Source organism: Lichenostomus cassidix, chromosome 2 (genome assembly GCF_008360975.1).
Source record: "Lichenostomus cassidix isolate B80296 chromosome 2, HeHo_3.0, whole genome shotgun sequence".
NCBI classification, from domain to species: Eukaryota; Metazoa; Chordata; class Aves; order Passeriformes; family Meliphagidae; genus Lichenostomus; species Lichenostomus cassidix.
Genome location: NC_139482.1, coordinates 31358458 through 31614215, shown reverse-complemented (window position 1 = coordinate 31614215; position 255758 = coordinate 31358458). Strand labels below are relative to the sequence as shown.

General features: G+C 41.3%; 2 protein-coding genes across 4 annotated transcripts; one reads left to right on the top strand and one right to left on the bottom strand.

The window, feature by feature from the left end:
• Window positions 1-5367: 5367 nt before the first annotated feature.
• IL6 (interleukin 6) lies at window positions 5368-9004 on the bottom strand. Its single transcript, XM_085050912.1, has 4 exons — window positions 8641-9004; window positions 8426-8539; window positions 8065-8211; window positions 5368-5859 (listed from the first exon to the last, which is right to left on the bottom strand). Exons 1-4 carry the CDS (start codon window positions 8890-8892, stop codon window positions 5668-5670), a joined length of 705 nt encoding a protein of 234 aa, XP_084907038.1. The 5' UTR covers window positions 8893-9004; the 3' UTR covers window positions 5368-5667.
• A 40269-nt stretch (window positions 9005-49273) lies between these two features.
• On the top strand, window positions 49274-255034 carry RAPGEF5 (Rap guanine nucleotide exchange factor 5). Of its 3 annotated transcripts, none has more exons than XM_085050902.1 (26): window positions 49274-49339; window positions 125762-125812; window positions 126950-127056; window positions 128065-128186; window positions 129223-129391; window positions 134633-134699; window positions 142269-142317; window positions 158447-158523; window positions 163947-164072; window positions 190771-190874; window positions 191213-191301; window positions 218423-218501; window positions 219459-219603; window positions 221378-221475; window positions 222222-222252; window positions 223195-223273; window positions 226263-226412; window positions 229015-229112; window positions 230870-230992; window positions 232179-232357; window positions 235605-235695; window positions 238298-238348; window positions 239445-239532; window positions 242772-242836; window positions 247868-247922; window positions 251296-255034. In XM_085050902.1, the coding sequence occupies exons 1-26, from the start codon at window positions 49289-49291 to the stop codon at window positions 251412-251414; spliced, it is 2463 nt and encodes an 820-aa protein (XP_084907028.1). In that variant the 5' UTR covers window positions 49274-49288; the 3' UTR covers window positions 251415-255034. The 3 variants fall into 3 exon arrangements, with proteins under 3 accessions (XP_084907028.1, XP_084907026.1, XP_084907027.1); XM_085050900.1 differs by lacking the exon at window positions 49274-49339 and adding an exon at window positions 97094-97495; XM_085050901.1 differs by lacking the exons at window positions 49274-49339; window positions 163947-164072 and adding an exon at window positions 97094-97495.
• The last annotated feature ends 724 nt before the right edge of the window (window positions 255035-255758 follow it).

Here is a 255758-nt window from a genome sequence, read left to right as displayed (position 1 = left end):
ATGAAGAATCTTTATTTCCTAAAATAAGTTCAGCAAATATGCTAGTTTTAGCAAGACTAGGTTTTTTTGGTAGTGCTAGAGGGAAGAGGGCAAATCTCTGGAGAGAGGTGGAAGGATTCTCATGTTTGTTAAGGCTGTGGGCTTGGGACTTAAGTTAGGTGTTACTTATTCCTACTGTTTTAATCTATGATTTTTGCTTTTCTGTCTTTCTCCAGTAAAAGTTGAGAAAGTTTTATTTTTACTATCACGTGGGAGATACTTTAGTAAAGAATAAATATGTGTTTCCCTGCTTGGCTGTATTGATCTCTGTCACTGAACCAGTGCCTTATGCAGCCACATGCAGATTCTTTTCTGTGGTGGGTTTTGTGATGCAGTCCTGTGAGACATTTGAATCCTTAGTGTTGGAATAAAGCCAGTAAGTGTAGTTTACTGAAAAATGAGCTGTGACTTCCACAGCTGAGCTCAAGGCTACAGTCTAGATGTGTGAAATAAAATCATTGATGCCTTCCTGTGTTTGGTGGAGATTGTACTGACTTTGAGGTATCCAGTTGATCTTACCTGGAGGTAGGGATTGTTTGGCTTTGTAGTTTGTGCCTTCAAAGTGAAGGTGGAGTGTGCTTGTGGTTGCCTTAGTGTCAGGAAATGCCACAAGTGGGACCCTTTCACTGGAGCCTGTTGTACCTGGTGACAAGTAATTGTGCAAGGGACTGAGAGGGAGTCTTGTGAGTTTGGTGGTTTTCTAGGTCTTGGTGTATGGACTGTGGATCTCCTGGTAGAAGGGTATGAAAAAAAATGGTCAATTTAGTGTCATCACTGAATAAAAGGGAAAAAAAATCTGGCTTTCAATATACTTTTGTTCTTAATAATTTAATCTGTAAAGAAACCTGCTTGTGTGCTCCATAAACTCTGCAAGGCCTGACCAGTAGTGAGGCAAAAGGAAGGTGATAGGGAATTTAGCAGGTTTTAAATTCTGCTACAAATTCCTGGTGTAGACACAGCTGGTACAAAATAACTTTACTGTATCTGATCACAGTTATTAAACGGAGGCTGTGTGATTGTTTTTTCCCTTGAATTAAGTAATCAGCACAGTTCCTGTTAGCTAAATTATAAACATGTAAACTGTGAAGACCAAATCAATGTTCAGAATTTTGTTGCAACACGCCTGTGCTGGTGAAGTATAAAACCTGTCCTTTGCTGCTTTCTATGGCTATCTTGCAGAATGGCTATAGGGGCAAAGAGCTGCTTAAGAGCTCAACTTCTTGCATTGTGCTGTAAGTGAAACAGAAATCTAACTTAATGGTTTTTGTCAGGAAAAAATGCTAAATCAAACTATATATATCCTGGATATTTTTGGAAATATTTTGTTACAAGCTTGGAATTTAAGCTATGATGATAGTGATGATATTTGGAAATTAAAGCTCATTACATCTGTTTTCACCACAGGAGAAGAGACCACATCCTGTTAAATGTCATATGACTAATTTAATTTTTACAAAGAACCACTTAATTGGAATTTCTAAATACTTTTCCATGATGGTGTGTGATGCAATAGCCATTTCTTGATTAAGCTTGTGGGTTACATACATTGTTTCTTGGTTAATTCAGGATTAGAGGATGGGTTAGATGGAGGGAATGTTTATCTGCTATGTGGAAAAGAATATGACAGGACAAATCAAATCTCAGTATTTTGATTTTGAAGGTGAATGTTTGTTTGGGATTTTTTAAAATAGATTTTCTCAGGAAAGATTGCATCTTAGATTCTGGTCACTGAATAGAAATATAGATTGCAAAATTTCTGTAGCATGTTTTCTGATGACTGCCAAAGTCAGTCTTGAAAATATACCAGGATGTGGGGTTAAATATGTTTAGATTACAGAAAATGGTTGATTTTCGTAGTAATTCATGGAGGAAATAGTACTTCATGGTTGAAGCCTTGCAGGGGTTGCATTTTTTGGGAGCAAGGGGGTGGGTGGGTTTGGGTTTTCCTCTTACTGAGAAAAGGAAAGAAATGCGCTAAGAAAGATCAGAAATTGTTATCTAATCATCTGACTTGAGAAGCAAGGACTTAATCAAAAGGTTTGTAGTTATATATCTATCTATCTATATATATATATGTATTTTGCCAGCACCTCTTGACCATGATGACTTTGATGTATACGACTGCATACTTACCTTTCCACCATTTTTTCTTTTAAATTGGAAGTGGAAAAGATTATTAGTCACTAATAACAGCAGTAAATGTAAGAGGAAATTTCCCATCAAGCTAAGCCAACCTAATGGCTCATTAATGCTGGAAAGTGATCCTCTTCCCATACTTTACTGGTGGTGTAACTTCCATCTCTTGTAGCATCAGCTTGGTTTTGCTAATCTCATCAGCTGTTAGAAAAATCTGTGGAGGCACTAGAGATGCAGGCAAGTCTCTTTCAAGTAGCTGTTATTTCTGCCAAAATGTAGTGTTTACAATGGTACTGGGTTAGGGGATGGTACCTCAGCCTGGGAACTTTGTCAGACTGAAATGTTTTCCACTTTTTTTTTTTCCTTAGAAGTTTCTTACACAAAAAAAGTGTAGTTAAAAAATAGAAAAATGGTACTTCAGAGACTATGACTTAAGTAAAAAGTAATCTACTTTTCTATTACAGATTACTTTAACATAGGGTTGCATTCTGTCTTTTTGGTTTTGGGGGGTTGATTTGGTTTTTCTTTTTTTTTTTTTTTTTTTGCTCTTGTCCAGTATTCTGGTGTTACAGCAGCTGTTCTTAGAGATATTTTGTTTCTCATCTGAAACACTGTTTCTGAATACTGTGGGCTTTTCTTGTGTACTGTATAATGTATGCATGCTTTTCAATGTAGCTTTACCTTCTTCCTTCTTTGGGAATTCAAAATCAGGATGAGGGGAGCTGGTAATCTGTTAAGCATTCCAAAATCTCAGTGTGAGGTTAAGGAGTAGGGACAAATGGACATGTGTGGAAAGGCTAGCTGGGATGTGCAGGGCGAGGCTGATCCTCTACAGCAGCAGCCAAAATGCTGCTTTGGTGGGTGATTTCCTATTTGTTTTGGTAGTTATTAGCAGATCTTTTTTTTATTTGGGTTGTGTTAGTGTTTTTTTGTTGTTTTGGTTTTTTGATTTTTCTTTGCTTAATGAGTTGGCTGTCAGTTAGGAGGAGCTCTCTTTAACAGAAGTGTTGCGGTATTGCTGCTGAGTGTAGTTAAGAATACTTACTGTTACTATTGTTCTGGTTTTCTGTGTGTTTGTGCTGGTCTGCCAACTCAAATAAATGTGTTTGTGTGTTTACTGATGTAAAATACTTTCTACATAGCCAACTGGAAAAAGCATGGTAAGTTGGTTCACTGGAGAGGTCCTGTAACATGCTCAGCAGTGTTTCAGTGTCTGCTGACTTCCATCTGAACTCCCCGCTGCAAATATTTGTGTGCCATGAGTACCAGTGAGTGTTGGTTTCAGCAAGTGGTGCTGATCCTGGGAGCAGTCCCTGAAGTTACCACTGTGACAGGAGATTGATGGCCAGCAAGGCAGCTGCTGCACTGAAGTACCCTGAGAACTGTGGGTGGCTGTGGAGGAGCCTCAGGTGAAATAATGGCAGCTCAGTGACACATCAATGATAACACTTCACTCCAGGAAGGATTTGAAAGTTGACCTCCCCACCCAACAAGTGGTAATCTTTGCTCATCTGCACCCTAAAATGTGGCAGCATTTACATATTTACTAGAATTGCAGACAGCCTGGGGTAGCCATCAGCTGAAGGGTAGTGGTGGAAACGTTGGCGCTTGTCTGTCAGTTCCAAGGGATTTCAGCACTCCAATTCTTAATGACCTCACAATTTTTGACCTTTCAGAAGATCAGTGTGAGTTGGTTTAGGTGCAGTGTGCATAGTAACTGGTGATCTCTGGCAGCCACTTTACTGGGAGAATTGAAACCAGGAGATGCCTTTCCTTTTGGTCAGGTTTCCTCCCAACCCCCCACCCCCGCCTCTGTTCTCACATAATAATTAGGTCCAGTGTGGGATCCACTTTGGGTCTCATAGCTATTTATTGGGATAATAAAGGCCAGAAAGGTCTCTAACCAAATGGTCACTAAAAGAAAATCCCTGTGAATGCAAGCAGTGAAAAAGCTAAACCAGGCTTTCTTATGTTTCCTAGAGCATGTGCCAGGACAGTTAAAGCAGGATCTTACGTGCTGTTAGAAAACCCATTCCTCACAGACCTCTTTAAAGATGTCCTTGAGATCTCCTCATTCCTTCTCCAGATGTTGCACAACTTGAGATGACAGTTTTACCATATTGGGCAAAGCAGTGGTTTGTTTTGTTTTGAGCATCTGAGATGTGAGCAGTGGGTGGACTGGTCACTCTTTTGGCATCCCCAGTGGTGGAATGCATATGTGGACAATCAGATCACTCAGAGGAAGAGGAGAGTTTACTGACATCCTTATCCACATTCCAAGGCATGCCTTTCATCTCCGCATCTTCACCACTGTGCCAGAAGAAAGAGTGAGGGTAATTAATATTCTACCATTTTTAAGGACAAACCTTGAGGGACTTCTGCTGCCTGCATCCCCTGTGTGGTTTGTCCTCTGAGTTTGGGTATAGGTGATACCTGCGCAGCTGCAGTGCTAAGGAAAGTTTCAGTGGTATGGTACTCAGGTGTAGGTCACGTGTTAGGGGTTTTTTTTCTATACAGTATTCAAGAATATGCATTCATGGTATGTGGCTTGTCCATACTAGTGAAATATAAAAGACAAATGCATGTTGCTGCATTGCTCAGCAACAATATGTTGATTTATATTGCTTAAGGAAATAACCTACATTTTTTTGGTTTAACCAAACTTGGAAAATTCCCCTGGATGAGAGCAATAAAACTAATCAGAGGATAGTATTCATGTCAAAGTGGTTAATGTGGTTGTCTCACCACTTTATTTGTTTAAAAGGGATTATTTGACTTGTAAGAAGATCCTTACAAACAATTTTATTGGGTGTTCCTTATTAAATATAAGGGACTTGTTCATTTCTCAGGAGCATTGATGGTTTATCTTGTTAATTCTTGAGTGCCATTTTCAGTGCATCTGGTTCCTTCATATCCCATTTTAAGAATTATATGTTGATCAAGTTGTCTGTGTGTATGTATGTGCTATGTAGATAAATGGCCTAATTACACAGATAAATTCTTGAAAGTGGTTATTCTGATAATTGCAGGTATTAAAGACTGGATATGTCAGAGTGCCTTAGTCTTACTTAAAATTCATGCAGGTTATACAAGCTTTTTTTAAAAATCAGCTTTTATTTGTTCTAAAAATATAAATAAGTCATAAATACCATCTGTCAAATATATAAAAACATAAGTTATACAATAATTTTTCTGGGTTGTGAAATTTTTTTTGTTGAATACATATTGAATAAGTTTATATTCTGAATAGTACCATTGGAAAGGAAATAAAATACGTCCTGTGTTTAAATTATTTCTAAATTTTGAAAACATAAATAAGAAATATTAAAAACTAATAAATATTTTAAATACAATAAATAAGCTTCTAGAAGGAAATGGGAATGTGTATAAATGCAAACCATTGTTACTATTTCTAGTTCTTAAAACAGAACAACACTGTCATCTGCCACATGACAGATTTGTAACAAAAGGATTGTGCCTGAACTAAAACATTCAGACACTGAAACTCCTGGTATTTTTCATATAGCGCACGGCCCTCACTGTCTTCTCCATAAATGAAGTAAAATCTCGGAGGATGAGGTGAATGGTGATTTTCTCTGTCCAGTCCGCAGTGGACTTTAGCTTTGTGTGGAGGGATTCCTTGGTAGCTGCATCTGGGATGATAACTTCTTCGGGATTGATCACCTGTGGAAAAGACAATATTGGGGGTGGCTCGGTTAACACGTTGTAACTGAGCTTGTTGGAGAGCATCAGTTTGTATGTTCCCAACCAGCTGCATATCCATCCTTTCTGTACTGCAGATAACAGCCCTCCCTAGGACTTGTGCTTCCTCCAGCCCTGCTGCTGTGGATGGAGAGGTGTGAGGAATGCTGATGCCTGCTGTGATTGCTGTGTAGGAATCTCTGGGCTGTACTCTTTGCTCTGGTTTGAGTGCAGTGTCTGGCATTGGAGTCCAGCAGGCTCTGAGCAGATCAATACACCACTCCTGCTGCCTGGCAGTCATGTGGTTGATTAGGTGGGGAGGTGCTTATCATAGTTTGTCCTAACCTGTACTGCTCCATTCTGAGTCATAAGTTAATTGGCTGACATTGGAGTACTCTCACATTTTGTAGTAAAATAACAGTCTCCAAAGATGTCAAGCTTGTTTAGCTGCTTCTTACTTTCTAGGCATTTAGTCACATGAGAGACTAAGTGCCACCAACTTTCACTGATACGTGGAAGCATAACAAGATAAGTAAAAGGAGTTATTTATCTAATGATGACTTGCAGCACTGTGTACCCTCTGTGTACCTAAAGGCCTTTGAAGAACTTGTCCCAAGAAGTGGGACTTCTGGAAATGGGAATTACACACCCAAATCATGGAGCTGTTGTAGGTGGAGGCCAAAATTCTAGCAAGTATCTGCTTAATCTATGTTTAGGATCTCTCCTGCCCTTTAACAAGTGACAAAAACATGAAAACCTCCTTCTGGAACATCTCTTTTGTGAAATATGAGAGATAAATATTGTTTCTGTACAGACTACTTGGGACTGAGTTCTGACCACACTCCCTTTTACTGGTATGCCCAGCTCCTTCTTGTGCTGTGTAAAAGTTTGTATCTGGATATCCAGACAGGTATTGCGCCGGTGGATCTAACCAGCATCTAATTCATCTAAGTGATGGATTCTGGCTTTGCTGTCCTTGCCTTAAATCGCAGATTTTTGTCTTACAAAGAAAGATTTTCAACCTGAAGATCAAGATTTTTTCTCAAAACCTCTGTAGTTTCTATTAGTACAGTTTTACTTTTGACCGCTGTGATTAATTCTGCCCATTATGATTACATTGATCCAAAAAAACCCCAAACCCCCACAAAAAAACCCCAAACCACCCCAAACTAGAAAACCTAGTTTCATTCAGTTATGAAACAAACTTTCTGCAAACTTATATATCAAGCTGGAAGCCAGCAATCAGTTGCTGTCTTATGACAAGGCTATTATCCTCAGCTAGCACAGTGTGAAAAAAAGCAGTTCAGCTTCCTTTCACATAAAGAATGATGGACTTAAGTAAATATGTTAGGAAAGGTACGACAAACACACAATAGGCTTCTCACATGCCAAAAATTACCTTGGAGGTAATAATTCCCCAAAGGACTACTTCTGCAGTCCTTGCCTGGGTGATTTTTAATCAGGCAAATGGTTTCCCCAAAGACAAAGGAAGTGTTCATATCAAGGATTATTAATATGAGCAAGAACTACAGGAATTAAGTGAATTTTTGAAGTGTGATCTTTCAAAGGTCTCCAAAACATGAAAAATGTCTGTCAGAAATGAATAGCATTTTAGTTTACCAAATCCAAAGAGAAATGGATATTTTTATGAAAGAAGATTTTTACAGGCAAAATATGTGCATTTTGGTAGGCAGCAGTCTGGTACATTGACAGCAATACTGATATCTCAATTACCATACAGCTTGGCTTACAAGTTTGTATTGGAGAGTTTTAAAGATCAATAATACTGTAAAAATATACTTGCTTCTTTTTTTTTTTTTAATGTGGGCTTTTAAAAAAGTTGGTTCCAACATTAAGAGGTATGGGCTGAATTGCAGTTCTGCAATTAGAAATAAGCTCCCAGAGAAATCTTTTTTCTATCAGCCAGTTAATGTATTTGTTCTTAAAACAATGGTGCATTTAGTTGGTTTGGAAATTAGAAATAACAATAGAAAGTAGGAAGAAGAGTTGTTTCCTTAAGAGAAGAAACCAAAACTTTGTAAAACTTCTAAGTCATGAGGGTAAGATCTCAGCATAAGGAACTGTCACCTGTTTTTTCAGGGAACTGAAACATAGCATCCTCTATTTCTGCCTGCACCTTAGTATTAAGCCACAAAAACGATCAGAGTGAATTTAAAACCAACTCACCATCCGTTTTATGGTACGTGCCAGGTGCTCTGTACTATAGGATAGAGATCCAATGTTTTGGTCTTCACTGATAAAAGTTTCTTGTACGTATTTGAGGTATGTCTGAAATGCGTAAAGTCCGCTGGAGATTTTTCTCAAGCATTTATCCTGAAATGAGAGAAAGGTGAGAAAGTCACTTAGGGTTCAAAATGCCTTCAATGCTGTGTACAGGTTAGCAGATGATGCTTATGTAGTGTGGAAGTCTGGCCAAAGCCAGCTGGAGCCGGCACAAATCTTTAGGTCAACTTCCACAGTTCTTTCGAGCAGGCAAAACCTGCCCCAGCTATAGAGGATTAGAGCAGAAAGGAGCGTGGTTCCTTGCCTCATTGAAACCGGCGTGCAGACACCCATCTTCCTCCGTCACCCTGGGGAGGTTGAGGTTGTTGTGGAGGAGCATTTCCATGCTGTTCTCGCAGATGGTAAACTTCTTGCACATCTGGGGAGAGACAGAGAGGTTTGGTCGCACCTCGGCGGGAGGCAGCCGCGGCCGGGCCGGGCGTGTGAGCGTGTGCGAGCCGGCGGTGCGGCTGTACCCACCTCGTCCTTCAGCCGTGCCGCCCGCTCTCTCAGCAGCTGCGCCAGCTGCAGGCTGTGGGGCAGCGCCGACCACCGCGCCGCCGCCTCGTCCAGCTCGGCCTCCCCCGAGGAGTCGGCGTTGGACAGCGGGGCGGCGGCGGCCCGCGGCACCAGCAGCAGCAGCAGCAGCGGCGGCGGCAGCAGCGCGGCGCGGAGGGCGGGCGGGCGGCGGCGGCGGGCACGGTCGCAGCCACAGTCCCGGGGAAACTTCATGGTGCAAGTTCTCGGCTCCGGCCCCGGCCCCTTCTCGTCGGCGAGGCTGGCGGGTTGAATGAGCTCCGGGCATCCCTGAACGTGTATTTATCGAGGGGGCTTCGAGATTATTCATGGCCTGGGAAAATCCGGCATGAGAACACGGGGGGTGTGTGCTCACGGAGCGCGCCCGGCTTGACTGCGCTGCTCGAGAGCGGGGATTGTGAAACGGGCCGGGGGGGGCGGCCGAAAGCGGCCGGTGGGAACATGAAGTAATCGTGCTCCGTAACTCCTTGAGGGCCGGGCTGCCCCCGCACCCACCGCCGGCTCACCTGCCCAGCAGGGTCCCGGCCGGGGCTGGAGCCCTACGGTCCAGCTGCCTCCAAGCCTGCCAGCTCCAGCCGCACAGAAACTCCTGGAACTCATGCATACATATCTAGCTATATACACACATACTTTATATATGCTGTACTTCTGTGTATTTCAATATTTTATTGTGTTCTAATGTTTTATGAATTTTGTGTCTTGTATGTATCTTGGTATTTTAGCTATTTTTACTATTTGTGTATGTGAAACTAAACACCCCTGTTTAAGTGCTGGGTAGTACAAGTTGTAAGTTGCCGCTTTCCCAGTGAACTACGTATGGGGAGGATTAAATACATCATGTTCCTGTGCTTTAAATGGACCAAAGCCAGCTCCTATGAGAGGGTGGCTGCAGGAAATGCCACGAAGTTCCCTGTTATCTGCTGCCTTATCTCTTTCTGCCCACCTGGTAGGTGTTGCAGGAATTTTAACCTTTCAGAGAGACTCTTCACCCAGGGCAAGTGTGCCTGTTGGGATCAGTCTTATAGAATGCAGACTGAGTCAAACAGTGCAAGGCATGCTGACATTGAACTTGTGGAATGTCTTGAACTGATTTTGGCCAAACTGACTTTTTTTTTTTAATATTAAATTGGTTATGTTTTCTCACATAAGGAAGACCAGAGTCTGCTTTGGGAAGTGCTAACGGGAGGGTGCAGAGTGGGGAGAACAGAACACGGGTCGTAAGAGGTGTTACAGAGAGAGACAATACAGAAACTGAAAAAAACCCCAAAAAGCCCCAGATACTCCTAATTCATTTTCTAAGAACAGCCTGGAAAGAGAGCCTCAGGAAAGAAGCAGGGTTCTATTGCTTTTTATTTAACATCTCTTTCTGCCAGTAGCAGAAAAGCAGCTGCAGTAATTTTGCCCAATGGAGAGATATTAGAACTGGGATGCAAGTGTGAAAGTGAGGTTTTCAACAGGAGCAGTCTGTCTCTGCCCAGGTCCCTGAGAGCAGCAGAGAGGATATTGCCAGAACAGTATCTGCTACAATGTCAGCTCTCCCTTCCCGGATCTGTGGCATTAGGCATAGAAGAAAGCATGCCACTAGCAGTACGTTTGAGTAGTATCAGTTAAAAGAGCCGATTGAAATGTGCTAAAGGATTAAAACAGCCAGACCAGATGAACTCAGTGCCTAGTATTTGCTTTTGGATGGTTATCAGAGGCAGATCCACCAGGGAGGGAACTCCTGCCTACCTCTTTTTCCGTTTGCGATAGCACATGGATGTACATGTCTCAGAGAGGGATTTCCTTCCTTCCTTCCACTGCCAGCCGACTCATAGGCTGTTTCCTGCAGACACTTAAACTTTTCCTTTACCTAACCCAAGTGAAAATACTGTTCTTAAAATGATGAAAACTTGGTAGAAGATGTTTCCTTAATAATATCTTTTCAGCAAGCATTCTGTAATTTATTCATGTCTGTAGCTGTAAGTTTTAATTTTGTAGACTTATTTTATGAGCTGTCATTTTCTCATTGTGTCATGAAAGTATCTGTTCCTTAGCAACTTTCTGAGAACCTTTTTCTGCTGATCACTGTTATAAAGCATTGCTGATATGTGTAGTTACTTCTGCAGAGTGAAATAAAAGCAAGTTTCAACGGTTCCTCATCCAAAAGTCTTTCAGCCTTCACTAACTATTTTCTCAGTTTGGGGTTTTGTTTGCTTTTTTTATATGAATATCGTCCATGTGACTTTTCAGAAGTACAAAGTATACTTACATGCTCCAGTGAAAGGTGCTCATTAATGCCTTAGAAACTCCATTTTAATCTAGGACAAAGCATAGCATTCAAGGGAAGAAGGAACTGGAATGTACACAATAGCATTAAAATACTTCTTCTATTGCTCTGGACAGTTTCTTATGGAAAATCACTTATTTAATTGGTACTGTACATAGAAGAAATACTTTTGCACTGATCTGTCTATGATAATGGTTAAATTTTGGGGAGGACTTACAGGAGGTCTGCACTGTATTACTAATTTATCTGCACTGTGCTACAATGAATTACACTGATTCATCAGTAGTCATGCTATTCAAAATTTAGTAAGCCCTGAACAAACAGCAATTGCTCATGAGTTACCTACAGGTCAGGAGATCTGCCTGGTACTTAAAATGTAGGAGTAGTATTACTGAGACTCTAAGGCAGTTTCTAAATACCATGGGATTTCTTTCCTGCATAGCATCTTTTTAGTACTGCAGAATACTGTTCCTGCATCCTTTTATTTCTATTGCACTTCATTTCACTGTCCAGGTTATTTCTTTTTCTTTTCAATTATACTATCAACAAGATGGCTGCATCCTGGCCTGTAAAAACTTCCTAAGGTGGGATTTCAGAAATTCTCAGTGTTTATCCAACTTTTTCTTCTGTCTGAAAAATGTATGTTTCAATAGGAGCAGAGGGACCAGTGCTGAAAGCTGTAAAAAATCTCTCCTCTCAGATTGTCACACATGCAAATTGTTCTTGTGTCCAGTCAAGGGTCAATATATAGCCAATCCAGGAACATCCTATATGTGTTTTCTAGTATCAGTGTGCAACTCATTGACCCATTCTGGAAAAAGTTATCTTTCTTCTAGAATTGTTCTGCCTGGGAGCAAGTCCATTCCACTTTTACTCCTGCTAACCTGGGAGCTTTGCAGAGAGCCTGTTTTCAGGAGAGGTGGGTGACACCAGCATGAAAATGCTATTGTCCCTGAAGAATTCAACAAACTGCAGAGCTGTCATGGTCAAAGCTTGTCTCCCCTCTTCCGTCAGCTGTCAGCCAGCCACATGTCTGCAAGGAGCCAGGGTAAAACCCAGTGCCATTGGCAGCAGCAGGATACTTTGCTTGCTGAATGCTGTGAGTCATTCCTAGATGGAAAAAAAAAGGTCTTTCAATAAAGTAGGATTAGTAGGGTTGCAGTAAGTTTTACTCCAGTTTGTGTGTTTGGTTTGATTGTCTTTTTTCTTTCTAATGATCTCCACTATTTTACAGTTGTAGAAAAACCTGTAATATTTATTTGGGGATTATGAATTAAAATAGTACTGTTGGTAGTAAGAGAAGAAGTACAACTGAAAATGTGATGTTCTACTATAGAAGTGCTCGACTGTGTGTGGAAGAGAATACAGATTGTCAGAAGACCATTCAAGTGGGATCAAGACAATCACTAAGCAAATAACTTCATATTTTGAGTGAGGAGGAAAGCTGATGTCCGGTTCCCCTGACATATTTTTGGTTGAATTCCTCAAAGCTTGTAATGAGGGAACTTGAATTCCTACAGATCTTGTAAAGAGTGTTGGAGTTCTTTGTAATGTTAAACCAAGCTGCCCTGTGCTGTATTTCAAGTGAACAGGTTGAACGGGTCAGTAATACCCGGTGTTCATGTTTCTCGTAAGCAAACATTGCTTTGACAAGCTGCATGTCACCAAAGAGTGCTGGTGCACTTGACTAACAGCCCATTGCTTTTGTGGCTTTGCAACTTCTTTTCTTCTCTGTTGGTTGTTTGCCAGGTGACTGCAAAGTTGTTTGGGGATTTTTTGGTGGAAAGCCTTGGGGATTGCTCATTTTTCTTTCCTAAAGGAAGACTTGCATCATTTTTAAACAAGACTAAGATGTGTAGTAAGACTTGAATTTTTTTCTTGAGTGCATCATATGCAAATACCATGAATTTCCTTGCCTTAAGCTAAATCAGAGTATTAGAGCAAAAATTTTTACTTACCTTTCAATTATGTCCTGATTTTCAGCTTTATTTACCTAATTTCAAGAAGATAAATAATACCAGGGTCTTCCCTAATCAACTTCCAGCTGACAACAACTTCCAGCTGTGCAGTCTTAGGTGAAAGAGGTCCTAAAGATAACTGTTCTTGGGTAATATCTGAATGCTACAAGACACATGTAATGCTAAATAGACACATGTTCTTCATGTCAAAATGACTGCAGGCATTTTAAGGCTGGAATGGGAACATTGTGACACTTGACAGTGAAACTAGATTTGCACTAGGAGCACTTTTCTGCTGTGGCTGCACTGATAAATGGCATCAGGAAGCAATTCGACAAACTTTTCCCATGGAAGGAAGGTAGCTGTTGCTTTGTCTCCATCATGGTGTAGTGTGCCTGGTGTGGGGGGTTGTCCCTCTTCACAGGTCTTCATAAGACACCAGAGCAGAGAACTGGCCAAGTTAGAAATACACTGGTGGCCTTGGGTCTTTCACAAGCAGCATGCTGTTGTCTGGCTTGTTTGTGAGCATTACCCACGAGGGCAACACACTCTTTTGACAGGGATCCCATTTTGTCAGCATTGTGTTTTGAATTGTTGTAGAGCTGTACTTCTAAAGAATATCTATGTCCCCTTTTAAAAATTAATTAACTGTAAGTTCCACTTTTGTTTAAGGAACTTCTCAGTTCCCTTTGAGCTAGCTTTCTAAGCATGAAAGATGAAAATTCAAAGAAGTTGTATGACGAAGGAGAAGATTGAGGTATTTCAGTCACCAGGGAAAATGACGCAGCTGAAAAGAGAACACAGTGAGGAGCCTTATTGTAAGGGAGGTACTGAGTGGTGTAAGTATTTATCTTTATATATCTATTTATTTATCTTTTGCCATTTTTAACACGGTACATTAGATGTAGATTGTGTTTTGCAAAGCATTCAAAAGGGGTGTTTTCCTTCCAAGGAACTTTGTTCAGTGCCAGAGTAAACTGAAGAGTGTCAATGTTTATAATCCCACTCATGAATGCATACCAAGACTAGCTCACCTCAGTAAAGAGGATCTCTTTCACTCTTAAATAAAAGTTCATGTGTCATTCAATGAGACATCTGTAAATCTAAATGTGTTTACCCTTGTTCATGCCCAATGGTTTTGTGCCCATAATCTCATTATCAGACTATCATCTTGCTTGGTTTGACATTTAACTGTGCATTGTCTTGCATTATCGTTCTGCTTTTCCTGGTGATTGCCTTTCTGTGACATTGTAAATTGCCTACACATAAGCCAAGTCACTTAACAAAATTTTTATGTTTTTTCCTGAATAGCAGCAGTTTCTCTCTGCAGTGAGAACAGAAGTTGGGTGGTATCAGTGGTAAAAGTATTGTAACTCCATTGTCAGATTGAGGTGCAAGGCTTCATTCCTTTTGGGAGATAACTTTTCAATAGCACTATATGTGTTGGAAGTTTCTCTTAGCAGATGGCAAAATGCACTGTGCACCTTCAATAGGTGTTCTGTGCTTTCATAAAGGTTTTCTAGCTCAAGGATCCTGGAGTGGCACAGTGAAGTCACTTTGGTCATTCAATTTTGTTGAGAAATCTGAGTATCACTAATCAGAAAATGCTTTACACATTGGGGGATTTGAGTCCTTCTTCCTTTCTGGATGAGTTCTAGCAAACTCCTTTATTGTTCTAAACTGAATTTGTTTAGAACCCACTGACCATTGCAGGAACCCTTTCTAATGGCATGCTAGCACACTATAATAGGATTAACAGGTTGTGCTGGATCTGTAATAGTCATTCTTCCCGCATTGCTGTTCTTGAAGCAAAAGTGTCCTGGGGGCCAGGTTAGCTATAAAAACTTTGATCCCATCACCAGAGGATTTGAGTGGTCTAGGTCCAACTAATTTTTTCCTTCAGGTGGCCAGTTAGATGGTCTGATGCTTTTTGTTTAGATTACTCAACCAGGATGTGGGAGATGTTGAATCATATCCCTTCCTTATTTAAAGGGATTAGAACCCAGCTTTGCTCCTTTACAGGAAAGTCTCCCAACCCCTAAGAAGAATATTGGCCAAGATGTTTTTCTATCCCTCCTCTTAAAGTGAACCATATTTTTCTGTCAGAAAGAGAAAATCAGGAGCCTGTATGCCATCTCAGTGGGTTGACCTGGATTCCAAAGGAAGGTTGCTCAAATATGTAGTACAAGAAATTTAGACTTAGAGCAGAAATAGAAAGTGATTTCCAGGGACACTGACCTCAGAGCTGTTGAGTAAGTCTGGGCAGGGCTGAAGGCCTCACTTCCTTCATGTGCTGCTTTTTGGAAGGAAGAGCTGGTTTGTATGGTGAAACCCAGTAGGACTTGGTGGCAGATCCTCCCTGTCAAAGGGTCCTGGCTACCCAGGAGTTACATCTGCTTCCTGAGGGGAAAAAGCTCCTCTCCCTGGGGTTTCTTTTGTACTGGTGCAAGACACCAGCCCTCACATGCCCCTTCCTGCACAGGCAGAGGCTCTGTGCATGCCTGGCAGGGAAACACCACAGTTCTGCCTGCTCTGGCCAGGTGATCCTTGCTGTGAAGTCCCCTGGTATTGCTTGTCCAAAGTGCAGAATGTACTGTTTCCCCTGCTGATGTTAAAATTACATGTGAAACCAAAAGTTAAAAATAAAAACCAGAAGCAGTCTAGCTGAACCACTCTGATGCAAAAGCATCGCCTTCCCCCCAGCCCTTCCCGACAACTGACGCTACACCCAGCCCTTCTCTACGGCTGCAGCTACGTGTGACAGTGACAGTTTTGGTGTGGACAGGGAACTTGTTGGGAATCTCCCTTTGTACTTTTGCTCAGCATCATCAACCCTCATTCCCTGCTGCTCTTACTTAGATCTTCATTGTGACTTACAAATGCTCAAATCTTGAGATTTCTATGGTCTTCTTTTTTCTGATACTCCTTGTCTGGACTTGTCAGTATTTTGAAAGTACCTAGACTTTCAAAACATGCCTATGTGAAGGCAACAAGGGGTATTCTCTGTATTCCCTATGAATAAAGGAACTGGCAAGGAATTTGCAAACATGAACAGAGGGCAGAGGCCTTGGTCAGAATTACAGGCATTTTTAAGGAAGGGTAAATTAAACTCTTGTGTTTCATTTCACACTATTTTCATAATGTGTTTGCAATAGTCTATGCAATTTTTCTCGTGAGAAGTTGCGTATTTTATACATTTTCCAAAATTACTGCTTTCTAAAATTTGACTTCCTACTATTTTTTTTAAAAGTCACATAGAAGACACTCCATGAAGACTGCTGTGCTGTTACCAACTGCATGTTAAGTCTCCCGTTTAGCCTGGGTACCACACGGCTATTTAGTAAAATCTGCTGCTTTCTGCCTACCATTTAGCATGTGACATTTAGCTTGTAACAGTCCCACAACTGTTACAAGCCACTGTAGAAACACAAAATCATACATTAGTGTGCTGTCCCCGGGCTTATTTATTATTCAAACTTAGTTTAAAGTTTTTTCAATGAGCCCTGCTAACTCCTGGGAAGTGGGACATGCTACCAAATGGGTACAAATGTGGGAAGGATGCTACCAAAAAGAGTGTTACTGCCAGTCAGTAGTCTGACTTGTGCCACGAGTCACTTTTTCTCACCACCTCCCATGTGTGTCAGCACCGGTGTTTGAGCCGTTATGTCAGACTGGGGAGAGGATCTAATTGGAAAATAAGCCACAAAAGGAATTCAATGGTTTTCATTAGGATCCGGTCTGTGATCTGAGTGACTCTCTGTCTGCTTGAACATTTGTGTCAGTATGATGGAGCAAGCTGCAATGCCTGACTCCTGGGACAGTATCAATAACAAATAATAAAAATCACTGTGGTTTTGTGTTGAGCCTGAAAAATGTTACACCTCGTCTTAAAACAATGTTCACCTCTCACACCTCCAAAGCACTACACACTCTTGAAAACAGATTAAAAAAAAAGAGAAAGTTTTAATACATTGATGTGATCATCACTTTTTATTAATGAACAAAGCTAGTAGCTAAAGTCAATTTGAATTAATGAGGACTTTTGTCTCCCCACCTGCTTTCAATTCCAGACAATATTTAGGAAAAATTATTATTAATATTAATATTAATATTAGTCCCCAAGGGGTCTTTTTGGTCAGCTGTACCCCCTTGCCCATGGAAAGCCATTGCACATGTTTAAACTGCAGTAACTCCACTGATTTTGATAGAACTTCTCTTGCCTGATGAAAGACCGGAGTCATGCAGCCACATGACTGCTGTCAGTGTATGCTTTGCTATCTGAATAGGTAAGTCCACAGCTGTCAATTTTTTCTGCTAAGCAATGTGATGGGGTCGCAAGACCCTTTAGATGGCAAATTTCATGAGCTGGTAACCCCTGGAAACAGAGCTTTTGAAAGGAGCATTGATGTGTGCACATGTAGTTTAACCAGAGCTCCCAGTGCTCTTGGGTCTACAGAGAACATCTGCAGAATAAAAAGCCTGCCAACAGTCAGGAAAACAAAGCTGACTTACCTGGCTTCTGATGATGATGAAAAAAATGGGTGGAAGGCTCCTTTAACATTTCTAGGCTTCCATTACTTTTTGTTCCATGTTTCATATCTTCCTTACTGTGTCCCTATAAGGAAAATTTTTGTAAATCATTTCAGGGAACCGGTCACAGGGGTAATGCAAATATCTGCTTCTCAGAAGAGTAAGATCAGTGTCACAGAGAGGAAAAGTTGTTTTAAAACTTTCTCAAATATGTGGTAAAATTACTGTAAGAGGGTGAATTCAGTGGCAACATTTCTATTGAATTCATTATGAAACTGGCACTCTTTTATATGTAAAAGGAAAGACAAACAAAGTGGAAAATGGCTTCTACCACACCTCCCAATATCTTTATAATTTGTTCACTCTCTTCTGAGCCTCAGCTCCTGCTCATCAGGCTTTGAGGAAACTCTTTTAAAAGCAGTACCATCAAAATCAAGGCTAGGATCGTCAGAAATATACTAATTTTTTGAGATCTCACAAAGAGGAAAATAAGCCAGATGCTATCAGAAAAGGAGGAATTACTAATTGCAAATATTAGATGACATCTGTTTGAAATCCTTTGTTTGCCATTGACGCAGGACACTTCTTTGCCAGAAGTGTCAAAGTCACTCTGCCTGTTCTGCCACTTCTTCCTTCGAGTTGGTCCCTTAAGCACTAGTAATCTTGATGTAGCCTGGAGTAACTCTTCTTAGAGTGTGAAGATTAAATGTAACAAAGTACATGATGGGACCATGGCATTTCATAATTCCAAAATGAAGTCACAGGTTTTCTGTAGTAACAAGTTTAATATTCTGAAATGGATTTTTTGTGGTCACTCACCAGAAGTGATACTAATTGTTAAAGATTTTGAAATAGATTTTTTTTAATTTGAAAAAAAGGTTGTAACACTTCTAATTTGTTTAGCCTTTTCCTGAATAGCTCCTCCTGAGATCTGTAAGAATCTGTAATCCCACAGTCCCTCGATACTTCTGAAGTTTGCTATTAGTTCCCTACTGATATGTATATCATACTGATATGTATATCACTGCACCTAGATTCTGCTTCACCAAATGTGTTTTCCCCAAAATCTGCTTTTGCCTAGGATGTTCCTTTTTGTGGTATTGTGTCGCTGTTGAGCCGCTAGCAGAGTAAAGAAGCCAGTTCTCAGTGGCAAGAAGGAAAAGGACCTTTATTGTTTTGATTTCATCATATATGTAGAGTTTTCAAAGGTCACCCAGATTGGTCAGTCAGAAACCTCCCCCTAGGCCTGATTGGCCAGGCCTGCACCGTCCAGATCTTGGGACACTGTTTTTAATAACATCCAAACTTTATCTTTATTTATAAAACACAAAAGGAATTCTCATGGGAAAGACCTGTGCTAGCCACAGTATTGCATGTGGTAGGCTTCCTTTCAGTCTTAAAACAGCATCACACTACAAAGTATAGACAATTTTAGGTTTTGACCTGGACTGAAAAAAACATGGAATATCATTTCCTCAGATAGCATCAGACAGTAATTATTTTCCTGATAAAGTACTGGCAAAGTCCTTTGGAGCAGCTCATGCACATATTTAGTGTACTTTCTTCTCTTTCCTATTGTATTTTTCACTTTTGCTTCTTGCTTTAGCATTTGTAGCCTGTCATTCTCACCACGAGTTTACCAGGAAGAAGAAGGTCACATGAAAAGCATCCTTACACTACCACTAGCCAAGGCTACTCTGCGGCCTTGCAAAGGAAATATAGTTTTCGTCATCTCCATTTTCTTCCCTTCAGTCATCTTGGAATGGTTTTAGTAAATCATAAGTTATTTATATGAAATAGAAAAGCTTTCTTTTAGCTGTGAATGCTCTAAAGGAGGGTTTCCTGGCATTTCCAAATTGTGGGACAGCTGTGATAGCTGCTCGGATTTTTGTCTTGACCACAAAGTGAATTACGAATGAGAGTCTAGAACGGGGTTCTTTTGGTGCTAAAATGGGGCATATTTAATGAGGTGGCTATTTACAAATTGAATTCATATTAGGTGACATGTAAGTGATCACTACAGGGGACCACTGGCTCATGATGTCCCTTGCTCTGGAGCTCAGTGATGACATTACACCTCAAAGACAAATGGGGCAAGGGACTGCCGGCATCACCTCAGGGCCTGGCTGGCACTGAGTGCTGCCACAACGCAGATGATTCAGAAGCCACAGCAACAGACTTTCTGAACCACAGCTCCTCACATCCATAGTGTCATCCTCAGTGACGCAGCTGTCCAGTTCCTGATGTAAAAAAGGAGTGTGATTTCTTCAGCTCTGTCTGATAGCTGCACTATAGACAGCATTGTGCTGTGCTGTGGTGTAGTGAGCTGTGCTGTATGTCAGCTATGCTGAGTAACGAGGGGATGCTGGCACTGGTTCCCTTTCTGGGAGGGAGAGCATTCCCACTCCTTGGATTCGTGCTTCCCCACGCTGATTAACAGCAAAGCTGCTGAAAACTCCGCATAGTGTTTTGCAGACTCAGAGCGAGGGGAAGCAGCTCCTCTCTGCTCCTGCTGTGGGCCTGACAGCACAGGGATCCCACTCCTCTCTGGCAGAGAAACTTTGGCAGAGGGATGGTCTGTCATGTAGGCCTTAGCGTTGGCTCTGAAAGGAGCCAGAGGATAGCCTTGGGCACTTCACATGGCCTGGAATTGTTCCTGATTGTTGAAGCATCTCTGTTTGAATATCAGTTTCCCCAGCTCCTTTTGCAGGGTTGTCTTAGAAGTGGAAGAACAGCAAACAAGTTCTTAGGCCCATGTTTCTGAGAGCGCCTGGCACTGCTGGTGGCTGCAGGGCCACACAGCAGTGGGACAGGTGAGGATGTCTGCTGGGCCTTTGTCCCACAACAAGGCTTTTAAAGGTATGCTGTGTGGAGCCTTAAGCTTCAGCACCCATTTCTCAGCACACATGGAGCTGGCAGATGTGATTACCTTCCTCTCAGGCAAAATTTTATGCAACATGGCAGGGATATGTTAAGTGTTTACTGAAAATAAATGAAAGCGTCACAGACTGAGCAAGAGAGCACCAGGAGAAAAAAAACTATGCAATATCCTGGCACAAAACAACGTGTTTAGGCATAGTAAATAGTCAGTTTTTCATAAATAATTTAGTTTATTCCCATTACAAATAACCATTCACATATGCATGGTTCTCTCTGCTGATGGCTAGCTTTCCAGTCTTTTGCATTTTATTAATTACAATTAGTTTACAATACTGATAAATCTAATTTTTGGCAATTCATGTGATATAGATACCACTTTTTCCCAAAACAAATAGCATTACCCACAACATTTAGCTTTTAAGCTAAGTGTTGTTACCACTGAGCTGCAACAGAATTTGAGATTATTGTTGTTGGCAGTTTTTCCTCATGTGATGGTTTAGGTGTCTTGTAAATAAAGGCTTTGTAAGGGACTAAGCAGATGAAAGATTTGGGTCTGGTTTAAATTACTAGGATGAAATTTCAAAATTAGGATGCATATAGAATATTTTGAGCAGAGGATTGGGGACTTTATTGACAACTATACTTGAATTTAGAAAGTGAAACTGTTTAAATGTGGAGTATATATTACAGCTTGTTTAAAAATCTATTTCTACATGGAGATTCTTTAAATATTACAGGACAGAGTTTTGCCTCTACAGAAAGCGATTAGTAAAATTGAGTGGATGCCAACAAAATGGATCTTGTTGATATTCCCCATATTGCAAAACTATTTTAGCTACGGGTATTGTAAAAGCAGTGCTGGTAATTATCTTGCTGGGAATTACTATTGAAAATGATAATACAGCAGGGATAATCAGACATGTCTCAGCAAAGAAAGGGATTAGAAGGAAATTGAAATCTCTGCTATTGTTGTTTAACTCCTCATTCATGATTTCACCTCTTCTCATCATTGTTGTTCCAGCTAGTAACTCCAGAAATGAAGTGCAGAGCTATCACAACATGTTGGATCTCCATAACCTAACAGATGAGCTCTGACAATAGAAATATTGTTGAAGAAATTCCTGCCTTCACAGCTAGGGACATGGTGCCAACTATTGCTCAATTTGTGTCTTGTTGCATGCTTTTGGGATAATCATAAATAAATTTGGATCTCAATAATTTCGTTATCAGTCATAGCCAGCACAGCTTCATGAGAGGAAAGTCCTGCTTATCAAACCTGATTTCCTTTATGACAAGGTAACCCATGTAGCTGATCAAGGGAAGCCAGTTTATGTAATCTTTTTGGATTTCAGTGAAGCTTTTGTTACTGTCTCTCACAGGATCCTTCTGGCAGAGTGTCCAGCACACCGCTTGATAAACACATCATGTGGTGGGTGAGCAACTGACTCATGGGTTTGACACAAAGGGTTGTAGGGAATGGGGTGACATCAGACAGTGACCTGTCACTCGTGGGGTTCCACTGGGCCCTATCCTTGGCCCTCTACTCTTCAACCTCGTCATAAATGACCTGGATGCAGGAAGGGATACTCAGCAAGTTCACAGGTGATGCAAAACTGGGAGGAGCCTCAAAGGCAGGGAGGCCCTGAAGAGAGATCTCAAGAAGTGAGAGGCCTGGGCAATCACCAGCCATATGAAGTTCAAGAAGGGGATGTTCTGGATTCTGCGCCTGGATTCTGATCCAGGGCAACCCTGGATGTATGGACAGACTGGGGAATGAGAAGCTGGAGAGCAGTGTGTAGAAAGGGACCTGGGAGTCCTGGTCAGTGGCAAGTTGAACTTAAGTCAGCAGTGCCCTGGCAGCCAGGAGGGCCAAGTGTGTCCTGGGTGGCATCAGGCACAGCATTGCCAGCCGGGCAAGGGAGGGGATTGTCCTGCTCTGCTCTGTGCTGGGGCAGCTTCACCTCGAGTGCTGGGGGCAGCTTTGGGTGCCAAAATGTAAGAAAGGTATTGAACTATTAGAGAGAATCCAAAGAAGGGCAATGAGGATGGTGAAGGGCCTTGAGGGGAAGCCACATGAGGAGCAGCTGAGGGCACTTGGACTTTTCAGCCTGCAGCAGACTGAGGGAGACCTCATTGCAGTTACAACTTCTTTGTGAGGGGAAGAGGAAGGGCAGATGCTGATCTCTTCTCTGTGGTGACCAGCGGCAAGGGATGGCCTGAAGTTGTGTCAGGGAAGGTATAAGTTTGATATAAGGAAAGAGTTCTTCACCCAGAGGGTGGTTGGGCACTGGAATAGGCTCCCCAGGGATGTGGTCACAGCACCAACCTGACAGAGTTCAAGATGTGTTAGAACAATACTCATGGGCACATGGTGTGATTCTTGAGGATGGTGCTGCACAGAGCCAGGAGTTGAACTCAGTAATCCTTGTGGGTCACTTCCAACTCAGCTGATTCTCAACTGTGCTTCTGTTGTTCAAGATGCAGTAAATGTATCTTTTTTCCCAGAAAATTCCTGGATTATTTTCAGGCTAAGTGTGCCTCTGAATTTGGCAGGGACTGGTACATGAAAGCATAGCTTTGGTAGCAAGTATTCCTAGTTTCAGACCTCTTAGGTAAGGACAGTAACACACATATGTAGAAAAGCAAACCCAGGCCCCTTAGTTAAAAATGTGGGGAGAGGAGGTGACCCCGGCAGTCTTAAGTGGTTAGCTCCAACAGTATGCAAATCTCTCGGGAAAATTTTGAATGAAAGGCAAATAGAGGTGGGGAGGTGAACTGGATAAAATGAAACATGACTTTGTAATGTTGGATTGTGTCAGCCCAATATACTCATTGAGAAACTATTTCCTACACAAAGGAAACGTGTTTCCTTCCTGTGATTTCAATTAAGCCTTTTCATCAAGTCTTGGGGAATGCAGCGATGAGAGAGCTGGGAGAAACAGGGATTAGGTGTGCATGGAGCTGGCTAAAAGTTAGAGAGCACTGCTGAGTATTAATAATCAGATGGTGAGGAAGGCATTAATGAGCTGGATGCTGTAATGGCAGCAAATATGCTGGATGGAAATGACTGTGGAAGGGAAGGATGCTGGTGTATATGGCAGCTGTGCTGCTAAGGTGATCTTAGAGCAGTCTGGTGAGGTCTATCCAGCAGAAAAGGGAGAATCATACTGCTCTAATTCAAAGATATGCATGAGATTTCATTTAAATTTTGCATGTGCTTCTGATTACTCTATGTCAAACAAAGAGCAATGAACTTTAAAACATGAACTTTAACTGAAGAGTGCCCATAGTGGTCAGAGGGATGGGGAGCTTTGTGCTAGAAAGGAAGTGGGAAATGGACACTGTGTTTAGTCTAGAGAAACAAAGCTTCAGAGGGGACCAAGACTGATTCTTATTAGCAGTCTAAGTACCAGAGAGGATGCCATCAAACAGATGGGACTAACCTAGCCTTGAATGGAAATGTGTCTTCCAAGTGTGAAGTGCTTCCTAACCATGGAACAAATTTTCTAACCAGAAAAATGTTATACTGTGGGACTGGTCAAGCACTAGCACAAGAGGCCAGAGGCTGCTGATTGTCTACCCTTGGAGGTGTGTGAACTTGACTGGATAAGACATTTAGCATCTTGATCCTACTTCAAGCTGGATATTTTAGTAAGTGGATGGCCTAGATGGCCTCCAAAAGTGCCTCCTTCCTGAATGATCCATTAGAACAAAAGAGTTCCCAGACAGCTTCTGCAGCACATGAGTACAAGTGAAAGGAAAGAAAGGAAAAGGGACCTGGTCCCTTAAAACCCAAATGCTGTTAAGGCAGACCTTTATAATAGAATTATTTTGTATGTGTAGATGCTGGCCAGGAAGAAGGGCCAGTATGTTCTTTCCAGGCTGTGAGCCTTACAGGGAAGAAATGCAGGGACAAGACAGAACATGTCATGCCACTTCTTTTAGGGCTCACATCTTAGCAGCAGCAATGAGCATTTTTTGATGAAGAAGAACTTGGCAAATTATTTATTGTTTGCTTTATCACTCATGTCCTCAATACAGTTTCCACAAGATTTGGAGTATTTTGCTGGAGAGATGAGCATGGTCAAATAACGAAAAAAAAAGAGGTGATGAGAGCTGCAAAAAAAAAAAATCCAATTTTTCAATTAAAAAAGACCACAGCTGAGGCATTATACAGATATAGAAAAGGAGTGGGTGGAAAAGCAGAATTAGGATGTAGAAAAAGAGTGGAGAGAAAGGAAAGAATCAAAAGATAACTAAAGTGAGGAAGGAGAGTGGCGAGGTCAGGAGATGTCCAGATTTGCTAAAGAGCTCTGCAAAATTGAATTTCTTTGCAAGGTCAAATAGTTCAGCCTCTTCTAAATCATTTAGAAAGTGAAATGAAGTGGAGAAGCAAATTGGCCTGGCTTTTATTTTTGCATCATGGAATCCTAGAGCTTGCAAATGATGGGGCTCTAGCCTAGACAGAGTCATCAACAACATCTTGACTCAGCCCTCTCTACTTAATTCCTCATTTTCCCCAGTAAGCCTATGTGAGCTGGGAGGACAGCCTCTAGGAGAAACAAGCAATTGTTTCTTCAGGCCCGTCCATCTCTTAGACCAGCAGGAAAGATCTATTCCTAGTTTGTAATTCAATTTTCTACCAGTGTCACTCCACTGAAATAAATGCTGGCAGTTTGGCTTTTAGTCCATTAGACATACTATTAACACAGAAACACATGTGCAAGGACTGGGCTGATGCTTTTCTGGACTAAATGGAAATATTATCATCGGATGCCCAGGAATAAATTTTTTAATGACTTTTTTTTTTTACATTGAAGTAGCAGGCACTAGGCAGGGGCACAGGTCTGAGAACTGAAACAAAAACCTCCCCAGGCACAAAAACCCATTTGTAATTGTTTGGAAGTGCCCTGTATTCATTGCCCAGAGGCAGACAACAGTGGATGGGCAGGCTTCTCCCCAGTGACTCGAGGACCCAGTGCAGTTACACATATGCTGAAGGAAGATGTGTCATTCTGGGGAAAGCATCACATCACTCTGGGGAATGCATCTCATCATTCTGAAAACATCACCCACTTTTTGTTGCATTGCCTGGCACCTGAAGGTGTGACAACAGAGAAATGTAATACCTTGGCAAGAAAGGTCAAGTGAAAACCGAAACATGTCTGTGCTTGTATGAAAGAGGAATTCTCAGATATTTGCTTTCATTTCTCTTACACTCAAACTTCCCTTTTCCACTATAGTAAAAAAGGAGTAACTGTCTCACAAGCAATAACCTCAATCAGCTGCAGATGTTTGCCTCTGCAAACGTCTTTATATTGCACGTTTCCTGTCAGGTCACACTGTCTTTCTCACCACAGCTATACTTAGTAGGATTGATACTAGGAGTGGCTAAAAATTTGCTCTGCATCCTCTTCTGAATTCTCTGATCTCCTCTTGAATACATCCTTGCTACTATGCCTTCTCATAACTTCTTTCAGCTTTAAGAGCACTCAGTTGCTCAGTTCTCTGGATCTATGCCCTGCAGTGTGGTTTCTGTGCCTATCCCCTGTTTTGGATCCCAAAGACTTACCTTTATCTGATCCAGCTTTTCTGGTGGACAATCTGGCTGTGGCTTGTCTATCTTAGTGGAAGGCAAAATGTAACTTGAAGGCCGTGCTACAGCAGCACACCAAAAAACAGTGAAAGAAAAGCTGTACTATCTCCAGGATGCCAAGGACTCCTCTCCAGGGGCTTGGTGAAGAGTCTGGAGCACAAGTCCTATGAGGAACAGCTGAGAGAGCTGCGGTTTTGTTTCTCCTGGAGAAAAGGAGGCTCAGGGGAGACCTTATCACTCTCTGGAACTACTTGAAAGGAGGTTATAGCCAGGACAGGGTTGGCCTCTTTGCTCAGGCAACCAGTGACAGGACAGGTGGACACAGTCTTAAGCTGCACCAGGGGATGTTTAGGTTGAAATTAGGAAGAATTTCTTCACAGAAATGGTGATTAAAAATTGGAATGGACTGCCCAGGGAGGTGGGGTAGTCACTGTCCCTGGAGATGTTTAAGGAAAGACTGGACATGGCACTCATTGTCATGGTCTAGTTGACATGGTGGTGTTTGGTCATAGGTTGGACTCAATGATCTCAGATGTCTTTTCCAGCCTAGTAGCTTTTATGATTCTGTAACTCAGTTGAGCCAATCTACTGCACAGAGAGACGACTTTACTTCTTTGATCCCTACCTTGTAATTACCCAGAGCCAGACCTCTATTTACCACCTTTGCCATGCACTGCCACAGCCTTTCTTTGTTTTTCTGACCAGCTGTGCCAAATACAGCTGGTACTCACAGCTTCTGAAGGGCACAGCATAGCAGGGACCCATGGCTTAGGCACACCACTGGAATGCACAGCCTATGTTTGGAACACAGGGCTGGGAGCTGCCCTTCTCATGCCCCAGCAGATACATGGTTACATCACCCCAAATACCAGATGAATCCTCCATTGTGCCATCTCATGTTTCCATTGTGTTGCCTCAGGCTTCCATTAGAGAAGTTATGGTCTTTATTATTGTGGGAAAAACATCAGTGGTCTCTGGCAGGTTGGTCCTTTTTTTTCCCTTGGAAAGGGAAGCACTTCTCAGGGGAAGCACTGTTAGTTGTGATGGATGCAGAACACTCTCCCTGCACAAGAAGGCAGGGGACAGTGCAGATCTTGGAACTGGGCTGAACAGGGCCTTTTCAGGACAGTCTGGTCTGAGATGACACAGAGGGAACAAGTTCTTTACCAAAATCCCCTTGTAAAAGGGGGCCAATTGAGGATCCCATTGTCAGGTGTGGAATTTTGAATGAGAGTTACAGCTCCGTGTTCAGATTTTGCTGCCCTGATTTCTTGTTGACAGGTGTTATAATAGGAGCAGCAGTCACTTCAATGTAATCTCCAGGGTTGGAAGCATAGGCTCAAGGCCAGGGGAAATTCCACTTCAGTTAGCCTTTGTTCAAGACAATAATTAAATGCACAATTAAATGCACATTGTTGGTGAAATATATGCCTAAGACTCACTGAAGTTGAATCCATATTGTAAATGTTTTCTTGATACTGCTTAATCCAGCCACCATTTTATTTTTTACCTCATGAAATCCTTCTCTCTGGATTAAGCTAGAATTACAGCCCTGTAATTTAAGGACCAAACTTTACACCTGAATGTTTAAAAATATCAAATTAGCTATTATAAACCCAAGTTATACAACTTGGCTTTGCACTGATACTGCGCACAGTGAAATAATAGCAGAAAAAAAAGAGAAAGGAAAATTATTAGGAGATATGTTTGCCCTCCAGCTGGACTATGTTCTTGTAAAAGTGATAATCTGAGTCAAAGTGATCTAAACAGAGCAATCAGCAAAGGAAATTAAAACTGTCATTCTTTGACACAGGATACCGCTTGATAAGAATGCAGAACAGCTGTAAGCTAAATGAGCCACGTAATACTGCATTTTTCACGGCATCCCTTTTGCAGACTTCATAATAGTGTTACTAGCCTATGGTTCTTGTCTGGCAATTAATGGTTTGTGCTGGTAAATAATTTTTGCCATTTAAAAATGTATTTTTCATATTTTCTTGAAAAAGAAACAGGATAAGCTGTAACTTGTAACTGCTTTTAGAATGTGAATTGCTTTCTAAGTCTTCTGATAAAAGAAAACACAGTTTCCAGGCCTAAATCCTAAAAAAGCAAAAAACCGAAACAGACTTAGTAGGTTTTTATCTGCATGGTTTTAGAGAACAGGTGTTGCTTATCATATGTATATATGTATACACCATACACACACACACACACGTACGTATCTATGCATAAAATGTAAGCTAATATATATTTTAAAAATTAAATTTAAAGAAAAGAAAAAAACTCCATCAAACAATTCAGTGAAACCCTATTCTCATTTTGGACTGGCTGCTCACGTAATTTTAGGATAGAAGATCTTGGCAAGTGGGGACGCTAAATTTTTCCCATTTTAAACTGCTTTATCTTTCATCCATTTTCAGTCATTTCAGGCAAGTTTACAGGAACTGTTTCCTGGGATTTCTTAGAGTTGCGAAAACACATGCATCTCACCCTCTGTCTGCAAAAAAGGCCCTCTTCAGGCCCTGTGCTGAATGGATCTCACCTTTAAAAATAATTTCATTGCCTTCTCCTTTGGACTTGAAGATGTCAGCTACGTACAGGAACTACCATGCAAGTTAGACAAAGAAAAGTTCTTTTTAGTACTGCTCCAAGATGAAAAGAAAATACCCTCCTCATCTGTTAGGATAGAATGGCAGTGGAAGTTCAAGGGTTTCCTGCATGCTGGGGTGTGCAGTGCTACTGAAGGGGGTGTCAGGGGTGATTCTGCCTAGAGATGGGAAGAGTGAGAGGATCCTCATCTCTGTTCTTCCCTCTCCACTGGAGCCTGCTCAGGTAAACTTGCCACCTTTCTACTCTATTTCCCAGCCTCTGAAAGAAGGGAGCTCCATCAGCTAATCCCATTTGTCCATTTCTGTTCTGTACTGTGGGTGGTTTCACAGCATTAGCCCTATCAGGAGGGTACAATAGCAGTATTACCACTCTTACACCATGCATTAAACAAACATCCCAGGGAGCAAGACATGAAATATATAATATGGTTTTTGTTTCCTACATTTGCTTTACTGGGTACATATTTTCTTTTACTGGGGCAAATTTAGCTGTTATTCAAACTCCTTTGAACACAAGGCATGGCAACTGCTTCTTTATTATAATTACCAGTAGTATTACTATTGGTGAAAGTCCAGTTTACCTTAAAGACTCCAGAGGTATTATAGCTTTAAAAACACATATTGGAACCCTAAATAAAGTCGTGGGAGCTCATGAGGCTCTAAAATGAGTGAAACTGTAAATAAATGGTTTCCCTCAGTGTGTTTGTAGTCATTTTCCCTGCAGATAAATTGCCAAAGGAGGATAACACAAGGCAGTTAGAACTGCTGGTTTATTTCAGTATAAAATTACAGAGAACATTACTGTCACAGCAAAGTTAAACATCCTGTCAAGCACGTGTAAGGACCTCAGGTTCCACTTCAACTGCAAAAACATCTTTGCTGGCATTAGTCTAGTATAGCTGGGTTTTGCTCTGTAAAATGTCAAATGTTTCTCTTTCTGCCATTCAGAGTACTAATACATGGTAAGGATAAATGAAAGTTACATAACGTTCAAGAATTGAAAACATCTCAAGAAAAGTATAATTCTTCTTGGCTACATTCAGAGTCTTTGGTTGTGTGAAGGAGTCTGGGATTCTCTGTTCAGTAATGTCCCTGGTATGTTTGAGTATTAATAAACTAGTTGGGAGAGATTTTCAAAAGCATAAATTACAGCCATGGGGCCATCTGCCATGTTTTTAAAACTGGTCTTAACTGGATTTCCAAAACCAAGGTGCTTCCTTTGCTCCTCTCCATGCTGATGGCTCTGGTAGTAAGAGCCCTGGTCTCTTTAGAGCACACTCCTTGGCACAGTTTCACAAACCTCACAGATGGAGAGGTGAGACTAGCCCAGGAGTGTGGGTGATCTGCCCTCAGGGCAAGATCAGGAGCTGACTGGGAGATTAAATTCTCCACTGTCCCTTTTACACCTGGGCATTATGATCTGCTGCTTTGCTGTTGTGCCCTTTTGCCAGTGCCCTTTCCCCAGCTGGACCACAAACTCATTCTACAGGCATTATCATGCTTAGGAAAGACCTCAAACACTTGACCCTCACATCAAATTGTGAAATAAAAGACTAGAGCTATTCAGGGCAACTGATAAAAACTCACTTCCATGTCATCCTCCAGAAGCCTCTGAGTTGGTTTGTCAGTCTTCTCTTCCCATCTGGCATGTTTTTCAGGGCTTATGGATAGCCACTTCATCACTGAGCCTGTGATGATACACGACATACACCAGCCTTGGATGACAGAGCAACTACACAGGGACATGAATTGCAAACTACCTATCAGCTCTACAAGTCTGTGTAGAGTTGTTCAAGGTGTTTTTGTTTCCTTTGTATTTTCTTGCAGTTTGTTTTGAAGTTTTGGGGAGTAGTGTTGTACCTTTGGACCAAAGCAAAGAAATGGCAGTGCAAGTGAATCAGTATACTTGTGAATAGTCTATTAATTTTTTTCTTAGACTGAATTTTGATTTGTGTTCAACCAACAGTAAGCCCCCAACAAATAGAAGCACATGGTGAGGTATGGATTTCAGATGAAACAGTTGCCAGGTCTGGTTCCTGCCTGTGCTGCTGCTGGAGAAGAGGCAAAAGAGCAGGGGAAGAAAATGAATAGAGAATAAGCAGTGTGGTACCGGAAGGATTATTGCCATACTTTTTTGTTTCGGCATAGATCTTTCCTTAAAACAGGGTAAGCTCTGACCCATGTTGTAACTAGCACTGAAGAGGGGGCTACTTTTCAGAGCAGACTCGCAAGAGAAGCTACGTGCAGCTTTGAGCTTGCGTGCACAGCTGTTCCCAGGAGAGACACTGATGAAGTCATGGTGGTCCTTGGATGACCTCTGGCAGTCTTGGTTGGAAACTGTGTTGCTCAGGCAGATTAGAAACTAGGGCTTGAGCCAGGAGCCTGCCTTAGCTACATCTGTGAGAATGCAGCCTGCCTAATGCTTGCAGAGTTGGATTTAACTCACTCCTGTAATTTTATCTGTAAGGACTGCTGACGCTTCCCACAGACAGTTGCTTGGCTCATCATTTGTCACTGGCCCAACACCAACAGGGTGTTCTAAGACATCACTAGGGTTTGTCAGCAGAAATTTTAGGAGAAAAACCCACCAGCATTGCCCATTTTAATTTCAGAAAATGCCAGAGTGCTGAGCAATGAGGCTTGAAAGAGAAATACACAATCAAGGAAAGTGACTGTTCATCATGACTGATAAAAATAACATTGCAGATCTCAGCTTGAGTTTCATGGACGTGCAGTAAATCTATGAATCCATCCAGTAAATAAGAGATATCACAGTTTTTGCATGTTACACTAGTTCAAATTCATGACCACATCATTTTGTCTTCACCAAATTCTACCTTTTCATGCTGTCTGTCACACAAAGGATACAGAAACAGCTTACAATTAGCCAGGTCTCTGCTGTGACATTACATGACACCTGCCTTCAATGTCACTTTGTGTCACCATTCCCTTTTCTGCTATTTAATTATATTTAGGTTTTATTTAGGCTATTTATTTTACTTAGGTTCCCTTGCCTGTTTACCTCCTGCCTATTGTCTGTGTCTTGGTTTATAAAATCAGGGTGGGGAGTATTGGGGGTGGAAGTTCTGGTGAGTTATGTAACTTCACAGTGAGTTAGAGATGTGACATTTGCTCCTGGCTGGGGTCTTCAGACTGGTGTGTAATATCAAACAGTGAAAACAAAAAAACTCTGTAGGTTCATCTGAAGGGTTTAGGGAAAATTAACATTAACTTGAGCAGGGCAGGCAAAAGTCTGAAAAACTCCTCTAACTCATGTTAGAGTTGGTACTCAAGTACCATTTATTGCTCTGCAGCACCCTTAAGGGAATCACATGGGAGAGAGCATCTTATCTTGAGGATGAATCTTATTCCTATCTTTTTTTTTTGACTCCATAAAATGAAAGGTCAAATTAGGGAATCATCTTGGAAACACACTCCATTGCTCCAGTGCCCTTGCTCTATTTCTCAGAAAAGATAACATATGATTTACTAAAGGTTATATCCTATTTTTGGAGGGATCTTTCCCTAAAATTGCCACAGAATGTGGGGCTGTGGTGGCAGATTTTCTTCCTCATGTTTTTTTCTGTGGAAAAGCTGGTGATCCAGATCTGTGTTACCATGAATTTATACTACGGTACATACTAGAGGGCTCATCTGTGGTTCACCATCCTGTTTTTTTCAGGAACATGTCACAGGAGCTGCCATAGAAAGATCTGTGCCAAAGAGCACTTCATAAAAAGGGGAGTAATGTCACCTGTACTTCCTTTTCTCCTGTGCAATCTATATCCAACCCAGCTACACAAGAAAACATGAAATACCTCTTTATAAGCAATCACCATATACCTAGATGCTCAGATTGCTAAATGAAGGCTGGAAGGAAGGGTGAAGGCAGCAGCCCAAACCCCAGATTTTCCTGACTCACTGCTGTGTCCCTGCTGTGTTCTTCAGCTGCTTCCACGCAAGTAAAGCTTTCTGCTGAGTCACAGTATGACAAGGCATTTTCCCCTCGTGATTAATGCCTTCTCTACGAGCAAACTTGCTTCTCATTTCTGCTCTCTTCTGCCCTGGGGAAAGTGTCTAGGTCATGGAAAATGCAGATCTTTCTCAATTTTATATCACCTCCCCCTTTTTCCTGTCTACTGCTCACACCTTGCTTTATCTCTGCGCTATGAGAATAACCACAGCTGTCTTAGAGAATCTCCACTTAGCCCATTTACTATCCATCTTATTAACCAACCTCTGCCAGAGAATGTCTGTAAATGCTCTTTAAAGGGATTTTCTTTGGCACAAACTTCTATGGTAGCACACTGCTTGTAATACTGCCGCTGCCTTTGCAGCTCTTACTGTCTGTTGCAACAGCTTGCACAGCTGGTTTCCACACAGTCACTGGCTAAATCATTCTTGGCATCAGTGGATAAGCCTTCCAGAACCTGCAGCCTAGCCCTGATGAAGCCAGGACAGGAATCCAGTCTTGAGCTGTGTTTTCTCCCTCAAGTGTTTTGAAACATTTTGGACTCGACACATCTGGGCTGACCTCACTCAGGCCGCTGAGAAGTACACCGACCTCCCAAGTCATGGAGCTAGAGGCACCTATTTTCAGCAACAGCAAACACTGTGTGCTGAAGCAGGCTGGGTCCAAAAGTAAACTATGAGGTTCAAATCCTGCTTTTAGTAAACCAGGTGCCGACATGGGTCAGCGATTTATTTTTCTGTTTACCACGTGTTTCAGAGAGCAAAGTGTCCTGTTTTTATATCTTTTAAATAATATTCTGTGGAAAGCTCATCCAGTGAAATATATGAGCTCTCTTGTAATAAGATAACCTAGCTAATGCCACAGGACATCAGTATTTATCAGGCCCACAATGACACCACAACTTGGCCAAATGTTGCAGACTGGAGGACTGTGTTTGGGGAAGGTGTTGTCATTTCTGACACCGGAGAAAGAAATCAAAGTTGCTTTCAGTTAGAAACTTGTAGCCAGGGCTTGATTAAAAGTTTTTAAAATGCAGAGCATTACAAGTAGGAAATCTTAGGGAAAAGTATTTGTATGGAAGTTGGAGAACTGTCACAATTTAACTGTACTTAAAACATGTTCATTAATTTCCTTTGTACAAACCGGTGTCACAATGGCCCTTTTGCCATATCCTCCTGCTCTCTCCAGCTGGTCAGTCCTGGCACATGGAACAGCTGTCCCAACACTGCTACCAACAGAAGGTTAAGATGAATGGATACCTGGATGTGAGCTGAATCTATTGTATCTGAGGTCTGCAGTATGGATATCAGGATAGGAAGGTGAGGAAATGTGAATGAAATTTGGCAATTGTGAAATTTCCAAATGTTCTAAATATGAACAGAAGAAGAAACAGATTGGATTTTTTTCCTCTCTTTAGACCACCTGGCCAAACATTGGATCTCAAAGCATCAGAGAAATGTAGAATCATCTAGGTTAGAAAAGACCTTTAAGATCATCAAGCTCAAGGGTTAACCCAGCTGCCAAGTCCACCACTAAACCATGTCCCCAAGTACCGCATCTACATGTCTTTTAAATACCTCCAGGTATGGTGATTCAACCATTTACCTGCACAACCTGTTCCAATGCCTCAAAACCTTTTTGGTGAAGAAATATTTCCTAATGTCCAATCTAAACCTCCCCTGGTGCAACTTGAAGCTATTTGCTCTTGTCACTTGTTACTTGGGGGAAGAGACCAACACCCACCTCACTTTAACCTCCTTTCAGACAATTGTGGAGAGCAGTAAAGTCACCCAGAGCCTCTGAGTCTCCAAGCTAAACAACCCCAGCTCCCTCAGTCACTTCTTGTAAGACTCATGCTCCAGACCCTCCCCCAGCTCTGTTGCCCTTCTCTGGACATGTTCCAGCACCTCAATGCCTTCCTTGTGGCAAGGAGTCCGAAACTGAGCAGAGGATTCGAGGTGTGGCCTCACCAGTGCTAAGCAGAGGAGGAAAATCCTTGTTATAATCTTGCTGGTCACACTATTGCTGATACAGGCCCGGCTGCCATTGGCCTTCTTGGTCACCTGGGAGCACTGACAGCACATGTTCAGCCCCTGTCAACAACACCCCCAGGTCCTTTTCTGCCAGGCAGCTTTCCAGCCACTCTGCCCCAGCCTGTAGTGCTGCCTGGGGTTGTTGTGACCCAAGTGCAGGACTCAGCACTTCACCCTGTTCCATGTCATACCCTTGGCCCTAGCTCTTTGATCCAGCCCATCCAGATTCCCCTGCAGAGCCTTCCTGCCCTCCAATGGTATCTCAATCCCCTCATCCAGATTACCAATTAAGATATGGAACAGGGCTCATCCCAACACTGAGCCCTGGGGAACCACTTGTGATCAGCCACCCAATAAACCTCAAGAAGCAGCAACTTCAAAGCAATGAAGTAATGTGACACTGGGAGAGATGTGTTAAGTGAACAGAAGTTTCCTGGGCAGCCTGGTACTTCAGCAAAATGTACTGCTGCTGCGTCAAAAGCTTGTGTAGTTTTGCTGAAAGTGCTGATGCTGCTTTCACATCCTGTTAGATTTCAGGAAACTTTGCTCAATCTCTCTGAAAGTGAATGATATTGCTTCAGTCTCATTATTTTGCATATACTTTGTTCCGTTTTGGAGGAAAAAATGAATAGGAATGTCTGTCCCTTGACCAGAAACCAAAACTACCTGTTGAGAATGAAACAGAGAAAATAAAAGGGTTTGCAGCTGGCTGAAATGCTGGTGGCACTTAGTGAATTTCCTGGGAAGCCAGTGAAAAGAGGGAGTGTTATTCCCTTATATCCCTTCCCAATTTCATAAGCTCTATAATCTGATTTTCCACAGGCTGAATATGATTTACCAAATAACTCACCCAAAGGTGTTCTGTGCCTCTTGAGAGCCATGGCTAAAGAACATAACATCAAGCCTGCTAAAGGGAAAATGCCAAGAGGACACAGCAGTGACTGCTCCCAGAGCAAGGGCAAGGGCCATTGCTCACAGCTTTCCAGAATTGTGCAGGGTACTCTCCCACTTCTTTTTTGTGTGAAGGAGACTGTGACAAACTTCCCCTGTGTGAAGAAACAGCAATGCCTGACTGACTGCTAGCTGTAGTGATATTGCAATAATTAATCAAACTGGCAGTCCCTAGTAGGTTAACTACAGCTGTTCCCTTCATTGTACAGGCAGGGAATTGAAAATGCAAGGTCTCTTGTCCAAAGACACATAATAAATTAGTGTCAAAGCCCACATGAAAATCCTTGAGGCCAAATGCTAATTTCAAATGCCCATATTACCAGTTAGATGCATCATCAAAAGTATTTAACCAGTGTTTTGTATGCACGTCTTTACTGATAATTCAAACCATGTGACAATTTATATTCCTGTGTCTAACGTTAGAATTAAAGGTAAGAAAACCTTATGCCTGGAGGTTAATCATCACATGCAATAACCCTGAACCAAAGGGCAATTCACTGCCTGTTTTCTAGAGATGACATTACAATGACCAGGGTTTCTTAAAAAAATAACATACTCTTGGTCCTTAATCTGCTTAATGCAAATATGCAGATTTTGCCCTGGTAACATAGGCTAAGAAAGAGCTCAGAGAGCTCTAATCAGAAAAACAGCAGAGCACATTGCAATTACATAGCAGGCTTTTTTCAGCATCACCCAGAGCAGGACTCTTTACAATTGGGCTCTTTAAAAAAACACTCTTCTTAATATTCACAGCACTCTGTTATAATTGACCAACAGGTGTTTGCAGTTTAAACACATGAGAACCATGATAGGTATTTTATCATAGCACTAAATGTTATGCTTTTTTCTCCCAGCTTCAGGGTTTGCTACAAGCTACACTTTTCCCCTACAGCTTTTAAAATATCCTGAGCTTTGTGAATTTTCTCTGGTAATATAGGCTATCTCAAACTAGTGGGGTCTTAAGAAGCATGCAGGTCTTGCAGGCTAGAAGAGAAGTGTAGAGGGCACTCTCTGAAAGAAGTTGTATGAATTACAGCTAGAAAATATTTCGGCTATATTACAGCTCGCAAGCACTATCACATTCCTCTCTATAGCTGTGCATTCAGAAGTCTATCACTGCAAGTCTAATCTTTCTTCTATTTTGTTCTTAATAATGGTTATTTTTGCTGTAATGTAACAGGGTTATAGACACCAGGCAAGACTGGACAAGACCCTACAAGTGTTTTTGGTTTGTTTGGAAGAATGTGGAACATAGCTGTTTCCCATGAATGTGGGTGATTGCTTCATCCCAGAATCACTTCTTCCAACTTCCCTCTTATCTAATTACCATGTACCACAAAATGTAACCACATCTTTTTAGACTGGTTTTGGGGCTTTGGGCCTTTCAGCTGGGAAAGTTTTTTTATTTCTTCGTATTTCGCCTGAAGCTGTCATCCTTCCTAATTTCCTTGTACATCCACGAGTGCTGAGTTTAGTACTGGCTGACTGTCATAGTTTCACCCCAGCCAGCGGCCAAGCCTCATGCAGCTGCTCTCTCACTCCCCCACCAGAGAGATAAGGAGAGAATTGGAAGTGTAAAAGCCAGAAAACTTGTGGGTTGAGATAAAGACAGTTTACTAAATAGGCAAGGCAAAAGCTGTGCACACAAGCAAAACAAAACAAGGAATTAATTCCCTGCTTCACAAGGGCAGGCAGGTGCTCAGCATTCCCAGGAGAGCAGAGCCCCATCTCAGCTAACAGTTACTTGGGAAGACAAATGCCAGCACTCCAACTGTCCCCCCTTCCTTCTTCTTCCACCCACTTTATGCACCAAGCATGATGTCACGTGGTCTGGAATATCCCTCTGGTCAGTTTGGGTCACCTGTCCCAGCTGTGTCTCCCAACCCCTCACGCACCCCAGCCTCCTCACCAGGGTGTGGCCATATGAAAAGCAGAAAAGGCCTTGGCTCCGTGCAAGCCCTGCTCAGCAATAACAAAAACATCTCTCTATTATCAACCTGGTGTTCAGCACAAATCCAAACTAAGGCCCCACACCAGCCACTGTGAAGAAAATTAACTGTAGCCCAACTGAAACTGGCCTTATGTTGCATTGCTGGTCTTTGCTGCTGAAACATTAACATTTCTGTCCTTCTGGATAATTCTCACTGAGAAACCTTCTTCAAGGGTTAACTGAAAAACGAATTCATTAAAGCATATGAGGAGGTAAGGGAAGATGGTTGTACCCCATCACTGGGAAGTGGTGTAAAACTTTCTCAGTTCTCAATGAAATTCACCAAGTGTTTTGACAGCTCTTCATACACCAGCAGGAGAAATTTCTGAGTGAAACTGGCCTGGCTCACTGCCATCTCTTCTGCTGTTTCTGTATTTCCTTGGAATCAGTGAGATCACAACCTCTAAGCACTGCAGCTTCCCAGCAGTATGCTGGAGGAAAGAATCTGGTCCATAAGGCTTTTATAAATATTTTACTTAATATCAGTTAAAAGGAAAAGCAAGTTAAATACACCAACATTCCTTCTGAAATAGTATGCATTTCTTCTGCAGTGGTCTGAAATCTGTATGCCCTTGTCATGTATTCCTGTTTGACTGCTTTGTTTGTTTTTTACTAATGAGGGGGGCTGTGTCTCTGTGTCCTTAAGAAGGTGACCTTAAATGGCAACCAACCTGCATGAATAAAGGGTTTGTATTAGACTAATTACATCAAGGAACACAACTCCAGCAATCTGGATTTCAGTTTTGAAAATTTAATGGTGTCTCATTCAGTGAATCCTACCCCTCAGAAACCATGTCTTCAATAACCTCCTGAATTACACCGGAGTCACACTCGTACCTGAATACTTTTCTGGAAATGATGGTGGAGCAGAAGCATTGTATTACTGGGTCACTGGCTCCCCCAACAAGCAAGTCTTTCCACTTCTGAATGTGTTATGGTGTTTCTGTAGAAAAAATTATGCTCAGGTATTTCTGCTCACTGTAGCAGACATTGAGGTAGCTTGCTAGTTTGGGACACAGAAGGCAGATGGGTAGTGAGCTGTTAGGAAATGAATAAGCTTCTCTGTCAGAGTTTTAGTGGAGCAAGTCATGGAACAAGGTAGCACTGGGCCTGGAAAGGCTAGCAAGCATTCCTGGTGTCCTCATCCTGTCTAAGTCTCAGTTATAGAGACAAGAAAATGCTCCTTAATAATGTTCAGGGGTTATCTTAGGCCCTTTTCTTGTGCATTCTTTTTTCCAACCTTCTTTTTCTTGTATGGCAGAATCAAATTGCAGCAAAACCTCTCTTTGTTTGCCAAAGGTTTACAGGGGCAGAGGATGCTGTGAACTTTCTCTCTGATTAACTATATTTCCCTGGGCTGTGCCCTATGGGACAATACAGACAGCAGGGGAATATGTGTGTGTGAATCACAGAATCAGTGAGGCTGGAAAAGACGTCTGAGATCATCAAGTTCTGCCTATGACCAAACACCACCATGACAACTAGACCATGGCACTGAGTGCCACATTCAGTCTTTCCTTAAATGTCCCCAGAGACAGTGACTCTACCACCTCCCTGGGCAATCCATTCCAATGCCCAGTTCAATGCCACAAAGAAATTCTTCCTGATGTCCAACCTAAACCTTCCCTGGTGCAGCGTAAGACTGTGCCCTCCTGTCCTGTCATTGGTTGACTGAGAGAAGAGACTGATCTCTCCTTGCTCCAGCCTCCTTTCAGGGAATTGTAGAGAGTGATAAGGTTTCCCCTGAGCCTCTTTTCTCCAGGCTAAACAACCCCAGCTCCCTCAGTCACTTCTCGTAAGACTTGTGCTCCAGACCCTTCACCAGCTTTCTTGCCATTCTCTGGATTCTGGATTTTAGTTTGTAAGTAGGCTGGATAATACAGCTGTATTCTGACTCTGCCTTTATTCTTTCTTTTACTGCCTCAAACATTGATGTAACAGTGACACCACGCTGTGCATGGATCTACCTGTTCTTCCATCATGATTCATGTGCTAACGCCTGTTCTGCTCAGGCCTCACTGGCTATGTCAGGCTGTGAAATCAGAGCTATTTCCCAGGAACAGCTTAATGAGCTTCTAGGAGATCTACATGTACTATCAGTTGGAAGCCTGACTCATCCATTTCTTTGGCAAAAGCCCACCAAGCTCCACAGCTTTTGGAAAATGGACATTTGAAAAATGTCTTCTCTCTTTAGAAGGAGAAAAACCAAAACCCGTCGCCAGCTGGTGAGTGATATTGTTGCCAAAATATTCCATTATGATGAGATAAAATAGCACAAGGGTTACTCTTGGCCTGACTGCGGAAAAAATAATGAAAATATAATAAAACACATTTGCAACATGGAATACAATATTAGTCAGCTGTAAGAATGCTGCTTATTCTGAAAGGGGAGTTCAGCACTTTTTGCAGGGAAATGATGGGGCTGAGAACCCACATGATCACATCCTAATCTGTGGGCAGGCCCTCTTTGACCTCTATTTAGCAAGGGTAAAAACCTGCCAGTTCTTTGCCTTGGAGATTCTGGGAAAGGAAGTTACTGGAAATTGAAGGTGGTAGCAAAAGGGTTCCAGCAACATTTTTGCAGAAAATAGAGTGAGTGAGGTAATTGCACGAAGCAGCTCTCATGAGCATCTTCTGGCAGTATGCACATGATAGCACGAGGTTTAGGAGGAAGTGCAAAACTTCCTTAGGAATCTGGGGAGTCAGTTGAGTACTTATCCTAAACTCAGTATTGCAATGATTAGTTCAAAGATTTAGGTATAGCAGGATATAACTATCTAAAATATCAAACTTGTTGCAGTTAAGGTCTGAGCCTTGCCCTATATCTTATGTTTAGAAAAGTGCTGCTAGAACAGAATGTCAGTGCTGTCTCTAGTTTTTCCATCAGGCAGGGAATGGAGGAGTGCATGACATCACCCCCTTTGCTGGAATTTGCAGTCAGTCTTTGGTACTAACAGTATTTTGTATTGATTTTCATGAGCAAAATAAAGGGGTAGGTAATGCACTGAAGTCTAAACTCTCTGTGGAAGAGTGCCATGCAGAAAGGCTGCTGAGACCAGCAGCCATCTTCATGTATGGCCTCCATGAATTTAGAGTAAGAACAATGGCAACTTGCTCTTATTTAGCAGCTCAGTTTCCATTTCCCCACCAAATGTGTATTTTCTCCAGAATGTCTTGCTGATGCTACATCTCCTGGGAAGGCAGGCGAATTTTCTGAAGGAAAGCCATGAGATACTCCCACAGCTGGACTCTGCAATGCTTCTGGCTTGAGAGCAGGGCATGAGAAATGGGGGGAGATGGTGGCAGTGGGTCTAGGGTGAGGGGGGAGGCTGTAGAAGGCAGCAGTAGACAAAATGTTTGGGGCTACAGCCCCAGCTTGGGGAAACACTAAAACATCTGCAAGGTGCTGAGCGTTTTAGCTGTACCAGAGTTATACTAGGCAGCATTTTAGGACCATCTGGAGTACAAGGAACATAAACTGGTCTCTGATACAAAGCAAGAACAAGCTATACAACAAATTAGTTACTTCGTTTGAAAAATTACTCATTTGTTTGGCAGTGGAAAACTGCCAAAAGGAAGTTTTGCTCAGAGGAAAACTTTTTAAAAAAGACATTTATCAGTTTTTCAGAACACTTTGCATTTCTTAGGAATGGCGTGGGGGTTTTGGATCAACAGAGGAGAGTTTTAAAAATAGCAACATGAACTCCTACTACTTTTCTAGCACTTAATCAATGGTCTTATGTCAGGGAGGATTCTTTTTATCAAACTTACACGAGATCCTCTCTGAAGTGATAACTACCAAGGAAGTATGAAGAATAAAAAAAAATGTTCAGAGTCCTATTTAAACAGGAGAACTCATGGCTGACCAAAGTGATTGAAATATTTTCCTTACCTTAAGGTATCTATGAGTTGTTTTCACTCTCTATCTTGCACAATATTGCTACAAAACATGCCTGGCTGGCATGTTTTTAAAAAGAGTCTTTATTCTATAAATTTGCTCTAGCATCTTGGGAATTCTCTGGCTGCTGATTTTGATGAGCACAAAGTACACATCTGACACTTAGTCTTTGTGCAAAGTCTTGCTTTGTCGTTCAACATTAGGTCTGTTGTTCAATAAACCCGTTCTTCTTCTTTCTGCTCCAACAACCACAAAAATGCTATGAGGACTCTGGAATAACACACCCTGGCTAATATACTGTGCTAATGAAGTATGATACTGTATATAGGAGATACAACCTGAAGTTTGTATTTTGAAAAAGGTTTTGTGTGCTTCTTAGGGTTTGTGTAATACTAATAGCCAATCTAGATACATTGTAATGATCTTCAGTTTAAACTTATTATTTCTAGACTAGCTGTGTTCTGACTCTGTTAAGGAAATGACTTTGGAAACAACAGAGAGAGAAGGAGGGGTGAATTCAGCTGCTTTTTGAGAAAGTTTAGTAGCTAGTTAGTCTGGGAAGTTTTGCAAAGATCAGTTTAAGACAGACGTGACGGCTGTGAATTGTGGTGCTTGTTACCTACGTTCTCACATGCGTTATTGGGCTCCTTCACCAAATTGTAAAATAATTAGCTTGTGCAATCTGTGCAATTTGTTCCTTTTAAATTCCCTCCCTTCAAGTCTTGATGATAGTATGTTCCAGTAAATCAACAGCAGAGGTTTATTTTTCCTTCCTGGTATTCGTCTGAAGCTTCAAACAATGTTATTTTAGCCCTTACAAATTGAAAGTAACCAATAGTAGTTGGACACGTCTCTCATTACAAAGCTGGCAGACAAGCCTGTGAAATCCCACACTCATACCTCTGCCAAGTGCAGAGAGAAAGCAAAATGAGGGCAGAGGAGCCACCACTCTACTGTAGAGCTGGCTGGCGAGAGGTGCGTCAGCAGAGTGACTCTCACTTGACACAAGTCAGACGCTATGGGGGGGCATGTAAAAACAATTAAGTTTATTTATCCTCAGGGCTTTATCCAATGCTGGAAGTTATATGCAAAAAGGAAGAAGCAGATTTGGAATGAAGTGTGACATGACAGTGTTTGAAATTTTTGTGGTGCTGTAACCACCTTTACTGGAAGAGATGTCCCCAAGGGTTGATTTGCTTCTGCAGAATGGTCTTGACCCTTTTAAAAACAATGAAACACACCTGAAAACATCTCTTTTTTAATTCTTTACATTTTTTTTATCTTCTTATTTGGGTTAGTCCTTTGAGGATTTTAAAATATCATTTTCCCTGAAGTATTTTATAATCATTTAGGTACCAATTACATACTACACATTAAGGGTACAGCAGCTGCCCTCCAATTGGGGTTTAAGACTTAAAGGAGGATGTTCAAAATTACTCTCCTCCTTACTGAACCCTAAACCTAACAGTGAGAGACATACTTAGTTCAAAATGAAAAAATAAATTAAATACCTTAGTTTGGAGAACTTGTAGAGACACATTAATTCCTATAATTCCTCAAAGACTTTTTTCCTTGGAAGATTTTCCTGGAAGTTATCACCATAAGGAAGGATTTAGGCATGGTCCTTTTGTTACCTTCTGTAGTAAATAAGGTGGACCACTGGCAGTGTCTTATCTGTGAGGCGCCTGTAGGCCACTGATAACAGCCAGGCTTTAGAAGCTAAAACAACAGTGGTAGTTTTCATTTTCCAGATACCTAGAGCCAAAGTAATTTCCCTGTTCAGCATCTTCATGAAGAAACCGTGATATCTGAAGGTATGGAGGTGGTATCAGAAGGGAGGGATTCTCTGATTCCTCTACCATTATTTTATCTGCATAGTTGAAGCTGTCTTGAAAACATTTCATTTCAAATGAAGCAACTTTATTTAATTAAATTAAACATTTTATGAAAAATATTATTTTTATTTGTTCAGTCTATGCAAAGCCCCAGGAAAACCTCTTTGTCTTAAGTTTCTTACAGGAATGGTATTAAAGACATCATTTCCCTCATACAAATTAATACTTTGAAGGATTTAGAAGACTGTGGTGGAAATCCTGTTGTGGTTAGCACCTCTCCACCATTTCAGGTGTAGAAAATTTCAGGAATGACACTGATGGCAATAGGTGACAGAGGGATCAGCTGTTGAACAGTGAGAGGGATGAGCAGCTGTTCTCTTCCCTGAGCAGCTCTCATTCTGGACTATGCAGGAAGTGAGAATCCCCTGGAGAAAACAGCTCATGTTCCTGGAAGTAAAGGCAACCTCATGATGTATAAACCCAGGAGGAGCCAGCATCACTCAGGCTTGCTGATGCACTTCTAACCCACTTATCTTTAAGTGGTAATACTCACCACAGAGACCAGATGTGGTCTTGATGGGGATTAACCTTGTAGCATCTCTACAGAATACTTTTTAAAAGACATATGCACAGGTGATTTCACTTGAATCAAAATCCTTTTTAAAGTGAAGAATTATTTTGAAACAGTTGGCAGCTCTTTTTTAAAAATCAGTAATATTGGTTTTTATTTCCTTTTTACTGAACATGAAAAAACACATGATTCCATTCAAACTCATCCTCTTTTTTTTTTTGTTTCCTACCGTAACCCGATGGAGCAGGTTGGCCAAGAGTTTCCCCTTTTAGTGGAAGATCTCTTGGGTGACTCTGAGATCAGGCTTTGCAAGGCCTCATGCTGAAGAGACAGAGATATTGATTCATTGGCCGAGATGTTTCATCTTTTCTTCGAGCCCAAAAGTTAACCAGCTAGTGAAGCTGAAAAGCTGGGAAACCGAAAATTGTAAAAGCAGAAACAATTATATCAAAAAGACATAGTTACTCAACTTTCACTTTGCAGCATCAGTCTTTACTTCCCTGGTCACTTTCTCACCATCATGTATTTTCCTAGAACAAACAGGCTCTATAGCTCTCTTTTGGTGACTCCTTTCATTCCAAAGTAAAACTAAAATTTTGGAGAACAAATCAATAAGAAGTTATCATGTATACTCTTCTTGTCATAGCATGTTATGCTTAATTTTAAAAAATCTCCTTAACATAATCAGTTTATTTTTTAATCTCTCATAATGATTTTTAGCTAGTTTTTGTTACCAATGACAATGAAGCACAGACACTTAATTGTCAGGAATTTGTTTTAAGAAGAAAATCACTATTCACCATAACAGGGTAAAGACAGGTCCTTTTCTTTGCATGACTGACACTGGGGTAGTCTGCCTGATAGCAGGGGATTCAAAGGGGCACCTCCAACAGGTTTGTGTGCTCTTATAATCTCCTCCCATTAAAAGTCAGTGTCATGGCAAAGTAGAAAAATAAACAGCAAAATACAGTTATTATTTCTGCTGTTCATCTCTTAAACAGATGACATCAAAGTAAGGGGAAGGAGGAAGTGTCCCACATTAGTCAATCTTGTAGCTCAACAAAAGCTTTATTCTATTGCAAGAGTAAAGCTGCAAATTTCCTTTAACCACAGTGGGATTTGCTAAATACTTTTGCTCTTACCACACACAAATGAATTGTATTGCAAAAGGTAGGACAGAAATTCTGAAAGATAGATATCCTGTTTCACTTGGGGCAAGGAAAAACATGTTCATAAAAGAAAATGAAAGCAAGTTATGTGTTGATGAATTCGGAAATGAGTTCAAGAGAGCAATAGTGAAATAAAACCACAAGTTAACCTGAGAGAAGAAAAAAAAGATTTCTGCCTGGTGTTTTGTTTTTGTTAAGATCTCTTATTCTATAAGGATTTTTAAAAATGCTCAATATCTTGTCACATACATAATTGCTTCAGTTACCGATTGACTTGACAGACTACTCTGTCTCTAAGACTCTCCTACTCATAATTGGATTCCTTTCAAAGAACTTTTGCTGTCCGAAAATTTATGCCTTTTTAATTGTCTGAATACATTTGATCACAAAAATTTATTTTAAAGTGCTTTTTTGTCAATTTTGAACAGTGGCGTAATACACTGAAATAAGTTTTCTAGTCTGGTGAATATATGACTTCTTGAATTGCCATTCTGAGACATGACAGACAGATCAGCCTTTGTTAGAGGAACAGTCTCTGCTTGTGTCAGTGCAAAAATGGCACCCAGTGTGTGGATATGAAGCATGTGCAGACACTGGACTTGAGGTGTGCTGGTACTAAAGACATTTCTCTGTGTGGCAAAGTCATGATGCTGTGACCCTATTCCTCTGCTGTTTTCAATGCCTGATCTGTATTGTTTGTGTGCTTTGTCTACATTGTCTGCACAGAGCTTTTGCAGGACCTTTTTCTGGTGCCTTTATCCTGGCTGAGTTGCAGGACCACAACTCCAGCAGAGAAGTAGAAGTGCCACCACTTCAATCATTCCAGGTGTTTTCTAATCAGAGATCTTATTATATCATCGCGTTGTAGAATGTTAAGTGGTTAAAATGGACCTTAAAGATCATGTAGTCCCAAACCCCACCGCCACAGGCAGGGCCACCTCTCACCAGACCAGGTTGCTCAAGGCTTTATCCAACCTGACTTTGAACCCTGCCAGGGCTGGGGCATCCACAACTTCTCTGGACAACCTCCAGTGCCTCACCACCCTCATAGGAAAAAAATTCTTCCTAATATCTAACCTGAATTTCCCCTCTTTCAATTTGTACCCATTATTCCTTGTCCTATCACTACAGTTCCTGACCAAGAGTCCCCTCTCTGGCCTCCCTGTAGGTGCCCTTCACATACTGGAAGGCTGCTATGAGGTCTCCACTCAAACTTTTTTCTCCAGGCTGAATAGCCCCAAATTTCTCAGCCTGTCTTAGAGGGGGAAGTGCTGCCAACTCTATTATGGGCTTCTACGTGGAACACTAATAGTGGATAATAATCTGTGGGTTTTATCAGGCTTGGCAGCTTCTCAGTAACATTCCTGATCCCTAGAAATTGGGTCAGGCCAAGAGATGAGTCCCTAATACATTATATATACACACAATATTTATTAATTATATGTATGCTAATATGTAAAACATGTAATGTAACAAGAATATTTACAATATTTACATTTACATTATTGTAAATTAGGAGTTATGATAATTTGTATAACTTTAAAAAATACGTATTTTAATAAACCATTTCCTCTTTCTACTGTAACCACATCTTCTGCAATTGCGAGGATGGTTTCAGGGAGTGACATGAATGGCATTTTAAGAAAATTTTCATGGAATTATGAAACTGGTAGTGGAATCATTTTAATTTGGGAATTTCCCTAAACATCAGAGAACAGCAGCCTACATCAGATCCCAGTAATACCCACTGAAGAATTTGCATACAGTTGTAGAGGAAAGAATGGTACAGTGCAATAAGCATGACTCCAATGGCATGTCCATCATCACAACTTCATTTTTTCCACGACTCACTAAAAAAACCTCAAGGGCCTCTTTTAAACCATACTGATCTTAAACATTCATGAAGCTGAAGCAGATGATTGCCCCAGACAGTGGGAAGAGAAAGGCCCATGTTTAAGCTGTGTTCTGGCCTTAGTGAGTGGCACAGGTGGGTCACAGGTGCCTCCTTCTTACTGGCAGATGTCCCCAGGAGTAGTGACATCTAGCCAGAGCCAACTAGGCTACAGAGACCTCTAATTTTTGGTGGTGCTGGTGCCAGAACAGAGGCTGTCCCCACATCACAGCAGAAACAAAAGCAATGGCCCTTAGCGATGGTCCCATAATACTGGGGACTAATGCATAGTTCTCAGAGAGGAACGAGGCCACTGACTTGTGAAGGAGAATATTTTAATGCTAAAACTGATTATATGAGTAGTCACAAGAGTCTATCTAGGAATCAGATGTCAAGTCACAGCACTGAGCCTCAAGTCACACTTGAACACTTTGAGTCACACTTGAACACTCAAGTCACATTTGAGTCACATTTGAACTTTGCAAGAAATGGTGTGTGTGTGTGATCAATTTCAGATATAGCCTAATTATTTTTTGTTCTGCAAAGTACTAGAAGCAGGAAACAATTTCCTTTGATAAGATCCTCATTTTAAAACTTATGTAAGACTTTATTTTCAATCCATTGTATTTTCCCCTTTTGATATTTAAATAATTTGTTGCTTTGGTATAGTTTGTCTTTCATATTTATGACCTGAATATAATAGAAATATCACCTGAACACAAAAGAAGATTAATGCAGAGGAACCTGTTTTCTGTGGTTTAGAGGACATTGAAGGATTACATAAGAAGTGATAGTCTCTACATTTTGAAAAACAATGTGACTTGCAAAGGAAAATATATAATCACACTTAAGGAGTTAAATACTACTACATGAATAAGAAAAAATAGTGTATAGACATTAACATAATTTATTGTAGTTAATTTAATGGATGAAGATGCCATTCCTTTGGCAAAGAGACCATACAATTTCAATACTCATATATGCACTTTACAAAGACATTTCTTTCCTCCCATTTTAACAAGTGGCTCTACTAAATCTGCTGCAAGTCTAATGTGTAACTGCACTGGCCCTAGGAGAACAAGTTAACTGACCCAATGCTTTTTTTGTCTCCCTCAGTCGTGGGTCTGGGGTGCATCGGTGAGATTTAGGGGAAATCCTCAGGACCTAGTGCAAAGATGTGCACAACAAAGAGGAATTCTGTTTCAGTTGGCCTCATTCTCTTTGCTTGGCAGAGGATCCTGAAGGAACTATTCCCTCTGTTACTGCAAAGGTAGTCCTAATGAACTGCACTGCTATGACAATCTATTGTCTGCAGTTCACAAAATACTTAAGGTTAATTCATACATTTCATTAAAAGAGAGGCTCCTTGAGCCTGGCTGTATTGGACTGAAAGAAGATCATCCTGATGCCATGTACACTGTGAGAAACCCAAGATCTCAGCTTTGACTCTCCTCACAAGCTTTCCTCTTGATCCCCCGCCAACAACACCTCCCTCCCTACTCTGCTGCTCAGGTAAAGGCACTTGAAAAAAACAACAACCTGTCAGAAATAATTTACTACACTAAAAAAAGAAATAAAACCTCACAAGACCAAAAAGGGGACACACTGATACAGTTACTTGATGTCTCATCTAATCTAGATTATTAGTGTTTATGTCTGTTTAAATTGTCTGGGATGGTCTGTGGGAACTGACCTAGACAGAACATAGATGAAGTCTATCAAGTGGTTTATGTTGTGCAAATGAAACTTTGTGCCTTAAAAAGGTTTTTGACACCCAGAGCTTGAGATCCTGCCCTTCCCTGATCCTCAGAACCAGGAATCTCATCAGCTGAAGCCAGGTTAGTCAGACATGATTTGCCTTTGAATAATCTATGCTGGCTACTTTCAGTCATCTTTGTGACTTTCTTGTGGCTGGAAATGATTTCCAGGAGGATTTGCTCCATAACCTTCTCTGGACTTAAGACAAAGCTGTTTGGTCTGCATTTTCCTTGGATGGAGATAGCAGTGATGTATTTTTTCTGAACAGCAGGCATCTCCCCCTGTGTCATTGACCTTTCATAGATGATAGAGAGGAGCCACACAGTAACAACTTCATGACTTTCAGGTGCATCCTATCTAGTCCTGTGGACTTGTATCTATCCTATTGGCTCCAATTCTCCAGTCACCACCTGTGACCAAGGCTTTCCTAACAGGGCCCTGAGTGCACTAATAAGCTTCAATTGCTTTGACCACTCTCCTGTGGGACCTCCAGCCACATACCACTGACCATGGGACCAGAAATTTCTTAAGTGCAGGCCCAAGGGTATGAGCCCTTTTCTGAGCTATGATGGAACTGTAGGACCTCTTTCCAGTTCTGTTTTGTCACGAGTCATTACTTGGATTTCCTGGGTTGATCTTGGATCAGGCTTATTACCTTGCCTTTGCCTGATGATCATGGGATGGGACCTGTTGCTGTTCCTGCTCAGGGGCTGTGGAGCCATGCCCCAATGGTAAGATCACTGCTTGTGCTGTTTTTATTCATGTCTCACTCTCCCTCGTGGAGAGCCCTTCCCTTTTTCCCTCCTGACATGTGCCTGCAGACCAGGTTAGGGACCAGGGAAAGGGGACATGAGATGACAGCCCTTTCTGGTGCAATCTGAGGCCAGAAAGAAAGCTATTGGGTACTTTAACCTACTCTATATTGGTCCCTGTCCCCCTACACAGTAGGGCTGTGTCTGCCTTAGATTCCTTGCTGCTGCCAGTGTGCTTACAGCTGTCCCTCTTGCTGACCAAGGTAGCCTCTTCTGTGTTCTAAACTAGTTGAGCTTTGGCCTTCATAGCTTCTCTCTTGTGAATTCAGGCAAAGTTTCTGTGTTCCTCTTGGGCAGCTTGTGTCTGCTTCTATTATCTGTGTATTTTTCTTTTTCATTTGAGCTTAGTCAGCAGCTGTCCGACTCTTCCACTGGCCACTTCTCCCATGTTTGCCTTCCTGATATCAGAGTAGGGCTTACTTCAGAACTCTCCTCAACTCTCATCAAGGTTAATTGGGAGCTTTTGAATAATTTCAGTGTAAGCCAAGTTTGTTTTTGGGCTTTCCTGTAAATTTGATGTCTCTTGCTGAACAGAAATTGGAACGTTTAAGACATTGGTTCACTGAAGAAGATATTCTGAGGTGGTAGAGGAACCAGTGATAGACAGAAATATGAAAGAAAAAACACAGTATGTATTATTCCATAGTTCCCATGGCTAAAATGGTAGTCTCATCGAATTCTGTCTCTTCTGGTCTGCAATCAGAGCTGCAAAGCATGCTCTCATGCACTGGGATTATTGTAGGTTTTTCAGTAGTTTCAGTCCCCTCACTGTCTAACACCAAGCCAAATATCTGCTAACCATAAATTCAGTTCCCATCACACACTGTGGGCTAGGATAGCTTTCTGTAGTACAGCTGAGGGTGGCAGGAGCTTAAGCAGTGTTGCACAGGTCCCTGATGCATGTGGTGGGATGCTGAGTATGCAGCTATGCAGTGGCTCCACGGCATGCCAAGACCCTGCTGGGGCTGCACAAGGACATAAAACCCTCTTCTCCCAGGTCCAGATGTGGTGCAGCTGCTGGAGCTCACCCGTTGGTGTTACAGCCCCAGCTGCTGGCCTTGCCTTTGAACTGTGGCAGTGAGTGTGCTGTCAGCAAGGGCTTGGTCAAAGCTTGTTAAAATTTGCTAACTTGTGAGGCAGCTGGCTTGCTGATCCTTAGTGCAGCTTCGTACAAATCATAACACATAGTCAAAATTTAATAGGAGCTTCTATGGTAGTAGCCCTAATTGTTAGGAAGCTATGAGGTGACATTGATCTCCTGCCCATCTCCTGCTGCAGTGGAGACCTCCCAGTTCTGAACACACTGAAAATGACCCAGTCCTTGTGTTAGGGAAAAAAACCCCACAAACAACCCATATAATACAGCATTATCAATACCACTGCAGCTCTTCAACAACAAGTATTTTGATATCATAGAAAACTACTGGTCACAGAAAACTCAAACCTTTCATGGTTTGGGAGTGACAGGAGCACATAATGTGCTTGGCTGTTTTCAGAGAAGGGGACTGGGAAAATGACTGATTTCACACCTTTGCTTTATCACAGTTTATGGACATGGTGCAGACTCTCATGTCCACACAATGGTGTTACTTGGGGTGGCTGGGCAATGTCTCAGGTGTCAGTTAAGTAGAACTGGGAATGCTTTGTAATTTCATCAGGCCAAATTTGCTCCCAGATGATAGGTGATAAAACAACTGGGAATAGGTACAAAACAGCCCCAATTGCACAGAAATAATATTGAAAAGGTGCTTTAGGTTGCCTGTGGTGAATTACCTGAAAATATATTTTCATTTGGTATTAGCCCAGTTTGTGTGAATAACAGCTAATTAAAGAATAAATAAAGGATGAATAAAAGCTCTTATAATAATCTATTAAAAAGGCTCTCAGGGGATTTAAGGAGGTAATATGTACTTAATAGAGGGGCTAAAAATACAGCTGCATGTAATTATGGCAGGAAAAAAATTCCCAAAGCTGATTTGCAGTGCTTCCCCAAAATGGTAGTCAGTAAGGCATCCTTAGGGAGATGGAGGAGAGCAGATTTTCTAATACATCCTTCATGTATCTCCTGACCTGGCCCTTCCAGCCCCACTCCTCGTGGGGCTATGGGCTTTCTTTTAACCCTGTGTATCCAGGTGAGAGAACCATCCATTAGCCCAGGCAGAGAAGGCAAATACAGCCAGCATTTGCACTTGCTGTCAGCAGTGGCTCTCTGAGGCAGTTACTTCCCAGTCCCACTGTACCTGGAGTTCCAGGCTTTTTCTGTCTTTTCCCATTCCTGAACCAGGGTGCCAAAGAACCCAGAAGCTGTCAGAGCCGTAATCTTTCAATTATTTGATTGGGAACTGATTTCCTGAAGTACATTTCTTATGCCTCAATCTAGAATATTTTTATGGCTGGGAGGCATCACCCATGTCTGGTTGTTCGACTCAAATGCCAGAGAAGTCCTTAATGAAAGGTGTATTCTGGTGGCAGCTCCTGATTCAGAAGGGAGATTCAGCACCCAACCAATGTGGTATTGCAGGAAATCCCATTTTTTCATTTCCTTTAGTCAAAACTGTGGGTTTTATTTAAAAACTGGTTTGTTTTGGATTGGTTTTGGGGGTTTCTGATGGTTTATTTGTTTTTTAATTGTACTTTGAAGGTTGCCTGACTTGGGTGTTTTTGCTCGGTGGTACCGCAACCAAAGCCCCCCAGCATTTGCCAGAGAAGGTGTTTTTCGGTTAGCTCTTTGGGGACTTCTAATACCTCAATCTAGAAATAGTTTGGGGTGGTTTTTTCTGTTTTAAAACCTTGAAATCAGTTTTGTTCTCGCTCTAAGTTTGCAAACTCGTTTTTCTAGTCAGAGAGTGTTTCTCTGTGTTGTGGACCTGTATCTTTGTTCTCCCGTACACTGTTCAAGCTGGAGTGTGGGCGAGCTGCTGCCGGGACAAAAAGGGATTTTTATGCCCCCATAAAAAATGCCCCCTTGGCATCTTCCCTGGAGGCAGCCCCGCTCCCGGCACCGGCGGAGCGGCGGCAGCAGGGGGAGCCCGCGGGCCGCGCCATGCCGGCAGCTCCGCCTGGTCCCGAGGGCACCGGGAATAACAGCGCCTGGCCCACGGGGAGGAGGTGGCAATCGAAATATTATGTGTTTGTAAATAGTACCATCAGCGGTGTTATTTACCCGCTAAACGCTGCTAACACCAAAATTTTCCTCAAGCATCTGATGAATTAAGCTACTCAGCCAAGCGTATCCTCAGGGTTTTAGTTGTCACAGGATGGATGTTTGGTGGTGGTTAATTATTTGGCTTCTTTAAAGTATTTAAGGTCGGAAAGCAGAATCGTGAATCTCATCAGTACAGGTTGTCCAAGGTGATGAGCCAAACACAGAGCTTGCCCAAGTGAACACAGAGCAAGGCAGCTCTGCTCCTGTCCTGAGACACAAACAGCCTTTGGAAAGGTTTCAAAGATGGGATCCAGCCACAAAAATCCAGGCCAAACTTTATGGAACATTACATGAATAAATAGAGGGAAGAGGAGTTAATGGGGGTTGAAAGATACCTTCTGGATTAATTAAAAATCTTTTCTTTGGAAGAGAAAAGAAAAAAAATAGGCTATAATTGATGGTGGAGCCAAAAAACCTAGAATGTTTTTTTCACAAAAATGCCGAGCAGGCTGTGTTAACCAAGACCAATAGAAAGCCATTGAAAGCAAATTAAATTAAACAGAGATAAGTTGAAAATTAGTCCTTACAGCTATGCCCCTTGGTCAAATGCTGAATCATTTATGATCAGAGTTGGTGTTTATTTGGCTCTCTGAGGTGCTGAGTTCTCTGTTTGATCTTCACCACTGGAGCAGGTGGGGAAAAAAAGACATTTGAAGTGTGCAATATTAAAATTTCTGTATAAAATAATATATTACAAAAGAAAACTTCCAAAGCATTGAGAATGCTATTGGAAATGTACCTGGCTTGTTCTTTCTGTGGCTGGATGGTATAACATCTGTCCTGTTCTTTGGCTTAAGCACTAGAGAAGCCCTTGGTCAGGCTTGACGACAGGTGTATTTTGGTGGCAGCTTCTAATCCAGGGAAGATTTAGCCACCCAAGCTACAAATCCAATTTTGTGTGGCAAAAAATCCCAATCTCTCATTTTTTTTGTATCCAAAACTTTGAGTTTTATTATAATTTCCTAGAAACAGTGAAATTTCTTGCAAAAAAAGTAAAGTCTCAATTACCCATGAAAAAGTTCTTGCAAAATTTCAGGCTACCTCTAGGATTTGCTTCCTTATTTACATAGATAATCCTATGCAAATTCAAGGGGGAACATGAAATAACCATATTTCTAAAGGTAAATAAAACTGGAAAAAAATCTATAGGCATTAGCAATACATATGATGTATTTGGATTTAAATTTTCAAACCACAAACCTACTACACAATTATTTATTACTGCTAAATTAATATGGTAAAAAAGAAAAGGAAATGATTGTTACCTCTGAGAGATTGGCAAGGAGAGTGCAAAATGGACAGCAAAGCTGGAAAGGAGGCTGCAGGTCCCTGGGTGATCCAGGGCAAGGCTCCATTGCTATCATGATTAATAGAGCTGTAAGGCAACTGCTACAGACTGTGGCAGATCCATTGGTTCCAGATATGCTCAACAATCAGTATGCAGATATGCTAATTTACAGTGTATTACTCAAACTAAAGGATGTTTCTATGCTCCACTAATAGTTCCAAAAGATAATTATTTTCTAGTTAGCAAAAAAGACAAAGCCAGGCCCTGAGTGTTGGAGAAGCTTTATTTTTATGGAGCTTTGTGATTACATTCTTGAACAATTCTGCATTCATTCAGAATGGTTTATAATCTACCAGGACCAGATTTGAATACCACATGTGCCAAGGCAAAAACATTGTGGTGGAACACAGGCAGGGAGCAAGCCAGATTAGGCAGAAACTCTTTGATGAAGATAGAAAAGAAATTAAGGTAGGGAGGAAAGCACAAAGGAGCTGTGGATAGGGATTTAAGTGAGTGCTCTAAGTGGCAATTTGCAATTGGAGCATGGGAAATGCCAGAATGTAATATTATAATGCAGTTTTGCATAGTATACAAATCAGTTCATGTATTATATTGCAAATTATAATTATGCAGCATTATTATACTAATTTTATGCATTATAATATTTTGTAATATTGCTGTAATTACATAATTGTAGCAAATTATAATGTTACATTATAAAAATACAGAAGTCATTAAGACCCTAAAGCACATGGAGCTGCAAAATTCTGGTTTTCCTTCCTGATGGGTTTGATGGAATATTTGAGTGATCCCACGACTAATGGGATCAAAATCAATATACTGTCACTTCATCATCTCACAGTTCTCATTTTGTCAGCTTCTGCTTATCTCTGGCTACATTTAACACTAAATGTACAAGAAAGAATGATCAGCAGCTGCCAGCTAAGGCCCCTAACTTACTCTCATACTTTTAATATTTACAGTCCTGAGCTCCCAGCACAAGGCTGGCTCTAGGATGGCTGAAATGGCAGGAGGAACTAGGGGCATGTTGTTCTCCTATCCTCATTGTTCTGCATAGCTGATAAGCCTTCAGCCAGCTGCTCCCAATAAGCCTCCTGTTAGGGAAGGTATGCTTTGCTCCAGGCACTTGGAATGCTTGACTCATTTTTAGTGTAGGCCTTGTATGCAAAATTATTATTATTATTATTTAAATCTAAGATGGCTTATTAGTAAAATTGTACAATAAACACTGCTGCATAATTTATTATGTGCACCGGGAGCTTTTAAGGCTAATGTGCCACATAATGTACTGTGTGCCTTCAGTGGAATACAAACACATACAGGCAGTCGTTCTCCTTTTCAGCAGCATTGGTCAAGTCATTAAAACTTCACTACTGTTGCCCTGAGTTCTCTTCTCAGTCAGTGCAATTTACCACCTTCCATCCTCTGCTGGGATCTCAGATTCCTGGAGATGATGCAGGTGGAAGTTTGCAGCCCTCAGAAGTGCTGCTTCAGTGCTTTGTGGTAAGGATGAGGCCCTTGGTCAGATTCTGGCAACATGTTCACTCCCTGTGTTTTTCACTGACATAATCTACTTGCTGTAATAGACCCTTAAGGTTTAATGTTGGGCTGTTTCAGGAAAGTGCTTAATTCTTTAAAATTTATTTTTTATGTAAGTTCTGAGTTTCCTCCCACGTAACAAATTACTTGGAGATTGTTTCAACTGGAAAAGCAGATATTTCCACTTCCTCCATGTTTCCTATAGTCTTTCTAATAACTTTATTCTTATGGGTCATAAGCTCTGAGGATGTGTGATTAGTGCTAGAGCTAATTTTTATATTGAGATTATAATAATATTAAGAGTAGATTAATTTTAGGTCAGCCATGTTACTGATGGTCACTGAGATATAATTCGAAGTTGCCATATTCCCAGGACAGATATACTTCAAGGACTGTGTTAGGAAATATTAAGTTCACAGATTTATTAGAATTTAAGTTTTCATATCAGCTAGATGCCTCTGTCCTTGGATCAAAGGAAAAAAGAAATGAAAGTATGAGAACAAGGTCTCTACGGGCTTCCTCTGAGAAGGCAAAACTCGGAACTGCCAAACTGTGAACCCTGTTTAAGCCAACAAAGCTGTTAAAATAATCCAGGCACATCCACTGAGATTTCTTCTGGAATAATCTCCTAGTTCATGGCGTGTTTTGATTTCTTCTGGCTGAGTTTGTTTCTTTGATGGGTTCTGGAGAGTTGCATCTAACCTTGTTTGGCTGCTGGTGGAGAGTGCTGAAGCCAGGGAGGTGAGAAGGGTCCAACTGTGAGAGATTCTTGTTAATTCTGCCTCTACAGAAGGGCAGCACAGAAAGGAAAAGGAAAGACTGTGTCTGAAGAGATGAAAACGAACATGGTTTGTGAAGGAAATCCATGTCTGACATCTCCATCTTGCTTTCTGGTCTTGTGTATGTCCACCTATAGCTTCTGGGGACATACTGTACTTGCAGTCTTAGATGAATGTACTGCTAGGCCAAGCAATGAAGAGGACAAACTCTTTCAGGATGTCATGAGAACCAAACTGTAAATAGCGTTGGATCTTTAGAACATTATGATTTTGCATTAAAGTTAATAAAAAGTCTAGTTTTAGAAAACCAAGACTTAACTTTGATTAGAATTAAATGAGCAATTTCATGCTGGTGGGGTACATGCAATGGTTATTAATTATTCATTTGATCCATTTCACAATGCTTTGATCCTTGCAGAAGCAGAGTTGCAATAGTAAGACCCCAGCCATCTATGCATTGGGTATTTATGATATTCTGTTCTGTTGGGTAGTTCTGGCTGCACTACTGAATACTGATTTCTTAGAGGTGTTGCTGCTTCAGCTGCATCCAGGAGAAGGACAGATTCAATCCTTTGTACTTTGGTTCAATTTCCTGGATTGTCTGGCCTCAATTCTCAGAACAGTAATGCATGGATGATGCTTTGGCTGAGTGACTCGTGTTTGAAACCTGTCTCTATTATTTTGGTGTTAAAGAAGCTGAGGGGTTGCTGTGTTGAAACCTGGCAGTCTCACTCTGCAGTCAGCAGCAACAGCCACAAGGCAATCCAGCATTTCCTGTGGACTCATCCAAAATGTAGGATTTGTTTAACACTTGTAGTCATGCGAGCAGGTTGGTATAGCAGGACTGACTATGTGCAGGCTTCCATCACAGCCATGGTGGAAGGAAAAAGCAAAATCAACTTTTCCCTTAAGGAGGCAGCAGTTCATAAACGATTTCCTGGACCGAATTTCCTTCTTTCTGCCAAATGCCACACTTGGAAGGAGCTGCCACAGACTCATGGATGAGATTAGTAGACTCAGCATCAACAGTCTGGCCACAAGACTGGAAATAATTATACCAGGATGATGGGAACTCATAAATTAAAAAAATATTAATGAGAACTTCATGCACTGAACTGACACTTTAAGAAACATCTAAGTACAGGTTCCCTAAGTTCTTGTACAAGCCAGCCCATGGAGCTTGCTACCTCCTATGACAACCAAATTCAGGCTGATTTCCCATTTTCTGAACATCTCAGCTCCTCTCATTTCCTCCTTCTCCCTAAAATTGCTTCTCATTACTTGCTGTTGGGAAGACGAATAGAAAAAAAAATGTAACATATAAAGTGCTGAATAAAGATCGAGCAAATGTTGCTGTGAGACTGGAGACATTACTAGCCTTAACAAAGATGAAGACTTTCATGGGAGGACTTGAGAGAAGTCCTGGGTGGAGTTGAGAGATGATTTCAGGCAGGCACACAAATGGTTTTTATTTTCCCTCCTCTCATGTAGAGAGGGAAATTGTTTAAATCTGGGATTGTTTTTCACAGGTTTAAAATTGTGTGATAAGGGCTGGAAAAACAAAATACTCATTTTTTCCTTATGCTTTGATGAATGAATTTAAGTTCATATTTGATCATTTAGAGGTCAAATGTCACTTGGTCGTCATTTTCTGACTCCCTCAGAAAATGCAAATAGCAGTTCAGGATTTGTTGCCTTCTTTTTTTTCCTGTGGAACTGAGTTATGTAGAAACCCTGGGAAATATCCATTATTCTATTTTGGAAGGACAAGAAGAATTGTTGCAGTCAGGAAAAAAAAAAACCTGTGCAGGGACTTTTAGGAGTATCCTACCCTGTCTGTACTTCTGGTGCATTTTGCCTGCATGTTAATTGTTATTTATGGCACTTTTGTTCTTACTAGATCATTTGCTACTGAATTTATTTTAGACTATAGAAGTTATTTAGCCTATAACCACAGGTTTTAGGGATGTTTTAAGACATCATTAAGCCTATACTGATGGCTGCTTTCAAGGTAAACATAAAATTCTTGTAGCTGGCTGAATAGCCTCTTGGGAGTCCATTATAGGCAGATTTTCTGCTTAAAATAGGTGTTCTGGGTTTAAATAACCAGGGCAGGCTGATCTACAAGAATCTGATAGTTTTTTGTTGGTGGAGGCTTTTTTATAAACCACAATTCTGATATAACTCATTATTCACTTGAGATGGCATTAGAATAAATTAATATTAAAATATTTAAATGTAGAACAAAGAGTTTGAAAAGTTACAGAGATTGATCACCCGAGATGCAACATTGGTGCCTCATTAGTTGTGGCTCTCTGCACTGCCAGGCTGAGGTACTTCTGTTTCACCTAATTAGCAATTTTATTCTTTAATGCTGACTGGACTGTATTCAGGCTGTGTGGCTTGATTTTTCTTCTTGCCAAAAGTTTATATTTCCAGGAGATTTCAAGGTGTGTTGCTGACAATTCATTCCAATACAAGAAAAGAGACTTTGCAAAAAAAAAAAAAAAAAAAGGAGATTTTTGTGGTTAGCTCAACATTTGGGAATAGTGGCATCAAAGGAGTGAGAGGCAAATGCCATCTTCTCTAAGCAGGCCAAATTCTTTGTGCATTTCTGATATCAGGCTCATTTTGCATACAGAAAGAGGAGTTTTCTCAGCTTCCCAAAAAGCTTGGCCCACTCTCAAACAGTAATCTGCGGCACAGAGAGCCCACCTTGTTCTGAGGCTGAGTAGAGAAATCTCTCCTCTCCTGGGGAGCACTTTCCTCCCAGAGCAGCCTGCAGTGGTGGATTCAGTAGCTGGAAGTCCTTAATTCCAGTAATACTAACACAACCATATGGTCTAGAGCTGTGGGGTTTTTCTAATTGTAGGCAACGTCCAGACTTTTGCCTGGGAAAAAAGAAAGACAAGATTTCAAGCAGTTCAGCCCTTTGCCATGTACGGTATGAGGTATGGTATGCTCACCCTATAAATTTTATAGCGCTTGGAATTTCCCTTGATTCTCAGTTTAGGACCACAAATGTAAATCTGAGTCTGACTTTCTTCCCAAAAGGCTGTTTGTAGGGGTTTTCCTCTGGAAAATCTTCTGCTTCCCCCCACTAATTTTCCCTGGCCCAGGGCCTGCAGGCATGATGCAACACAAACTTTCTGGGATATTGGGGTTGAATCTGCCAGGTCGGAAGGGATAAACCCAAAGGCAGGAACATGAAACAGTGTCTAGCAAATGGTGGAGGCATGGGGCAGAGAAGTGTCTGCCACTTTCACTCAAGGTCACCCAGAACTTTCCTGGACCTGAAGGTCCAGAGAAGGCAGAAACCATTCACTCACTGTCTTGAGGTGGTGGAGGGAAGTGGCAGAGGCAGTGATGTCTCCTTCATGCTGGGGAGGAAAAACAGCCCTCCAGGAAAGTAACTTTGTATTTCTCTGCATCCATTTTTTGTGGGTTTGGATCCGTTTCATTTTGTGATTGCATGTGATGCTGGCTTTATCTTCAATCCTTACATGCATTTCAAAAATAGAAGTTATAAAAAGGACATCTCTCTGCAATTTTTAAAAGTCCTTTCTGCTAGGAATTGTCACTCCTATTATAGCTGTGCCCTATTTGCCCTCTTTAAATCCTCAACAGAGTAGCTGGAGGTTTTGCATTTGCTGATGTGTCATGTCAATTCAAAGACAGCTTTAAAATAAACCGAGTGGATTCAATGCAGGCAGAAGGCTGAGTGACTTTTGTTCATGCTTAGGTATCCAAGGTGGGGAGGTGTCAGTGAATGGGTCTGATCTTGACTGTATGGGCCCTGTGGAGTTTGTGCTGTGACAAGATACAGCATTTGCTGCAACTGGGGCCTGTTTTAGCTTTTGCTTGATGTGAGATAGTGAGGATGTTCAAATCTGTAAACATGCAGCACAGCACATTGCCCTTGAAATGTTCATGAAATGTTCCCATGGCCTTTTCTACTGTCCTGGAAAGTGCAGTGTGCAGCTGGGGTGACCACAGCAGGTCGGGGGTGTTGGTAGGTTAGTGGCTTGTGTGGTACAGAGGGTTAAGATGAAGGGGAAGGCTCCCTTCTCTGCTTCCAGGCATGTGGTCTCAGATCTCAGATATGGGGAAATAAACCTTCCTGGGAAGTGGAGTCTCATGGGAGAAGTATTCTGCTCCACAAAGCTCCCAGGTCTAAGGGGAATGGAGCCAAGTCTTTGGTGCTAGCTACTGCCTCAGAAATATGCAGTTTGATGCTGTCTCGGTGGACTTGTCACCCAGACATAAAAAATAACCAACCCAACATTTTAAAGTGAGCTTTAACTTCTGTTTTTCTCTCCCTTTCCCTGCTAGAGAAAGTTTCCTATTCCCAGGCATGTCTTAAGCACATGCAGAATTATCTGGGGGATTAACCAACACAGAGAAAGAACAGCAGGACTTCGAGAAGACCCAAGGGAAGGGAAGGACTGCTGAGAGGAACATTTTCAGGAAACAGATTATGTATAACTTTTGTTTTCATGAGGCAAATCTAGCTCTGGTTGCTCAGGTGTGGTGGTGGAGATCACAGGAGTAGAGGGACTGAGGCGGGTTCAAACTGTGCAGCCAAAAGAAACCTTGCTGGCAGGGTCTTCAGATCCTTCCAGCACCATCAAGTTTCCACATATGTTCCCTATCAACCCCCTGCAGGAGCAGTATGTGGTCAATACACTCTGCATGCACTTATCTTTCTTAGGTACCCAGCAGGCTAATTTGATTCAAATACTCTGCTTTTCCCCATCTCTGTGGCAGAGAAAAAGGCTTTTTATCTCTTAAATGTGACAACAACAAATTTCAGAGTCATCTTTTAAGTGCCCTTTCTGTGCTGTGGTCTTATCTTGGGCTCATGGGTAACATTTGCTTGGGAAGCATGTTTGAAAAATTGTCAGCACGTTACTAATTGCTTAATTTAAACTGGTGAAACAAAGAAGTTAAAAGTTCAAAGCTGAGGTACTCTCAAAGAGCTGCAGGTGTATGCCAGCTAGCATAAATTCTTTAAATTTATGCTAGCTGCCAGAACTAATAGCTATAGATTAAAAATCCAGTTGGATCCTAACTTCTCTTGCCCACCCCACAGTGTACTGTGTTTATCACAGCCTTTCACAGGTCCAATGTGCTCACCATTCCCGACCTGGGCACTACTGCTAACCAGAGTCTCTCAGGGCAGAGCCTGCTGTTCCAGGGAAAGATGACTCTGGAAAAGGGGAAGCTGAAAGCTCTTTCTGCCTCTTCTTGAGAAGTGTATCTGAAGTATCCTGCGATTCCCTTCATGTCTTTAACTGACATATTGAAAGCATTTAGGAATTTTAATGTAATGTCAGTTTGAATGCTTTGAAGCCCTTTTCCACTACTTCCATTGGCAAATATGAAAGGGCTTCCCAGTTTCCCAGGAATGGCACTGTATCCTTCCAGCACGTCTAGGGAGAGTGGCAGAAACCCCAAGCCTGCTGTAGGATATGGAAAAGCAGGAGGTAAGAAGGCTGCAGCAGAGGAGAGAGCTGTCTGCTTGTGCTGAGCTACTTCACCTCATCAGAAGAGCATTAAGCAGAGCTCCCACTGGAGTGACAGTGACACTTTTAACAGATACTCAGGCAGAGTCAGGTGCTTGTTAGTGGGGTTATTATCTGTCATGGAGAGGTGTTGGAGCAGTTAATACAGCTTACTGGGGGGAGGCAGGGATATAGCTGCTTGGAGCAAAATACCCTCCTGCCTGCAGAGTCTCTGTTCCATCAGTATCTTACCTATTTGCAGATACTTGCTTTCTGCATTAAAGATTGTACGTATGTTGTTGGACTTTGATACTACAATAATTGCTTTCTAGGTTATGCAAATGTAGCATTAGCATAATAGAGAGCTAGTTACTTCAGTCACAAGAAAACATGGAAATAATTCATTTGCTCCTGCTGATGCTGTGAACGTATTACTTCTTAACTGGAATGGGCCCATTAGTATTTAATGATAGCTTAAATCCATGGGACACCACAGAAAAGCTGCTGCTCAGCAGGTGCCAGTGTTGATCATGAGAGCATGGACCTGCTTTCCTGGGTGAGCACAGAGCTCTCTGGGATTGCTTGGAGGAGCACCGTGTCAGCAGATTTGCAGCCACCAGGGATTGGCAGTGGTGCCTGGAAATCCCCTGTCCATGGGGATGGGCACTGGGCCTCTGCAGCACAGGGAAGGCTTGAGCCTGGTGAAGGTGTAGGTGCTGGGGTAGTGGCGGACACATTGGGGTGTGACAGAAAGCTGATGGAAAAGCCTTAAGGTGGAAGTCAGAAAAGCACTCATTTTACATAGAGGATTTTTTGAAATAGCATCAAAATTGGTTTCTCAAATCTAGGATGGAATACTCTTAGCAAAACTTTTTTTTTTGTTTTATTTTCACTGTGCAAATTAGTCTTTTTTTTTGAGTAAATAAAGTTTGAGTGATTAAAAAACAGCAGAAGAAACTCATCAAACTCTTTTCCTTTTTCTTCTAAATCTGAGAGTGCTGAGTTCTGTGATGTTTTTAGGATTTCTGAGTTTCATCTCATCTAAGACAATTTGACTGCAAGTAATGTCAAAAAATCAAAACCTTACAAAGTATTTGGATAAATTTTATTGTTTTGTTATCAATATAATTTTTAAACCATACTGAACAATTGCTTAATCACTGGGTAATAACACTTGAGGTTGTGAAAGTAAGTCCTCAAGGACTGTGTTTGTGCACTCCTAGTCCTGTAGGTCAAACAATATTTGTTTAAACTGTGGATGCTTTTTATTTTTAATCACAGGCCTGAGCTGGAATTAAGAATTTCTGAACCTGGGGCCTGTGTTTCCAGCTGAATCTCTAGGCTGAGAAGGGCTTCTGTAACCATTGCTGTATTGCTAGACATAAATCAGCCTTTTAACCTTGGGTCTACAGGGAATTAATTTATAGTGGCATTGGCTCTGCTGCTGACATGTCTGTTCAGGAGGTGGACTGAGCTTTCAGGAAAGATCATATTCTGTTCTTCCACTGTAAGCAAGTTAACATATTAATTTTAACAACTGATTTATAGTTTATTTATTAATATTTTTTGTTTCGTACTGTTATTTTTCCAGTTGAGATGTTATTACAGCCTGGGCATTGTGCAGAAAGAATTCAGCTGGGAATCTGCACACGGTCACTAAATGTGTTTGAGAGTGTGCCTTTAAAGGAATTAAAGTGAAATTGAGCCCCAAGTACAGAAAACAATGCAGATAATGTGTCCTCTGCAGTGTGCTTTTCCAATAACAGAATCTTTTAAAGAGGAAAAGGCACAGATATGGTTACTCTGTGAGTGTGCAGAGGACATAATACTGTTGTTTTCTCCCTGTGCAGAGAAAACAGTGAGTGCTGCTCCTCCTGTGGTACAGGCTCAGTGTTTGCTGGCATCCCAGCCATCCTCATCCCCTGCTGGAAGCTCAGTTCACATGTTCCTGGTGCAGGGCCAGAGCTGGCCCAGGGCACGGAGAAGCAAGTGGCTCTTGGGTACTGCCAGGGGCAGTTCTGCACCTACCTCTTTCTCCAGGAAGGCTCAGTCTGGGAGAGAACACCTGGCTTTTCTACCCATGCTTTGGGGTGCTCAGGGTTTGGGGTGTTTGGTTGCCCAGGCTGCCCACTGTCTTGCTACAGGATGTGTCTTGTCAGATACAGATGTCTCTCCTTTTCATCTCATTTTGCCACAGAAGCAGCACAACTTTTTGGCTATTTTCTTTATTTTACTGATGAGAGATGCCCCATAATGAGCATGGTGACATCCACAGCTCTTCCTTTCTTCTTGCCCTTGATTTTCTCCTTTTGGAGCCTAATAGTGAAGAGGAGGCACCAGGAGATCAAGCCATGCAGTAATTAAACCCCTGTAAAAGATTAAATGAAAGTGTTTAACCCTATTTGAATGTGCTCTTCTAAATTTCACAGGGTGGGTTCTGTATTTGGGAAGGAAACTTACTGTGTTTAGCTGAAACAAATGGTAAATTTTGTAGACTTTCGGGGTGTGTACGAATAGCAGGGACTTGGAGCTTGGATCAAATAAAACAAATAAATCTAGGGGGGAAAAAGATCTCATTTTTGATGGTTCTAATATATACTAGACCTACTTTGCTAAACAGTACTTAAAAACACATTTATCATAAGTTGCTTATTAAGATGCACGTCACATGCATCGTCATGCTGATCAGCCTGAAAAAGAGCAGTTTCTCATCTGATAATCTGCTGTGCCACAAGGAGGTCAGGTTAGAAGTCAAGACTCCAGGGATTAAATTGTGGTCTCTTTGAAATCGATAGGCATCTTGCCAATCACTTTGGATTCTGCCCTATTTTGCTGTTTCACATGGATTTTTTTTCTTGATTCTTATCTTATGATTTGCTGTGGGACTTAAGCAAGTTAATTTAACTCTTCAGGTCTTTTACCTTCACCAGCAGTTTTTCAAAACCCTTTGAATTACATATAACACAGTGAGATCAACATGTAAATACATTAGATATATATGGAATGTTAAAAACCTTGAGATTATAAACTCCTCTGATTGCTTTCTTGATACACTGATTTCCTGTTCAGGATTGTGGGTAGGAAAGGCCAAAGAAATTTCCTACATTGAGAAATACAATTTTTGTAGGAGAATATTTTTCATCCCTTGGGTAACTTTCTCAACTGTTTTCCATAGGTTCTGTGGGCAAACCCTCTTTTTAGGTCAGAACTTAGCTTAATTTGATACCTGATGCACGTCCCAGGGTGCTGACAGGAAAGGTGTGCAAACCAAGATCCATAACAGCATGTTCTATCCAGGCATTGTAGGACACAGCAAGCTCCGCTTGTCCAGAGAACCACAGCCATGTTATTCCCTAAGAACTGCAAATCTCCTCTCTTCAGTTGCACTTCTTGTGTCTAAGACAATTCATTTGTCTGCTGTAGAAAGGAGCATCCCGCCTCCTTCACACCACCACACTGGTCTGGCAGTCAGGTACCCAGTGCCCTTGCTTGGTAAGCTGATTGGTGTGATGGAAAAGAGAGCCACCAAAACTGATATGGGGTTGGTGGAGAGCAGGATCGTCCCAGGGGAGCATGACACCATGACATGAAATCCTGCTTCCAGCATTGTGGTGGAATTCAGACTATTTTTAAGGTATTTCTGTGCCTGAAAGGAAGATAAACACTTGAATGCCTTTGACTATATCCATGCTGCTAGAGGCATCTGCCCTGACAAACAATCCCTCATTCCCAGGTGAAGGGGTGTAAACTGGCCCATGTCCAGAGATCAGCGAGTGGGGACATCTCTGAGCTTTGCGTGATCACCCTGATGAGTGAATAAAATGGGCCCTGTGCTGGTCATTCCAAGGGGATGCTGCACTGCTGGTGGATGAGCTCTTTCTCCCAGAACAAGGTAGCCTTGGTCATCTTAATTACTGCTTTGTGGTGTTCCCTGAAATAAGCCTGTACCTTGCCTTGGGAGACACGATTGGGCCGGGAAGCCTGCTGGAAGTTCAAAAATATGGGCTGTGCCCAAGTTCATATCCTGACCCTGTTTAGTTCCCTAGTGCCTGTGCTTCATTCCTGACCTAGGATGTCATTATTTTGCAGTACCTTTGCAGTTCAGTGTGAGTGCTGCACCACAGCCTGACAGATGCTGTTGCAGTACTGCAGCACCAGGTACAGGTTGTACATCCAGGAAAGTGGCTAGCAGGTGTACATAGGGTGTTTTCATGTTGAAAAACCTGCTAGAGTAGTATTGGAAGATTGACACAGGAAGGACAAACCACATTAGTAATGGTTTCGTTCATGGTTTGTGGTAAATCAACTGGACTGGGCCAGATTTTGGTGCATTTGAGGTGTGGGTGATTGAGGGAGTGAGAAAATATGGAAAGTATTTGCAACACAGGTGCCCCCAGCTTTGTGCTGGTGGGACTTTCCATGCCCTGGGATCCTGGAATGGATGTTGCTGTGCAACAAAAAAAGGGGTGAGGGCAGCAGCACTGCAAGGAAGCTGGAGAGGGAACTTGTTCTGCACACTGCTGTGAGATGCCAGGGCTGCCTGTGGCTGTCTGCTTTGCACATCTGACCCATTCATCTCTCTTGGCTTAAACTGAGTGAGAGCAGCCGAGCTGCCCCCTCTCCCTGCCAGCCCTGCAGGTGCTGCTCCACAACCCAGAGAAAGAAGTCTGCATTTGTGGAAAGTCCTTTTCCCTCCCTTTCTTTTCCCTTTTAAGGCTCTTGGCCAAGCTGTGTGATTCTTATCTGGTCTGTGCAGAGCCTTGAAGTGAGGTCATTCAGGAAGTTTAATTAATCCTGTGCAATTGTCACTACATCCTTGGCTGCACATTGTACTAGGGCCCAGCCCACCACCACAATGCATCTTACGACAGCTGAACATCTGTTTAAAAACTGCTTGCCAAGAAGTAGTACTTGCTAAGCCTCATTTTCCCTCTGGCTGTATGTGTTCAGCTCATCACAATATTGTATAAAAACATTAAGAGAAAAAACAGAATTTCCCCTTGCCCTAGGGATCAACCGGTAAAGCAAGCTAAAATTATCTGGGAAAGGCCGGTTCTAAAATAACACTGGAAAATATATGGGCTGGTTTATGTGTATCCTGCTCACGCTTATTTCCCAGGCTGGCACCATCCAGGACACTGGGCTGTGAAGCGATGCTGCAGGACATGGGATTTGTTGGGATGCTGAGGTGGATTCACAGCTACTCCCCTCAGAATCGGGACCTTACATGTCCCCAAGGCTGTGCTCTCCTTACCCTCTGACTGCAGACAAGGACAATGTGTTTCTGCTGCTCCTGAGGGTGGAGAAGTGTTGCACACACACACATACAAAAAGTCTTAGTTCTTCCTACCCTCCTTGGACAGCCTTTAAAAATTATACTCTAGAAGAAAAGAAGAGAGAGATTATAATGAAGAGGGGAAATTGCAAGTCCTTTGCAGGGAGAAAAAGAGTGATAGATACTGGGAGAGGAGGGGAGCAGGAGGTGCAGGAACCAACATAAATATGGGGAAAGTAATACCAAATGCCATAGCGTCAGAGTAAAAATGAAGGGGCACGTAGGAGGCACTGTGACAGGATGTGCTTTTATCTAATGGAAGAATATTCTTGGTGCCACCTAATCTGTCTTTTACCTTTATTTGCTCCTATCCCTCTTGATTTCCTCCAGAATTCTTAGTGGTGCAAGAATATAGAGATGCCTAGGATAAAATCCTACAAGGAGTTTTTCATAAGGGTAGGGGGAGGTGCTGGGGTCTGAAACTGTGCAGCTCATGTTTCAAGGAGAAGCAAAACTCTTCCCTGCTCCTTCAGGCAGAAGACTTAACGTTCCCCTGAGCTTCTCACCTGGGGTTAACTGCTTCTGCCCAAGAGAGGTGGAAGTGGGGCTGGTGTGGCCCCTCAGCCACAGCTCACACAGGGTCCCTACCAACCCTGCTGGCCCCTGACTGGCATGGCTGTGGTTTGCTGAGGAGTGATTTGATGTGAAGACTGTCTAATTTGGTATCTCTGATGAATAATGGATGGGGGAAGTCAATGTAGTAAGAGGCACTTTTTGAGTCTTTGAAGGTAATAATCCATGCTTCCAATTTCCCAAATGGTCTTGCCTTTTGCTTCAGTAATGAAATCTATTTTTCATAGTTTGGCCTTTTGGAGCTACCTGATTTGTTTTACTCTTTGCATTTGTTAAAAATTTTTAAACTGCTTTCTCTGAGGTTTTGCAGAGTGATTGTGCGGTTGAATGGGCAGAGAGGTGTATTTACATGCAGGCAGAGCTTTCAGGATTATTAATCCTGGGATATTCAAATTTAGTTCCATACACAGACCATCTTTTATTCAATAGTAATAATACTGGTTTACCTTGAGATAATTTGTTCTTTGATTTCATAGATCCCTTTCTTAGGCTTATTAAAGAATAGAATTCAAAATTAGCAACATATACTAATTTATTTAATATTCCTAATTTATGAAGTTGTCTTGTAAATGCAGTCAAGCTCCAAGCAGTAAGCAGTTGACATAATCTGCAGAATATAAAGGTATCTTCTATACTTATGATGCGATAATACATATATAATTATATGTATATGTAATTGTTTGTGTTATCTCTAAAGAATTGAGGTCTGTGCTGGCTTCATGCTCAGAAAGATGCTTGCCATGCATTATCTGAACTTCAGGGGAGCTGAGCTTTCCAAATGTTGTCTGCGTGCAGGTGTTAAATGGATGGCTTAGGTGGTGTCCTTGGTTGAATTGCTGGTCTCAAGTCAGCACAGAGGCAAAATTGTGTGCCCAAGAGCCACTGCTGATGATATGATGTTTTTGGCAGGAGGTGTGTCTGTTCCCACCCTCACAGCATCTCTCTGGAGGGTAAACCCAAACCCCATCATCCTTCTAGGGATGTCTCACTTGTTTTGGACTCTAGGCATCTTACTTCATAGGTATACTGGAGAACTTTACACTCGTCTTTTAGTCTAAGGCAAACTTAAAGGAGAGTATAAATACTAAGGAGGACTAGAGGTGGTATTTTCCTAGGAGGGTTGTTTTACTGACAGCTTTCTAGCCAGTATTTTCCTGCCTCAACACAATCCTCTCAAGTACACTTATGGGATTGAATGAGCTGCTCTTTAGGGTGTTTATCTGTCTTCCCTTTTGACATTGGCACAGATGTGTCTAGTTCTGCTTTTTCTGCTGAGCTCTTAGGAGCCAATGTAGTCTAGATATGTGTCTGTCATAGTGTAATAACTCCCCTGTTGTCCATACCATGTTCTGTAGTACTTTTCATGTTTTGTGTGTCTCGGAGCTGCCTGAGCTTGCTTCCCTCTAAGTAGCTGGTACTGTTCTGTGGCTTGAGTGGAATTGTAGGAGAGGGAGAACTGCTTTCTGCAGGTGTAATATACCTCTTGTTTGTATAAGAAAACTGTTTTCTCTGCTTTGTGGTAGAATTTAAAGTCAGGAGGAGGTGGCTGATGCTAAAATCAGAGTCTTTAAAGGCCAGATTCTGTCCTGATCTGATATCCTCTCTTCATTCAGATCCCATGATTAAAGCCAAAGAGGATTGTACTGGCACAGTCAAATACAGAATATGCCCCACTACTCCTGAAATAAGTAACAGCTCACACTGGTATACCCAATATCATATTTCTTCAACATGCTTACAAGACATTAACTAATTAACCTGATAGTGCTTTTATTTAATGAGATCTGAGTATCAGCATGCTCACAGAAGTCTATTCTCTAAGCACTGCTCTCTGAAGAATGTCTTTTGGTTAAAGTGCCACACACAATAGTATTTTATTGCTTACTGTTTTTCTCCTACAGTGCTGTAGGGGTTTTGTGTAGTAATGGGCTGGAGAACCTTGCATTGTGTGCATGGTGCTATGATACAGTTTGCTAGTGCTTGAAATTTCATTTAAATGGTGTTTAAAAGTCCATGAATTCCCACAGAAATGGGGGAAAGAAGGAAGTAACTAAGAAAACCATCAGTCTTAGGCAGAGGTATCATGTTCCCTGTCTTAGGCTCACTTTGCTGCAGTGTGTTCGGTATTTTAGCATAGCAGCTTGGAGATTTCAAATACAGCTGGATTTAGATGAGCTTTGGCTCCAGGTTAATAATTTGTCCTTCCTGGACACTGCCTGGGCCTGTGAGCTTTGTTCCTCTCTCCACCAAAGAGCCCTTACCTGACACTGAACACAGCCCCCTGAGGCTGCTTGCTGTGTTTTGGGGCTCAGCACCCTCATTGCCCCACTGATTGCCTATGTCTGAACAGCCCTTGGCCCTGGCAAGAAGGATGCAGCTGTGTGTGTGGGGTGGGGAATGGCTGCATCCCATGCTGGGTGCCTGCTGGTGTCTGTCCAACATCTGGCCAGCTTCACATCCTGCTCTGGGCAGTGGTGTCACAGCTGGTCGAGGGTCAGCTGTGCCTCACACAGCAGGAAGAGAGGCTCATCCGTTTTTGTGGCTTGCTCAGAGTCACGTTTTTATCTGTGCACGCAGAGCTGTGGTTATCAGCTCTTGCCTCCAAATAAGCTGGGAACAAGACAGATTAGAGGCTTCCACCAGACAAGTTAAATTACGCATCAGATCGGTTGGGATTCTGCTCATTGAACAGCTGAGGTTCTGTTTGTGTGGTTGCAGTGCCACTGACACACCTCCTGATTTATAGTTACAAAAGACCACTGTGCTGCTAAGCTTTGGAAAAGCTTTATAAATGTGCAATATGGAGAAGATTGATTAAAATTACATTTCTGAATATAGGTGGCATTGCATACTCTGTATATTTTCTAATAATAGTTTATCCTTATTTCTCCTAGCCTCTCATATCATCAATTCTCTAGCAGATATCTTTCTGGTATATCAAATGCACTGTAAAGCCTTGTTTTGGCTTTACCTGTTATATTTTTATAAGATGGTTTTTAGCGTTTGTCGCAAGTGGCTTAGCACCACTTTATCCTACTTTCTCTCCCTAATCCCTCCTCTTTTTGCTTTCTTTATGCTGAATAAAGGTGGCTGGTTAACAGTCAACATCTGTCAGAAATTTCTGCTTAGCTGTATCATCCTTATTTCCCCTGAACTCCTCCACCATTATCAGGTTCTCCAAACAGCCCTTTCTATGTTCTCAAGGCTGTAAGTCAAAGCAGAGACAAGGACGAAAAGGGATTTGTGTCCCTCTTCCTGTTCTCTCAGTGTCCAGTCTGGATTTAGTGTGACGGGGGGAACCCAAGGACTGAAGAGGCCCATGCTGGGGTCCCTGCACCTCCACTGTATGCAATTTGCCTCTTTACTCCAAAGCAGGGTTATTCTGGTTCTTCAGGAGAACGCCCACAGTCTTTCATTGGAGCTTTTGCATTCCCAGCAAAGCTTAATAAGCATTTTTCTCTTTGTACACCAGAATCGCGGCACCTGATTAAGTTTCCTCTGAAAGCAACCTAGTCCATGACCACCAAATCTCCCTGCAAACAGCACCAAAATGCAAAGATGGACATGGGGCTGTGTGGCTGCTCTGTAGTATGACCACAGCTCAAGAAAAGATGTGCAGATCCAGCCAAGGGCGCCTAAATGATACTGGGTTTATGCTAGGTGCAAGCAGCAGGTTTTGTCAGGCTGAGGATAAAGCTAGCCTGAAATCACCAGCCCCATTTCTTTTGGACTGACAGTTACATCTCCCAACTACCCAGGCTGCCATTGCTCTTCTTTTAGAGGTATCTTTGCTGATACCTCTAAAGGTACCTTTGTTGATACTTTGTTGAGTGTGAAATGTATCTGTTAAGGAATAGGGGATTTCCAAAGGAATATTTGAAAGGAAACCAGAGGAGCTAGAGGAAACACTAAGCTGGCTTCTTGTGTGTACTGGACAGAAGGGCCTTTGCTTCTTCAAACCGCAAAGACAGCCCCTGCACTGTTTCCCTTTGCACAGCTTTCTCCTTTCCACTTTTGCAGGATGGTGTGTGTGGTGCAACAATTGCCTGAGCTGCTTAGCTGAAACACAGCAGCCCCTCTGCTGCCGGGGGCTGTGACTCCTTCATCAACTCTGTGTTGGTGGCCTTGGAAAGTCTTAAGACAGTCCCAGAGTTACAGTCAGTGACAGAGAGCTGACCTGCCCTGGGAAGGAAATAATCACAGGCTGCTCTGCCCTTGTCCGGTTTGGAGCCAAAGATGTCACTTCGCCACAAAAGCGAAGGGGAAGGAGGAATGACCTCACCCAGCTGCAGCAGAGAGCACAAAGGGGTTGAAACCATTGCGGACAAACTCAGCTGCTCTAGGAAATTCCCTTCCCCGGCCTTTCTGAAGGCATCATCGGTATTTCCAACCAACCAAGCAATCTCCTGTCTGACTCTTCCTGTCCATGTTCCCCCACCCACCCTGTCTGGCGCAGTCCCCGCTGTCCCAGTGCAGCCGTCCCTGGGCAGTGGGACACCTTGACCTGTGCAATGTACCTCCCAGGCTCTGGCACCAGGACTCTTCTTTCATATCCTGGCACAGGCCACCTTTGCTGCCTTTCCCTGAATGTGACAGACTTTGCACCTGCTGGTGCTCTGTCCCAGTGCAGATCTAAGTCTTTTTTGGTAGCAGTTTTGGATATAGAATCAAAGAATAGTTTAGGTTGGAGAAAACCTTTAGGATCACTGACTCCAAACATTAACTCAGCAATGCCAAGTCCATCGCTAACCCATGTCCCTAAGTGCTATATCCACACATCTCCTAAATACCACCAGGAATGGGGACTGCACCATTTCCCTTGGGCAGCCTGTTCCAATGCTTGACAACTCTTTCCATGAAAGAAAGTTTTCCTAGTACTTAATAGAAGCCACCTGTGGCACAACTTGAGCTGATTTCCTCATGTCCTGTTACCTGGGAGAAGAGCCCAACTCCCTCCCTCCTGCTTTAGCATAGATGTAGAGAGCAGCCTACACTGAACCTCCTTTTCTCCAGGCTCAATGATCCCAGCTCCATCAGTTGTTCCTCATGAGATCTGTGCTCCAGACCCTTTGCCATTTTTATTGGCCTTCACTGGGCATGAAATCCATCACCTCTATATCAGAGATAAGTACTAAAACAAAAAAATATATAAGCTGCAATGTGTTCTACCTCTTCACCCAGGTTATCTTCATCTTTGTTCTGGGCAAGCAGATCCTAATTTTCCTTCACTGATGAATCATCCTCCAAGATTTTACCCTTCCTGGGAGTTCCTTTGGTTGTGTTCAGGTGACTGAGTCTTGGTCAAGAGTCTTTCCTGCTGTATTTCAGTGGAAGGTGAACACTGTCTTGGGGAAGGGCTGGTATAACGCAGTTTGTATCACACAGACATTACTGGAGATAAGAAAACTCCCAAAGTATCCCAATGCTTTTTTTTTTTTTTAAACTGACTGATGAAATGAATGAATGAAAACTAGTCTTATAAAATTAATCTTCTAAGAAATTCCAATTTCCTTTGATGTAGGCAAAAAAAACCAAACCAAAACACAACAAACTTGGTTTTGGCAAAAATAATATCAGAACAATGCTTTTTATTTCCAAATTAATTAAAACAACTAACAGATGAGCTACAGGTGTGTATATGTGCTTTAGTTGTGAAGGAGTGCATCCCTTTGGACATTTGCTGACTATTTTATGCCCATGGATATCACTGTTTGACACTTGACTGTGTTAACCTCCCAGGGCATGTGAATGTTGGCAGGCTCTCAAGTGTGTAAATACCTGGAAAAGAGTTCAGTTTTAACTGGGGAAACTAAGAGTGGGAACTAAAAATCCCTTTTTTCCCCCCTACAGCAGTGAAAAAGGTTTGGTTCTTATGTTTGAACTAATTAGCTTAGCTAATTAGAGCCTTGTTTTGGTCTGTCCTCCTTGTGCATTAGTCCTGTGATGGGAATAACAGCAGAGACCCCAGGGAGCAAAAAGATCTATCAGCTTCTTGTATATTATCTCAATTGGTTTTCCTTTAACACATGGTATGAAAAAAGGTATGACAGCAAAAGTATGATTAAGAAGTATGGTCTGTATTGCAAGACTTGGCATTCTTTTGCAAATTGCAGTTACTAAATCTTTGGTAGCAGAGAGTTTGGCTCTAGTAAACACTCGGATAAATTCAGGTACAGCTTCCAAGGTATTCTTTATATTGTGAGATCGACCAACATGTCTTGCAATGTTATAGCTATTTTTTTTTCCACTCTCCCTTCATCCCTTCCTTACTGCAGAGGAATATTCTTTTTGAAGTCTTTGGACATGGTGCTTCAAAGGAAAATTATAACTTTAAACATAAAGTTCCCACAACTTGAATATCCCTGTGTCTTCTCAAGGTGATGAATTCTAATTCTATCATCACGCAGAAGATGATGAAAAAAATGAGCTGTCAGTCTCATCAGCTTTTTTAGAGGAGTGAGATAAATTTCAGAGTTAAGCAGCTAAATGTTGGAGTAAAAATACATTTATTAACTTTTTGAAATCAATGCATGTTACAGAAATGTTCAGGCAGTTTGCTTTGAGCAACGCAGTCTGCTGATAGATTTCTTAAACTACTGAACCAGAATTCATATGGGAATATGCATGTGTCCAATAGGTATCTATAATAGTTAGAAAGAAATTGCTAAAGTTTGTCCTTAAACATCACAACAAAAAACTTAATCTATATTTTCCCAAACACTGATCTGGACACTCTGAGTCGTTTGGTCCAGCATCAGGTGAGGCTTCCTCCTCTTCTAAGAGGTGGTGAAGTTAAAACAAGTATTGCAATGTGTTCATTCTTCAGCCAATTATTTATGAAAGTATTTGGAGCATAAGAATCCTTTTCTAAGCTAAACTTATTTCTATCAAGAAGTGCTTCTGTGACTGCTGTTTCACTCTTTCGATTTTCATTCCAGCTTTGCCATTTAGATTGTGTCAAAAGATGAAATTTTATATGGCTTTTCTCCTGGCCACTTATACCTCTCCTTCATCTCATGTAACTGTTACATAAGAATAGATACACTGGACATCAGAAAGCCTATCTTTTGCTTCCAATTACATTTAATCTTAGGCTTAATGATGTTGAAAATTCACAGAACCTCTAGAGATCTCTTGGGCTTCAGTCTCTATACTTACAATTTGCATGAAGGTAAAATCACATGGGAAATGCTCAGGAAATTGAGGTGTTTTCTCTGCCATAGAAAATACCTGCGTCTGACAGCTGCAGAATCCTTGATTAGTCTTTGTCTTTCACATCCCCTTTTAGGGATGTGTTCTGTGCCTGGGTGGTATCTTTGTAGCAGGCTCCAGTGAGTGATTTATTTCCTACTGACTGACAAAGAGAAAGGATTATATCAAGGCACTGATTGCTGAACTGTCCTGATTGCTTTGTTACTGGCACTTTGGAGAGAACTGGGAGAGAAAGCCAGGAGGGGACTGGTAGCCTCAGGACTGGCGCTTTCTAAACACACTGAAGAAGACAGGGGGAGAGAGAGATTTTCTTGCAACACATAGGAATTGGACAGTTCCCCTGGCAACAAACTGCTGCTGAAGTCGAGTTTGCAACATCTGAAGGGTCTGTGTCCTTGAGGCCAGAACTCGCTCCCAGCTCTGTCCTCAGACCTAGTGGTGTGATGCTGGAGAAAGGCTTGGGGGTTGTGTAAAGCAAAGACATCCCTTGCAAGTTCTGCTCTTGGGCCAACCATCCCCATACCTATTTTTTGCCAGCTGTATGACTGTGGGCATGGTATTCTAACTCAGGAGACCAGAGTGGAAAGCCCAGGTCTCAATCACAACCACGGTGCTTCACCCTGGGGGCGCTCAGCACTGCTGAGCCTCTGGGTGCTGCCAAACATCTCTAGCAGGTTTAGTGTGCACGTTTCCCAGGGAAAGGCTGTGGACCGTGAGGGAGGCATGGCTGGAGCCTAGCTGCAGTGCCCTGGTGGGCAGAGGGGATGGTTTTGTGAGGTCTGAGGATGGTGCCACACAAGTTGTGAGCAGTGAAGGATGAGAGCTTTTCTGTTTATTGCTCTCATGGGTGGGTCAGCGCATGGGGCTTTTCACCTGCCATCTACTGAATGTGGGAATCTCTAAGGCACCAGCTCTGTGCTCATATGCTGATGGTGTAAAATCTGCTTACCCATGTAGCGCAGAATTTCTTCTCAGCATGCAGGTCTGGAAGAAAAAAAGCAGGCATATACCAACTTGGTCCTCTGGTTCTATGCAAATTAATGATACCATTTTGTGGACCCTTGCCAGAGCTAAATTTGTGAGACAAATCCACTTTGTTTGGGGGACTAGGGAAAGTGTGGACAGGACTAAAAAAGGGTTCCAAAGGCAAGGTCTCCTTCTTAGTCATGGGAAGGTGGGGAAAGATCTGTCTAACAAGTGTAACAATGGTGGAATGGTTCCCATCACATAGAGGGAAGAGGAGCCTGCTGGGCTTTTGACATTTATTTTGGGAGCTGTCTGTAATTTTATCTGCCTTCAGCACAGTCCGGGCTCCTGTCTTGAACGATCTGTTGCTGCACAACAGGAGGAAGGGATTACTCTGCTTGCTATAATATATCTAGTGCAGACTTTTTTTGGAGGTAGCATTTTGATTGGAGACAATACCAGTGGATGAATTGGTTTCAAAATTAAAGTGGAGGATGCAGGTGTAATAATTTCTCCCTTTTCTTTGACGTGAAGATATTTAAATGTACATCTCATCCAACTAGAACTGACCTGGGGTCATTCAGATGAGAGTTACTAATGCAGGGCTGTCTCTTTTAAGTCTAGCAATACCTGTAGTGACACAGCCATGGCTCAGCATCAGCATCCCCTCTCTGAACATGCCTGTTTCAGGGATTTATATAACTGCTGCTGGAATTTCCTCCTGACTGGTTGACACTTGTCAGATCTATAGAAACCATCTCAGCAAATGAGGGGGAAAAAAATGCATTCCCTTGCCTAGAATAAAAAAGTCCTTTAAAGTAATTAAAAAAAAAAAAAGGAAAAACTGAAAAGGAAATAACGTGAAGAAGTAATAAGTAACCTCAGAGGAGGCTGCTTAGGTGGCTTCCAAGATCCCTTCCAGCCTCAGTGGTTCTGGGATTGTATAAACTGTGAGCCTTGGCCGTGTGATGACTATGTGTTATTGAAAAATTGTTTTAGAAACACAGCACTGGGGATAACAATCCCTGCTCAAGATTGACAGTAAGGCATATGCCTGAGGTGAGACAGGATTTTTATCTGAAACCTCTGCACCACCATGGAGGGAGCTGGTTTTTATGTCATGCTGTACATCTGTCAAAGAAATCCCATCACATTGTTTACTGTATGAAGTGCATGTGTATATTGCAGTTTACCTCTACAAAATACATTCACCGATTATACTCTTCACGGAGTTCCTTTAGGCATTACCTGAACTCATACTGATTTGACAAGCTGCTCTGTGATGCTGTGGATCTCCCTATCACTCCAGAAGAGTCTGCAGGTTGTCACAGAGGTGGCCAGAAAATTTTCTCACTGGGCAAAGTTCTGCTTTTTCAGAGGACTTGTGCTCAATTTTGCCAGGATTCAGTTCATCAAAAGCTGTAGTAAACCCTAAGTGGCATGGTGGCTATTTAGTCTGATGAGGGAGACAGTAAAAACCATGCACACAAAGTGGGGAGGCTGCTGTGCAAGCCAGCACATGGCAGTGTGTACCAAATGGTGATACCAGGGTAATGGGTTGGCTCTGGAGCTTCAGATTTGAGCTACCTCATCTCCCTCTCCAAAACCTTCCTCCCAGACAGATGCTTGACTGTCTACTGGGAATGAGTTGTGTGGAGGAGAAGCCTGTGTTTCTCTGTGCCCATCATCTCATTGCAAGGTATCCTACTGGCTTCTTGGCTTCAGTGTCTTTAGAAAGGTGTAAAAAGTGGCTACCACTTGCATGTGAATGCTGCTGGAACACTTGGTCTCCAAAAACCTCTGCAACAAAGACTTCATTTTCCTGTGTGTTCCTGCCACCTCTGCCTATAATTTAAACTGAGCAACCAATTAGAGCATCAGCATAAGTCTGTGAATGCTAGTGCTGCAATATTCAGTTGCCTATGCGTAATGAAGCAGTAATTTTGAATGTGTGAACCTTGTCCCATGGTTGACTTGACACAGCATCAGTAGTGAGTTTATTCTGCTGTTCTTGCCTTCTAATGTGATTCTGTGCCATGTGAAATTATACAGTCGAGTCTGCAGAGCTTAAACTCAGGAGCAGATATTTGTAAGACAGTCCAAAGTAAACTATAAAAGTTGTCTTTTAATTCTTGGCTTCCTCTTTCACAAGACTTTCCCACCAAAACATTTTCTTGTGCATCCCTTCACTAGGACAGGCAATGTGCTGGTTTAATATTCCTTTATTCTATTCTGGTTCTTCTGCCGCCCACATCAGTATGGTGTCTTAACTATCACGTACAGATTTGAGGGGAGAAGATTGAGAGAAATGAGAAAAACAGCCTGCTAATTAACATTCTAGTGATGGGAGAGAAATTGTTCTGTTAGCATTTAATTTTTGAAAAGCACTCAGTGTAAAGGTTTTGGGAGGAACTTTCTAAATACTTTGCTTAATAAAGCAGCAATTGTGTGAAAATGAGAATAGGCAATGATTGCAGAGACAATGGAATATGATTTCTGCAAAAGAAAAATAAAAGCCCACTGTGCAAACTGAAGTCTGCTAGTGTCAGAGACAATGGTATTTGTGCAGAATTGAGAAACTACACTCAAAAAAAAAATTCTAGGTAATGGCCATCTGATAGTCACTGGATTAAAAGATACCTTTTGCTTTCTTTTGAAGTTGGAACAGAATTAAAGCTGTTTTACTGGACAAGACTAGAGGAAGGATCATTCCAGATAGTGAGTCCTTACTCTGATAGATATGGAAATCAAAAGATATATAGGGGGGCTACCCATTTATCTGTCTGTATAAATGGCAGTCATTACTCAGCTGTGCAGTCAGAATTTGGGGTTAATTAGCATTAGAAGATGGGAATGGAGGGATGACTACAGGGAATAGCTATGGCATGTTAGCAGCATTATGTGGCAGTTATTTTTTGTTAATTCTCAGAGAATCCAGTGACTGGGCATAAACTATGTGGACAAGATCAAATTGTAATTCAGGATATTTGGTGCCATTTCTAACAGCTTTTCTCATGTCTTATTGTAATATTCAAAATAAACACGAGCAGAGAAAGATAAAACATCTTTTCTCTCATTGCAAACTCCTCCTAAAATTATCAGTGGCACCTCAGAAGTGTGGATGAACTTTGATCTGTGTTTCAGTACAAGTCTTCACAAAAACATCCAGTGTGGATACGTGCTACCGATCACTTCTGAACACAGGAAAATAAGCTGAAATAAAATATGATACAGAAAGTATAAAAACAGCCCAGGAGGAAATGTGGGCACACTGCAATATTATGTTGGACATATTTTTATCATAGATGAACATTTAGTTCTCAAGGAAAAAAAAAATAACAAAAAGCTCTACCACCCCCAACTTACAGTGCATATTTTCTTTAAATTTGTCTTCAAAAAGCTGTTTAGATTCAATTGCTTCTGGTTCAGACAAAAGGAACTGGAGAAAACAGCACACATAAAAAATATGGGGTATTACCTTTTCCATTTTAATAAACTCACTGTCAGCTTCAAGAAGCAATGATGAAAAACTATTCTAAGCACAAGTTATATCTCATATCTGATACCAGGTAAAAATAGAACTACAACAGAGATGCTAAAACAAACTTGGTTAAAGTATAAAGAAATGAGGGCTTTTCCCTGCTCTACCCATTAGTCTATAACTGAAGTTTATACCTAAACAATACAAGGGAAGGGTGCATTAGAGGTAACATGAGTATATAGAAAACTCCAAAGCATGTAGGGAAGGATTACACACTGGAAGTGTATAGTAAAGCAGGATGTGACTGAACAGAGCCAGACTTGCCTTCACAGAGATAAAAACAAGTATTTGGATGATGGTAGTGCAGCTTTTTGCTATTGAACATACCTACCATTTAGAAAAAAACAACATCCCTTCCGTGTTGGAGAAGTCTGCTCTTCCTAGGGAATCCAGCTCAGTCTACTTCAGTGTCTTCCTTGAATCTTGTTAGGGCAGATTTTTCTGTTACTATTTGCAGCAAGCATAGGACATTATGTTGTGGAGGGGGTAGATTCATCCTTTGAAGACTTCTTTTTTTGTTGTTTTTGGGCTTGAGGGGGTTTCTTTGAAGGCTGGTGCTAATACGTCTGTGAGTGCGAATGCTTGTAGGCAGCATTGATCTGAGTCAGTCTTGCCTGGGCTCTGTGAATGTCAACAACTTAAAAAAACAATGCAGAAATTATTTCAACCCTCAGATGTCTTCACAAGAGTGAGGAACTGCAGAGATGCCTCCTAGTTTATAGAGGGTATTGTGCAATAGGGAGGATTTGAGGAAAACAAGGTAGGATTTATCCATCCTCTGCCTTGTGATTAGTGGGGGGAACTTTTGTGCAGACAACAAAGTGGATGGAGAGAAGCAAGAGAGCTGAGTAGGAAAATAATATACCTGGCATCAGAGAATCCAGTTCTCTGTAGCTGGGCAAACTGGCACATGCACATCTCATGTCAAAATCCCTGTGTGTCCTTAATCCATGAGATGAGTACATCAGACAGCTGAGGGACCACCAGGAGGCATTCATCTGAGAAAAGCACACCTTCCCATGGGGAATTCCGTATGCTGCCTGTGGGAGAATACTGGAATGCAGCTGTGTCCCTGGGCAACCCAGAAATGTTGACCTTGGCCACCCTTGCTGGCTTGCTTCCCACCTTGGCCTGCGGTTTGGATTGCTTCATTATCCCCATGCTAGAACACGCCTGCTGCAGGACGGGGGATGTTGCAGGTCAGGCAACATGATATGGGCATGTAGGGATTATGCATAGAAGCCCTATGGATCTCAAAAACTACATGTTTTCCACCCTTACAGGACTGCATGGACCCTCAGGTCTAGTGGTCCAGGAAGAAACAGCAAAAAGGCACCAAAATCAATTCTCTTTCCTTTTTGTGGTTCATCCACCTCATATCCAGCCTAAATACCAGGTGCAGCAGGAAGCACTGTGCCCTAGCTGCAGAATTATTTCCTTCTGCCATTAAAAGAAATTTTAATGCACAGCAAGCTCCATTGAAGTGCAAGTGAAGGGCTCATTTCATAAAAGATTTAGGCACCATCTCGGTGTATACTTTTGATTTGTACAGCAGGGAGCTTGTACTTGGGAAGTAAAAGGGGAGGGGGGAAGGTTTTGCTTTAAATTACAGCTTTTTTTTTTCTATTCATTTTGCATTCAAAAGCCCAAATATATTTTCTCTTTCTCTTGCCTTGATTTATGACCTTATAAAAATGAGATAGAATCAGCCCAGAAAGAAACAAAGGTTAGGTCTTCCCAGAGCCTGAAGCCTTTGTGTAAGTCCCTGAAGAACAGCTGTGCAAATTACATTTGCTGCTATCAGATAAAGTGAAGACAGAGAGCAGTTTTTCTAACAGGATCTGGACAAGATTCCATTTTATTTTGTCATTTTGAATGCAGGTTTGATTTTGTTTGCTGGTAATCACAGCCTTTAATGTTGCCTTGCCAAAAATGGCTATTGCAGGAGAACTCGCATCAATATGATATCAGCACAGGCAGAAAGGGAAACATCCTGTTTATGTGAATGTCCCTAACAAAAGAAGTCAAGATCTAAACAGATAGAAGAGAATGCCAGTAACCATGAAACAAACTACATGCCAGATGTTAGTCACGCTGCTTAGAGCACTAGGAGAAGTTGATCAGCTATTATGTTGATGAGTGCAGCTTATGAACCTGTAGAGAAGGGAAGCAATAGTTGTCATTTGCATGATTAAAGTCTTGTGTAGTACTTCCACATTAAATCATAAATAATTCCATTTTACCTGAGTATATTAATTAAAAGGTTACATTTTAAGGCATGTGCTTTCCTTTCTTTATAAGTTCATATAACACATTTAAAAGCAATTAATTTTATTTTACAGACTATGAGAGCCACAGCATCACAAATCAAATTAGGTTGAAAAGGACTTCTGGTCCTAGCCCCTGCTCAGAGCATGGCCAGGTTCAAAGTCACAAGTTGCTCAGAGCCTTTAGTTAAATTTCACTATCTCTATGGAAACCAGATTTTTTCATTGCTTAACTGTCTTCACAGCGGAATTGTTTTCCATGCATCAAATCAACCAGAATTTCCCTTGCTGGAACTTGTGTCTGTTGCCTCTTGTCCCTTTACTGTGCCCCTCTGAAAGGGCCCATCTTTGCTGTAGTCCTCCAAAGGTCCTGTCAGGCTGCTGTTGGGTTCCCTCTGAAGCCACCTCTCTTCCAGGCTGGACAGGCTCAGGTCTCTCTCCCTCGCTTAATCAGCAGGGGCTCCAGCCCCAGTCATCTTGGCTGCCCTCTGCTGGGGTCAACACCATTTTTTGGAGCTCACTTCTCTTCTAGAGAATGTAAAACTGGACACAGTGGCTTCACCAACACTAAGGAGGAAAGCTGTGGCCTTCCACATGGTGACTCTATTGGTTTGACCAGTGTGTTTACTGGGGGCGCACTCCATCCCTCTGTCCAGGTGGCTGAGGAAGATGTTTAGATTTAACAGTGCCAGTGCTGCTATTGTCATTCATAACAAGCTGCTAATTATACTGACTGCTGAAAGTTGTCTTTTGAGCCCAGTGGTCCAGCTTCTTATCCATCTAGTATTAGTCATTTCTGAACCATGCTTAAATTCTGCTACTGCTTCTCTTTCCTGTGATGGAGGTAACTTGGAACAGAATATTCAGGACTTGCAGAATTCAACCAGTTGTCTAAATAAAATCAGATTCTGATAATTCAGCCTGCTTTCCATTTTGAGATTTTTTTTGAGAAAGTAGCTGTGTTTCTCAAAGACAAGTTTATTTTTCTTGTTTAAATCTCCTTTGGGTTTCCAAAAATCTTTGAGGGAGGAGAGTGTGGGAAAGACTAAGGCTGAAAGTGAAGAAACTGAAGCCAAGACCAGCAAAGAATGGATTTGTACAGGAATAAGACCTGTATATACATAAAAGTTTTTGTAGCTAGCAGACACTATAAGCACTCTTGCTATTCTGTGTAGTTTCACTGTTTGACTAAGGAAGGAGATATTTCCCCTGCAGCAGTGCATCCTTTTTTCAAACAAAAATATTTCACAGAAGCCTTTGAATTTTGATAGAACTTGAGCAAGTTGAAAAGAAATACCTGATTTTGCTTGGTTTATTGATATTGGGCAGATTTTTTTAATAGTATCAAATAACCTGGTTCTCTATATTAGTAATCAACCATTGTTTTGGATTGTATTAAAGGATAGTAGGAAGAGTAGCAGCATTATTGTATCATTTTATGCTACATATCTGCTTGATAACCAGGTTGTGTAGCCAAAATGAAATAATTTCATACTGTGAACCCCAAATTCACAAAACAGTGTTTCAAGGGAGCTCTTGAAATGCCAATTCTCTATTCCAGGTAGCTTTCTTACTTTCTGAAACTGCTGAGAGGTGCGCTGGACCACATACTTTCAAGATTCACAATTCATGGCATGGCCAGATTTCACTGTCTTGAGCAGCCCAGGTTGGTGGAGACACTTTATGCCTCATTGCTCAAAGCAGCATTGGTGTGCATTTCTTGGTCGCTGTTTTTTTTTCTGCACTGTAATCTGATAGTAATGAACAGATCTTCTGGGTCTTTCTTGCCTGGCAGGTAAGAGTGGGAGCTTCCAAGCCACACCAAGGTCAGAGTTAAGTCTGTCCTAAGATGTGGTGCAGATTTTAAGCACAGGGAGTTAGACATGCATGCCAAAAAAGAGCGAAGTAAGGGTAAATGAAATATAACACACTTTCAAGGTGCATATGTTGTGTGAATACATCTGTGCATTATCACTGTGTTCACTAGACGTTTTTCTCAGAAGCGTCGGCCTCAAGAGCAAAGGTAAGGTGACATTGCAGTATGACATGCTTTTCTAAAAGCCTATCAATGCAGGGCTAGATTTTAACTCTTCTCTCCTCCTCTTCTCTTTTTGAATGGTTTCTATATAAATGGTTTCTAGCTGGGCTGTTTAAAAGATTCATAAGGAGAGTCCAATTCGTGTTGGTGATTCATTTGTAAAACTTCAGGTGAGGGAAACAAAACCCTGCAAAGAATTTCCAACAGAAAAGTGTCTGTGGAGGAGTTGGAAAACTGTTTCCTGTATGGACCAAAGCCTTCTGCATGACTGAGTGTGAAAGCTGCAGCAGTCACACTACACTGACTCCCACACTGGCATTTTGCTACTGCCTCTATATGCACTAGAGAAGGAAAAACAGAACACTGTGAACTGGGTTTTTGAAAGCCAGGATGTAGACTTCAATCTTTCAGAAAGCAAAACATCATCAACAAAAGACAGTGATTGTGTTTTGAAGCCACCTGGGAGCAGAGGGAGAACACATGCTCAAGCATTCAGAAAGCCAAGGCAACCTCACATTGTTCTGCTCCTGATTCTGCCAGTGAGATGTGAAACTGAAACAGTTGTGTTGCTGTTGAGACAGAGAAAAAGCAACTTGCCTACCTGTGCTGACCTTGAAGGCTGCTCTGCTCTTGCCATGATTCTGTTCAGTCAGCTGTTTCTTCTCCTGAGCCTTATGCTGGGATAAAACAGGAGAATGACGAGGGTGGGAGATGAGGGGACACAGCCACTGCCAGCAGTGTGGAAATCTCAGTGGCTTTTGAACATCTGCAGGTCCCCTGACTACACCAGCACAAGCCAGTGTTGCACTGCTATGAAAAGAGAGCAGCCCCTAGCGTTGTCCCCAAATTGTACTCCCCTGAATATGCTGGAAAAGAGCTGTTAAGAAGAACACAAAATGAGTGTTATGACTGAAGAAGTAGCCCCTGAAGGGAGTATCTGGTGAACATGAGGCAAATCTTTTGCAATGCTAAGTTTTGCCATGGGACAGTAGACAGGAAATGAAGTATCGTTATCTAGAATTCCTAGATATTTCTTTACACTTTTTCAGAAATAAAAGAGAAAGACTGATAAAACTGAATGAAGCTGCTTGAACCCTTTGCCCTGCAGGGCAGGTTGGCAGAGAAATGGGGAAGAATGTTGTGATGCTTCCAGATTTTCCAGGAAACCATCAATGCACAGGAAATCGGAGAAGCTGGAGTCCCTTGCGTGGATGCATGCCAGAGACAAAACCTTTGTTATAACAGCTGAAATCTGTTTCTGCAGGCCCCATTGAGCAGGGCATAAGTACGTACTTAAGCCTATCCCAAGCCAGCAAGGAGCAGAAGTGTGGGCTGAAGTTCCAGCTGTGCTACTGATTGTGTGTGGCAGTGATGTGATTCTCACTACATTCACAACAGCTTTGCTCTGCTTCAACACTTCTTTGCTGTATCAAAAGTAATTATGTTAAGGTGACCAACCTGAACTGGAACATGGCTTTAGGTTCTCTTAAACTGATGAAGGCAAAGATAGATATTTACATTGTCTGATTATACACAACTATTTAGGTGCCCTGAGCCATGTGCTAGTGTCCATATCTTTCCCTTTGGACATCCAGGGAAGCTGGGCTCTCAGGCTCATGAGTTCTGAATCACATTTTAATTGAATGACTAAAATGCCTGTTATAAATATCTTTCTAAAAAGCAAAGTTTTAACTGTGAGCATAATTAGGTGTTGAAATCAATTTCAAAAGTAATTTCAATTTGTCATCACTTGCAGTCTTTCAGCTGAGCATGAGTGTTCATAAACTTAAATTCCCACACTTGTGTGGGGTTCTTCTAGGACACATTCTGGCACTATGCTGCATCAACTGAGTCAGGTCCATGGCGTGTTTAGTGCATATTCCTCCTGAGGGAAGAGCTGTGTACAACAGGATGGCTTCTTTTGGTAGCAAATGTGGCATGCGTGTGAGAGCCTGCTTTTCCGAGAAGGTGCCTGGCAGTATTTTACAGTAATTGCAGTTTCCTGTGAACGTACACGGCATGCTATAGTCAGATGATGGATGATCAAAGCACAGTTTACTAAAAACAGATTATAATCTACCAGAGACAAGTTTCCTAGCCAGCCAGGAATGACTGCTAGATGATGCTATGCAATGCCTAGAAAGGTGATACAAATGACTTTCCAAGTAACAACTTGGAACATAAGTCCTGGCTTTCCAACTGCTCTATGTAGTGATTGCTTGTAAGCACTGAAAAAGAGCTGCGGAAGTTTCTGATAAAGCTGCGGTTTTCTCTCATTATTTCTTGAGTGCCTTGCTGGAGAAAAAGCTCAGACCGTTTCAGATTGTTACCCTGGACCTTTGCCTTTTTATCTCAGGAAAAGGAACTGTGCCTCTGAGACAGCATCAAATGCTTTAGGCAGTTCCAGGAGTGTGAGAAAGGCTACTTACTGTCTAGCCACTGACTAGAGGAGATTTTGCATCCACTAAAATTGTTTCACATCCTAGTCCTGGACCTGAATATACCCATTCAGCTTCGTTTATACAAGGCTACACTTCATCCTGGGTTATTGTTTAGGAAGACTGGAAAAGAGTTAACCGTAGTCAATAGCAGATTGTTACTCATGCACCCAGGACAGTTTACATGCCAAACTGTGTCTTTGAAGAGAGCCTTCTCCTGTGGATTTCATGTAATCTATTTCTGTCAAGGGGTACCTGCATACCCTGATGGAGGAAAAGTAACTTGCATTCAAGTTCTTGGTTCATGCCCTCTCCTCAGTATGTGAAACTTTGTGCAGGTTGAAGGTAATGGGCACTGGAAGTCTTGATGGAATGCTGGGCATAGTGGTGTCCTTTTACGCTGCTTTGCATTTCTGGCACTCTTTTGATCACAAGATCTTTCTGTTTAGAACTGATTAAATCATCTGTGAATCATAGGAAGGCTTGGGGTGAGATTTGGCAGCATCAGTGGAGGCATGTGGGCAGGGAGGTTTTATGGGAGTATGGGACAATCTCAGCTTTTATCTTCTGCCACTTGGTACTTTGGTTTCATGCCTCTGGCAGGGGAAGCCATACAGTGGCAGAAAGCAAGGGAGGTATATGCAAATGGTAGGAAGACAAAGCCATATGGTAGTCAGTGTGCTGATTGTCAGGGCTGTCAGTGCTAATGCCCCACAAGCCCCTCATGTCTTTCTCTGGGGAAGAAGACATTTGCATTTTAGCAGACCTTGGTAGCTGTTGAAGTCTTTGTGGCTAAGCCAGAGGCTCTAGACCTATGGCTGGTGTCCTAATGAAATGATGGTTGTGATGTCCATAATCTTGATAGCAGGGCTGGCAAACTGCACCTGGCTATTTACTTGACCAGAGATTATCTGTGAAAGTTCTAAAGAAGAAAAGGGGAAGAATTTGGCAGTTTTAGTCTGGCAGTCTCACTGCAGTGCTGTTGAAACTAGATGAATCCTGATTTATTTCACTACCTTCAATATACCAGCAAGTTATTTTATGCATGCTGGAGTTCTGTGGCAGAATGCAAACGTAATTTTACTCCCCTTTCCTTTACTGCTCCTCTCTTCTGTTGTGCCTACTAACTGGAAAACATGGAGAGGCTGAATGGTGTCCTTAGAACAAGTGCTGTGTATTCATCCGTAGCAAGACAGCCTCCAGAGAACAGGTTCAACAACAAATGGTCTGCTTTTATTTGCTTTACCCTATAGTTACTGTTTTCTCTATACTTTGGGGTGGACAAAGGTTTCAGACATGGCGTCTGTCTTGGAGATCCTAACAAATAGTTTTAAATCAATTTAAAATTTTCTTGTGATGTAACCAAAGATAAACCCTGTTTATTTAATTAAGGTAGGTAGTTGATATCCAAGACAATGAATATGTAGGGCATGTATGTTAGACATTGACCTGAGAGCTTTGTTACCTTTGGATGAAGGATAATGTAAACGTCCTCTCCTGGCTTAGTTATATTTTTCGCCCATTTTACTGAAATGTGAATGAAAATATTGTTTTAGATGTCTGCAGTACAGCTGTCTAGGTTTGTGCTGCTTGCCTTAATTTACTTTGTAGTCAGTAGAGTTAGAAATGTAATTTGTAAGACCTGCCTTATTCGAAGTGGCTGAATTCAAACCTACAAAGTCTTCTTTCTCTACATCGACAGGAAAGACAACCTAGTTTACTGCTTCTTGTGTAGATAGACTACAGAGAGGTAGAACACAAAGGTGGAGAATCAGCATGAAGAAATAGTTCCATTACATTTTTCTCCATTTTGAAATGCATTTGTTTGCTTTTTAATGAGATCCAGTGTGCTTCAAAGTTCTAAAACAGAGTAAGCTCTCAGCTATTCCCCAAGTTGGCTCAGCTTTGTCAGTGGGGCTCACAAACTGTCTGGTTTCACATGACCCAATTAGTTTTAATAACTTCCCATTCAGACAACATTCTCACTTGCCAAAGTAGAATTTTTCATGAATTACTAAATTAGTAATCAGTTCTTGCTGACTGTCAGCTTCAGTGAAAGCTGATAGGAAGATGTTCTTAGCTTGTAATACAAGCCTAATGCTGGCTTGGGGGGGACTCACTGTATTTCATCCTGTTTTTATCAGCCTTCTCCAGCCACCTACATTCATCTTCTCCCAGGTGCCTTTTATTGGCTTTTTGAAAATCTGTGAGAAGTGAGACACTTCACTTTGAAAGGTTCACAACAGGTATTTACTCTCTCCTCTTACCAAGTCAGAAGAACTGAACAGTATTAGAGATTGAGTTACCACAAACCAGTAAGAGTAGTTTACTAGTCCATTGGTTTATTATTACCAGAAAGCTACCTAGGTCTTAATTAAACTGCAGATCTGTCTCCCTGAGACAAATACAGTTAGACAAGAATTGAGAAAGCAGAAATTGAAATATATAATTAAATATTTTTCTCTTTAGTGTCTGTTAGGTCTGGTTTTTTTTAGAATTGCTGTTGAGAACAATGTTTGAAATAAGTATCTAGCTGTAGACATCTGACTGCACTGAGGCAGTCACATGTAAGGTTGGGGCAATAGTGTATGTCCTGATTATTATCCCATAGGTTTGACTGTTAATTGCAATGTGGGATGCTGGACTGGCTTTCAAGCTCTATTCTTCAAAAATTGTGCTGCAAATGAATGAAAACACTGGAAGAAAAGGCAAGAATTGCTATTGTCTAACCAAAACAGTCCAGGCAGGCTGCCATAAGAGCATTATTGAAGCTCTAATTCAATAATTAGATCCAGCTAGAAATGTATTAGTTTAGCCAAGTCCTCTAGTTGGCAGAATATCTTACATTTCCTTTGATAAATGCTGTTGTTCGCTGAATACATCATTAGATAGTTTATGAATTGCTTGTCTGTAAGTTACTACTATGCTCAATATGAACTTGTTAATTAGATTAACTTGGTTTGGTATTTTGCTAGAAATAGCTTATCTTTATATGAATGTATAATTTTATTTCATTACAGTTACAGGTATAACACTGTTTACAGTGGTAGCATATCCAATTTTCAGAAAATACTGTAAATGTCTTTCAGGCAAAGTATAAAAAAGGTCTTTTTCCAGGGCTTCAGTGAGAGGGAGCAGTTTTTTCTTGTGGTAAAGAAAGATTCATCTCATGTCTTTTGCATGTACAATGCTGTGTGCTTACTGTGACTCTCTTCCATCAGGTTTTACGTGGCTGATGATGTGGCTTGTTGGGAGACTGGACCACAGGAATCTTTTTTTGCAGTTCTGTGTGCTCCAGGTAATCTAAACACATTTCAGACAGCTCAATGCATGCAGACCCCAGCGCTAGTACTGCTCTCATGTAGAAGTACACCTCTGCAGCTGAGGTTCCAGTAAAACCCAACTCTCCCCAAGCCAACATCCATAATCTTCCACGGATGGTCTCAGCTGGATCTGTGTTGATGTCTTATGGCAAACTGGTTTGCTATTCCAATTTCTTTAACTCCCTGACTGCTGTTGCCTTTCAGAAGTATCCAGAGGGGCTTGTAAACACTTAAAAACTGAAGGGGGAAGAGATTATGATGGGCAGGACACAGATAATTTCTTCTTTCCTCCAGGTGTACTGGATATCTTAGCACAGGAGAGCGGTTTTGGTCAGTCACCTCTCCTTCCCCCACCCTGTCCTTGCTGTCTGCTCCTTCCTTGAATGACAAGATTGCTTTGATCGTGTTTTCCCACACTCCCTTTGAACAGATGTCCCACAGGACAACTGAATAGCCAGGAATCCCAAGAGTGCTGTTGGAATGAGATTTGAGGCCTCATCAAGCCGTAGCTCTAGACACAGAGTTGAAAACACCCTTGTTTGGATCCATTCAACAGCCATTTACAATACCCTAGGCATGTGTTCACTGGCCTTTGTGCCCTGGTAGAGGTGGAAGGCAATATCTCTCCCTGGACTTTTGTTTATGCCAGCAGATTTGCTGGAGTGAGCCTTCCCTGCTTTACCACCACCCAAATGGAAAGGACAAAGCCACCTGGATTTGTCCACAGCCTCATTACCTCTGCTGGTATGGCTGTACTTCACTACCTTAACAAAACCAGAGAAACCTATCTGGTCACTAAGCAAATCTACACCATCCCTTGTACAGTGGAGACTGTCTTCTGAACCCCCAGTCAGACAGGATTTTCTTTTCCAGTCATCTGCCTCCCTGTTTCTGTTCAACAGCTGCAGTCCTCTTATTCAGAGGGGAAAATCAGGCATAGTTAAAACAAAACCCAGAACAAACACAAACAAATCAAATTAAAGAAAATGTTTTAAAGCATTTCAATATTCACATGATATTGTGAGATGGTTTCATGTCCAAAATGGTAATATTATTTCTGGCAATCTATCTCATGCTATTCTTTTGTTGATTTTTCCAACCTCTCAGGAAATTGGAATGAAAATATTTTACTGATGTTACTATCCCTGGGAAGAGCTTGTCAACATAGAAACAGGTTTATGCTGAAACATTTGGCAGGTGGTTTTGTATTTTTCCTTCATCAAAGAGATTATGGGGGGCTAAGGTCTGTTCACATGGAGGCAGCAAGAGATACTGATACTGTAATTAAAACAAAAGGTGACCTTTTGTATTTGTGTACACATATATGCAAATATCTCTTTTTGCAAATGATAATAGAATCGTATGAGAAAGTCATTACAGTAGCTCCCTCATATGAAAGCTGAGTAGACACTCTAGGGATATATATGCTATAGAAACCTTTCTCTCTGTGTCTCATTTCTGTAGTGGTTTTCTGAGCAGGGGGATCAATGAAGCCTGATTTTGTATGGATTTGTGTCTTGAGGTTGAGACCCTATCTGGAGTTTGAGGTCTCATATGAAGTGCAGCACTTTTTACCTCAGTGAAGCATTAACCACAGCTCTTAACTGACTGCCAAGTTTCAGAATACTTTTAAAGACTTAATAGTTTTAGGATTCCAATACCTCTCAAATGTGCTCGATGAGCTCAAGCCTTTGAAGATTCACAGAGAGGTCTCAGACACTCGGAGGCAGCACAGTATCTTAAACACAATTTTAACAAAATGAGGCTAAAATGTCCTCACACATATGTGGAGAAGAAGCATAAACACAAATTAAAACTGAAAACATGAATTTAAACATAAATAGAGAATTTAACAGCTAAGGAAGAAGAGATAAATTTGCAGATTAACTGTTAATCACACAGGGGAGAGCTTCCATTGCCTGTGAGAATTTAGCACCTAATTGCAATTTGCCTCTTTTAAAATTTCCTATGCAATCTCTTCTGTAAATGTATGTAAAGCTTCTCACATTGTGGATAAAACCCCTCCATGTATATGCCTTTGTGCCTGGGGGGATAAACCACTCAAATTTTGGTTGTAGCTGTCAGAAAAACTCCCTGAATACAAGGGTTCATTTATGTGTTTTCTTTTTAAATTTTTAATCAAAAGAAATTGATTTGTCATGTTGAGATTTCTCTGTTTAGTTAAAAACGAACCAAACAAACAAACTGAACAAACTCCATTGAGGAACTTATGGGCTTTGGAGTTTAATTTTGGCCTGTAAGAGAAAGAGCAATAGCTCAATGACAACACTGTTTTGACAGAAAAGGCCAGACATATGAGCTTTAAGACTTTTAATTTCCCTGAGGGGTCATAAGGTCCCCTGCTACCAAGCATGTTAAAAAGACAAATCAAGTTGAAGACTTGAGTCAGGTTCATTAGCTCTGGCAAATCACAGTTACCAGGGCAAATGCATTCTTCCTTGGGTTTGTATGAAAGCAAAAGTTTGCTGCACACCAAACAATGTAAATACAATGCTGTATTTACATTAGTTTTGCCCTTGTCATCATGGCTCAGTGATCCTTTAAAAAGACCAAACTGATAAAGGAAATGCAGAGATCTATTTAGGATTTCAACAGCCTCCTGCACACCTGTCCTCTGACCAGTGCCATAATTTGTGTTCAAACAATTGCAGCCACAAACCCTGTAGCTCAGGATGCTCCTGAGCTCTCTCTCATCTTTGAGTGCTGAAGAGTCAGTAGCAGGGATCATGTCCCAGTTCCGTGGATGATTCACTGGCAGGACACAAGCTGAACAGTCATTTGAAGAAGCTCCAAGTTTTGAAGTCTGGAAGAGGTACTGGGGCTGAGGGACAAGTGTCTACTAGTGAGGTGCAGGGAGAAAGCATCAGGTGCTGAACTGAAGAGGTTCACAGGCTGTCAAGAGAAAACTGGGGGTTGAATTAAGAGAGGCAGCGTCACACTCTCCAGCTATGAGTCACACAAATCATGAAACTACTTGAAATATTTCACCTACTCATACATCTCCTTTATCTTTAACCTCTTCCCTCTTTTTTGTAGTTATTCTCCTTTTGTGCTTTCTTTCAAGTCACACCCTGCACCGTTTTCCTGCTTCCTCGTCCCCTGTTCCCATTTTGGTATCTTTCTGTTGCTGAGCATTCATTACATTTTGCAGATCTTTCACATCTTGGAAATGCTGCAAGCCATGCTTCTGAGCTTAAATCACTGCATATTTCGTCTATATGATGACACAGCACTAAAGTGTTTTTTTTTAAAAAAAATTATTCAAAAAATTAAATCAATTTTTTTAAGTGTGCATTACCCACATACATACCCCCGATCTACATAGCTTTGATAATGAATTTGTGCTATTTATATCCATAGTAATTTGGTGATATTCAACATTTAAAATGCAACTGAGGTTCCACTCTTTGATCAGGTGGAAGGGAGCTAACAACTCAAAAGTCTCAGGCAAGTTATTGAGCCAAAAAGCAGATCCCTAGCAGCTCTGAGGTGTGGACAGTTTGGTTTTGTTCTGCAGTTGAGTGAACCAATGAAGAATTGCCAAAGCAGAAAAAGGTGAGAGGTGCCCAGACTTCTGCAGTGCTATCTCCAGCTCACAGCATGCAGGCTGAATGGTCACCCATTGCACTTGAGCTGTGGTTGAAGGAATGAGGGGCAAACACATCCCTTCTTGAGACTGGGAAATGTGTCCCAAGACTGCTGTGAGGTGCTGAAGTAGCAGAATGGAGTAAAGCCTTCCCCAGTCCTTCTCTTTTACAGGGTCGTTGCACATGTTGCATTTAAAGCCAGAAACAAAAATCTGCCAGGCCAGACTTCTCCATGTCAGGAGCCTGACAGCTGGCAGGCTCTCAGAGCATGACAGAGACAGTCAGCAATTCACACGCATTGGGCCTGGAGTAACATTTGGCAAACTAAAATTTGTGGAATACAATTGTCAGGAGAGCATCCCACAAAAAGGGACCTCCTTTGATGTTCATCTGGACGTCATATAGGAGGTGGGCAGTACACAGCTCCCCTCCTACTGAATGGGAAAAGAGGTGTTTTGAAGAAAAACCTGCTCGCCTGCTTTTTGAAGAGATGGAAAGAAGAAAATCAACTCCGTTTCTGAAAGAGTAGGAAAGCATCAACCCCCATCCCCACTCCAGCAGGACTGCCTGGGGAAGGGGAAGTAGTGCTTGGCTGGTTGTACAGTGGGTGGTATTGTTTTGGAAAAAAATTTGCTTTCTTTTGAATGCCTCCTGCCAGGTCAGGGAGAGCAAATATTCTAAAAGGACTGCTGCCTGTCAATGACATATGGCTCCTGCACACCAGTATCAGCAATGCCATTTCTGCATTGCCTATCTTCATGCAGGGAAAACTAAAGTGGCATCTCTCAATTATTCCAACAGAGTCAAAAACTCCTAATACTCTAAGTCCAAAACAAGAATTTCTTACGCTTTGTCAGGAAATGTCTGATATCAGATAATTATTTTTTTTGCAATGATCTACTTAAAAACTGATCTGAAACACACACAGGCATGAAACAGCTTGTATTGTTTTTACTGCATTTCTTTTGATTGTGCTACACCATGAAAGAAAAACAAACACATTCAAAAAAGCAGACACTCCCAGGCTCCACATCTGCAAAGTGCAGTAGAGTTGTTTAGGTCTCCAGACTCCATCCTGTATCTATTTAAACATAGATGTTTCTATATTTATATGAAGACTCTTGCAAGTAAGGGAACAAAGGCTGGTCCAGACTCCACTCAGGAAGGTATATTCAAATACAGATTTCTTGCTAGAAAGAACCAGAGAGAGTGTGTCCTTATTTTTGCTTTATATTGGACCAAACTATAAGTGTTTAATCTGGAGAATTGGAAATCTCCAATGTCTGCACATGGTCGGTGGATTTGATGTTCCTTTAGTGTTACTGCTTCTGTCTACGAGGGACAGGAAATCCAGTCACCTGGAGGCCAAACATGTTGAGAATAGGGACCACAGTCCCTCAGAGCCCTGCTCTGGCTTCTGTGGCAGTTCACTGAAAGTGAGATGCTCTAAACACAATATATTGGCTGCAACACACTATTTTGGATTTTTTAAATGAAACTGTTTTGCCAAATGTCTCCTGAGCAGATCTAGTTTTGCTCTCTGACCCCTATCCCTTTCCTGTGCAAAAACCCCAGACTCATTCACCATTCTAAACCTTCAGTGACTTAACAGAAAAAGGCAACACAAAATTTAATTTTATACAATTCCTACCACAATCCTCCCAAAACCTGGAATGATCCAAACAACAACTAGAGAGGCCAAACTACTATCAACTCAATTTCTTGACAATTGATAGTCCAAATTATGCTACCTGTCAGCTGATAATTTTTAAACACACGGCAGGGCATATTTATTTCTCTTTCAACACTATTTACAAGTTATAAATAGTGTTGCTTGGTTAAAAAACAAACACAATTTTGAGCACTGGCATAATTTTACCCTTTCTTAACATAATCAAATTACTTCTGGTTATACCCCAGTCTGTCACATTAAGCCTTGCTTTATTGAGTTGTCTTGCTGCTGGTTGTATTGTAGCACTGCCTAAAGACTCAGACAAAGAACATGGTCCTTTTGTGAAGCCCATAGACTAAGGATCCATTATTCTTTTGGTGTAGATACACTTCTCTTCATAATTACATCCTGAGCGGCAACAAAGTGGCTGCCAGGCAACACAGCTGTCAAAACTACATTGCAGGGCAGTTGGGAAGCACAAATCAAGAGAAATAATAGAAGTGTTTGGGACATGACAATGTTTGGGATTGTCATAATCACCCTTGTCCTTGCAAAAGTGTTGGTGCTGATGTTGCCACTTGGGACTCCCAGATGTCTCTGGCATTTTGAGATCTGCAGCACAATTTTTGTCTAAAGGCTGTCACTATCCTGTCTCTTTCCTGTCTTTTGTGTCAGCAATAGGCATCATGCAATGGGCCATATCACTCTGCTAATATAGGTGATTATTTTTGACACTTAACCTTCCAGATGTGGCTAATGCAATGGGCAGTACCAGCAGGAAGGAGGTGGTGCCAGAAAGTGGCTGGAGCAAACCCTGTCCCTCACAAGAGTACCCAGGTTGGCCTGATTCACACTGCTCATCAAATCATGCACGCAGGATGCAGTCAAGCTGATTTAATGACAGACTGAAAGGAGCAGTCCTGCTTTACCTCCCTTCCAGGTTTCTGCCTTCCTTGATCCTGGCAGCTGTGTGGTCACAAGGTGGATCAATTCAGCTGTCTGGCCAATAGAAAATCCATTATTTTCTGAGGTGTTATTTTTCCACCAGATCGATCAGCTGAACAGAGTCTGATGGTTACCAGATCCCATGTAAGGGTGGCAAAGGGAGTAACCCAGCCATGGGTTGCAGGTGGGATCACCATTTTGCAGCAGCCTGCTGCCAGGCCAATGTTGCTGAAAGGCCAGGCTGCTGCTGCTGCATTCAGGTGACAGATAAGCCAATGCCACACTGATGCTGGCAGAGGCCATTCTATGTCTTGGCACCCTGACACAGGTTGGGCACCTCTGCCATCTTTCTACTATGGGTGGCCCTGTGATCCCAGAAGAGCTGGTTTAGGGAGCACATCAATGAAGAAAAAAAAACCTATTCCTTTTTTTACTCTTTTTTCCCAAGGTTAATGTCATGGTTAAGCCAGTTCCCTGTGGGGGCGGGCAGAGTACTAGGGTCAGTCCTGAAACCTTGGCTGGGACAAGGCAATAGCTTTCTCTAATATGACTGTGAGATTCGTTTGACTGTAACATCATTTACTCAGATATTTAGGCACTGGTAAATTCATCCTAGATGAGCAGGTCAGCCTTATCTGTAGCTTTGAGGCAGAAGATATATGTAAGGGAGACCCACGTTACCATCAGTTCTCTGATCTAAATAGAAGAGAATAGAATCTGGCAGAAAGGAATATCTGTACTGCTGAGTTGGAAAAGGCTGGCTCCAGAGACTAAAGTCCCCATAATTCATGGAACTGAATTCTAGACAAGTCTTTTACAAACAGTAAGGGAATTGGTTTCTGTCATTGAGAGGTCTCTTCCAGGGATTACCTGAATGACTGGAAGCAAGTCATTCACCTGGGATGAACTGCTTGGATTCTCCAGTATAAATGCTGGCTGCCATTGGAGAATGAAAAAGCTCTTTGAGTCAAAAAAACACTGGGAAGGGAACAGAGAAGGTCTTCACCCCTTGCAGCCATAAATGGATCAGATTCGGGCAAGTGGGAACGCAAGGAGGGCCTCCAGTCCAGGCAGGTTCAGTGCTTGGGGGTCACACCAGGCTGCTTGGGACTTCTTCGGCCCGGTCTTGACAGCCTCCAGGAGGAAGCTGAGGCCAGCCAGCCCTTGTAGGAGCCAGAACCCTTCTCGCCTCGGCTCGGACCCGCCGTCTCTGAGCGGGCTGTCCACTCGCACGTGTTCTCGCCCTGGGTCAGGGTCCGTGCGGGGCACCAGGGACAGAGCCTGGCCGGCGGTCCCTGAGCGCAAAGGAGTTAACAGGACTTTCTGCCTTTTCCCGCCCGCGCCTCCTCCACCCTCCTCATTACCTGCACTTTATCACCGCCGGAGCCGCGGCGCGGGGCGGGAGCGGTGCAGGGCCGGCGGGGCTTCCTGCGCCGCCCGGGGCTGCCCGCGGCGCTGGGGCCGCGCCGTGCGGGGGAAGGTGCGCTGGTGCTGCGCGCTGCGTGCGAGGGAGCGCCTGCCCGCCCGCCGTGTGCCTGCCTGCCTGCCTGCCTGCCTGTGGGTGGGAGCGCGGCGAGCGGGGCCAGGGGAAGGCGAGCGGGTCTGCGCGCCGCAGGCCGGCAGGGATGCGGCATGGCCGTGGGCTCCGTGAAGATGCCGTCGCCGTGTGAGGGCGCGGAGCTGGCCCGAAGCTGGAGCCCCGGCGGCGGAGCCCAGGAGCAGCCGCCGCCGGTGCAGCTGCGGCAGAAGCTGCGGGAGCTGCCGGCGCTGCTGCGGAGCGGGCTGACGCTGCGGAGGAAAAGCGCGGCCGCCGCCGGCCGGGTGAGTGAGTGAGTGAGTGAGGAGAGAGCGAGGGAGCCGCGGGCGGCCCGGGGCAGCGCCCCCGCCCTGCCCTGCCCTGCCCTGCCCTGCCGTGCCCTGCCCGCCGGGCCGCGGTGCCCGGGGCAGGCGGGGCGGTGCCCCCAGCGCCCCCGGCCGGGCTGCGGGGCGCGGGAGGCCGTGGGCTGTCGGCGCTGGCCCCGCGCGGGGGATAATGAGGGAAGAGGGATGGGAGGATGCCCAGCAGCGGCGGGCGGCACCTGGGCACCCACCGGGAGAAGTGCCCGCGGGGAGCCCCGGGCTCGGGCCACCGCTGCCAGCTCTGGTATCACATGAAATACCAGCGTGAGAAAGCGTCCCTGTCCCATCTCCGGGCTCCTCGTGTGGCTCTTCCCTTGCCTCCTTTCCCCCTCGCGCGGGCCGATGCCTGCTCTCCGCGGGCAGGAGGTACAGCGCGGCTGTGCCCCGACAGCGGTGCACACGCGTGTTCCACAGCCAGCCCCGGGGTGCCCTGCAGCGTGTGAAGCTGGCATGCACACGCCTGGCCCCCAGCTTCTCGTGCCTCCCGACAGCGAGGCTGTGGGGTCAGGCGGGCATCGAGGAGATCCCCAGCCGAATTTCACTCAAGTTCACCCATTTTTCAAAAGGCTGGTGGTGCGTCTTCGCAGAGTAGCCAGTGCTGTGGTGAACTACAGGGTGGCACTGCTGTGGCTGGGAACTGCAGAGGCGAGCGGCTGCGAGCGGCTCTGAACTCTCCCAGTTGTGACTGGAGCCATGTCGGGGGGTGACATTGCCATCAGGTCAATGGCAGTCAATCGGGTCAGACCCCACGTGCAGGTCAACATGGGATTGCAACCCACCGCCTGAGCAGAGGAAGCAAAGGGGTGGATTGGAGCTCGTGGGGTTGAGTTTGTCTGCCTGGGGAATCAAGCGAGCTGCTCTTTGGTTTTGGTGTGCTGATAAACACCTATGCAGAGAGTTAGTTGGGGGGAAGTCAGCATGGTGTTTGTACCCTCATCAACTTTGCAGTACTTTGCCCATGTAAATAAATGATTTCTCTCCATGGGGAAGTTGTTGTGAAATATACCAGGGTGTGAATTGCTTCAAACCAAACTTCCTGGGTGAATGCTTTTTTACAAGGGAATATATGGGCAAGGAATATAATTAGGATTAAGGTAGGATATAAATTCACAGCAGAATAGCTATTTGTCAGTAGTTTTGATTCAGATTCCAGTTTTTCATTAATTTCTTTCCTCCAGCACGTTTAACACACAAAATAATGTGGTGATGCCTAATGATTTTTATTGTTCAGGTGAATTAGTAATCCACCTGACAAGTTGTTAATATGAACATGGAGCTGAATATTTGGTTATATAGCCATGTCTTGCTTTGCCCTAAGAGGATGTTTGCAACAGATATCTTTCTTCCAATGAAGAAAGTCCTTTTCCGAATTGAGTGTAGTTTGCTCCTCTTAAAAAGCATGCTATCAAAGAAATGGAGTAAGTGTGCACTGAGGAGGAGGAAAGCAGTGCAGAACTGCTGCTGCTAACAGCATTAGTTCGCAGGCAGGTCTGAAACACTGCTTTAACAAAACAAATTCATGACACTTCAGGGAGACACCATGCAGAGCAGCATCAGGTTTACTCTCACGCTTATTCCTCACCACTACTGAAAGCATTTGACACGCGAGCGGTAAACAGTTACCCTGTAAATATTTGCTATGGGTGCGTTAACACCCTGGTGAGAAGCCTGGGTAGCTCCTGGGTTATGAAGCTCCTCAGTTGTGCTTACTGAAGCTTTGGTCCCCTCTTGTTTCACACAGCTCCAGCTGAGGCTCTGCCTGCCTTTGCTGATGTTCTGTGTTATGGACCAGCCAACACAGTGTGACAGACTTAGTGATGGTGTCACAAATGGCTTCACCTCCCAGTACCCTGTGGGTCATCTTGTAAAGTTTCTCTTGAACCATCTGTCTTGGCAGGAAGACTGGAGGGAGGATGGTGAATCTGTAAGGCAGTCTGGAGACAACCCAGCAGATCTTTTTTAGGAAGAAATTCTTTACTGTGAGGGTGGTGAGGCACTGGAACAGGTTGCCCGGAGAAGTTGTGGGTGCTTCATCCCTGGAAATGTTCAAGAGCAGGCTGGATGGGGTTCTGAGTAACCTGGTTTAGCAGAAGGTGTCCCTGCCCATGGCAAGAGGATTGGAACTAGATTGTCTTTTAGGTCCTTTCCAAGCCAATCCATTCTATGATTGTATGACCTTGGGTCAGAGGGTGATGCTGTGTGCAGATGCTGTACAGCTACAGCAGGACCTTCAGACCAGTGTCTTGGTCCCATGTGGAGAATGGGAGTGTTGTGCTCTGCCATCTCTGGGTTTGCAGGAACTCTCCTGCAGGTGGAATTACTCAGCAGCATGGGTGCCTAGTTGGGTGTTCTGAGGGACAGGTTATACTAAGAGTCCAGCAGGGTTGTTAATTCACTTGTTCCCTTTGGAGACAAAGTGAGCACCTAGAGTTCCTGGAGTGTCTCCCCACATGTGTGATTATCCAGGCAAGTTTCTGTTAGTAGTACTCTCTGTTGATTCCTGTCTGCTCTGTGCATGTGCCTTTTCCCCTCAGAAACTGACTTTTAGGGGCATGACACTTTTCACATAGTTAATATGAAGAATAACCTAAACTTTGACAATGACAGTATTTGAGAGAGGAAAAGGATATGTTAGAACAATAAAATGCAACACTTTTTATACTTTCCCTTGGAAACATGACTCTAAAATTTAAAGAGTCTTAAAATAAGGTTGGAGAAAGGTTGAATAACACAAATATATGAGACAAAGATTCCTTTTTTTCCCTACCTCAACAAAATATTTCAAGTTAATCCAAAGTTAATTTTCAGAGGGTTTTGTTTGCTTTTGAAAAAAACTTAGACTGTTCTTCCTCTCTAGTGACTTTTTCTTTGTGCCTTTTTGCTTGTTCAAACACCAAGCTGAGAGTCTTATTTGTCCAGCTGGTTTCATCAGGAGTGTTGCTCACCTAGGTGAGCTGTTTTCAAGTAAATGCTGACCAGCTGAAATTCTGGCTTGTTTAATTTCCTAGAAAAATATTATGACCCCTGAACAGGGGTTCTGCTTCTGATGCTGACTTGCTCAGGGACTGCCTGCAGTGCAGTTCGCTTCCACATCTATAAAGCACAGATAATCTACATGTGTGCATGCCTGGGGACTGTGGATAATAAAATATAATGGAAGTATTAAGGGTATTATAATTGTTTTAAGGATGTACTTCATGCTGTTCAAATACTTCCTGGGCTTCAGGGGAAAGGAAAGCATTGTGTAGTAGAGGCTAGTATACATTAAAAGAATTGGTTTTGAAAACCAGTATGGGATGAAATAATTTTTTTTAATCTGTTTGGACATCTCAGTCCCTGGCCCTTCACACTAGACTATCTGCGAATTGCGAGTAGAGATGGGGATAACTGAAAATACAATGTATATAAAATTAGAATCCCCTCTTGGTTCAGTGCCCCCCAAAACTGGAGAGCAAATAGGTATTTTTGGTTTTCTGTGTTGGGTTACATCCAGTACTAATATATGTAAAGGACTTGGAGGTGCAAAAGCACCTTGTAGTACCTGTAGTAACCATCCTGCTTGGATGTTTCTGTTCTGTGAACAATATACATGAATACACTCCACTGCTTCAGTCATTTAGATAAAACAAATTTGCAGTTCCTTGTCTAGGGGAGCTCCGTGGGTTTTTTTTAATGCTCCTGAACTTTGAACCTTGCCTGTTGATGGTGTTTTTTCATAAGTTCATTCTTAGGGCAGGTGTAGCACAGTTATCCAAGATGGCATGGATGATTAGATTGCATTTGCACAGTGAGCTGTGAGGTGTAGGTTTTACTCATCATCCTCTGCTGGATAAAATAGCAGAAAATGACTCAATCTTTTGCTGTGGTAGCTGAGTGTGTGTCAGAGCTTGTGCGGAGGCAGAGGAGGGATCTGTTGTAGTGGGTTGTTGTGGTTTGTGGAGGTGTTTCCCTTTGCCATGTCCTTTCTCAAAATCTTTGGAAAGACCCTTCTGTTTCCCAGTTTGCCTCCTAGAGTTATGTGTTGAGTGTATATATAGTGAGCAGGAACTTATTTGCTTGTGAACATAAGTTTGTTTATGAACTGTCATGAACTGTCCTTGCTGCTCTTCCCTGTGCCTGTTAAAGATATCTTCTTCTCTTCCCACTTTTCTTGTGAAATACAGTGATGAAATACAGTCCTGTGCCTCTGGAAGCACCAGCAGTGAGGTCCTGCAGGCCATCTGTGTAGTGGTCACTCCATCATGCTAAAACTCCTTTGCCCTGCACTCAGTTTGACTCTTAATGGAGCAAATGCTGCTCCTGAGAGAGCAAGGAAGTGCTCAGAAGGAGGAGGAATTGTCTCACACACACACAGGCACACACCTTTTTAATCACCTCTTTGGATTTCTAGGTTCATATTTACACACAGATAAATACTGTTATACATGAGCATCAATGTTGCCCTTTGTCACAGTATTGGATTTGGAAAACTTTTTGGATGTCATGGTGTCAAACACCATTACTCTGGTATTGTGAAAGGTCTTGGTGGACTGTAGAAACCTTCATCATGGGATGTACCTTTTGGCTTGATTGAAGAAATAAATGACTATTTTATCTTCTGAGACCTTATAATTACTTCTGTGATGTTCCTAGAGGTCTTTGGCCAGGTAGATGTCTCAGACTGTCTTCACCTTAACTTTGTTTTGAGCAGCTACTTTGCTGTATGTTTGCCAGGATATAAACTGACTGTAGGGTTATAGGTTGAAAATAAACCACAGGAGTTGGGGTACAGCTGCTTGAAATCTACACGAGTTCAGAGTGAATCTGGAGAAGTTAATGGAAGAGAAATGTATTGAGGATACATAATCCTCATCAGGCACAGAAGGTTCCCAAGCTGAAAATAGCTGGAGGGTTGGAGTGTATTAGGGATATCTATCATATATTCTGGCACTAGGAGTTGTCATGCTGTTGGAGACAACTCCTCTTTGGCAGGGGAAAAAATCAAACTATATGCAATCTGTTTTAATTAAATGAAGTATCAGATCCTCTCAACCTACATTCTGCTAAAATTTTCTTCATTTCCTCTTAGGAGCATTCAGTTGCTTGTGTCATTCAAGTAGCTACTCTCTAATCAATCCATTTGGCAGCTGGGGAGACTATAGTGTTGTCAATGAGGTTTTGCCAGGACATTAGAAACTGGCTGCCGGAAATACTCAGAATTTACAGTCCTTCTTTCCATGGCTACGTCATGGTGGTGGTTGATAGTTAGGTTTTGATTGAGCTGAGCATATAGATCTGCCTGGTTCCCAGATAATCCTCTCACGAATTGCTGACATTTATTGCAGTCCATATCCTTATTGGCAGCTTCTCATCTTCATGGTACCTGAATGACCTTGTATTTCATGCTGCTGAATTACACTCTTTTCCTAATATTACAGTTCTTGGAGTCACCTAATCTTCCAGTACGCTACTCTGTTTACATGGGTTTTGACAATACCTCCAATACCTGCTATCAACACATTTCATTAGCACCTTTATGATCTTTTTACCAGTGTTGTTAATGAGAAGGAAAAAAAAAATCAGAATAATTTCTCTGGTACTTATGTTTTTATATACTATGGCGATTTTAATTTTGACATTTCTTCTGCATTAAAAAGATGCAGTGGTGTTGTGTGTAGATGCTGTACTGGCTGAAATTAGCACACAAAAGTGCTGGATTCGCTCAGTGTGTTGGAAGTTTTATTGTCAGAAGTATTATCAAAGTTGACTGATTAATATTGGCGACATTTTGCTTTCGAGTCTGCCATAGAGGTTCTACTCAGTAACTTAATACCCCCATCACTTTAGCAGCTATTATGTGACTAAAAATAGTTGTGGTAAGTAGTCTTGAATTTTTCCTATTTTAATCAGGGTTATAATATATTCCTGCTAAATGTATTCGACTAAGATAATTGTCTTTCACATATCACATATAATATCCTTAAACTTGTCAGGTGTGTGATTGGTGACACATGGAATATTGAGCAATGGATAAAATAGCTTTAGCAACACTGACCATGGTAGCTGCTGGGGTATTTCAGCATCTCATGTGTTTATTTGCATAATAATTTGCTTCATAGTTGGTCTTCAGTGAATTGCTAAATTGAGAATACTTCTTAATTAGCCCATGTGTTATGACATCTGAGAAATTATGCCTGGATTTGTTTAACTACAGTTGAATGAAATGGAAAGTAAGCCCACACTTTTGCCCTAGGAAGTAACCTAGTAAGTTTTGCAGAATGCAAAGCTGTATTTCTCCCTGAGGCTGAGGATTAGCCAGATTGACAGGATGATGCCCACTGCCTGTGGTTTGACACTGGCACTGGGAGTGAGGCTGACAATTCCTGGAATGACATCTCTGCTGCTTTCTAGCATCCCTGGGAAAGTCCAGATGCAACACTAGCTGGTGCCGCTGCCAATGCATAGGGAATAAGTGCCATCATGTGGCTTGTGTTCATGGAAGCTGCATAAAATTGACACAGATTCCTTGATGCTTTAAACTATGGGAGAGGTTCTGTTTCCTTTCTCTGTTTCGGTCCAGAGCACATCCTGATAAGCATCTCTTTGACCTGCCTACCATAAACCACAGACTTGACTGTAACCTCTTTCCCACGCTGCAAATTGAGCTCAAGCTGAAAATACCTTGAGCTCATTTTGCCTATGCCCAGTCTTTAAGTGCCTGTTGTCTTGTGTTGGTAATAAAGCCTTCAGTTAAGGATTGCAGAAGCAAGTATTGATCAGCCCTGCATGTTTGTTCTAATTCTGGTTGGACAAGGATCTCACTGGTTTCACTTTTGGTTTTGCTCCCCTTTCTGAGGGATGTAGCCTGCAGATCCTCAGGTGTGGTACTGAAGTATATAGCTTGGAAACCTATCAAGGAAGTGTATGTAGGAAATAAGATCAACTCCATTGGAAGTAAAATTTGCATACTTGCAAAACTTCTGCTGGTGTTACATCTTGTTGAAAGACTTGATTTAAATGTGAGATGATTGTCCCCTTAGTTATATACTTACAGGGAAATAACCAAAATTTGCTTAGTGGAATTGTATACTTTAATTTGCTTGGTTGCAAACCTGTATTATTGGTTAATTCACACTAGATTTCCCAGCTGCCAGGATGAATGAACAACACCATACTGTACAATTATGACAAACTCTGTTAAGATTTGTATTCAGCTGTTGTTACTTGTATATCCCTGGTGGTTTGAATTCCATTTGTGCCGTGAGGAAATTGCAAAACAAGCTGTGCATTTTTATGCTGATGAAAATGCTGAAAATAGACAGTGATAGCTTTTCAAAGGGGGAAAAGAAAAAAAGGAAAGTAGAATATGCCAACTTTTCAACCCAACTCACAGAAACCATTGTAATAAAACACATTTATGCTAATTATATAACAAATAAAGTAACATTTCACATGTAGGAAAGGAAGGTTTTTGTTCTTTATAGTATGTAACTTATGCTCTACTCTTGTGCAAAAACTCCTAAACATCCTTTTCCCCCAAATCAGGCTGCTCTGCAGGTCCTGTAGGGTTCATGTGAATGGATCCATTTCAGTGGAATATTTTAGCTTGCTTTTTAGTATCTGCTGTATAAACTTTATCCGTGACACCTTTTTATTTAAACATTTTTCATTATACCTGTGCTTTTGGCATGAGTTTAAGGATAAAAAAGAAGTCATTTGGTCTCTAAAGTTAAAAGCCATGGAAGTAGGATGTGAATATTTGCAATTTCTAGGTATAAAAGGCAGTAGCTATTCATAATTGTCACTATGTCTTTTATCTCAGTTAATTTATTGTTTGGTTTGGGTTCGTGTGACCTTGTAAAATGCTCTTACAGACATTGTATTGAGTTAGGGTCAATTATTATTTTGTAATTTAAATCCTATGGTATACAATTTTTTCTGATTAATTCCTTTTCTGAAAGATATTTTCCTGCAGAGAGACACAACAGTCTAACTTATTAAAAGTCAATAGATTTTTTTATATTGCAAAAAAAATATATTCTGCTGATTCTTCAATCTCTATGAATACCAGTAGATGTGTATTCATAGCATCAATAAGGATCTTCTGCCTTCAGTTTTAGAACTGAATTAACCCATTAAAGCTTAAAATGCCAGATGATTTTTAGTTTTCGTTTTTTAAAATACTGATTTTGAGGAATACAACTTTTTTTTTCCTTGTTGGTGAGGAGGTTGCCTTGCTTTCCCTGCTTTCTGAACCTCATACTCAAGCCTTTGTGTGACTGAGACATACATGGGCTAAATGAGTTAGAGCAATAAGGAAAGAAATAGTTCAGAACCTCTCCAGCAGTCTTTTGTTTAATTACAGGGTGTGTTTTGTTCGTTTGTGTGTTTTATGGTGGTAGCTTCTCCTGCAGCTGCCCCCTCTGAGCCTCTCTGCAGGTCATGCATGTGTCAGTGCCAGCACTCTGACTGTGGAACAAGTGACACCAAGCAAGGAGCAGTGGCTGCTTGAAATCACACCACTGGAGGAAGAAATGTGTGTCAAACCATGCCTTTCATGATGAAATAGACAGTGTCCAGTTTGTAGGTCAGTATTGAGGAGCAGGAAGCACTGTGGTTTGGGTGAAAAAAAAAGCAAACTAAGAAAAGGGCCCCTAAAACCGAAAATACCGCAAAAAACCCCAACAGAAAGTTGAGGTCCAGAGCATTTGGGAACAGCAAGAATTTATGATGTGGCTTAGGGGAAGGAGAGCAGGTGTTTGGGGTTTGTTTATACATTTTTTAAGATGATAAGCATTTAATTGTGGTTTTCTGGCCAAATTCTCACCAAGAGAGCTAGACCCAGTGGTCCTAAAATGCTTCATAATTTCAGATGGATGTGGTAATCATTTGCTGTCGTAGGCTGCTGCTGCACACTGTTAAGCAGATGCTCCATTTCATCCCGTAGGTGAATGCACTTCAGTGATACATCAATTGATTTTTAAAATATGGAAAGAAGGGGAGAAAAACAATGCACATGCATGGTTAGCTGTGAAAGTTGCAAAGCTGTTGTCTATTTGGTGGCTCAAGGAATGAGACAAAAGTGTCCCTTAGATCTGCTCTGGGTCCCAGCTCATGCACAATCCAGTGCTTTGTTGTGGTTTGTCATTTCTGCAGTGCCTGAAGCCTTTTGGCAGTGAAAATAAATCTGGGGGTGTGGGCTATGAGTCTGCTGCTGAATCTGTGTTGCAGGACAAACCGAGTTGTGTGGTGTTTGTTAAGGAAGGCCATGGGAGATCCAAGCCCTAAAGGAGCAGAAGCAGAGTCTAGTAGTTAGCTGCCAAAAAAGAAAGGGGAGGACACAACCTATCCCAAGCTTAAGTGTGTTTTGACTTGAGCAGGATAAACTGTAACATCTGTCAGTGCTAGCACTTATTTGTGCGTGGGATTGCTTGGAAGTAGCCTTCCTTGCATTTTGTTGGAATAAAAAAATTGAAGAAAAAAATTAATAATCCTGTTAGATTTAACTGTTATAAACATTTTTGAAAACTTAAACAGTTTCATTTCCATTCATAAGGAATGGCATAATCATGTTAAAGTGGGAATTTTGATACTTGAAAAACTTATACCATGCATACCATCTTAAAGTTGTACTGTCAGCTCAAACAGTGTTTGCAAATGATTAAAAGACCAGTTCTCTTTATTCCTCTGTATCCACATGTATAAAAAAGATTTATAAAAATGCTCAGCCTGTTAGAGCACATTAATTCATAAACAGTGTCTTTGACAGCAATTGCTACAACAAAATACATAAAATGCAAAAACTAATAATGGTAGTCAAATTAATACCTCTGTTTATATTTTTACTATTGTGCTGAAGGGTACAAAGGGAAACATTCAGCAGATATTTAATTTCTTGTTTTATCTCATTAAACAGACTGTCACAAAACAAATGAGTTTCAGATTAGTTTTACCAAAGCTATTTATCAAATTATGGCTTTCACTGCACTTGAATGAATGGTTGCAAATCAATAGGTCTCTTAGGTTGCCAGGACATGCATTAGTATTGGTGAGTCTCCAAGCTGAATAGCAGGAGTGATGTCTCTTGTTGGTTTTTTTTTCCATTCAGATTTTTGTCCTCAGTTCATACAGTATATGCATAAACTGAGAATTTATCTGAAGGCCTGCTTAAAGAGTTACATTTTTAAGTTGATCATTTGCAATCCAGTGTGGCAAAAAATATTTACATTATACTGGTAGAGGTTTTATTAAAAAAAACCCAAAGCAATTATTTCAGAGGAACCTAGTGTAGATAAAAACATGTTGAAGTGGGTCAAGATGATGGTTCATCTGGTCCTGTATCCATAAGTTTTAAGGTTAATCTAACAGGTAACAGTTTTAGCCATAAATATAAAGTTTCTTGTGCTTTCCAGAGAGTGTGTGGGCAAATGTTTTATAGCCTTCCTCCCACACTGCTTGTTTTTTTCCTAGTTTCAAATAGTCAGATAGTTTACACTCTGATGCTGGGGGCTTGTTAACATTTACTGTTTTAGTTACAGCTTTTCATGTTGTGCAGCTACAAATCCAGTCTTTTAATAAATCTGGATAGTGTTTTGCCTTCAAACTCATCTTGGAACACAAATTTACAAAGCTTCTCTCTGGGGTTTGGTGACAATGACTTTACAAGGGAAGGAAAACTAAGTTTTGTTTTATTCTGTTGCTGATGAAAACATTTATTTTTGATCAGTTTTGAATATCCTGCCTTTAATTTCAGTGACCTTTCCTCTGTGCCTATGAGGCAGGGAATTTCCAGCTTCTGTACATTTAAACTTTTTATTATTTTTTACATCTGTTTTTCGAGCAAGCAATTCCAGTCTCTCTAGATCACTCCTTCCATGCTGTAATCATTTTTGTTACCTACTTTTGAACTCTGTCTGGTTCTGCAGTGTCTCTTTGAACTTGTGCTGAATGTAATATTCCAGATGAGGCTGCACCACTGTTTTATATAAATCATGCCATTTCCTCCCTCTCTCCATCATGTAGGATTATCATCCTAACAATCTGCTATCTCTTCAGAGCTCTTGGGGGCACTGATTAGTTCTTCACACAAAATGTCTTCAGGTTGTTTTCTTTCAGCTGATATAGTTAATTTAAAGCTGTATACATTGTCAGCATTTTTCTTTCCTTGCATTTGATGTAGATAAACATAATTTAGCATTGTTTACTTGCTTACCTTGACTAGGTCCATTTGAAGTTGTTTATAGGCTTCTGATTGTGACTAACCAAAACTGTTATGCACAAAATTTTCTTACCTTGATGCAGACATCATAAATATGTTTCCTGAAACAGCATCCAGCCCAGGATACAATGTTGGGACATCTTTGTATTTTCCTTTTCACAACGAAAACAGTCCCTTTAATCCTGTTCTTGTCCTTCATTACCTCTCTGTTTCTTGATCAGCTACAATGTTTTGTCTACACATGAAAGACTGCTTTAGCTTCCTCTGAGGAGTTTTCTGTGTTAGGTGAGTCCATACTTTCCTGGTTGAAGTTGGAGGTACAGCTGTAGATATTGCTGTGTAGGTGGCCTCTGAACATACAAGAAAAGCAGCTCATAATCACGTCAGTCTTGACTTTGTTGCAACCTACTCTGTCAAAGGTTTTGCTGTTCTTCTAAGGAATTTAAGAATATTCATGACTGGTGAAGCTCCTGTTTGGTGGGTGGACAAGTGTTTGGAAGGTTTTTCGCAGACTAGTAACCAACAACTTTGTCAAATAATCTCTCAGCATAGCTCTGCAAGAGTATCTCTTGACTCTGCTCCTATCAGTATTTTCTTTAAAAACTCTTGTGATGGAGCGGAGAATAAACTTTTAAGAAGTAGCTACTCCTCTGATACATCAAAGAAGAAAGAGCAGGGAGGAAAGGTGCCTGTTTTGTTCTTTTTAAAATTATTTATTTTTATTTTTCTGCTTAGGCAACTCTATGACAAAACTACTATTAGGAATAAACCTAACCTATCTAACAGGTAAACCAACAAAGATTTTTGGAGAATGTCACATTGCAGGCAGCTGTTCTCTATTCTTCTAAAGCACTTCATTAAAAACAGAGACACAAAATGTCCTGGTAGTGAGTGGTCTTTTACATTTAAGCAGAAAGTGTAGCTAACAGAGCAACACTGCTATTAAATCAGAGTTGTGGTCTGATTAAAAACAATGCAGACTTAGCCTCTTTGAGAATCCATTTATTATGACTGTAGAAAAGTACCTACTTCAGTTGTTTATTAATAGCAAAACATGTTACAGAAAAATTTATGGCAGGATGATGGGAGTGGATAAGGAAACATTACATTTGTCCATTCTGTAAATACAAATAATTCCAAAGAAACCATCAGGAGACAATAATTTCTTGTTAAAAACTGTCCCTTGTCACTGAACAGCTAATGGTAAATTTTGTGAAACTTCTAAAACTGGAAACCTGATTTTATTTTTTTTATTTGAGTTAAGCAAGAAAACAGACTGCATCTTTATCACTTGCTTTAGCAGTTCTTGGTGTTATCTGACTTTTAGAAACAAATCTAAATGCTGAGAGGCTGTGAGTCATCCTTTCAGCCTCAGCCAACTCCAGCTTCAGTATGTGTATGCTTGTTTCTTTATATCATGACTTTTTCCCTCCTAAGTTAGTCATTGTTATCTCTTGGCACAAATGAAGAGGTTAAAAATGTCAATAAGCATGAGGCATGCTGAAAACATGCAAACAAACCTTCCATGTGATCTTCCAAACCCCAGAGTGTTCCCATTCCCATTACTTTGTTGTTCATGAACCCATCTGATCTTTTGATCATATCCTGATGGAGGGAGCAGGGAGGTGAATTCCAAGGCAAGGGTTTACTGACCAGGAATAGTGTCCTAGAGGCTCTCTGCAGTTAACTTCTGCTGCTGTGTCCAGTTTCCCCAAGAGACATTATGGCACTGCATAAAGAAAAAGCAGAAAACAGATTAGATAGAGGTGAACATTTTCTGTTAATTTTTTTTTTGAAAGCTTTGCATTTTGAAGAAATCTGTGTGTCTGTGTCTACATACCAAAAAGGTTTGTAAGCTCCTTTTAATTTTGGTGTAGTTATTTTTGGTGCTTGAGAAGTGACCAAATAGTGTATGTGTAGTACCATACACCATACACGGCTTAGGCTGGTTTGGATAAAATGGGTGAAGCCCTTGTGGTTTGTGGTGGTGGTTCCACTGAAACAAGGATGGTTTAAAATCACCTCTAAAAAAACAGTGTGGGAAAGGATGGAGCAGTGAGCAAGGTGATGGGGGTGAGCATCAACTGTTTGTTGAAGACAGTGCATCTCAAAATGAAGGTCTCTTAGAGTAAGTGGTGATTTGCCACCAGTCTGCTCTAGCGCCATGGTTTAACCCACGGGTTGTGTGTCCTTGCTGCAGTATGAGCAATCAAGCTGGATGGGCTTTTGAGAGCATCCCAGTGAAGAGGTTGGAAGAGTCTGAACAGGAGCTACCTCTTTTGGTAGGGCATCCAGGCTGCCCCAGGCTGCTTTGGGGAAATGGAGAGAGTTAACCGAGTGTCCCAGCAGTCTGTTAGGATGTCACTGACATCGTGATTTTTGTTAGTATTCATGGAAACACCAATAGGGCATCTCTGCTGCTCTCTGACAGATCAGTCACTGTGGGGGGAATAATGCCATACATTAATCTTTTGGATAATTTTTCTTTCCTGATTTCAATCTAAATTCTCTATCAAATTAGCATTTTCCATGTGCTTATTGCTTGAACCAACTTTTCAAGACATCAGTTCCCTATCTCTCCCACCTCCTGCTTTGCGTAGGTCAGAAAACACTTGCTGACTTAAAATGATATTTATTAGTGACTTTTAAAACTGAGTAGGCTGGTAACTAGGATACAGTGGGCAAGTGAAAGGAGGGTGGCAGCATATTGAAGTGATCGATGTTGCAAGCATTGGCTATGATGCAGAATATTAAAGAGTAAGAGTTAATTCTCTTTGCCCCTAAGCCTGAAAAAACGTGGTCAGTCTTTACCTCCTTTTATTCCCATGGCACAAGGATCTTGGGGTAAAAAATCAACTTGGTGAAGCCAAAGAAGGTGGCTCAGTTCTGTGTTGTTGCTTTCCATGGATACCTAAAGGAGGAGCCTGATGAGTCCTGGACCCTGGTGTGTGTGGTAGGGCAAGAAGGGTGCAGCTTCAGGTCGCATGCAAAATGGGTGAGCTGCTCCTTAGTCTGGCAATCAGAAGATGCTCCAAGTGTTCTGTTCCTAGCACTGGCTGCCAGGCCTGGCTGTCCTCAGGTGGTGGAAATGTGACCCTGTGGAAAGACAGTGATGTGTGAGTCCTTTCCCCTGATTGTACATTGGCATCAGCAGACAGTTCTGCTAGCTCTTTGAGGTTGCTCTGTTCAGGACAAGCTCAGCTGTACTCTGGCTGTGAGTAATGCACAGGCTATTCTGCTTTTCTTTTGTGTGCCCCGTTCACACAACTGATAAGCAAGCTTCTGGTCACATTGTGCCCTTCTGCTTCTCTCTTACGTGTTCTAATGAGTATTTCTTTAAAAATAGTTACAGTGCTGGTGCTGCTGTCTTCAGTGAGGGATGAGGTGCTCTCCTGGGTGGTTATCTCACATTCTGCAGGTGGAGGCTGTGGATACTGCCTCATGTATATTTTGAATCAGCCTTGAGGAAGTCATCCACAACTTTCAAGGCAAAACGCTTCAGGTTTAAAACAACAGTTCCTCTGGAGGAGTAATTTTCCTTACAGCACCTGATGTACAGAGATCTTGTTGAAATCTTAGTGTTCAACCTCTTTGTCAAGAGACACGTCTTGCACAGACATATATGTTCAGATTCATAACATACAATTCACCTCAGATCCCAGCTCTGCTGTAACACTATGGACTTCTTTCCACAGCACACATGTTTTTCATGCTAATTTAGACTCTAGCCTTTTTTTTTCTTTTGCATATGCCTTTGAGTATGAGAATAAGATTGACTAGGATATAGATATCATATGGTGGGACTTCTGTTGGGATGGAAAACCAGATAATAGTTGCAAATGCAATTAAAGGTTAATTAATTCAGATAATTTAATCAGATGTAAAAAGCAGAAAATATTCTAATCCTTTAACTCTCAAATTGTGAGGGTTTTTTTCTCTTTATGGAGTAGTATCTTTCTTGTATAGGGAGAAAATGTGCCTTTTAAGTCATTTAAAGGCTTCATAATGCATAAAAGAAATGGAACAAAAGGATAGGACCTTTATGCTTTAAATGCCAGGTCTAGTTTTGCTGGAGGGAAATTATTGACATCATGGGGGACAAGAGACTCATGTGGGACTAATTGAAGCAAGATTTGTTTGTTTGTTTATTTAGTTAGGCTGCCTAAAATAGGTTTTTCATATGTAGTTTCTCCACAAAAGGTTTAGTGCGACACAGTTTAATGCATCCTTTTTCTATGAATTTCAGTGGTGTTATCATCTCAGGGGGTCTTAATCTTGCAAGATTGTATCTTGTTAAATTTTGTGGCTTTTTGCTTAAACTGAGTTTGGCTGAACATCTGAACATATTCTAAGTCTGAGGAGAGGTGCAGGGATCATTTCTGAGGGCCCATGCTGTCTTGAAAATAAATGATGAATGCAGAGAACCCTAATAGGACAGTTTCTATTAATGATATTTTCAAAAGTCTATTGTTGGACCAAGGCCCTGTCCTTCAAAACAAAGGTCAAAATAAGAAAATTCTCTGGTACCAGCTGGAATATCTCAAGAGATAAGGAAACCCCCAGCCGTCCACACAGGAATCAAACTTTATACAGCAGTAGGAAGAAGGACTTGTAGACTTAATTGGATTTAGAGTGAGTAAATCTGTAGCATGAAAATTCAGAATAATACAGCATAAATTAATCACCTGATGTGACATATCCATGTGCTAGTAATATCAGATGTGTGCAAACAATTGTTTATATGAATAAAGAATGAAAATAAAAATATATATCAGAAGAAAGGCAGGTAATTAAATTTAAGGATAAAGAATAGAATTAAGGAGATCTGCCTCTTTAGGATGGAAGTCTTGCCTGACTTGAAAGGCTGTGTTCCTTTCTTGAACCTATGTTCATGAGGGAGGTTCTTGTCTAACAATGCTTGAACTGTATCTGTGACCTTGTGGGGGTGCTGAACACATCTTTTACTTTCTTATGAGCTTAATTTGCATAAGATATGTCATTTATATTATTTGGTTTTGATTTTATCATACTAAGTAAAATTTCTATCTGTTAGCTGCTTGGCACTTGAGCAGTTTTACCGAGTCAAAAAGAAATTTATAAAACTCATCTGTGTCTTGTGTATGTATTTTCTGATTCTGTAACTTCTCAGTCTGGTGCAAGCTAAATTTACATGAGCAGCTTTTAGTGGTTGCTCATATATGCTAGACTCTTCATGTTCTGATCCTATTCCATATCTAATGGTCATTGCACACTGCTTCTGTGTTGCTCTGTGTGCTAAACAGTTGGGATTGAATGATAAGCATGCAGTGGTTTCTGCTACACTGGCAGAGACTTTTGAGTGACCTTATTTCTCCGTCCCTCTCCATCTCAGAGGTAACAAACCTCCCTTTGGAGGTGGAGTGTGCTTGAATTTTCATTTGTTCCTGTTATAATGGTCAAGCTAAAGATTTGCAAGGTTATCAGAGTTAGTACAATCTCACTCTGCAGATGGTTTGACGGTTTGAAGAGTTCCAAGTATTGCTGAGGCTTTGCCAAGAACAGGTGAGGAGATCCTGCTCTACTTTGCCAAAAAATTGCTTGTGTGATCTAAGGGAAAGCTTTATTCTTTCTTTGTGTATTGAGTGCTTTTCAGCTCTCTGTTCAGTGAGGCCTTGACTGCTTCATGAAACTAAAGTAGTTAAGCTTTAATAGCTTTTCCTACAAAAAAGTAAATTACAGCTGTTCTTCTGAAAGTGGTTAAGAACTCCCACTCTCTGGTTCATAGCAGGTTGGCACTGGTTTGTGCCAAGAGCTACTGCTAGTGAAATTATTATTGTTCCCGAGAGGTCATGTAACGGAGAGCTGCCAATACAAACCACAGCACTGCAGATTCTCAAACTGTTCAGGCTGTAATGCAAATTTCTTTAAAGAGAGCTTGTTCACCCACCCTCAAGGCTGCTCCTGCTCTCGGAAAACCTCAGAAGCAAGCAGAGCAGAAGTCGGCAGTTTTGCTCTAGAATTGTTGCATTTCAAATGTCCTATAGGTGTTTGAACTTAGAGTGGGGCTGCCCTGGGTACATGGAAGAGAGCTTGTGTGCTTCTAGCCCTTAGCTGATGGCAGATTTTTACCAGTGGGTCTCAGAGTGCTTTCAGAGACTGTTCATGGTCCCCTTTCATGGGAAGGGAAATGACTCGCTGAAGGTTGCAGCCACACCGTGTTCAGGAATAAAACTGAGGTACATTGAACAGTCCAGTGCTTTTCCCAGTGGGCCACTTGGTCTCTGAGAAATCAGAAAATCAGTTTCTCAGAAACAAAGAGGAAATAATTTCAATGTCTTGTACTAGAAAGGAGTAACTGTGTTCTTCTAGTAGGAAAAAGGTTTGGGAAATTACTGGGTGACCTTCCTTTTGTGCGGGCAGTGGTAATAGTGAAGCTCTCTGGGAGCAGGGATATTAAATAATAGGGACATTAAAAATGTACCTTTGTGCACTTGTAAGGCCATTCATGGATGATCTGTGTGCAGCCTATTAAAAAAAAGTTGTCAGAAATACAGGCATTTTTCAAGTAGTAAACTAATGCAATTTACTGTGAAGTATTTTCATAAATCATAATCAAAACACTGAATTTTAACTTTGTCTTTTTGTACTTGAAACGTCAAATATACTGTAGTTACTGAAAACCATAAAACTGGTCCTTTAATTATAAATTGCCTCTGAATTACTTAAGATTTTAATGGATTTTCTTATTCAATAATATATGCACTCTGTATTGACATTTTTAGCTATTTGTCGTCATCGGTCACAGCTGATTTGCTGAATATTTCCTAATATTGGTGGTTTTGTTCCTGCATCTGCGTTCACTGAAATAGCTGCATCAAAACTGGATATTTTTGCCTTTCCGCTGCTCATTAGAATTCTTGTGGCAGAGGTGAGCATCCTTGCAGCTGGGTTATGGGGGCAGTTCACAAGTTCACAAGAAGGCTCCCAAGCCTGTGCTGGCAAAAATCAGCACCCAGCCATGCTGGTTTTGCCTGACACCAAAAAGGGAACATTAGATCTTACGTGGTAGGTTGTTGGTAGTGATAGGTGAGATGAACCACTTAATTGATTGTCTGCTTTAAAATTTTTGTTAAATTTAATCTCTGAAAAGTGTGGCTGGCTGAAGGCTAAGTTCTGGCACCAGTATTGTCTGCAGTAATGTTGACAGATGGGGAACATCAGCAATTGAGACCTGGCATGTTGAGTAATGTGATGGGGAAAAGTTTTGGTAGAAGGCTAACATGAAAATGTGTGATTTTAACAGCCTTTTTTCAAACACAGAATGCATCTAGAAATGTGCTTCTGGGTGCCCTGAAGCTCCATACACTTTCTCTCCCATGCCAGTTGGAGTAGCAGAATTAAATTGTCTGGGAGTGATGGAGCAGGAGACAATTACAGAATTATTTGGATGCTAAGGGAACTCCAGGAGATTGCTTGATCCACCCCCTGCTCTATGCAGGTTAAAATTCAAAGCCAGAGGGATTGTGCAGGACCTTGTTTGGGGAAGTTTTGAAAACTCCAGGAAGAAGATTTTACAGCCTGAGCATTTATTCTTCAATTTGTCACACAATTTCCTCATAAATTTCTTTTTACTAGTGCATGTTTCTAAGTGAGGCTGCCTGGCTTTCAGAATGCCTTTGCCAAGTAGATGTGCCATGCTTCTCTCCTTTTTTTCCATTTGGAAATGTGTCATGTAAAGGTATTTTGCTGTCAACACAAGAAACATGTCAACAGAGGTACTTTGAAAAGCTTTTAAGTATGCAGACAATCTGCATTTTCCTACTCCTGATCGCTCTTTTAACTGTCTTGTTGATGTCTTCATTTAGATTTATCTGAAAATAAATAGTAACCTGTCACTGGGAACATTGTTTTAATTGTAGTGTGAAATATCTAGTGCACATTCTTTTGAAAGCTGCAAATAATGTACCATCAAACTGTAACTTACATCATTACAAATATTAGCTGTTGCATAAAATTTTAGTAATCACTAAACCCCCCTACCCATCTGCTCTTATGTTCTGCCCTCCAGATCAAAACCAAACCAGATGCTGGTGGCCACGGACACAATAGTAGATGGCAAAGACCATCTACTGTATTTATTAGGTGCTAAGTTTTGAAGAAATATAAGTACAGCAATATTGCTAAATGTTTATGGTAACCATCTGTACAGTGCCTCTTTTGTACTGGATAAAAGGGAGGATACTGCTTTCCTGTGATGTTGCTGACAGCCAGGAAGAGCAAAAGGCACTGGGAAGTTTGTAAGGAAAATGGAAATGTATGGCTGAACTGGCAAACTAGAGCACAAATGCTGCAGTAAAGTTTAGTTAACGAAGGAACATGAATAGACAATTAAGTGTACTCTGCATATTTTAATGTTATATAAAGCATGATAAAAAGTAGTAAAATTCTGATTCTTTCTTTTCATATTTAATGAAGTTTCATTGCAAACATTGTATTAGCATATGAGTTGAAAATGTCCATTATCTTTTTATAAGAAAAAGAAGAGAAAATTTGTTTAAACTCTGTTTCTATATTGTAAACTATGTCTTAGCCCATGCAGTCTACAGTTGTAGATGAGATGGGAATTGTGTTTTGCTTCAGCTGATGCACTTACGTGAACACAGAGTTGGAAGTGAAGTTCACCATTGCTCACACCCTTGAATTTTGTATTGTCATTTTTTGTGAGCATAGTTAACTTCCTTTTAATGTTGACAGAGCATAGACACTGCTCTGTCAACATAAAAAGGATTTATTAGGCGTTTTTTATGCCATCATTCCTAGGATAGTTTTAATTTAGCATAAACAAGTGCTTCCTCTGAGCACAGCTGTCCCTTCCTGCCTCCCTCCGTGTCCCACAGCCTTCGCCTGTGCCCCCACTGCTTGCCTTGCTGGGGATCATGTTTGTGTGGCTCCCCAGTGACCCACCGAGGGAAACCATCTCTGTTGGAGTTAATCTCTATTTAATGAGCCGATTTAAAGCCATTGGTCCTTCAGCTGTGTTCAGGACATGGCTTCATGGACATGTGTGGAAGCACAGACGAGGAGAGCGGTAGGAACGGGAAGTTGAAGCAGGAGGTGTAGAGAGGACACAACCTGCTTGTCAGCAGCCTCATTTTATGGTATTTAATTCTCATCATGGAACTGATCATTAGCAGGAGGGTGGCTGTCTCCTTTCTTTCCTAACTGAGGCATCCACTTCTCCCAGCTTACCACTCCTCCCTTTCCCTCAGTCTGGGTAGGTGTCAGCGTGCTGCAGTTTATTATGAGGCACAGGATACAGATGGAGGAGCCTGTGTTGGTGCCTTCCTGAAGCTGGGTTTATCCTGGGCTTTTTGCCATGATGGGACCAAGGAAGAGGGAGAAGAGAAACCAGCCAGCCCTGCCATATTTTCTTCTATGATATTATTTTCTATTCTTAACTTCTTTTGGGCAAAGAAAAGGGCATTGCAAATAAATTTTGCTCTTGGACACTAAATTACACTCCTTGCTAGGCTCCAGAGGCTTTAACATTAGCTGGTTTATGCCACGTTAAGTAAAAATTAGTTTTGTTTGAAGCACAACCCCCTTTGGCCATATTTAGTTTGCTAGGTCCTGCAAAACAGAGAAATACTTCTAAATGCATAGCTTTCCTAACTTGCTGACTCAGAAATAAGTCTTTAAACATAAAAAGCACTGCTTGTCTTTATGAAGAGCATCCATTTTCTTCTCACGTCTCTTTCTGTTTTGGGGGAAGTGAGAATGAACCATGAGTTGTGGGTTTCCCCTTTGTGAAACAACTTATTTTGTAAGTTCTTTTTATACAGAAAATAGATGATGATACACTCCTGGGTTTTCATTCATTAATGACCCATTTGGGTTTCTCCAGAGAGCTTTTCAGGCTCATCTGGGAACTCTAAATTGCAAGCTCCGCTGAATACAGATTTTTCTTTTTACAGCTTTTTGACCTTTTTATGCTACACCTAAGAATATGAAGTTCAAGATGATCAGGAGAAGATCTTTCCTTTATAAAGAAGATCCTTTATAAAGGGTTTTATATTTAATCTTAAATAAATATTAATGCAGAGAACTATTCCATTGGTTGTTCTTCATTACCCGTGAATTCTGACAGTGAGTTTCACGAGGAGAAGTGGGGGAAGGTTGTTTGTTATGAATATTATTTGGCAGAAAGTCAGGCATATTCTAGGGTTTCATGTGAATGATATCCGCTGAAAGTCAGCTAGCTTCCCAACCAACTCTGCTTGCTGTGCCTTAGCAACAAGAAAAAATCTGTTGCCACATGGAAACGGATTGGGATTCATGACAACACTCCCTATATCCAGCCACACTCAAACAACGGTAGCGTTTCATCTACTGAACACAATAACCATGTCTTATGTCTGCTTAAAACACCTATCATTTAGACGGGAGCAAGTTATGTCAAATGCAAAAAATTCAAAGGTGGCAAAGTGATAAATCATATTGTTCAGTATTTTTTTTCTCCCTTCCCCCCACTCTTTGGCTGGCATGGGTAAACTCTGGGAATAAATGAGCATTTACTCCTGCAGAAATTACTGCCTTCTTGTGTTGCAGGTTGAGGAGGGTGTGCCAGGCAGGTACAGCCCAGCTTTGTTTCGGGATTTGTGTTCAGATCAGGGCTAGAGTGGAAACTCTCTAATTATTATAGCTGCTTGCTTTTAGCAACTCCAGCAAATCTTTTTGATAAAAAACCCCCATAGGTTTCTATCAGTTGTAACAGTTGCAGTGGTTTCTGTCGCTGTTGTGGCATTATCATTGTCATGGTTCGTAATGAGAGAACGAAGTCTGGTTGAGACAAAAATAATTACTTTTTGATTTGTGTGGGGAGTGGGAGAGAAGCCTGAGGGAAATTAAGTAAATGCCCCTGGTGGATTTCTAAAATTTTTCCTGAGCCACTGTATTCTTAGAGCTGAATGATCATTAGAGAGAAAAGTACAAGCAGATGATTGTTTTTTGAGAGTGAATTTGTATTCAGCTTTATTTGTGATCCTTTTCCATACGCTCTCATGGTTGGAATGTGAGAAGTTTCCAGCATGAGTACTTGTGAAAGTGTATTTTAGGTTTGGATGCTTAAATTCTTTTTGGATATGTGTCTGAATATATAATTTCCTTTGTGGTCACATTAGTCAATTTAGGATTCAGGTGTTGAGTAGTTGCAGAAATCCCCCTGTCAGGGAATAGAAATTATCTCATTATCAGGTAGTCTGTGCTACACCATGTGAATTTCAAAATGAGATGATTTTTTGTTCAGGCTGTTTATATTTAGGAAGTAACAACACTGAAGCCTTTGCTTAATTTTAAGTATATTGAGTAATCCAGTTTGAAATGCGCAAGTGCTATACTTAATTCTTTAGGGACATAGTGACAATGCCCTGAAACTATGAACAATTGTTTTGTTTTATTTGTTTTATTTTGTTTATAATAAAAATGTTTCTAGAACTGCTCAGCAGCATGGAGTTGATCATGGTCATGTTTGCAAATTAAGCTCTGATCAAACAGACAAATATTGATGAGTGTTGTAAACTGAAAACTAGTAAAGTTTCATCACACATTGCAAACTCCTAAGCATAGAACACGGTGCTCGTATTTTGGAAACACAGGGAGTTTTTAACTATTTGAAAAATCTGGAGTCAAAGCTTAACCAATTTACTGGGGAAGAAGAGCCATGATTCTGCCATTTCTCATTTCTTTTAGTTTTAATACAGATCCCACTCTAAAAGATTCAGTTAAAGGAATAATCTTGATTTTAAAAAAAATATTTTCCGTCCTATTTCTGTAAAATCTTTTTTTCTTGCTAACTGCTCATGAATATCAGAAGCTCTTCGAAGAAAGGCAAAACATTTCTGTTCCATATTTGAAATTATTATTTTCCTACAATTTCTATAGCCTCTTTTGGGTTGTTACAGCATGACTTCTAGTGTAGACAGGTTGCTGGCTGCTACTACTGCGCTAAATCCCAGCTGAGGAAAGCACTTGAACTGGAGCTTGAAGCACTCTTGCTATGTTTCTTTCTGAGCATGATGGTGATTAAATTGCTAGCAGATGTATGGAGCATTGCTGATGCTACTGTGACTGCAGTGCTGGCAATGGCAGAAATATCAGCAGTTGTTGGAACAGCTTGGGCAGGAGGCGAAGCACAAGCAACTTGGAGGCAAGTCATTCTCCCAAGTTGAGATGTGGCCAAAGCAAAATCCCAGGTCTAAAAATGAGGAGAAAATTCAAGTGCATCTCCAAAAGATATGACTAAACCTATGTTCTATAGGACCGTTAGCCCTTGAATAGAACATTAACCAGGTTGTAGTGAATGCACAGGGAATTGCTGTAATGCAGCTGCTTCAATACTCTCCCGAGGAAGGAACTAAGTCAGCATCTTACAGTAAGATTCAGCTTGTTCTTTTCAATGGAGCCATTAGTATACTTTGTTGTGTAGTATGTTGTGGGGGAATTTCTTTCCAAACCCATAAAAATCAGTTTGTGCTGATATATTAAAATATTATCATTAGTATCTTTGCATGCTTAACTTTAAATAATGTCAGAAATTCTCAACTTGTTTTAAAAATAACTGTACAGTTGAAGCAATACCAATTTAAACTTAGGCATAGACCTTGCATAACAGTATTAGTCATGAAATTAGTCTCTGCTTTTAAAAAACTACTCAGCATATTTAATTCTTTGGCTGATAGTTCTATATAGATTGAACAATCACACAGATTGTATAGAAATATTTCCTTCTGGCTGTTTCAATTACTTGCTGGTCACTTCATTTTAATCCTCCCACATCATTACTCTGCTCCCTGCGATTTTAGTGATTTAAACACCACAGTAAATGCCTTTATGCTTTTTCCCAGTTTTAGACTAAATAATCTGTGGTATATTCAGATTTGGATCCTAGCAGTCCTACTCCAAAACCTTTTCTGGGCTTCCTGTCCCAGCTGTCCTCTCCTGTCACATGCAGGTTGTGTCCCCAAGCTAGGATGATGCCATCCCTGTGCCATGTTCGTAGTTCTGGCTCCAGATTGTCCAGCCCCCAGGACCAGCTCCCTGCCTCTTTCTTCCTTCATCCCCAGCAGGGAAGATGAAGCTGCCTATGCACACCTACTTGTGTATGATGGGAGAGCCCTTCTGGAGTGCTCTGGATCTCCTGCACATCTGGTCTTCTGTCCCAGGACCACACGTGCTGCCATAGCCCCATCCTCTCCCTGAAATGTGGTTTGGCAAAGCTTCTCCTCGAGCTGGTGAGGAGGCACTGGGGGATGCCAGGGTGGCAGTAGCTGGAAAGCAGCACTTGGCATGGGCGTCAATAACTGTTCCAAGGTGGTTTTAATGAGAGATGAGCTGTTTGCTTGATGACGAATTAATTTGCTTCAAAAGCTCATTTTAGCTCATTCTTAGAGCCATTTGCAAATGTATTTTCAATCAGTGTGTGTGTCAAAATAATTTGGGGGGAGCAGCCTATATTTACCAGTTATCTTCAGGGACAATGGTGCTTCCCCAACAGAGCCACCCAAAAGTTGGGGTTTTCAAAGATAGGCTGGACCACTTATCCACTACCTCTTCCTCTCCTGTAGACAACTACCCAGTTTGTCCCCAACAGCCAAAGTAGAGTCTGCTGAACAGAGGTGTGCTCAGTACCTAAATATTTATTGAGGCAAGTCAAAAAAAAAAAGAGAAGAAAAGGGGATCTGTCATGGTAGCTAAATTTCTATATAAATTTCAGCCTAACTGCAATGAATGTTTCAGTGTTACACAGGCTGCACTAGCATCAACATGAAAGATCATTTTTTCTGTTCCAGAAAACCACTTCCACTTTTGTTTTATTTTCTCCTACCCAGTTTCTATTTTCTTATGTTTAGAAATTTGGGTTGGTTAGGTTCCTGCATGGCACTCTGAATGGACCCTTATGGGATCTCCACTGTTTCATATTTGCTCCAAGTTGATATGGGTTCAGGCTGCCACTGACAAGCTGTTGTCCTGTCCTCCCTTCTCCCATTTCAGGGCTGTGATTTCTTTCTTTCTCCCCTTCACCAGAGCTAGCGCTATGTGGTCTGAAGGATAAATTAGAAGTTTGGGTTTTTTTTTCTCTACTAGTTTTCAGCATCAGACATTTTTTGCAGATTCCTTGCAATTTCTTCGTAATATCTAATCTAAATCTACCCTGTTTCAGTTTAAAATGCTTACTGTTGACCTTTCACTACACTCCTAGATAAAGAGTCCCTCTATGTCCTTCCTGTAAGCCCCCTTTAGATACTGAAGGCTGCTAGAAGATCTCCCTGGAGCCTTCTCTTCTCCAGGCTGAACAGCAGTGTCCATGGGAGAGTTGCTCCATCCTTGCGATCAATTTAGTGTCTCTCCTCTATATCTCCTCCAGCAGATCCCCATCTTTATTATGCCGGGGAGCTGAAATTTGGATACAGTACTCCAGGTGGGGTCTCACAAAAGTGCAGCTGAGGTGTAGAATCACCTCCCTCAACCTGCTGGTCCTCCTTTTGGTGCAGCACAGGACACAGTTGGATCGTGTCTGGTTTTTCACCCACCAACACCCCAAGTCCTTCTCTGCAGGGCTGCTCTCAATCCACTTGTCACCCATCCTGTGTCCATGTTTGGGATTACCCCAAACCAGGCACAAGACCTAACACTTGGCCTTGTTGAAATACAGGAGGACTGCACAGGCCCAGCTCTCAAGTCTGTCCAGGTCCCTCTGGATGGCATCCCTTCCCTCTAGAGTATCAGTTATGCCACTCAGCTTGTCCTCCCCAGACTTGCTGAGGGTGCACTCAATCCCACTGTTCATGTTCCCAACAGGATGTTAAATAGTATGGTCCCAGAGGGACACCACTTCTCACTGGTCTCCACTCAGACATGAAACCACTGAGCACAGCTTTATGAGTGCATCCATTTCCTTATCCACCGAGTGGTCTATCTGTCAAATCCATGTCTCTCCATCTTAGTGACAAGGATATGTGTGGGATAGTATGAAATGTTTTCCACAAGTCCAGGTAGATGATGTCAGTCTCTCTTCTCTTATCCATCACCACTGTAACACTGTTGTAGGAGGCAACCAAATTTGTACTTTTTGCTGAGTTTCATCTTACTCTGTCACGTAAGTGAACACTGCAGTAGCAGTATTCTCCCTGGGTGAGCCTCAGTCCTCTGTCAGTGCCAGCCTGGGAAAGGAGCAGGGAGCAGGGAAATCAATGTATAAACTTTGACAGAGCTGCTGCAGTGAGTGAGGCTTGTGGAATGAAAGACTTGGACAGAAACCAAGAGAAGTGGTGGTATGTAGGGCTGCTACAGAACCGAGGTGTTAATGACATGCCTGCTGGGAGGAGTACGTGGGATCTGAGGCAGTGTTGCGCTCTTACAGCATCTTTGTTGGGTATGGGAGAGGGAAATTAAGCTTATATGTTACAGTATTTCCATATGGAGCTACTGTTATGCATGGAACTACACTGAGGTTTGTGATGAGCGTGGAAGGGTAAACAGCCATAGATGCTTCTGTGGTTCCTCATCCCTTCCCTTTCTAAAAATACAGTAACAAGAATACAGGGAGGAAAAAGCAGGTGGTGTTACTGAAATATGGATTCTGTAATTCTTACAGAGTGTGAAGGATGGGGTTTTTTTATGATTGCAATATACCAAGTGAGAATTGGATCCTTCTCAAAGCGAGGAATTAATTATGCTGCTTACAAGTTGGAATAATGTGAAGGAGCACCACATGATATTCCTGTTGTGATGCCAGTGCACCTGCACAATGTCTTCTTTTCCACTTCCAGGCTTATTTTAGACAGTGTTTATTTGTGTCTTTTGTGGCTTATAGTAAGATAGAAGTTGCAAGTAAGCATCAGCATAGACAATATCTTGTCTTTTAATAGTGACAAGATATGGGAGGATCATGGTGAGTAGAAGTGGGGTAACCTGTTTCTTGTGGAGATGTTTATTCTGTCTCTGCCCTTCACAGTTCTGGTTCACTGTGAATTTTATAATTTTAAATCCCAGTCTTTATTGATCAGTGGTAAGATTTTGGCATTTGCATTTCCGTCCTGTGAAGACTTATTTGTGATTTTCCTTTCTGACTCCTCAAATATGAATCCTCTCTAATTTCACTGAATGATCAGTTATTCTCATGTAATGTAGAGAAGAGCACAGAAAGTCTGTCTTTTCTTTATGCCATTTTGTATAATTGCATCATGTCTCTTGTAATCTCTCCTTTGTAAGGTAAATAGTCACAGTCTTTTCTGTCTTTTCTGATATTAAAATTTATCCAAATCCTTTATAATTCCTACTACTATTATTGTCTGAATCCCTGCTAACATTGGCGCATTCATTTTTTGAGACTCTTACCAGTGCAACATGTGGCACAGCAGAGATAACGCTGATCTACATTAGTTACCTCCCCTCTGGTCACCATTTTATTTGCCATTTATCCTAATTTCTTTTAACTACAGTTAAGAATTTAATTTAGAAGAGTGGTCTTCCTTGAGAAGTGTTCTGTGACCCTGAGGTGTCTTTACTGAACTGATAAAGTTTGCTTTAAAAGTGTGCATAATTATATTTTCTCCCTCTACTACATGCTGATTTCAATGTTGAGCTCATCATACTGTCTTTTCACCTAGCATTATTTAGGTTTACTTTGACATTCTTCACTGTCATTTTTGGTCTTTCCCAACCCAAATAATTGTGTGTTATCTATAGACTTTGTCCCATATCATTGTTCATCTTCTTTTCGAGATCAAGAATAAATGTAATAAACAACACAGAACCTAGTTTATCAAACCTTTTTCCTGATGTGAAATGGTTATTATTTGGAGACATAAGATAGACTATTCAGATGATTTGATAAATTTGATAAATTCTTTTTATGTAGATTTCAATAGCTAAAAAACTAGATTGCAGCTACTTTTTTTCCCCCCTATACAAAAACCATAACAAAAATAACTCTCTACCAAATTATCTTACAGACCCTGTCCAGAAGAATTTCAAATCCCTATCTGGAAACTCCTTCAAATAAGGTAATTGTGAAGCTTCTTTTGAATTCCGTTTCATCAAACAACATACTAGGAATGTTTTTGCTTTGGTTTAACCTCTTAATCATAGCTTTGAAGACACTTGTGAATGTGACCTGCAGTTAAATCCAGTTAAGAAGTTATCATTTTGTGTGTGTGTGTGTGTGTGTGTTGCCAATCTCGTCTTTCTATTACTGAGTTTGCAAACTGAATTGTTGTTAATTCCTATGTGCACTTGCTTCCCAGTCACTTAAATGATAGCCACTGTTAACTTACTTTTACAATATTTGAGGACTCTGGTTTTGCATGTCACAAGACTTTGCTGTCGCAGGTCTATTCTATATGCCTTAAAAGATTCCTAAACATAGAATACTAAAAAAATCAAAAGATGAAACCAAACAGCATTATTTCCCTTCAAATTAGTGTCACTGCTGTGTTTTGCTGGGACAGTGAGGAAACATCACAATAGAAGCCCAAGACAAATCCTTCAGTAAGGAGTGGTACACAGAGTCTGGGTGGAACATGCTTTTAGAGAAGACTGAGTTGATTTCTGTTTCCATAAACACATCTTCAGCCTTGAGGTGCAAGGTAGAATTCAGATGTGGGCAAATCAGAGGTGTGTTCATTCTGAAAGACCATATCCTTCTGGCAATGCATGGGTGAACTGATCTACAGCTATCATAGGAAACCTCCAAAGGTTCTGGACAAAAAGAAAAGACTATGAAACAGCTTTTCAGTGTGTATTAGGCTTGTAATTAATTATTTAGCTCAACTACATAGGAAGTTATTTTAAACTGTATCTGTGTGATTTTGTGAGTGGTTAATATGTCCCTGCTTTGCTAGAATAACACCTGGTCTCACTTGAACTTGTCTGTTGTTCAAAGGTAAAGCTGATGGATAGTAAAACATCTCCTTTTCTAGGGCAGCAAATCTAAAACCAGCCCAGATCATGGGATATCTGAAACCCATGATACAACTGGCAGAAGCTGTGGTGCATTTCCTATGAGATTTTGGGTGCTTGCTTCTCATTTACCTGGGAAGAAGGCATTGCTCAGAGGCAGGGAGCAGACAGTGGCAAGGCAATTTACTATAGCAGGAATAAATCTCTGTTTGTCACAGTTTTCAATTTCTCTTTTCATTCAGATTTATGGAGAAAGTTCTTCCTGTGCTGGGAGAGCTCTCAGGAACATTTTTACTCTACAAGCTTCTGACCTGATTAAAGACAGGGTGTACCTTACTGGTATTTGCAGGTAAATCAAAATAATTTGTTTTAATCAATTTTATGAGTTTTATTTGCATTTATGTCTGCCCTGATTTGACAAGAGAGTTAATTCTGAGTGAGACATTCTGCGTTTGCCACTAAGAATTGAAAATGCTTTCTTAAAAAAATTATTTAAAGTCTCATGTATCTTAGTATCTTTTCTTACATTACAATGTCAGTTGTCAGAAAGCAGCAGTGGCCTGATTGTACATCCATTAATTCAATTGCTTATGATTTCATATACAATAGTGTTTGTCAGTTATTTTGTTGAAGAGTATTAATTTCAGCCCTGGTTTGGATTTATAAAAGAGCTTAATTGGATTCCAAGATTTAATGACACAATGATTTTTGCATGTAATTTATATAATATTTCTGTAATGATGTGATTTTCCATTTGTGTTGCATTGTAGCACAAATGCTTCCTCATATTTTCAATTATACCAAAATGTGCAGCTCTCTATTATAGCACCATTCATTCACACCTGTATTTAAGAAAAATTCACTACATTTTTTATTATTATTTAAATATGTACATTTACCAATAATATGAAAGATTAAATACATCCTAGAGCAGCACTCAGAGTCTTCCACATGTTTTTTAGCTGTATTGATTATGCCTATGCTCAGAAAGGAAATAAAATCCTGAGGCTAAAAGCTGGATTTTATTTAGCTCTTATGCATCTTTGGATGAACTGTATGCAGCACAAATTAATAAAAATGCTACATATTGCAAAGTATACTACATGAGTCAGGTGTGTAAGGGAACTTGCTCATCTAACATAAGTTCCCTCACTGTAGCCAGAGGGTATCCCCTGAGGCTTGCCAATGTAATTTCTTCCCTTGAAATGAATAGCTGTACAATAATTAGCAGTTGAGACAGAGTTTGCTCTGCTGACCAAAACAGTTGACTTTTGATAGCTTTAAATAATAGCTCTTTATTATAAAGAAATGTTTTAGCATTACTGTAGTTTAAGAAGTGATGTTTGCTTGTTTTCAGGAGAAGCTGTGTTGGATCAGAGCTGGTAGACTGGCTTTTGGAGCAGTGCCCTTTTGTCAAGTGCAGATCTACTGCAGTTGGAGTGTGGCAGCTCCTCCTGGATATGGGCATTATATTATCAGGTCAGTCTTGACAGTGCTGCTAGTGTGAGGTAGGCTGTCCTTTTCTCCTGCATAGGACAAGAGTCATGGTTTTGATTGGAGGAGGGAAAGAGAAAAAAGCACAGATGGACCCAATTTTCTTGCCAGTTCTTTATTTTACTATCTTTCTGGGAGGCTTACCTCTGTGACCTTTCGTTTCATAAGTACCAAAGATCAATCCCCTGTTTTTGGCAATTTTGTTCCTTTTGCTTTTGCAACTGTAATTGCCTATTATCAAGTTGCAGACAGTGTGCGTGTCTTTTCCAGCCTTTTTTTCCCCCCTCAAGCTCTTTTAGGTTTTTCACAATACAGCAGCTGTTTAGTCGCTGCAGATCATGGCTTCACCAGATGACTTCTGTAACTATTAATGATTTTCTTTTCCTCTCTGTTTTCCATAATTTTTGATTACAACGGATAGAGAGGGGATCCAGCTCCCTGAGATGGACTGTCCTTTCTTCCCTGATAAATCCCTTCTTTTTCAGGGAAGACAACTGATGCATCTTCTTATCCAGGTCTAGTCTACAAATCCAGTAGCCCTGAATTTGAGGAGAAGCTGGAATAATGATGGGCTGCATCCCCATTACTAAACTTTGTTTACTAGTGCCTGACCATTAGTGAGAACAGTTTAGAAACCAATGGAAACTGAGACTCAGAAATCTTACAAAAATAGGAAGGTTTTTATCCCCTAATCCTGAACTGATTCAAAAATTGATTAAATACTCTCAGTCTTAATTCTTAATAATATTAAGAATTATGAATTCTCATAATTCAGTCTTAATTCTTGAATTCTTTCAGGATCCTGGACATCTTTAAATTGAGGTTTTGGGGTCTTCCTGTTTGGAAGCACTGAATTAAATTGAGAGGGCAGGATTGTTTCTTTGCTGAGTTTTCAATCCTTTTCCCCTGTGTCATGGTACAACTCAGCATTAAGATCAAATGCAATACAGAATGTGGTAGAAGCATGGAATGTTTACATGGTGAAGATTTAAATGGTATCTAATACTATTTTTTCTAACAGTGGACAGACAACTCTATTTTCAAGACGCTCATGCTTACTACCAGTTCTCAGCGGATGAATGTACCGACCTTTTCTGTGAATTTGAGAAAGAGGAAGCATGGAAGAATGGAGTAAAGCTCCTACTTCAACTACTGCCGCTGTCTCCTCCCAGGATTGACATGTGCAATCTGTGAGTGTGCATATACAGCTGTTTGCAGTTTAGTAATCTGATTATTTTATGGGTGTCTGGCCTTATAATGACACTGTTCACCCCCCAAATCACCTTGCAAATTAGCCAGCTTTCTTTTGGGGCTTGAAAATTTGTAGAGATGTGCTTTTCATCTGAGAAGGTCAATTTGGGTAAAAAAATGGAGGTGCTTGACCTGGGATTTTGAGCATATTGCAATTTTTAGGTGCTAGCTTGCTGCCTCTAGCTTGCTATATGACCTGGGCATGTGATTGGTTTTTTTAATCTCCTCTCACATCTGGAAGTTTGTCATGAATTTGGCAGTTGGCATGCTGTTGTGCTGATTGACTAACAGATCAGATGCCCTTGTGATGTGTCAGGATCAGCTTTCAGATGGATTGACAAGATGGGTGGAAATGTGGTACCTTCAGTCATTTGATTTAAGTTTTCTACTGCATGTTTGCCAGAGTTTGGTAGTCTCACATTATTTTTCCTTTTTCAGAATGTGCCTTTTAAGAGTTTTGCTTCCTATATGTCTCCTCTTTCACCTAACTGTTGGATGTTATCGTACTCTCTGTGCTCATTTGGCTGCATTCTAAGGTTGCCTGTTTAGAATGGCTGAAAGGAAACCATAGTTATTTGTGCCACTGTGAGAGGCCAAAATGAGGAGAAAGGTGTTGGTGAGAGCTCTGGAGGCTCATGACCATTTATACTTTAGTAAATCTGCTGGAGCTGGCCTGAATAGACGAGTTAAATTCTTTCATTGTCCCTAGCATGAAGATCCTCAAACCCAATACTTATGCTTTGGAGAACTGTTTCTCTGGCAGTACTAGAATTTATTCTCTTTGATGCCATAGACAAAACTTTCTTTTGTGAGTACTTTCCTTTCCTACATATTAGCTTTCAAAAATTCTCATTCTTTAAAATTAATGTCTGGTAGAAATATTTTAAAGGAGCACAAAGGCCAAAGACTCTGTAAGCTGTCTCAAACCCAGATTTTTAAATTCAGACATGTTGAGGTGGTAGGAAAAGAAATCCTCAGTAATTTCTCTACATGGTTCAGGGCAGAAACTTGATTTCCTCCCCTATCGCTGACTGCCCTCACCAATCAAATATTGGCAGTTCTGGAGGGGAGCTTCCCTTCAAAATGCATTTATTTGATCAGCCTGAGTGAGTGCAGACAAGTGACAAGAATCCCAAGCTGGCTAGAGCACCAGGACTGAATATGATCTTCTAAGCAGCTGACCCATGTGGGAAAAAATCTTTGACTATTTTTGAAAATAGAAATTCTTTCTTCCAGCTGGCTCTGGTGCTAAACACTTTGTTTGTCCCATAAATATCAGGGCATTTTCATCTTGATTTTAGTGGGAATTGGGATTTTCCTCATCACTGTAAATCAGACCACTTTTCATGGTTCACGTCTACTCATTCAAAGGATTTGAATCAAAAGGACAGGACAGACAGGTCATATTGATGTGTTATGTGAAGGATGCTGGGTAGGAAAATGGATTGAAGGCTTTTTAGGTTCAAGTTTACAGGCTGCTTTACAGTTTTATCATTTCAGTGCAACTGTCATTTCCAGTGGAAGATGATCCTTGTCACATGAATTGAACAATTATTCATTAATGTACATTTCCAGCTCCTTCCTGCTCACATTATTCAAATTTGAGTTGAAGCTGGATTCCTTCTGGGAATATTGTCACAGAAAAAATTGTTTTCTGGAGCTTTTACCTGTCAGATTGTGAGGGTGCTATTTGAAAAAGTATATATTGTAGGAATTGAATTTTAAATAATGGTATACCCTCGAGGGGATGTGATATTAAAGCGGAAGGAGACTTTCCCAGGTTCAAAATTTTTCATGCTTGATGCAAATAATAAACTGCTAAAACACAGTCAGAAAGGGAATAGGTGTGATGAGATGTTTGTTAAAGCTGTCTGACCTGGTAAATGCCATATACTCCTTCTCATGAGGAAAGAGGACAATTCAAAAAACCTTGCCCTGCGGGGTTTGTCTTTTCTTGAATATATAAGCTGTTCTACATACCATTAGAAGCATAGGATTTTTTATAATTTAATATTTTTGTACTCATTTTTCTGTCTTAGGTTTTTTCACAATCTATATTAACTGCATTAATTCTATATGCACACGGGGATAGAGAAATTCTTACCTTATTCATTAGGTTCCCTGCTTTTGATGAAATCAGGAATAACTGCCTGCTTGTGCACCAGAAGGCAACACTGGATGTCTCCTGGTGGTCCCAGAGGACAGATGATCTCTGGCTTATCTGCAAGTGGTGGGCAGCAGCCTTGTGCTTGCCTGGGCTGCTGGGTGCATCAGTGGGTGTCTGAAGTACCATGGTTCTGCTCTCCCAGAAGGAGTCTGTAGACCTAAGCTGGCAGTAGCAGCTCTGGGGACTTCCTTCAGCTGCTGTTCTGGAAGCCTTGTTAAATAAACATGGTGCAGATTTGACTTGCTGTATAGATTTTTGATGGATCTGTATTTGTTTCTGGTCAGTTTTAGTGGTGCTACCAAATAATACTATAGGAAGCTCTACAATGAAAATACTGTTCTGAAATGTGAGATGTGCTTATGGTTCCTGAATAAATACTCCCTGTTGACCATGGTGGAAATTCCCTACATTCAGCGTAACAGTGGTGAGAATTTATAGTGGAAAACAAGTCAGGACATAGCAGCTTTTCAGCAGCTCACAGTAATCTGAAGGCTAATGTTGTTGTGTGTATTCCACAGGACTGAGACCCTGTAAATGTTGTCTGTAAATGAGTTGGGACCAATGAAGAGGTCTCTTGGGGTCATTAAACACCCAGTGTTAATCACAGTCATTTTACTTGAGTAGAAAACAAGTGAATATTGCAATAGCCTGGGAACAAAAAGTCTGAATCGAAAGCTGTGCCATGGATTCCCTTACAGCCCTGAGCAATCACTTCAGCTCTTATCCAGTGCCTCCTGAATTCTTTTCCAGTTACTGCAATGATGTTGTATCAGGTGTTTAATCCCTGTGTGCTTCTATTTCCTTCTTTGTAAATGGGAGTGTTTTTAACAGTTCCCAGAACCACTGGTAACTCAGTGAACATTTCAAGAATGCACTGGGTACCTGAGACTGTTGAAATGTATCCAATAGTACTTTTAAAAATTTTTGGAAGAGATGTTAGCGGAGGTTTTTTTCTTAATCTTACATTGCTTTTTATTTTCAGAAGTGTTGCACTATATTCTCTGTCTTCTGTGCTGAAACAATTTGTATTTTATTGATATCAGAAAAGTAACCATTCTCAAAAGTAATTTGGTTTTAATGCAAATAGCCAGGATGGGATATTGATTTAGTTACTGCCTTATGGAGCTCCTGGAAAGCTTCTGCTGAGCACAAACAGCTCCCGGGTATTGTATGGAGACTGACTTGCCTGCTTGCAAATCTAGGACAAGCATCCCCACATCTTGCCTTGCTTAGCAGACTGAGCCCACAGATCACTGAACTCTATAAGCATTAGTTTACTTGGGCTTTGTAGCTCCTGTTTGGTACCAGCCCTACTAGGTTCCAGCTGTCCACTTTAGGAAAAATTAGGGTGATAACTGTTGCTTTTGTCCATTTTCTTGGGTGTCATAATATACCCTCCCTCTCTGCTTCTGAAGAGCTGACTCTAATTTTTAGTTTATTCATGGTTTCAGAAGTATTGGATACCTATATGCAGATGAATAATGAGAGTATTTTTAAATAGAAGATGAGGTGATAAAGGCCCAAGAAGGAAATAGCTATGCTATGTGCTGTTCTGGGTTTATAGATTGCATCTGTGGCTGTGTCTTCTGCCTCCAATTTAGAAGAATCAGGTCCTAGCCTGGTTCTGAGAGATCAGAAAAGATCAGATGTGCAGAGAAACATCTAAAGAGTTCAGTTATTTTAATCTCATTCCAAATTATAAGGAGAAAACCTGAATAAATCAGTCCTTGTAAATGAAAATTCATTCATTATTTCTTTTCAGCCGTTTTTAACACTTAAAATGTTAAATCACATCTTCTTTGAATAGGAAAGGCAGTTGTGAAAATAATTGTGATTTTTAATCTCAGTTACCATTTCGGTCTGAATACGCTTGCCCCGAAACGGATGCATGTGTCATTCTATGCTTTTTGACCTTAATTTTTTAATCAGGGAATGAAATTTTTGGGCATGGGATGTAAGAACCACAAAATACCAGCTGCAGCTTCCAGATGTGTTGCTAGCTCTCTCCCTAAGGACATCAAGGCATATAAGCAATTAAAAAATTTAGTCAAAGACAGAAGCTTCTGCTAATACCTGGGATTTATGTTTATTACAGCAGCTGCAGTTTTGTGTATCTGTTCAGTTTGCTGGCATGCCACTGCTTCTTGAATACCATGAAAAGTAAAGATGTCAAGGGCATTTTCTTTTACTTTTTCCCATAGTAATAACCCTATCATTTTGGTATAATGCTTCTGATTGTCCATAAAGCTCCTGAAAGGGTTACAGATGTTTTAGTGATGGAAATTAGACTTTTTTAAAGAAAAACACAATCTTATCCTGTACTGTCCACTTTTGTGTGGCTCTTTCCATGTGGGCCAAACTTCTGTGACAGATTCCAGGAGTGTTCTACCTTTACAGCCACACTTTTGAAAAGACACTAAGTCTTTCTTGTGAGTTGCTGTCAAGACAACCTAATAGTGTTCTCAGCTATTGCTTTAGTTTGGCTATTTATGGCTTCTTAAATAAATTATTTTCACTTTAGTTATTTCTTCTGAATATCAAACTTCATGTGTCACATAATTATTTTGATGTTGTCCGTTTTCATCTACAAGAACTTGTATTCCAAAGGTGCTGCTCCACACCTTAACAAAGATGGGTGGTGGGCAGATAGAAAACTCTTTGCTCTGTTCATAGAGTATGTTTTTAGCAAAGAAAAATACACAGTCAAATAAATAACTCTGATCTGGAGGGTCCTCCATTCTTCAGTTTTCCATCATATTTTACAGGTGAAGAATTCTCTTACTGCTTTATGCTGGTCGGATCAAAAGAGTTCTTGACAGCAAGGGACAAAGGGTGTATTCTGTCATTACTGACACGATTAATTATTGTCAAGTTGCAGTCCTCATTTTGATGTGGAATCTCAAAGGCCCTTTTACATTACTGCCTGTGGCTACACAGTTCGTTACTTTCCAGGAATCAAAAGATGTCGAAACAGAATGAAAGAAGTAATAAAATCTTATTTTTATTTTTTAAGGCCTGATCAAAAAATAGAAGATACGGCAGAAACCAATGCTGAAATTCTTGCTCGTCTCACTTCTGCGGTAAGGTCATTGCATCAAAGTTTTAACTGATCATATTTGAAATATTGTCATGTTTTGGATCCTTTCAAATGAAAGACTTAGTCTAAGTGAACAGATGTTTGTATATGAAGACTGTTTTTTTAGTCTCTGGATGGGGGTAGCTTTACTGAGGTCTCCGTGTGCAATTCCAAAGCTATTAAAATCAATCCAAGCAAGGATGGCTGCAGCCTGCTCTCATAATAGATGCTATTCATGGCTCAAAAGATACCAATTTGGAGGACCAAGGTGACTTTTGTGCCATGTGCTTTACACTCAAACCCTCTTGGTCAAGTGTACATTGATGGGAGACAAAGGGAGAGAACAGGCTTCAGCAGCCCTTGTGTAGATTATTATAAACTTCTCAGGAGATCCACCTGGGAAACCTGAGCTTCCCAACTATATTTAGCCTCAGTAAACTTCACCATAATAAGCAATAGCTTATCCTGCCTGAGCTAGACTTTGGTGCATCTTGTAAGATCACTGTGCTAAGAAGCAGACAGACAGGACTTCAGAAAGTCAAGCCAGACCAGAAGAAAGTTAAGCTATACCATGCAATCTGTATGATGGCACAGAGTGCACTCTCAGCAAATTAGCAAGTGATGCAAAACTGGGAGGAATGGTTGGTCACCACCCCTGGAGGTATACCAAAGATGTGTAGATGTGGCACTTGGGGACATGGTTTAGTGGTGGATTTGGCAGTGCTGGGTTAGCAGTTGGATTTGATAATCTTACAGGTCTTTTCCAACCGAAATAATTCTATGATGCTATGGCTGTGCTGCCACTTAGAGGAATCGTGACAGTCTGGAGAGATGGGCCAACAGGAATCTTGGGAAAATCAACAAAGAGCAATGCTATATTGGGTTGGATTGTCTCCAGAGGTGCTTTCCTACCTCTACCATTCTGTGATTGTCCAGTTCTGTGAACACCACATGTAAGCCATGGTATCATCGAAACATGGAATTAGTGTTTTAGTTCTGTTTTTGGCATGTGAAAAAGTACAGAGATGAAAGTGAAGCGACCAAGGAAAGTTGTTTTGAAAAAGGAATGAGGGTAAGAGTTATTTTAAGAAAAGTAAGTAAAGTACGATCTTGAAATTGCTGGAAGATGGAAGGAAAGAAAAATTTCTGCTCTACTTTGTAAGACCAATGTCTTTACAAAAGACATTTTGTAATGTGTTTGGAAAGCCAGTCTGTATACTCAAGCTTATGCAAAAATAACTGAAAACGTATGACATAAGCAAATGCTGTGTTTTATATGTTTTTAATTGCCTCAATATTCAAATTCCTTGTTTTCTCTAACCTTTTTTCTTAACGGAAAATGAAAGGTGAACTCAGAACCTCAGTATACTCCATTTTCAGCTCCATAGACAGCAAAACCAGAAAACAGTAAAATACTTTCTGCAAAGTTATGCTTTTTTTTCAAAAACTTGCATAACTAAAAACTCTATAAAACATTATCCCTCAAAAGCTTTGCCCATCAAAAGTAGAATAATGGGGGGTTTTGGGATGCACTCAACAAAACAAAGTGACCTGATTTTAAGAACTGGATCTAACTCTTGCTGGATACACTTGAGTAATATGCATATCCTTAAACATCTAATTGATAGTGAGCTCAGAGTGTTTCACATCTGCTAGGTCAAACCTGTGAACTACATCCTGAGTCATTCCAGCAGCAGGGCACATGGACAGGGTTTTCTTAAATGAACCATTTTATTCCTGTAGCTAACTAGCTAAAGAAAAATTAGGTAGTTCCGTCTCCAGATGGCCTGAGACCCATCTATTGCCATGGTGATGTCAAGAATCTGATCTTTTCTCCTGCATTTTCTGATTTTCCACAGAACTCTGTGGTGCCTCTCTTAATGATTTTATAATCTACCCCTGGGGAAAAGGCACAAGACCAGAGCAGAATCCTCCAAATTTTAACATCGGTATTATGAACTTTTTCTTTTCATCACTCCAGAATATTACTTTTCCTGCATACAGTATATTGAGACCTAAAGTACTCACTGCAAACTTATGGAAACCTTTTTTATATCCAGAGGAATTTGAATCCTCAGTTCACGCCATTCAACAGAATTCAACATGACTACACAATACCTAGTTTATCTAGGTTCTCTTTTTTCCCCCCCTGTCCTGTTCCGCTCTAAAAGGGGGACTCGGGAAAGATTCTTTTAATGGATTTTTCGGACAAAAAAACCGAAGCACCAACGAAGCAATATTATATCTGAAAACTGTTTATTGGTAAAGAAAGGGTAAGTGTTCCTACCCAAGGGGGACAGGAAAAGGAACAAAGAGGGAAAGAGAGACAGAGAGAGAAAGAGAATACTGGGCAAATCGCTCCCACTGTACCCCGGGAGCCCTGTCAATGAGAGTTTGGCAGATGGAGTGTGCGCTGCGAGCTGCTAGTCTGCGTGGCTCCCGGGGCGAAAGAGCAGAACAGGACTCGAGGCGGGCAGGGTCGGAGCATGGTGGCTGCAGACAGCTCCGGGTTGGGTGCAGGCAGGGTGCAGACAGTTTCGGACTGGATGCAGGCAGGGTGCAGGCTGGGTGCAGGTGGCGACAGCTCCGGGTTGGGTGCAGGCAGGGTGCAGACAGCTCCGGGCTGGGTGCAGGCGGCAGTGGTTCCGGGCTGGGTGCAGGCAGGGTGCTGGCCAGGTGCAGGCAGGGGTGGCTCCGTCGGGCAAACAGCGAGCACGAGGCTGTCCCTCGGGCAAGCAGCAAAGCAGAGCAGGACACGGGCAGACAGGACAGCCAGGAAAAGAACGGACTGCAGGGAGAAAAATGCGAAGGGCGCGAAGGGGGACAGAGCTGACCCTCCGGGCAAACCCCTGCCCCCTCCAAGAAAATGGCCCCAGGGTTGTGACGCAGTTAGCTGCTTTTATATGCTCGGCCCTCCTATAGCGTGCCTTCCCGCGCGGTTTTCCCCGGGCATCCGGGGATCTGATCCACCACCCAGGGTGGGGTCGCTTGCAGAGCCGCGGTAGAAGCTTCGTCTCTCCTGTCCGCTGCCGAGCGAAGCCTCTCGGGGAACAGAGCTGCCAGAATGTTCCGTAAGGTAACTTTTCTTTACCTCATGTATAACATATGTTGAGGCATAAATAAAAATTAGATTGGGCTCTCACACCCCCTTTATTTCCAGCTTCAGAATTTATATTTAAAAAAAAAAAAAAAAGGTACTGTAAGTAGGAGCTGGAGACTGAAAGTGAAGTTCTTAGCCATTACTGGAAATGGGTTCACACTGGCTTCTTGTCTCACTGAATGTTTAGGTATTTTGTACAAAACTAAACCAGTTTTCCTTGAAAAATTCATAATTGAGAGTCCTGTTGATGATACTCTTCCCACCAGTATTTCGGACGTGAGAAAAAACCCCCAAAGTCCCTATTTCCAGCCCAGCACTAAAGCAGTCAAAGATTAGAGTTGCCTTTGAATTGGAGATTCAAATCCCATCTCTGTCTCTCCTGCTTTTCTTCTTGCTTTTCATGGAAGAAAACATTTTTGTTAGGTCAGAAGAAAGTTTCTGTGTCAGCTTTTTTTTTCCAGGGGATTACATTTCAAATTTTCAAACCTAAACTAATTGAGAGGATCCAGCCCAAGCAACATTGGAGGAATCTGTGTGCCTAAAATATAAATCCCTCTTTAAACCTATCAAAATAGGCTTATATCATATGTTCCATTACAATGAGGCACCAGCAGCACCATCAAACTTACATTGTGAAGGCAAGCAGTGCAAGATTCGCAAGCAGTGCAAAATGCCATCGGAAATACGTTCTCATCAAATAATCTTTCTGGTCAGAAATTTTAAAGAAAATGCAATGCTTACTCCTGGGTTTAAGTACACGTTCCAGGGCTGTCATGCATCCCATGTCGTGTCTCAAAGACCAGCTTCATATTCAGTGTTTTGTCTGCTAAAAGCAGAACACATTGGGATAGCTATGCGAGTTTCCACTGCAAAGTTTTTACCTTACCTTGTGATGGAACAGAAGGGAGTATCAGGATGTTAATGGAGTGTATCTGGAAAATAGTTTTCTGGTACTTTAAGGCATCAGCTAATATTACTTTTATTTAGAGCCCATCAAACTATCATAACTTGAGATGCAAAAATGTGAAGTAGACTTTTACTGTTTTTCAGACCCCTGCTGTTTAGAGCCTTCTGTTGCAGGGCTTCATTTTGAGATTCTCTAACAATTGGCATTTTGTCTCTAGATTTGAAATCCTCTTTGGCACAATGGCATCTAGAATACTGTCTTACAAAAAACTACTATGGGCAGAAAAAAGAGAAAAAAAGTAGAGGTGGCATGCACTGTCTGCTAGATGCACTGCTATGTCCACTATGACAAAATGATAAGATTTGTGATAAGAGAAAAGCAGTAGTTGTCATTTACTTTTCAAAAATCTCTATTCTTTGAAGACAAGATTCACCATATAAATGTGCCATTTGTATTTAATCAAGCAGAAATATACCTGGGTATCACTCTGTATGCACATTATTACTCTTTCATATTGCAAAAAGAAAACTGGTTGAGATGTGGTAACGTCCCAACTACCCACTCAAAATGTTCTCTTTCAGACTTTCATAATATTTTTGTAAATATTCTGTGTTGAACTGGCCTTTAAACTGAATCAGTTTTGGCATCTGCAATGCTACTCAAATGGAATACTGTTTGGATAGTGTTAGCTTTGTAACAACAAGCTGTATGTATAAACCATTTTTTTTAAATTTAATATCTCAATATGGTAGGCATAGTTCTTGTTTATATATTTTATTTTGTGCCTGCATTATTATCTTCAATGTGATGTGCAACTATTGATTTTGTCAAGCAGGAAGTAACTGAAATCCTATTAGGAAGAAGTACGATAATGGGTAGCATGTGTGCAGTGAGGAATGAATGTTATACGTGGATTTCCATTGGTGTAATGATGCATAGGAATTGCATGTCCAGCAGGGGTGTCAAGTGCATTTATGCTAAAATAGACAAAAGCATATAGATTATGAAATCTGGGGACACCAGTCAAATCCAGAAGGGTGCTCAGTAGTACCAATTCTTTGTGATTGGAGTGAATCTTATGAGGGGGAGCTCACACTGTCATCATGGAAGCCTTTGATGAAGGAACTTTTGCTTGCTATTAACACTAGAGAAACAGATTTTCCTCCTGCTTTATCTGAAGGATTTTGCTCAGGTTAAGTAAAAGTCCAGCTGCATTCCTGGCACACAGCAACCAATGAGATATTTAGCTTGACGTAGACAAAATGTAGAAAGCCAGCCTTTTTATTGCCTGTGATTTAGCACTATTTTTCGAACTTAAAAAGTGCCACCTTATAAGGAAAATTAATACTGCAAATAGAACTGCAAGATGCCACAATGCTGCCTTTTCTTCTGGAAAGGTGGGTTTTTTCTTTACAGTCTTGGAGAGATTTGCATTTCTTGAATGTTCGATTGGGTTAAGTGGTACATTTGCAATTGTTTCAAGTTTTAGTGTCTCTTAAGGCTAATCTTAAGATCATGTATTTATTAAATTATAAAAGATACAGATGAGTCATCAGTGCATTGTTTCTTACAGTCTTACCTGTGAGACTGGACCAGATTCAAGGCATGGTCAATCAAGAATCATACCTCCTGCTGAGTTTAATGACAGGAGAGGGTCTGAGAAGTGTAGCCATGAAAAGTCGTAGTGTTGTTATTCAGAAACAATTGGGCTTTTATTGAAAATCCCACTCTTAACTGTAGATACGTATTTTATCTCTGATATGTATATGCTGTATGTATTATTATAGTACTAGTGTATAGCAATTGCTGCATGGAAGGACACGAGTTGTTTTTCCGCAGAATAACTGTTCTTTCCCATTTACTTAAGTTTATGCTTACATTATCCATGATTAACATTGCTCCAGACATGGGAATGAGTGTACAGGAAGGAAGGAAGGGAAGGTAATACTGCCAGCTTGCACAATTGTGCTGGAAACAGGATGACATTTAAGAAGACTGTGGCACTGCCTTCATATTTTCCTGCTTGGAATGGCAGAAAACCCCGTCCCTCTCAGTAGGGCAGCATCAAGGAATAGAAAAGATCCTTGTACCTTGCAAGGACAGCAAAAAAATCTTCTTGGTCCTTTGCCACAAAGGAAATAAGGATGCAAGCAGAGGAAGGATGGCCTCTGGTATGACTGCCTTCTGCCACATGCAGAGTGTCCTGCTGGGTGGCTCCTGAGTGTCTGACCAGTGGGTACTGGAGTTGTCATTGTACTGAGAGGCTCTGATTGATTTTGTCTATCTTTCTGCTCAGACCAGTATAGTGTTAACTGTTCATCTTTCACATTGCCAAACTTCTCTTCAGAGCCATGAGAGTGGGATACTGACAGTTGTTAGTAATTGCATTACTTTGGGAATTGTTAGTGGGCTTTGTGCCTTCTGGCTGAACCACATATCTTGTGAATGGTGTTTGAAATGTCACATCTCTCAGAAACTGGATGTCAAACCTTCCACTCTAGAATAGCCTTGAGCCTTGCACAGGTCTGTTAGACAAGATGGCTAATATGCACGGCTGGAGAGACTCTTTACAGAGATGTGAGACAATCCCTGGAGAAAGAGTTGGAATGTGCCATATTTCTTTTTTAATACTGAAGAAAGCCTGTCAGGAAAATTAGGGAAATGAGAAGAAGCTGAGAGATGTTAAAAGGAATCTGAGAGCATGGATGAGGCAGAGGAAGGGAAGAACTGAGGTGTATGCAGGACAGTGTGTCTGGGGTGCTGTAGGCCAAGTGCAAGCAGCTGCAGTGGGACAGATGATCGCAGTGAAGAAGTAGGAATCATAAGAATAATGTATAGAAGAAGAAATTATATAAAAAGGAATAAACCTATGGAGAGAAGTGCAGGTAGAGTTGAGCTGGCTAAAAAGACAGTAGCTGGTCTATACAGAAAATATGAAGAATGCAGAGACCAAGAGGACGAGGAAGGGAGCTGGCTGGCATGGCAGGGCTGTATTACCAGGCTGGTGAGAGAGCCTGTAAAACTGAAAATAGCTCTGACTTCTGCATTTTCATCTCAAGGGAAATTTTGGTCCTGAAATTCTCAGCCATGCTACTAGGAGAACTTGTTTCCTCTTGGAAGATCCAAAAAGTCAAGGTCAATTATATACTTGAACCTCTGTGAAACCTCATAATGGAGAACTTTCTTGTTCTGGAGTCACACAATAAATCCAGCATTACAGTGTGCTCATCAGAGGCAGAACAAATATGTAACAAGGGAAGGGAGAAGATTCAAGTGTGTACTTGTGAAACAGATATGGTGTGCAAACAAATTACAGGTCAGGCTACTGAATTGCCCATTCGCTAAGGAATGTGTGATATTTACATGAAGTTGGAGTCACAGAATTCCCAGCTGAAAAGGAGATAGATTGGCAAGGAAAACTGACTGTAGTTTCAAACCCAGGCATAATTTCACATGCAGTTGATTACTGCAAAGCACTGATAGCTCCTATCTTACCAGTGTTGCATTTTATTTTATTTGACTGTGCTAGGAACTATAACCATCCTTTTCTTTTCCTGATATTTTAGGTACAGAGAGAACTGGCTGCTGTCATTGCCTTCAAAGCAAGGAAGTCAGGTAAGTCAGGCTGAACTTCAGAGGGGTTTTTGTAATGCTGTTCCCTTTTGTCATTTCTTGAAGTATCTGAATTGTCATTGCTGTCTTTTTAACATGGGGAAGAAAAGGTAATGATGGAGAATCTGTGTATACAGCACAATGCAATTACAGTTAAGCTTCTCTCCTTCTAGCTCATTACATCTAATGACCTAGCTAATAAAATCAGAGTGTTACAGTTGAATTTGAACTTGGTCTCTTTCTGCCCAAAATCACTATTTTCTCTGGGCTCGCACTTTATAAAAGAAGCTGATGTCTTTCTTTGACTTGCATTTAAGACAAAAAAACTGGTAATTTTCCTTTTTTTTTTTTTAAATCATCGTCCAGTATCTCATGCCATCATCTTTTCTGTGTTTTGCCTGCCCAGCCAGGTGTTTTTCTTACTGCTGCAGCAGAAGGACAACTTCATGCGCAAGGGCATTCTTTCCTGTACATCTGTACGGCTGTAGAGGCAAGTCTTTGGTCAGGGCAGTAGAAGGGGAAAGGCATTTGGATGCACTGAAAATTTCTAACAGTAAAAGCATTCACAGCAAATGCTGGTGTTACAGTGCAAAGGCACTGGAATATGTGGCCATGTCAGCTCCATCAGGGTTTGGTAGCACAGACACTTCAGAAGGTAGACTCTGCATTGCTGGAGGAGAAGCAAGGAAGCTGAGTTTTCCAAGCACTGCACAGGAACCAACAAAACCTACTAGGGCAGACCTGACTCTTTACAGGGTTAGCTCTCTGGTGTCTCTTTGTGCAGGTAATCTGCACCAAATTGAATGTATTTCTGAATAAAACAGAGGTGGAGTTGCCTTAAATTATTAGTGTCTTCCCAAAACTATTGAGGTATTTGAGTGCATTTTCACTGAGCATCTCTGTGATTTTCAGTGATTTTTCTTGAAATCAAAGTCACAGATCTTGTACTTGAGCTATTTTCTGATTTGTTAATAGTGCTGCATCATAATATCTCTGTCAGTCTGTGGCTTGCAAGTACAGCACAAAATTTGCTACACACAGCACATGGACAACACACAGCATGGTATCTTAAACTAGAGGCACCAAGAAAATGTGGCTGGTGTACCTGCAAATATTTTCTTGTGAAAATGTAAGTATTAAAAAAATATTCTAGATACTGTTTGATTCCGTTCTTTGTGGAAACAGAAGAACCCATATGTTATATCCACAATTGCTTATATATATAGAAGCAATTCTGCAGAAAGTGAACACAAATGTGAGTGTGAATTCAGAGCTGAATTGCTTCTGTGTAGTAGCTTTTCTTCTGAAAGTGCTGTAGTAGTTTATGATGTCAGCATCTCTTGTCTGCTTGCCCTTACCTGGTGTCACCCCAGTCCCACCTGACTTGTAATGGCTGAACATGGAAATGCTTCTGCTCTGGCTCAGTTCAGAGGAAAACAGGCCATTTTAAAGATGGGCTCAACGTAATCTTTTATTTTGCTGTCAGGTGGGCTGAGTGTGGTGCCATGTACTTATACCTACTGCTTATAAAGATATGAGAAGTCTCTCTGCTTCTCAGCAGTTTTGTCAGCAAATATTACTAATGCTACTAGCAATAAATAAACTTCTTCTACCCAAAACAATTGTTTTTAGCCAGAATTAGCCTCTTACTTCCTTTTGATGGGTAAGGTTGGTTGAGTAGAAAATGAGATGGGGGTTGGATTAGGACTGAGGTGCAGGAGAAGAGATATTCAGAAAGGAGAGTATCTCTTGGAATCTCCTTTATGCTGGTGTAATTGCAACCCTCAAGGAGCAGGTAGAAATCTTTCAGTTAAAAATCACAGCCTTAAAAAACCAAAGCTTCTTACAGAGTTTTTCAGTGCTTTCCTAATACATTAATGTAAACACTTAAAATATCTGTTTAGATATGAACAAAAGATAACTCTTTGGTCTGTTTAACTAGTGCATTCTTGTTTAAATTTGCATTTCTTTATGCCCCATCTTGGATGACTGTAAAAAATGGGTGTATGATCAGGCATAACAGTAAGGTCTAATTTAAGTTAATGCCTTTAATACAGTAGGTGCAGAGTAAATTAGGGTGGTTGGTTATGCTTCTTTATTTTATTGCTGATGGTTAAATTCACAGTGTAGCAGTTACTGTTAGCAATCAAGCTATGGTGTGCTGTGCTTGGTGAAGTGAAGCACGTTTCAGAGAAAGTACTTCTCGAGCTGTAAGCCACAGTATCTTTCAAAGATATTGTTCCTCTAATCCTCTCCAAGACTCCAAATAATTCCAGGAAATAAGCCACCAAAAATGAGACAAAGAGTTTATCTTGGCTGAAAAAGAGTGGAACATGGCTGTTGGGCCAGCTGCCCTGGGTAGCTTCCAGGCTGGTGTGAGTGGCGTGGGAGCCTGGCTCATCCCCCCTGGGATTCAGGAGTGGGGAGGGCAGGCAATGGGCATGGTCCTAACCTGCTGTCTGGAACCTGGCTGCACAGGGTAATTGGTCATTAGCCAAAAGCTTCCCTAGAAATCAGCTGCACCCCCTTTAAAAAAAAAAAAAAAGATAAGAAAAGTATTTTTGCCTAGTGCTAGGACTACATAATTTGTTCCTAAATTACTTTGATTTCTGGATGTACCCCTGCCCTTAGAGAAGTCCTTCACAGTGATTTAATTCTAAATGAAAAAAAAAAAGTAATTCAATTTAATTTAACTGTATGAGAAGAGCTGGCTAATTTAAGTTTTTTGTATTATTTGTCTAGGCCTACTGTAGTAATCACCATGTTATGTTGCATGGAAAGTGCTACACAAACACCGCAGCTCCCTCTGGAAGAGGTGAAGAGGTTCCAAGTAGGAAGACTTGCTGTGTTTGGATGGGGAGAAGTATTGCCTTTGGTTACCTGAATGAAAACATGTTTTTTTTTTTTTTTTTAAATGAAGCTGGGTTTGCTACCCAGTAAGAGGTAGTAATTGCAGCTATTACAGTTCTGTCTGTGTCAGAGATTTACACACTGTATTTACTGACAAAAACCAAAGCAGAGACCTGAGCCTGCTGTGGGGTAGGGCAGAGTATCAAATTCTTGCTAGTGCAGGATCTGACTTGATGGAGAATGTTGGCTACCAGAAAATAAAAACCCAGTAGGGGTGTGGGGTAGAATGCCTTTCCTCACGAAGCATTCTTCTGTTTTTACTGTGGTGTAGAAGAATAGGGGAAACTCATAAAGCTGGTAGATGCTGAAAGAAAAGTGAGGAACCTGAAAAATTAAAAACTTCTGTGCTGTTGAAAAAAAACCCCTCTGTTTTCATATTCCAGATGTGTACTGCAAGCATACCACTCTGATAAAAAGGCACATGCTGACAGAGACATACTTGAGAGCCCTCATGCAGAGGGAGCTCTGCACTTTTAGCTTCTTTGCAAATAAAACTAAACCCGGGTAAAAGAAGTGTCTGTAATTCAGAAGCTTTGATGGACCTCGGTAACACTGTTGACTTGAAATCACATTTATATTTCATTAGAATAAAGCTCTCATCATAAAGGTGACCTAAGAGAGGGAAATGAGCTTGTGCACTTCTCTGTGGCTTATAAAAATGCATTGAAATTGTTCTTGCCTAACCTTAGAAATAAATAGATTAAATGCTGCCTTCTGTGGTTTGGTGAAAGGTCTTGGGGAAGCAAGTAACTGGAGCAGAAGGGAACCTTTTCTTTAATTGTAGGCACTTGGCATTAAGTTGTTTTGTTTATTTATACCTTGCTGGCTTCTGATGGTTCTGCAAATGTGCTGAAACATAAATGCAGCCTCCCGTCTGAAAGTTTACAAGGGTTGGCATTTATCTCAATTGCTTGTCATGGCTCACGACATGTTTCTTACGTGTTAGAGATGGTAGCTAAAACAAGGATAAAAAGCAGCAAATAGCCTGAGGCTGGGGACTTTGGCTGGTGGCAAAGCTACACGGGTGCATCTGAACTGATCAAAACCTGTCAGGTAGGTGCTTTGTACTGGTGTTAATCCCATCCACAAACAAGTTTCCTTGCATTTCTGCATTTCTGTGCACAAACCGAGCTATGCCCCATGGCATCACCCAGCAAATCCCTTTATAGAAGAAGGAATTTCTATAACTTAATTTGTGCAAAGGATCAATTGATAAGAGCATGGCTCTGGTCTTTGTGTTTGTGAATACAGGGGCTAATTAGGATAACAACTGACAGGGTATAGATGAGATAGGAAGATGGTGGCTCAGCTTCTCCCCAGGCTTTGCAGGAGCAGCAGCAGGTCTGTGAGTGCTTCTCCCTCCCACTGTGAAAGGCAGGGCAGCCACAAAAGCCCTAGCACTTGTGTGTGGTTTTGCTCCCCCTTATGAATGATACTCAGGTTTCCACTATGTAATTAGACGCACTTTAGTCATGCCATATTTGAATTGGCAAGCTCTATTGATTTTCTAATATGTCATTTACATTTTATTTATAATAATGTATAATAATTTATAACAATATGACTTTTGCAATCTGTTAACTTAATATTTGAGATCTTCTGGATTGCCTCCACCCTTTTCTTACATATATGTATGCATATCCACCCTTCCCCTTTCCTTTTGTATTGCTTCTGTCAGAACCTAACTACCTATGTGATTTGCTTAGTATTTTTATTTTAATGCAGACGATTCAATATGAAGCAGTCACTGGGGCTTGAGCTTTGCCAACATGAATGAAAAGCAAGCTGTGAACAGCTATTCCTTTTCCCAGCCCCTGCACCACCTCTACAGCACTGCTGTCAGAGCTGATTGCGTGACTTGACTCAAACACACTCCAGGCAATGTCAGCCCGGTTAAACACATGAGAACAGTCAGGCTGGGTCAGGTTAAAAGTCCATCCAGCTATGCTCCTACTGTGAGTGATGAGTAGGGGATGCTTAGAGTAGAGAAACAGAGCAAGTACAAACAGTCCTTCTGATGTACATACTCAGCATCTACCAGTCTGTGATAGAGGGATTTTGCTGTACCCACACTCCTGTGGTAGGTAACCCTTGCTGGACCCTTTCTCCATTAATTTATCAAATTGCTTTTTAAGCCTGCTTATACTCCTGACCTTCATCATCCCTTACGGCAGCAAGTACCACAATTCCCGCGTGTAGTATGTTAAACCGTATTTTTCTTGTTTGTTTTAAGTGCATTCCTCACGACCCTCACTCTGTGGTGATGTAGCTCTTTGGTGACAGAGAGTGGTGAATAATCCATTCCTTATTCATCATTATACTATTCAGGATTTTGTGCACCTCTGTCATACCCCTGTGAGTTGTCTCATTTCCAGATATATTGCTAGTCATTCTTCATACAACATATCTTCCATAAAATCTGATCATTTTTGCTGCATCTATTATATTGCTTTTGAGATGGGGCAGCCAGAGCAGCATATAGTATAGCAGCATCATGTGCTAGACTTGACACAGAGTGAGGGTGGCAGCTTCTTATCAGGGTGGGGAGGTGGAGGTGTGTGGGAAGGAGCCCAGTAAGACGCTTCTGGCAGCATTAAGCTGTTTTACCAGCTTAGTTAACTCGGGAAACTGCATCTTTACCATTCAGCCCATTTCCTCAAGTAGTACAGATCCTTCTGAGACTTCCTGATAAGTTTATTCCACAATAATTAGCAAAAGTTTTGTCATTTGGTGCTATCTGAATGTCCTAAGTTATGTTATTCATTTTATTCACTTGCAGAATTGTTGTTATATAGAAAATGGAAACCATTACAAATTTGAGTTAGATTTGTATACATACTTGAAAAATGAAGTCACAAATACATGATCAAAGGTCATTCAAGAATGGAGCAGTTCAGCATTTTGTGTAAATTTCAAACATACTAAGTACTACTGAGTTTACAGATTTCTTAAACAACCAGGTATTCCATCTCTTTGGAGTAAAATGTGTGTGGTTTGTTACCACTTATGCCACTGAAAAAGGGCATAATGAGATATGAAAAAACTTGGTCCTGTTTCCAGAATAAAGTGACAGTCTTGTGCCAGAGAGGTGTACATTTTCACTTGTGAAAAAATTGAGAAAGTCTGAAGGGTGGGAAAAGGGTAATATCAGTAGGAACTTACTGCTTTTCTGTTCTCTTCATGTCTCTTTTCAGTAAGTTTGTTTACTTGACTGACTGAAGTAGTACCTCATTTTATTACAACTTTCAGTTCCTCCAAACATCCACTTGTTTAAAGCAAGGGTTGAAATCAGTAAACTTTGGAGTGAGAGTTCTTCTGCAAATTCTTCTGCAAATGTTACTTACAGGGTTCACCCTGGAGAAATGGCCACTCAAAGTGAAGGTGCAAGAATGTCATGCTTCTGTTAGGTCATGGTGACTGTATCTTTGCTTTTCCCCTGCCCTCTGAAATGCAGTTCAAATTAAAAGCTTCACCTGAAAACACAGCTAGCATTATTTTAAAAGTTACACTGTACTTTAGGGTCTTTCTTTAAGGTCTGTGATTTCAGGTCTTGAAGTTAGGGAGATAATCTTGTTTTGTTCAGCCTAGAGAAGAGGAGACTGAGGGAGATGTCTCCATGGGTCCCTCATGAGGGGAAGCAGAGGGGCAGGCACTGATCTCTTCACTCTCGTGACCAGGGACAGGACTCAAGGAAATGGCATGAAGCTGAGTCAGGGGAGGTTTAGGCTGGATATCAGGAAAAGATTTTTCTTCCAGAGGGTGGTTGAGCACTGGAATGGGCTCCCCAGGGAAGTGATCAGAGCACCAGGTCTTTCTGAGTTCAAGAAGCTCTGGGGCAATGCTCTCAGGCACATGATGTGATTCTTGAGGTGTCTTGCTCAGGGCAGGACATAGACTTAATGATCCTGATGAGTCCCTTCCAGCTCAGCATAATTTATGGTTCTATGGTTCTAATCATGTTTGCTTCTTTAAGCAATCCCTTTTAAACATTTCGTGCCCTATTGAAGGGAATCCCTACCCCTAGGGACCAGTGGGGTTTACAATGATGTCTTGCATCACATGGGATTCTTCCATTATCAAGCACACCAAGAAAATGACAGCACGTCAAAAGGGCAGGATCAGACCACTCCCAGTCGTGGGGAATGATAATCCTTGTGTTGGCTGGTCAGGAACTGTATCTGTCACACACACACACACACACACGCAGAGCTCTGTTGTGCCATAGCTGAATCTATAACCACCTGCTTTGTGCCCACCCTGGGCCATGCTGGGAGTGGAAAATGCTCTAGACAACATCAGTGAAAGGACTGTGCAATAATGCTTTCAGCCTTTGTGTATTCAACAGCTGATCTAAGGCAGAATGGACCCAGACTCGGAAAAAGAAGGTGGGAATTGTGCTGAAAGGCATCTTGGCAGTTTATGGTTTTGTTCTTGCAGTTGTTGTGGAACCTTGTGCATAGTTCTTTCTGTGTGATCTAAGGTACTCACATAGCAGAAATGAGCAATGCAGGGTAGCTGTGAAGGTGAAAGATATTTTGCACACATGCAAAAGGAGACAGCACAGTAAGGTCAGAAAGACAGCAGTTGTGCAAAAAACAGCCCCCAGATGAATGTTTTGTTTATTGGGGCTTTGGGAGAGGCATTTACAATGAGTTCACAGAATTTATTTATTCAGAGTCCTCTTTGTTTCCTGCTCCTTTCCTGGCCATGCCTGGGGGATGTTTCCATGGAATAGAGAGCAGTGTTTTACTTTGCACCAGCCTGCTCAGCCACAGTCCATACCTCCTTGTTTGATCTGTTCCCAGCAATCATTCTCTGATTATGTAATGGGCTCTTCTCCATCCTTCCATCATCTCGTTTCAGGCAACACTGCTACAGATACATTCACTGCCATGTGATTAAAAAAAAATAATTAAATACCACGCACGTGAGAACTAATATCTAAAATTACTGGATAAAATGTAAAACTTTCTGCATTCAGACGTCAAATGGTTTCTCTTGAGCTGTGGTTGGTACAAAACTCCTTGCTTTTGTCTGTTCCTTTAGTAATCCTAGAGCGTTTACATATAATTTTTCATGTTTTTTTTCTCCGTGATAAAAATACAACTTTATATGTTCACAAAGTGGGTGTAAAATGTGGCTTTATCTTTCCATGCATCACAAAGGGCCAGGCATTGAAAACCAAACCTCCTCTGGCCACATGAATCAGCTGTAGTTGTTTATCTATTAAAAAATGTCTGTCTTGTTTAGCCAGAGGTGTTTTACAAATTATGTTGTTCTAATGCACCACTACCTTGGATGAAATATGGGCCTTCAAAGCCAGATGAAAGGCTTCAGTTCTTACAAATACAATAAACAGAAGTTCCTAAATAACCGTCGTACAATAATGTGAAATGACCATTATCTGACTGAGCTGGGAAATATTGGTGGCTTTATTTGGTACATTCATTTTTTAATTTATAATGGCTATGTAATGTAGGCAGAGCTGACCCTCATTTAAACTGAGGTTTGTCCTTCCTGTGGTCATTTAGAAGCAGTGGGAAGGAATGGCGCCGTAATGGTGGTCTGCAAGACCAAATCTACATCTGTCAGCCCCCCTTCTTACCACACTGGCTTTGCTCTGTTTAGATTGCAGATTCCTACCCTTGCTGTTATCTGTTCCTTTTGATAAACTCTGCAATGAGAGGAAATGTTTTTGCATCATTTTCTGGAGTCCTGTTTCCTGTTTGAGATTTGAGAAATGGCTTATAGCACTAGGACCCTTGGGAACTTCTTTTTCTATGTGGAAACTAGATCAGAATAATGAGTACCCTCTGTGCAAATTCAATATTAGTTCTACACCTAAGGTCAAGCAGAAGTTAATGACCATTTTTTACATACAGAAGTCAGTTGTGAGACCAACATTACATTTCACACTTTTGCAATTGTAAAATAAAATGCTGGAGTAATTTATGTTAAATTGATTTAAACTACAAAGCATAAATATCATAGCATCCCAGATTAGTGTTTGAGAGAAAATGGCATCGTTGTTACTTGTGCAATAGTTCATTCACCGATTTACATGTACCTTTATTCCATCTTGTGCTTGCTGTGCTTTTTTACATACAGAGGTGCTGAACAATGCTGTAAGCGGCAGTCTGTCTTTAATAATTTTTGCATTTTCTTTGTTTCTTTAATTAGCTGATTTACTCAGCTGATTGCACAGCTGTCTGGGCAACACCCCCCCAGGGGCCTGCCAACTGTTTCAGAGATATGTAATGTACTCAGTGAAGGGAAATCTGTATGATAATTTGCATATATATATGCAGAAATAGTGGGAAGGAGTAAGAAAGCTCAAAGGCAATTTTTGTATTGCTAATAAAAGGAAACATGTTAAGGATGAGCTTAAAAAGCTTTGTCTTTTCAGTAATTTCTGGGAAAAGATTACTCTTTCATGGTAAATAAGGAACCAATTCTCAGTTGGAGGGTTTTGTTCCTGGGATTATTACTGTCTCTTACAAGCAGCTTTGGGGGATTCCAGATACTCAGTACTTGTTAGTTTCCCCCTTCAGTTTGGTAACAGAACTTGGAAAATGCAGGAGCATACGTGAGGATGTAGTCTGGTCTAAAATGGTCCCGAAATCTGAGGTTTGCAAAGCATTTACTGGCTGCTCGTTTTCTTTTCCATTGCTCAGCACTAGTGCTTTGCATAGCCTAGAGGATCTGGCTTTTAGTTTCCCCAGTGGTGTCAGTATGAGCTATTCATTTTTTTCCACTCTGATAAATTAATAAGCATCAGCAAACATTATAACACTGTCAAACAGCTCAGAGCTGCCATAGTAACCAACCTCTCTAGAGCTCACTGTATACCCTCCACAAAGAACAACAAGGGATACCACAAGTTCCGTTGTTCAAAATAACAGTAAAGTTTTCAAAAATAATGAAATCAGCTTAGTTATGGGATTTAAAAAAAAAATAAAATCGGGGTTTGTGTTTTTTCTTAAAATCTTCATGCCAGCAACTTCCATTGGAAAAAAACCAAAACAAAAAAAAAAAAAAACCCAAATATAAAGTTCTGGGAGAGAAACAGACATGACTTAAATTTGGAATATAAGAAGAGTGCTAGAAGTTGTGAACTTCTCAGCAGCTGACAATAAATCAACTGGTGCAGGCTGCTGGCAGTTCTGGAGCCTTCCCCCGGGGAATATTCCTTCAGATTCCTGAGGTCTTTTTGGTTTGACAGGGGCGAAAAAAGCCCACAACAGGCTGTAACCATCCAGCAGGGATGAGGCAGTGAAAGTCTGTTGGCTTGTGAAATAAACAAAGTTCTTGTGCTCAGAAGTAGGCTTTTTACCTCTTCCAACATGGGTATGTGTCTCCTATCTGTAGAGGGCACGTAGGAGCCTTTTACTTCCTGGCTAGAAAAAAGAGATTCCTATATGAATTGTGATCACAGAGTACTGAAGACTGAAATCTTACAAAGGGCAGAGTGGTTTGATGTCCTAGGATGTTAGCAGGTTAAAGAAAAATACTAAATAATAAATTATCCTCCGCATTTGAAATGAAGTAGCATCACTGAGAACATAAGTGATGTAGCCTTAGGGGTGATGGGGCTTTGTATGGTGAGCAGAGCCACCTCTGGAGCAGCTGTGGGGACACTGAAGTCGCCATGCAGCCTGACAAGTCCCAGGTGAGCCCGGCAGTGTTTGTACAGCCGGGATTCCCCACGCTCGGGCTGCTGCTGAGGCCATGCCCGAGGGCTTGCAGTGAGATAAGCAAGCAGGAGCAGCCTCGGGCAGCGCAGAAGCAAAAAGCAATCCTTTGCCAGTCTCCAAATCCCAAATGCCTTATGGTAGCACAGAGGGGGAGCAGTCAGAGCAGGGGCTGTGGGACAGCCAGCAGTGATGGGGAGCCAAGCTGGCTTCCTGGAATGGCCATGTGGATGCCACCCAGAGTTGCTTGCAGATGGACAGGTGTCCTTGTCTATTGTTCGGCAGTAAAATGCTTAACTGTGATGGAAGTCCTTTCTTAAGCATTTAAATAATTAGCTTTCACAGTTAACACCCTATTAAGCCAAAGGGAGGAAGTTCACACCTCTCCTGGTGTTATTGTTCCAGTCTGGCTGGCTGCAGCAGCAGAATGACGCTAGTGCCTTGGTTTGTGTAGGAAAGGTTATCTTTGCAGCCAGAAGGGGTAGAAAGAAGAAATTTCATTTATAGGAAAGGAAGAAAGCACAATAAAGCAAAGCCTCTGGGAAGATTACAACGCTGTGGGTTCCAGGAGTTGCTTTATGTGTGGATTTTTTTAAACTGTGCTTCCCACTTCCAGCTGGGCAGATGATTCTGCTATATTGAACAAGACTAAGCATCAAAATGAAAAAATGTGCTTGTATTACTATGTGACTTTAAAAAATCTTACTCATCAGATGTAATTAATGTAATCAATTTACCTTCGAGTTTGTGGCATACAGAACAGAGTATGATGGAGGCACTGCTCTGTGGGTAACCTTGGCAGGTTCTTCCCCAGGCAGGAGAAGGTCTGTAGTGCTGCTGGTGTCTGTTGTTACCCTCACTGGATGCCAGTCTGGCTATCTAAGGTGAGCCCTTTAGCCTGTGTGTGGTGCTCCATGCTGCTGGGAAAGACAAATCCTTTCCAATGCCTTAAATCTACACTAAACTTTGTGGCATGGATGTAAAAGCAGGGGGGAGCACTGTTGGTTGATTCCAGTGTGAGCAGTGGTTATGTTCCCTCTCCTTTCACACCCCTGTGTGATGGCTGATTCTGCTGAGGTAGTGGGTATAAAATTATTTACTCTGGTTTCTTATTTCTTCATTATTTTTTTCTGCTGATTTAATGATCTGAAATGGAATTACTAAAGGACAATGCTCTCCCCCACAAGAGTTATCTGTTGTAACATTAGTTTACAGAAGAATCTATTAGCACGATCTCAGCTCTGGTCTGTGGGGGACAAGGAACTCAGATCAGATGAAGTCTCTTGTGATCCTTAAGTGACCATAAAACATCAACATCCCGAATTCTCTAGATTAATTTGCAAATGGACTTACTTGGACTGCACATTAGCAAGCTAATGTTCATTTGACATTTTTTTTCTTTCATTCGTGGTGACCTTTCCTGCAAAGAAGGAGAAATACTGCAGGTAGAAAACAGAATCGATCACTCTACATTGGTTTGTATTTTTTTCCTGTCTCCAGTCTCAAGCCTGAACCCAAACATACAGATCAGGGTAAACCACCTTTGCCTTTCCCTGTTATTGCTGCTTTGTGAAACATGCTGGGATCTTTGTATCAGGGGGCAAAGCTGGATTTATGCTAGTGGAGAAGGAAACATTTGGCTCAGCTCCAAAGTTCACAACTCTTTTTGAATGTACGGTTCCAGAATCAGCACTTGTCTGAGAAATACTTTCCCATCCCACCCTAAGCTTCCGCTCACTTTTCCTATGGTTAACTTTGCAATGTCAAAACTTTTTTTGTTAAAAAATAAATGGCCAGCTACCAGTAAGTAGGAAATTATCCTTGAATTCTTACATTTTATGGCAGAACTTGTATTGCATGCACGGTAACCCACGAGGGCAGTGCCTGGGACAATTCAAGGGCTATCTATGAGTTGTTATGGGGTTAGGGGCACACTGTGTCCAGAAATACTGCAATGAATTTCTTACATGTATGTGGTGGCCCCAGTAACATAAATTTCTAAATATACCAGAATATCTTAAGAAATAGGTGGTCTTTTCTGTTTTATAAACAAAATATATAGCAGTCTTTTCCTGCAGAAACCAAGAAAATATAATTAAGGGTTGTTGCTTGTCTGTGTGGCCACTTCAGCCTTCAAGGGACTGTTCTTGTGATGGGAAAAAAGTATGAGATGGTGTGATTCCTGAAGTGTTGCTCCCTGGTATAGTTAAATGGCTCAGTTGTGGCTGGTTCTTACGGGTTTGGGTAAGAGGCAGGGAGGACACAAAAATCAAGTTTGTGATGGAAATCTCATGAAAAAGAGGCCAAATGCTCCTTCTCTCCCAAGAGAGCTGCAAGAACGTCAGTGTGAGGTCTGCAATTTTTTTTTTCCTTTAAGAAAATATTTACTGCTTCTTTGCTACATTCCTTACACAGTCTAAACAACATTGAAGCCAAGGAGAGCTGGGTTTGGATGATAAACTTACTCAGGTTTTTTTAGAGTTGGGTTATGAAATTGCTGATAAAAAACAACTTTTATTTTTTTAAGCCATTCACTTAGTGTACACTTAAACTGAGGCGATTTTCTCATAATTTAAAATTGCTCATGTCAAAATCATTCAAATTCATTCAACACCCAAGGATACCTGTATTCAGTGGGGCTTGTGGACATATACCCTCTTTCTCTTCCCCTTTGTGCCAGGTAAGAGATCTTGCTGCCCTCAGTTCTGGGTGTTTGCTTCTTGTCACTGGCCAGACACCATCCTATGCTCTCACTAACCTGCCAGCCCAGCCAGGCCAGCAACAGGTGCTGCTCCTCCAGTGTCTGCCTGCTCACTTTGGTTGAAGATGCTCTGGGGTGTTTGCCCTGGCTCTGGGCAGGGAAGGGGATGCTTGTAACAGAGGCCTGTGACAAGAAGCCAGTTGGCAGGCACTAACCTTTTCCCCTGGCACAGCTGTTTGTGGAGCGCCCATCTGCTCAGGATTGTTGGAAAAGCTGGCTGGATCAATATAAATCACTTAAACCTGGATGCATGGTCTTGGTACTAGCAAGGTGCTGCTCCTTTAAATGCTGTGATTAATAGCCAGAGTCTGGGGGGATGTTCTGCCCATGAGTGCCTACAGCAAATTGATTTTAGAAGAAATCAGAAAATTGAAAGGAGAACTGGGGAAACATTCGGCTAATGCAGACTTAACAATTTGAGAAATTGCTCAAACAACCGATTTTTAGCATTTGTTAATGCCTTCCGGCATTGCAACGTTCCTGTTTCCTGCAGGTTGTTCTGACTAGTGGTCAACTAATGGATATCCTGAATGCTCTATGTCTCCCACAATGGCAGTGGGTAGAAGAGGGTCATGCATGTGTGGAACTGTGCAAGAGGATGAGGCAGCTCTTGGGGAGGAAGGCTGGGAGGAGATGGGTTACCTGGGAAGGTACTGCACAGAGTCCCCAGCCTGTCTGGATGGAGTATGTTGCCTTTAGAAGCCCTGCCCTGCACTAGAAAAGCAGGGGCCACACATGGCTCTTCAGGCCATCCCTCTCGAGCATTGTGTTGTTCCTTTTCCAGGCTGGGGCAGAGATATGTCACAATGTCCCAAGAGCATTTTGATTTTGCCTGCCTTTAAATGCTGCTGAGATCTAATGCCCATTATACAAGCTTTCTGTTACTGCTATAGTCTGACCGTCTGTTTGCAGTATTCACCTTGAATTTCAGAGTTTTGCTGGTGAAGTGATGCTTGCAAACCCAGTGGTGAAGATTTATATCAGAACTCTGTTTTCCTTTGATAATGGATTTAAAAAGATCCCTGAATGAAACAAACTGTGTTGACAGAATTACTTATTTCTGCTTTTCTCCTTTTATAATTACATTTTTATTATCTTTTTTTTTTTGATAGCATAACTGTGGGGGAAGAAACAAAATTATATCCTATATGGAATAGCAATATCAGCAGAGTCCTGCCATAAGAAAAAATAAATCCATATGATCTACTTTAGAGGTCAAGAGCAATCGGAAGTTACTTTTCTTTCAAGTTGTGAGATGATGCCTAAATGTTGGGCTGCTTTTTGTCTGCAGCAGACCCAGAGCATCCAGGCAGACACACCAAGCTGGACCTCATGGCTCATGTTATGTGTATGATCTTGGCCATGGTAACCTGCATATGTTTGAAGGTATATGAGAGGAGAGCTGAGGAGAGCGCAGGTGAGGATGCCTGGGGAAGGTAGTACTGCTATCTGCCAGCCCTTCTCCTGCTCCCTCAACAGCCAGTTTGTTCATCAATCAAAATCTGTCTCAGCTCACAGACATAGTTTTAAGGCAAAACAGGACTGGTGATCCTTATGTGAATATGCTCTGCTGTGGGCTATGGCTGTTCAGATGCAGCCTGGTGAGCAGCTCAGCTACCAGGGGTGAAGGAGAGAGGAGGTGGGCAGGAGGAAGCACTCCAGCTCAACCCTCCCACCATCCATCAAAGCCATGAGCCAGGAGGTGTTTTTCAGGAAATAGGTGTGCCAGCTCAGCTGCTTCAAGGACACTTCTGATGTCACAAATGCTATGGCTAATCTGGGAAATCATTTATTTGTACTCAGGATTAAAGACATTTGAGTATGGTTCTTCTAAATAAATGAGTACAGTATAAGATAAAGTCACTTTGCATGTGTTTCATTGAGTCTGACTCTCCTGACCTACCATGTGTCACATTTCAGAATGTCTGAGGGCTTAATGTCCCACCAAAATACAGCAGGTGGCTCTGCTGACTGAAAGGGTAGCTTGGGGTAGAGATAGTAAAACTGCCTATAGATAAAGCTGTTTGCAATACAGAAGTCCGAGGTGTCGTTTCATAGGAGGTTCCTTGTTTCTTTAGCAGGATAAGCTGTTAACTCTGGTTTTGACCCTTTTGGGGATTACAACTTTGGTACAAAACTTTGAAGTCTAGCAAAACTTGCTGGTGTTCAGTGATTTATGTTCCTCGAGTGAGGTTGCTGACTTTTTCTATTGTGCTAGCAGCAAAGAACTTTCAATGAAACATTTTCTGCTACCATTTATTTCTGGAGATGACTTTCATGGCTAGTGGTGATGTTTGTTAAGATTGAGATCACTTTGCTTGCAAAGAATTTTCCAAGTCTGAGGTGAGGGATAAATCTGCTTATTTTGCTTAGTCTAAACTGACCTTCTACAGTATAATGGAAAAAGAGGGAGACCTGATCTTTAAAATTCTTTATGAGTCATGAGACCTTGTTACAATGTATGGAAAAGTGGAGTTTCCTTCAATGTCATCATTTTATCAGGACTAGCAGTACCATGACTATAATTATTTAGTACAGAGTTTTATTGCTTAGGGAAAAATAAAGTATACTGTATGTAGCATTTGTCTAAACACAATAAGGTGTACTTTTTAGGATCTGTCCAAAACCACTCAAGGGCTTAACTAGAATGCTAAAGTTTAAACCTTCCTTGAATGGTCATCCTATTTGATCTGAAGTGGGACATGCCACTTTGCTGCTTCTTGTGATTTAAATCTGCCTGCTTCCAATATATTCCTCTTTCTTATTTTAGCAATTCGTCAAAATGAAGAAAACAGCAGTCAAGAAATAAAAGGACTAGAAGAGCTCAAGGATACCTCTGATGCACAGGTAAATGTGTAAGATTAATGGAGTCTTGGAAATGTTTTCAGATCTACAAGTTGAAGAGCTGCTTTCAATAGCTTTGGGAAATGGATTTTCCTAGATGCTCTGTGCAGGGAGCATGTAGGAGGGAGAAAGTCTGCTGGATCTCATCTTATGTGACTATTTAGAATAAGATTGATGATTACTCTGGGAATTAATCCCATGATGTTGCAATTGGACAGCATTCTTCAGCTATCTTTCTGCTCCTTTTAGATAATACACATAGCATATACCAGATGTGAAAGTAAAATGAGATATGTTTTAGGAGGCGAGGGTATATGACATTTTGATTGAATTTTAATCACTGTAAGTAGACATGCAATGAAATAGGGATACTTATTAGTCACTCAAGTGCAAGCAACAACCTTCTTATTTTTTTCCCTAACTGCCCTCATTTACAACCAAAGCACACTTCCTGATATTGCTCAGAAGAAACTAAACTGCCTTTTAGAATATTTTATTGCAGAATTGCTTACCCTTTTTAATTCTGTGAATCCTTTTTGATTAATCTGCAATTCATTCAGTCATTCTGTTCATGTGTTCAAGCTGTGCAAGTGTAACTGTATTGCTCATTGTACTGGTACTGATTATTGCTTTTAATTTAAAATTGATTTTTCCCAGTCTTGACTGTTTTTTTTCTCCTTCTATTTCTCTTGCAAAATGTTATGTTCTCTACCAGTTGCCACCTTTTCTCCTTCCCCTATATGCAGGTTGCAATTCCTGTGTCTGATTTGTCTCCCTAACATCTTTCCAAACAGAAAAGCTGTGTGCAAGAAGGACAGGATTTATGCTGATATTTGTGAGCAAGCCTAGCTGAAAGGCCACAAGCCATGTAGACAGGTGTGAGTTACAGAGATAAAGAAAGGACCCAGAGGGAAACAGTCACCTCACTGCACAAAAAAATCTGATTTTCTAGTTTTTTGTTGGATTTTTTTGGGGGGAGAGTGGGGGAGGGAGGTGGAGGGGAAGGATTTAGTGTGTATTCAGTTCTACTTAGTTGCTGTAGTTATTACAGTTTTTTTGAAAATTTTTGTTCCCATTTATTGTCGCTGTTGAGCAGCTAGCAGAGTAATGAATGCATCGGTTCTCAGTGGCAAGAAGGAATGACCTTTATTGTTTTGATTTCATTACATTTATAGAGTTCTCAAAAGTCACCCAGATTGGTCAGTCAGAAGCCTTCCCCCAGGCCTGATTGGCCAGGCCTGCACTGCCCAAGTTCTGGGACACTGTTCCAAAACATCCAAACTTTATCTTTATTTACAAAACACAAGAAAACTTCTCATGGGAAAAACTGTGCTAGCCACAATTTATGACATAGACAATGTATGTGCAAAGATCCTGTTAGCTAATAAGATCACCTGAACTAATTATAAAAGACCATAAAAATTTATTATTGGGATATTGATTCACCCAGCTTTTAACCAACTGGAAACCAGCTTCTAAAATTTGAAAGAATATGAAACCCATTTAAAATTACGCAATTACTAAATGAACAGTTAACAAAAACATTCATGTGCTCTACTGGGGCGAGCGTCGGAGTGTCAATAAAGCAGTGGTTGCTGCAATTTGTTTGTTAGCACCATAAAAATGACATCCAGTGAAGTCCAAATACAGTTTGTTTTAAAGGAGTAAATGATTTTTTTTCACTTTAGTGGGACAGTGCATCTGACTGGAGCTAAGCAAGGGATCCCGTCTTTTGAGGCAGTGGCATAAGGTTTTAAGTTTTCAGGTTGATCAAAGGTGAGGCTGGTAATAATTATGATTTTTTTCACTAGGCACAGAAAGAGACAGGTACAGTGAAAGAAAACCAAACCACCCCAAACCTTCTCTTAATAGAGCTGAAAGGTGTGGTGAACACTGCTCTGTGGGACAGAGGCTTGATTTACATTTGAGTTAGTTGGCAAAAGTGGTAGAAGTGTGGAAAAAATTTGTCATGGTGATTTTCAAAAGCAAACATGCTGTAAACAGTGTAAATGATGTAAATAAAAGATCCCATCTTGTCTGCCCAGGGATGTGTTAATTCACCTCTGTGTCTTTGCTAGGATGTTAATTTATGACCTCTGCAGAGGGAATATTTTCCAATGGATATGCTGAAACAGAAAGTATGTTGTCAGCATCTTCCTTTTTCCAGCCTTGGTAGTGAATAATTTGCTTTCATTCCCATTAAACTTTTTAAAATTTCATTCCAAATGAACACATTTAATTATTGTGATTTTGAGCCATGCATGGTTATAAAGACTCACTATAAAGTGCATTCTTTTATCATCCAGTTAAACTGTGCAACTTACGTCACATAAGTTAGTAATTGTATCTCTTTTGGTCTACATGCATTAGAGGTTTAAGCACCAATATCTTAGATTGCATGCAGGGTTTTGGAAGGTGTGTGCCTGCACAAAACGAAAATCAAAATTGCATTTTGCTATTGGGGTGGCTTGCCTTTACCCTTTTGTCCAACAGCTTCCAAAGTATTGCTTGAAAATTAAATTTATATTGACAAGTGAAAATGACCAGTAAATGGGGACTGTCAACATCTTTCCAACTAATTTTTAAAATCTGTCATCAATTAATTATTTAATTGACCTGGATGTTTTCTTACAATTATTTAGAAGAAAAAATTATAATAGGAAGTCAGCATAAGTGAGGAAATCAGAACTAAAAGTGAAGGGTTCATAGTTTCCTTCTTAACTACAGCTCTTACCCCAAAGCTGAAGTCCCCCTTCCTCTTCTTAACATAAGTGGTTTTAACCATTGCTCTTTGCTTCACACTCTGAAGATCAATAAATATTTGTTCAGCGGGGACTTGTAACCACCTATGCCACTCATAGGTCATGATCTGCTTTCTCTGGGCACATGTCCTGCTTCTGGCTAGGACAAGATTAGTTTTTGCAGTAGCCAGGACCCAGAGGTTATTCTATACCACCTCACATCATTGCTGGGAGTAGGGAAAAGGGAGTCTCTTCCAGGTAGAGATATCATGGAGGAGGGAGTGGTTGGGTATTGCCATTTCTGGAGGGGTTTCCATGTGAATTGTTTGTTCTTTGTACCTTCTGTCATTATTATTGTTGCTGTTACTGTTTGTTTTCTTATCTCATTGCTGTTTTCAGTAAATTGTTTTTATCTCAACCCACAATCTTTACCTTTTGTGCCTCCAATTCTCCTCTCCACCTCCTGCAAGAGTTAGGGGACTGAGTAAGTGGTGCCTCATTTGGTCTCTGTGGGAGCACTAAACTGGGGACTGCCATTCTTAAACCATGACAACACAACACGAAGGTGCAGAAAGTGCCTCCACAGTATTAAGATCCCAGATCCAGAGAGACTCCAAATCTTTATTGTCCTGAAGTCCTAGTAGGCGATAACACTTTGAAGTTGTCCTTAGCCTACCTTACACTGATGTAACACCCTGCTAGAAGCATCCTGCAGCCATGAAATAAGCAGGTTTGGTTTAGTTGATGTCCCCAAGACATCAGAGTTTTGGAAGTGCAGACATCAGACCTCCAAAATGTTAGATTCTCTGAGTAAACTACTGGAGAAAAAGGAGAATATTAAGAAACAAGTGATCTGACAATTTTTAAATGTCTACTGTAAAGTTTAAAAAAAACCCCAAAAACCCACTTCCTAAATAGCCTCTTTATTGATTAAACAAGTTTGGACAGCTCTTACCAAATTCTTCCAAATTTGATAAAATCAATCTTACTGCTGATCTGCAGGGGATAAGAGTGTGTCAGAACTGGTTTATAAACCAGTGTCCTCGATTTGGAAGATAAGGCACTAAACTCATAGACTATGTAAGGAATTTGAGATTAGGCAATGCCATTCCTTATTTTCTCAGTGGATTTCTGACCTTCAAACCAGTGTGTAGGCTCCTTACGTTGGAAAGCTGGGTTCGTCAGGAGGCTGAGCTCAGGAGGAGCACAGGACATGCAAGGATCAGGCTGTATCTGAAATCCTTTACTTCATCAGAGCAGAAGGGTCTGATGCAGGCTTGTGAGGAGATGTCTTCATGCTGTGTGGAAGAATATAGGCATGTACAAATTTCTTCAGATGAGTTGCATAAGGATTACTCTGGACTTGGTTGTGGAGCCTATTTTTTTCCATCAGCATTGAAGTACTTGTTCATAAAGCAGGTTTGTTTTCTTCTTCAGCTGAAGAAATTTTAACCCCCATTTCTCTCTTCCTTGGACAAACCAGCAGGGTGTGGGATGATTTGGGTAGGCACTCTCACACCTTCATCTCTCATGGGCATGAATTCCTCAGGGGGAAAGGATTGAAGCCTGCATGGCACTGTGGGTTAGCAGTCAGAACATCCCTAGATTTTGGGGCTGACTCACAAGGTGTGTTGTGAATTTTGGAGCAGGTACTGACTCATTTAAACTAGAGACGAACAGTAGAAAGAAAACAGTGAAGGAGGTAGGGGGGAAAATGTTTATTTGCAGATTGCCTTTGAAGTCATGTAGCCATATCACAGCTATGCCACTTGATGGGCCCTCCCAAGGCATATGCTGTTCCCATCAGGAAACATCTGGGCTAATAAAAGCTGCATGGTATCATTGCCCCGGGTCTCAGTTATGCAGAGGCTATATCCATGACCAGATCATGGACAGTGGTATCAGTCACTGACTTTGCAGGGAGCAATTTAGGCCATATCAGCTAACTGTGGTGAGTCTCTGCTATGCCTGTGTGCAAGCATGAATCTATGTTTTTATATGTATCTACCTGCTGTTTTTAGAAAACAACCAGTGCTGAATGTTTTGACAAAACCCTATCAGCATAGCTTGAGTAACTGCCAGAATATTAGCAAAAAAAAAAAATAGTTCTAACATAGCTTTTAAAGCAAGCATCGTTTCCTTCCCTAAACAAAATCAAGAGATATAGATTTGTTATTTACGGAATAAATAAATGTGGCACAACTGTCTTTTAACTCTTGAGTCTTGCATAAGTGAAAAATGGTTGGAGTGGGAGCAGAGGGAGTCGTAGCCTGTTATTTTTAGGAATGCCTTGTGTTGCACTTCATTCTTTTTCCAGGGCTGTTCCTGGCTAACTTTCCCATGAGTTTTTAACCTCTTGCTCCTGTTCTCTTATGTAACAGGAAACAGGCTGACAGGAACAAATAAAACACAGCATATCTGATAGTTGCACTCAGAGGAGCGGTTGATTTAGTTAGCCCTGCCTTCTTTCCTCCAGAGTAGATACATTTGGAGATTCAGATGTGCCTCTGTTCCTCTCTGGTTGTTTCCTGGGAAGCAGTGACTTGTTTGTGCTCAGCAAGTGGCACCGAAGTACTGCGAATATGAGAAAACAGATGCATTTCTCTTAAGGTTGAAATTTGTGGCAGTGTCATGTCCTGGGACTGTGGATTTAAGTATCTGTTTGCTCTTTCTCCCACCCTTAAGGCAGGAGTTTTGTGCAAGCTTCAGGGAAGAGATGACATCGGACGGATCGAGCTGGTCCAAAAGCTGGCGAGAGAGAACTGCCAGTTTTTGCAGGCGGATAGAAAAGCACTGGAGAAGGCAGAACAAGTAAGACATTTCTTGTTTGGGTTTTTTGTTTCTTTCTGGTAGAGGAGGGAGATTTAGGTCACAAAACTGAAATAGCAAAGCTGATGGTCAGAATCCAGGGCACACATTAGTCATGGAGCTGTAGCTGCTCTCCTCTGGCATTTACATTTCTCTAAAGTGCGTTCAGGTCAATAATTGTCAACACACTTAAATTATTATGTTGTCATTAACTGTTAGTTGCTGTGATTAATATCTTATACACATAGGATATAGCAGATGATTTCAGGATGCTTTTTACCAAATCGTTGGGTTTTACGGTGTGTTTAAATAATGTATAAGGCATATGAGTGCTTCAAGTGCTTACTTTAAATTATCAGTATTACTTCATTGGGAGTATATTTGGATGCAAGTATTGGCTGAAACTTTTCAGCATGTCTTAAAAAGAATGGTCGGGATAGGGAATTCAGCAGTTCGTGTTTTTTTCTTTTAAATTGTGTTTTCAATCAAAAGTTACACTGAAGAAAGCAGCATTCTGTTGCTTCTGAAAGCACTTATTCAGATGTTAATAACCGGGTTGAAAATGCACTGAAACTTGACTGCTTTGCTTATAGCACAATGTCTCCTAATTTTGTTCTCCTAGTAAAGATTTCTATTCTGATTGCATATTCATCTAAAGGTGCAGAAGATGACTGAAAGAAACAACAAAAATCCCACCTAGTCCTCATGTCCCTTGCCATTATGTATATGCAATTTATTCAATTTTCAGCTCACTGGACAGTAGAAAAAAGACATGCTTTAGAAAAGAAATACTTTTCAGCTCATCTGTAAGTTCATTCTCACTGAAATAAGGCTGTAGAAAGGAAAAGAGAATGATGAAATCTTACTTCAGACCTTCATGCTGTTCTGTTAGGCAATGTATAGGGTCTGCTCTGGTGTAGTTAGATGTGTAAATGTATCAGTAGGTGTGCAGAAGGGAGGAGGGCAATTAGCAAGGCTAATTCCCCAAGATTAAATTGTTTCTCTGCTGACCCTCTAGCAATGGACGTCTGGCAGAATTTCCGTATATCTTCAAACCCTATCCACAAAGCACAGTTAAAAGTTTAGATGCTTAAGCAAAGAAGATTTTAAACCAGGGAAGATTTCTATTGTGTTTCAGGATTTGGAAAAAAGATTACAGATATTTGGGCATAGATGAGGGGGGAATGTTGGGACTGATACTCAAAAATTCAGTGGCTATTTTTGCTGCTTACTCTGGTCATTGCAAAGGGTGCTGTGGCATCAGCTGCAGCTCTGTAGCTGCACAGATTACAGTACAGTTCCAAAAATGGAAAGGAAAGAAGCACTCAGCTTTTCTTCTCCTTTTGAAAAGTATGGTACTTAGCAATTGCTGCTATTTAGGAGATGAGTGACTTCAGTTTAGCTGGAGCTTGAGCAATTTGCTCATACCCATCCTGAGCAGTATAACACAGCAATTACTGCACTCAGACAAGGATATGCATTTAGACCTTTAGGATATGCTTTTAGAGGCGACAGCAAAGAGAAATGTCGCCTGAGAGACTGCAGAAACCCATGTCATTCCTCATGTGCCCCTATTTCTGGGTGGGGAATGACTTACAGCTAGTGCTGACAATAATAAATCATGGTGTGCTTCTTCCCCCTGTTCTGCACTTTGCTGGTTGGTGTAGGGTGGGTGCAGGCAGCCCATGCCCAGATCTAAGAGAGACCTACAGTCCTCATAGTGGATATGTTTGGTAAGCCCCAGCTAGACTACTGTTTCCATTAGGAATAGTCACCAAGAAGGCATACAGAACATGGGCACAGTTTGTTGTAGCTTCTCAGTTTAGCTGACTCAGGTAACTAACTTTCACTGGAAAAAATGCAGACATTGCCATGGCAGGGCAGTGGCTTGCGTATGTTCAGGAAGCTGTGAGCTTCCATCCCTTCCTCTCCCTCCCTTCCTCCCGTGTGGTCTGAGAGCTGATCCGGTGCACGTGCAGGTGACAGGGTTTGAGTGGCTGGGCAGGGTTCACTGCTCCAGGCAGATATCCCCCCTCTTCTCCAAAGAAAAAAGCAGCAGGAGGAATTGTGCTACTGCTTGGATTCAGGATTTCAGACTTTCCTATCTCATCCTGCTGCTACAAAAGTAATGGCAGATTCATTGGCATCAGCTTATTACCCAGTCCCTTGGGCTCACTGTAAACGTTAGAGGAACAACATGTTCAGGGTGGAGTATCCTTACTGTGTGTAATGTGCCCATCTTCTTTTCTTCTGTTTTTAAAAGCATAGGTTATTTTACACTGCTTTCTTAGTAACACAGGGTGGTGGGCACTCAGTGCAGGAGTAAAATGGAGATTCTCTGTGCAATTCCTACATTTCTTAGCAAGTATCTCTGCACTAAAGCTTTCACCAGCTTTCCCTCCTGGGGAGCTCAAACTGGGCTTTCTTGGATGATCTGCCTTCCTCAAAGGAATGGCATGCAGTCTGTAAATGAGATGCCTGAGCACCCTGCCAGGCTGTTCTCCCTGCCCTTGGAGAGCCTGCTATCCAGGCTGGCCTCCTGGCAGCTCAGCTCGAAGCAGAAATGCTGCTGGCTTGCAGGGCTGTGTGTTTCTGTCGGCCCAGGCCAGTGTCACTGTTGAAAGCTGGGAGATTTACAGCCTGCCTGGAAGTAAAGCTGCTCTGTCCAAGATGGCCAATGGGAAATTTTTTCCCTAAGCAGAGTTCTCCACTAGTTTGTTCTCCTCTAGTGATACGAAAAACACCCAAAATCCCAGCCTCAAAAGCCCATGCCTTGTCCCAGGCATGTAATGGGAAACAGAGTTGTGGCTCCTCTGGTGTTACCCACTGTTTCTAGAGCAGATCTCTTCAGATTAGGACAGCCTCACATGGATTGCCAGCATTAAGAGCAAATACAAATGTAGTATAATTGGGCTTTGACGATTCTTGTACTTTCCTGTGAAGAAGAAATGGTTCTCATCCTGATTGAAGAATTTGGTACTGACTACCCCAATAACTCTTTCCTGTACAATGAATGAGGGTGATAGGGAGCTAGACTGGATGGATTACTGGAGGACTGGTAAACTCTCCTGTCATTCAAATAAATAGTCACCATCTTCATCTGAGTTTGAGGACAGAAGTTAATGACTCACTCTGAGAAGGTGGATGACGTGTGGATGCACAAGAGGTTTTTGGTGATAAAGGTGATCTTTAAGGTGTGGTGTTGGAGGTCTGTGGTCCACAAGAAACAGGTGAAGCATGGATTGGTTTGGGTTGCTAGTTCAGGAGAAGAAATATGATTTTTTTTTTTCTCAGAAAAAGCAGATGGTCTGGAAGAGGGAGAATATGTGACAGCTGGAGGAAAGCTTGGTTTGGAACTATAGTGTGTGGGAGAAGGGATTCCTTTAGTTTGGCTGTGTTCTGGTGTAAAATTGGGAGATATATGTGTGTATATATATATATAAAAGATGATTTGTACTAAATCAGAAAGTCCATATTGCTTTTTTTTTTAGTTTTCTGGTATGCTATCATTTCTTTTCACATTTATGGTCTGAATGAAAAAATTACTTTGAACAACTCTTACGATTTATAAAGTTCTGTGCTTAGTCTCTGTTATGTGTGAGCTGCTTAATTGATTTTACACTGGAAGTTGACAGTGACCAGGTTAGATTGGTGTATTGGAACTGGTGTTCCCTGGTAGCACACAGTGCCAATTCTTTCTCTGGTGAATATAGTGTTTGCAAAGTGCCCTAATTGTAATGGTTTGCAGAGAAACAAAAACTAAATTACAGTGTTTTCCCCCACTCCCACTTGCTAATGTGTTAGAATAAGGTGCTTAATTAAGGCACTGAACCTACCGTATGTGTTAGGTTTTCTAAAACTTCAGCGTTGCTAATGAGTAGAAAGTAAATAATACTAAATAAGCTTCTAAATAGGCAGATAAGCTTCTTCTCTGTGCTTTTGCATTCCTACAATGTATTGATAAATAAATAAAATGAAATGACTGTCTAAAATACACAGAAATTATTTTAATATCAAATATGGGGTAGAGTAAAAAAAAACTATGCAAGCTTGCAGTTCTAATTTTATCGTTACATGCAAATCATACTCATAAGCCTAGGGAAATGTGAAACTGGATATTTGTATTTTAATGTAATTTAAATATTTCATTTCTTTAAAAAATTGCTTTGACAGAAAATAGATGGAAAATATGTATTGAAATATTCAGCTATAGAACGAGCCTGCTTTTTGGAGAGGTTTGCTTATTATTAGCATTAATTATAATACAGAAAGCAAGCTGTGTATGTAAAGCCATTTGAAGCAATTTATCATAGCTTTTTTTCCTCCAGCATACATTTGGGATGCAGTCAAGACATACTTGCTCTAAACCATAGTTTTTGAAATTCCTTTTAGTCAACTACAACTCAATTAAATAATGTCTTTACAATAGATGTGAAAACGTGTTGCACAGTATATCCAGTTATTATTTCAATGAAGTATTGCACTCATTAAGAAAATCACATCTGTTTATAGTGTCATTGTCTTAGTAAAATTGTAAAAGTGCTTTTCACCTCAGCAAATGGGGAGAATATTCTTTAGATTATAGAATCATTTTCATGGTCAGATCAACTGAATAAAATGTTCACAAATTGACAATAATTTTCAAAAGAGGCTCTTCCAGTACTTCCCTGCACCAGTAGGAAGGGGAACATTTCCTAAATCCTCCCTGTAGTCCCTTTACAGATTAATGTATATATTAATTAGAATTACGTACTGTTTAAAAGTATATAAGTACATACAGTTTGAGTGTATTGATTCTGTGAGTTAATTCAAGATGAAAGAGACATATTATATGAGGCAAGGATGTTTTCAGAAGGACAACAGATACTGAAGAACAGTTCTGTTAATTTACTGGGTACTAACTTTTGTAATCAGGGGTCTCGTTAGGAAGACAGATGATTTGCTCATTGAAGCAGGTTGGTGGTTGAGCTGAAGCTGTTAAAAGGCTTACAGCAGAAGATTAACGATTTAGGGCCATGGGTTGTATAGATTACTCATGACCGAGGAATTTCTTAAGGAAATTCCAGCCATGACACACCAGGGGTATTTTTAGGGTGTCCAGCTGGGTGCTTGCAGGAGATAAGAATTAATGTCAGGACATGTCAAGAGCTGCAGTTTTTGTTAGCTTGACAGAGCTGTGGCATTGTGCTGATGTACTGTTGGATTGATGGTCAGTAATCAGGGCTCTGATGCAGAAGTATTCTTTAAAACATTGACATCAAATCATGTCTGAATACAGTCAGTGACTGAAATCTGTGCATACTTTCTAAAAACGTCATCCCTTTTCTTGTGTGTGCTCTGTCTGGGACAGATCTATTGGGGAGCTTGGGAGCAGGTTTACCACTTTTGACTCTTGGCAGCTATTCTGCCTCTCTTGCGGAGCTGTGGATCAAATGGTCATGACAACTACAGCACAGTTTTGCAAAGACTGTAATGGTTTGAATAGCTATGAGGTGGTATAGATGTCTCAAGTCATTTAAACAGAATGGATTTAGCATGTCAGCACAGGAGTTTGCTATTTTTCTTTATACCTCTTAGATCTGCCAGCATTAACAGAGAGACCTGTACCAGGCTAAGATGAGGGTTTGCAATTTGGATTTAGTCTTCAATTACAAGCCAAGAAAAAAAAGAATCTATCAATGAGGTTGTCAGTTTATACCTCCTTGTTGAGTACGAGTAAGTAATTAAGTGTTAGGTACATATTTGCTGTGGAGGTAACCTGAAGTTCAAGTCTCTGGTCTGAATCAGAGGGAACAGGGACTTGAATCTAGTTCTGTCATGTTCTGAAGAGAATGTCCTATTCCAGATGGTTGATTTTTCATCTGCTGGAATGAATGCATAGCCCCAGGTGATCACCTGTTCTTCATAAGCCAACCTCTTTATCTTCTGAGAAGAAAAGGCTTCTGCAGGTCCTATGCTTTTTTTTTTTTCCTCCCCAGTATGGAACAGGCATAGGCATCTTTTTGAAATGGAAAAGGTTTCCCAGAGATAAGGATCCTCCTGCTCAGATATAGGACTGTGATCATTTGCATGCTGGGAAAAGCTTTGTTTCAGTCTTTTGCAGAACTTTTAAAATAAGAATAAAACTGATTTTATTTGCTACATACTTCTAAGAGGACTTACTGTTCCTTTTGTTGAGTCTGTTTAATGTGGCCAGAGTTTTGGAGGAAAACGTCCTCTTGCCAGCAGTGCAAAATGGTGAAATTATGTGATCCTTCTCCTTGTAAAAAAAAGCACTTGAGTCATACTTGTGCTCCAGTGATATGTTGTGAGCATACTATAGGAATGCATAAAGTGGAAACTTCACTCTTTTCCTTTGAGTCAAGTTACATATTCCCACAATACTTTCTTTCCTCCAGATGCTCATCCTAGTGTTTAAAAGCAAAGAAAGCCTAATTTTCTCGTCTTTGATTTATTCTGTAACATTATACTACTTTGTATAGGAGGAAATTCCACTTACACATTTTGCGTGCTGGGATTTCTTTAGAGTGGAATGGTGACTCATTCTTGTATGGGACAATAACTTAGCTCCTGTGCTGAAAGGGGTAAAAAGGGCACATAGTATTTAGCAGGCTAAAACCTGGGAGCCAGAGCTCTGAATTTTCCTTTTTGACTCTGTTGGTTATTTAATAAATAACCTTCTTCAAATCTTGTCACTTTTCTGGACCTTTGTTTACCCAGGTATAAAATGAGGTCTTAAACATGTGGGACCTTGAAGGATGTTGTAAAACCTCCAGTGGTTAATGAATGTTGAAGAATTCCTTTGGGATCCTTGAGAGGTGGTTCAGGGATCCCAAGGAAGCTGGAAGTGGGTTGAACTCTTGACAGCAGGAGATCTTTTTTAAAATCCCGAGGCCAGGCCTACAGCTGCAGTGCCTACACAGCCTCTGGGTCCTTAGGCATTGCTTCAGAGGCTGTGCTGCCCCAAACACTTGTCCCCAGCCCTGGGCTGGCCCATGGAGTGCTGCTTTGTGAAGAGACACAGGGAATAATGAAGCTGAATAATAAAATAAATACACCTTTCTTGTGGGGTTATTTTCCAACTGGATTGGTTCCCCTCATGTTATGGGGGCATGGATATGGGGTGAGAATAAGATATGGTGTCAGGGATGACCTGTGCTGGCGAGAGCTACTCTGCTGCTCCTGGTGAAATATTGCCATTCTCCTTAATTCCCCAAAGCCTTGTGATTTACCCAATCCAGAAACTGAACTGGGTCAAATGAAATGTCCTTTTGGTTGGCAGTATTTTAATCCAGATCCTGTGTTTTGCTGAGTGGCTTCTTGAAGGCACACTCACAGGGAGTGAATGATGAGCAGGGTGTCAACATCCAGGAGCAGGGAGAGGACAGGAGTGGTGTTTTTCATGGGCAGTGGGACTACACTGTTCTGGTGGTACCGAGGCTAAAAGCACGGTTCCTTGGTCCTGCCCTTGCTCCTTTTAGCCATGTGAAGAAGTTGAGAAACTCTCTGAGAGCTGCAGTCTGCAAGTTGTCACTGTCCTCTGCTTCTGTGGTTCTCTCCAGATTTTGAACCACTAACCTGTGTATTTTTCTTGGTTTGTCCAAAGGCTTACACAGAATTAATTTTATAACATTCTCTCTTTAGAGAAGTAGAAATTACCAGTTTATGAATTCAAAGCACCTGCTCTTTTGTTTTCTGATATTAAATTGTTCCTCTCTCTGTGTGATAAATACATTTGATGACATTTTGAATGTTCTTCTCTCCATTTTCCTGATTCATGACATCAATAAATTCCCAGTTATGCTGATAATACAGCAGATGTATCCTGCCATCTGCTTCTGTAAAGCTAATTCTACTCTTGTCCTGGGAACTCTGAACAACAAAGGTGTCTGGATCTCTCTGTCAAGTTAGGGAATTTGTTACCTAAATTTGTTACTCAGGAAGATTAAAAAGAAAAGTTGATAATGCTTTGAACATGTACCACACAACCTTAGGTCAGAAATTTCAAGCAGTTGCTGAATTTCAGGAGAAGTAATTTTTTGTCATTCACCTTTTCAGTGGTGTAGAACTTTTAAGTAATTCACAGTTTTACCAGACTTTTGCCAGATCAGTAAAGGATATCTCATTTTGGCTCATAGTCTGGACCTGGCTGAAAAGAAGTATCCGAGATAACTGGAAAACTTTTTGATAAGCTTGAAGCTGATGGCTGTCTACCACAGCTGCTTCTCTGGAAGTTGTCTGAGATATGGTAGTCTGCCCAGAGATCAGTCAAGTAAAAAGGATTCAGTGCTTCAGCTCTCTTTTTTTTTTCTTTTTTTTTTTTTTTTTTCTTTCTATCCCCTTGAAGAAGTTCAGGAATAATGTTCAGTTTCACTGAAGTGAAGATTTGGGCCAGTAATGCAGAACATACATGGCTAGTGTCATTAAACAGGTAAACATGTTTCTACATGTCAAGCTTTGCTTTGGAGAAGATACTACACTGGAGCAAATTCTGTAGTAATATCTGGAGTTCATGCTAAAGTCAGTGTGATTCCAGTGGCAGGATGCTTTGGAGTCTATGAGGTCTGTATCAGGACCTCACTGGAATAAATGCTGGCAGCATTTGTTGGCATCTGTTCCTGCAGGCATGCTCTGGAGACCACCCAGACCATGCCAGTGGAGAGACAGCCTTTTCCCTACGTTCAGCTGCCTCTCCTGGACCAGAGTCAGGCTATCTGCTATGAGGACTTTTTGGAAAAAGTGGCTATCTCTGCCTCCATTATTGAAACCCCATACACAGCAGGAATGTAATGACACTTTAAACTCGTGCTTTTTGCAGGCTTCTTCCCCTTCCCCCCCTCCCCCCCCCGGTCAGGATTTATTTATTTTAATTATGAAACCCCCCTAAAATCGTCCAAAAATTTGTTCTTTTGCTATGGCTGTTCTGTCACTCACTGCCTCCATTTTAAAGTTTAATTCAGCCCCTGCTGTTGTTAGTAGGTATTTTTTTGGTCAGAGTGGGGTATTGCCTGTAGGGTTTAATGCCTTTGTTACACTGCAGCCGTGGAAGCTGGTGGCATTTTGCAGGATGTGCTTGACACACAGCCACCTGTGGAGAACAGTGATTTGGTAGCAGTTAATACACCACTTGCTTCCATTTTTCTTGGTTCTGTGTGGCAGCTCAAAGAGCAAAGGAATGAAAACCCAGGTGATTAGTGGTATTTTTGCTGACTATCTTCCTCTAAATCAAAGCAGGTATTCCCCTCTCCTTCCTCGATTAGTGTTCCTACCGCTGTGTGCAGCACCTCCTATATTCTAATTCACAGCACATGAAAATGAGGTCTCAAGTGCATATGCACGGATTTCATTTTAACTACCCAGTGAAAAGTTTTAATTAGGTGTTTCATGTGGAAACATGAAACAGGGTTTGAAATTAGCAATGACCTTGCGGCCTTCCTCGAATATATTTTCTGATACTGTGTGGCAGGCAGTTCCCAGCTCCTTTTGTCACTGCCGGGAACATGAGCATCCGAGCGGGGAAGGCTCTGACATGTGGGAGCAGCAGCAGTTGCTGGTTGCAGGAAAAAGTACTTTAGCCTCTTTTGATGACTGGGAAAATAATAGGATGACCTAACTCAGGAAGAGCATGAATAGTAGCTGGTAATTCCTTTAACAGCTTGCTGAAGATCGAATCTTAGATGGATTTCCAGGCTCTGAGCAAGTGTAAGCCCTGGACAGGGGGTGATGCTGAGCTATACAGCCCTGTTTGATCAAGGGAAGGGCCTACACCTCATGTGCCTTTGTTGGCTGCTGTGTGACAGTTCTGTCCCCTGCCAGCCTGGCTGATGCTTCTTGCTCTCTTGGAGTGGCTGGATTCAGAGCACCATCCCTTATTTATCTCTGTTTTCCCTGGGAGGTGAGGGGAGCACACCTGTGTGTGCTGTATCAGGAGCAGCATTGCTACTTAGTCCAGTGCTGGGAGGAACAAAGAAGAACCTGCTCTTTTTGGCAGAGTAGGAGATAAGCACAGAATGCAAATGTGCATCTCCTCTTTGGTTTGGTTGCAATATCACAGTGTATCCTCTGGTTTTAGAGTCACTAATATATGTTAAATGAATACAACATCAGTTTGGGCCTTTTTACAAAATACTTTTTATATTGCAAGTAGGGGGTTATTCACCAGAGGAAGCTTTAAAACATATGTGTGAATACAAATACTACTGGTAAATCGATCTACTGTTTGTAATATATGCTGTTTGGCCATATTTAGCAAGTTAATAGAGACTTGATGTGGTCAGGGTCAGAGAAGACACTAATCAGAGCTGACTGAAGTGGCCACAATTTCAGTTCTCATATGCAAAGCCTGGTTGTTCAGGCTTTGAGCTAAAAACCAGATACATTCAGGCCAGGGTTTCCTTGTGTGAATGGCAAATAGCTGGAAAGTGTACCAACACTCTGGCTTTGTCTCCTCAGGTGAGAAACCTGAATCTTTTCAGTGGAATTCACACATTAATTCAGCCTGTCTAAATAATCTGTCAGTCTCTACGCAGTACCCGTACTGAGCTAATCATTGGGCTGTATTGATTTCTTTTTGGTTTCTTGGATTTTGATGAACTTATGTAAAAGAAGCATGTGTCTTCTGAGCAGAATTCTATTTGCAGTGAGTTCTTTAGTCCTATTTCCCACAGAGATGGAAGAAGTAAATTAAGCCTGGGTAGAAGATTTTCTTACCTGCTTTATCATTGGCATTGCAAGATTTTTCCAGCGTAGTTTGAGCAGTGCCCAATGCCTCAATGGGAAGCTATCAAATCCTGCACATTGCAGGTGATGGCCTGCAATGAAGGCCTGGGGACTTTCTCAGGATTTCACCAAGGACATGGCAGAACCCTTCTCCACCAAAGAATTTGCAATGCTCATGGTCCTCTAGTTCTCCTCCTGCAGAGGCACTTTCCTGTGTGTGCATGTGCTGTACATATTTATTCATGAAACAGACTGCGTACCTTGCTAAAAGCAAAGATGACAAAGACTTATGGAATCCTTTTTCACACCACAGAATGAACCAGTCATTTACACACAGTCTCAGCTGTTAACATAAAGAAGCTGCTTTCTCCTGGTGACCCATCTGTTCTGACACTCCTCACCTCTTCCTCTTTTTCAGATTGCATCAGGCTTTTGTCTAGCAGATTCTGAAAAGTTTCAACCTCCTTTTCAGTTATTCGGATTACAACCTGAGTCTTGGTCATCAGAAGGGGTGTTTGAGTAGTTAAGGTGCACTGGGTGGCTGAATGATACTTTAGATAGCTTGAAGCAGCTTCCCTTTTTAAGTCTGAACACCTGAACCACCTGAAGCTTGCTTCAGGTGGCAGATTTTAATGTGGGATACTCCAATCAAGTACTTTCCTAAAAATGGCCCCTATAAATTAATTTTTTTCACAGCATCAGCTGTAGCTTTCATTTTTAGGAACCCCAAAAGACCTGCTTCTCTTACATCGTTTTAGGCACTTCCTTGTAGGGAAGTGTGCAGGAACTGGAGGAACATGTTCCAAATTTACAGCAGAGCTGTGGGTATGTGTGCTGATTTGTGTGGGATCTGCAGCCATCCCTGGAGAAGAGCTGCTCGGCTCTTGCACTGGGTGGCCGTATGCTCCCTGTAACTCGTCTGTTCTCACCCTCCCACCCTCAGCTGTCACACAGACACACATATGCATATGTGCAGTTATGACTGTCTCCTCCCTGGAGCAAAACTTAGTTTTGTACTGTATGGGGAAAAAGGCTACAGTTTCACCACACCATTTTCCTTTGCAGCTACTGTAGCAATGCTCTCCAATTCTGTCTAATATTTTTACTGGTTAATCAATTGACACATGCTGTTTTCATTGCAGTGACATGTAAATAGTAAATATTTACATTAGACAAAAGCTATACAGTAAATCATGCATATAGCTGTTTTAAAATGCTATTAGTTTTTAATCTGTGTGATGTTCAATATGTATTCAAGATACCCTATGAATAGAAACAGTAAAAAAAAAAAATTGCAGTTTACACATTTAATTATGGTAGAAATTCATGTCTTACCTGCTGTAAGAAGAAATGAAGATTCAGCATTCCAACAGAAGTATAAAAATGCTGTAAAAGTTTCTTGACCATTATATTGTCAAAATCAACTATAAAATCATAGGCATTTGCAGTCTTCCTAGTAATTCATTAATGCTGCAGTTTCCGGTATTCTGTTGCTCTCACGTGTGGAAAAGGTCTGCATCAAACGGTTGGATGCCCAGCCTGCTTTAAAAAATCCTATTGACTAAGGTCTAATAATACATCCCATTCCAGAGATTCTTCATTTGGGCAATTTTGTGAATGGAGCAGAACAGGCAATACCATTATGTCCATATCAGATTTGCTTTTGTAAGAAATAATTTGTTCCAATTATTTTACTTTTTTTTTCCGTGCACAGGTTAAGTGCTTGCTACAGCAAAACTTCTTCACTTTTCTACCTTAGACAATATACTTAATGAGCTTTATCTGTATTGCCTTGTTAAGGGCAAGGAGCTAGGAGCTACCTCCAAATAGACTAGGGCTTTTATGAAAATGAGAGCACCAAAGAGTTGCTTCATCATGGGAAATCACTGCCAAATGTCGTGTGAGCTCTTGCTTTCCTGGCAGACACAATGTAGAGAAACATTTTCATTTTTAGCATCTTGACATTCAACTTTTTTGACTTCTAATGCTTTACCACTTTTTACTATGTGAGTATTTTCCGTTAAAATGCATTGCTCTGAATTTGCTTGTATTGAAATAACAGTTGAGATAATACAGAGATATAGATAATTAGAGGCTTAGATCAGGCTGTACAGAAGCATCTTAATAAGATCAAATAAAAACCTGCATTTTATTTTTAGCATAGTCTAATGTTTAATAAGCTAAAGCTAAAATCTGATGAATTGGCAATGATTTTGTGATTTGATATTCAGAAAGAATGCATCCTGAATATCAAATGAATGAAAGTTGCTGTGGAATATCATTGCTGCATTTTTTATTTTGACCTTGAAAACTAGGTTGGTTTAGTGTTTCTACACTGCTAACCTTGAAACACAGTATTTGGAAAAAGTGCTGAAGGTTAGCAGTGCTTTTTCTTGAGCTATCGTAGGGGAACAGTTTGAAGTTTATGGGGGTGGAGAGAAATTGTCTTCAAGACCTTCAAACAACCTGAAAGTTTTGGTGATGACAGCACTTTAACTTATCGTTATCCTAAATATGTCCTTCTGTGCCGGTGAAACTGCCTCACATAGCTAAAAGGAAAAGTGACTGCACAAAGGAATTTAAGTGATGTCAGGAGTTTGGGGATGCTCAGGAAGCTGCTCACAAGTCCCTTCTGCACAAACATAGCCTCCTGTACTGTGGATGTATACTCACAAAATATCCTTAGTGTAGCATCATTTTGGTAGGTCAGGTGAGTAGCTGTGTGTAGAGATCATACTTCTCATGTCAAGCAAATGCTCCTGAGCCCAAGTGTCACCCCACTCTTTGCTGGTTGTTAGCAGGCAGCCAGTGTGCCAGTACAGACTCAGGGTGGATGAAGAAACATGCTTTGCACAGGGAGTGTTTTGTCTGGAGTAAACAGAGGTGTAAGACAGAGACAACAGGCTTGTGTTTTCTTTTTTTTGTCTTTGCTGAGTGGGTAGTTCCATTGCAAACTGCACATTCATTACTTAGAGTGGAGAAAAGAATCCTAACAAATTTCTGGAACATTAGGTTGTGATCACTTGCATTGTAGGGGAGCAGAAGAAAATGTAAACAACTTCTGCTCAGAGTCATCTGAAAATATGATCAATTTTATTAAAAATGTAACAGAAACCTAATGTTTCAGATAGGATTTCCAAGACTTTGTCTTTCCCCTACCACCCCCCGCATTGAGCTCTCTGTGTTTCTGATTGCCTCCAATGCCTGTGTTAAAATTCAAGGCATCCATAAGGCACATGTCCTCCTGACCTAGTGCTGTAGTTATGATGATGCATAAAATAAATCATCACAATTACTGAGGAGTCTCAAGCACCTAGTAACTCATGCAATTGCTTCTTGAAACATGACTGAACCGAAGAAAGGATCATTAGTTATTTCCCTGGAGTAGCTGGATGTTGTAACCCTCTCCACAGGGTTCTGTTAGGGATTTAAGACCTGGTCATTTGTTCACACATCTCATTTTATCTCAAATGCTCTGTGACAGGTGGTGAATTCCACAGCCTGTGTCTTCTTCACCCACAGCATCTTCTTATCTATCAAAGTTTAGGTCAAATAGCAAATGGCCAACCATGCGGGAAGGAAGAGCCCAGCAATGGTAAAATAAACAGGTTTAAGAAATCACTTCTGGAAGGACTTATAAGAGAAGATGAATTTATGAGATATATGACATGAAAACAATTTCCTGAGTAAGGAGAAAGAAGTTGGTTAGATGAGATCTCAAGGTTATATGTGAAAAAGACGTAGCTGTAGGAAGCGATATAAATTGTTTAACGCTATGATGTTCATGAGGGAATCAAAGCTAGAAATGGGGGATGGGAAGCCAGGAGCAGAGATAAGTGAGAGTTTCAATATTTCTTGGGTGGCATAATAGGTGTTGGCAGTGTCTAATCAGTCTGTACTATGCAGTCTGAAAGTAGTGGGATATGCTGAGAGGAAAAGACTGGGATCAGAACATGTGTGTCAGTGGACAGTTGCAGCCCTCAGTGGAACCTTTGTTGGCTGAAGAAATCGCTGTGAACACAGTATAGTATCAGAAGCTGGTAAGTGGCATTGTGGTGTCACTCTCTCCCTGTAGGTAACACCAGCTTACTCAGGAGGTCAGCAAGGACGAGGTACTTTGAGGGAGGAGAAGGGAGGCTGACCTAAGGGAGATGATTTGGGAACCTGGTGTCAGTGCTGCTCCTGGTGGTGAGTTTAATGGAATAGAGAAGGAACCTAATGTAGGCATGACAGTGGCTGAAGGACAGCAGGGAAGTACAGTGGAAGCCCAGTGACTGGTGCATGGGCTGAGACTTTATGGATGGGACCGTCAGTAGAGCAGTATGGTTGGAGGGGTTGTTCTGAAGACAGTTGTCCCCTGCTGTGGCGAGGAGGGGAGGCCCAGAGCAGGTATGTTAGGTGCTGATAATATCAGAGCTCGGCAAAGCATACAGCAGCCTGGCTAAGGGTAGATCGGATGTCCTTGTTTTGGAGGCGGCAGCATCCCTCAGCAGGGTGGGGCAGATGGCTGAAGGCGGTAACAGCTCCAGCGCCAGCATGATGTGCTGCTGCATGTCTGGCAGCCTTCATGCTGGTAGCAAGGCTTTTCTTTCTAGTGCTTTCTGGTTGTGAATGGTCTTCTGATGCAGGGGGTACAAAATGAGTTTGAGATATGCTGTCTTTGTTAGGTTTCATGGTCTCAATTGAGGCGAATCCCAGAAAAACATTCAATATTTTCTCTTTTTCCCCAGTATTTCTTCCTGTGCTAATGATAGATCTGGTTAAATCTCCCCATGCAAAAATAACACTTTGAATTACTTCTGCCAACTTTTTGCAGAAGAGACAGGGAAATCTGGTCTATGCCACAGTTCTGCACATGTTCCTCCACAAAGGAACTGTTCCTTGTGGAGGAGGTCACACAAGGAGGCAGATGAATGTTTACTCAAGATGCCTTGCATCTCATTGCAGATACAATGTGATTTACCAGTTGCCATGGTAACACTGCTTTTTTCATTCCATAACTTGAATAAATGTTGAGGTTGCCCTTGGTGTAACTAACTTACCTCCCTTCTAAAGTTGAGCATGATTGTATTATCTAAGGAAAGCAGAGAGGAGACTCCCAACATTCCTACTGGAATAAATTTAGAGTATGTAGGCAGGTAACAAGCAGGTAAATGATTCCAGCAGGAACAAAGTAAGAGTAAATTAATTTGTGATGATTTAAAATCATACAGTGTAAAAAAATATAAAATGTTGTTTCATAATGTGGTGTCATTATACATTTTTTGTAATTTTCATTGGTTTTGACAATACCAATACTTTGCTTTTCTTCAATACATGAAAACATAATTAATCATTTTATAGTAATTTGCTTTTTGTAGGCATGCAAGAAAGCATTTTTCTTCTTTTTCCTTGTTGTAATCCTGCAATAAAATTTCTTTATTTCTTGGGTGCTATAACCTCCACTGCTAAATTAATTATTGCTGACAAGAGTTGATTGTTAACCTGTTCTTCCCCATTTCCCTTATTCTTTTATATTTTACTTTTGCTAAATGGGGATGATGAACATTGTACCAAAACAAACCAAAAATAATGGATCATTTAATTTTCTGCTGTGCATGTAACATTAGAAAAAAGCATCCAGTGAAGTTTTTTTTGTGAGTTTTTTTTGTGAAGTGATTTTTCTCATTTCTATAGTTGACTATTGATATCAGTGAGCATTTTATCCTGCGTAATAAATGCAGAATCAAATCTCCTGCTATTATGTGGAAGAAGTGAGGGGTTTTTTTCCTTCTAACTCCTTTTTCCTTTTTTTTTTGGCAGCTTTATTGCATGCTCTACAAATTTCGGTCTACTTAGGGTCTGTTATCAAGTCTGCAAGTGATTAGTGGCTTATCTTTGTTTGAATGATTTAGATTCATGAATTAATTAGCAAGAAAAGAACCATTAGAAAGCATTAGTAAAAAGGCTGGTGATTTCAGACTATTTTGGAGAGAATTAGAACTGTCATTTGAACCCAAGAAAATTGTAGCCATTGTGATTCATGGTTTCCTCAAAAGAAATCCTTGTATTATTTCTAACCTAGTTGAAAACAACCACAGGATATAAATTCTACTTCTTGATGACTGCGGTTGGTCTAGAAGTTAAATAAATTGTTTTGATTTTAAACATTAGCTTTGGATTGTTGGTTTTTTTATACTCCTTTACTCAGTGCTTTTTCACAGTTGCTGTTAAATGTCAGTGCATTTGAAAGAGTTTGATTCTGGAGTTCTTGAGAATGAGCTTGAGCTTTATATAGTATTCTCAGTTTTAGAGTTTTTCTTAAGCCTTTTACGAGGCCAGAACCAGCTCCTGACCTTTGCTGAGTACTCTTTTGTGAAAAATGAGCTGCATCCTTCTGTGAGCATAATGCTTCAACAAAAAGATACATGCCTTACAGTGATATGTGTAGTGAGCAGCAATAGGCAAGTTTTAACCTTCCCAGTTTGGAATTATGGCATGTAATGGGAACAGTGTGTATATTTTATTTTATTTTATCTTATTTTAATTGGAGTAATGGCATTGACAGCATTGAGAGGTATTATGGATGTAAGTCAAGAGACAAAGGTCTCTAAGAGACAGTAAGTGGATAAGTGAGTTTTTAAAAATAATAGTTTGCTACACACCTAGTATAAATTGGAGTGAAAGACAAAGAAAGGCATCATCAGTCTTGCCTGTTTGACTTAGAAGTTGTATGTGTTCAGAACTGGTAATTAGAGCAATATAAGGTTGACAGTGTCATATATTTACTGCCATCTCTCTTCCATTCCTTCAGGAGACCTTATTTATCACTGCTTCCATTATAAAGGTTGTAAGGCCTTTGTACACATGTCCTTACCAAGGTGAATATTAATCTACATAAATAAATTAAATCAAATAATGTTTGTTAGCTGTGTTCTGCAATTTTCATTCTTGAGTGAAAGCTACATGGGGGATGCCAGAGAAGTCAAGTTCCAGGCCTGTTAGATGTTAATCAAGTTGTTATCTATTTCTCCTCATATTCCAGTAATTTCTAGAATTTCGCCCATTTGATGTTAGGATTATTCTCAAGTATAATTTCTGTATATCTGTACAGGCCATTTTTCTTTCCCTGAATCATATGGTAATAGTATTATGTGTTATCAGTCCTAGGGTATCTATATTTAGTCTGCAGTCCTCCTTGAAGCCTTGACACTTCTTCCCCCCTTCCTGGCTGAAACATAAGTCCTGCAGTTTTTATGTCATTTCCCTCATGCTTTTCACTGCAGCTAAGGCTTGCACCACTGCCACTGACATCACTGGAAGACAGTGTTCGAGCATCTTCCAGTGTCTCCCCCAGATAGCTGGGAAATTATTTAATCTACATTATTCTATTCTGTTCTATTCTATTCTATTCTATTCTATGCTATATGTAAAGGAGATCCTAGCATCTGGTCTTTGGGTTTTTGTCCTGAAGGAAACTTCACATTCTTGGGAGGAAAAAAAGTTCTGATTCTGTTGAAAATAATACAGTTGCAAAACTCTCTTAGGCTATAAATACAAATTGAATTTTCCTGACACTTACCTTGGAACCTGGACCTCCAGGCCTGTTGAGCTCCTGTGTGGCAGGGGATGCAGAAGCCCTGCCAGCCTGGGGTGGGCAGCGTGTGCAGGCAGTGGGGGAAGCCTGGCTGGCTGCTTTCTGTTCAAACTGACGTGTTCTGGCACAGTTTCCGTTGTAGTGAATTAATATTTTTTCAGTGAAAAGAAAAAGTTTCATTGGAAAATTTCCAACCAGCTCCACACCCCACCACATTAATTGCAAGGCCACTGGATGGGATGGTTGGCGTCTGCCCTTTTTGTTTTACAGTCATGTTAATTTGCCTTGGTGTGGTGCAGGTTTTTCTACAAATACACATGCTCTAAGCCTGCAATTCCTCCCTGTACTGGTATTTTTTCAATTAAGTTCTCTTCTACCAATTTTGAGAGAATGATAGCAGTATTAATACCATCATCCCATCTTTTGTCTCTCTTCACTCCCTTCCTCTTTCTTTATTCTTTTTCCCCTCTGCTTTTGCATAGTTGCAGGGTCACCTCAGTTGTCCTTGCCAGTGTGGCAGCTCTCTGTCAGGCTGTCAAACTTACCCACTAATAGCTATGAAGTGTGCATACTCCAAGAAATGGAAAACTGAAATACATAGCCTTCAGTTGGTTGTAAGAAGACATTTTTTGTTAACTGACAAAGAGCTGGGGAGTGTTAAGGTTGTGATAACATTGCTTTGGTGGTTGAGACACCAGTAATGTTTTTTGCATATTATTTTAGGAAGTGTGCCCTTTTTCCTGTGTTAGAGGTGTTGCTTCCTTTCATTAAAGCCCAATCCTTAAGGTGCTCTCACCTTTAATATATTTGGAGGAAACTGGGGGCCAGTCAGGGACGTGGACAATTTGGTCTCCATTTAGGGCATTTCTTGCAGTTAACCTGCCATGACATGACCAAACACTGTGCCTGCAGCTGTGCTGCAGCACAGCTCCATCGAAGTGTGCCACAGGGAAGTGTACACCAGGATTCCTCTTTCAGTCGTGGATTTTATGCTTCTGTTATTTTCCAAACAGCATTGAGGGCTTTTTTTTTCTTTTTAACAGTGAACCTTCTGGTGGTTGGACTTGATCTTAAAGGTCTCTTCCAACATAAACAATTCTGTGATTCTATGAAAAGCTGCATGAGGTTCCTCTTTTTTCACTTCTTGTGCATTACTTTAACTACACAAACTTCTTTCATGTTGTTAAGTTGTCTGCACAATGAACCTCCCACCCCACTTGTAGTGGGACCACTGCTTGGGAACATCATGCAGCTGAGGTTTTTTTTCTTTCTTTTTTTTCCCTGGGACCTAACAGCAGCCCTTCTGCTCACATAAGGACTCACATTTAGCAGTGCCCTATTCCCATGAGCGGTTTCTTTCTTCTTAGTAATGGGGAAAGCAGAAATAATCCTACTCTCAGCAGTTTTGGGATTACAGGCAAAAATTGTGTTCCTTGATGTATGACTGTGTAGGGATATTAATCTTTTCCCTGATGCCTGTTGTCTGTCATCTCTGTCTTACCAGCACTGTCCTTTTGACCCCTCTACAAGGATAACTTGTTATTAACGTTGCCTTTGCTGCGGATGCTCAGTATGCAGATGACAGCACCAACAGTTTTTCTAAAAGGGCTTGTTCTGTGCATTATCAGACACAGCAACAAAGGATTTGATTTTTTTTTCCCTCTGTGTTGTGGCTCGTGCTCATTTGTATCACCATTTGTGTAGCTGATAAATTCAGAGGATGCTGTGTTGAGCCGAATGCTGTTGTTGTGCATCTGTGAGACTGAGATCTCAGTGTGAGACCACTATGAAGTTTTGGTACAATGCCTGGGTGCTTTTTCCTGAAGGGAGGTGGTTTTCAAAAATTAAGAGTGTTTTATGGTTTCTCAGACTGGTCAGAAGTCACTGAGAGCCAAAACAAAATCACTGTGTGAGGCATTTTAATGTCATTAGTCAATTTCTACCAGTGTACTGTGATTAGCTCAGGTTTATGAAAGGATTTAGCAGCCACAGAGGAAAACAAAAATATTAGAATACAGAGAACTGGGGAAAAGATTATGACATCAGAAAAAATAATAAAATGCAATATGTATGTCCTATAATCTGTATTCTGTAATGAAATGAAATAACACAGCCTTATGGAACTTTTTTGGTTTTTTTGGTACTTAAGAATTGCCATATGACAAACTGCTGTTGATGGTCCTGCGGTCCTGTAAGGTAATTCTTCCCTTGAAATTTGGAAAAAGGGATGATCTTGCAATTACAAAACAGGCAGTCCCATTGAAAATGTTTCATGTTTTGATGTTTTAAATTAAGGTACAGTAGTAACTATTTTTTTTTTCATTTTTCTAAAATTAAGAGAGGATGACCACTGCAGAAAAAATACTGGTCTCCTCCTTACATAGTGGGGTTAAGCTGTGCTGGTGAGTTTGAAAGCTTTTCTTCTGTTGTAGTTGAAAGTGAATCAAACATCTTAATACAGATTTTGATCTCTCTTGAAACTCTGTGAAATGCAGTAACACATTCTGAGATGGATTATCCGCAGAGATCAGAGATGTTGTCATCCACCTTCATGTTAATTGTGATCTGTTCACTTCCATTTTCTTGTCAAATGAAGAGGAATAGCCTGTAAAGAATAGAGTAATGTTTGTACATGTTTGTGCTTTGGTGACTTTAGATCTAATTTTGCAGTTTTCACAATCACAAATGCCAGAGAAAAACACAGTGAAGTGTAAGAAGGTGATCATCTTTAGTCTTCAGGGAAGCTGTCTGAAAGCTTATCTTATAGAAAGAGCTGTTAATAGAATGTGTTTCATTGTGTTTCTTTTTTCTTTTTTTTTTTGCTTTATTTTATGTTGGCAGCATAAATCTGCTTGTATTTTATAATACACTGGGGCTCTCTGCATTGTCTATTACTAACATTGGCAAATGCCTCACATTATAAGACTTTGTTATCCATTGCTTCTAGGAGTTGTTGCATCTTATCTTTTTATTCTGAAATGTGTCTGCCTCAGCCTGTGTAATTCTGTATGAAAAATGCAGCCAGCATGGTTCAGAAGCAGCTGAGAGTGAAGTTAGGGGTAAATGCTTGTTTTTCTATGTTAAAAAAAAAAGGCAGTAGTTGTACAAAAAGCTCTTATGCCCTTATTCTTCTGAAGTTGGAACTGAAATCCCTTTGGAGAAGAGTCTTTGGGGTTTTTTTTGACATCTTCATAAATACTTGCCCAAATCTGACCCAAGTTAGAGGCCAAAAAATGCAGCTTGTGCAAGCTCTGTAAAGAGTTTCTAGAGCTTTGCAGGTTTGAAGGCTCTGTAAGCTCTGAGCATGCTTCAGCCTGAGCTGCCAAGGGTTTCCTGTAGAGCTGCAGCTCCTGGCTGTTAGAACCAGAATGTGCTTGTAGGATGTAATGAGCCAGGACGGAGATTTAACTCTGTCAGTTTTGGTGTGTCCAGTCTACTTCTCAGTGGGCAGGTTTGGGGACCTCAGGTGCTTCCAGCCTTTGAAATGGGTACAGCAGGCTCCCAACAGAAAAAGGCCTTTTGTCTTAGCTTGGATCCAGTCCCAAAGTGAAGTTTTAACATACACTGGAAAGGCAGGGGTGTAAGGATGGAGCAGGACTCAGTTAAAAAAAAAAAAAAAGAAAAAGAAAAAGAAAAAGAAAAAAAAAGATTTTATTCAAAGGAACTACATTAAATACTACAAAGAATACCACTCAGTGTTTCTCAGTTTTTGGACTTGACTTTTCTTTTTCATGTCCTTGTCTTTTTCATGTCCTTGTAATTCTTCTTTTGCATGGATAATATGCACCAGAGACATTGAAACATCCAAGCAAAAAGACACCTGCCCAGCAAAACAACCAGTCTTTGGAAATGAGAATCTTGTTATCTCATGGCTTTTGTCCCACTCTGTCACCATTTTGAGCACTTTCCCTGCATGGCAGTGGAAGTTTCTCTACACTTGTTCTTCTGAGCTCACTTGCTGACTCTGCTCTTGTATTTCAGACTGCTTACATGGATATATTCCCATGTGCACAGGGAAGCTCCTTAGATTCTTGGAGAGGAGCAATCTCCTCTTCAGAACACAAACAGCCCTGGGAATGCTCCACCTATGCCTCTTCCCGTACCTCTCAAGGGCATGACCTGGCACCAGCATCAAAAGACATAGAGGCAGAAGTGATTGACATTATCTGATTGTGTTGAGTCGGTTTTACCAAATTATGCTATGAAAACAAAATGTTCCTGCCCTCCATAACTCTAGAGGAGACAATTTCTTTGTTATTTAATGTGATTTTGAAGCAGATAGCCTCTGTAAAGTTTGCTTTGTTGCATGTTGCCCAGAGAAGATTCTCTTTGCCTTTGCTTGGTTGGCTGGCAGCAGGAAAATCTGTCTGTGTACTGGATTTTCCATTCTTCATTAAGTTTATAGGTGTCTTGTAGGTTATCTCTTAGTTTCTGTGTTACTTTTTTACTCACTGAAACCAGCAGTGTGCGAATCTGTCTGGATCTGGTATTGGCTGGGGTAGCTCTGTGTCTGATCCCTTTTTTAAAAAAGCAGGTGAAGAGGTGTTGGACAAAATTTCTGTCATTGGGAAGTGCATAGTTTGCATTGCTGGTTAGGGATGTTCCAACCTAGAAGGCACTTCAGTGATGGTAACATGGATAAAGAAATAAATCCTTGCACAGTTGTCCTGTCCTGGAGAAATTATGTGAAAATGGATTTTCTTTTCAGTGAAGCAGGCTTCTAAATGTACTGTCTGTTGCAGAGCATACTGTTTTTTTCCTGTTAGGAAGCTGTTGAAAAGTAGAGCAGCTTTTAAATTCTATTTCAAGCAGTGGAGGTTTCTCACAGGAAGAGAGGAAGCAGTGCATTCTGGGTGCTGGATCCTCTTCTAATTAATTAAAAGGCCAAACTCAGGAATTCAAGGAACACAGAAATATCCCTGATACCAAAGTTAACAGCTGCTTTGGCCAGAGATTTGGTTCTTCCTTGCCAATTGCAAATAACCCAGAAACCTGATGTCTCCCATAAGGAAGCCAGCCAGTGGCTGTTTTCAACACTGCCATAGGTACTTCTGCTTCCTTCTGCCTCTGTGCTAATTCAGGGGGTCATATTATGCTCACGCAAAGTGAACTCACAAGTCGAGGCCTGCTAAGCAAGGACTTCCAGCTGTTTCATTCCTATAAGCATATAAATATTTATACCACCCCAGGGTTCCTTTCATGCTGAAAATAAAGGTAGCACTTGTCTGCTGTTAAAATATATTACCCGGGAGATAAATGGCTTACCTCAGTATTAGGAAGACGGATGAGAGGAGTGGAAAATTGGCTATAATATTGGTTGGAAGATGCACTGAGTCCAGAGGGCCTTGCTGTTTACTTGAAATTCCTGCTGGGAACTGACGTTGAGGTTGATAGTGCTGTGTTTAGCTATCAAGAGATGATTAATTAAAAGCTTTAATAAATGTGAAGTATAGCAGTTGACAGATGCAGAGCTAGCTAAATTTCCTAGTGATGGGTAATGTGCACCACAGATTGATTATAACACCCAGACAGGATGTGAATGGTGCTTTTGAAGGGACAGATGAGACAGGGAGAGTGTGCAAAAGGCCACATGTGAAGTGAGATGGCAGTTTACCTCTGTGGCATTTTGGTGCTCTCCCGCTTCCTGTCCCACCTCAAGTCCAAAGGTATTCTGATCAAGGCTGCTGGGAGTAGATTCCCATCAGGTAGACATCATGGGGGCTTAAAGCCCAGGTGCCAGTGTAGCATCACCCAAGCAAACTGGGATTCTGTGGTGGCCTCTCTGCCCCAGTTCTTCTGCCCGGCCATAAAATGAGGGATGGTAACACTGAGCCCCTGTGCCCCTGCATGGCTGGCGCAGGTTGCAAGGGCTGTGTGAAGGTCTGGGAAAGTGCTGGGAGGCTTCGCTGTTAATTGGAAGCGTGATGAGAATGTCTCTTGAGTCAGCCTGCTGACTTCAGGGGCTCGGCTAGGGTGCTGCCTTGCCCTTCAGTACATGCTGCTGTCACTTGGGGGCCCCTTGCATCCTCCTTCTCATCTGCCACTGGATTTAGATGGAGCATGCTGAGAGTAGCCCGGCTCTCTTCCAGCAAGAATTATTTCACGGACCATTCCAGATTCTGATAAATGAAGCGTGCCTTGATGTCATTTAGAGTAATATCCGTGTTGAAATCGGAACTTGTGAAAATATTTAGGACTTGCCTTTGTGTTTTGCTTTGTTTAGGTTAATTGTTGTGTCTTGTGTGATGAAAGGGCCTGACTGAACACAAAGATATGTCATGTATAAGTGGAGGTGCAATGAAATAATAATTCTTCCCTTAAAGTGAAATTGTTTTTTATATAAGATAGCAAAATAAAGAAATTCTCTATTCCCCTCCTTTTTTTTTGGGAAATATTTATTATAGGTAATGAAAAATCCAAATTGAACCCAATTGGCCTTAATTTTGCCCAATTTTTATATTTCCTGATAAAACAGATTGATTTTTGTCTTCCGTAAAATTGCTAAAACAGGCAAGGACAAGAGGAAGAGCCTTATGAAAATCTCACCATCGGGACACTTCCTGCTGTTAATTTGCAAACAAGTACCCCAAAGGTTTTTTGAAAATATTTGTGCCTAGTGGGATGCAGAAGGGGAAACACCATCTTCCAGATCAACCATTATTAATGTCCTTTCAGTATCAGAGAGCTTTCACCCTCGCAGTGCTCCCTGTTGACTTGCTGCCAGCTGCTCATGTATGTAACGTATATGGGTGTGCTTAAAATCCATTCCCATCTATGAGGAAATAGATGGCTTGTACAAATACAGCGCCATACATCACATACATTCGCCATATGTGCTGCACTTTGGAATGTCAGTGAGCACAGGGAAATGAGGATCGGGGCTATTTCAGAGAATGGAAATGCCAGAGAAGAGACAGTGAAATGGAGCAATTTATGTGTTTGGATAAATCTCCCTTTTACTGAATTGCTTTAATGCTGTGCCTGTCTCTCGTTCTTCCTCTCCTCTTTTGCTGCTTCTTTCATTGCAGTTTTTCAAATATGTAGACAACAAAAAACCACAGCCGGTGAAATGGAAGATTACAATTATGCATCAGTATTCCTGTAACGCGGCTGCTCAGTAATGTCTCCTGGGAGTGTTACAATGAATATCTGACATTAATTGGCTCAGTACCTGTATGTCTGACCTTGCAGAAATTTAATAGATCAATTCTACATGTTCTTTACTGATAAAGAAAACTTCTTCAGGGCAGGGGCTGCATCTTTGGACGTGCCTAAACCACAGTGACAACCAGAAGTAGTGGTCAGATTCACTGGGTCTTAGTAAAATAAATAAAATAATAGAAAGAGTAATCATAAAGTGGTTTCTCTCCCTTGTTTTGCCAAGATAGCTGTTCCTCAGCAATTTTTAACCCCCTCGAAGTCTTTCTCACTGCTGGGTATTGTGCACTTGATGCACAAAAGCTGCTTTCTCTTCTTTGAGTAGTATATGGATGGCCTTCATATGTGTGTTTGACGTACTGAACAATATAAGTAAGCCAGGTCAGAACTAGAGGAACAGCACCTACTGGATGTACTCGCATTGAAACAGCGGCCTCTTTTGTGTCGCTCACTCTCTGGTGACTGAATGTGCCAGGAGGATCTCGCAGGGGGCTGCGCGCCGCTCTCCGGCAGCCGCCGTGTTTCAATGCGCCCTGCTCAGTCAGCAGCAAGCCCTCATCTCCCGCACTGCTCAGTCAGCTGCCTTTGGCTGTGCCGGGGATGTGGGCTGCGTGTGCACAAACGGGTGATGGGTCAGCTCCCTTCAGTTTCAGGGAGCAGGGGGAGAAAGTCGGTGTCCAAGCCGCAGCTCAGCCAAGATTCACACAAAGGGCGGTCACTGGGCCGAACTTTCTGTGGGGGTGTTTGTTTCCAAGTTAAAAAGTTGCTGAAAAGAAGGGAGATCCGTACGCTGAGTATTTTAGGAGATGCTCAGAGGCACACATTACATGCCTGAACCACTGCTTTTATTGCCGCTATTGAAGTACAGGAGAGAAGCTTTACGGAAGATGTATTCTGCCTCTATTACTGGCGTGCTCGGGAGCACTTGCCGCTTTCAGACTATTGTTACCTGTCCCCTGCTTTGTTTGACTGCCTGGGAATTAAAGCCATCACCTTGGGGACACGGAAACCCTCATATTCAAAGTCCCCCTCCCAGTGGCTCCTGTGAATTCAATCCTGCAATCCAAAACACGGAGCCCAGTGCCGCTCACAAAGGGGAGTCCTTTCCGCCTCCCCGTCCCGGGGTGCAAAGAGCCCCCTCCCCAATTTAGCCCTCCGGCAGCGGCCGCGGCGGGACGGCAGCCCCAGCCCCGAGCCCGGCGGGCACTGACCGCGCTCTCTCTGTCCCTCTCCCCCTGCGCACGGAAGGTGGACGATGGAGGCAGCGGCGAGCGGGCGCGGGAGGCGGCCGGCGCGGCGCTGGTGCTGCGGAAGGTGTGGTCACGCAGCCCGGCCCCCGAGCGGCGCGGGAGGTAAGGCTTCCGCGGCTCCGGGCGTGCGGGGCTGGGCCGGCCGGGCCGGGCTCGGCGGCGGCGGCGGGCGGGGCGGCGGCCCGCGGCCCCCGGCAGGGCGATGGCCCCCGCGGGGGGAGCTTAGGGCCCGGGCGGCGGCGCAGGGAGCGGGGCAACATGGGCAGCGGCAGGGTGCGGGTGCCCGAGGCGCTGGCGGGCCGCGGCGGGGAGCGGCCGCTGCCCACCTTCGACGTGCCTTACTTCAAGTACATCGACGAGGAGGACGAGGAGGACGAGTGGAGCAGCCGCTCGCAGTCCTCCACCGAGGATGACTCCGGGGACTCTCTGCTTTCCGACAGATACGTGGTGGTGTCGGGGACGCCGGAGAAGATTTTGGAGCATCTCCTTAGCGACCTGCACCTGGAAGCCGCCCAGGACAAAGAGACGGGTAAGGAGCGAGCCTGGCGGGGAGGTGGCGGCGGCCGGGAGTGGGGGAGAGATGCCGGTCCCGGTGCTGGCGGAGCGGGGCGGCGCGGGGGTCGCTCCCGGGCACCCGTGGCCGAAAGCCGCTGCCAGCCGGGCGTGCAGCCGGGGCGGTGCGGGGAGGAATCCCCGAGTGCGGCGCGGCAGCCGGGAGGTGTCGGAGCGGCACCGGCCCCGGGCCAGGGGCGCCGGCGGTACCGGAGCCGCTCGGCAGCAACTTGAGCCGCTTTACCTTCGGCTTTGGCTGCCGCCGGGGTAGCGCAGGCTGCGGCGGGCTTTGTACAGCGCCCGTCTCTCTGCAGGCAGGGCTGCCATCCCTCCTAGCCTGCAGCTGTTCCTGTATCCATCCGGATGCTTGCAGTGCACATCACCTCCTGGCCAGCTACTCGTTTTGCCACCACCCCAGTACTTTGGCACGTCTGTTTCATAAAAATGGCTTAGAAATTTCCTTGTAGCCCAGGGCACAGCGTATCGCCCACTGCTCTACTTGTGTGTCTTCAACCAGAGACTATTTTATTCCAGCCTAGAACAATTATTACATGAATCGGGCTACTTGGCATGCAGTTTAATTTTCAGCTGGATCTCTTGGCTATATGCACAGCTTGCTGTCACCAAGAGCTCATGGAGTAGTTGATCAGAAGTGCCTGTAACCTGCAATTCTTAGATAGTTTTAATGCAAGTGACCAGGCTGGTGAGACTTTTGTAGGTTCTGGATACTGGAGAGGGGAGGGTAGGTGGCTGCCAATGGCACTGTACCTTTGGTCATCGCCAATAGGGTTAAAATGCATACTCCTGATGCCTGTATCTTTCTCCACAAATGAGATTACTGAGAATAAACACACTTTAATCCTTTTAAATGTCTGAAAATATAAATAACATCTGTGATTCACAGGGGAAGGTCTCAGAACAAGTCATTAGTTTAATGTGGGACAATAGGCATATTGCTAGTGCTGATGAGTCAATGCCCCAAAGAAACACATAGAGTGTCTGCCAGTGATATTGTTACAGTGTTCCTAGTGCTGCTTTTGTCTGCCTAGACATTAATATTTAGTGCTGAGAGATGCTGTGGTTGTTTTCCTTCTACAGATGCACTGGCTGGTTATGGATGTAATTTACTTGAACCAGCTCTTAGGCAGTGTAGTGAGGATCCTTCCTTGGCCTTTTAAGGTCAAATACTGGATCCAGAATAAGTTTTCCCATTAATGTTTATCCCACACAGATTGGGGAACATCAGCTACCAGTCTTTATGGTCTGCTTAATCTTGTTTTACAAGCTCACAATCTTGGTTGGAAAACAGTTGTATTTTCAGTAGTGATATGCATTATATTTTGGTGTTGTAAGTACAAAGCACTCCTTACATAAAGCATGAGATGCTGTACACATCCTCCCATCTACTACTTTTTTTTTCTCTCTCTTTGCTCTCTCCCCCTCCCATCACAGAGAGGCTGTTCATAAGCCTGGTCTTATTGTTATACAGAGGGTCTGGTAAACTGTCCTCAAAGCAAATGTTAAACCACTACTTGCTTGGTTGTTACCAGATGGTAGAGTATTTAAAGGTTGATTATCTTTCCCTCACCTCTGCCTTATCCTAACTGCTTTAGAAAGAAACAATTAGGCTCTGCTCCGTAGTCAGGGTTAACTGGATCCCAGGGAGAGAACAAAGTAGCTCTGCCTTCAGTTTTTTGCCATCACAAAGATGTGTGCTAAACCTTGCCCAGCAGCCCTCCACTCCCTCAAGGGTGGTTCCTCATATACCATTTTATTCTGACTTTATTAACCTGGTAATACAGAACTTCATCAAAATGAAAGACTTTAGGAGTTATGTTTCCTAGTGGTTTATGAGGAGGATGCCCTGTTATGGTTTTTACCAGCTTGTTTTGCAGACTCAGTGGCATTTGGCATGAGGAAGTGTGGGATGTTGACTGTGCGTGTGTACAGCTTTGTGTGTGGACCTGAAGGCATCCTTCTGCTGTTTGTGTGCTTGGATTTGCTGGTTTTTGTGGTTTTTTTCTAGCTCAAATCTGGCCCATCTCAGAGACCGATCGAGTTGCAGAGCCCTGCAGGCTTGTGTTTTAGCAGGCATAGCTTCGCAGAACATAAAAGGACGATGTTGTTGTACCCAGCTGCTGCTCCTGCTGTCTGCTTGCCAGTTCCAGGATGACTTCCATGGCCTCTTGCTTTCCCTGCAGCCCCCAATGCAGTTTCCTTATTTGTGTCTATAAAGAACATGAGAAAGGGCCGTTCTTACATTTGCTGGTGCACAGGGGACTGTTGTTCTGTTTGACCCTTTGCACTGCTTCCAAAGGAGGGATGCTCTGCATGTTTTCATTCCCACCCTTTGTATACCAAATCATAACTGCAGCCTTCTATAGCTGTTAACACAAAAATCTGCTATCCTGGGGCTGGTGTGGTCATGGAACAGTGCCTGTTATAAACACTGACATGGCTGAATGGCGTGCCATGGATTGCTCCCAGCCATCCTCCATTTTCTAGCCCAAGTCAGTTGATACCAATTACACCTGAGAGTGTAAAGTTTTGGGGTTGGTCTCTAAAAAATTTAGCTGGGGTCCAGCCCATTCTCCAAGGCATCCGTCAACTGCTGCTAAACCTGCAGCAAGACACCTTAAGCACTCAGCTTAATAAATTGGTATCGTAAACAGGTGAGGACCCAACCTGAAGAGTTATCCTAGTGCCAGTAACAGAACACAGCACTGTTTTAGCAACTGAAGACACCTGAAGTGGACATTGCAGTCTGCAAAGCTAGACTAGTCTATTGCTCTGGTGACTTCCATAGGCAGGATGTGCCACTAAAAAAGGCTTGCCAGCCTTCTGTCTCAAAGGGAGGAAGTTTTTGTCTCACTGAGTTATTATAGCCTGTAAGGTACCAACCCCCGAGAAGACTGTTCTTATTTCCTACTGTGAGGTGGATGGAAATTTTAAATTTCTGCAACAAACAACTTTTCTGAGTCATCTCAAAGGTTGTTGGAATCACTGGGGAATTGTCTGCTGAGTATGTATTTTAGAGTGCAGTTTGAGGTTTTAAGAACTGAATGGAGTGATACGCTTCAAATATGTCAATATCCAGGCAGAAGATGCAAGACACACCTCCTGGGCTAATCCTCATCAAGGGTGGGGATTTGAACAAGTAATCTCCAAGAGGCCAAATCTTAGCATCACAGGATTTCTAATCCCTTCCCATTGACTACTTTATTTATTTCAGAATCATGATCATTTTCTGCAAAATCCTTCATTTCTTGGATATTAGCAGCATTTCCTTCTCTGGATATTATCCCAATGTCATCTTTGGAGTGTCCTCCAACTCGTCTCTATTCAAACTTGCTGCCTTGCCTTGTGGTGGCTGCGTTTAACATTTGGCAGCCTCTGGAATGACACGGTGATCATCACATCCACTGCTCCTACTCCAGGCCTGCCTGGATCGCTCAGAACATTTCCTTCAGTCCATTGAGTCACCTCTCCTGGGCAGTTTAAGCAGAACATTGCTGAAGTAGAATATAATCTCTACAACTGCATCTGCTAACGCCATGTGTCTTTTACCTCCCTACTAAGAGATTCATTTTAGGGAATAAATAGAGAAGAGATTCATTTGTGAAGGTCTTTGAGGGCAAGAGGCAGAGGGAAAGGGTGATCTGGAGAAAGGAAGTAAATGGGGAATGGTATGACTGGAACAACATGGTGGTGTTAGTATTAGCTGATGTATCTTTGTAGTGGACTGGGTGAAGGGGACTGTGACAAGGGGGAGGCATGACAGTTTTATTAGGCTGTTGCAGAAGTTGGGATGGCAAATGATGGAGGGCCTGGAGAAAGATTAAAGGGACAGAAAAAGAGGACAAATCCTCATGATATAGCTAAAAGAAAGGCAGAAAAGTGTAAGTATGGTCTGGATTTCTTTGGAGTAGGAAAAGAAAGGAGTAATGACTTTTGTACCATGCTATGTCACCATATCTGTGACTGTGCATGATCCTTGGATTAGTGGGAACTCTCCCCTATCACATAGAAGCAGTTTTGATTGTAACATACCACCTAGGAGGGTCTTCAGACCGTGTCTATTTGTCTTAGAAGTGCTGTGTAGTAAGAGTTACTTTCGTTTTACACATTCTGTTTTTACACTGCACCAATGACACTGCTGATGTTGGGCAGTGGCACCCTCTGCAGAACTGTACATGACCTTGGAGGAGAATGGTACTATCTTGCATGAACTGGCTGTGGTCAGCTGCTAAATGATGTTGTGAAGAAAGAATACAGCTCTGCCTTTTCTAGATTGTCTTTTGTTTAATATTCCAAGAGAAAAAGGTCTGGTTGCTTTTTTGATAATTTTTGTTTCTTAGTTATGAAGGATGTTGTTAGGTCTTTTGCTCACTATGCTTTTCACTGATGATTAAAAGGTGTTGAAAAATGTACTCCTGTGACTGGCACACAGTCAATGTAAGTGTATTTTATGCACGTGGACTGATGTCAACGAGAATAAATATTCACCCAACACTTTGTGATCCTACCGTACAGGTTTTGGGATGGAGAAAATAAATGCCTGCTAACCCTTCCTCTTAACAGTCCTTCGTAATGAAATGTTGTCAGTCATAATTTTGAGGGATTTTGTAAACTTTGCCCTGAAGTTTTAGGAAAATTTTGTAACGTAAGAGGGCTAAATGCACATTACTGCCATGCCCACAGGAGGGGAATAAGAGTTTAGCAGAGCACATCAGTGTAAGAATAGCAGAGAAGCTAAAATACTGATATATCCCAGTGTTCAGTATGAGAGGATCTGGGGATGCTCTTGCAGAGGACCATTGCTTTATGCAGTGTGAGTCTAAGCTGTGTCAAATTAGACTGTCAGTAGAAGTAGGTTTAGAATAAATCAATAAAATGAATAGTAACAAATCACCAGGATCAGATGTTACTCCCCGAAGACTTCTAAAGGAACTCTGATATGAAACTGCTGAACTCCTAGCAGTGGTGTGTAATCTATCAAATAAAGCAGCTTGAGCGGCAGAGGAAGGTGGAAAATGTGATGCCAATTAAAAAAAATGGTTCTGTTTGGGGAACATCTAAGTAATAAGGCTGTCATTTTATCAATACGTTATTCCAGTATAAACAGTCGCTGCAGTCAAAAGAAGCAGCTCAGCCTTTCCCAGCCACTCACTCCAGCCACTGGTGCCTCTGTGCTTCTGCACTCTGTTGTGTGATTCTGCAGCAGACCCAAGCAGGGAGCTGGTCCTAGTTAATACTAACCTAGGAAATACTAAATTATTAGTTTTAAGATGGATAAGTCTCTTGATCCACTTAATCTGTCAGTGACGCAAAGTTTGCTCCCCTGACACAGGGAGAAGGTGGCAAGGAGTGACAAGTGTGCAGGTGAGGACAGCAGGAGAGAAGGACTGGTGTCTTTAGCAGCTGCACTTGCTTGCACAAGTATGATTAGATGCAAAATTTCAGCTTGAAGTTATGAATTTATGCTTGGAAGTTGGACGGCAGTACAGTAGATGCAGAAGGAAGAAATGCATGCAGAAACATACTGAGAAGAAGGGAATGTGGGTTTTTGGTTTTTTTTACAGGTAGCTCAGATCTTGTGTATCCTGTTGATCTGTTAAAGGTTTGAAAGAGCATGAGGATATATATCATCTGGTGTGCCTGTATCTTACATTCGTATTTTCAAAATGCTTTTGACTAAGTCCCTTGCCAGAAATCCTGAAAGAAATTTGAAGATCGTTTTGATCAGGAAGTAGAGGCTTTTCAGGACTGATTACTTAAAAGAGAGAAAATGAAAGGTATGAGTAAATTGTCAGTGTTTAAAATGGAGGGAATTTGCCATTGAAGACTGGCTCGTGCCGAGTGCAGAAAGAAATCTGAGGTAACAGCATGTGCTGGTATTATTGAATGGTTGAGGGTCTCCTGGTAAATAAAGCCATACTTTCACCTTTGGTGGCCATGCAAGATGATGTTCTTGTATACCCTCTTATCCCCACATCTGACTGCCTATTGGAGCTGTTGTGCTAGATCAGGAAGCTGATCCAACTCAAAAGTAGTCTCGTGAAAGTAGTATGAGTGGGTCAGTGTAGAACTGGGAAAATGAGTTGGGAGCAGGCCCCCCAAACCAGCCCTGTGGCTGAAGAAAGATGAAAGGAATAAAAGTCTCTGTGACTGCAGGACAAAATTGCAGATGGGATCCAAGTTTGAAAAAATGCAAAGTAATGTGTTTTTATACCATGGAGAAGAGGAAATTCTTATTATACGTATTCAGCAGGGTGCTGACTTGGCTATTATCATGCAGAAAATAGGTCTGTGGTGGTAGTGGGGATAGTTCTTGGGAATTTTTGATCAGCATTGGTCAAAAAGGCAAGTGGTATTTGGGCTAATTAGGAAAGAAGCCAGGCAAGAGCTGTAGTTGTACCATTGTATAACTGTGAAATACAGAGTGTGTGAGTCCTTCTTCTGCCCCAGCTCAGGAAGGTGGAAAATGAAGTGAAGGGCAGTAAGGGTGATTAGAATTACAGATTAAATACACCTAAGAATAAATAGTTTAGGCCTGGTCATCATAGGAAGGCAGCTTTGGTAAAGGAGGTATATGGTAATCTGTAAGACTATTAATTGTGTGGGGAAGGTGAGATGTAAAGATTGTTCATTGTTTCTCATAATGAGACAAGTGTTTTATAACACAGTGAAATTATTTGGTTTATAACTAATAAAGAGAAATAATTTTCTGACATAATGCACAGCTAAACTGTGGAATTCATCGCTGTGAGTATTCTGTGGAAACCAAGCTTTGGAAGGGTTTAAAAACAAATTAGGCAAAATCCTGGCAAAAACTCCTTTACTGCAGTGATGTTAGTACAACTTCCCATTTGGAAAGTCTACACTGCCCGTTGCTGGAAGATAGGAGGGCGTGTCTGAGAAAGATAACTCTGATTTATTTTTTTCTGAGGTTTTTTTTCCCTTGGGCATCCTCTTTCACATCTGACTCAGTGTATTACATGCAACATGTTGCAGTTTGGAAAGAATTAATTTGAGTCTAAAGTTATAATGAGATAGGTAGGACAATTGAGTAAGTTACCAGTTCAGCTGGCAGCACAGTGTGAAGAGTTTTCTGCTGAATGGCTTTGCAGATGGCATGGTGGGACCTGAAGCTGGGACAAGAGAGGCTGGAGCTCTGGGGATAGCATGAATTTGGGACCAAGGCTGCCAGCAGTGACACTGGCTTCTGCTCAGATGGGAAGCTCTGACATCCTCTAACTGTTTGCCTGTACATTGCCATGTTACCACATCTCCTCTGCTGTGCTTGGCTTGACCTCGTGCCAAGTAGATTTAGGTATCTTAATAGGAAATTATTTTTTTCCCTTTGAAAGGATTATTTTCTGTCACAGTATGAGCTGAATCGGCTTGCAGAAGGAGCACCGTGGCTGAGATTCACTACAGACAGACAGTGTCTGTCATGCTGCAGTGCCAAAGCTAATGGGAAATGCCAATGAGGGGAGGCTGTCTAAGGTGCTCTCTTGTGTCAGGAGCTCAGACAGATTTTTCTGAGAAATGTGGACATGGAGCCTGGAAAGGGTTTATTTGCACTTGGGCACTAAAACTTGTTTGGGCAAACTTTTGGTAGGGCACAGTCTGGGAATGCTGCTCCTGAATTGTCTCACCATTACATCAAATGACTGGGAAACTAGGATCAACCTGGTAGAGCCCCAAGTGTTTAATGTTTTGTTTTTGAGTCAAATTTGCAGAAGAAAAAGCTATCCATTCTGTATGATAGCCAATTGGATCATAGTATTCTCAGTTTCTCAGTCTTTCCCCTGTAATTCTGTGATTCATTATTGCTAGTTGTTGCCTTTTGCTGTGTGAGAAAGTGATAAGGAGCTGTCATGAAAGCCTAGTGCGAAACCATTTATTATGAAGATGTGCACTGTAGACAATATCAGGGTTTCTGATGATCTTAGTTGTTTAAGCAAAAAAGAACAGGGAAATATAGGTCTATAAGGAGAACATTTTTAAGGGTAAAAATAATTTTCTTTTGAGAGTGGAAAAGGCTTTTAAGTCAGAAAAGGCAGAATATGTTCATTTGTTGTAGTGCAAAGTAGGCTTGGGTGATAGCAGCATTTTGATGAAGTACCTGGAACATAAGATGTTATGACACTGGCAATTTGGTAAGGTTGCTGGAAAAGTAACCCTAAAGCTGTTTAATCGGTTATTTCTACCCTCCCTTTTGCTCTCATGACGTTGGATGTCTAGGTGATACAACTATCCAATCAATGGAGTAAGTGTTTCAGATATGTGAAATTATATATGGTCATGTATATATATATATATGTATAAAATAACAGATGTATTAAGTAGCTGAGATCATAAAGAGACATGTTTGTATATTTGAGAGGCGTTTCTATACAACTTTTTTCCAGAATGATGCTTTTGATAATTCCTAATTGTGTGGTGGTGCTAAGCCAAGAAGTGTATGGAAGGGATAAAAAATGCTTGGAAGGTTTTATAAAAAATCTTGTATTTTAGTGTTAAAAAGAACAATAGAGGTTTCCCCTTAGTTTCTGCTTTAGTCTGAACCCTTTTCTAATCACTCCAGTGTGGCTGGTCAGTGTCAAATGTAGCAGAAATAAATTGTGTTCCCAGGTCAGAAGGTTGGGACTGAAGGCCACAAAGTTGAAGGGGGAAATTGAGTCACTGCACAGGGGTCATGCCAAAGAAATCTTTCTCATCAAGAGACTTGTCATCTTGGATATATATATGCCAACCACTTGGGCTGATTCCCTGCCTGGCTCAAGTGCCACACCAGAGGCTAGGTCAGCTCCACAGTTGCAGGTCTAGAGATGAAGCAGGCCAGGTCTATTCTGTTGCAACTAATGTCATACTGCTTCTAGTGAACCCATAGGAACACCAAAAACAAAACAAGTCAACATCAGCTTGGCAAAAAATGATAGCCAGATTCTGAAATGACTCTAATCTGTGGTAATTCTTGCTGACTGCTGTGTACTAGAGATCCATTCCCCTGCAACAATTTGATCCAACCACCAAGGGTGAAATATATGAAGGGAGAGGACAACCTCTACTGTGAAGGCGACACAACTTTCTAGATCCTCTGAGCCCCCAGCTACAGCCCTGTCATCATATTTTCCCCCGGTGTGGTTCACTGAAGCTGACTATAAAGCATGTACAGTTAGCTAAAAAGTGCTGTTTCTAGTAGATGAAAAGTGGGACCTGATTTGTAAAAGAGTAGCATAAGAGGAGTAGCAACAGATGGTGTGTGGGCTGGCAGGTCAGTTAGCTGTGAGAGTAGGAACTGGAACTGCAAAACTGAAATATCAGTGTTGCTGCTTCTTATGAAGTGTCTGCACATCCTGTTCCTTCCTTGGGAGCCACAGACCACCCTGTCCTTCAGGAACCCCAAACAGGGATTCCCCACAGGGCCCCCATTTATCATTCTCACAGCTTAGTGCTGTACTCCTTTTCTTCCTTCTTAAGGCTTTTTACTGTCAAACACTGATGTGCAAGCTGTTGAAAACCTGGACACTGTCATCCAGGTACTCTATTTTTGTGTTCCTTTTGGATCACACTGAGATTCTCCAGCTGCTGATCTAAGTAGGCATGTTGGTACGCTGATGACTCTTGTGTAGCTGTGCAGCAAAGCACTCCTTCCTGAAAGCAGAATCTGTGATGTTATAAAACTTGGTGATGGCGCTCAGAAATCCAGATTCTTCTTTTTTTCTTTTTTTTTAAAAAGCTTTTATGGAATGGGGGAATTTTTATGTGAGGATGCTGAAAACATAAAACTGTATCTTGACATGCTTGCTGCATCTCTTGAGTCCAAGAATACAGTTCATGCACTGTCTTCAGAGTTTGAATTCCAGTGCTTCCAGTGCTCCAAGTTGCTATAATACAATGATTTTCTTGTGAGATTAACATTTTCTGAGGAATATAAAGGGCGCCTTCATTCCCCGCCCACAGGGTGGAAGGATGGATTCACTGCAGACCTGTGCTTTGAGGTTGTGTATCAAGAATCTGAAAGAAATCTGTTCTTCAAAGCGGCTTTTTTCCCTCTTGTGAACTAAATTTACTCTCATGCTGTTAATTCCTCTTTCCCCCGCAATCCTTCTTAACATGCCCTGAGTTCAAACAGTTTCACGGTACTATGGAAGTAGCAGCCTTGGTCTTTTTGTGAGCAAAAGTGGGACTGGTTTTGGCTATAGCCAAACTACAATTATTGCCACTTTACTAAGCTCCCTGTCATGCTCCCTGTTACTGCCGTTAGGTGATGCTTGGTTGTACAGGGTACTGATGCAGTCCTTTTCTTTCCCACTTTACTGCTTTCTGTAAATCCCTGGGCTCAGAGGTCACCCGGGGAGATTAAGAACAAAAAGCCACAACCCAAGACCTATTTGTGAACCATTAATTGGTATAGATTTCAGCCTGTTTCCCAATGGGCTTTTTGTGGGCTCTTAAGACCTCCCTTAATAGCTGGGAACCCTGGGCTGCATTACAGCATGGAATGCCTCTGCTTGCTGTGTAGCTGAATAAATGCAATTGCCTGAGAAAATCTGTCTGGGGCATTGGAAAACTGGTGCCAGCACACTCTGGATTTCCAGGTGCAGCGGAGCCAGGCTCTGCCCTGCCCTAGCAGTGGTTGCTGCCTTCTCTACCATGTTCAAGGGAAAGGGGGAAAAAGCAGATGTGACAGCAGGTGCTAAAGGCCAAATTTGCTGTGTGCTGGAAGAGGTTGGCAGGGTGTTCTGCTGGTGTTTGTGGTGTTTTGCTAGGTTTTGATTTTAGTGGGCAAGGGAGAAGATTGGCTGTTGGATGTAAGAATAGATGGTTGTCGCAGGAATACTTTTGTGAGAGTGGAGGGGCCTGTCTAAAAAAAGGAGATAATGGAGCAGAATGCTCTGAGCATAAATTCAGAAGCCCTGGGCTTTAACTGCAATTGGTAAGCTCATAATGAAGGTTTTAAATTGCTTTTGCTTTTTTTGAGGGAAATTTTTGATCCAGTGTGATACTACTTGGGGTATATAACACCATTTAGGACAGTCTATGTAGTTGGTATTGGAGACAGTCCTGCTTGTTTTTTTAAAGTCAATTTTGATCCTTTCAAAGATTGAAATAGGAGTAGAATTACAGCACTTTGACAGCTCAAGGTTTTTCATGAGATGTCAGTTACCCTCCCAGAGTATCGCTGGCACTGACAGAAAGAGCTTTTCAGAATAGCATCAGTTACTGCAATAAAGTGCATTACTTTTCCCATCTTTTAGACAAGGTGAAAAATACTGATGTGAGCTGTAGCTGTGGCAGCAGCTCACACCGCTTTGTCCCAAGCTGGGCTGAGATTGTGAGATGACCTTGTCTTAGTTCAGAAATGCTTGTGAGATCCTTCCAAAACCAAAACTGTGCTCTCACTCCAAAGTGAAAATGTGATGTCTACAAGGACACTTCCTGCAAAAACATTTTGGAGTGAGGGTTTGGAGAAAATATGAATATAAATAAAGTGGCAGCATTGATGGATCTAATTTTGATGGAAGCTAATCATAAAAGACTTTGGTTTTCTTACGATGGCATTTGGCATGAATTGGGATTTTATTCCTTTGCTTGAACTTGAGTTTTGATGGGGCTATAAATTGCCAGAATGAGAGATCTAATCATGAAGAAATCATGCTGTCTGACTTGGGACTGCTAGAAGCTTTTATACCTCACATTTTATTGCTTTTCAGCTTCTTTCTTTTTTTTTTTCCCTTTTTGTACACCCCTCCTCCTGCCGTTATCTTTCCTCCTCTCACTGCCCACAAAGCTCTGCCAGTTCCACAAGCAGCCTTTCTTTAACCCTCTCCACATCCGTTTATTGGAATTCAGGGCTGGTTGACCTCTCTCTAGGAACCACTGCAGTTAAAACCAGAAAGCCAGATCCTAGTTTTTTTCTTTCCTAGCCATGAATTCAGAGCCCTGGCATCAATACAATAATGAAACCCTTGTTGGATTCCACTCCTGCCCCATAGGAGCCTTGTCCATGGGATTTTGTTTGTTGATACTGTTAGTAACATCATGGGCAATGCACAGCCACAAGCTGGAAGCAAACAAACAACAGTGAAAAACAACCACAAACAAATAGCGTTTGTCAGATCCCTGTTGTCAAAGGGTTTTCATTCAAAGCCTTAAAGCAGCAGTGACCATGTAGCATTGCCCCAAAGTGTGAAAACCACCAGGAATGGGCAAATGCAAACATTTTGTGACTACAAAGTGACTACAGCTCCTCCTCTTACTGTCTCTGGACATTAACTGTCTGCACTGCTGTCTGTAGAGTTTAACTCTGTAACAGGCAGGCGGAATACCTCCATCCTGGTACATGCCAGCAAGCAGTGGCAGGGAGGCTGCAAATGGATGATTTAGCAATTCAGCACACTCATACACCCCACTTCCCAGGAGGGAAAATGACTCCTCACTTCCCCTTCAGCTACGCAGGCATTGAACAAAGAGGCTTATGGGGGCAGCCAGGGAGTTCTTAGGAGGGACAGACGGGTGCAGACATCTGGCCTGCTGGGGCCCAGCCTGTTTCAAGGAGGCACTCCTGGACACATTGTGGGTTCCTTGCTGTCTACTTCCCTGGATGTCCCTGGAGCAGGGCCAGGGAAGCAAAGGGACTCTATCTGTTCCCTCCTTGCTCCCCTTGTGACCACACTGTAGGGCTCTTAGGCCACAGCACCTTGCAAATGCCTTGGAGAGACTCCGTCAGTGCTGGGGCTGCTGATGAGCATGGAGACCTTCCCCAGGGCAGTGTGACATCCTAGGAAGCCATTGGATTGTGGGACCTCTGAGGTTTGTGGTGGGCAGAAGCCCCAAAGCATGCGCAAGGCGATTCTGGGATGTGATCAGATGGGAAGCCTGGGCATCTTGGACAAGTGAAGCCTAAACCTGTAGGCAAGGGAGGGTCCCTGCCAGCTGGAACTGGGCTTCTCCCGTTGCAAAGCAGCAAGAAGCCATTTTCCTGAGGTGTGTGTAGAATCACTGGCTTGAGGGACATTTTGTTACAGTGTCCAGCATGGTGTCTGCACATCTCTCCAGACTGCTTCTGCCACTTATGTAAATATTTTGGACAGATTTTTTTCTTTGATGTTTGAGTACAGATCGAGTTATTATTAATGAGAATCTAATCTCCCTTTTGAGGTGTTTTGACATGCAAATGGGCCATAGGACATTTGATGTAACATCATAGCTTAATGGATAGGAAATTTGTTTAGGGAGTCAAGGTTAGTAAGATGTAATTTGGGAAGTTACAACTATGTTCTTCATTACAAAGAATGATAAATATTTAAAAACAGTTTTCTAAAAGCATCTGGAAAACATGAAAATGCCATCAGCTTTGCAAGAAACTGCTGTACTGGGTTTTCTTGACAAATGGAGATCCTCCTGGAGCATATGGTCATGTAGGTCTGGGATGAGGGACTTTACAGCAAAGGGTCGGAGCAGTTGCCCAGAATGCTGCTATTTGTAGTGTTAGCATGAAAGCCAGCTTCTCTTCTGAAGCCCTGTGGCTTAGGGGAGTCCTGGGTATGCATCAGGGCAGAGAGACAAGGAAAGTCTGTCCTTAGACCATACACAAGTTCCGTTGAGGTGAATATCAGAATTTCGTGTCCCCTACTGCAGAGGATGTCAGCTCTGTACAATCAAGCTCTAAATGGCACAAAAAATTTCAAATGGAAAGTGAATGCACCACTTCCCCTGCTAATCTGTGAATTCAGAGATTCACAGCATTTGGCTTGACTATTCATGATCTATTTACTTTTTAAAATTCAGACATAGGCATGTGTGTGATGATTTATTCCTCCTTGTAATTGGATACAGTGATTAAATGAGCTTGCATATTATAGTTCATTGTCCTTCTGGGATGTGGGCTGTGGTTTCTTCAGAACAGCAGCTCCTAATGGAATTGATTCTGGCTCCTGTATATTTACTATAATCAGTGATATTTCTAAAAACTGATATGGAAAATCACTTTTAAATATATGTCCTGATATATGAAGAATTCATCTAGCTGAAGAGAGATACATAGTCCCCAGAGTCTTCCTTTAAGATGCTTTGCTACCTTCTCTGACAGGCACTATTTAGGAACAATAAATACATGCTCACTATTTTGTAACCTGAAAGAAGCTATAGGAAGTATTACACCTAGCAGAGGTGTTTACCAGGCTGCAGCCATGGAAAAGTGATTGCAGTCTTAAGACTGTCATCACAGAATTGATGATTTCCCGTGGGCTAACCGGTGATGATACGGAAAGCATACTGCTTCTTAGTAAGAAAAAATAATTTTTTATAATTGCCATTAATGACTAATTGAAGAAGCAAATCAGTTTCATTAAAAAAAGGAGAAATTATGCTGTTAGCCTATTTAATTTGAAGAGGGTTTCAAAAACTAATAGGCACAGGCAATTTGTGGTGGGATCACCATCTGACTCACATTTGATGGTGTTGGCCACAAATATCGGTGTTGTCTGCATGGGACAGTGGGTTTGTGTACTCAGCCTTGGCAGGTACCTCCCCCTGCTCCTGAGCCCATATCTGCCTCCTTTTCTCTATACACTGGAAAAATAAAGCGTATTTTATGGAAACTGTGCTGGCACTTACGGCCTAAAAGAGCTCTAGAAATGAAAGATGGCAGCGAGCACTGCTCACAGCCAGGTGCTATAGTGGTGAAACATGGCCAAGGAGCAGATGATCCGAGAGGCACCATTTAATACAGTGGCTTATCTGTTATCATAGTTTGGCATTTTTACCTTTTTCCTTAACATTGCATCAGATTCATATATGCTTGTGCAGAAAGGTGAGGTTTACCTGTCAGCCAAGGAGATTCCTCTGTGCCCTGTGAAGTCCAGGAGACAGCTGTCTGTCTTGATGAAGGGCTAAAAATTGAATGCTTTCCATGAAATACAGAATGCATCTCTTGCATTAGATGCTTTTCAGTGTGTGCATGAAAAACATAGTGTCTCATAAGACTTGGAAGAGAAAGATACAAAGAAAGAAAGCTGGACTATACCAGTCCCAAGTTATGCCTATCTGAGAGTTGTAGTTTGCATCTATTTTTTTTCCTTTGTGACTGAATCAATAAATTGTACTAAAAATCCGAAATAATGGCAGAAGTGAATATAAACCTTTGGAAAATTACCCCACTGTGCTTTCATCTATAATTGCTTAGTATTTCCACTTTATTTAACTGAAATAACCAAGGCCATCAAATAAAAATCCCTGAGTAATTATGGTACAGCTGAACCAAGCACCTAATGCTGAACTCCCCAAGGAGTGTAAATACCTTGAAAATTATCAAAATAAGGGTGTTCTATCCTAAAAGTGTAGCATTGAGGTGCTGTGTATTTCAAGCAGCCAAATTGCACACAAACACAGTTCAGCTGCCACGGGAAAATCTCCATGTGGGTGTTTTAATACTTACAAGCCGCTGAACTCTGGATAATATCTGTTCCTCATGTCTTACCCCTGTATGATCTTTAAATAGTGCATGCAAGAACCTTTGTGATTTCTTTCATTCAGCTGTCAGCACAGGGTTGTACTGACAAACACAATAGTTTGAAGTTGTTAGATGTCCTTAATACATATGCAGACTATGCGCAAGGCATTTTTTTGTTGCTGTCTTCCATTAAGTTGTAATAATAAGGAGAAAAGCTGTCTTTAATTACATGTTAACCTGTCACTGGAATGATTTGTGTGTCTCAGTGTAGCAAGTACAATTTCAGGTTCATAATTTAAGGACCTATATCTTATAAATAAGTCTACAATTAATGTAACAATGCATTTGAACACCACATCATGAAACTCACAGATTTTTTTGGAACCCATTCACCTCACTGAGAAGCAAAATGCAGCTGCCTTATGAGTGCTCTGGTGCTCATTGTTCTGGTTTAATACTGTGAAGCTGTGCTTCACTGCCCTGGGGAGCGGGGAGGAAGACAGGTGTGGAAATGTAAGATGCAAGTATGGCCCTGTTTGGTTTTTGGGTTCTCTTGGATGCCATGTCCCTTGTGCCATCCCCCTCTGCTGTGCCTTGCAGGTGCATTGTTAGATACTGTATAAGTTATTTCAGAGGTATCTCAGAATTGTTTGCCCATCAGCCTGAAGTATAGTACACCCTGGGCAAAATTCTGGAGGTGCTTCAGTGCAGCAGTGACACTGCAGTATGCCACTGTCTGTCTGGGTCTCCTGTGGGATTTGCAAGCTGTATTCCTCCCTCCCCTTTGCCCTCTCCCCAGCAGAGCCTGCTGGGCCTTTTGCCTCCGTATGTCAGAAGATGTTAAGTCTGTGCCTCTGAGCTTACATGACAGTGAGCCACAGCTGTGTATGCAAGACCCTGACCTAGTGTGTGCGACCTGATACACCAGAAATATCCCATCACTTGACCTTTCATGTGCTGGAAGAAATGTGTGGTCTGTTCATTAGTCTAATGCTTGCTATTCCCATCTTGTGCAGAGGTTTGGACCAAATCAAACAGTTCTTCCTCAGATGAAAATGCCATCATTCCCTTTATAGGCAATTCTGTCAAATCCACAGAAGCCAGGAGCGTTTTGCCAGTGGAGGCTTTGTCGTGCTAGGCTTCCCTGAAGAGATGCTGTGATGTTTGCTGCACATGCTCCAGTGCCACATGTTGGGGAGCTTGCACTGCTTAGCATATTTATGATAATTTTGTTCCCAGGGACAAACAAGATACTCCTTATATCTCCTTCCTTGGGCTGAAGCACAAAGAAAATTCCCCTTGCTGCTTTGTAGGGGGGAAAATAATAGATCAAAGCTTCTTGCTAAACACTTTTAAAAATACACAGTGCGCATACGTACATTTCTGTTCCCCTAAGGGACCTCCCTCTGGTTGTATGGAAAGCAGTTAGCAGGTGATGGGGATGGGGATAACAGTGCACACTGAATTCCAGGCATTATACCTGACCTGCAGAGCTTTAGGTGGGACATAGCCATGTGCAGTGTGACCTGTCCTTTATCCTTGTCATGAACCAACATGGAATGTATTTTGCTCACTGAACTGTAGTTGCTGTAATCTGCTGGACTGGGTATTGTCCAAGTAGGGTAGATTTTGAAGTAAAGCCTTTTGGAGCTAATAGTCTCAACTTGAAAATAATGCCAGTTAAGAGTTTAAAAAAAAAAAAAAAAAGTGTGTGTGTGCATATATATATAATGTTATTTTGGGGTTGTAAACAGAAAATTTTGGCTCATGGTCTAAGAAATGTCACTGAGAAGCAGACTGTTTTAAAGCATCTAGATGATCTAGAAATTAAGAACTCACAATCATTTTTTGAAGATGTGGTGGTTTTTATGCTTATATAATACTGGATTTTCCTTGGAGTAGATTTTCCAATTCATCAATGACAAAGATATGCTGAACTTGAAACTTGGTTATTCTTCAATGCCATATAAGTGTTGGACAGCAGTGGTGAAAAGAATAAAGACTGAGTGCACCTTCTTTTGTGTTAACTCTCTGAAAGCTGAATTTCTGATTTTCAAGTTCCCTTTAGACTGGAATGTGTGCTGGACTAGTGGACCTGGCGAGAGGCTCGAGCAGCCTAAAGGCACCTTAGAGCACCCGTTTGGTAGCATCAGTCTTCCAGTGGCAGGGAGGAAAGAATGTCCAGCCCCTTTCTGTGCTCTGCTCTCTGCTGCTGGAGGATGGCTGTGAGCTGTGCTGCCAGCAGGCAGCAAAACGATACCTGTCCTGCTGGCATCACTGAGGCAGTGACAGCTCTTGGTGGCACCTGGAACGTGTGTCATTGAGGTGTCTGAGCTGGAGACATTGCGTCTCCTTGGTTGCCTGGGGAGGAGCGTGACAGCACTGCTGCAAAGTTCCTGTGCAAGACAGAAGCAGAAAAGTAGAACCTTGCTTTGCACTTGCTCATGCAACTTTCACTGAGCCACACCAGTGCCTGAGGTGTCAGGCAGTGTGCGAGCTGGAGGTGCAAACCCAGGAGGGCACATCGCAGCAGGCTGTGCTCAGGCAGCTGGTCTGCAGGCAGAAGGATGAAAGGGAACCATTAAATCTTTTATCCTCTGTCCTGCTGCTCCAGGCAATCCGGGCCTGGCTGGCTTATTTTAATCAATCGATGGAAAGAGAGGATGGGTTTTTCTCCTCAAGTACTTCGGGAGATGCCTGATGTGAACAAGGAGTGTCTGCCTTCTGCTTGTGTGAGGATTTCACATTTCACATGTGCTTAAAATACTTCCGTTTACTGTCAAGTTTCACTGCATGGAAAGCTTCAGTGTTTTAGTTGCAGCAGTCAGAGACACTTTCTAAACAAAAAATATCAATATCTGAGGGTGACTGCTATAGGCAACGTTTCCACTGCTTCAAAATGTATAAGGCGTAGAAGATTTGTGCAATAATTTTGAGTACCCCTGACTATTATAGCTGCACATGAATCACCAGGGCTCCCTCCTACCTGGGGGGAAAAAAGAGAGCTTCAGATTTCTATGTGGCAAAATTAGTGTCTCATTAAAGCTGGACGAGTTTGACATTTGCTCTCTGCCTGTGGTTTCGGGGCTTTTTGTCCCTCCAGCAAAATAAGAAATTGCTGCAGTACATGTGATTGCAGCAACTGGAATGCAACTTTAGGAGGATCTTTGACCTTACCAGACAGAATGTGTTTGATTCATTCTGCAGATGTTAAAATACTGCCAGAAATTTCTGGGAGATGACCTTAGAAATGATTCCTAGTTTGACTTTTGTGCTCTAATAAAAAAAATGTGGTTGTACAAGTTAAATATCTTGCCCTTATGTATTTTAGTTTTCTAACCTAATGCCAGAAATAAATGTCTTGCTCTTTATTCCTTTGTGCATTGATTTCTTGGTGCCTTGGTGGTTAGGTGACATAACTACCATAATTGTTTTAATACATTAGCAGCAAATTATATATCGATGTTCTTTTTTTTCATTGACCTTTCTTTCTCAACATCGTTTTCATGTTTTTTGCTTCATGCTGTGTCCATGGTGGCATAGCACTGTTAGAGGATTCAATTTTGAATTAAGGGCTAATCCTGCAAGGTCCTGAGCGCGGTTGCCATCTGCTGAATGCAAGGGAGGTCTGGGACCTCTCAGCACCCTCTCAGACATGACCAATATCTTGCTAGATCAGAGAGCAATTTGCATTTACTGTTTGTAGTCGGACACATTCTGACATTTTTAGTAAATTGCTGTGGAATTGCAGATTACTGAGAAACTTCTATCTTTGAAAAGAGTTACTGCCATCAAATCGTTTTTCCGTTTCTGCAGAACAAGCAATTTTCTGATTACAACTCAGCTCTCAGGACCTGTGTTTGCATTGCTGAAAGGTTTCAGAGCATTGCATAGTATTATGTGAGCTAAACCACACAAAAAATCTACGTGTAGCTTTGTCTGTCTGCCTTGAGGTGAGTTATAATTTTTCTCGTTTTGCAGAAGGGAGGAAGAGCTGTGACAAGAATTTATCAAGGCTGTGAGCTTTCAGCACTGAGAGGCTGAAAAACTTGAAAATGCTTCACTGTAGCCCTCATTTCGTTTAATTTGAACCCAGTGACTGAATATTTAAAATAGAAAAAAGTATTTATTCCCTATAGAATAGTTAGTAATCAGCATCCATTTTACTCAGGCACAGGGCTCATCTGTCTGTGTGCCCAGCTGTAACTCCATCTCATAGGGCTGCCTTTCTTCATGCTTGTGAGAGATGCAAGCCTTAACTATTTCTGATCAGTGTGGTGTTGCTAACCCCATCAGTGAATATTTTCTTTCTGAAACATTATTTCCAGTACGTGGTATGAGGTCAGAAGGTGCATTAGTGTTATTGATCCCAGCTTTTTAGTCATAGACAGGAGGATAAAAATTCCAAAGGATTAAGCTGGTTTAGCTGTTGGTTTCTTTTCCCCAAATATACTTCGTTAGAGAAAAGTGTCTGGTCCTGCAAGGTAGGGATGATGTGCTGAATGTAACTGAGAGCAGAGTTGTTGATGATCATTAAATTTGTAATTCTGGCTAATACTGGTAAGTGTATTAACATAAGGGGATGTCAAGAGCTGACCATATGGTCATCTTGTCATCTTTCCCATTGTCACAAATGGGAAATGGCAGAGCTAAAGGGTTTTAGAATTTGTTCTGTGTTGCCTAAAATACATCTATTTTTCGCTTCATCTTTGTCTTTCTCAAAAATATCCCCCCACCCAAGCACCAAAGAGATTTCATTATCACACAAAAAAACCCTCAGAGTTTGCACTGATGTTTGAAAAATGTGAAGCCCCCACTTGTATTTTGTGCTGCTGGAGTTCCTACATGCTGATGGACCAATACATTATACTCAAGTTTTAACATGCTGAGGTTGAAGAAGATATCTATTTATTTGTTAAATAGAAGACCTCTATTTATTTTTTATATTCCTGAAAGATAAGTTGAGCAGGATGGACACAGTGATTTCCTCTGCTTGGAAAGCACAGAGTTTAAAGTGTTATATTTTTAGTTCAGTGCATGAGTTTTCATTCTCTCAGTGTAATTCTCTCATACACATAGTGACAACCACAACTGCTCTGTGGAATGACTAAGGCTTGCCACTACTATGGCAAGAGTAGTTTTAATCTGTGAGTTGCTGAATTCCAGTGGCGTGTTCATTCAAGCAATTTTTTTTCTCTTTTTTGTTGTTTGGTTTTTCCTTCAATCTCCATGCAGGTTTGGCCTCCACCAGCAAATCCTTGGAGAAAGCTGAATCACTACTTTGCATAACGTGGAAAAAGACTTGCATGCCAGTGCTTTATCTATATTTTCTTATAATCCGATTTAGCGTGGAATACAAGCCTGGAAAACCCTTAAATCATTCTGTAATTCTTGCACAGCCATTCACAATGGATTTGTACAGTGCAAAGTCGAAGAGATTTAGGTTCAGAATAGTGATAAGTTTAAAAAAGCAGCCCCCCACCCCCCCAAAAAAGCAGATTACTTGTTTTTCTTTGCAGTTTAACAGATTTCACTCTCAATACCCTCTCCCCAACTAACAGTACACGACACAGACAATCTGCAGAGAAGGGAGTATAGAATCTATATGCATGTAGTCTATATGCTTATATGCCTCTTTATAGAGGAATTTACCTTTTGTAAACCATGCAGTTATAAGAAAAAACTTCAATGCATTGGATATTTTAAATCCTGTTGTTTTCTTGTTTTGCATAGCTTTATTTTTTTTAATAATATTTAAATAAGCAAATAATGGCAAGAACATGGAAAAAAATGCTACAGAGTGGAAATAATAGGGTCTGCAAAGTTGCTCTGTACAGCCTGATATGAAAAAGAGAATGGTTCTTGTCATCTCAGCAGTCAGTTTGTCCCTGAAAGTGGGAGAGTGGGAGGACTTGTTTGGCTTATTTTTTTTTTCTTTTTGTGTTGGCAGCAATTGAGAAGTAGGAAACCAAAATGTATTCAGGACGTAGTAGTCTGATCCAAAAACCAGGACAAACTGGAATTTGTCATCAAGTTATCTCTTCTTGTGGGTATAACGGGATTAAGGACTCAAGCATTAGGAATAATTATATCTGGCTTAGCTGGACAGTGTGTCTAATATTAGCAGCAGGGCAATAGGTGTATTCTAAATGCAGTCTGAGCTATTGCACATGTTTGTAATGTAAATGTATATGCAGTATTGGTTTAGCTGTGTTGGCCTAAAGATGCTGGTTGGTGCATGTGCTTTTTAGTAAATAATATGTGAACATATAAATTGCTAGGTAGGTAGTTAGAAATGTGGAACTATCTGTAACACCCAAATGTTTCCCTGCCTTTCCTTCCTTACTCATTCTGTGATATAGCTTTTCTAGTATTTGCTTTTTAGAGCTCAAATATATCTAATACAATCAAATATATCTAATTTAATCAAATGAATTTAATTTTTACTCCATTTGGCAAAGGCATTTCCTTTAGATTAAGTCTCTTTTCATGTTTATGTTACAAGTTATTGATGTGAGGCTGCTCCATTGATGCTTCCTACCACTGCAGTAGTTTAAGAAAATGCTCTAGTTTGAGAAGAAGTTACAGATGTTTCACATGGCAACACTATGAAGTGTACTGCCTGATTTGTTAGATGTGTGTCACAGATGATTTTTCTCTACAGGTCTGTATTAATTTCTGTCCTAAGCCTTAGTAACTAATACCCTGCCTAGATAAGAGGGTTGAGAGAGGAGAAAAGAAACCATTGGAAAATCAGATTTGGTGTGCAAACCCATGTAGGAAACCCATTCTTTCCTCCTGGCATTTATAACTGTACCATCTCCTTGAGTTGTATTTGTAGAGTTGTTTTCTCAGAGAGAAAGGTTATATTCCGTTAGAGAGGGAAGTGGGCAAATAGAAAGCAGCAGGGAATCCTGTCAATTTTTAAAGTAGGTGGGAATATATGATGTGTTGTTTAGCTAAATATTTTATCATTTACTGTCTCTGGGAATTTAGTTCCCCTTTCTCCACCAAATACACCCCTTGCTGTTGGCTGTCATTGCCCTATACACACAATACAGTTGCAACTTCTCTTGGAGATGTGTTGCTGGGTCTTTCAGTAACCAGCTGAAAGCAAATGCTCCCTGAATGTTTCACATGTGTTAGAGGGTCTGTCCACTGCTCTTTCTACCCCTCAGCCACTCGAAATGTGTCTTACAGAAGGACTTGTTCATTGCAGAACAATGGGATGAGCAGCACTGACTGTTCCTGGTAAAGCTGGTGTCCATGGTTTGCTTCACTTGAGGAAAGGAGGGACTCATAGCCTGACAGAAACTGGCTCAGCAGATGCTGGTGCAAATTGATTATTTAATAACAAACAAGCACAGTGCCTGCTTTTTTATTATTTTTATGCCTGTGGAACTCGCACACAATTGGTTTGGTGAGATTACTGCCTAAGGCTGCCCCAAAGAGCTGCAGGAACAGGAGGCCGTGGGACTTGTGCTGGTTCTGTTGCATGTCTTAATGAAGATTTAAAATGCTTGAAATTGTCTTTGAAATTAAATATTCCATAGCTGCAATTTAAAGGCAGACTTTGTAATAATTGCCTAGTCAAATAAAGGAAAATCGTGAGGAAAAAAGAAAAGTTAGATTGATGGCTAGAAGAAAAAGATTAAATAAAAATTCATGAAGAAGAAAAATTAAAAAAATATCATAGCATCACAGGCTTTTGCACTAAGATTTCCCTTCCAATATCTTTTTTTCCCCAACTATTCCTGTGCATTTTATTCTCCCTGTTTGCAACAAATGCTAGAAAAACTTTTGCTACAGGAATAATAGGGGAAATGGTCACAAATTTATGCAGAAACTGGTACATGGAGTAAAATTTTAAAAGGGGTATGCATTTCACTGCCATTCTGAGTGGAGGTATGGTGAACTGTAAATTATTAATGATTTGACTGGAATTGCCTTTTTTTTAACTCTTAAATCAAATGCAACTAAACAGAAAAAACCCAGAAAGACTTTTGTTCATAATTGTCAGCCCGACTTGTACACTTACAGCCCTTCCTCATTCAAATTTACTGCTCTTAGTGGCCATTAGTAACAGACTGACTAATATGCTGTGAATAAGTCCTCTCATGGTTACACTTTCTCTCCATTTGTAGGTTAACACCAGCAAATCATTATTTGTGGACATATATTAATATCCAAAAGTGTCTGACAAGTGTGCAATTGTTTGTTTTAAGCACATTATTTGTGAAGTATCAGTACACCCTCAGGTTTTGTGTTCCTGCTATGACATGAAAAACCATTCTGGAATGAGTTTAAATTACAGGGCATTTAGGAAGAAAACAGAAGATAGTTACAGTGAACAGTAGGACTTCAGGGAAATACCTATAAGCTAGTTCAGGCATCTTAAAATATGAATATTATTGTAAAGTCTTTAGGTGACGTCTGGTAATAGATATTTAATCTTGCAAAAGCACTTTCATTGCTTACTTGTTAAAGTAATTTAATGGACGAGTGATGCTATTAATGGACCACATGTATAATCCAGACTTTTTTTGTTCAAAACATTCCTCTAGGGTTTAAATTTCTAAACATGTTCAGAGGCACTTTGAAGAAATGTAGCCTATACACAAGCTGTGGGAAACATAATTTATTAACTTTCTTCTTAGCTTTTTTTTCCTGCATTTAGAGGATGAAAGAAATTACTATGTTTTATATATATATATATATATATATATAAGTTGCTTTACGTATGTGCAACTTTAAGTGGGCTGAGTGATAACACCTTATTTCAATTAGGTTGTTAGAACCCAGAGACTGTGAATGGAAGGACATGGAGACAGAGGGAGATGAACAGAGGGCTTAAAACCAATTATGAGTTATCTGAACAAATGTACATTTTCAGACTTTCCATCACTGTTTGGTTTGGTATGGGTTTTTTTGAGAGAGAATTGCATTAGTAATATCTTTAACATAGTTCTTGCAAGAAAATAAAAAAGAAAAAAACCCGAAATTACAGTAAAACCAGCCTTTCTTTCCATCCCAACACTTTGGGATGCTGGAAGAATTGAAGATGGACATCTGGAAAACAGATTATCGGGTAATAAACCTATAAGCTGTTTTTTAAACACCAGTTATGATGCTAAAGTCACACTATTTTAAACAATTAGAAAAGTTCATTGATAAGTATCGCAGTTTTGCTTCAACTAGAATTTAGTTTCTTTTCCGAACACGTGGTTGTGTTTTGCTGAAACTCAGATATCACCTACACAGAGCAGGAAATTAGGGAAATAATCTGTTGTGAATGTCTCCTTGACTTTGTGAGGATCTCTGCACAGTCACATAGTTCAATAAAGAACTGAAATGTGTTTGTTGACTCCAATCTCAGCTGTTTCCAAATAAATGTTTGTGAAACCTCCAACTTTAATAGCCGCATTGTATCATCCAAAAGACATGCAAGAGAATGAATAGATGACCTTTCAGATAGAGAACAAGCTGTTCACCATGTCTTGTCATTTACTGAGACAAAATACTCTTTTTATGCAGAGATAATACTTTCCACCATTTTTAACAATGTTGGGTAGAATAAAGGATTTAATTGTTTTGCTTCTGAGTGGAAGGGGCTTTACCTATGCATCTAGATCAAGACTCTTTCTAGACCAGCTGTGTTAAATGCATTGAGCTAGATAGATTTATTTTAATATTTTAAAAATATGATGGAGGCATTTTGAATCTCATGCTCACAGAGTGGGATGTCATTAGCTATCCATCCATGTTTATCTATGTGAGATCTGTCTGTGAATGATACATGGATGAATTCTCATTGCCATTGTGCACTGAAGCTATGGGATCAATAATTTACTGATAAGGGGGTCCAAAGCAGCTGTAACAGAAATTGTTCTAAATTATTGTGAAATTGCAGCCTTGCTGTGAAAAACTGCTGGGATGCTCTCAGTTGCACACTCACACACAAGCACTAGCTTGGACCAGAACAAATCACAAACAGTGAGAAAACCAGGATACAGAAATCAGGACTCAGCCTTATCTTTCTCCTGTGAGGTATGGTTTGGCCCTTAGTCATTGCAGATGTAAATCCACCACTTAAATCACAACTTAGTATAATTGGTGCTAACTATTACCAGCTAGTTATACTGGTAAAATATTTTTGCTCTACAATATAACTGAAATCACTTCTGTTATTGTTCAGCCTCTGTCCATGTTTCTGTTCTTACCTGAAAAAAACCAGAGCTGTTCTCTTGTTAAAGGGAACACAGCATATTTGCTGAAATTAAAAGAAATACAGTCAACAGGAACACCTCAAAACTTGAGGAAGATTTTACTGTTTGGGGAAAAAACCCCACCAACACCAGAAAAGCAAACTTAAACCTTTCAATTTTGTGGTTAAAAGGACCAATACAACTGTCTGTTTGCATAGAAGATTTTGTTGTGTGAATACAGAGTCACTCCTGGATTACGCATCATGTATAAGTAGTTTGCTAAAATTGGAAGCAAATTGATTTAAGAATTTTATAATAATTTCAGTTGGAAGGGAGCTGTGAAACCATCGGGTACAACCCATGCTGGAAGCAGGTTCAGTTAGAGCAGGATGCTCAGAGCTTTGCACAGGCAAGCCCTGAATAAATTAACAGATAACCTGTCACAGGGGTTGGACCTCCTCACAGGAGTTTAAAATAAGTACCTTGATTTAGACAAATTTTCTTTTGTTGCCATCTCTGATGGTTGCCTCATATCATTTTGAAGCACACCTCCAGGAAACATCTGGCTTGGTCTTACCTCCGTGTTGCCACTGGGTTGTTGAAGACCACCACATTACCCTTGAGCCCTGTCATCCAAGAACAAGTCAGGACTTTCAGCCCAGTGCTCTGGGCAGCAGAGGTTTGGATAAATCCTAAAAATAGTGTGACATGGGAATGAAGAATGAAAAAGTTACACTGAGATCCAAACTGGCTGTTTGTCCTGACAAGCTGAGGTGCTACAGCTGCAGTGTGTAGGGATGCTCTGTGAGCAAGTACCTTCAGCCCAGTTTTGTAATGCTGGTAGAAACCAGGGGGAGAAAAAACCCTTTGTTACACAGTTGAACAAACCTTAGAGAAAACTTCTCAGCACTAACAGTGATGCCTGCAAGACTAACCAACCAGCTAAAGATCTGAATATATTTATTTCATGGTTCTCAACTACTGTGCATAGATTTTTATCACAGTTCATGGCAATCCTAGTTTTCTCTCCTATTACTAAAAGCTGTTCTTCTGAATTTCCAGAACAAGTTAATATGTGGAAAGGCTGCTTTGTGTGTAGCTGAGCTGACCAGGGTGGCAGTGTTTGTTATAAGGATAAGGACTGTTTCTTACTGATTTCTGAACTATTATTAATTATTTTGTGCATACTTGTGCCTTTTGGTGCTTTGGGAGCTGAGGATGTGCTTATTAAATAAAGGGACTGATCTCTGTAGTGGCAACACCATGTTAACTTTTTGAAACTTGAAGGTTTATGTATTCTGTATTGTTTAGACCTTCTTTTAAGGGTGGGGGTCCTGTTCCTGCCATGCACAGTAACAGGAGTAGATACTCTCTTCTTGCTCTTGCTAATGTATTGTACCTTGGACTTTCTTTGTCTTCCTCTACAGAAACTCTCCTGGATGACTTCCTTCTCACATACACAGTTTTCATGACGACCGATGACTTGTGCCAGGCACTTCTGAGGCAATATCCTTTTATTGAATGTTGTATTCACACTTACTCATAGTTTTATCTATTGTTGAGCCTTATATCAAAGTTGGATGCCTGGTTTTGAAATAGTTACCTAACTCATAAGAACAATGCAATTTTATGTCAATTTTTGTTTTAAAGGTAAATAAATCTTTATAACTGTGACAAGGTAGAATTTAAAGTGGAGTTAAAACCTCCCCAGGTTATGTTAATTCTTAGAATACCTGCATGTGCATAATGCATTTCAGAATGCACAAGGAGAAAAAGCAAAGAATTTTACACTCTCTGCTCCTTTTATCATGTAATATGGGATGTTAAGTCTTAACTCATTCTGAGATAAAAGAATTGTATATTTTCATATATTTCCAGTGACTTCCATAAGCTGTGCATCAATGTTTGAATAAACTCATGGCTGTTTCTGCCATATGAATGGAGAGCAATGGTAGAAATAGTCTTTCACTTTTTAATTTTTTTAAAATAGTGTTCCTTCTGCAGATAGTGTAATTTGTGCAGGCAAAAAGAAACTGACTTTCTTTGCCTGTTTTTTGTGTTATTGTTAATGATGCTTTGCCCTCCTTCCCCCAGACATTCACATTGGCATTGGTGTGCAGGACAAAGGTTCATTCTCAGTTCTTCAGAAAAGATATGACTCAACATTGTATAATTCCTTTTGAGTTGATTTTACTTTTATAGACTCACCTTTTTAATCTGTAAGGGAAAAAGATCCTGTTGGCACAGAGGATGAGTTGACATTCCTATTACTGAGAATTTCATTCCCAAAAGTAACGAAACCCCTAAAGCTCCAGACAGGATAAAACATTTAAAACTGAGCAATGTAGTGAAAAAAAAATAAAAAATCTTTGAGTAGCAAATGAGATTATTGCAAAGTCTTTGCCAGCAGTTAATTTTAAAGTTTCTGTGGGACCTTATTATATGTTCCTTAACCTACTGCACCTATTGTGCTAAGAACCACCAAGGGAAAGAAGATGACTCTGATGTGTCCTGTAGGAAGAGAAAAGTCTTGCATTTGGTGTCTCAGTGGACCTCTCTCTACAAAGACTGGCTACACGAAGATGAGCATTTAAAACAATTTTTAAAGGTATTGAAACAATTTCTGTGATGCATTTCAGGACTGTTTAATTACATACTGTGTCCAAAAAAGCCCCAACAGCAAAATCGATAGAAGATATTTTTTCATACTTAGATCTTCTCCATGAAATCTATAATATAAAATGATTTACATGTGTCTTCTTTAAATCCCTTAAATATAGTCAATTTGAACGGAAAGCCTGTATCGCCAACATTAAAAGCATTACTTTAACATATGAAACTTACGGAACTCCCATGGTTTCTAGGAAATGGGAGAAGTTAGGAAGGTAAGAAATAAAACTATAAAGATGTGGAGGTTCCTTGGACTCACCAATCATGTCAGTCAGAACAGGGTCTGCAGTCAGTATCCAGAGAATCACAGACAAAGAGAGTTTTGAGGTGTCTGCAAGAGATGCTACTTTGACTCAGGAGTGAAGTCCTGTTCATTAATGTTTGCTGGGTGCACATGGAGAGCAGCACAGTTTTAAGTATTTTTAATAAATAAATTTTTTCCCTTACTTGTTAGCAAAGTTCTTCTGATATTTCTGTATGAGTTCCAAAAGCTTTTATGATTCCCTTGTAAATTTGCAAATAGTGCTATTGTTGCTTACCTAAAATCTATCTGGTTACTGATTTTTTTCAATATTTTTTTCCCTGCTGATTGAAAGATGAGAGTATTTTAGGAGACTTTGCAGTATCTTCCACTTTTCCTGATGAGATTCTTTGTCTGCAATTGGAGATATTTTTAAGGGTCTTTTATCTCTTCAGTCATTCGCTCAAGACAAAGGCATGAAACATTGAATGAAATGTGGAGAAAGTCTTGAGCTTCCTTTTTTTTTTGGTTTTGTTTTGTATTTTAAGTAGGATACACTGCATATGGAAGCAGAGACCTTAGGAATTTTGCTGTTTGGTCCTAGATGTGTATTGGTGTACTGGAAGGGATGCATCATTTCAGGCATCAGTTATGTAACACTGAATTCTACCTGTCTTGGTTTTCTGGCCACAGAGATGTGTGGCTCTGCACTGTCTCACAATTTCTCTTCTTGAAGCAATATTAAACAGCAATAATGTTAGTGATGGTTGCAGTTACATGTGCAAAACCAACATACAGGGTCATGGGCTAAAATCATTCATGAAGAAATATGTGAATTTGGGGGCTAAAGCAAAGCTGGTGACTTAGCTCATACATGATTCTCGTTTTCTTAGAAGTGAAAGAGAAGGATCTACATGCAGATTCTGAAAAAGTGTAGAGAAAATATTTCCTAGGATTTCAGTTGTGACAATGTCTTCCCCCAGATTCAGATATAAGGTTTATTTGTGTATTGGTTTACAGCTAGGGAGAGTTGTGGGAGTTTGTGGGAGATATCAATTCAGTTTAAAATGTGAGGAAAGTTAAAGTAGAATATTTGCCATTTTAAAAGTACTAAACTAATGAACCTGTTAGTTATCCTTTTGGTTTAGTGATGATGGTGTGTGTGTTGTCATGCTTAGAATGTGTTCTTCTGACCTTACCCAGATTTCATGTAATAGCCATAAGCAGTGTTTTAAATTTTCCTGTTTATAGACAAAATAGTACAAACATTTTGCCCTCTCACTTGGTACACAGTACTAAGAGTGTTTCTTCAAAGGCAAGATGAATATTGACCAGTCTGGAAATTTAAACAGGAACATCCTTTCCTTATAGGTTTTGCATAAATATAATAAAATTTGTTTTAGTAGGATAGTGCCTGAATTGACTTATGTTTGAGTTGCCAGATGTTTGCAGATACTGCTTTATTTTGTAGACTATATACAGAAATGTGTTAGATGATGTGTATGAATATCCCGTTCTTGAGAAGGACCTGAAAGAATTTCAGAAGATACTTGGGATGCATCGCCGTCAGTAAGTATTGATTATATTTGTGATCAAGTCTTCTTTTATTCAGAGTGTAATTTATTTCTGTTGCCATCCTTCTGTAACTCAGTAAAGTGATGAGTGATAAAAGTAGCATTTTCATTTTTACAAATCATCTCTTCTTTAAACTAAAGCTAAATTATTCAGTTTTCTCTGATGTTTGTTGGGCAGTGTTTGTGATTCAACATTCGCTCCAATTTCATTTGGGATTATTTACAAACAGAGCAATACTTTGTGGAGCAGCTGATGAAAAATTCCCTCAGAAGCTGCAGTCTGTAACTTCAAGTGGTACCTTCATTCTCTCTGCACTGCTGAGAAGCAAAACACTTGTAATAGTAATCTCAGAGTTATTATTTTACTAATAGTTATGGTGCCTATAAAAGAAACTTAATTGGCATGTTTTTCCAACAAATGGAAGTTGTTTCTGTGGTTTGGCCATTGGGGAAGAGGAAGGAGCTGTGCCCTTGGGGATGACCCTGACTGCTGTGTTTGTCTACTTCAGCAGCTCATAGGCTGGCAGTGTTGGTTTTCACTACATCAATTATGCAAGTCAAAGAAAAGTTCTCTGGCTGAGTCACACCCCTTTAGTTTTTCCTGAAGAATGTCTGCAGCCTTTCTGCAGTGACCATTTAGTGTTAAAAACTTTCTGATGTTGTAAACTTTGGGACAGCTTAAACTTCCTTTTCCTAAGCTTTGGCTGGAAAGAATAACTGGGATTTTCCTTTTTCTTTCAGCACTGTAGATGAGTATTCTCCTCATCGAAAGGTAATGCCAACCTGATCGTCGTTGATTGCCAGATAATTTACCATCTCACTCTTTTCCCCTCTGCCCACTTTTCCTTCTCTTCTCTTGGCTTCTTAACTGAAAGTGACTGTTGACCAAAAACATGACAGGACACATCAGTGAGGTTAGACCTGCAGTGCTGCTTAAGGAACTTTATTTTTCGTTTGAGTGCATCCTTACTCAAATACCAGCTGTGTGAGCTAACCTGCAGTGGTTGTGACAGTATTAGCATCTTAACAGGATGCTTTGAGATGTCAAAATTCAGAAGAGGCCCGGGAGTGTGTCCCCACAGGGCTAGAGAGATGTAGAACCTGGGCAAACCAGGCTGAACACAGGCATTGACATGGATGTCAAGTAAACAGAGCAGAGGGCGGATTTGTTGTGACAGGGACAGACAAAAAGAGAGGAACATGAATCTGTCTATTTAACTGGAGGGAGAAGTTGCAGCCAGAGAAGGTTGGTGTACAAAGTGCTCAGAGGTGAATTGCTGTGCTCGTCAATTTTACTGGGCTGAAGTGTGTAATAAGCTTAAAATGTTACTGCAAAAATGTGGAAGGCAGAACATGAGATTGTAGTGAAATTGCTAAATAGGCTGATTTGTACATAAGAAATGTGTGTAAGTGTATAAGAAATGGGCTCTGAACATGACTACAGGAAACCTTGACTTGTGCAGGCTGCTTAGCCTTGGCATGTCCTGCTTCCTCCAAAATCCCCACCTTGGCCATTATTTAGTAAGGCAACTCCCAGTTTACTAGTCCAAGAAGGGGTGAGTGTGCTTCCTATACAGAAGCCTTTTGGCCAGACATATGGGTTGAATGATGTATTCCATGAATTACTGCTTTATAAACAGCAGGGATGCAAAAAAACCATTATTGTCTTATTTTCTTTTTTCCCTTTCTTTCTTTCTTTTCCACTCCCTCGCAGAATAAAACCTTTTTCCACCAGTTCAGTGTAAAGGAGAACTGGCTGCAGCACAGAGGAACCATGAATGAAACAGAAGAAAGTGAGTATAAATGAAAGAGCAAAGGAAAAGCTCAAAAACTATAAAATTGTTTCTCAAGGGATTCAGTGTAAATATTCTTTAACTGACTTACAGCTTTTGAACAGGACCTAAGGGACATAAGAAAGACTGTGCAAATTTACCTTCCTCTCTCCTGGTTTGCAGGGGTCAAGAGTGCCATGGTACTCAAGGGGTTTTTGCCCTGTGCGGTTCCTCCTGCACCCCTGTCAGAGTCCTGTGTGCCTCCCAGGTGTGCTGGCAGCCTGTCCACCAGGCATTTCTTCTGCTCCATTTCATGCTCTCGGTCTCTTGACCTATATCTTGGTTGTGAAAGGTGAATAAGCCTGTCACATGAAATGGGCCAGGATCTGCTAACTCTGGGAATGTGCCTTAGTTCCTTCTCTGCTCGAAAACACCTCTGCGTGGAGTGCAAGGTGCCACTTCACTTTAGTGTCAGCCATTTCAAAATGCAATTTCCCTCCATCACTGCTAATACTGTGACCAGTGAGGCTGTCACCCTCCTGTAATGCCTGTAGGAAGGAGGCAGAGAGGAGAACACTGTGTACAGGAGCAGGGAACAGCAGAAGGACCTCCTACCTGGCACTCTCGCTCTTTGACAGTATATCTTTATTTCTTACTGGGAACAAAACTCCGGAAGTTCACTTGAAGTCAGTGTATTTTTAGTGCTCATTTATGATAGAATAAAAACTGAGCTCGTTCGATGCCAAGTTGAAAGACTTGCACAGTATGTGCTGCTGATAGATAATCCTCTTTTTGTGCTTCAGATGTAGGGGGTTTTGAGGTTTATGTTATCAAGGCTTCTTCTAAAAGTGTTATTTCTGGATGAGAACCCCCACACTCACTGGTCTTTCAAAGTTGGACACAGCTTGTGGGTGACTGGAAAGGACAGTCTACTGGCACAAGAGAGGGGACAGACGGTGTGACTGTGGTGGGACAGTCACCAGGACAGGACCCAGCAAGGCCAGTCCTGACTGAGTTAAATTGCTTTTTTCTCACTCCTTGAGAGCATGAGCCACGGATTGTGATGGAATTGAAGGAATGAAATAGCCAAAGTGAAGTTGGGGAAGGGAGAGACAGATGCAGAGGGTGGACATCTAATCCTGTGTGGTGGAGTGTTGTCTGACGGACGGTGCTTGTGGATGGGTCTGTCCAAGCTGCACCATGCCACAGCCAGAGGTGTTTTATCCTCTTTGCAATCATTACCAGGGCAGCTTGCAGCCCATGGCCACTTCCTCCCACTGGCATTCCCTACTTCTCACAGGGGAGCAACACAGGCTCTGTGGAGAGATGACATGGTCCATCCCAAGAGATACCACAGATAGAATGTTGGAAAGGTGTGAGGGGGAGAGTCACTGTGGTGGTTGTGCTTGAGCACCTGACCTGTGGGTTGATTTAGTTCAGTGTTAAAGAAAGGATGAATCAATAGTGCATTTATAAATTGACACTGCTGTCATCATCCCTTTGCAAATGGCAGAAAGAACATTTCAAACAAATTCACTGTAAGAAGCGTGTGTCACTCGGCATATGGAGTCCAAATATTTCTGTAAGATTTTTTAAAATTTATTTTTCTACCTAGTAATTTAAAGTGCAGTTGGATGTCTCTATCGTCATGAGTTGTGTCCATTCTGGTGAGAGAGTCTGCTGTAGAATAAGCATCTCATTTACTCTGTCAGCGGAGACAGTTTAAAAAAGGATTATGAAATCAAATTACCTTTTTTCCGCAATTCTCAATGTTAAGTTCCTCCTTCATTCTTATATTCATTTTTTCTTTACTACAAGAAAAAAAAACCCTATTTTTATTTTTAAGGATAGAGTTCTTAACTACTTCTGGCATAGTCTCCACTAATGAAAGTGCCCTGAAGCCATGAAGATCTATAGGACAAGCAAATGGATATTGCTACATACATCTGACAGTAAAGATAATTTTTTAAAAATACAGCATTTCTGGAGAAGAAAAGTTGTCCTGTATTGTCATGGTAGCAGCCTATCTATAAGAAGAAGTGTTCGAGTAGAAGGAAATGGAAAGTTTAATTAAGCACTGAAGTGAGTGTGAAACCAAGAGCTGTGACGATTCTGATTAGCAGATCTAATTTGATGTAATTTTCAAAATATTTATGCAACTCTGCAGCTCAGTTTCTTCCCCTTTAAGTGTGGCAGCCATATTTCAAAGAACTAGCTAGGGCAAGCTCAGGAAAAGATGTAAACCTAAAATTCTGGCAGGGAGAGAAAGCATACGTCCCTTTTTGTAGCAGAAAAAGGTAATTGCTAAACTGACCACAGCATTCCCAGAGCTGAACCAACTCATGGCCCTCACTGGAAGTAGGGAGTCCAGGGAAGTAGGGAGTCCATTTCCCCAAACCAGTCCCATTTATATGTGCTTCTTGTGATTCAGGAAATGAATCATCAGAACTGATAGTATGGCTGTTTGGACTGTCTCTGCTGGTGCTAAAATGCTCCGGCAATGCAAGTAGTTTAGATGTCTAGACAGATAAGCTATCAGGAGTGGTTGAAAACCTGGGAGCACTGTTCTTGCAAAACTGCCTGTTCCATGTGGAAGTGGAGGTCCTAAATAATTTCTGCAGCAGATATGAAATATACTGAAAGGACAGTAACTTACCTGAACCTAAAATGAAGGGAGGAAGGATGGTGACAGATGAGTTTGCAAAGATAGGCAGTGAAGGGAGTTGTCTGTGGCAAATCCTCATGGTAGGAAGTCTTAAATAGATATTGCTGTGGGATTCTGTGTTTCCATTTGCTTGCCTCTCTCATTTCCCAGGGACAGGAGATGGGAAGGGGAAAAGTGGTGATGTTTATGCTTAGTTTCATGTCCTTTGTGTCAGGCTGCAGTGACTGCCCTCTCTGCGGTGTCCAGGCAGCTGAGGCATTGCTGTGGTGGGATCTGCAAGTTTGTTTGTTGCTCTGTTCAGCTATCTCTGCCTACAGCTGAGCATGTCTTTCTTCCTTTCTGCAGTTTTCTGCCGTGTGTATATAACAGAGCACTCTTATGTCAGCGTGAAAGCTCAAGTGTCGACTTCAGCTCAGGAGATACTGAAGATCGTGGCAGAAAAGATCCAGTATCCCGAGGAGGAGTTGGCGCTGGTGACAGTCTCATTCTCTGGTGGTAAATAACTTCCCTTCGTCTGATTACTTACCTTTTATTGCAGGTGAGGGAGGGCTGATATTTTCTGATGCAGCATTACAGCTGTTCCTCTATGGGCCCACAGCTGGATGACCAGGGGAACAATGAGGAGCTGCTTCCCAGAGACTTGTTTCCATGGCAACAGCTCTTTCTTGGGTACTGTGGGATGTAGCATCTCCTGGCTGGGAAGGGAGTGTAAAGAACTCTCAGTCTCCAGCAGTATTGCAAGATTTTATTTCTTTTCCACAGATGAATCTCCTGCTTTGGAATTTAAATTAATTTTGAAGGAAATAAGGCTTGGCTTGCTTTAAAAATATAGAAGGGAATAGCAAATACTATATGCATAGCTGTTTCCTCATTTATGGCATGGGTAACAAATATGTTTGCGGAGAAAGGAGGAAGACGTGTTTGCACAAATCAGATATTGAGAGCAATCTCAGCAATATTTTGTAAGCAGTTTTCCTTACAACTGACATATTTTGCATGTTGTTTTAGTGTTAGTCATTAAACAGAAGGGCTTATAGTCTTTTTTAAGAAAGACTAGAGTGATCATGGAGAGATCCTAGGGATGAGCCGAAGTCCCAAGATGATCTTTGGTGTTTGGCAGGTCTCAAGCTCCTTGGTCAGATTGTTTTGATCATTGTGGTGTCTTTTGGAAGCAATTTAACTAGTGCATAGAAGTGTGAAGCTACATTTACAGAAAGGACTAAGATTGTAGAATATCTTGTCAATATTCTCATAGTTGGGGGATGTTGACCTCCTAAGAAAAAGGACACGCCTTTAAAGTTACAGCATTCATTGCTACTTCTTCGTCAGTCTAGTTAAATGAAATACACAGAAATGCTGGCTTGTTCTGTTTATTTCTTTGGTTCAGAAGCAGAAAGGCACATTTTTTCCCGCATGCTGAGCTCAATTAAATAAACATACTTTGAGTGCACTGTTATGGGTGGCAGGGAGATGATGCCCTGCTCTGGTTATTGAGAGCCTGGGCACAGAGCAACTGTCCCAGTATTACATGTGGATGTCCTGGCCATCCAGACTACATAATTTTCAGGCATACTCTTTTTACCCTTGTGTGTGCCCAGAGTCACCTCCAGTGCATTTCACAGCACTGCAAAATCACTGCATTGCTCTTGCTTTTCAGGTCTTTCTCTGCTGTTCAAGAGCAGGGCAAATTTTGCTCCGGTAGTAATAAATCTGGTTCTAACTGCCTGCTTAGCTAAAGAAAACCAACCATTCATAAATAATGAAACATACTATATTGGTTCCCAGGAAAGACACAAAACAGAAGTGGTTGTCACTTGGTTGTTCAATGAGAAACAATAAATAAAATGCAGGTATAGTAGGAAAGCCATTTGTACGTGACCTTTGTAACCCCTAAACTATTACTTAGTTACATCACATTGCCAGAATTAGTTTGAAGTACAACAATTTCAGTATCCTTCTTACGCATCCTGTGCTGCAAGTAATAAACACCAACCTGCTATGCTTTTCTTCTGCTTTGTGTTTTTGCTGTTTGTGTGACTTAGAACTCTGGTCTTTCATCCTCGTGGAGGCCAGCAGTATGAGCATTAGAGAACCTGTTTTTATTGTACTGGATAAGCAAGCTCTTGATTCAAAATGACCTTGAAAAAACATAATGATAGCTCAACACAATGTATCTGTGTATCAATGGATAAGTGAGCATGGATAGAAGGGAAAATTGTCTGAAATTATGTTTGGCTCTCAGACTCCTAGTCCTACTGCTCATGGGCAATGCAGAGTCCAAGGTAGCTGTCAGTGTGCTTTTAGTGGTTTTGGGTCTACCATGTCTCAGGTCTCCAGAGGATTACTTGGAGTCTGCAGGAAGAGACAGTTTTTCCAGGGCAGTTTTTTAAGCTGTATTTGGGGTTTTGCTTTATTTTCCCCCCAAACCTTTCTCTAGTTTGTTTAAGATTCCACAGAGCTGAATCAGTACTCTGGAGTGGAGGGGAAAAAAAAGTCCTTTCTCTTTGCTACCAATGTCCTGCTCTTCTACTCAGATATTTCCTAAATTAATTACTCCAGGTCTAGAAGAATTACCATAAATGCTGTGTTATAAAGGACTCCTCAGCTCTGCTCTGTGGGGTGAATTTTATGGTGTTGGGATCCTTTAAACTTCTTTTCCTGTTGAATGGCCATGGGTACTGATTTCATCTCCACCCCTGGTTTTGTCTCCAGTGACACACCAGCTCAGTCTTTGGAGGCTGAGACACTCTGCTCTAACAAAACTCACTACATTTGCAGTAGACACATTGGGTTGAAATGAAATGTTCTGTAAGGCATAGGAGGCTAGACTAGATGATTTAAGGGTTTCTTTCTGTTCTGTGTGAAGTGCGGGTTGAAAGCAGAAGCAGGGAGCTTTTGTGCTCTAGTCCATGAGAAATATCTTGCCTTTATATTGCCTGAACAGGGTGGAAATGATGGGTCCCCACAGACAATTTGATGCTTAGTTACCTTCTAAGAAGTTGATGTGGCTTCACAAATACAATTGTACCTTTAATTCTCAAATACAGCTTTTTGCTTCTGTTCTGAAATTTCTGTGTTTTATTTGCTGTTTTTACAGAAAAACATGAACTGCAACCAAATGACCTGGCTATCTCAAAATCTTTGGAGTCATCCAGTCGTATGTTTGTATACAGAAAAGATCTGACTGATTCTTTGGTAAGGATCAGTATTGTATGTTTCCCATTTTTTGTTTGTCTTAGGATTCCTCTCAGAGGGCTTTTTCAATGCAGAATACATTTTTTACTTCCTTTGTAAAGCTTACTGAGCTGCTATTCCTAAAAAAAAAAAATCTTTCATTAACAGCAGTTATTTGACTGAACAGTAATGGAATTTGTTCATCAATTTTAAATAAACCAAAGCTTCTGTACAGCTTAAGTCTTTCAATCTACATCAGCCTGGAAAAGCTGACCTGGGATTGTACCAGAGTGGTTGGGATGAGGATTATTCAAGGCTCTTGTGACTCTTTCCTCTCCACCCTGCCTTGCGCCTCTGTAGCACTTACAGTGGCTGGTTTGTAATCAGGCAAAGTGGTGAACAAATTCCATGGAATTACTATATGTGGAAATAGATGTTGTGTGAGTTCCACCAGAACCATCAGTGCACCCCCTGTGCTGTGGCAGGCATGTGGTCATCTGATGTATAACACTGGTGGTGTGTCCTCTTCCCTTCCTTCTGCCTGTCTGTCTCTCCATCCTCTCGCTGAGGCTGGGAAGGTAAGCAGATCAAGAGGCAGCAGATCTCTCTCATCCTTCCCTCTGTCTTCAGAAACCAGGATTGCAAACTCCCTCCATCCCTCTGTGTTTTCCCAAAACCTCAGTGAAGCAGGCAGTCAGACACTTTGCTGTTTCAATAGTTTTCTGCTAATTATGCAGATGTTTCCAGAAAAGAGCAGAAAAGAGTCAGTTGTATCACAGTACAACTAGGTTGTACTATACCTAGGATCTGTGCATTCATCCTCAGGATGAGAAATGTCTATTTACATTTTGTTGGATCAATGTGCCCCAAAGAGCTGACATGTCACTGTCATTGCAATCTGTCATCCCCATTATCTCTGGCATTCGAGCCACCTCTAAAAATGTGAATATTAAGGGAAGGTTTCCTGTGCAGACAGGTGACAGCCAACCTAGTTTCATTAGTTAAGTAATAAAAATTGCCAAACTTGCTGTGACTGTCAGAAATATAGCACCAAAGTAATGGCTTAACTGATAAGAATAATCTTTCATCTAGGCAGATGGTTCATGTGCCAAGTTTCAGACCAATGAGGTTAAAAAAGCCAAGAGAAATGCAAAACTTTGAAAATCCAAGCTAATAATGGAAATGTCAAATGATCCTGAACACCAGCAGTAGCACAGCACTCCACAGTAATATACTAAGTAACTTCTATGAAGCAGAACCCACAGCATTTTGCTCTTTGTTGATTACATTTGGGGTAGATTAATCATAAAATGTATGGATTTATGTTATTTGTAAAGGTGGACTGGAGGGCAGGTTACGTGTATTTATTCTAAATCTGTTGTGTTTTCAGAATGATTCTTTTATATCAGAAAATTTACTGATGTCTTACTTTAGATTTTATTTTCTGATAGTTTCAGGGATTTTATTTTCATTATACTGTCTGCTTGGTCAGTGTTTTAAATTCAAGATTGACAGAGGGAGGGGCAGAGAAGGAGAGAGGGAGGCTGCCTCAGTCTCCAATAGCAAACCATTGATCCTATTGACCCATTTCCCATTTCAGGCTATTTATTAAATAGGTTATAGCTCCTTCATTTTGATTAGTGGGGAAAAAGGCCCTCAGAGTGCACTTAGAGAAGATTACTTACTCAGCTGTGTTTGGTACCTTAGTATAGTAACTGTTTCATTGCAGAACTTTTGACATTTCTTGAGGATTTTTTTTGTCTTGTCTATTAATTTAGAACCCGTTTTCTGAAAATGAGGAATTGCAGCAAAGATCTGTGCGGATTTTGGGAATTAACACCTGGGATCTTGCCTTAGAACTCACAAACTTTGACTGGAGCCTCTTCAATGCAATTCATGAGGTAAGAAGCACCACATCCACATCATGCAGCCTTGCACATTGAGATGCATCTTGCAGCATTAGTATTCCTGGGTGCTCAGCTCACTGTCATGACAGCATGATTTGGCAGCTCTCAGTAGTGGTGACAGGTCCAAGAGTTATCTTGCAATCCTTGAGACTGAAAAGAATTGTCAAGGGTTTGTAAATTTCCTGTGTTTGGGCATCTCATACGTTCCCTGTGTACCTGATGTGTTTTATTCAGATTTGCCTCAAGAGAGTAGAAGACCATGATGGAACTGTAAACTGAGAGTTTTCTAAAAAATCTCTCTGTGAATATGTTACATATGCAAAATGTCTTATGCATTTGATAGTTTTTCAGTAAATACAGGATTCCACAAATAGTTGTCTTTCATATCACTTTATCCCTAAAAGAATTCACAGTTTCAGCAATTTAGATGGTCACATTACTGTTCTTGTTAGGCTTCAGTGAGATGAAAGATACTGGGCAGGCTTTATTAAATGGGATAATGGTGCACTTCAGGGCCCATTGGGTTGTTTTGATGACTTTGATAGGTTCTGGTTATAGCTGCTGTGTAAAACACAGTTAACAGCAGAAAAGCTCTCTTGAAAATATCATCCACTGAAAAGTCTGTTGGCTTTCTGAGAAAATGAATGTGAAATACCCTTGTTTTTCACCAGATGCTTTCCTTTTCTTTCATTTTGGGTTCTTTTATTCAGTTTAGACACTTTAAATTTGGAACTGGCCAAGTTTCGGGGGTTTTTTTGAGCAGAAATCAAGACCCACATCTCTATTAAATAAAAGTTGGCTAAAACAGAATCAAGTTTGAATAGACATTTTTCAGATACTGCAGTGGTTTGATATGATTGCTTTTTCATACTGAAACAGAAGTGATGAAATACAGAAACAGATTGTTTATGTCTTATACCTGGCTGTTGCCAGAAATGGAGCTGCAGGAATTCTTACAAGAAGAGCATACCTTGCAGGACTTCCAGTCCACTTGCCTTCTGTAACAAGCCTCTAGATTTTGCCAAGTCAAACCTGAATCATTTGCGATTGACTCATGGATAATGAAAAAATAACCATTTGTGACCAGACCTTGTTTCAAAAACATACTTCTAAATAATTTACAGTTCTTTAATATTTAAATTGTTTTATTATCCCTAATGATATTGTCAATGTCTTCCAGCAAGAGCTGATATACTTCACATTCAGCAGACAAGGCAGTGCTGAAAACACCGAGAATCTCAGTCTTCTGCTGCAAAGGTGCAATGAGGTCCAGCTTTGGGTGGCCACTGAGATACTCCTCTGCAGCCAGCTCTGCAAACGTGTTCAGCTACTAAAAAAGTTCATCAAGATTGCTGCCCAGTAAGTTGTTAGAGTTGCAACAGAAACCCTTGAATTCACATTGTTTGTTTGGCAAGGAGTAGGTGGAGAAGCAAGATAAGAAAACTAATTTGTCATCCTGTGTTTTGATAGTGTAGTAAGCATACCTAAATAAAACAGTTCATGATAACAATAGCAGACACTGGTCAAAACCAGACATGGTGGAGTATATGCTGCTCAAATCTCCCCTGGCAGCTCAGCTGCAACATCCCTGATGGAGCAGAGATAGCTTCTTCCTTAGCTGAGATAACCTGACGACCATATGACAGAACTATTTCAGCAGCAAAACAGTCACACAAGACTAGATGGAAATCAAAGCACTCTGTTATAAACTTGAAAGTCCTACCTATAGAGAGGAACCCAACTGCATGGAGCTGTTGCCCCACGTCATCCTCTCTGGAGTATTCTTTTACTTATTGGAGGAGTAGTTTTCTTCATGTGTTGGATTTTACAGTTTAGTTTTTCACTGTTACTAAGAGGAACGGGCATTTATTCTATGCTTTGCAACAGAATACAAATATATACTATACACAGAGATTTCTTTTCTCTGCAATCACTCTTTGTCTTAGTAACCAAGGAAATGGAGCAATTTAAATATGTGCAATCATCCTCCTCACCTCTCTCTCCACTTGTTGGGCTTCTGCAATATTTGAATATGCATGTTCATTGAAAATGTGTAATTTGTTCCTTTCATCGACTGGGCTGATTTAATTTGCAAGGCACTTATATACAAAGGACTCTTCTCTGCTGAAGCAGTGCCTTTAGAGAAATTAATTCTTCTAATCTAATCTAGTGTAACTCATAAATGTGATCTGATTTAGTTTGGAAGCTGGGTGGTATCCAGTAATATGTTCATTTTCTGCCATATCAGTGGCCAAAAAATGGTTGACTCTGTGTGCCTTGCTTGCACCAGTGTAGCATTTATTTGCATCCCAGGAAAAGTTTTGTGTCTGTCCCACATGAAAAAGAATATATTTGTTACCAAACTAAAATGTTCCTCTATTTTTATTGATTCCATTCTGTTCAGTGAAAAGCCAAAGTTATGGAGACTAAATAGAGTTGTCAGTAAACAGCAGACAGGCTCTCCCAGTGAGGTGCAGAAGCATCCACCGTTGGAGGATGCAGGTGATGAAATGAGTGTGTAGTTTTCACAAGACTTTTTTTTAATCATAAAAGCTGCTTTCTAAATCAACACACTACTGCCTCTCATCAGCTCTGGAAGAGTTGATGAAAGAGGAACAATTAGGGTGGAAGGGATGGTGTGCTAAGCACAGGACTCTCATTATGAGACACAAGACAAGCAGCCCTCCTGTTTTCCTTATGACTAAGGCAGAGACGTAGGGCTCTATGAACATCTCTGGCTGCTCCCTGTTCTCTGCTCACAGATTCAGCAAGGAATCTTTGTGATTTTCCTTTGGTCGGGGAAAGCACCAGGATGAAAATTTCATGTTCATCATCTGTGTGCTTTGCTGTTGAGGCACACCTGAAGAAAATGAAAGCATTTTACACAAGTGTGTCAATACATAAAAGGGAGACAAAGTTTTTGAAAAATCCTTGTGCTTCTGTTGATGAGTAGTCTAAAAGAGAAGACAAGTGGTTCAGTAAAGAAAATTAATTAGCACGTTATTAGAAATTAACAGCCTGGGGAGTTTAAAGAAACAAGCCAGTGTAAGGTTAGAATAAACAGATTATAACAGCAGCCTTTTTGCTACCAGAGCAATCAGTGGCTGACTGTAAGGGACATCCCTTCTCTCTACAGTTTGCTGTGAGAAGTGGGCCCACCCAACACACAGTTTATGCAGGCTGCGTTGGACACCTTCCTTGTTTTGAAATGAATTGCCTTGGGGAGCTGCCTGGCTTTAATGATAAAAAGAATCTAAGCAACAAAGTTGGGATTAACTTTAAGACAGCTGAAGTGAAGTGAGAAATGCACTGTCTCAAGATAGTACACAGTGATAAGGGTAGGCTTTATAAAATTTGTAACAAGTGCTGGCGATTTTCCTGGCTAAGGCCTTGGCATGTACTTCTCCCTGGTGATAAATCCCAGGGAAGCCAGTGGATTCATTCATACTTAAAATTATCTTAAAAGAGGATTCTCACTCTCACACACAAGTGCACCCATATATTTGTATGGTCTTCAAAGATCTGCAAGAGAAAGGGCAATATTTTTGTTTGAAAAGGACTGAGTATTTCAGGATTTCAAGTTTCCTAATAGACTAGAAATGAGCATGGTCTGATTGTATATAGTAAAATGTCAGGAAATAGAGGTATCCAGCAAATTCCATAGGAGCCTGTACAGTAGTAGCTGCAGGTAGTTTATAGGAATATGTAGATTGAACACTAACCCGATTTTCAGACAATAAAAATGATGAGGGATTGCAAATGCATTGGAGGATAGATAGATAAAAAAAGAATTATCTAAGGAGTCTAGGGGCATGTGCAAACAACAGTAGGATAAGATTTAATTTAGATAGATGCCAAGTAATTCAGCTACAGAATGCTAATACTGAGCTGAAGAAATAAATGCATGATTGTAAAGAACATCCCTGTGACAGAGGTCCTTGGGTGATAATAGATGACAAATTAAAAGAAAGGACAAAATGTGGTGCCGTTCCAAATAAATAATTTGCTGTTTGTTTTATGCTTGCATAAGAATGTTATATAAGAAATTATATTTCTTCTTCCCTCCCCACTGTCTCACTACGTGAGAAAGTAGTGAAGGAAAGAAGGAAACACATGAGTTAAAATAAATTACAAAGAATTCAATGAAGGATAATAACAATATGGAAAAGCAGACTGCAGGCCACAGCCACAAAGAGAAATTGAAGGAACCTATGTTGTACAATTTACAGAAAAGATGAAAAGGGGGATGAAAATATTTATTATACAACAGAATAGAGGTCAAGGAATTATTCTGTATGGTAAAGGACAGCTGGGAGTAACTTGAACATTGAAAAGGGAAAATTACTTTTGACAGCAAAGAGAAAAAAAATAACCTGCCAACAACAGGGTTGATGAGACAGTAGAACGTTTTCTAAAAAACTTCTTAGAGACCCCATCACCTAGACTGCAGGTGGTTATGAGAGGACATTTAATGAGTTCATTATGTGGAAGATGATTGTATGTTAGTGCTGCGGGTTGAAATGAGACTCAGTAACCTAGGATACCTCTGCATTCCATTTATTTCTGATTCTGAGTACAAAAAAAAAATCGTATTTTTATTCCTCAGTTGTAAAGCCCAAAGAAATCTGAATTCATTCTTTGCAATTGTTATGGGTCTCAACACTGCATCTGTCAGCCGGCTGTCTCAGACCTGGGAGGTAAGACACATCTTTATATCTTTTAGACACTGTCAAAACCGTTTCGCACAAAGGTTGTAGACTGGTGAATTATCTTTTCTTTCTAATTTTTGGTTTTTCATGCTGAAATCAAACATGGAGTGAGTGTTTGTGGAGAAAGTTCTCTGTGACAAAACTAAATGTGTCCTTCCAGAGTTTTAAATCAGAACAAAGCATGGAGATCACATGCTCTTCAAAGAAAATAAATTATTCTAGCATTTTAAGGAGATATCAGAACAGAAAGTCTTACAAAGGTGGCTCCAAACAAGCAATACCATATTATTGAATAATTTAATTAAAAAGCCAAAACAACAACATAGAAATAAACCTTCTCTAGTTCTTATTCATCACGTTTTTTGCAGTGGCTCATCTTGAACAACAAAGTTAGGAAAAGAGCCATGAATAAGGAGCATGCTGAAGAACAGAGATTATTTGCTTAAGAAGTCCTGGTTGCTACACAGAGCATGAGTGGGTTTCAAGGAAAGTCCTAGTGGGATCCGTATTTATGTTGTGGATTTTTTGTTTCCATGCAAGTAGTATTGATATAGAGTCATAGTATCCCTATTGAGTGATAGTGTCTGCAAGTTCACTGTGTCTGCGATGAACCAAATATTGGGGCAGGAGAAATTGATTGGGATGGGGTGGAGCCTTATCCCTCCTTCATGCCCTCACCACCACCGGTGGGCAGTACTTGAAAAATATCAGTCTGTAATACAAAGTGACAGAGAAGGGCTGAGATCTGCTGCCGTGGAGATACTCTTGAGCTCCAGCAGCTGAGACCAAAGGGCCATTAGAGACTTACAAACCCATCTGACACTGTCCAGAGTCTCCCCCCTTAGCTGAAACCATGCATATGGAAACATCACTCGTATGTCTGTGGCTTTGACACACAGAGAAACAAGGACTTTTTACAGGGACTTAGGCAAGGAAGAGCTGACTTAGAGCTAAAGTAAAAGCTTTAGAGAAAAATACATACCTGAGGATGATGATACAGAAATGCCTTGTCTGTGATATTTCTAAAACACCTCTCTGGGGAACATTTGCCCTGGCCTCCTCTTAAGAGTTGCCTTCACTCCATTCCTCTGGAGAGTGGAAGAGCCCAAGTATGGTCTCAAAGGCAATGACAGAGATCTCTCCTGCACAGAGACATGCAGAACTCTGCTCTGTGCTGAGGCCTCTGGAGATCATGTGCTGCCGGTGGACTTCTCTCAGGAAGAGCAGAACATGTTGCTTGTCGGAACAAAGAGTGAATCTGCATATGTACTGCTGTAAATATGTCACGTTTCCGTGTGTAAAATATTTATCAAGTCACATCCTTTCTTTTTTTTTTACTTGTAAAACTTCATTGCTCTGGAAGTTTCAAAAACAGAAGGTTATTTGCATTAGTAATGTGACTTCTAGAAAGTAGAGCAATGTTTTAAAATTAATTATAATTACTTACACATGTAAATGAAACAACCTAAATTTAAGCAGCCGTTTAGATACTAAATCATATTGACTCCACACTTGATTTCTTAAACAAGTAGTGTGCTCCCAAGCATATTCTACTTTTTTTTTCTACAGTATCCAGTGTTTTAATGAGCCTCACTTTCCCTGGTATAAGATACAAAAAATATGCAATTGCAGTTCCATGTTCAGTCATTTTAGAATTTTAATCATACATATCCACTTAATGTAATTGTTCTAAATCTCTTTTCTCTTGGTAGTGTCGCTGTGGCTGTCAGGATCTAAGCACAAAGACAAGACAGGATTTGTGCTAAGAAGGGATATCTTTTGCTAGGCTAACTGTTATGGTTGGAAAAAATAGACAGGCTTTAAGGTCCACACACCATTCTTCAAATCTGAAATACCAGCATGAAAATTTAAATTGCAAAACAATTGCTTTCATTGTAGTGATGTGAATCTATTAAAGCATCTTAAAGGCAGAGGAAGTGGATGCTTGTGGAGTAGAGCAGGTGAGGGCCAAGACAGTAGTTTGTGCCTGGACTCCCTTAGAAAGTGTTTTATCCACCTCTCTGCAGTATTAGGATGAGATATTGGAGACAGAGTAATCAGTTTATTAAGGAAATACCTCACTTTGGCACTAGTATGTGCCAGAGTTAACCCTGATCAGCACTGGCATGATGTATAAAACAGAACTGAGTGTGATGACAGTGAATTTCTAGAACCCATGTTCTGAGGGAAGATTGATTACAACAAATTATTTAACCTGGATGTGATCAGTTCCTGAATTCTCAGCCTGTGTTACTGCTTCTGTCTTGATATGGATATTTAAGTAAATGCAGCAGTCGTGGAAGCTGGGGAAGGAAATAAAACCAGCTGCTAACATGCAGTTTCGATAGAAGAAGGATGCAGGTCCCAGAATGAGGCTGCAGGGCTCAGTGCCTTTGCTGGCATTGCACTGAACATGGTCTGTAATTAGGGCTCTGGGAACTGAGGAGCAGAGGTTAAACTGCATGTTGGTACTTTCAGCAGGCACTTCACCCAGAGCAGTCTTGTGGAAAAAAATGCCTCAGCATTTTTCTGCCTAAATCACATTGTCTTTTCTTTCTTTTTTCTCCCCTCTCTGTTTGCCACACTTCAGAAAATCCCTGGGAAGTTCAAGAAACTTTTCACTGAACTTGAAAGTTTGACGGTGAGTATGGTGTTGACAGCAGAAGAACATTGCTTGCTTTACCTGCCTTCCTTCTTCCTAATTTATTTGGAGTCTGCCTGGTATTGTCTGGAGCTGGACTTGTCATGTCAGATCCACAATTTGCCAAAGGCCACGTGGCGCCCCAGAGCTCCGACGTGGTCTGCAAACTTGAAAAGGAAAGAGGCTGTGTTCCTGACAGAGGGAGGAAGGGCAGAGAGAGGTAAATGTAGTATCGTTCCACCAGCATCAATTTGGAAGCTGTTCTTTTGCTCTGGTAGCTAATCAGCCTTTATCTGAGGCAACGTGTTGCAGATCAGGAGAAAAAGAGACCAGCTCAAGTTTTAAAAAACAAATGTCAAAATCTGAGGCTTGAGGGTCTTTGTCAGCATTATGAAAGCAGAATAAAGAAATGTTTTCTCTGGCAGTCATGGCATTGGGTGCATGGTAAGATCACTGCCTGGCATGAGGAGCAGGAGATCCAGCCTTTACCAGCTGTCACGCTTCTGTACTTGGAGTTCTTTATAAATGAATGGTTTTAAAGATTCTGTGTGAGCTGGTGTACAAAAGAGTTTGTTTATATGAGAAATTGAGATTAGTTTTTGAATTGGCTGCACAATACCACTGAAACATACCACTTTATTTTCTTTGAAAGTCTCCAGTGTGCTCCATAGATTTTAAGGCAGTTTTTATTGGGGTTTTTTGTTGCTCTTTGGTGATGTTGGTTTTGTGGGTTTTTTAAAGAAGAAATTAATTAGCAATACGTTCTCGGATACATTTTGTACTATATAGTAAGAGATTTTGCTAATAGAAATTTGTGGGGAAATTAAAGAGCAGTCCAAGAGAATCTATTCTGCAGCTTCCTCTCAATTTAGCACTGCTTCATCTAGAGGAACGTAATTGCTTTTGTTCCTTTCACTGTTTACGTTTCCTGTTCAGTTTAGCATGTCAGCTAGCTTACAAAACCTTTAGCTACCTTGTATCCCAAAGAAACCTTTTATATCTAAATCATGTTCAGATCATAAGCCTGTAATGGATTTAGAATTGCTCTTTTTATAGCCTATTGATTTTTCTGTCTATTACTCAAATGGTTTTGTAGGATCCTTCTCTGAATCACAAAGCTTACAGAGATGCATTCAAGAAAATGAAATCTCCGAAAATCCCCTTCATGCCGTTGCTTCTGAAAGGTAACCTTAAATCTTGGCTGCTGTTCACTGTTGTTAATTAAAATAAGTGTAAGGTGATTTTTCCTTCAGGTTGTCTTAAGATGAGTATGTGACAGATGCGGTGATATCTACGAGATAGCACTTGGTCTGGATAATAAGCAACTTCCTTTTAAGACAGGGGGAAGATAGCAATTTTCACACAGGTTTTAAAATTTCATACTGTCCTGTCAGGTGTGGATAGAGCTGTGTGCTTTTGCTTTGGCCACATCCTGTTCAGTGGAGAAGTGTGACCCTGCAAGCCCCTGCACCACTGGCCATGGTCAGACTGCTGCTGTGAGATGCCTGTTGGGAGATGCTTCCCTGCTTTGCTGGGATGAACCTCCCTGGTGCCACCCTGAAAGCAGAACCTGTCCCATCTGTCTGTCCTGAGAGGATGGCATTTCCAAGTCCCTTATAGGTCTGAAAGAGATAAATAAAATCTTACTATCTAAAATTATTTTTTCTTAAATCTGTTAAAATAAAGTACAACTGCTTGCTAATGCAGTGAGCTGGGCAGCTAATTAAGTGGCAAGTATTTCAAATATTCCATTGTCTTGGAGTCATTAATTATTAATTGCCTAGTCTTTGAACATGGCAAATTCATTTGTTTATTCCTGTGTTCTGAAAGTGTTCTCTTTAGGCTGTTTATTCCAACCTGCTGCTGCTGCTGTGAAATGTTTGAAGGCAGTTCTCCAGATCAGTCGGTGACAGTTTGGGAGCCACCAGACACTTCCCCTCTTTGCACACATCAAAGGAGTTTGCATTAATTCAGATGGATACAATTATCAAGCCTTCAAAATCAATATTTTTTAAGTGTTTTGGAGTATTTCTTGCCTGCAAACAAAGGCAGCAAACATAAGTCACTTGTAGCAATGATGTTTGCACAGCACTACAATATAGTGTAGAAGAACATGCACCTAGACATCATTTGTATCTTTTACTTGTATTGGAGATAGCAAGAAGGCTTTGAAATTAATGCAGTAATGTCCTTCAATACAGTGATCCATAAAGAGTTGTTACCAAGGTTGGTAATTCCCAAAGTATTTCACAGTGCAAAGGAATTTATTCCATATCAAGCATATTTGCATTAAGGTCATTTCCAAGACCAGTAAAATAGGCAAGGGTAGCATAGAAACCATTAATAACTCAGCAAATTGCTGTATTTCATCACAATAGGAACAAAAGTAGTTTCAATTAAAAAAATGAAAATTCTTAAATTATGAAAAATAACTTCAGAGTGTCCTTTTAAAAGTTAATTAAATTTAAATGCAGAGCTCTCACAGCACACAGACACAGCTTTTGAAAATCAGGCAGATTTTTCAAATGTGTAATAAAATACTGTGATATACCCTTATAACCTAGTTCAGATGCAATTTTCTGCTCCACTGAATTTATCTAGACTCTTAGTTGTTGGCTGCAAAGCAAATTTCTGTTCCTTCTGCCCTCAGAGATATACACATTGCTGTCAATGCCTTAAAAAGCTGTGTGGAAATTTCTGCTTCCAGTATAGGTTTTTCATTAGAAGTGATGGACAGTTTTTAACTGCACTGATATAGACACGAGTACTGCCTGTGTCCTGAAGTTGTGTCCTTTCTGTGTCCCTTTCCCTGGGTACCCCAGAGCAGCCCAGCAGAGGAAATGCAGAGGGTGCAGCTCTCTCTTGGCGGAAGGAGATGCATTATTAGGATGCAGCCCAGGGGTAGGGGAGGTGCTGGAGGTATGGGCAGCAAATGCTGTTTTCTGCATGTCCAGGCTGGCATCCTGCCTGCCCCAGCCCAGTCCCCCTTCGGCACAGGAGCTCTCCATTACCGCCAGAAGAATCCCAGCCCCAGGTTTCCACCAGCATTTGAAGCCGTTTAGCATTTCAATTCCAAGCAATTACAAAATGCCCCTCAGGCACAGAGGGAGCCTTTGAAACCCAAGGAAATAAATCAGGTGGGCTGTTTTGAGGGAGGGTGAAGGTGGAGGCGGATGGGGGAGGTGTGGTGTGTGTGACAAAGCATCTCTGCAGGTTTCCAGTCCTAAAATTCCCCAAAACATGGGGTCCATGTGTGTATCAGAGGGACTCCTAGGGGTGAGCACAGGAGAAATACTGAGGTGCACAGTGAGACTAGTGGGCTGGAGGTTGACACCTCTTCTGAGAGGGAGACATTTGCCATTTACTGTGTGCCATTCTCCCGCTGGTGTACATATATGTGGCTTTTAAGGAGTAATGGTATTGGGTTGCCATCTCATCCTGTTAGAGCTGTGTCCTCAAGGATCTCCTGGGTACCCTCACGTCCAGGAGAGAGCTGATGGGGGCACAGTTGTGCTGCTCCTGCCAGTATTTTCAGTAGCCTGGAGGGTTCACTGTTGAAGTCAGAGCTTCCATTCCCACAGGGAATCTATTCATATTCTTGGTACTTCATGTCCAAGATAGTTCTCACTTCTGACCTAATACACATTAGAAAACCAGAAAAAATGGCCTTGAACTACTGTTTTAATTGTAATCTTAACTTAGCAACATTTATTTTGCCTGATATTCTCTCCCTCCAGTTCATTACACTGTGTTCAGTTCTCTTCCTGGAGCCAAATATAGACCTTTTCCTTTTCCTCTGACCTTTTGTTTCCTTTGCAAATTCCCTCCAACAACAGTACATAAAAGTGTTTTTCCCTAGCCACGATGCTTATTTCAAGGCTTTGTACTTCACTTTGTTGTCTTGTGTTTAACCTCTCTGGCTGGCCACTGCTGTAGCCCATGTCTTTGGGGAGGACTTCAGAGTCCTTGTGTCCCAAGAGGGAGGTGAAGGGCTGTCAGAGCCAGCTCCAGCATCTGGTAGCTCTATCCCTGTGGGGCACTGGGCTCAGGGACAGCCCAGTCCCAGCCACGGGCAGAGTGTGGAGAGCAGACATGCCATGCAGGACCATCCCTCTGGATTACCTCCCCTGCTCCTCACCATCCTCTCTATGTTACGCATCCCAGAAGTAGCACAGACCAAGTTTTATAGGATATCCTTGCTCCCACTTGAAAATACTCTTCTTAACAATGTGTAAGTATTGTTGCTATCTGATAATCTTTGCATGTCACCATTAGGCCAGGCTTTTGTTTTACTGGTACAAGATACTGTGTCAATCCTCAGTGGGATACTTCCCTTTTTTTTTCTTTTTATTGCTGTTTAGTAATTTCAGTTATTTGCATTAAAAAAACAGGTTGTGATTAGTAATTTTTTTTTTCTTTCCAGATGTAACATTTATCCATGAAGGAAATAAAACATTTCTGGATAACCTCGTTAATTTTGAAAAGCTGGTAAGCTAATTTTGTCCTTCCTGTTTTTCAAAACATTCATGTTCTCTTTTTCCCTTTACCTTCCTCATCTTGTAAGACTAAAAACTTTTCTTCTGGCTGAATTAGGAAGAAATAAATGGGGGTAAAAAAGAGCAAGCAGGATAAAGCAGCCAGCAGTCTCTCTCTCCTGCCCTTTTCTTCTGCTCCTCTCTCTTCTCATTCCTTCCTCCTCCACTTCTGTGTAAAATGGCTAAACCTGTAATGGCCATCATCACTGCCACACAGTGACTCTTCATTTATACTAAATGAGATCAAGTCCTTTGCACTACCTCGTGGGCTGTTTCTTATTAATTAAGTTCTCCTGCTTCAACTTTCTCTGAACTGTTCCCTTTTTTTTTTTCTTCCCCCTCAAGGTTTCTCTAGTTTATCACTTAAGGAAAGATTCCTCTAGTTTATCACTTTCCAGCGGTATTGCAATTTTAGGGATCTTAAATTAATGTGAAACTTTTTGATCTGAGTTGAATGAGGAGGAAAATAATGCCTGAAATATGAATTAAACTGACTGTAAATATCACTGTTGTAGCTTTTATGCATCAGGGCACTGATAGACATTGTATTTTTGGCCACATTCAATTTAGACATGACGTCTACTGTGGCATGGCATTACTGACAGAGGTTTTAGTTGCCTAATTTGCTACTACATTTGTTGAGGTTTGGTGGTTTGTGTTTTTGGTGTTTTTTGTTAGCTTTCTTGGTTGGTTAGTAGATTTGGTTTATTTTTTTTGGTTTTTGTTTTAATAATATTTTCATGAAGTCACTTGGTCTGTTGAGCCTGGAGGAAACCTCATTGCAGATGCAACTTGCTTGTGAGGGGAAGAGGATGGGCAAGCACTGATCTCTTCTCTGTTGTGAGCAGGACGGGACCTGAGGGAATGTCCTGAAGTTGTGTCAGGAGAGGTTTAGGTTGGATATCAGGCAAACATTCTTCACCCAGAGGGAGGTTGGGCACTGGAACAGACTCTCCAGGGGAGTGTTCACAGCACCAGCCTGACAGAGTTCAAGAAGAGTTTGAACAATACTCTCAGGCACATGGTGTGATTCTTGGGTATGGTGCTGTGCAGGGACAGGAGTTTGACTTGATCCTTGTGGGTCCTTTCCAACTCAGGATATTTTGTGATTCTGAGATTGTATGGCACTGAAAGCCAAAGCCTATATATCTGAGCAGTGGTGGTGTAGAGAAACTTGGATTTTTTTTTTATTGCCCTGTAGTATTTGACCAAGAAACCAAAACGTTCTTTGCAATTGCTCCAGGTTTGCCATGGGACTCTTAGTCCAGATGGCTGTGGTTGGTGAATTGTGCCCAACTGTTTTCTCCATGTGTTAGCACTTGTTTTAGAATGAATGCACAACCATGGCATTACTCATGAACCAGATGTTGAACTTATTTTCACATTCTACCATAATGTACGTTGTCTTTCAACTTGCAAGCAGATGTAGACTCTGACTTTTGGACCTGAGCTCCTTTTTTTGGTGTTTTCTATTTGATTTCTGTACCTTTTCTTGTTGCAGGGTTTATAAGAACACTGATTTGCATGTAATGAAAGGTTTTCTTGTCCCAAGTCCATTAACTGTTTGACCTTTAGGTGTTTGCATAAAATTCATTAGCATGTTCTTCTTCATTGCCTCTTGGAAGTACATCCAATTAACATGTAAATTAAACCAGCCCTTGATGCACCATAATTGTTACTAAAATCCCCCCACTGGCCCATATATTTATTAAGTGAATACGTAGGATCTAATTGTTGTCCAGTCTTAGCAGACTGTGTTCATTTGTTTGTTTGTTGTTTATTCATGTATATGTTTAATGTATGCTGGGTTTCCTGTAAGAATCCCTGTCCTTTCTCTCTTCTTTGTGTCTCCAGAGGCAGTGGGAGCTCTGCTAATTGACTTCAGTGAGCCAGGATCTCACCTTTTCCATGCAAAAGGATAATGGGCATTTTAAATGGCAGGGGGGAGAGTCTGAGGTGATGGCTGTGGGGTGAGGGTTGTTCAGACTGACACTTCCTCTGAATTATCATTCAGATCACGCTCTCAGAAACATGCTGTCTCATGCAGCCCTGTGCATATGAATGCAGGCAATAGTGCAAGCTTAGGAAGTGGGGGCTTAGGAGAGATTTGAATATCAGTGTAGTGGAAACTCGGGCAGTAGCTGGTATTACACTGGCTCAGTTGGATGTTCAGGGATTTAGTCAATGGGCATGAGCTAACAGGATGCATCGCACATGATCACGTATACATCAGTCCACGTTTCTTTCCTAATTATAAGGGCTTTGTCCCAAAGAACAATGTCCTCCTTGGTGTTCTGTACTGAACACTGAAGTGCTGAGCACTTTCTGGCCTTTGCTGAAAAAAATTAGAATTGACATTGACTCCCGCTCAATTTGGATCAAGCCACTGAACCTCACCTGCAAATTTGCTGTTGCAGAAAAAGAAGAAAAGAATTATTCTACCATAGCAGATTACTGCTTTGGGGAAGGAACTTACTCACTGTCATAAATGAGTAGAATTTCCACTTACGAATTTCAAAGCAAAGAGGATTTCTTGTGTCTCCGTTTGGATCAGTATTTTGAAATGTTTCATTTCTGCATTAAACATCTCACCTGAAGGAGAACTTGTCAGTCTGAACTATTATTTTTTCCAACTATATTAGTTGGCTTAATAAAAGATCTTCTTTCTCCCTACAATCCCTGCTTCTTTTATATTCGTAGACCTCAGCAATCCTACCATGACTGAATTTGATTTGACATGACATGATTGCAGTGGATACAAAGTTAATTCAAAATATAAAGAAGGAAATTTGCAAAGAGAAGGAAAAGAAGTGATCTTTTGTCTCAGAAAGGTTACCTAGCTTTAGCAAAGGTGAAGAGGTTGCAGTGGTTTATTTAATTGCATTTTGGGTAAAGTCTGGTCTATAATAGTGTTAGATCAATATTTAGTACCATACCTACTTCCTCAACTAAATCTGAAGGAATAAATGAAAATGTAGTCTTATATGGTCACATCTCAAGGTATTTCCATGATATTTTCTGAGATGCTTCACTGAAATGTGGCTTCTTCAGGTTTTTCTCTCCAGCCATCAGCTATGTCTTAGCAATGACATGTCTTAGCCACACTCCAGCAAATTCTATTACAGGTCAATGACCATTGCCATTTTCGATAACACCTGCTTACCTAGAGCCTTCAGCTGTAAGGACTGTGTACGTGCAGCTGTGGATTCTCAACCCTCACCCCCAAATATCTGTGCAACCCCAAGCCTGAGGCTTTGCTGTCCTGGGCGAAAGGAGTGTTAATGATCCTGGGTAGCTGCTAGGCTGAAAAGCCACAAGAAATATGTGTTAGTCATCACACTAAGAAGTATGCAAGCACCTGTTTAAACAGTCAGAAGATAGCATTTGCTTTTCAGATACATTAGCTGTCTTTCTGCATTACTTTTGGTTCCCAGAGAGTTGAAACCAGAGAGAAATGCCTAATTAGGATACTAAAGCTAGAGGATTTGAGATTCTGGTTTAAATGTTACACAAAGAGATTCTTACCTTACCAGAGCATCACCTCCCGAAGCCAGTCTTGGGATGGACCCTCACAGTGACTGACTACAAAGGAGAGACAGCAAAGAGTTACAGTGTGTGTGATAGTTGGGTCTCTCTGACTTCTAAAATCCAAATGCAAAGGGTGTTGGCTGGAAAACATCACAGTAGCAGCACTGGTGGAAGTTGTAGTGCTGCCAGTACTCACATTATTGATCATGAAATTTAGATCATCTCATTAGAACTTCATTATAATCAGAGCAAGGACATCAGCACAAGAGATTGTATAATTTCATGGCAAATGAAGCACAGCGGGTAACAAGAAAAATTATTTTGATTTACTGATGAAAGAAATATGAAGTTTCCATTAAACATGGTCTTGGGATAAGCTTTTCTGTGGAGGAGCCTTGTAAGCTACTCCCAGGATGTTGAGAGATGAGCTTTTTTGCATCATGCTGGTCTTAAACATACTCTGCTCAAGACAGTTAATCCTTTCCACCTCCAATAATTTTTAAGGGAGATTTGAAAAGAGGATCACCTGTTTGCAGGAGCCATCAGAGCATTCCTGCTAACTGCAATTTGCTTCAGTTACTTACTTGATTTGGTGAAGAATTGCCACAGAAACAGTCAAATTAAAAAAGTAATGGGTTAAGAACTTTATGGGTAGTATCTAGGGAAAATAAGTTCCCTCTACTGTTTTGTAGTGAATAATCCCAATTTTTGTAAATTGAAGACCTGAGCCTGAATGAGGAACTGAGCTTTCACCTTTTGTTTCCTCTGCTAAATCTAAGTGAACATCCAATATTCCTGTTAGGACCAGCTTTTGTTAAAATAGCATACCTACAGGACAGTTTTATTTGGTACACACCTGTGGAGATGTCAGGGTGCTTGCTCTGCAGCACGTAGGCTGTGGGCTCCTTTGTTTTGTGCTGGTTAGGCTGCAGAGACCTGCCTGTGTGACACTGGTGCCTGAGTGTGGTAGGCATTACACAAGTGTATGCTGAGGGGTGTAGTCTGTGCCACAAAGAGGCTTACAGTCTAATTATGCAACATGGGGAGGCAGAAGGAGAGGCTGCAGACTACAGAATACCTCAGATAATGCACTAAAGCTGGGGTTGAACTCCCAAGCACTCACTGAGTCCGCAGGTCTTCCTTGCTGTAGGCTTTCAGTTTAATAAAAGTCACTGGAACAAAAATGAGCAACTGTTTTGTTATTTTTCATTTCCACTTTCCATGGATTCCTAGTGCATTTAATCTAGGTGATATAAATAAGATATCTAGACTAATCCTCTTTCATCAAGTGGCATCACTAAAATAACGAGCAAAGTTTTTCCTGCTGTCTTAATCTTCTACCTTACCTCAGTTGCTTTTTGCTGTACAGTGTAGGGCAAGGATATTTTTCAGGCTTTTCTGATGACAGAATCTGTCTCAGGTTTTTAGACTGATGTTTTTTATTTTGTCTTTGCAGCACATGATTGCAGACACTGTTCGGTCATTGAGACATTGCAGAAGTAACCAATTTGGTGAGTAGAAAAAATTTCCTGCTTATTTTGCCTTTGTACATCCTTGAGGGTTTGTTGGTTTTTTGGGATTTTTTTTTCCCTGTTATCTTTCCAGTTGTTCAGGTTTACTATAGCAGCAGAATGTGGTCAAAAATTATTTATCCAGTTGGCTAGAGAGAGCATCATTTTTGGAAGGTCAACATAGCAGAAACCACAGCTGGAGGAAGCTTTACAAAATATTTCTAGGAACAGCTTCCAAATTTCAATAAATTACTTTCCTGCAAAGATTGCCATCTCTTCAGAACCCTGTGTAACATTTGTGCCAGCTGCATTTAGTAATGGAGGCTTCTGGAATATGCTGCTGGTGCTCCCTTTCCCACCTGTTACAGAGTTAGCTCAGTCTCCTGCCAGTGTGGGTGTTTTGGTGAGGAATTCACAGCTGCCGTGGCTTCCAGTAGCTGAAAGATGGTGCTCATCCCCACAGCTTTCCCCTTGGCTCTTTACCAAGGGCAATTGTTTGTTTATTTGGGGTTCTTAAGGACAGTTCACAACATGGTAGAAGCCTGGAAGGTGTGAAGATCCTGTGGGTTTCATGAAAGTAGTTGAGGAGGAAGAAATGAGGAGGTTGTTTCCTCTTCTAGGGAAAGCTGCAGATATAGCTGTGCCTGCTTTAGACACTGGAGGATCTATGCTAAAGGGAATCATCTCAAGTGCCTCAGCTGCACAGAGGACTTTTTTTATTTGCTTTTTGTTGTTGTTGCTGTTTCCGCCTTATTAGCCACCAGAGAATCCAGCCCTGAGGGACCTTGCCAGAAGACTTCAGCTCTCTTTGTTCTGCTGTAGAGAGGAGAAACCTTGTTTTACTCCTTCTCAGTGTTCTTATTCTCTGCAGAGATGTTAAACACAGGAAGGGGACATAAGAACTACTTTAGGAAGCAGTTAGTTTTTAAGTCAAACCCACTAAACATGTCATTTATTGAGGCCACTAAAACCTCTTTTCAAAGAGAAGTTCAGAATTGTGCTGCAGCCTTGAGGAAAATAGAGTTGAATAATAACTTTTCTTTAGACTGAATTTTCAGCAGCTGTCAGCATTGATTCCAACAAAAAGAATAATAATCATAATTTTAATTATAAATACAGGTACCTTGGAGAATAATAGGTACTTTAAAGAGTTTCGTGAAACATTTGTCCTATAGAATTATCGTGTATATACAGTATTACTTTTAAACAAAGGCTGCTCAATATTATGGTTCTTGAATAATTTATATATATATCTATATACATATATATGAAAATATAAATATATAAATGTATGTAGGAGAGGGAGAAGGTGGAAAGGAGCAAGATGTGCCTTTTTTAATTCAGCTGCTGAAGGAAATATTGATAAATCCAAACCATGCCTCTATAAGTTGAAATGTCTCCTCTTTGGCACTATAAGAAGTAACATTTATTCCTTTCAGTGATGTGAGGGTTTTTTGCACCTTTCCTGCATATCTCTCATCTCATTTTTGCCTTTTTATTTTTTCCAAGTGATTTTGTAAGTTTTGCAACGTAAATCCAAGGTTAATACCTGAGATTTATCATATAATCTGGTAGTTTGAAGTAGGCAATTGTTATTTTATTTTACCACGGACTTGATTTATTGTGAAGCTGGCATTTAAAAAGCAGCTTATACAGACATCCCTGTAGGCACTTTTTTTTCTTAAATTCGTTTAGGCATGAAATGAATTCACTGAATATTTATTGAGACTTTATGGACAGTTTCCTTTTCTAGTGGGCTTATTTTGCTCTCAGGAATGTGAATCTTTCTACTGCATCAATTCCCAGATTGGCCTAAGAGCAGCAGGCATCTCACTGTAGGAAGAAATTCAAACAAAACTAAGCAAGGAATATTATTATTGTTTATGAACTCCATCATGTGTATTAAGCTTGCAGGCCAAATGTTTCTGGATTAGAAACTGGTTAGGTTCCAAGTAAAGCTGAAATGCCTTTTTAATGGAAATAACATTTATATCCTAAATCCTGAAAACAAATAATGGCATTTCCAAAGCAAGGAAAAGCAGCCTGAGAAAATAACATAATTCAAGCTTTTGTCATTTGAGGTGTTAATGAGAAATACGAATGTGTTTTCAGTATGTTCAGCACAGCTGCTGGGATCCTATTCCCTCAGAACTAAAAGGTCAGCTCTGTATCCTGACACAAATTTATCACATTATCCTGTTCTCTCCACCTCTGCTCAAGTTAGATGGCTGCTCTGCAAGAGCTCTTTCGAGCAGCTGCCAGCAGCCCTGTTAGCAGCCACGTGCAGAACTGGCTGCATTCACATCCCGAGTTACCCACACAGCATCGTGCAGCCAGCTTCAGAAACAAGTGGGATGGGAGGCTCCTGGAAACTTTCTCCTATAGCTGGAGAGTGTGGAGAAAAGGATGATAATGAAACAAAGGAGAGGGAAGAAGTGTGTGAGTTAAGCTGATTGGTTCAGGGAATTTTGAGGGGTTTTCTATTTCATTGTATGGTAATATTATTAAGAATTTCTTGAGGACATGGACAGGAGTAGGGCTTTCCAACCGTTGCTTGTTTGCCAGCAGTCAGCAATGTTACTTTCTCTGCCTGTCTTGGTGGATCTTGGGCTTGGCTGTCCTTTTTCTGCTGGTACCAGCCGTGCTGGAGGTTTTCACAGGCAGCGAGTTCCCACAAGCCCATTCTGAGCATAAAGCTTGTAACAGAGAACAACTGCTATTCAGGCCACCCTTCAGTTTGTCTGTAACACAGCTAATTCCTCTTGCTGTGTAAACTCCCATGAAATGACAGCATGACTCCTGTCTCTGTTACTAGATCAGAAATCAAAAGCATAACAGATCAAAACGCGGGGGCCTGTCAGAGCAGCTTTGAAGAGCTCTAGTATCCATCTGCTGTGCTGTCACCTTTCACCAGCTCTGAATAAAATCATCCAGGGCCTGCTGTCTTGTGGACTTGTGTTAAAATGTTTTAAAAGTTGCAGGCTGAGTTGCCCACCCCTGCTCAAGGTCCCATTGTGCTGCCAGAGCAGCACAAAGGAAACCTTGAACCACCCTTGCAGGGGATGGACTGCCTGTACTGCCAGCAGAAGTAAATCTTATTCTTGGGAAGAGTCAGCTTCTTGCTGTCGACGTGTCCCTCCTTTATGCATGCAGGCTGCCCAGAATTGCCTATTTATTTCTTTCTTCTCCCCTTTTCTCTGTCTAGCTGTTACCTCATGCACTGCACTTAAACAGCAAGTCCTTTTGATTGCTGGCTGTCTTTCCTGTGGCTGTCTAGCACCTGACAGGTGGCACAGCAGTGACCTTGTGACACAGGACAGAGAAGCAGGCAGGGCACAACTTTCTGATCCACCTCCTTTCTCCTGTCTTGCAGGCAATGAAGTCCCTTCGAAAGAGCATCATGAGCTGAAGCCATACGTCCACCACCTGCATGTCATCGACAACCAGCAAGCTCTGTTTGAGCTCTCCCACAGGATAGAGCCCCGACTGTGAGCCTACACAGCTTCCTATAACCTTGTAACTGCAGCACTTTGGATTAAGTGAATGTTTATGCCAAGCATGTTGCTTCCCTATATGAGAACAGTTTACTGAGTTTTATCAGTAGCTCACACAACATGCGCAGGAAAATCAGGCAAGAGCCAGCAAAGGAGCTGCTCACAGAGTTGCAGGGCAAGCTTGGTGCCATTCCTGCTGGTCACTGGGACTTGAGGGAGTGGAGCAGTGTCCTTTGAGCTCAGGAGCTTGGTTTCTGTGAAAATAGTGTTTGGTCCAGCATAGCTTTCAATGCAGATTATGCCAGTATTAGACAGAAAGGAATCATCATGTCACAGCAGCAAAACATTTCAGCAAGCAACATACCGCAAGGGGGTTGATTCCCAGTTCACCACAGTATGTACCTCACTAATTCCAGGCTGCCAAAGTATTGTTGCCAAAAATTATGTGCAATCTGTGCAGCTCCCGTGAGTCCACTGGAGCATCATATTTGAGATGTGTGAGCAACCAGGAATGGGAATATAACAAGGCAGCACAACCTGATGAAACTCAAGGGTATGTTGTGATGTGGAGGTCAGCAGTAAACAGTTCACTCTGTTGTGGCTCCTTTAAGAATATGCTTTATAAGACATGCTGTAAGAGGCAATTCACTTTTGTTGCAATTTATGGACACAATTGTTTGTATACTGAAAACATGTTGTTTTCTTCCTTTTCAGTTATCTCAGATTTAGCACTGGCTCCTGCAGTTAACGTGTTATAAATTATTACAGCAGGAGCTTTGTTTTCTGCTTGGATTACAGCCTCCTTGATGTCTATTCAGGGGCAAATGCCTAGATCCATCTACATTTCTAATTCTTTCCCCCCCAGAAATACCATTTCAGCAGGAAAAACTTCACCTGACCTGCATATGCTTCTAGTTTTTGAAGAACAGAAAGGTGCACCATACAGGGTACCAGTGTAATTCCCTGCATACACACCAGGCTCTCAGCACCAGGGTCCCTTTACTGCTTTTGTCCCTTTCACAGCCCTTCCATAGCCAATTCTCATGTAGCTAGAGGTACTGCATCTGGGTCTGTCCTGAGGCAGCATTTCTAAAGTCTTGTCTACAGTTGACCTACATCTGAGCACCACCGTCACCCTAGCTCTGGTTTCCAGTGCCAAGAAGTTGCCCTGAAATGATCTAGTGAAAGCCACGATGTGCAGGGTGTTCTCTGGCTGTGTTTGTGCACTGACTCATGGTGACAGTCCCTTTGCAGAGCAGGGAGGATACATTGCATTGCTTGCCCATCTCTGCTGTATGTTTTCCACGTGAGGAAGACTTCCAAGAAAATGCTCCTTTACTAAAATGTGGGAATACTGAAATAGCATGCTCTTCATCATTGTGTTATCTCTGGTTTAAAGGGATTTAAAAAAAGCAGCTTTAACAAGTAGTCTGTGGGGGAATCTGTAAAATGCATTCAGTTTTCCCATCTGTGAAATATTGTATAGATCTATTGTAAAGGAAACAAATGTTTCAGAACAGAGGTATTTGCTTGTACTTTGTTATTATCAAATACTATATGGTTTTGGTTTTGTTTTTTAAAGAAAAAAAAAATCTTCTTTTTACCCAGTAAAAAGAAAACAAAAAAAATAAACTCTTGCTGGCCATGGAGTAAAAATTTCCTATGTTCTTCTGTAGATGTGACTGCACATATTGTAAATAACTCTTTTGTGCAAACAGACCAAAACTGTTCAAATGAAGATACTAGCTGTGGTGGGCTCCTTTTTGCAGTGTAAGAACAAAAACCAGATACAATTTGTTGCTTGTGTTTTTGCAGTTCTTCCTAGGGCTACAGCACTTGGAATTCCCACCCTAGCTGCGTTACCTGGATGGTTTCTTGGGTTTTGAGCTCCCTCTTGTGAATTTTTTTTTTACTGTGGCATTATTTTTAGAAGCCTGTATGTAGACCAGCCTGCATGCTTCAGCTCGTAAGGTGTAACACTCTAGTTCACAAAGTTTTTCTGGAAATCCGTGGGAGAGGGAGTATTCAAAGGTATTCAGGGTGAGAAGGTGGGGCTGTTTCTCAGTTCACTGCATTTGGCTCTGTAGTAGTTTTGGTAGTTATCGTGGATGAAGCAGCAGCTGTGTTGGAGAAAGGTAAAAGAAGGTGGGAAAAAATAAAAATAAGAAAGATGACTCTGTGCTGAGGCTTTGATTTGAAAGTCTGCTAGACCTACCTGGAATGCTCCTCACTCTGCCAGCTCAAAATGAAGTAAAGGGATGGGTTAACTCACACCCATAGGCTTCGAGCCAGCTGAGGTGTTGGCTTTCTTCACCGCTGTAATTTCACACTAAATCAGGTGTTCTCTACCCCCTGCAGCTGGCATAAAATCAGTCTGGAGGCACACAACCAGCATTAACCAGCATTATTTGTGTTGTGACTAATTAAACAACTAGTCACAGCTTTACAAACTAGTTTTTATAGTGGCCTGTATAACTTGGATATAAGTTTCAGGTGTGAGGGTCCAACGTGACTGCATCAATTTAATGTTGAAAATATGGGCCTTATAACTGTTACTATAAAAGAAAGGTAAATAGCCCAAACCTGTAGCTAATACATCTAATTAAAAAAAGGCTTTTCAGAGTCTTCATTCCACAGGTGAAGTATTGCAGAGCTTTGCTGCAGGCTGGCAAGCAATTTGAAGGTGTGGTGTTTGGGAGAAGAACTAGAAATAAACCCTGTGATAGGTAAGGGCAGCTCTATCCAGCCTCTGACAGGGTCCAGCTCTGGTGATATTGGGTGATTTTTTTTTTACATCCTTTATTAGTGCAGTTAGGTTATGTGGTATAAAATCTATAAATCTTGTAAATTCCATTTATCACGATCACACCTGGAGTTAAATACTCTCCATATTCTTTTTCTAAGTAGCTAGGAGGAGTATTTAGTCAGAACAAAGGAAAGAGCTGTGTCACTTTATACCTCTTTGATGTGGGATTTTGTTGCAACAAATTTAGATGCTTCCTTGACACAGCTTTTTGATTCCAGCACCATCTTGGATAGCAATAAATTTCATTTGCATTGCAGTGGCAAAAAATGGTGTTATCAGAAATAATAAGACCTGTGCTGCTGTAAAATTATAAAGAAAGATGTAAATACTAAACATTTTGGCAGAGTAATGTTTATTTGCATAGCCTATTTACTGTCATCTTATACACTGTTAAATACTGGGATGAAGTCAGTGAGCTGAGGTAAGAACACCTGCCTGTTCTCTCGAGTGCCATAATGGTGTCAGCTTGCATTAAAAGTAATAAAATAGAAACCCCCAAATCAAGGTATTTACCTAACTTCTCAGGGACTGCAGCTAGTAGTTATCCACCATTATGAGACCTGGTATGTATAAAATAATCTGATTTACCAGAATCAATGTTGCCAATGTTTTCCTTTGCATATTTCATGCTTGTTTGCCTCTGTACATATTGTTGTGTTGTGTAATTATGAGAGCTAGTAAGCAATAATTTATATGTCAAAATGGCCAAGCAATACAAGGTTAAAACTTGTAGAAGCAACTGTTATGTTTATCTTGCATTTTCCAGTGTTTTTTAATATTGCTTTTCAAAATATAAAAACTACCTTAATCAATTCTGGGCTCTGTGCCTTCATGCCTACCGCACATACTTATTGTTCCTACATGGAATATTTTAGTTCCATTCATTCAGTTCCACAGACCCTCACTGTACTTGTGAGGTGGATGCAGGCTTGCACAAAGGCTCAGCAGCCTGACCCCTTTCAGAGCTGCTCATCTCTCTCTGGTCAGTGGGACCTGCTGCTAGCAATGTTTCAAAGCAGGAATGATGTTAATGGGGCCTCAGCTGTGCCCTGTCATCACAGCACAGTCGAAGAGGGGCCTCGAGCCACCATGAGAAGTCCCTGTGGGAGAGGGGAGGAGTAAATCTGTCTTCATATCCTCTGGAGCCTGCTTATTGGCACTTGATCCTCTTACTGAGGACAGCAAATGCTTTCGCCTGTCATCAGTCATCCCTGATGGTGCTGTTGTGCTGTTTCCTCTCCTTCCTCTGGGCTGGTCTGCAGCAGGAAGGCAGAGCTCAGGATGGGCTGCAAGTGCACTGTAAAGCAGCTGAGGTTTGCCCTGTCCTTCCTTCCTTTCCACTTGCAAACCCCAGGAAGCAGCAAGCCAAACTTGGCTATTTCAAACAGAAACAACACTTACCTACAGCATGATGTCTGTGCAGAGTGCTTTACAAATAGGCAGTACTTAATCCTCTGAGTGCCTGCACCTTAAGTAGTTTAAAGCCTGACCTTAAAAATGTCTGTGCTAGTGTTACTACACAGACAGGGTGAATTC

Bases quoted from the DNA above. Each gene is read 5' to 3' on its own strand.
- IL6 (XM_085050912.1), bottom strand. From the start codon at position 8,892: ATGAAGTTTCCCCGGGACTGTGGCTGCGACCGTGCCCGCCGCCGCCGC. The intron at 8,212-8,425 runs GCAAGGAACCAC...CTCTCATTTCAG, and splicing joins TGCACGCCGGTTTCAATGAG to GATAAATGCTTGAGAAAAAT. The intron at 5,860-8,064 runs GTGAGTTGGTTT...TCTTTTCCACAG, and splicing joins CACGTACCATAAAACGGATG to GTGATCAATCCCGAAGAAGT.
- RAPGEF5 (XM_085050900.1), top strand. From the start codon at position 97,307: ATGGCCGTGGGCTCCGTGAAGATGCCGTCGCCGTGTGAGGGCGCGGAG. The intron at 221,476-222,221 runs GTAAGTATTGAT...TTTTTCTTTCAG, and splicing joins CTTGGGATGCATCGCCGTCA to CACTGTAGATGAGTATTCTC. The intron at 238,349-239,444 runs GTGAGTATGGTG...ATGGTTTTGTAG, and splicing joins CTGAACTTGAAAGTTTGACG to GATCCTTCTCTGAATCACAA.